Source organism: Heterocephalus glaber, unplaced genomic scaffold (genome assembly GCF_053883595.1).
Source record: "Heterocephalus glaber isolate CG9 unplaced genomic scaffold, H.glaber_assembly_v1.0 deba00001538, whole genome shotgun sequence".
In the NCBI taxonomy this organism is placed as follows: domain Eukaryota; kingdom Metazoa; phylum Chordata; class Mammalia; order Rodentia; family Bathyergidae; genus Heterocephalus; species Heterocephalus glaber.
In genome coordinates this window covers 38,617,038-38,905,395 of record NW_028258333.1, presented here as the reverse complement: position 1 = coordinate 38,905,395, position 288,358 = coordinate 38,617,038, and the positions used below count along the sequence as shown (strand labels likewise).

The 288,358-nt window shown below is 37.8% G+C and overlaps 3 protein-coding genes, 1 long non-coding RNA gene and 1 pseudogene across 11 annotated transcripts; 2 read left to right on the top strand and 3 right to left on the bottom strand.

The window, feature by feature from the left end:
- Positions 1–34,618: 34,618 nt before the first annotated feature.
- On the bottom strand, positions 34,619–43,245 carry LOC147824577 (uncharacterized). Its single transcript, XR_015442290.1, has 3 exons — positions 43,153–43,245; positions 41,338–41,408; positions 34,619–34,815 (listed from the first exon to the last, which is right to left on the bottom strand). It is a non-coding gene; the product is annotated as an uncharacterized LOC147824577 (long non-coding RNA).
- Positions 43,246–79,516: 36,271 nt separating this feature from the next.
- Positions 79,517–147,264, bottom strand: Gpbp1 (GC-rich promoter binding protein 1). 8 transcript variants are annotated; one of them, XM_021261400.1, is made up of 13 exons: positions 147,122–147,264; positions 144,745–145,681; positions 122,770–122,889; positions 106,722–106,845; positions 106,370–106,593; positions 102,853–102,919; positions 101,811–101,870; positions 95,189–95,373; positions 94,609–94,749; positions 92,829–92,996; positions 92,187–92,374; positions 86,772–86,874; positions 79,517–80,497 (listed from the first exon to the last, which is right to left on the bottom strand). In XM_021261400.1, the coding sequence occupies exons 3-13, from the start codon at positions 122,830–122,832 to the stop codon at positions 80,339–80,341; spliced, it is 1,482 nt and encodes a 493-aa protein (XP_021117059.1). In that variant the 5' UTR covers positions 122,833–122,889; positions 144,745–145,681; positions 147,122–147,264; the 3' UTR covers positions 79,517–80,338. The 8 variants fall into 8 exon arrangements, with proteins under 8 accessions (XP_021117059.1, XP_004848558.1, XP_021117060.1 ...); XM_004848501.4 differs by having other exon boundaries at positions 146,828–147,187; XM_021261401.2 differs by lacking the exon at positions 147,122–147,264 and adding an exon at positions 146,828–147,008 and having other exon boundaries at positions 144,730–145,681.
- A 342-nt stretch (positions 147,265–147,606) lies between these two features.
- On the top strand, positions 147,607–269,051 carry LOC147824575 (uncharacterized). The gene is given in 7 exon segments (XM_087189418.1): positions 147,607–147,786; positions 155,275–155,365; positions 244,941–245,154; positions 261,441–263,985; positions 263,987–264,301; positions 264,333–266,879; positions 266,882–269,051. Coding segments are annotated over 4 exon segments (5,136 nt in total). The 5' UTR covers positions 147,607–147,786; positions 155,275–155,365; positions 244,941–245,154; positions 261,441–262,890; the 3' UTR covers positions 268,061–269,051.
- LOC101700647 (protein CUSTOS-like) lies at positions 184,172–244,437 on the bottom strand. The gene is made up of 3 exons (XM_087189423.1): positions 244,432–244,437; positions 184,745–185,134; positions 184,172–184,550 (listed from the first exon to the last, which is right to left on the bottom strand). The coding sequence occupies exons 1-3, from the start codon at positions 244,435–244,437 to the stop codon at positions 184,194–184,196; spliced, it is 753 nt and encodes a 250-aa protein (XP_087045549.1). The 3' UTR covers positions 184,172–184,193.
- LOC147824576 (peptidyl-prolyl cis-trans isomerase D pseudogene) lies at positions 244,534–245,296 on the top strand (annotated as a pseudogene).
- Positions 269,052–288,358: the final 19,307 nt, after the last annotated feature.

The following is a 288,358-nucleotide window of genomic DNA, read 5'->3' as shown; positions in this document are numbered from 1 at the left end:
CTAAAAGAAAACAACCTCCAACCCAGATTGATGTACCCTGCAAAACTATCTTTCAAAATGGATGGAAAAATAAGATACTTTCATGACAAAGAGCACCTTAGGAACTTTGTGAATACCAAACCAGCACTCCAAAGAATTTCACGCAATATCCTAGGAACAGACATTGAGGATCACAATCCCAGGAAGTAAAACAGAATGAACCCATCTGGCATGACAAGAAATTAAATGTAAAGGGGGAGAACCCAACAAAAAGAAAAAGTCATGGCAACAACAAGTCAATACGTTTCAGTTATAACCATCAACATTAATGGTCTCAATTCACCAGTCAAAAGAAATAGACTGGCAGAATGGGTCAAGAAGCAAAATCCAACAATATGCTGCATACAAGAAACACACTTAATTCAAAAGGAAACTCATAGACTGAAAGTTAAAGGGTGGAAAACAATACTCCATGTGACAGGAACCCGAAAAAAAGCAGAAGTATCTATCCTCTTGGCAGATCAAGTAGATTTCAAACCAACACTGATGAAGAGAGATGAAGAAGGACACTACACCCTTGTAAAGGGAAGAATCCAAGACGAACAGATGACAATCATAAATATCTATGCACCAAACACTAGTGCACCCAACTATATAAAACAAATACTAACAGACATGAAAAGTCATATATGCACTAATACAATTGTAGTGGGGGACCTCAACACCCCACTCTCACAAATAGATAGATCAACTAGACTAAAAATAAGTAATGAAATACTAGAACTCAATCGAACTCTTGAACAAATGAACTTAACAGATGTTTACAGAGTCTTCCACCCCACAAAATCAGAATACACATTCTTCTCAGCTGCACATGGGCCATTCTCCAAAATAGACCACATACTCACACATAGAACATGTTTAAGTATATGCAAAGGAATTGAAGTTATCCCCTGTACATTATCAGACCATAGTGCAATGAAATTGGAGATCCATAGCAAAAGAAACTCAAAAAATTTCATAAACATGTGGAAATTGAACAACACACTTCTGAATAACCAATGGGTCACAGAGGAAATTAAAGAAGAACTCAGACAGTTCCTTCAATTAAATGACAATAACAATACAACATATCAGAATCTATGGGACACAATGAGAGCAGTCTTATGAGGGAAATTCACAGCAGTGAATATGCATATTAGGAAAACAGAATGAGCCCAATTAAACAACCTGATGCTGAACCTCAAGTTCTAGAAGAAGAAGAGCAGGACAACCCCAAAGCTCATACAAGGGAGGAAATTATAAAGATTAGAGGAGAAATCAATGCAATGGAGACTAAGAGAATGATACAAAAAATCAATGAAGCCAAGAGTTGGTTCTTTGAAAGAATCATCAAAATTGACAAACCCTTAGCCAACCTTACCAGAAAAAGGAAAGAAAAGGCCCAAATCCATGCAATTAGGAACGGAAACAGTGAAATTACAACAGACTCAGCAGAAATCCAGAGGATCATCAATACCTGCTTCCAGAACCTATATGCCAATAAGATGGACAACACAGAAGAAATGGACAGATTCCTAGATACATATGAATTACCAAAGTTGAACGAAGAAGACCTAAAAATTCTGAACAACCCAATATCAACCAATGAAATTGAAAATGTAATAAAAAACTTATCAACTAAGAAAAGCCCAGGCCCTGATGGCTTCACTGCTGAATTCTACAAGACATTTAGAGAGGAACTGCTGCCACTACTGTTTAAACTCTTCAGTGAAATTGAAAGGGAAGCAATACTCCCAAATTCATTCCTGGAAGCAAGCATCACCTTGATCCCCAAAGCAGAGAAAGACCCAACTGAAAAAGAGAACTATAGCCCAATCTCACTAATGAACATAGATGCAAAAATCCTTAATAAGATAATGGCAAACAGAATGCAGAAGATCATCAAGAAGATCATACACCCTGATCAAGTGGGATTCATCCCAGGGATGCAAGGATGGTTCAATATACGAAAATCAATCAATGTAATACACTGTATCAATAGAGCCAAGGACAAAAACCATATGATTATCTTCATAGAAGCAGAAAAAGCATTTGACAAAATCCAAAATGCATTTATGATAAAAACCATACAAAAAACTGGAATAGATGGTCTCTACCTCAAACTGATAGAAGCCATCTATGAAAAACCAACAGCCAATATCATACTAAATGGTCAAAAACTGAAATCCTTCACACTAAAATCAGGAACAAGACAAGGATATCCACTGTCACCACTCTTGTTCAATATAGTTCTGGAAACATTAGCCATGGCAATTAGACAAGAGAAAGAAATAAAAGGAATAAAGATAGGAAATGAAGAAGTCAAATTGTCATTATTTGCAGATGACATGATGCTCTATATAGAAGACCTCAAGAACTCCACCAAAACTCTTCTAGACTTAATAACCAAATTCACTCAAGTAGCTGGTTACAAGGTCAACACACAAAAATCAATAGCTTTCCTCTACACCAATGACAGACTCACTGAGAGAGAAATAGGGCAAATAATTCCTTTCACAATAGCAGCCAAAAAACTGAAATACCTAGGAATCATCCTAACGAAAGAAATCAAAGACCTCTTCTCTGAAAACTATGGCACTCTGAAAACAGAGATTGAAGATGATATCAGAAAATGGACAGACATCCCCTGCTCCTGGGTAGGAAGGATTAATAGAGTGAAAATGGCCATACTTCCAAAACTGCTATATAGATTTAATGCAATTCCAATGGAGATTCCAGCAGCATATTTCATAGACCTCGAGAAAACAATCCAAAAATTCATTTGGAGCAAGAAGAGACCCAGAATAGCAAAAGCAATTCTAGGTAACAGAGACATGGCAGGGGGTATCACAATCCACAACCTGCAACTCTACTACAAAGCTACTGTGATAAAAACAGCATGGTACTGGCAAACAAACAGACTTGAAGACCAGTGGAACAGATTAGAAGATGCAGAAACAATGCCAGACACACTCAGCCATTTCATCTTTGACAAAGGAGCCAAACACCCTCACTGGAGAAAAGGTAGCCTCTTTAATAAATGGTGATGGAAAAATTGGGCTTCAACTTGCCAAAGATTAAAACTAGACCTACATCTCTCACCATGCACTAAACTAAAATCAAAATGGATTAAAGATCTAAATATTAAAATAGAAATTCTGAACCAGTTGGAACAGAGGTTAGGCAGAACTCTTGAAGACATCAGTGTAGGAAAAGATTTTATGAACAAAACCTCAGTTGCCCATGAACTAGCACAAACAATCAACAAGTGGGATCTCTTCTTATTAAAAAGCTTCTGCACAGCAAGAGAAACCAGCAGCAGTGTGAAGAGACAACCCACAATGTGGGAAAAAATCTTCACCTTCTCTTCCTCAGACGAAGGTCTACTATCTCGAATCTTTAAAGAACTTAAAAAGATCAGACCTCCCAAATTTAAAGACCCAATCCCAAATTGGGCATCTGAAATGAACAGACATTTCTCACACAAAGAAGTAGAAATAGCAAATAAATACATAAAAAAATGTTCAACATCACTGGTCCTTCAAGAGATGCAAATGAAAACAACGCTGAGATTCCACTTCACTCCAGAAAGAATGGCTGCTATCATGAAATCAACCAATAACAAATGCTGGTGGGGCTGTGGGGAAAGAGGAACCCTGCTCCACTGCTGGTGGGAGTGTAGACTGGTGCAACCAGTGTGGAAATCAGTATGAAGATACCTCAAAGAACTAGGACTGGAAGTCCCGTTTGACCCTGCTATTCCACTGCTGGGGATCTTCCCCAAAGAATTAAAAGAATCATAGCACAGTGATATATGTGCAGCCATGTTCATAGCAGCACAGTTTGTAGTAGCTAAAACCTGGAAACAGCCCAAATGCCCATCAACTGGAGACTGGATAAAGAAAATGTGTTTTTTTTATAAAATGGAGTACTACTCAGCCATAAAAAATGAGAAATTAGAGACATTTATAGCTAAGTGGATGCACATTGAGGCAATACTCTTAAGTGAAATAAATAGGACACACGTGTAAATACCGAATAGTTTCTCTGGTGTGAGAAACTGAAAGTGTAAATAAGGACTAAATGTATAATAGGTAATGTGAAATAGGAAGAAAAGGCGCAAAGGGGAAAGAAGTGGGAGGGCTAGGGGAAAGGATAGAAGGGAATGGGATTAATATGAGTAAATGGAAAAAGAGGAACAAAATCTTTGTAAATAGGGAGGACTGGAGGGGTTGAAGGGAGGGCTGGACAAGGGTGAAAAATAAGAACCAAGAGAGACTATGTAAAGGTGCAAATTTCCAATGATGAATGTCATCATATTGTATACCTAAAATGCACCAATGATTAGAATGAATAATCGATAATGTAAAATAGGAAGAAAAGATCCAAAGGGGTAGGGGTAGTGGGAGGGGCAGGGGAAAGGAAAGAAGGGAAAGGAAAAAATGCTGAGAAATGGAAAAAATGGAAATAAAGTCTTTGTAAATAGGGAAGGGTGGAGGGTGTGAAGAAAAAAATAAATAAAAAATAGTATACAATGTATATATTATCAAAATATCACATAGTACCCCATAAATATATAAAATTTTTATGTATCAGTTAAAAATAAATTTAATTGTCTAAAAAAGGAAAGAAAATCAAAAGAAAACAGGGAAGAAAATACACATAAAACCATCACCACCACTCCCTTACCTCACGTCCATACCCCACTTAGCAGGATCTCAGGACAGAATATTTTCAGTCTGGACAATGTTCCCAGGGAAGACGTCTGCCCATGAGTTATTCACTCAAAACATAGTATTCAAGTCCAAAATGTATTCATTATCTTAACCTAAACTTTCCAGAGTAACTTTCAGCCTACTTTTTCCAAAGGCAATATAATAATAATATTTCTAGTAAGCTCCCCTCAGTGATGAAAAGGGAATTTGAATCCCAGGTCTGTTTGAATTCAGAGTCTTTCATAATAATTCATTATAAAAGCATTATTTTTTATAACATACCAGCCACTAATTTTAGTTTGCATACAAATTATCCCAAGACTATTATTCATTCTTCACAGATTTTATTTATCAAGACCTCAATTTGTATGTCTGTTTCTGGCCCCTCCATTGAATTCATAGTCCTTGCTGTACACATCCCATAATCATTAACAAATAAATACCACCTGCCAAACACTATATTTAGAGATTGCAAAGCAAATTATAGAAACTAGATATTGTTATATAAAACTTTCAAATGCAAAACTAAATAATGTGTTGTTTATATAATCACAGATATTTAGAAAATATGAACAAGTGTTTTCCTGGGGAAGCACATGGGGAAAAGAAAATGAGAATAGGGAAGAGATTTACATGAGCATGGTTAATATGTACTGTTTTGTTAATAATCCTTTAGTTTTTACACCGAACAGTGACTACAGTGTGTTATTTTGTTATTATTTATATTATCAAAATTAGCTTAAATGTATAAAAAAATCATAATTTTTAAAACAAGCTAATAACTTGCTCCCTTCAAGAAAAGTATCAATATTCACCTTTTATACTAAAGCTTAATTGTGCCTCTTTTAAAGTCACTTCTGCCCATGTAGCTACGAAATACAATCTTCTCCAAAGGAGCCCTTGTGATTGTGATGAAACCTAACCCAGTGCAGGCTCCTGCCTATCCATTATCACAAAATAGTTGCTCTGACAACACTGAACCCAATACTAACTACTACAGAAAGCCTGGCAGGGAAGTCACCTCATCTCCAAGGCATTAAAAAGGGAAAATGAAATTTTAGAGGCAACCATCAACAGACAGACCCAACGATACCCTTAGTTTCTGTTCTGTTTTATTTTGTTTACCAGACTCACTTAGCCATCTGTGGGAAATTGTTCTGGGAATACAGCCATTATTTTATTTAGTTTTCTGTTCTTTGGTTTTAATAAATTAATGAGGTATTAACCAAATTCACACATGATAGACCACAATGAATCCACAATGCCTGAGGATGTGGTCCAGCCCTGCCAGTCACTGTAACTATCCAGACACATCTCTCCACCCCCTCCTACAAGGTTCTGATGTGCCAAACTACATGACATCTGTCATGCACCCAGATGTTAAAGTTAATGTTCTGCATGTCTTGGAGAACAAGAATGCTTAATTAGGGACACCAATCATTTTGTTACCTGCAGATAATAAGCATGTTCACTTTACCACAAGTTTCTAAGGGAGAATGACAGGAAAGAAGAATTTGATAACTCAAATTCTGAATGAGGATCTTGCCTAAAAGGAAAGCTAGATTTGTTCTAATTATTCCTTCCAGATCCAGAAAGCAGAGAACTTTCCTAATCACCCATGAGGAGAAAAAAAAAAACTTGGCTAAAGCAATGCAGTCTAGTTCTAACAGAGAGGCGCCCTCAGCCAATCAACTTCTAATTGGTCCTAATGACTCTTCCACCCTCTTACAGAAGGCTGCTCGCCCCACTGCACAGTCATGCCGAAGAGCAGACTTTCCTCTTAACACATGGAACTGATTTACTCACCAAACACTCCCTCAGTAACATCCAGAACATTTTTTCTTATTTCTTGTTTGTTGCCTTTGATGTACATCTACTGACATCAAGACATGACATCTTTTGGGTTTGGAGGGGTTGTTCTTTTAAATATTTAAAGAAAAACAGAGCCTTCACCTTCTGTTGTGAATAACTGTTTAAAAATGTACAAATATATAGCACAGCATAAAAGGGTATTGATTTTATTGGAGAGGAATCATGACACAACATCTTTGGACTATAAAATGTGACCTTTACAGACCAATTTGCATAGAAAAACTACATAATCAATATTAACATCAATGACTCATTTTTTTTAACACTGCATGCTTTAAAAATGGTACTGAGAATGAGAAAACCTGTAGTCAATGATTGACAATTCACTTTTCACCTGTAGCATAGTCATGGTCACAAAATAGATGCCAACCTAGTAAATCAGCGAAAAAAGGATGTGCTAGATGATCTTAGGAACCCTGTAAATATGAAGCAGTAAGCATGAGGACAGTATGTGAGTGTCTTTCTCAGTGGTACAGTGAGAGAAAGAGGGAAATTTATTTCCATTTCAACCCAAAGTAGAATGATCTGAGAGCAGACAATTTGGATCTCAAAACAAAGGACTCCAATTTGGATTCCTGGGCCAGCAACTTGCTTGCCTCCTGTGAGTCCATTTCGCCATCTAAACAGTGGAAAATCTTAAACCATAGGTTGTTGAGGATTAAATGGTTTATGTAGGGTCTGGGTAAAAAGTAGTCAAAAGTGGTGATTATCATCCCTGGCTTTCTTTGGTTTACTTACTTAGCCTTTCACCTCTAGGCTCATTTTCAAATTCCTCACAAATCGTGCTCTCTGTAGTAGTCAGGATTCTTTCAGTTGCAAACAACAGATACACAACAAAAAGTAACTTAAGCAAATAGACTTTGAGAGACTGAATATACTCACAAGCCTAATATAGAAAGAGAGCCTTGATTCACAAGCTCTGCAGCAACCATTCCAGGAAGCTAAACCACAGCTTCTGCAGCCTTCAGCCCAAAATGGTTAAGACTTGGTCAAAAATTTCCACCTTCCCTCATTTTTTGACTCTGCTTCCAACTTAGGATCAACCGAAGAAAACCAAACATGTTTCTCTGACCAGTTACAAGAATGGCTCACTTGTTAGCCTGTCTGCAGCTTTCCCAGTCTAACAACAGCCAATAAGGATGCACCCGAAGACTTCCATTTCCACTGTAAAGGTTTCCTCTTCTCTACCTGCCTTTAGGTCTCAGTCAAACACAAGTGACAGTGGCTGGCTCCTTTGTAAACACTGAATAAGTAGCCTTTACTAGTTCTCATATGTATTTCCACAGCTGCAAAAACTTCAGGGAATGAATAAGTGGTAAAGCTGAGTACAGCAGTTTATGTGATGGCCCCATGACTCTCTATTACCTGCCTTAGCCTCCTTCGCAGCGTCAGCACTTTGCTCCTCTTCTGGAGCCAGGTTTCTTCCAAGCAGGTAGGCAAAGTACTAACCTTCCACAGTACAACTGAGACACCAGAGCAAAACAAGAACTCTCCTCTCCCAACTTCTCTCACTGATAATATCCTCAGCCACCACTGTCACCTCCACTTCCGGCCTTAATCCTGCCCTCAGCAAGGTATTAGAAAGACACACAGAGCTTCCACTCCTGGTAAGATGCTTCATTTCTCAACCTCAAAACTATCCCTCTTATGCCTATAGACTGCCTCAGAGAAGGCTCGACTCAAGGTCACCAATGACCTCTACTTCTCCAAAGCCAGTGGTCATATGCACTCCTCACACTGTCCTAACTGTTTGCCTTACCCTAAGAAACCAAAATTGCCATGCCTAACCCCTAACTGATGACCATGTTTCTTATTGAACTAAGAAACTAAAGCAGTTCATAGAAAACTGCTTTGTTTTCTTATCAACAACATTACCAAACTAGCGTCATCTCTACCATATATTCTGGCTTATCTCAAGGAGAAAAAATGAACTGACTCTGATTCCACTCACTTTCAAACCCTCCACTTAACATTGATTATACCCCCCTTTCTTCTGTATCCTACATCTTTAATTTCTCCCTTCCATGTAATTGTTCCCATCACCATCTATGCATGCTGTAATAACTCCTTAAAAACAAACAAAACAAAACTCTACCTTATCCTATCTCTCCTTCAACTTCTACTACTTAATTCTCTTCTCCTCTTGACAACAAATTTCTCCAAGATTAGTACACTTCCATCTCCTCTTCTTCAACCCACTCTCTTCATTCCAATAAAAATAATTTCATCAAAGCCATGACTTCCTCCTGGCCAGTTCCAACCCTCAAAGTGAGCCTCAGTTTGCTTCACTTTCCCTATCATTATAGCTGATCACTCCTGCTTCTCCTTCTTCATATGCCTTCCACCAAACAAATACTTTCCAGGTTTATTCACAGCTCAAAACTGTTGTTCTCCTCTCCTTCATCTTTGAGTGCTGAATGATGCCATTGGATTCTTTGTTTAGCTCTCTCTCCAACTAATGGAGACGTGCTCACTAAGTGATCTCATCCAGGTCTAGGTCATTACATGCCTTTTATTCAGATGATGTCTAACCTCTCCCCTGAGCTCCATATTTACATATCCAATTGCCTCCCATCTGCTCTACAATGGGTATTGACATCAATACTATAATGTGGCTCAAAATGGCATTCTGATTCTGCTCATTTACTCTTACACCAGGCTTCCCCCATTCAAAAATAACCGAGTTTGGTCACATGACAAATTCTATGACCCACAGAGAAAAAGATCCCCAAATGACAGATAATGGGATTACCAGAAGGTTTCTGAGGAAACCTACTGGGCAAACCAAAGCAAGAGCTGCCAAGCCACTCCCAGCCTAGCCCTCAACTGCCCTCACCAACTCAGCAAACTACTTTGCCTCCTGCCTCACTGAGTAGAGGAAGGATATTTTACCCACAACTCTGCCAATTTTAATCTCCTTTCCTTCAACACAAAGCTAGCTCTCTGCCTGTGCTCCTGATCCTGTTGCTTCATGTTTCTTCATGGATATTATTTTGTGTGTAATCCCCTTTTCTTGCACTTCAGTATTTTCCTCCCAACTGAAACTTTCCCATTAGCCCATCAACATGTCAAATCCACATTATCTTGAAATGTTCCAATTCTCAATCTAACAAAGTAAGCAAAAGACCTCTACAGTGAAAACTACAGCACTCTGAAAAAAGAGATAGAAGAGGATATCAGAAAATGGAAGCAGATCACTTGTTCCTAGGTAGGAAGAACCAATATGGTGAAAATGGCCATACTTTCAAAATTACTATATAGATTTAATGCAATGCCAATTGAAATTTGAACAATATATTTCTCAGAACTAGAGAAAAAAATCCAAAAATTCATTTGGAACCAGAAGAGACCTAGAACAGCAAAAGTAATTCTGTGCAACAGAGACATGGCTGGGGGTATCACAATCCCCAACTTGAAACTATACTACAAACCACTGTGATAAAAACAGCATGGTACTGGCAAAGAAACAGACCTGAGGATCAGTGGAATAGATTAGAAGATGCAGAAACAACTCCAGACATATTCAGCCACCTCATCTTTGACAAAGGAGCCAACCACCCTCATTGGAGGAAAGATAGCCTATTTAATAAATGGTGTTGGAAAACTGGATTTCAACCCGCCAAAGATTAAAACTAGACCCATATCTATCACCATGCACTAAGCTAATATCAAAGTGGATTACAGATCTAAATATTAAAACAGAAACACTAAACTTGCTGGAAGATGAGTTAGGTAGAACTTTTGAAGACATTGCCATAGGAAAAGACTTTAATGAACAAAACTTCAGTAGCATGGGAACTAGCACAAAGAATCAACAACTGGGATCTCATCTTATTAAAAAGCTTCTGCACTACAAGAGAAACCACCAACAGAGCTAAGAGACAACCTACAATGTGGGAAAAAAAATTTACCAGCTGTTCCTCAGGCAAAGGTCTACTATCTAGAACATATAAAGAACTAAAAAATATCAGATCCCCCAAATATAAAGACCCAATTCAAAAATGGGCATCTGAAATGAACAGACATTTCCCAGACAAAGAAGTAAAAGCAGTAAATAAACATATGGAAAAATGTTCAACCTCACTGGTCATTTGAGAGATGCAGATGAAAACAACACTGAGATTCCACCTCACCCCAGAAAGAATGGCTGCTATCATGAAATCAACCAATAACAAATGTTGGCAGGGGTGTGGAAAGAAGGGAACCCTTCTCCATTGTTGGTGGGAGTGCAGACTGGTGCAACCACTATGGAAATGAAATCAGTGTGGAGACATCTCAAAGAACTAGGACTAGAGGTCCCATTTGACCCCGCTATTCCCCTACTGGGTATCTTCCCAAAAGAATTAAAAGAATCATACCACGGCGATATATGTCCACCCATGTTTATAGCAGCACAGTTTGTAATAGCTAAAGTTTGGAAACAGCCCAAGTGCCCATCAACTGGAAATTGGATAAAGAAGATGTGTGTTTTTTATAAAATGGAATACTACTCAGCCATAAAGAACAACAAACTAGAGACATTTATAGCTAAATGGATGCATATTGAAGCCATACTCTTAAGTGAAATAAATAGGACACACATGTATAAATACCAAATAATTTCTCTGGTGTGAGAAACTGAAAGTGTAAATAAGGATTAAAATGAATAATTGATCATTTGAAATAGGAAGAAAAGGCCCAAAGGGGTAGGGGAAGTGGGAGGAGAAGGGGAAATAAAGAAGGGAAAGGAAACATTATGAGAAAAGGAAAAAAGGGAAACAAAGTCTTTGTAAATAGGGAAGGGTGGATGGGGTGAAGGGAGGACAGGGAATGGGGAAAAATAAGAATCAAGATACATCATGTAATAGGGAAAGGTGGTGAGGGTGAAGGGCGCATAGGTAATGGGGGAAAAAATAAGAACTAAGATACATCATGTTCAGGTACAAACACCCAATGATAAATGTAAATGTATTGTATACCTAAAACGTACCAATTAATATATAAATTTTAAAAAGTGGCAAAAAAAAAGATACATCATGTACAGGTACAAATACGCAGTGATAAATGTAAAAGTATTGTATACCTAAAATGTACCAATAAAATGATTTAAGGAAAAAAATGTTCCAATTCTTAGCTCCTATCTATATTTCTCCTTTTCTTTTCAGCCATTCTTAGGCATACAGTTCTTGCTCACTGTCTTAGCTCTCACTGTACCCACAATGTCTCAGCACCCTGGCTTCTGCACCCACTGCCCACTCCCTTCCCATGACTTGAACTATGTAAAGTATTCGCTTCCTTGATTTACCCATAGCCTTTTGGCATCACTATTTACTCTCCTCTCTGCAAAGGCCAGATGTTTGGTACTCAGCATGTAAAGTGATCTAAAGCAAATAGAATAATTGGATCTTCAAAACAATACACCTCTCCTACCTGCCAGCTGAGTTCTGGACTACCTGAGAAGTGTTGCTCCAATTTTCTCATGGAGTAGACATGAAAAAGTACATAAAAACTCTTAATTTTTATTAAATTTATACTATTACTGATTCAAATAATCAACTCAAAATAACCAAAGAACAAAAATTGAAAATAGAATATTTTAACATTTTTTTAAATTACTAAGGAATCACATTCTGTTGAAAACTAAAAATTGACCTGGGAAAATTTTAATCAAAAGCTTATTAAATTAACCACCACTAAAACTTCACATGGCATTAATTTAACAGTCAACTCAACCCTCTCGACTAAATTTTGATCTGTAACATTGTAATTGTCCAACTGGGCTTAGTTGACATAATGACCACAAAATAAGACAACACAGCAACTATAAACTGGTAAATTGTCCCCGTGAATTTTCCATGAGAAAGAACTGCTCCAAATTAAAATAATTTTGGTAAAAATCATAATAAAAATGGAAACTAATGGATAATTTTAACTGTCTGAAAATAAAATTGATTAAGACATTGAACTAGCTCTATGACATTCACTGTATAAAATGTGCTGTCATGGAATTTTATTAAAGTTAAGATAATACTATTTAAAATGTTATATGCACAAATACTGAAAAGAAATCTCCTGGGGTCAAATTAGCAGGATGAAAAATAGCTACTTTACAGAAAATAGGATTGAAATATCCTTTTGCTGCAGACAGTTTCCTGATCTCCAAGACTGACCTTATTTACTAACACTTATTTTTCCATAAATGACCACCTTGAGCCGAAATTGCCACCACCAGAACACAAGCCTCCCAAGGGCAAAGTTGTTTCATCCATCTTTGCAACCACAGTGCCTGATGCAGAGCTTAGCACTTAGTACATACCCAAGGATTGTCCAGGAAAAATGAACTCAAGATTAAGACTTCCCAACTTTAACATTCATCAGAATCACTTGGAAAACCTCTTTATGATGCAATTCAAAGATCCCCATTCCCAGGAATTTCTGAATCATTCCCCAGAGCGCTAAGTAACTTTAATGCAAGTGTTCCTAAAATCACATTTTGGAAAACACAGCACTAGGGCAGAAAGAATTACAATAACAAGGAAGTGTTTGCTATCTCTATCAGTACTGCAAACATGTGCCAATAAAAATAAAAAATAAATAAAATAAATAGACTTCGTTACACTAACAAAAAAAAGAATATTTTCAACTGTAAATAACAGAAAGCTTCATCTACTGAGAAGTCTAGTGATGTGATCCAAGAAGTCTAGTGATGTGTAGATGCTGGCAACTGGTTCTATAGCTTAAGAATGCAAGGCTTGTATCTCTGAGATTCTCTTGACTTCCCATTAGCTTGTCACCTCATGGCTGATAAACACCAGTTGTCATTCTAGACATCACACCCATGTTCAAGGCAAGAAAAGGGGCAGGCAGCACCAATCACAATTGTTCCTTTCATAGAAAGAGCAAATCATTCCAGGAAATTGTCTTATACAGTTCATTTACATCCATTGGCTAGAATTGTGACTGGCTATCTCTAGCTCCAAAGGCAAATAAAGAGCAAAAGTTAGGTTTTCCTGCCTCTAGGGTGAAAAGCCTGAGATAAAAGGAATGAGAATAACTATTGATTTAGCCAAATGGCTGCCATTTTGTAATCCTCAGCAATTCATCATATGCCCAGTTAGCTAAAGAATACTCCTTACAACAACCCTATGAGAGAGTGTACTTACTTTACAGATAAAGAAACTGAGACATAGGTAAGTAGCTTGCCCAGAGTCATTCAGCTGGTAAGTGGCAGAGTCAAACCCAGGGAGTTTGGCTTCAGAATCCATGCTCTTAAAACCCCACCATTCTATGGATTTAGAAAAATAAACTCATGGTCAGGGAGTCTCTAGCTACTGCCCAATGCAGATGTCAAATTTATTGTACTATAACATCTCCTTAAAAAACAGACTTTCAAATATTATCTTTATCTTTATGCCTCCCTTTCAAATGCACCCCAAGGATGGGTAACATTTTTAATACATATTAAAATTCAAAACTTGTCCTACTGCCTGCTTTATTTGCGGTCCAGATATCTTTCATCTTACACCTTGGCACATGAACCCTGTCCAAACTGCAAGTGTTCTAGGAAAGTGTTGCAGATGAGGTCTGCGGACAACAGTAGGCATATTTTCATTATAGGACTGTTTTCCAAACTGGATGATATACTCAAATTCTCAGGAACACTGAACCCCTGAATTTCTTCCTTCCAACAACTAAGCCTATTTATTCCACTTAAGATACATTCCAGAAGTTCAAATATCAAAAAAAAAAATTTTCCTCCTGGAGCTATGCATATGGTAATGGAAATAAAATAAGGCAAAATGATAAAAATAAGACCTACCTCTTTAGAAAACCTAAAATGTTTCCTTCTAATCACAGGTAAGTGATGTTATATCCAAATTACTTCTGAGTTATGGAAATTTTAATATTAAAAATCAGGAATACATGCCACTACTTTCCACTGTGGAAGGTGAAGAATTGCTACATTTTTAATTAAAAATAAATTTAGGGTTTTTTTCTTATAACAAGAAGAATATGTTCATTATTTTAAAATTTAACAGAAAAAATAAGAAGAGTATTTTGTAACCTACAGTCTCACCATTCATAGGCAAACATTATTGATACCTTAGTATATGACCCTCAGGCTATATACATATTAACAACTAATATAATTAGACTGTGTCAATGTTAGTTCTCCACTTCCAAACACTGACACTGAACACCAGCTAGAAGGTTTGTGCAGGGAGCTAATAGGAGCAAAGAGGATAAAGGTCCTGAATTCCAGGCAGTAGGCCATAATCAGAGACTGTGTCCAATGAAGGCAGGGCCAATCCCATTGTTCCCAGAGAACCAGTGACACTGTTCAGGGATATGTCCAAAGTGTGGTTTGGAAGTATGTTACAAACATGAACCATTTGGGGATTCCATCTAAAGCAGAAATGGATGACAGACTGGGGTCCAGCACTAGTACATGGCAATACCAAGGTATGGAATGAGCTGTTATCAACCTGCTGAGACAAAGCAGGGGAACCTGCACCAGAAAAACCAGCAATAGAGTGGGACAAGAATAGCTCAGTGAAAAAAATAATATATCAATAGTCCAAAGGAAGGCCATCAGGGTCACTTACTTGACCCAAGGGATTAGTTGTACTTGAAACAATAGTGTGGAGAGCATGGCCCTTTGACCCCAGTCATGGGCACTTCTAAGCCCTGTTCATTTCCCCTCTGGAGGTTCTTAAAAAGGACAAAAAAGGTAGACAGAGATAGTATTGAACCTAAGGAAAAGGCTAGGACTGAGGTAGGGCCACCTGACGTGGGCCAGTGGATCACAACATCTGGTCCAAATTCATGATGAGCCCAGTGGGATGAATACAGAATTATTTAGTAGAATAGTTTGGTCATTCGGAGCAGATTAGACATTAACTTATCATCCACTATACTACTTATGACCCTGATATCAGGTAAACTTGCAAAAACATCATTTCAGTTGCACAATATTAATACTTCTCAGCCAATGTTGGAGTGGAAGCCAAATATATTGTACCAGTGAGAGAAACCCCCTTCCTCCTGTAGTGCTCCTCCTGAGCTCTCCGCTAATGCTCTCAACATCTATTGCTTGCTGCAAAGCAGAATGCTTAAAAGGTCCAAGTTCATTATCTCAGAGCAGGTAATAAAGGGCAGATATGGAACTGACAGGTAATAAATTGATAACTGACCCAAACCCCCTTTGGGTGTTTGCAGAATTTGAGTACCTTTGTAATATATGTGGCTTTGTTATTGTGTTGCTGTTGTTTCAATGAAAACCATTGTATGTCTACAACAATTTTGGGTGCCAAACATTTCTTCCAGAGCCACTTCACAACCACTGAAACAACAGAGCCCTTGAAACATCTGTAGCTCTTGAAATGTCACTGTGGTGGTTGGGTTAGAGTAGATTGTCAATTTGATTGTCTTTGGGATGTACTCCAGAAACTGGTGGAGCACATTTCTAGGTGTGTCATGGTGGGTCACGGAGGCATGGCCTTGAGGTCTATAAACGGCCTGCTGCCCCTTCCTTTTTGGTACTATTCCCCTAATCAGCTTCCCAGCTGCCATGAACTAAGCAGCTTAATTTTACCATACCCTTCCACCATGGTGTTCTGCTTGGAGACATCCGACCATGGACTAAAACCCCTTAAAGCATGAGCCAAATTAAAACTCTTCTCCTTTTGTTGTGTTTATCAGTTATTCTGTCCAGCAATGGGAAAGTTGCCTAATATTGTCACCGTGTTTCATCCTGAAATATGGGAAATCAACCACTTCCTACAAGTCCTACTACCAACTTGATCCAAGCTACCATTACATCTCACCTGAATTATTGTGGTAACCATCCAAGCAGTCTTTCTAATTCTACCCTTGCCCATTGCTTCTACCCTACCCTGAAAACTACTCAGCACAGCAGCCAATGGATTCCTTTTAATATCAAAGTCATTTTATGTAAATCATCTACTCAAAGCCCTTCAGTGCTTCCCAATTCTACTCAAAGCAAAACTCAAAGTCTTACAATGGCCTGATGAGGCCCTACAATGATCTTCCCTTACCCTACTAAAATGTAGCCTATAAGAGAGTAGAGATTTTGTAAGTTGTATTTATTGTTATAGTTTTGACACCTACAACATATTGATGATAATATTTGAATTTGTTTAATGAACTACACCTAAAACTGTCTCACTTTTGAACTTCTTGTTTGCTTGATAATACCTTTTTATTGACATGCTTAACTTGAATAAAGTTATTGTATTATTTGCAGCCCACTGGACTATAACTAATCAAATGTGCATCAAATATGTCATTCTAACTAATCTTATGACATCAACAAGAGTAGAACTTACTAGGTACCATTGTTATGAAGGAAGAGGTGAGAGAGAGGGAGAGGAAACTATTACCTTGACCTAAAAAGCCTTTTTAAAAACCTTCAAGTATTTGGTCAGTGTATACTTTATTTTCCAATAAGAGATGATTTCTGAAGATTGAGACTACTACTGAGGAGCTCAGAGTCTCAAAGCAAGATAAGCAAGGAAGAATTAAGATGTTAAGTATTTAGACAATAAATTTATTTCTTTTCTTTTCTTCCCATTGAAACACTCCTACTTTGCCTAAAAAACTTTTTTCTACTAAAGTTATATGATGCTTCTGTTATAAATAAAAACAATTGTCTTTAGTTGATCCCCACATATGTACATAGTGTTCACTGTTCTGTTCAAATATCCATTCCACTAGCCACCTTACAATATGTATCCATACAACTCCATAATCATCACATTTAAGCAATAATCATAACACTTGATTGTCATAACATTTCTACAACTACTAGTTCAACTCAGTCATCAAAAATCTAAGAATATATCTGCAATGGAAGTTTATGATTACCTTCCAGAGAGGTAACAGGAAAATGTAATTGACATATTTAATGAACACATCTTATGCACTTTAATGAATAAAACAGGCATGTCCTTCCCTCTGGAGTGTACACTCTAGGGAAGAATTAGCAAAATCTTCCTATATAGAGCTAGATAATAAATATTTTAGACTTTAATGTCCATGAGTTCACATACTCTGTGCATGTAATGTGAAAAGATTCATAAACAATACATGCAAAATAAGCAGGGAGACCAATGTGGCCTACAGCCAGAGTTGCCAATCCCTGGTCTATTGGGACAGAGAGATGTTAGTCAATCCCTCAAAGAGGTATACAACTGCATGCTATGATGAGGGTTACAAAAAAAGCTGTCTTGCTGGGGAGGCTGATATAAACATCCTTGCAGAACTAAGATATGATTGAGGACTAGGTGTCAGCCAAGTGAAGGAAGACTCTAGGCAGGATGAACAGCATGTGCAAAGGCCCTAATGCAAGGGTAGTCTGATCTGCTCAAAAGGTAAAGCTGGCTTTTGCTCAGCACTCAAGAGTGAGAGGATTAGAAAGCCTGAAGCCAAAGGGGTCAGAGTGCACAGGACCTTCTGGGTCATTCTACAGATTTGTTTCTTATCCAAAGAATGATGGGAAAGCTTTGAAAGGGAGTGAGGTCATTCACTGAACAAATACACACTGAATGCCTACCATGCACTACTCACTCACCTACAATTAGCAAAGTCCCTACTCTCGTGGAACTTACCTTCCAGTGGGGAAATCAGGCAAACAAAAATGCACTGTAATGATGAAAACTTACCAAGAATGTCAATTGAAATAAATACCAATAAGTATATACTAGGAAAAGCAATGAGGGAAGAATAGATGTTGCTGTAAATCAATTTGTGTATTAATTATTCTGCGAGACACAAAATATATTGGAGAGGGCACTGTGGATAAAAAAACATAGTCAAGGGACTCCTGAGTTGACCCAGTTACTTTAAAAAATATTGCTTGAATCAGCATTGTGGAAATGGATATGAGAGTAGATGAGGGCCTGGGAAAAATTTATAAAGTATAATTGAGCAGCCTTGAAGATGAATTCAATATGGGGGCTGGGGATAAGGTGATGCCAAGGGTAAAGGCTGGCTTTCAGGTTTACTGTTCAGTGTAATTGGAGAGATGACTGTACTTTTACTGTAAAAGTAAAGTGGAGAGAAGCCATCTTGGAAGGAGAAGATGGCAAGTTTACTCCCTGACATTTGAGTTAAAAGATCTTTTGGAGGACGCATACAAAATGCTGAGTAGGCAGTTGGATAATCAGTGGGTTTGTGTGTCCATGAGCAGTGCTCTGACCAAGTCAAGCAATGTCTAAGAGGCAGGAATTGCCATGCTCTGAGACTAGACTGAGGTAACCCTACCTAAATTGTCACTTATGTTCAAGTTAGAACCTTAGAGCCAAAGCTGATGATAATTTCCATGGTAAATATTGTGGTAACATACTTCATTTTAATATTAAACAGCTAAAATTTACTGAGTACCCATTATGTGTCAAGTACATCAATTATTTCATTTATTTCTAACACAATCCTGTAAGATACAAACTTTTATTCTCTCCATTTTAGAAATGAGAAACCTGAGTCAGTTTGGGAATTTAACCACCACAAAGACACAGATGGCAAGCAACAGAAACAGGACCAATCTAAGTCTGTCAGACCTCTGAATCTGAGCTTTTACACACTAACAGCAACCAAGCTGCTGATAAACTCACAAGAAAGCAGTGTGTGGGGAAACTAACAGTAAGCCAAGGCAGGGAGCCATGGGCAACAATAAGCCTTGGAAAAGTTAGGCCTTTTTCATTGACGAGTAGCATCAGATTCCCTCATTTTAGCACATTGGGCTAATGGACTTTGGAAAGACATTTGGAGGTATGCAGGGAGGGAACAAAATCAAGCTAAAATGAGAGTTAACCCTAAACCAGTGTTTATTAAACTTCAGTATTTTTAAGATGGCAGAGGGGGCCAGAGATTTAGCTCAGTGTTGCTCCCCCCCACACACCTTGAAAACACAAGGTCCTGAGTTTGATCCCCAGTACCAGAAAAAAAAGATGCCATAGGAAAATTATTAAATTTTTAGACTCCACGATCCCATCTCTAGAGATTCTGATTCAGTGGATCTGTTATCTGCATTTTTACAAGTTCTACATGATCTTATCTAAGCGGTAACCAATTCTTTTGAAGGCCTTCCCTTCTTGCCCTTTCTACTCAAAGTAGTTCTGTTCTCCCTGTTAATTCTCTTAAAGTTTCCAACTTAGTCTTACCCACTAATGAATAAGAAGGACATTTACAATGGTTTTTAGTAACACAGTTATAGGTAGTTGAGTCTTTTGTACTGCCTATGTCAGTGTTGGCAAAACTTTTAGGGATGGAGTGCCCAAACTGTGACCCAAAACCTACTTATTTCACAGAGTGCCAACCCTTAATTAAACCTAAATACTGAGATTTTAGTTTCAAAAAAATAACTGTTATCCAATTGCTGGCTGCCCATGTGACTTGGCTCATGTGCTCTGCTGCTTGCTGTGGCACAAGTACCATAGGTTCACCGCTACCAGCCTACATAGTCCATGCTTACATGGTTAACAATGCTCAGAAATTATCAGCAATATTTGCAGAAATTCTTTCACTGGCTCAAGAAAAACAAAATTCAAATGAGGATTTCACTTTTTAATGGAATAAGCTAGAGACTAAGTACCTAAGAAGTGGATCGCAGAATGTCAGCTAAGTGACAGATTCTCTCCCAGATGGCTAGCAACAAGATGATTTCAGGTGGAAGACAAGTACACAGCAGGTTGCCCTCTCATAAGTCTCAGGTGGGATGGAGGACTAGGCAGCTCTCTGGTATGTCGACTTTCAGGCTTTTATTTCTATCTGTTTTTTCTCCAGTTGGCCCATATTGATTTTTTTAAACTGTATTGAACATATAGGTAACTATATTTCACATTAGTAACATGATTACCTGTTTTGGTAGGTTCAGATATAAGTCATGTCCACCATTTCTTCCTCCCTCCCCACAAAAAAGTAAAAGGGACCATAAATAGAAGAGCTCTAAAGAAATAAGAAAACAAAAGCACTAGCTTTGTCCTCTTAATTAAGCAGCCAAACTTGGCTAATCAGTCCTCAGCATACAGGGCTGTGTATTGTGAATTTATATGTGTGCTTTAATTATATGTGTATTGTGGATTATATATGATCCATGCACCACTGCCAGTCCCAAAATTACTGATTTGCAAAGAGAGTCGATGCTTAAAATTTTCTATAGCAATTTGATAATGACACAACATCCTAGTGCATAATTGATGGATTCATCTCATTGAACAAAGTGTGGCCATCTGAGTGGGCAACTCACTTGGTAAGTCTCAGGTGGAGTGAATTCTTCAGCATTGGCATACAATGGATTGGGGAACATAGCCTAGTCCTTTACCTCAGAGAGTTTAACAGACTGCAAACATGTGCTATGTCAGAAGCACTGATACAGCTTGACACTTGACACTTACAGAATAGTAAGACTTTAAGGAATTTAAAAAGCCAAAACTTCTGTTTTATTGGGTTACTTTCTCCAACTTCCATTTCTCAATGATTTCATGTTGTAGAAAAGTGTCAAAAACTTAGACGACATTCTTCCAGCTCTAGTTCAGAGATTATGAAGGAAGAAAGTAACTAACCAGAAAACAAATTTCTGATCCTCAACTATAAATTTAGGCAGAAGAAGTAGAAAGACACACACCTGTAATTCCAGCACTGACAAAGACTGAGGTGGAGGATAGTAAGTTCAAGTGCATCTTAGTGAGACCTCTCACATTTTTAAAAATAAATAAATAAAAAGATCTAGAGATGTATCTATGTGGTAGATCACCTCTGGGTTCAATCCCCACTACTAAAATAAAAGCAAAACTAAGACTGTGATGACTTTAACACCAGAAGTAAGTTAGATGGGAAAAGTGCTAGCAAACTACCTAAAAAGTCCTGCTTCCTCGACAGAATCTTCCCAGGAGCTACTGAACCAGCATAAATTATTTTCCTCAGAGTGATATCAAGGTTAAGAATGTGGGCCTTGGGGAAAATTTCCCTTACTTTGAATCCCAGCCTCAACATTTAGTATATGTGTTCTCTAGGGCAAATTACTTAACTCTGAGACTATTTTCTCTCCTGGAAAAATGGATAATAGTACTTTATCATAGTATTATTGTGAGGAATGAAGAAAATATTACCCTAGAAATACATTACACAAGCAATAAGGATAAGTAAATATCTTAATAACTATTATCTATGATCATTTTTAATATTTTGCCACCATGTGAGAAAAGGGCCCACAGTGAAAACATTCTTTTTGAAGCGTTCAGTTATTTTCACGATCTAAAGTCCATTGTCATTTGTATCTGAAAAGCTAAAATATATCAACTTGATGCCCCAAAAGCTAAGCTTCAAAGACAGCTGCATCTCTCATAAAATTCTTAGTGAGATCACTTACCAACTTCTCCAAGTCCCCTTCCCTGGAGCTTTGTTTTTTTAAAGTCCATTAAAGGGAGAGAAGATAGGCATTTATCCTTAGCAGTTCACAGAATATCCCCCAAAGAACATGTGAGGAACAGAATGGTGGTTGTACCCAGGTCAATACATTGCAAAAAGAGTAGGAAAGAGAAAGGAAGATTTAGTTTTTATGGTATATATTTTGTAACTTTTTGACTTTCAAACTATGAACACATATTGCATATACATTAAAAATGTTCACTAAATTTTGAACAAATGACATTAATGCACAAGATGATGAAGTATATTATAAACAAAATATACCAGCCTGGCACCCAAAAGCTCTATCATGTACTATAAAATCATAGCAAGACACTTAATATCTTCTTGGATTTCACAGTTGTAAAACAAAGAAACTAATGCCTCCCAAACCACCTCATTGGGTTTATGTGAGGACCAATTAGATTATAGAGCTGTTTCTATAAGTATAAAACACTAGACTAAGACAAGATACCATTATTGTTACTGGACCAGCCTCCTTGGTTGTTTTGGTTCCTGGAATCACAGAACATTGAAAAATTTGGTGCTAGAATTAAGTCACCTATTTGAGGAGAAATGTCCCTTTTCAAGCTAAACCTTTCTCCACTGTATACTATCCTACACCTTCTACTCGCCAATTCTATCACTATAGAAAATGATGTCTACAAGATGCGACCAGAAGAGCTGATCCCCATCTTAACATCAAGAATGACATTTTGATCTTCAAATATCCAGCATCAGTAGATGAAATGAATTCCAAATGTAGACATATGCTACATACCAATTAGGATAAGAGTGAGAAATTCCCTTTTTTACTTCCGTAATCACAAAAGGAGCCAGTGCAAACTTTCCAAGGCAAAGAAGAATGACCTTTTGCCAATTGGCCCTGTCAATAGATAGGAAAACTCAATATGCCAGAGATAAAAATTAAAAGCAGGAATAGTCTTGGGCTATCCAATTCAGAGCTCTGTCCCTGGAGCTGAATGTCACATGCAGTTAACTCCAACTACACAGGTCTCTTAAGCCTCCCAAACAGCTTTTTTTTTAAAAAAAAAATTATTAGTATGTGTTTATGATACATAATGAACTCATTCATCATGGGGATGGTACATGTACATATAGCATCTCAATCCTTTTTACTTCCCCTTCCCATCCCTTCCATCCCCTCTCCCTCCGTTCCTAAATCTCCTTCCAAACAGCTCTTGTTTGAATGAAAAAAGTCTGCTATAAACTAGTGCCTGAGCGGCTCCTCTATGAATACTTCCTGTAAATTCACATCTAACAACATTGTAAGAAGCTATGTCATTTCTATGGTCTTTGCCTTATGAGAGTAGACCAATATCAACAAAGCATTTATTGTATATCAGATTCTCTCAAATATGTAATCTTGTTCATCTAACTGATGAAAAAGCCACCACTAACTTTGTTGTACAGTTAAGGAGTCTGAGAGTCCAGAAGAAACCTGTTCAAAATTGTCCAGCAAGGTTGAAATCCAGATCCCTAGATGCCAAATCCTGGGCTCTTTGTCTTAATTAATCCTGGTGCTCTCGCAAATTTTCATAGAGTACCCTGAAGCACTGAACATTGTAAGTAAAGCACTTAGCTACACCATATAAAGAGCTAAAGGTAGTAGCAAAATTCAGACTGTAAATCAGACATCTGAAGTGAAAGCATAAGCCTAAAATGCAGATGGGCTAGAGGCAGGATGCAAAATGGATAAATTCCACCTTGTCCTGCCACATCAGCGCTAGAGGTGATTGTGACCCCTCCCAAGTTCACTGCACACAATTGTGCAGGTTACATATCACTTAGTAGTGTATATGATTGACGTTCCCCACAGGCATCAGTGCACATCATCAACAGCTGCACACAGCACGCCGACTCCTCCTTGGTTATTGTTTGTAACTGTTACTATCAGACACCAAAGTCTAATTCTGTTTGGAAAGATAAACTCGTAATACTCCACACCTAGCACAACTTTGTACTGTTGTGCAAGGCCCACTGGGGAGAGAAAAAAATTACTTTTAACACTAATTTCAGCCTGGAAATTATCTATGATTTTGTTGGAAAAGCTAAAGAACAAGAGATACAGAAATGACCATCATTCGGTGATTTTACTCAAAGGGCCATTAACGCCCACACATCACTCTCCAAACAATCACACTCCTTGTCCCAGACCTAGATTTCCAGATTCCAAAAATCAGTGCTCCAGACTCATCCAGACCTCTGGATATCCAGAAAGGGTCATGGAATTAGATTATCATTGTCAAGTCTTTGCATTTAGCTCTGGAAAATCAAAACTGAGGAACTGAGGAAATCCAATTTGTCACTTTGAAGAGTGGTAGAAAATGACATGTAGGTAGGGATGTCTGGCACTTATGATCGTCAGGGTTTCATGGGGGAGCAGGAGGCACACTTGAAATGAGGAGATCCTCTGCTACTGACAACCAAGGGATAATACAGTCACCTGCGGCATAACAGAAGCAGAACTGTTACTAGCCAGGCCTTAAAGACAGGAGAGGAAGGCTGGGTGCAGTGGTGAATGCCTGGGAGCCTGAGCAAGGAGGACCAGAAGTTCAAAATCAGCCTGGGAAACTTAGCGAGACTTTGTCTCAAAACAAAATCATGTTTTCTTAAACAATGAAACTGACTTTATTTTGACTCTGTCAAATGGTACAATAAATTCTTCATTAAAGTGGCAAGTTCTTATATCTTTAAAAGTATCTTTTTTCCATTTTTATTTTTATTAGTACACGTTTACAGTACATAACAATCATATTCTTCATGGGGAGTTGATACATGTGCTTAACATATCACAATTCCTTTTTATCCCCTCCTCCTCTTCTTCCTTCCCCTCCCTCCATTTCGCTGTCCCCTTCTCATTTGCAAAAGATCTATCCCCCTATTTTCTATTATCTATATTTTATGTTGCTCTTTATTTATATTTTTGGTTTCTCGTGTAAGAGAAACCATGCAATATTTAATCTTATGTGTCTGATTTATTTCACTTAACATTATGGTCTCAAGGTGCATCTATTTTCCTACAAATGACTCAAGTTTATCCTTCTTTGTGGCAGAGTAGTACTCCATTGCATCTAAATACCACATTTCCTTTATCCATTCATTTGTTGATGGACATATAGGCCACTTCCAAGATTTAGGTATTGTGAATTGTGCTGCTATAAATATGGGTATGCACTGATCATGGTAATATGATTAAAAGGGACTGGCCTATGGCCCAGTGGGAAAATGCTTGCCTAGTATGTGCAAGACTCTAGATTTAACCCTCAATACCACAAAAAGTAGTATCTTAGTCACTTTCCTCATCCCTTGGATAAAATACCTGACACCTTCAACTTAAAGGAGGAGAGGTTTATTTTCACTGGGATCACAGTTTCAAAAGTTTCGGTCCACGTTGAGCAGGCACAAAAATGGCATAAGTAGAAGAAATCTGCTTGTGTCATGGTGACCAAGAAGCAGAGAGAAAAGAGAGGAGCCTGAGAGGAAGATGTGTCCTCCTGGTGACCCAGCTTTTCTGACCAGAGCCCACATCCTAACAGCAAGTCAGCTACAGTGCCTTCAGGACTCAGTCACCTTCTAAAAGCACATAAAACTTTTGGAGGACATTCTCCATCCAAGCCGCACAAGGAGGCCCTGAGGTAGAGGGAGGGGTGGAAGGGACAGCAGGCTTTCATAACCTGAAGGGAGAGGATAAGTAGAGATCAGACCTTAAGAAGTGCTGTGACCTTCAACAGATGGCTACAGCTAATCGGGAGCCTCACAGGCAGGACCCAGGCAAATTCATCCTCCCCTGATCTCCTCTGGGATTTCATCCCTTGGGCAAACCCAGCTGGAAGCCGAAAGACAAGGAAATACTCTGTGTGGTACCCTCTGGTCAGCATTTCAAAGCAGAGGGTCAGGTGACATAAAAGACAGGGTAAGGGGTTAGGGACCAAGAGACAAAGGGAGAGTCTGGCACAGAACCAAACCATCTATAGAGCAAAACTTTGACTTCAAAACTTTCTCCATCCACTTCAATTCTGTCTCCCACCTTTATGTATATGGCCTGTTAATAGGCCTGTAGATTTTACCTGTTTACTCATTTTTTTTGGAATTTTGAGGACTGAATTCTAAAGCTACCTTCACAAATGCAGCCCACATTCAAGCCATTTCTCCATCACCACATGGCCCTGGGAGGATCATATGTGAAAGGGGGGTTTACCTTTTAATTACATTCACAAAAACATCTTTGTTTTCATTTAGGGAGAAAGGATATGTTAAGTAGCTGTGGCGCTTATTATAGTGCTATGAATCTGTAGACCAATCCCTCTGGAGAGTCCAGGAGGGCCATAAGACACAGATGGTACAGGCCACTGGGAGCTGGAGGAAAACAGTTGGGATGCCATGGAACCCACATTCCTACCGTGATTGATTGTTATTTGATTGTGCCCTGATTCTTTCTGAAAACCTATTTTATAGCCTGTTCTCGGTATCCATAAGACTGGTAGACAAAATGTCTAAGAGTTATGATCAAAAAATATAGTGAATGTTTAGATCTTTTTTTAATGTAAAAGACAAATTACCATTAATCCTCCTCAAAATACTGCCTCTCGCTTCAAACACACTTATCCCATCATTCTTGTGCCTCTCTGAAGCAGCCATGGGAGAGTGTCTTTAGTTGCTCTGTCATGACTGCCTGTCTCAATATCCTGACTTAGTTCAAAATATTCACCTTCCATGGTCATTTTGACTTTGGGAAAGAGCCAGAGGTACTGTACGCAGTACCAGATCTAATGAATAAGATGGATGAGGATACACCAGAATGTTTTCTACAAGTCTACCTTTCCATTGAATGATACTTGGCAGCAGCATTCATCATATTTTTATCACCTGGGAAAGACACTCACAGCAGAAGACTTCTAGAACTGCTTCAGAAAGTGGCAAGAATGATAGGATATGTATGTTCATATTGAGAGAGAGTATTTTGAAGAGGATTAATGGCAATGTGTAATAAATTTTTTAATTTAAACATTCACTGTATATTTTGATCACCTCATGTAATTACCCGATCCAAACAGAACATTCTCTGGCCATCAATCCGCTCTCCAATCTGCTTCAACCCACTCAGGGAGCATCTGACCTGGGACCCTCTGCCACCATTCTCTTACCTCCAGAGTTCTAGTAACTCATCAGCTTCAAAACCAAAACGCTCTAGAATATGTCAATCAGGACTAGGAGGAGAGTTAAGAAACATACTCTACCCAGTCTGGAGACAAAAACTAAGCTGTTATTTGTCTCTCTGTAAGTCTGCCAGAGAGTTAATACTGGAGTCAATAAATAGCTAGAGAGCAGGAAATACCATTCTAGAAAATTTCATATTTCATAGAATCTTAAGATGTTAAGGATACACCATTATTTAATATACTATTACAAAAGGAAAAACACTGTCATTCAGTGACATGAACTCAGCTTCTTTCAAATTTCTTTGACTCACTCCAAGGGATTTGGGGATTCCTATTGCCTATAGTGACATGGTTTATGCTGTTGCATGCAATTCTTTTGGACACATTCAATAACAAATGTCACACAGTTCCAGCTACATGTGGGTAATTTCTTTTCTTAAGCCCCATAAAGCCCTTTAAAAAATAGAATGCCTCTATTCTGTCAAGATGGGTATAGGCTTCACTGACATCAAAATTACATTTCACTGTTCTGTTTCATGCCTCTGTGTTACTCAATTATTTCATTCCAGAGCTTAATCATGACGTAAACTTTCTGAAAATATTTTAAACAGCAGTAACACCAATAGTGAACATAATTCAATTAAAATGAGGACTCCGGGACCAGCAATGATTAAGTTCACCCATGCAGAGGAAAGCATCATCAGATGTATCACAGGTAACAAGTGAAATATTGGCATTTGCAAATCTCATCCTGATTTCAGAGACACTGGACTATGGGGGAGGGAGATTACATCTTACGTTCACCAATATAGAATATACATTGACATATACCTACATTTAACTGGCTGGAACCCTATTCCAAGGGTACATTTTTAAACCATTTGGTATATGGACAGGTCCCAATAGGAAATAGATGGCACACACCAAAAGGGGTGATTACAAAGAATTTAATGAAGACACTATTTATTAATGTGTAGGCAGAGTTAAAAGAAACCAGCAAGCACTTCTGGGCTGGTACCATTAGGAGTTCTGTCAAACCCTGGCCTAAGGATATAAAAGGAAAGAGAGCTCTGATCCCACAGAAACCACAGTGCAGAGTAGGGCCACCCCAACAGGAGCTGGGGCCGGTGGTAGAGGGAGAGAGCCACTAGCCAGAAGATGGGCAGGGAAGGAGCAGGAAGAGTAAACATACAGATCTCCCTGTCTGTCGTCCTCAGTCTTTGAGCTTCCCATTCAGCCTTTGAAGGGGATGTGGTCCACAGTCAGCCTTCCAGGGAAAAGAACAGATAATGAATGAAATGGGATGAAAGAGAATGTCCTTCTTCCAGGGCTGCTTCTTGCTTTTTTGCCTTCCTAACTCCTTCATTACTTTCTTCTACCAGAAAATGTGTTCAGCATGAGCACATGTACATGTCTTTTAAAGAACAACTTTGGCTGTATTCCCAGCAAAGAAGGAAGAAGCTTCTGTGACCAAACTAATTCAATAAGCTTAAATTATTCACAGACCATCTATTAAGTGGGAAAAAGAAATGGTTCCACCATTTGTTATTAGTCTATAATCTGTCATCAGGGAAGTCACCTATGCTCCAAATGCAGGAGAGGTTGGTGGACAAAGTTTGGAAATAGCTTTACAGAGGTTGTGAATGCACATATCTTTTACCACGTAGTACAGATAGAAAATAGAGTTTGTGAGCACCTAGTACAAATGAAAAATAACATTTATGAGACAGGGAAAGATGACAAGCAAAGAAATACAGAGGGCAAATGGTCTCCTGACCTCTCATGATGCCAAGTGCTTCAATAAGATCTATAGCCACTCCCAGGCCATGGTCAGCTGTTTTGCATTCTTTTATGCGATGAACAGTCAGGTACAGCCACAAGAAGAGACAGAGAAGAGACTCAGAGCAACTAAGTGTACTATATTTACAGGCCTCAAGACAGAAGGCACAACATGGAAGGATACCAGGATGGTCAGAAGACAGAAGCAATTGGAAGACTTTGACCAGAAACTTTATGAGGCTTTCCAAGGGAAGAAAAACATAGGGTAGGGTGAATAGTTTAGCATTGGCTAGTTTGAATAATTTCAGCAGGTGTTAGATTATACAGGGATGGTACTAGTTGCCTGGTAACTGGCCCTGGGATAACCAAGACAGAGGAATGCTACAGTCTGGGGAGTGTGGGTCACATAGAGGAGGAATAGCTCTAGAGTGCATAGTTTGCATAATAAAACCATACTCCCAGCTAGGCCCTTTGTATCCCTAAGAATTAGCCTGTCCTGGGAATAGCAGTCTCTCCTCAACCAGTTATTTTTAAATGTCAGAACATTATAATATGCAGAAAAATTTTTAAATATCTATAACACATATGATAATTAATTTCATGTGTCAACTTGACTAGGACACAAGGTGCTCAGATAGCTGGTTAAACATTATTTCTGAATGTGTCTGTGGGAGTGTTGTTTTCAGAAGTAATTAGCATTTGAATTGCTGGGCTGATGGTGAGCATAATCCAATCCACTGAAGGATTAATGTAGCTAATAGAACAAAAAGAAAGGAACTGAGAAGTCAAGAAATCTCGCAAGACTGCTGAGCCAAGATTTATGCCCTTAGCATTCCTAGTTCTTAGCCTTCAAACCCCAAGACTGGAATTGATACCACCCATGATTTGGCTGCCAGACCTTAGAATTATGCCAAGAGCTTTCCTGGGTCTCCACCTCACAGTATTATGGAAGATTGTGGGACTTATTAGCATCTAGAATCACGTGAGCCAAAACCTTATAATAAATTTCTCCCTAGATAAAGTTGCAGATATATGAGATATTGATATGTAAATATATATTCTATTGTTTTATTTCTTTGAAGAACACTGACCAATACAATACATCATGTTCTAGTAGAATAGAACCCACCACCACTAAATTCCAAACATTTTCAGGGGCAAGAAGATAGGAGATACCCTTGTAACTATACCACTGAATGCTCTCTTGTCAAGGAGGTAGCCTTGTTAGAAATGGAGCTTCTGAAGGTGGTGGTTGGATTCAGTCTGTTCTGCAACAGAATTAACACAGACCTACTGAGCCAACTCTCTGCTAATCTACTGAAAAGTGAAAAGAAAGAAAGTAGGACTCCCTACTTTATCTCCCAATGGACAGGACTTGGAGCTAATGGGTCCACTTGAGAAGAAGCCAGATGATGCTGATTCATTCATCAGCTCTTCAATTCCAGGTGAACAACTACCAAATGATTTGAGATGACTGGTATTTGGAGTTTGGTATGAGACCCAAGTGGATGGCAGAAGCCTGGCAAAACATATTCCACATGGAAGAATAATTTAATCCTCAAAAGGGGCTATGATCTCGGATTCCTAAAAAGGATGACACAGAAGTCTACCTGGCACTTGAAGCAGACCTTTATAAGTATGGAGTAGTAGAAGACCAAAGGGGTCATGAAAAGCTGGGACTAGGAAAAAATCAATAGAGGAAAAGAGGGCAGGATATATTCTAGGCAGTGAAACAGTGTGAAAGAGGAAAACAAAAAAGAGAAAGAAGGTCCCTGGTATCCCATGGTCACAAAAAAACATTCCTTCCTTCGAATTTTTTTGTAAATTAGGCATTTGAGGTGTTCAAAAGAATATTGAAACAAATGTGTGAGTAAAATGGGGATAGGCCCCACCACCACATAGAGTGGCAGGAAGGATCCTATGAAGCAATGCCCATGCAATTGTTATGGAGTTCTGGGGTGCAAGGGACTCCTTCTAGAGATGCTTTCTAGGTTCTTGTCATACTGAACAAGGTCAAGACAAACACAAAAGGTAGCAAGATTTTACATTTATTAAAAGCAGGAAAAGAAATATGCTCAGCTGAGTAAGCGCAAGCCAATTAAAAGTAAGAAAAGCAGTGTATTTTGGCAGGTGAGAAAGAGAAAGCACAGTGGCCACAAGAAGGTTAATAGTCACTGTCTTTTTATCCTCCTTTACTCAGGCTGAGGGAAGATCTATATTTCTTATGAGACAAATTGAGGATAGCCCTTTCTGATTGGTCACAGGTGCAGGACTTTGGGAACGGTTTTTTCTTCACATGCTTCCTGGAGCTCCATGATTGACAGGCCATGCCCACTTGCTCAGCCAGTTTACCGCACCCTAATCTCCCACCTCACATTGACCAGCACAGTCCCCACATATAAAGATGCCAAGACCAACCAGCTTTGTCCCTTCTCCTCCTCCTTTCTTCTTTCTCTGATTCTACCTCACCCCTTCCCCCCACACCTGCCTCTGTCCCTACCACCCATAGTTACTCTGCTAGCACCATGTTCAATGATGTGGAACTTCTTTCATCTGTTATGGACTGAATATTTGTGTCCCCCAGGATTCTTATGTTGAAGGTCAAAGCCCCAGTTTGATGGTATTTGGATGTGGAGCCTTTGGGAAGTAATTAGGTTTAACTGAAGTCATGATGGAAGAAGTTTCTTAAAAGAAGAGGAAGAGATCAGAGCTGGTTCACTCTCTGTCCTGTGGGGACATAGCAAGAAAGTGGTGGTAGAAGACAGTCATCTGCAAGCCAGGAAGAGAGCCCTTGCCAGAGGCCAATCATAGAGGCATCCTAGTCTCAGACATTTAGCCTCCAGTACCACAGAAGTAAATCATCTATCATTTTAGCCACCAAATTTCAGTATTTTCTTATGGCAGCCAAGCTAAAACATTCTCAAATCTCCCAGAAAAACAAAACCTTTAGCTCCAGCATGAGGACTTTGGGGGACAGGGGTGCCTTTGATGAAATTTTCCTGAGACAAAAATTAGCAACAGATCTCTTCTTTAATGAATTAAACTAGTGAAAAACCCATAAATTCCAGAACACCCAGAATCTTTGTAGGCCTATAATCCAATCCTCACACCCACAGACTGCTAAAACAGCTGGTACCAACATTTCTCAAAATGTGCTCGTTGACCACTTTCATCAGAAACTATCCAGAATGCCTATTATAAAATCAGATGTCCACTGCTGTAGACATGCTGCACAGAAACTGATTGTTGGAATCCTAAGAACCTGTACATCAACAAGCTTGCCAGGCCATTCTTATGAACAGCAGCATATAAGAATCGCTGATGGATACACTGACCACTGCCACTCCATTTCCTCCTGAACACTCTACCACAAAGTGGGACTCAGACAACCAAAGAGAAGCCTCCCTGAATCCTTGCACTCTGAGCCTGGTCTGCCCACTGCAGAATCTCATCATTCATGAGATTGCTAGTAATGCAGACTCTGAGGCCCCACCAAGACCTACTGCTTTAGAGTGAATTTTCCAATAGATTCAGAAGCAGAGCTCTCTCCTGTGAACCCAGGCTGCCCCCAAAAACCCTCATGAATGCCTTTGGGTTCTGCTAAGGTGCTTCTACTTGCTATCAGGATTTTAAAATCAAATTAAGCTTCTTAGAAAAACTCATAGGTAAATCAAGTGGAGCAAAGAAACTATTCCCAAGTGAGAATCTAACCATGGTTAGTTGTACAAAAGGTGATGCTGTGTCATGCTAGAGTGACAAGTTTTACCATCACACATCCTGGGTGTACATTTTAACCCTGTGGAAAAGGCTGCAAAGTGTCACCCACCAATCAGTCTCCTCTGCTTTCTCATAATGAAATCCCTAATACATAGCTAGTACTTGATTGTCCAAAACAGAGATCACAGTACTCAACTTCCACTGAGACTAGGATGCTTGCATGTCAGTTCTAGTCAATGTTATGCAAGCAAAAATGTCTTTTGCAACTTTTAGGAAGGGTTCTTATAAGAATGGAATATGTACTTCTTTACCCTTTCTTTTCTCTTTACTAGAATCCAGATATGATGTCTAGAGCTCAAGCCACCATATTGGACCATGAGGTAGAAGCCATTTGGCAAGAATGGTGGTTTCTGACAATACCTACCTATGAACTTCTTAAATCTGCATTTTATTTATTTATTTTATTTGAGATTCTCTTTTACTCTCAGCTGAACCAATTCCTAGTTCATATTTATCTTCTTTATTTTATAACACAATTCAGGAAACATGAGCCGAGTGACCAAGTCAAAAAGGCTGAGTATCTTAACTGTAAGACGATTACCCTGACACAGGGAGATTTGGTACCATCGTGGGTGTGCTGAGTCTCTCAAGAGGTAGGAAGTGGAAGGGCATGCAAGAGGAGGATAAGGATTGAATGTTCAAGGTCCAACCCCTTTTTTCTCCATGGGAATATGTTTAACCTTCTGTTGCCACAGATACATCCAGACAGAACTTCATTGAAGCTCTTAACAAGATTTCTTCTGCTTACAGCTTGGAACGCTAACCTATATTTCCCTTACTATAATCAGTCGAGTCCCTCTCCATCATGTTGAAGTGAAAAAAATGCAGGAACTGTCTGCTACAAGTAACTTATCAATATGAAATCCTCTATTCCATTTATATCCATTATACAAATTTATTTCAAAGTGACTATCCGCACATCACTGTGAGAGACTTCAGACAGAATGAAGTCCTCGTGAAAGCTACTTTTGATTAGTGTATTTGTCTCTAAAAGCTGAACAGGCCACTTTTTTCAAAGCAGTGTTTGCACCTTGACTTTGAAATCATTACCCAGGGATTAGACACCTCTGTAAATTAGAAAGATGGGGCCGGGAATTTAGCTCAGTGGTTTCGCCGCCTGCTGCGCAAGTGCAAGGACCCGATACCAAATAAATAAATAAATAAAAATAAATTAGAAAGATGCTTTTGTTAAGTTGTGAGTTCCTGTTTTTTGTTTTGATACACAATCACCTGCCTTCTGCTTCCTCTCAACTCTTAAATGACTTCTCATGACATTCATATAAATTACCCATATTCAGTGATTCAGGACTAGTGCACCAAATGGTTCTAATTCATATTCATTTCCCATTCCCTCCAAGATGAGAATACATGGTGAAGATCCTAGTGCATGTCCTGGCATATTGTAGAACTGCAATAAATTTTACCTGAAACTGATCTCTTAGGTTTTATGCTTTATGTTTTGTATTCCCTCGTGTTGGCAATAAGCCCCAGACTCAATTTGTCAGTGCAGAAATACAGCATTCAGTTACAAAGAAACGTCAACAAGGTAACTTTACTTCTGCAGGAGGGTGCACTACACCCCTAAGGTGAGGTAGCAAGCACACAGAGAGGCAACAGCAGGTTTCCTTTATATCCTAACTCATGAGAAGCAGCTGACCTTTTTCCCCATTGGCAGGGTTGAAGGTTCACCATCTGCCCCAATTGGCTAGTCTAGGTGGTGTGAGGGGAGGCCATGAAGGGTTACTGGGCTGCAATTTTGGTGTGCAGGGAGGAGGAGGGCAACCTAGGGTGAAAAAAAGTTTAATATAGAAGCACTCCTGTTTATATTCTTTGAAAGAAAAGACAAGGTCTGAGTTTCTCACATTCACATGTTCTCCACTATTTAATAAATATTTGTATTAGTAAGTGTCGTAGTTTGTTTTGTACTGCTATAACAAAAAAACCTGAGATTAGTTTATTAATAAAGAGCAGAGATGTATTTCTTACAGTTCTAGAAGCCAAGAAGTCCCATGTCCAGGGTTCACAACTGTCATGAGCCACCTTGAAGCACTGGCATTGTACTGTGGCACAAGAGAGAAAGAGAGACAGAGGGCGGGGAGGAGGAGGAAAGGGGGAGAGGGAGAGGGACAGGGAGACTGCTTAGCTTTAGGGGCTTCAATAATCAGCATCACTCCTTCCATGTGAGCAGACCCCTGGTGGCCTCATCACCTCTCAAATATACCAACTCTTAGTACTGTTGATTTGGAGATTGTTTGCAACATATGCCTTTTGGGAGACATATTCAAAACATAACATTAGAAGTCGTGATTATTTTGCTATTTTTATATTCCAAATACAATGACAAATTGCTAATTACATACACTGGTTGTCAGGAGGTTTGTCCAGAAGGCACCATAATTCAAAATATGAGGAAATCCTTATACAATGTATATTTATCATCGTAATGTCTTTTTGTGGTTACATTTTGATGTGGAAGCACCTCTTCAAAAAATGTTGTAAGAAATCACATCATCTAAATCAGACTCTGAAGCCATGAATATCTACACCAGAAGAAACTAGAAGGCTGGCAACTTCCCCTGGGCTGTGGTTTGGGTTGAAAGGGAGAAATCTGTGGACATACTGTTAATGGGCTGTGAAACTGGGATGCTTGTGCTAACCAGGAGTCAACCTCCTTCCCAGACACAAGCAAGTGCAGTGGCCTTTTTCACAGTTTACCTCACCACTTCCCTGGAAGCCAAGAAGTATTTTCATTTAAAGGGGTATTTCCCCAGTCCATAGAAGTGGTTGCTGCTGAGAATCCACTAGATGACAAGAAATGGCATGAAGTGGGATGCCTTGTATTTAGAAAATGGAGAATCCAAAATCATGCCCCAGGGCCAGATGCACCCCCTCTTTCTTGGAGAGGGCTAACTCTTCTCATACCTTAAATCTGACCCACCTTCCTTGCAGCCTGTGGCAGGTGGGCACACAGCTACTAGCACAACAAGTGCCCTTGAAAGCCATAAAGTAGAATTTCTGTGCATGTCCCTGCATCTAAAAGGGTTATTTCTAAAGACCAGCCCTTGTACAAACAATTTAGACACACTTATTAGTGCATTCATGCACAAGAAATTTTCTTACTCATTTCTTTTTTACAATCCTGAAGTTATATGCATAAAAAGAAACAGGGCTTTTTCCATTCATCTGGTTGATGTACTATTTTTTTTCATTCTCTGTTTCTCTCAACATCCTGTCAGGCCTACACTGCTAAGAAAGACTCTTACATTTCGGGTTTGTTGAGGGGAGGAAGGGTAACAGGACCAGGGAAGGGAGGATGTAGGGAGGCTTGTGATGAATCTGAACAGGAAATGTCTTTGACAAATGAAATCCCTCTTCCCTTGCCTAATTCTAAAATGCCTCTGGCTTGAAAGTGCTCCATATGCTCGTTATTTATGTATACCACGCAAATCCTAAACAAAGAGTTCCATTCTTGGTCCCCCACATACAGACACAGTCTGGAGCAGCAGCAAATTTTCCACTTGAGAAATATAGGGGGAGCCGGAGCAGAATGAGACCAAGGGTCACTATACAGAACACTATTGGTAAAAGCTGATAGGGTTGTATGGACAGCATGGGGCAGATCAGTCTGACACAGGGTGGAGTTTGCTTGTTCCCAGAAAGTTCAAATGTCATCAGTGTCTATATTCATTTGTTAGGCCTGCTGTAGCACAGTGCCACAGACTGGGTGGCTTAAACAGCCGAAATATATTGTCCCATTGTCCTGAAGGCCAGAAGTCCAAACTTAAGAAGTTGGCAGGGTTGATTGCTTCTGAGGACTGTGAGAGAGAGCCTGTTCTCATCTCCCTCCTGCTTCCAGTGGTGTTTTGGCAATCTTTGGATCTCTACCTTCAGTTCACACAGCATCCTCCCTCTGGGCATTGCCTGTGCCTATGTTCCCCCTTTTATAAGCCCACCATAGTCCCTAAGCAACTAGTTTTAACTAATATCATCTGCATAGACCTTATTTCCAAATAAGTTTACATTTGCAGGTACAAGGAATTAGTACTTCCACATATAAATTTGGGGGTGTACAATTTAACCTGTAACAATATCCAATATAAAATATTCTGACAACAAAGCTGAGATGCCTGCCCTGCTGCCAAGCAGTAGACCTGTGTCTTGGGCTTTTTAAAAAGCTTTGGGCAGCCCAGGCTTCAGTGGGCAGCTTCCTGAGCCACAGAAGTCCTCAGGAAAAAGCTAAAACCTGAAAGATCCCCTTTAAGAATGACTACAGGAAGAGGCACACACCTGTCACCCCAGCTACTCTGAAAGCTGAGGCAGGAAGATCACAAGACCTTGTCTCAGAATAAAATAAAAAGGGCTGTAGGGGCCGGGGATTTAGCTCAGTGGTTTCACTGCCTGCTGTGCAAGCGCAAGGACCCGAGTTCGATCTCCGGTACCAAAAAAAAAAAAGGCGGGGGGGGCTGGAGATGTACTTCAGTGGTGGAGTACTTGCCCAGCACATGACAGGCTCTGGGTTCAACCCTCAGTACCACCACAAAAAAACCAAAAACTAAAATAAAAACTGAAGACCATTCAAGACTACCTGGTGGTACTATCTAAGCCGTCTGGCTCTCAGCTTTCAGTTCCTTTATCTCAGCAAGCAGATAGCAAAAGTCTCACTAAACTGGGTGTAAGCAGCACATCCATCTGCCTCACGGTAGGCTTCCCCTACTCAGAACCTTTCCCTTGCTTCCCCATCGACATTAGAGGAAGGAAGAGATAGGGGAAGGAAGAGAAGTAAGAGATAGAGGAATAATCACCAGCCTTTGACAGTCCTTTTTTTTTCGGGGGGGGGGCGGTACTGGGGATTAAAACCAAGGCCCTTGCATCCCCAGCCCTTTTTTTTCTTTTGAGATGGAGTCTTGTTATGTAATTCAGGCTGGCCTTGAACCCACTATGTAGCCCAGGATGGCCTCAAACTCATGGCAATCCTCCTGCCTCAGACTCCGGAGTGCTGGGTGCCTAGCCTCCCAGCCCCATTTTTATCTTTTATTTTGAGGCAGGGTCTTGCTAGGGTCTTCACTAAGTTACCAGTGCTGGGCTCAAATTTGTGATCCTCCTGTCTCAGGTTCCCAAATTTCTAGGATTACAGACACATATCACCATGACAGTCTTGACGGTCAGTCTTAATTCAATGCTGCCTCCCCTTGAAATATTACCTCCCAAATGCTTCTCTTTCTATCTTTCAACCATGAAAACCAAAAGTCCTGTCAAATGGAAATTGTTAGGCAAACAGAAAAGTTAAAAAGTGTAAGTTTTTCAAGTCACAAGACTTTTGCCTCTTAGACTCCAAAGCCCACAGCACTGTCTCCATTGGTCAGTGCTTTCACTTTTAACTCTGGTTTTGACTGAAATTTCTCAGGACTCCAGGGAGTAGGCATCTCATTTGTGCAGAAGTGTTTCCCAGACATTTTGTGCTTGCTTGCTTGTTGTCTGCTTCCTCCCGCTGTTCCACAGCGGAAGAAGAAGGCTCCAGAGAAAGTAGATGAAGGAGACACTGCCAGGGCTAGGACAGACCTGCTGGCCTTCCCCTTTCTGTGGCCACAGGCCTGATCTGGGTGGTCCATAACACTCTCTTCATGTCTAAGGAGAAAGGGTTTAAATGGAGGCTGGAAACTTCAGTACTTCAGTTAATTGGTGAGCTCCATGGAAGGGTAACAAGGAAGAAACTTACTGTTTCCTTGAGAGACCTCCAAATGCCAGTGCTTGTAAACTGCTTCAGCTGATTCCCTAGACAGGATGGCTCCTTCTTCTTGAAGGAAACAAGCCTGAGATGAAGGATTCAGGAACAAAAGACAGGAGAGAGCTGGAGCCCTCACTATCCAGCAGAATGTGGTAAGAAATTTGGTCCCTGAAAGCTTTCTACACAGGCAGCAAATTCCCCTTCCCAAAATTCCTTTTCACTACTGAACGGTCTGTCCTATCTCCTCATAGCTGACCATGTGGACAACCTGTACTACCGCTTTTACCAGCTCCGGATCTGCCCTTCCTGTTCATCCTAACCATACCTTTGAATTGTTTCCTGTTTGAATTGGTACAATCACCTCCAGGTCAGAGGGCTTGCAAGGACCTGACATCCCACCTCCCCATTCCAGCAAAAGTTTTATTTTACCCAATTTACATTTAGTCCAAAATTGAATTCACCCAATGGATGGGAAGACAGATGATCAGTCCAGTGCTGAACTGTTGAAAACTACATGACACTTTTCCAGAATACCTGGTACCCTCCACTTGCACAGGCCTTGACAGGGTGAGATTCTTCACAATCCACATTAAAATCAGCCAGGGAACACTGTGGGCTGTTTTGTAAATGCACATTACAGGGCCTACTCCCTGTAATGATTTAGCTCCACACTGCAAAGTTCGTGTTGTTGTTTTTGTTGTTGTTGTTGTTGTTGTTAATGATGTGCTTGTTTTTGGTTTTTAGAGACAGGGTCTCACTATATAGTATGTAGTTCAGGCTGCTCTTGGACTCACTACATAGCCCAAGCTTGCCTGGAACTCACAAGCTATCCTCCTGCCTCAGCCTCCTGAGGACTGCGATTATAGACATGTGCCACCATGTCTAAGTCTGTTAAGTTTGCACTCTAGTGTGTGAATTTAGACCTTCCAGTGTAAACTGTCAGGTGCTATTTTATTTATTTACCAAATATTATTCATCATTTACCGGACATTGTTCTACTTATGCTCTTTGCACATACTAAGTCTTTGTATCAGCATAACTCCAGGAGGCAGGGGAACGTATTTTCATCTGGATTTTACAGATGAGGAACAGGATACACAAAAAGGTTTAATAACTTGCCTGAGGATATTCAGCTAGAAAGTGGCAGAGCTGAAAGTTGAGCCCTCACAGTTTACAATTTGAACTCTTAACTGCTGCACTGAGGATTGATCATAACCGTGTATCAGAGAACCAAAAGGCAGGAGGAAATAATGTAAAAAAGCAGCTGAAATTGGACTCTCATGGATGACAACACATTTGTATTTCTCTGGGAGGTATTTGCTGTACTTAAGCATGACCAGTCTGTCCAGAAAGGAGACAAAAATTCGATCCAATTGGCACTGAAGTATAGCTACAATTATCACAAAGGAGTGTGTCTACTTTCAATTAGGATAGTGCAGGTTCTCCAATGGATGCTGTGCAGACCTGTATTTTCTCTCACTATTAAGAGCTTTGGCTCTTTCCCTGCTGTTCTGTAGATGGGATTCTAATGTGGCAAACAAAAAACCTTGCACAATTTTTATGGGTATTTTCTCCTCCTACAGGGAGCAAAATAATATGCAAATCTCCCACATTCCACTTGCAGCTCAATCACTATAGTTGATGTATAGCTGTAACAGGGACCCTGAGAGCTCAATTCCACTCCTAGCCTCAGCACAGGGAGAGTGGAGAGATAGTTTCCTTGGCTTTTAATTTGGTTCTTTCCTCTCAGGGTGGGAGTCGGTCATCACAGAATTAATTGTCCCCTGGAGACAAACTCCAAAACCCTTCTCACCACTTGGTAAACCCAGCTTGCAGCAACCTTCAACCCCAGTGACCTTCAACCCTCCCACACACCCTCCCACACCCCCCACACACACACACACAGTTGTTGCTTCTAGCAAATGGAAAAACCACAATGGTGAGTGCTGAGCGCTAATTTAAACTGAACAACCTTGTTTACTCTAGCAGGTTCCTGATAAACAGGCTGCAGCTGAAAAGGCTTATCCCATTTACATTTAGCATGAAGTGTCCTCCTTTGGGCTCCCAGAGCTCAGCAGAGACTGCACTCTCGCAATGCCAGCTGTTTGGAGGGCTTTGTGTTTTGACAAATGGTGTTTAGGTAAGAAAGCCGCTGTTGATGTGATCTTTTGTATCAACTTTGAGCATTTGACGTAGATAGAAGTTGATCTATTTGGGAATATGAAAGGCCTTCTTCAAGAGGAGATTCATCACTGTGTGATGGCTGAAAGTTCCCCATTGGCTAAGCCTCCATATACATGTGACCTTCTTCTTAAATTTTGTCCCTGTGTCAGGGTTTCTTGATGTCAGCACTATTAACATTTGGACTGGATAATCCTTCACCATGGGGCCTGTCCAGTGCATTGTAGGATGTGTAGCAGCATACCCACCCTCTAACCACAGATGCCAGTAGCATACTCTCCAAGTTAAGACAACCAAACACGCCTACAGACATTGCCCAATGTCCCCAGGAAGAGGAGCCAAAATCAGACCCACTCACATGGAGAACCACTACTCAAATTTTAAGAGAACATTGTTCTTATAAGGCCAGCAAGGAAAGAGATCATTTGTATAATATTCAGGACTGTCTTATCTACTCCTTCATCCATATCCCCAGGGAATCCAATTTGTCCTGCCAGATTGAAGCTTGAAGATTTGAATATTTAAAAGACTTTAAGAAGCATTACTAGAAAAATTAAAATCAGCCAGTAAGTATTCATAAAGTGCCCTTTACATGCCCTGTACATGTTTGCTCTCCAGGTCTTTAAGAAATGTCTAGCTGGAGGCTAGTGGTGTGGTTCAATGGAGGAGCACTTACCTGGTATCCAAAAGGCCCTGTGTTTGATTCCCAGCACTTGGAGGGGGAGGATGTCTATCCACTGCATTAGCCTTAAGAAGAAATAAAATTATGGCATGGAACAAGAAGGATGGAATTTATGGACATTATGCTAAGCAAAATTAGCCAATTACAAAACAACAGATATTGCATGATTCCATTTATATGAGGTAACTGAAGTTATTAAATCACGGACAGAGAAAATAGAATGGATTCTCAGAAGGTATAGGCAAGGGAGAATGGGGAATTGTTATATGAGTATAAAGTTTCAGTTTTGCAAGATGAAAACTGGTTGCATGGCAATACGAGTGTAACTAACACACTGCACTATACACACAGAAATGGTTCAAATGATAAATTTATTCAGTTATGGTAGTACACATCTGTAATCCCAGCACTGAGGGAGGAAAAGGCAGGAGGATCAAAAGTTTGAGTCCTCAGGGCCAGGGAGGGCCAGCCAGTGTGCCAAGTGCCTCCCCAGAGACATCAGTAAAGAAGCCAGACCCAAACATCAAAAATAATGCTGCAGGTGAAGGGGTGTTGGCCAGCTTCTTCAATAGTCTTTTGAGAAAACAGAAAAATAGGTTCTCCTGGAAGTCCTGGTGCTGGTGGTGTGCAGAGCACAGCCAAGAAGTCAGGACAAAAGACTGTGTTGTCAAATGTTCAGGAAGAACTGGATAGAATGACTCAAAAACCAGACACCATGGTAACAAACTCTTCAACAAAAAATGAAGCCTGATCCTCCTTAAAATGCATATGTCAAAGGACCAAAAAACAATGTATATTGATCTGCTAAGACCAGGATTTTTCTGATATGGCCCATGCTATCAGTTTTTTGGGGTAGGGGAGATGAATTTTATAAAATACTTCATTGGGCCAGGGATTTAGCTCAGTGGTTTTGACACCTGCTACGCAAGCACAAGGACCCGAGTTCAATCCCTGGTACCAAAAAAAAAAAAAAAAAATACTTCATTGGGCTGGGGATTTAGCTCAGTGTTGCCACACCTTCAAAAGTGCGAAGTCCAGCATTCGATCCCTAGGACTGGGGGGAAAAAAAAACAAAAAAATACTTCATTGGCTTGTCCCAAGTGTGGAAGGTTATGTGTCAGAGCCCTTATTAAGGATAACCCTTGGACTCTTTGGGCATGTAGCTATCGCGTGGGAAGAACACAGCTGGGCTTGTAGAGCAGAGAAATGAGCCCACTTTCCATCTGAGCAAAGCTGATGAGAACAGGAAATCATTGATCAGATGGTGGTTAGTCTGACCAGTTGTGTGTTAGCAAATTCACTTCTTCTTAGGGAGCAGAAAGTCCAGGAAAGAAAGACTAAAAGGAGGAATGAGAGAAATGATGGTGGCGAAGCTGAGTATTGAAGGAGGCGGAGGAAGGAGGAGATAAGCAGTGTTAGTGTCGAGTCAAATAATCATTAAGACTTAAAATTAGAAGCATTTCCAGGCTATACACTAAGCAAAATGGGACTTAGACCTGTCCTGAAGGCATCTTTTTAACTCATGGAAGATGTTTAAGTGTGAGGTGCCTGAGTCAGGTGGGGCTGACACAGGGGTGGGGAGGATGGCAGCTGCCCAGGACCCACATGCTTAGCCCAGGCCAAGTGCCCAGGGAGATACTGGCTCCATGCACATGCATTGTAGGGCAGGCAGTCACTGTGGGTTGTGTTCAAAGTCAGCAGATACAATATTAGTTTACTTTATGTTTTCTAAATAGCTCCGGCTTTGCTTTGTTTTTTAAATTAAATATTTGGTTGTTTTGTAAAAAAAAAAAAAAGTTCAAGTCCTACCTGGGCAACTTAGTGACAACTTGTCTCAAAATTTTAAAAAGAAAAGGCTGGGGATGTAGCTCAATGGTACAGTGCTCCTGGGTTCAATTTCCAGTACTGCCAAAAAAACAAAAAGATAAAATTTTATGTCATATGTTTTTATCACAGTTGTTTTAGTTATTTTTCTCATTGCTGAGGCAAAATACCTGACACTCAAAGTTAAAGGAGGAGTGGTTTATTTTAGTTCACAGTTTGTAGAGGTTTCAGTCCATAAGTAGCTGGCTTCAAGGCAAGGTGGCACAGCGTAGGGGCATCACAGAGAAGAAATAGTTCATGGTGTGACAAGAAGAAGGCAGTGAAGCAATAAACAGCAGCAGCAAGCCTCCCTTTCCCCTTTATCTCATCCAGGGTACAAACTTTTGAGTGGTATCACCCACACCAGGCATGGGGCTTCCCATTACCTACACCTAAAACTATGCTGAACCAATCAGTGAACTAATCCAGTACCACACACCCTTAATCCCAGTATCACACCCTTAATCCACATTCACACACCCTAGATCCAGCCACCTCTGAAAAGCCCCACCTGTAAGCACCTGAGGCTCGAGGGAGACACCTAGATACAAGCCATAACAACAATAAAACGTAGTAATAATTAAGAAAATAGAAATAAACAGGCAATTTGGGCCCTACCCTCGTCTTCTAGTAGGACCAGATCACATGCAATGAGTACTCTAGAGGCACAGGAGTCCATCCTTCCCTTACTCCTAACCCTCAGGCTAAATTAATAATGGTCTGAAATAGCCAGTATCCTACCATATGAGCCAAAAACTCTTTTTATCAACTGTCTCTTGTTTCCCCAATACATGTTTTTAAGATATTTTTAAATATGTACATCTAAAACCATCTCCACTTCCTATTTCAGTCAATTTTCTGAAGGAGATTCTAGTAAAACTTGTAACTACCGATCAGGCTCCAAACAGTCTGGAGTGTGGTGCTCAGTGAAGAAATCCTTACCCTAGGCCTACTCCAACACTGTCACAGAGTAACAGAGCACCTTGGGATAGGTGGGTAGGGGAAAGGGACAGAAAGAGAAAGAATGGTGACTACCTTTTGGGCCAGAAGAGTCTGTCCCTTCATAGAAGTTTCCCTAAAGACCAAGAAAGGGCTTCCAAATCTTAAATTCGTGTGACCAGTGGTCATCTGCAGCTTCTAGTTCTTGGCTAAACAGAAACAAATGTGGAAAATCACTCAAGACTCAGATACTGTTTTGTGGTTTCCAAAATAATTGCCCAGATTTTACACTAACTTCCTCTTGTGGGTACACCCAGTTTAAAGGCCCAGGCCTGCTGTTGGCAAATGCCCCAGCCCACCTTGCCTGCCTTCCTTGCCAATTTGAGTTCCTTTGGCTGGCACCACTTTTATGAGGGTTATTTTGCTGTTCAATGCCATTTTTAAATAACAGTGTTTTTTTCAAACTACATTTCAAATAAAGAATATGTGTATACATGCATATTCATGTAGTACTTATATAACAAGATATACATACATCAAGGGAGCTGAAACCAACAAGAGGAGAAGGGCTGAGGAAGCCACTGAGCAGAACAGTTGCCAGCAGTAGTTGTGAACCTATGGCACATATTCACTATCACTGAAAGCTCTAAAAGGTTCCCCATCACTGGTTGCCACCATGGAAGGCTTAGAACAAGGTAGAGAGAGAGACTGCATGTGTGAAGCATGGGTGTCCCACCTTCCTGACCAATCTTCTTTCTACCACACACATCACACTATCTAGGTCACCTCCAGCCATTTCTGTGAGTGAAGCATCCAGAGGAGGAAACAGGCCCATACGTCATAGCCATTAGTTTCCTAGGACTACTATAACAAAGTTCCACAAATTGCATGGCTTTAGACAACAGAAACTTATTGTGTCACAGTTCTGGAGACTGAAAGTCAGAAGAAGTTGGCAGATCATGCTCCTCCTTAAAGCTGTGATGGAATCCTTCTTTGCCCCATTCTAGCTTCTGCTGGTTTTCTAGAAATCTTTGGCATTCCTCAGCATATAGATACATCCCTCCAGTCCTCTATCCTCATAGGGCATTCTCCCTGTGTGTCTGTCTTCACATGCCATCTTCAGATAAGGACACCATCATAATGAATTAGGGGCCTGGCCACTCCAGGATAATGTCCTCTTAGCTAACTATAATTACCTCTTAACTAATTACATCCCACCTATTTCCCAATAAGATCACATTCTGACATGCTGGGTGTTAGAACTTCAACATAATTTTTTCAGGGTCACACCTCAACCTGTAACAGCCAGACATTGGGGATGCTTTAGTGCAAAATTTTGAAAGGAAGCCCTTAAGCCTTTTCCACTTTGGCTGCACCAAAAAAATATCTCTTACTACAAGGTCAAGGAAAGAAGACTGAGGTATAATCCAACAAGGGAAGCAAATAGAGCTCAATCCTTGCAGGAGCAAACGTTATTGAAAATACATAATTCAAGAAATTTATATTAACTTGAAACTCCAAGTTAAAATTCATGGTCTGTGCCTCTGAAATCCACAGATTTGACTACTCCATAAACATCAGTATTCTGCAATTTGCCTCATTATACAAAACCATACAGTACTTTATGGAAACATAAAATTGACAACTCAATCTTTAAACCATATGTTTTAATAAGTAGCAACTAATCAGGAGAGGCATTTGCATGTCTGCTATTTTGAGACTATTTCAACATTTCCCAATGATGTCCTTATTTGCAGCAAACTGTACCCAAGGTAGTAGGAAATTATAAGCCACAGCTATGCAATTATGCTACTGTGAGAATATGCTCTCAGCAGGTGAGAAAGTAAATGTAGGCGAGGTAATTGGGAAGAAACCTAGAATGAAGGGAAGAGGAAAGGCAAAGACAAGATGATCGACACCAACTCTGTGGAGACACCATTTAGCTCTAACTCAAAGAATTTAGCTGTCTAAATATTGAGAGCTATACAAGGAGATTAGCTGTCTTCCAGCCTAAAATTGACCTTGCTACAACTTTGGCTCAAAGATAAGCTTTACTTACTTTGTACTGGGGTCGGGGGTGGGAGCAGACAGAGAGAGAGACTGAGGTAGAGGAGTGAGCTATTTCTCTGTTTCTATGAGTTCTGAAAAACATCAGCTCACCTTTTATTTTCCTGAAATAAGAAGTGGTGAGCTACTAAGTAACTTCTGCTGTCTCTACAAATGATAAATACTCATTAAGGAAAGTTCCACACTATGCCTTCTAAAGTAGTCTGATTTGAAGCTTTCTCCATGTACACTCTCAAGGGTTATCATACTTTAAATTCCACCAGTAGTCATTCATGGGAAATGCTGCTCATTTTCAGGGGTTCTTTTTAAATTTTTTTCAATTTTTATTAGTACATGTTTCCAGTACATAATGACTACATTCATTGTGGGGAGTTGGTACAGGTACATAATGGATCTTAATCTTTTTACACCCCCTTCCCCTTTCTTTTCAGGGTTCTTGATTGAAAATGCAACAATTCAGGCTTTAAGATTCAACTCAAGCACAACCTCCCTAAATGACCTTTGGGAATTCTGCTCTCAGCCCTCACCCACAACTAACCGGCTAACCCAGGCCCTGCTAAATAGCCCCTTCTCATTGCTCAGGTACTCCTTTATATGATAGGATGGGTGACCCTACATCCTCCACTGTACCACTGTAATTTTTAGCATTCTCTTCCACTCTCTAAAATGTCCCAATTTTTATTTAAAATTTCACCATTGACTGAGTTACTCATTCTTGCCATTTGCCCACCCCTGCCACAGTCAGAATGAAAGAGACTGTGTTGCATTTCTTTCTTTACTTCCAATGGCTGGAAATACTAGGTATGTGGCAGGTATTTCAATCATTTGTTGAACTTAACTAAATTGAAATGCTCTTCACTCATTAACATTCTAGTGTCTAATCACTTACCATATAATAGGACAGGAAAGAACTTTAATATCAGAAGGACCTAGGCCAAAGAAGACCAGCAAGTGCCAAAAAATGGCTTTGCCTATTTCACTGCCCCACCCTATGGGGCAGTCCTTCTCCATCCATCACCTGGGGACAGTAAACTTTAGAGTAGACACACTCAGGTGGAACCCAGAATTCACATACGGCTGCCTGCTGCAGGCTCTACGGATTCTTTCTCCATCTCATTGTTAGACTGTTTATCTTCCCATTCATTTTACTTCTCTTCCTAGCTCTACACTCCTTTCCCTCTGTGATTACACTGAATTTAACCAACCCTGATTTCTAGCAGTTATGATCTGCCACTACTAGCCTTTGTTCAGTAAAGAGAGCATGTTCCTCTTTCAGGACAAAAGGGAAAACCTGTCCTCAAGAGGAAAATGTCTCAGTAGCAGTTAATGGTCTTGAAGCTGTCTCTGCACAACTGGAGAAGGAAACACCATTAAATCAAGGATCCTGTGATTCTCACCATGGGCAGAAGACCATGAAAGACTAGACTTTGGGAAATTCCAACATCAAACACAACAACAAAGCCTGAATTATTAAGTCTGTGAATATTACATAAGTAGGCTCCATGTGTTTCATAGCACAGAGCTGGGTAGTGAGGAAGCCCAAAGGCAATGAATCACTGTCTCTATCTTCAAAAGATTCATAACCTAAAGAATGAAGTAGACTAGGAATTCTCAAAATGTAGTCTTCAAACCAGCACCATCACTTGGAAACTTTTGAGAAATGCAAATTCTTAGGCTCTCGCCAGATGCATTTAATCAGAACTCAGGGTTGAGTCAGCAGTCTGCATTGTAACAAGCTCTGCTATGATTCCCATGCATGATAAAGTGTGAAAACACACACAACAGTTGGAAAAGGATCATACAGTCTGTGCATGATCCCTGTCACAAAGCAGTGTAGAAGTAGGTATTCACTATGTCTGAGCTCCAGGGCAGGTGGAGAAGGAGGTTTTGTTTCCTTCTCTAAACCACCAGGTCTTCTCCTCACATTTCACAGGCCAGGGATTTGGGCACCACAGGGAGAGTGTAATGGTGTACTACTAAGAGACTGCTAATCTCATACAAGTTTTATTTTGCCTGTGTATGTGATACAGGACCATAGGTCCTCGGGCAGCTGATTCCCTCTATTGCAATGAGGGTTTGTGCCACTAGAGAGCTCTCATGGGCTCAGGACTGACTCCTGAGGGGCTTGGAATTGAAAGCAAGCAGCTGAAATTTTTCTCATTAGAAACTGGCACCAGTAACCTTTACAGATCTGCACCCAACCTCCATTAAAGACAGACTAGATCATTCAAACCAGCTCTCCTGCTAAAGACAAATTTTAGAAGTCAGATGATATACTATACAAATATATTTTTATAAAAGAATCAAATAGCTAACAAGAGAGTGAGGAATCACTTGGCAATGATCTAGTAAAATATGGAAATTCAGAGATGAGATCCACATCTGGGGCTACCTTTGCCTGAACAGGCAGTAAAAAGAAAAGCAGTACTTCTGACACCTTATGAGAACAGCAGGGCATCTAAACTCCACTAACAGCGGGCTCCAGTGAGCCACCCAGTCCCTGTGGATGGTTTCCTGAAGACCATATCCTAGAACTCAGTGGAAACTGCAATTAAACCTACTTCCATAAATAGCCTGATTGTAAGTTGTTTGGGCGTCCCACAAAGTCTCCAGTCCTGCAGTTAGGTTAACATGATCCTGGGTAACACCTCTAGGCTCCTAGCAGAAACCAGGGAAAATCCTCTCTGGGGAAAGATACCATTGTAGGCCTCAAATATTTCTACAAATACACTGTATTTTTTACAATGTCCAACACACAATAAAATATAATCAGAAACAAAGAACATAAAACAGAGAAACAGAACATAAAACCAGTACAGATGATAACAGAGTTGGACACACATATAGTCCAACCAATGAAATCCCTAGAGACATACTAAAACTATCATGATTAATCAATGTATTCAAAGAGATCAAAGCAAAACTAAACAATCTTAACAAGAAATTGGAAAAGGTAGAAAGTGACACTGCAGGGCCGGGATGTAGCTCAGTGGTGCCCTGCCTGCCTGGCAAGTGCAAGGTCTTGAGTTCAATCCCTGGTACCAAAAAATAAAAAAAGAAAGTGACATTGCAGATTTGGGAAAGAAACTAACTGAAATTTAGGAACTGAAAAATATAATAACCAAAATATAAACAATGTACTAGATACTGACAGGTAAGAGAAAGCTAAAGAAAGATTTAGTGAACTTGAACATAAATCGAAAGAAACAAAATGAAATACGGAGAGCAAATGGATGGAATAAAGATAGGAGTTGATAAGAGAAATAAAGTACATAGCAAAAATATCAAACATGTTTGACTTGAGATTCGGAAGAAGAGGAGACAGAGTAAGCTAGGAGCACATATCCTCTGGTGACTTCTCTTTTCGTGGGATGTTAAGAGTGATGCTATACTTCATCCCTTAGTGAGAGACACTGTGCCTGAAGGGGTTGAAAAGAGATATTTATCCATTTCAAATGCATATTATTAATCATTACAATTGAAGTGTTTCAAATATTTAAATCATTTTTTCATGCTTACTTGAAAAAAATTCAGTACCAGGAGTTGGTTGCCACATTATGCCAAAAAAAAAAAAAAAAAAAAAAAACCACCCTAATTAAACCTACCATCCACATTTGTATAGTAAGTCTGAAGAAATACAGACAATGAGAACAAAGGTTTGTAGGGTTTGGTTTGAATGAATGTTGTCAGCTATATGAGTACATTTAAGGTATTTGTTTTTCTCATTTCATTTTCACAAAGCAACAAATGTATGTTTACACAAGTATCACACTGTGATGGATTGGGGACAATTTAGAAGCTGGTCTCCCACCACAGAGAATGTGAAGAGCTCTAGTCCTGAAGCATAGAGACTCCTATGTTCAAGGCTAAGGCTGCCCATATTCCACCTGTCTTCAATAGGACTCTGCTAGTGGCAGACAGTGTGTCCTGAGAAGGAAGGACTTGCCTCACCACTGAGAAGATGTAGGGGCTGAACAAGAAGATCGTGCAACATACACAGTTAACCATCTCCTAAGTTCCCCTTTGGGGATTCAGAATTCTGCAATACAGAAGGCATGGAAAATTAGGGAGAAATTGTGTTTTAGCTTCTTGCACAGCCATCGTTAGAATGTTAACATTAAAAATGACACTGCCTAAGGTCATCTAAGGCCTCCTCTTTCCCTTGAGGAAGAGAAATATGAGGGCAGAGCGCCACATTCCCCAGAAGCCATGTCATCCTCTGTGTGCACCTCCAGATTCATTTAATAAATCCGTCTGATCCCAAAATGCCTTCTCAATAAATGATTTTGTGTGTCATCCCTTATAAAAGAGGACACAAATGCACCAACCCCTCCCCTCACTCTAGAAAGGAAGATGGGGGCATGGAAATAATTCAGCATTTGAGGCAGGAAGGCTTAACTTGAGGCCCAAGATATGTCTGTGAAAGTCCAATGCCTTACAGGAAGGACACAGAGGACAATGAAGAATGCACTGAAGTCAGCACTTCTTGGGCTCGCTTCGCTGCGTTGTCTTAGAAAGCCAATCCCAAATAAACCAAGATGGAGCTTTTGTATCTCCAAAGCCTCAGTTCACCACAAAACCTTACATTTACAGAGAAAGTAAACAACTATAATGGCAATGCTTCAGCTGGGGTTCTTTGGATCATAGGATACACTTTTTGTGGATGAGATGGATGCTGTATACAGGCAACTTTGAAGAAAAGTGGCTGAAGCAGTGAACATAAAACATGAGTTGTTATGGATCATGGAAAGTGAAAGAGAGAAAACCCAGAGATCATTCACTGTGTACAAACTAAAAATCAACGTAATCTATTGCAATCTTTAACAGTAGTTCACAAGAGGCAAAATCCCACCACTACTGCTTGGTAATAAAGCAATATTCATATCAAGGTTTATGGCTCTTTAAATACATAAAATATTTTTGCACACATTATCTCATTTAATTCTAATATTCATCTCAGGAAATCAGCCATAAATTTTTATAATCCCCTCTGAAAAGTAACAATTAGTAATGATAAGGAAACAAGGCATTTTGCCAGTCTTCTTCACCAACGTAGTCCTGCCAAGTAAGAGGCACAGCAGCTACTGGTGTTGGGACTTCCATTTCTTTCAAGAGCAAGCAGTCAGCTATGTGATTCAGTTTCACTCACTTCTGGCCTCCTGTATCCTAGAGACTTTCAAATACCATCAAGTCACTAAAATTTAGGAAATAAACAAGAAATAATATAAAATGTAACCTAACCAAGTTCCTATTAATGTACTAATTGGAACCTACTAAACTTATATGTGTGTGTTGTCTTAGTTTACATAATTCTCTAGGAAACTTTTTACTGGATCAGAATTTGAAATTGACTAATAAAGACCTTTCCTTCAGCATATTCTTGATGAATTCCTGATAAATTGGTGGATGGATGGGCGTCAGAAGAAATACTAGCAATGATCTAGCCTGGGTGTTCATGTCCTGGAGAGCAAACCAAAATCATCCACAAACAACAGATTGAGAACCCTTCTCTGCCACCCCCACATTCAAATACATGCCAGGGACCCACCCACTCCCCCCAAAAGTGTGACTCTGTGGGAGAGGATGAAGCCTGGGGATCTACTTGTTCATCAGATTCAGTGATGCACTTCTGATTAAGAGCCACTATCTAACAAAAGATGTTGAGATGCCAGAATAAAAGCTGTCAGCAAATCAGAGTCTCTCCAGGACCTAGAATCAAGACATCTGGAAAACAACAACTTAGTGAAGAGAAGGAAAAGAGCTCTAGGAATTGAGAAAGAGCAGACAGAAAAGCTAATAATCACAGAGAAACTGAAGATAATGTAGAAAAAAGAATGAAATAGCCTAGAGCACTCACCCTGGCTCCTGGGGGGAGGTAGCTGCCTCCTCAAATACATAGTAAGTCTGGAAAGGGTGAGCAGCCCCAGGAATAAACAACAGACAGGTGGTGATAGCCTCAGAAAAATCCCACAGTTATCATAAGCTGCAAACACAGTGTAGGGCCTTACTCCGAAAGTGACTCCTTCCACACGGCAGACAAGAAATGGAGAAGTCCACTGTAGTCCCTGCACTATTTGGAAGTGATATAATCAAGAGCAGTTTTGGAAAGGGTTTATTGCTTAAGCTTAGCTACTCTAGGAATCAGAAGTCACAGAACAACCACACTCCAGGGTCTCTGGAATCACCCTACTGCTGTGACCAGTTGGGAGATGGCCACAAGAAACAATCACAATCTTGGGAAAGAATAGTCACAGACTCCCTGAGGTTAATAAGCAGCAGTAACTTAAATTGTGGAGAGCACAGTGGTTCCACCCTCTGTGGTGAGAAGCCAGGCCAATCACATGGGGTTTTATGAGGGGGCTGGTTCTGAAAGGGCTGGGATTGAGTCCAGTGAACTCCTTGGCCTCCCCTCAATAGCTGCTTCCAGAACAGAACTCAGTGGTCCATTTGCTTTCCCCAAAACTAAAAAAATTCATGGCCACCGAGCCAGCATTGCAGAAATTACTTAAAGGTATCCTATACACATAGGAGGAAGAGTAAACAAGCTATTAAGAATTAAGAAAGAATTAAATATTAGGAAAACTACAAAATGACAGGAATTAGTACATACTTTTTATAGTAATTCTGAATGTAAATGGTCTTAATTCTCCAATTAAAAGACAAAGACGGGGCCAGGGATTTAGCTCAGTGGTTCTGCTACCTGCCTCACAAGCAGAAGGACCTGAGTTCAATCCCTGGTACCAAAAACAAACAAACAAACAAAAAACACAAAGACTGGCATATTGGATTTACAAATAAGACTCAACTCTGCTGCATCCAAAAAACACATTTTACTAGCAAAGATATACACAGACTGAAAGCGAAAGAATGAAAAAATATCCAATGCAAATGGAATCCAGAAGCAAGCAAGAATAGCTACATTTACATATGACAAAGCAGACTTCAAGGTAAAATTAGTCAGAAGAGACAAAGAAGGCCACTATATATTGGTAAAGGGAACAACCCACTAAGAAATTATAACAATTGTAAATATGTATACACCAAACATCACTGTTCCAACATCACAAAACAAACACAACTCAACATAAGACACATAGGGCCCAATATAATACCAGTAGGGGTCTTCAGTACTCCATGTGACCAATAGATAGGTCATCCTGACAAAAAATCAGCAGAGAAACACTGGAGTTAAACTATAACTTAAGAGATGTCTACAGTACTTTCCATCCAACAACTACAGAATACACATCTTTCTCAACAGCTCATGAAACATTCTCCACAATAGATTACATTTTAGACCATAAAGCAAATCTTACAAATGCAAAAAAATTTAAATAATTTATTTCATCATATCATAATGGAATGAAAATAGAAATCAACAGCTCAATAGCAAGAGAAACTACACAAACACAGAGATTAAATAATTTACTTTTTTAATGATCAATGGGTTATTGAAAAAATCAAAGAGGAAATTTTAAAATTACTACAACCAAATGAAAATGTGTATACAATATATCAGCATCTCTGGGATACACCAAAGGCAGATCTAAGAGGGAAGTTTATAGCTCCATCAAAAAATCAGACATCTCAAAAACCTAGTGATGATTCTCAAAGTTCTGGAAAAATAAGAACAAACTGAAACCAAACCCAACCGAAGGAGAGAAATAATAAAGATTAGAACTGAAATTAATAAGATAAAAACTAAAACAATACACAGGATCAATGAAACAAAGAGTTGTTTCTTTGGAAAGATAAACGAGATTGATAAACCTTTAACTAAACTAACCAAAAGAAAGAGACAGCCCAAATAATACAACTAAAGATTAAAAAGGGGATGGCACCACTGAAATCCAAAGAATTTTAAGTGACTACTTTGAAGACTTATATTCTAATAAATTGAAGAATGTATAAGAAATGGATAAATTCCTACACATACATGACCACAAAAACTGAACCAAGAAATATAAAAAAAACTAAATAGATCATTAACAAGCAATGAGATTGAAGAAGTAATAAAAGTCTCCCAACAAAGAAAAGTCCAGTACCAGATGGGTTCACTGCTGAATTTTAACAGACCTTTAAAGAAGAACTAACAACAATGCTCCTCAAAATATTTCATGAAGTAGAAAGGGAAGAAATGCTTCTGAACTCATTCTATGAAGCCAATGTTACCCTGACACCAAAACTGGACAAGAACACAACAAAGAAAGAAAGCTATAGACCAATATTCTTGATAAACATAAATGCAAAAATTCTTAATAAAATACTTGCAAACTAAAACACATTAAAAAGATCATATACCATGATCAAGTTGATTTCATTCCAGAGATGCAAGAATGATTGAACATATGCAAGTCAAGAAACATAATACACCACATAAATATAATCAAGGATAAAAATCACAGGATCATCTTAATTGACACAGAAAACACCTTTGAGGAAATTCAACCTTTCTTCATGATAAATCCCTGAAGAAACTAGGTATTGAAGGGTCTTTCCTCAATATGATAAAGGCCATGTACCACAAGTCCACATCCAGCATAATTCTGAATAGGGAAAAACTAAAAGCATTTTCTCTAAAATCAGGAACAAGACAAGGTTGTCCATTCTCATCACCCATATTCAATGTAGTTATTAAATTTTAGCTAGAAGAACTGGGCAAGAGAAAGCAATGAAAAAATAAAAACAGGAAAGAAAGAAATCAAATTATCCTTGTTTGGAGATGATATGACTCTATACTTAGAACTCCCTAATTATTCCACCCAAGGCTTTTAGAGTTGATAAACAAATTTAGCAAAGTAACAAGATATAAAATCAACATTACAAAACCAACAGCTCTTCTATATACCAATAATGGACTAGTTGAGAAAAAGTCAGGAAAACAAATCCATTCACAATAGCTTCAAAAAAATAAAACACCTAAGGATCAATCTAATTAAAGAAGTGATAGACCTCTACAATGAAAATTTCAGATCATAAAGACCTCCCATGGTCATGGATTGGCAGAATTAATATTATTTAAATGATCATACTACCAAAAGTGATCTACAGATTCAATACAATTCCCATCAAAATAGCAGTGACTTTCTTCACATAACTAGAAAAAAATAATCCTAAAATTCAAATGAAGACACACACAAAAAACCCAAAATAACCAAAGCAATCCTAAGCAACAAGAACAAGGCTGAAGGCCCCACAATATCCAATTTCAAGTTGCACTACAAAGCCATAGTAACAGAAACAGCATGGTAGTACTAGCACAAAAATAAGTATCTAGATTAATGAAGCAGTTTTAGGACACAGAAATAAACCCATGCAACTTTAGCCATTTCTTCCTGTACAATGAAGCCAAAAATATACATTTTAGAAAAGACAGCTTTTTTAACAACTGGATATCCACTTGTAGAAGATTGAAACTAGATCTCTATCTCTCACTGTGTACAAAAGTCAGTCAAAATTGAATATTGAGCATTAGACCTGAAACTTTGAAAATGTTAAAAGAAAACATAGGGGAAAATTTTAAACCCATAGGTACAGGCAAAGACTTCTTGAATAGGACTACAAATAGCAAAGGAATGAATAGCATGAATCAGCAAATGGGGCTACATCAAATTTAAATTTTTCTGCACTGTAAGGGAAACAATCATCAGAGTAAAGAGATAACCTACAAAAAAGGAGAAAATTGTTGTCAGCTACTCTTCTGACAGAGATTTGATAACTAGAATTGATATCTAGAATATATAAAGAACTCAAAAAACTTAGTACAGCCACTATAGAAATCAATATGAAGAGTCCTCAAACAACTAAAACTAGAGCTACAATTTCATCCAGCTATACCATTGCTTGGTATATCTCCAAAGGAATTAAAGTCAGCGTACCACAGAGATATCTGCATACCCATGTTTATTGCAGCACAACATACAATAGCCAAAATATGGAACCAGCCTAGATGCTTATCACCAAAGAATGGATAAAGTGTGATATTGATATATATATCATATATATATATATGATATATATATATCTCAGTTCATGAACTTAATTTGTTATACGTTTTTTGATTTTGGAAAAGATGGCCATGTTTGTGTTTGTGAGGGAAAGATGGCCACAAATGTGTTTGCCACCCAATGCAGAGTTTGCAAACAAAAACAAAATTTTGCCAACTGCTTCTGTTTGTGAAATAAATTGTTTGCAAATAAAAGTGTTCATGAACTGAGGTACCGTTGTGTATATGTATATGTGTGTGTGTATATATATATATATATATATATGTGCAAGTATGTGTGTGTATATATATATATATATATAATTCTGCCATAAAAAAGATTCAATTTTTTTCATTTTCAGAAACAAATGGAAAGATCTGTAGATCATCATGGTGAGCAAAACAAGCCAGACTCAGAAAAACAAATATTGCATGTTCTCCTTAATATGCAGAGTCTTAAAAAATAACAGAAAAGCAGATGGAAGACTATTATTAGACAAGAAGAAGGAAAGAAGGGGGAGGGAGAGGAGGCACAGATACGATAAAAACATATTATATGCACTGAACCCCTCCCAAAAAAATGTGAAAATGCAAAATAGGTTGGAGCAAAGGGGGAGGTTATGGGGAAAATGACTTAAGTATGTCATATACGTGTACAAATCTGCCAAAATAAACCCCATCAATCTGTATAGCCAATATGCACTAATAAAAAATGTAAACAAATAAAAATAAAGAAAATCAACATGCACCCCCCCCAAAAAAAAAGAGCCACTAAGTAGGATGACTTCATTTTATAAATAAAGAAATAGAGGTTTTGTAACTCATTCAAGGTTACACAACTCATGGAAGAACAATACCATAACCCAGTACTCCAATAAGGCACCTCAATTAGAACTCTTAACACAAAGGTCATGTGAGTCCCAGACAAAGAGCTCCACCATGCCAGAAACAACTATATTTGGCCACTTTATACAACCAGGTTACAGCATGTCTTCTTTTTTCCCAACTTGGATGGAATATGAAAAGTCTTAGTTAAGAAGATATCATTGGTGATAATTCCCAGAGTTAGCAGAGGAAACAGATATATGTGCTTTAGAATAAAATATCTAGCCAAACAAAATTTAGGCTTTGACTATATAGAATGTCGCTGCAAGTCAACTCTGTGAACATGCTTACCTGAACAGGGCTCCTTGGGTCCTCTATCACATGGGGGAGAAGGGAGTCTTAGTAGAATCTACATAAACTGGAGGACCCAGTGGGTGGAGACCTCCAGCTCCTCATCCCTCAAGATGCACAAAATGAACTGCTTATGCTGCCTCTCCCCAGAAGAGGTGCATGTCCTTGTAGGACCAAAGTTGGTAGTCATTGGAGGGGAGCTAGGAGAGTTTCTGCAGGGGTTGGGTGTGTTCAAACACCTCCAGTGCAAGATGTCAATGTGCTTTATTAGAAGATAGGGGAATATTAGGGCAGTGTGGAGGAAAACATTGAAAAACAAAGCTCAGGGATTAGAATATCACTCAGGTGGACACAGCTCTGACATCAGGGCAGACCTGATGATATTGCACAATATCTTTTCAGGAAAAGGCTTCCAACAGAAAACAAGTCTTACTGAATTTTTAGGCGCACACACACCTCTAAACAGTGTTTTGCTGCCCCCTTGTGTTTGTTTTTATTTAAAGGAGTTTAGCAAATCCTGAGTGGCATCCCTTCCTTTCCCTCCCAGTCTCTGAAAATAATCATCTCTTGACTGTCACTGTAATCGCCAAATTAAATCACAAAATACATTCAACTGAATACATGTGTATTTTTGTCTATGTGTAATACATTGCACAGTGCAAATTACAATAAGCCACTGTATATTTCAAAAGTGCTAGAAAAAGATTTTGAAATTTTTCATCACAAAGAAATGATAAATGTTTAAGGAAACAGGTATCTACCCTCATTTGAACATTATCCAATGTATGCGTGTATGGAAACATCATGTACCCCACAAATATGCACAGTTTTATGTGCCAACTTTTAAATAATAATTGTTTAAAATGTGATGCATATGTGATAGCTGCTTGGCACAGAAACACTCTCTCTGCCTCTCCTCCAGGCACCACCCACTGAACAACTGTCATCAGCAAGGTCGGAAGGACACTGAAGGACTATGTGACAAAGCCAGAACCACGGAAGTTACCACTTGCGTCCCCCCAAGAGGGTCTCTCGAAGGAGAGGGTAATGATCTATCTGAGAAGGCTCTAACTCCCCAATGGCTTCCAAAGCACGCTAGCTGTCCGCAGAGCATTGTTTATCATACACAATCCCAGGCCTTAGCCCCAGAGCTTCTGGGAACAGTTATATTTTTAAAAACTCCCCAAGTAATTCCTCTACACTTTCAGGCTCAGGAACTATAGAATTATTACATAAACAGGGCCCGATGGGTATCAAACAGGCTTAATAGAGGGGGGTTTTTTAAAGTTAAATTTTGATAGAGTAGAAGAGCAAGAAACCACCCCTTGAGTTCGAGATTCAGTCTGGGGCTAAGAACGGGCCATGGAGGCTAGTACTTGGATTTTGGAGAAGTCCTCTTTGAGAGGATATTGTTACTATCTACACTGCACCATTAGACAAGCAAGGAAATACTCTCTGAGACTGAGGTTCCTAAATCATGGAGAGCCCTTTGGCCCCCTTTGCTGGTAAGTGAGACACTTGTGAGAGAGTATTAAAGCACTGTACTTGGTGCCTCCATTAAGAACCTCACTTAAGCTAACAAATGCATTAGTTTGAGTAGTTTAATTTCTGTAAAGAATCCCATTAAGCTCTTCAGGCATATTCTACATTCATACACATCTCAGAGGAGGCATTTCCATTTCTGTGAATTCCTGAGCCAATATTTTCATACAGCGCAGAGATACTTTTTTATTGTGCCAGGTCTGTAAATAGAGCACCCAGTAATGAATTTATGACCTTTTCTTTGTTGTCAAGTAAGTTCCAGAGGCTGCAGGGACAGAAACCAGCTCTCTGAAGAATCATCAGTCTTTTCTGTCTGAGGCTAATACTGGCACCTCCTGCAGAGCAAGGGTACTTTCTTCAGAGAGCTAGGACCAGTAAAACTCCAGCTGGGGTCTCCTACCTATCTAGAGAACATAGGGAATCATGGTGGATGATTTGGGTGTTTTTATTAACTAAGTAATACACTGTCTTGCTTTAAAAGCTAGACAATGTGTAGTTTTTAATTTCCTTTGGATTGTGAAATGCAAATTGGCATAGCCTCTTTTAAATTTTTTTAAATTATTTTTAATTCCTTTTCTAGTTTCACATCCTATGATCCAGTGATTTCACTACTACTGATTCTCCTAGAGAAAAAGGAATGTTTTCAAAGAGGCATGTACTATAGTGGCCACAGTGGTACTTCTTGCAAGAGCTAAAAATGGAAAGCCAGGCATGACAGCACACTCCTATAATGCCAGCATTCAGGATGTTGAGGCAGGAGGATCCCAAGTTCAAGATCAGCCTGGGCTACATATCAAGACCCTATCTCAGAAGGAAAAAGTGGAACAACTTAACTGCCTATCAGTAGGAACATGCTTAAAAATGGTTGCTTATGCTATGGCATCTAATACAGTAATTTTAATAAGGTAAGTTTACTCCTCCTAACATAAATATACAGATACTCCTCAGCTTATGACAGGATCATGTCCTGATAAACCCATCATAAGTTGACAATATCTCAAAACACATTGACTACAACTAACCTACTGACAATCACAGCTTATCAATATAGTACACAACAAAGTAGAGTTCTTTCCCTTTCTGATCACATGGCTAACTGGGAGCTACCACTCCTTACCATGCATATCATCAAGAGAGTTTCTTAACACATATTTACTAGACCAGGGAAAGATCAAAATTTTAAAGTATAGTTTCTACTGAATAGGAATTGCATCTACGAGCATACCACCTGAACATGCCCAATCTCATCTGAATAGGAAATGTATTACACCATCGTAAAGTCAAAAATTATAAGTTGGGGACCATACATATATAAAAGTATATGATACTGTATATGATTCTTTGGTATCAGAGACCCCCACAGCAGATTCTGATCTCCTGTCAGTGCTATGACACAAGGTTAAAAGAAAAACTCAAAGAAAGAATTGAAGAGACAGAGAAATAGGGAGCCAGGATGACCAATGCTCATGCAAGCAAGGCTGAACAAGCAAAGGCCCTGAACACCCAGAGCTGTTGATATTTATTGGTGACATCATAGTTAGATTGAGGTAAAGGGGCTATGTTGAAGGACTATGTGGAGTTACTATGAACATGTTATTGATGCAGGCAAGACTTAGAAAAGACAAAGCATTTTTGAATTAGCAACAGAACAGACAAAATATAGGTTGTGATTAATAATTAACCTTGTCTTTTTAGTAAAGAAAATTTTAACTCTGGGAACAGAATTTGGGTAAGAGTCACTACAGCTTTGGCCAGATTCACTTCTCAAAATAAGCTAGTTGTAGGGTTAACTCTTTACAGCCTGAGCTGCTTACAGCCTGCTTTGGGCATAATCAATAGGGTGGTCCCACACACTTTGGAGTATTGTAAAAAATATATAAGCTGGGCCTGGTGGCACCTACCTGTAATCCCAGTATTTAGGAACCTGAGGCAAGAAGTTCACCACAAGTTCAAGGCCAGCCTGGGCTGCACAGTGAGCTCAAGCCCAGTCTGAACTACATAGCAAGATCCTGTCTCAAAAAAATTCATGTAACATGGTATCACATATTTTTAAAATATTATAAATTCTCTCTAAGCTCATATATAGCCATACAAATGCATAAAAAATATGAGAAAGGCCTCATATTAAATGAGTAACAATGGAGCAGGTTGGAAAAAAGACCAGGAATGATATTCAAAGGAGCCAGCTTTGACTGAAAGTTTTAATTGTTTGCAGACATAATGGATTTGTTAATTACTTAAGTAATTAAAACTTAATGTAAAGATAATTATCCCTCTACCTCCATCTAATGCCACCTCCGCAGAAGTAATCACTCTTAAGAAGCCTCTGATGACTTTCTCTGTGCTCATATAAAGACATACAAAAATGCACACACAAATACCTAGTTCTTTTCTTTTCTAAAATATTCCATAATAGGATCAGACTTCACATAACATTGTACAATTTTCTTTTCACTTAATATTTCAAAGATATCTCTTTGGGTAATATGTAGATATATTTCATTCCCTTTAATAGTTTTACCATAATCCATAGTATGGATGGTTTATTAGGTAAGAAATAAGAACCTAACATGGCATGGCGGAGCATTACCTCCCACTCTCATCTACATAGTTTGGGTGGGAAATACGGAAATTCAGCCTTGTTCCTATGACCCAGCCTCAGTAATCACATGCAATCACAGTCCTGCGCATCGGCAGGTGTCTAAGATTATCCTGTGAAAGCCACAACCAAAACTTGTATCCAAGTTGTTTGGAGGACACAGTGTGTATTTTTCACTGAGCCTTACTTGAAAGGATATAAGCTTGGGGCAGCCTGGAATAACCTGCCTGAGGGGAAGCCTGCCTGAGAACAAGCTGAGGGACAAGCAGAAACAGCTCCCTCCTCCACACTGCTGTTTTCTAATTTGATCCATGAGGATCTGAAGACAAGTTCAGTCTTTGTTTTGTTTTTTTATAATTTATAACCTAAAATATTTAATTCACCAAATTCCCAGTCATATACTTTTGGCATTATGATTCTTTTTCTCATATTTTTTTCCCCTTTTTTCCTTTCACCTACCCCTCTCACCCCCCACCCCCGCACCTTTAGACCCCTTCCTCCTGCTACACAATATCAACCATACATTTTTAAATTACAATATCAAGATCTAGGAGACATTACCACAGATTTTACAGAATTTAAAAGGATATAGAAAGCATATTTCAAAAATCTGTTTTGAAATAAATTTGACAACTTCTAAGAAGTACCTTGGAAGACGAATTAATGAAACTAACTCTGGAGGAAATATAAAACCCAAATAGCACCTATTAAAGAAAGTATATTCCTAGCTTGAAAACCTACCTATATGACAACAGCAGGCTCATATACATTTTAACTGATAAATTATATCAAACATTTAAAGCAGAAAAAAGAAGGAACACTTCTCCCCTCATTTTAGGAACTCAACATTGGCATTATGATTCTTTCTGAAGGTCATTTTAAGCTACTTTCAAAGGTAACTGACATACTAGAAAACTATGCAAAGCCACAGAGCTACCTGAAAGCACAGAACAAATAACTCAGTAGTTTCTGTTCATCACAGTTTTGCTTTCCAGATGTCCACAGGATCAACTGTGGTCTGAAAAATACTGCATGGAATTCCAAAAATAAACAATTTGTGAGTTTAAATCAAACCCTGGTCTAAGTACCATAATGAAATCTTGCATTTGCCTGCCTCATCCTGCCCAGGACATGCATACTTCTTTGTGCAGAATGTCCCAACGGTAGATGCTGCCTACTTATTAGACACTTAGCAGTCATCTTAGTTTCCAGATTAACTGTTGAGGCATTGCAATGCTTGTGTTCAAGTAACACAAGTAGCCTCACACTATATCAGAGTGTTACACTGTTCGCTCCCCTTCATCTCATGGAGGCACTGTATCAACTCATTTCATCATAAAAAGAGTATGGTACAGCAAGACATTTTGAGACAGAGAGAGACCACATTCACATAACTTACACTCTATTAGTTTTCTTGGTTTTGGGGGCGTTTTTTGAGACAGGGTCTCACTTTGTCATGCAGACTGACTTTGAACTCATTATGTAGCCCAGGCTAGTCTCAAAATTGCAGCAATCCTCCTACCTCCGCCTCCCAAGTGCTACTGTAATTATAGGCATGTACCACCACACCTGGCTCGTTATATTTTTATAATTGTTCTATAGTATTATTCACCTTTTACTGTGTCTAATTTACAAGTTAGACTTTATCATAGGTATGTGTGCATAGAAAAATGATATATTTTTTATTATCTATTATATATATATGCACTTTGACGCTATCTGCAATTTCAAGAATCCCAGGGGTCTTAGAGTGCATTTCCTGAAAATGCAGGGGGGCTGATATATTTACTACAGCAACAACCAAAGTCCCAGGATAGTCATTTCCTTTCACTGAATAAATTAAGAAGAATCAAATTTCAGTTAAAAAAAAGAATGAATTTAAATTTGCCAAGAAAAAAATAACTCACCATAAGTGGTAAGTGGCATAAGTGGTAAGGTGTAAACATATTTTAAAAATACAATGTTCTCTGGAAATCTTTAAGATTATGCACCCCACTTGGGGACAAATACCAGGATTTACAGTATCTTTGGCTCTTTGCTCTGACCCCTAAAAAGAAAGTCCATGTTATGAATCATCCTGTTGGTTGCAATTTTGAGTCTGTTGATCTATAATGTGGGAGGGGGTATTTCTGAAAATAAAGTTTTATTGGAACATATCCATACCCACTTACATCCATATTGTCTATGGCTGCCTTCCTGATACAAAGGTAGAGTTAATCAGCTGTAATTGAGATGAAAGGGCTCACAGATCCAATAAAATTTACTATTTGGCCCTTTATAAAAAGTTTGCCAACCCTCCTAAAAAAATTTCTTTATACTATGTCAGGCTGGAGAATATCAGCTCAGTTAGACCAGTGTTAGACCTATACAGATAGCTTTATGTTCCACAGTTGCTGTATGGAATGGAGTCCCTTAATACACAAACAGAGCATGAGTCTCTACTGTGTGCATGCTCAGTATCAAGTGCAGGGATATAAGGATGAAGAGCATCCAATGCCTGACCTACATCTACTGGGAAAGGTAGACATAAGCAAACAGCATAGCATGATAAGAGATTGGGAAGTGACATGTTTAAATGAGACTATAAAGAATGCTTAGCACAGTGCCTAATACATAATAAGCAATTTAAAAGCTACAGCTTTTAACTTTTAACTATTTTTATTATGATTCCCAAAATGCTTTGCAATCCAAGCTGGAGACATTGACATCAGAGGTATATCACAAAGCTGGGGATTAAAGTAAGCCTAAACAAGTATGCAAACAAGAAGGAGCAGTATGCGTGCAGGTCAAGAGTAGAGGGATAGGTTGTTGCTCTGAAATTTATATGTATATTTTGTTGGAACTTGGGGTTCTCAGGCTTAGCAATCATAGGAGGGGAGAATCTTATAAAGGGTCTGAGATCCAATTGTGAAAGATTCATCATGTTACTGACATACAAAGAACAAAAGGAAGAAGAGAAAGGTGAGTTCAAGGAAGCGTTTGTTTCTTTCAAGATAAAGAAACATTAAACAAAATGGGGAGAAAAAGGAGGGAAATAAAAGGCACAGGAAGGGAGAATAGTATGCATTGGAACTTAAAAGTCCCCCAAAGGCTCATGTGCTAAAGATTTGTTCACCAGCCTGTGGCACTTTTGGGAGGTGCTAAAGCCTGGTGGAAGGAAGGTAGGGTACTGGGGGACTGCCAGTGAAGAGGGTACTGGGACCCTGGGTTTTTACTATCTCTCTTTGCTTCCTGGCTGTCACAATGTGAGCAGTTTTGCTGTGCCATGTATTTCCCATCATAATGTTCTGCCTCACCACCAGCCCAAACCCAGAGGGCCAAGTGACCATGACTAAAACCTTTAAAACCATGATCCAGAAAAACCTTTCCCCACTTTAAGCTGAATTTTGTACAGTGGTAGAAAGCTGATTAACATTTAACAAGAAGCTAGAGATAGATCTGCAAGAGGACAACTTGGGAAGTAGATGTCATCCACAGAGAAAGCAAGAAAGAGGAAACTTTTGGGTAAAACTAGGATGGCAGCTATTCTAGACCACTTATGGTCTCCCTGGTACCCTAAACCAGCTTCTTTTGTTGCAACAGCCTCCCGTTTTCCTTCAAAATATTTTGCCTCCACTCATCCCATAGAATTGTGGAAGAACTAATGATCAGAGTCTTTACCCCTACCTCACAGCTAGCACATGACCCAGGAGACCTGATCAGAGTGCACCATCTTCCCTCTGTTACTATGGGCCCACAAGCCAGGTGACACTAAGGCAGAGAGAAACTTATGGAGTTGCTAGCTTTCTTTGTATTAGAAATTAGTTTAGTAAACAACTAATGAAACTTACATTTCAGGACCCTCACTTGCACAAGCACCTTCCAAGGCCCTGGGAATATCCTGTGTCACCATTTCTTCCCATTGGATGACACTGGAATGGCCACAGGTATTTTTTAGATCTTGTGAAGGGAAAATTGAATCAGGGATCCATATACAGTAAGTCCTCAGTTTACAGAGTTCCATTCCAGGAGAACATTCATAAGTCTGATTTGTTTGTAAGTACAACAAAGTGAGTCTTATACACCTTTGGCACAAATATACATTGTAAAGCATTAAAAAACCAAAACACACACACACACACAAATACTGTAAATAAATTATTTTTATTTTTAAGTTACCTTAAAATGGTAGTACAGTATAGTACAACTGTAATTATTTTTACTTTTACAGTTGTCTTAAAATTGTGGTGAGTACAGTACAACTGGCACATGGGGGTTGCATGCAGTGAACTGGCAAGAACAGTTACTAACTGGAGGCTGGGTAGATGGGAGATGGTTGAGCTGAAGGATCATCAGCAGTAGGGGATGGAGGGCAAGATGGAATTTCACTCATACCTGATGTTGATGACACATGTTTTTTGATGGATTCAATTCTTTCTACTCAAAAAAAACATTGTGATAACTGAGTAGTAGCTCTTTTTCTTCTCATCATAGATGACTTTGTAGCAATGAATAGCATTCTAAATGGCTGCTGCAATCTTTGTGTGTCGTTCTACACTGGGGTCCAGTATCTCAAAAACTAACAGTGCCTCTTCAAATAAAGAAAATCCCCTTGCCTTTTCCTGTGTTTTGAATCTGTTTGGTTCTTCAGTTGCATCTTCCTCTTGGCTCCCTTCATTTTTGCACTGGGTTTTTAATTCCCTCAGTTCCTCATTAGAAAGCTCCTTGTGTTGCACAGCAAGGAGTTCAGTGAAGTTGTCCTCGTGCAGCTCTAGCTCCAGCTTCTTGCTAAGGGTCACTAAGTTGTTGAAGACATCTTTGGACTCCTTACCCATCTCCTCAAGTCCATGAACCTCATGAACATACTGCGAGCAAAGGTTCTCCCAAACCCAATTCAAGGTGACAGCCAAAACCCCACACCAAGCAAAGTTAATGTTTTTTATAGCCTTGTAGATGTTATAGTCCTTCCACAGTTGTTGTAAACTCGTTTCTTTTTCATCAATTGCCTTCACTGCCTGACAAAAAATATGATGTAAAGAATGTTTCTGGAAGGTCACAGTAACTCCTTGGTGCACAGTTTGGATGAGTGCCATGGCATTCCATAGCAGATACCGTCCTTTGACATTGGGGTGAAAGTCATCCATGAATTAGGGGTGACCTGCAGCAATGTCAAACAGCAAAAGAATGTTGAATGGGATATCTTTCTGCAAACAATATTTCTCTCTCTATGGGATAAAGTGGTGAAAACAACCAGTCCTGGAAAATGTCCTCTGTAACCTAGGCTTTGAAGTTACTCTTCCACACAACAAGTAGACAGCATTCGGGTATGTTTTTGAGGGCTCTTGAGTTCTCTTAATCGTAAACTAAGAGAGGGTTTAGTTTCATATTGCCAGAAACATTGGCACCAAACAGCACAGTGAGTCTGTCCTTTGCTGCATTGAAACGTGGCATCACTTTTCCTCTTTCCTGATGTAACTTTGTTCTGGCATCCTTTTCCAATCCAGTCCTGTCTCATCAACATTCAAAGCCTGTTGGGGTAAATAAACATCTTCTTCAATAATTTCTCTAAGTATTGCTGGAAATTCTTGGGCAGCTATAGTATGTGCACTCTCAGCCTCACCACTGATCATTACGTTGGGAAAGTTGGCTCTAGCCTTGACTGTTAAACCATCCATGGCTGGCAGGAAAAGATGCACCCTTTTTTTCTCTTTTACCACATTTTTTCTTCAAGTCTTCAAACAGGCTTTTAGCTTTTACATGAATAAGCATTATGCTGAGTGGGACTGAGAAATACAAATTAAAACAACACTGATATTCTATCTTACTCCAGAAAGAATGACTATCATAAAAAATAATAATAACAAATGCTGGCAAGGCTTCAAGGAAAAAGCAACCCTTCTACATTGTTGGGAATGTAAACTAGTACAACTACTATGCAAATAAGAATATAGATTCCTCAAAAAATCCAAACTAAAAATTCCACTTTACCCAGTGATTCCCCTTGTAGGTATCTTTCCCAAAGGGTTAAAGTCATCATATTACAGTGACACATGCATGCCCATATTTATAACAGCACAATTCATAATAGCTAAATCTTAGAAGCAGCCTATATGTCCACCAACAGATAAATGGGTAAATAAAATGTAGTATTTATACACAATGGAATACTACTCTGCCATAACGAAGGATAAACTTGAATCATTTGTAGGAAAATGAATGCACCTTAAGACTGTAATGCTAATGAAATAGATCCACAAGCTTAAATTATCCAGGCTTCTCTTATATAAGAAAATCAATGTATAAATAATTTAAAAAGCAAAATAAAGATACAGGAAATGGAGATAAACTTTTGACAAGTGGGAAAGGGATCTAGAGATAGAGGGAGAAAAGAGGGAGGGGAGGGAAGGAAAAATAAAAAGAATCAAGATATGTTCTGTACATATACCAACTCCCCATGATGAATGTAATCACTATGCACAGCAAAGAAGTACTAATAAGAAAAAGAAAAAAACTGCTTTTATTTAGTTCTTTTTCATTATAGCAATATTGCAAAATTCTTAATTGTTTCCATTTCTCAGTCTGCCTCCTTTTGGTCTTTTCTTTACACTGTTTCCAGACGATGTTCCATGTACGTGTTCACGTCACTGTCCTGGCTGGCATCCTTTTGTACTTCTTCACTGCCTCCAGCTAAATACCCCAGACTTTTAGGTTGTCAAGATCTCTGCTTGCCATTCTTGCCTTTTACTATTCTTCCACACACACTCCTTCAATGTGATTCACACAACAGCCTCTTTCTTTAAACCTTTTTCCACCCAACTAACACCTAATTATTTCCCAAAACATGAGTCAGATTTCTATTTCTGCAGAGAATGTCCTGACTGGCCTCTATGCATGTAGTAACACTCATACTGCTGCTTGTTTACTCCCCTATCTTCTCAGCGGATGAAAAGGTTCATGAAAGATGGGCCTGCCTTTTCATTACTTGGGTTCAAGGTTCCACAATGGCTACTGTGTAGTAGATTCTCCATAAATTTTTGTTTCACAAATGAATGAAAAAATGCTTAAATAAGAGAAGTTGCTATATTATAAATGCACTTGGTGGAAACTTCCACTGCAGACTTTCCTAATCAAAGCATTTTACCTTTTATTTTAATCACTTTAGTGAACCTCCAAAAGCATTTCTCCAGGTTCTTCCAATGCACTGAATTGGACATCTCTAAAATAAGTATCTTATTCCTGGTTTTTTGTATCCCTTGATATCTGCAAAGAATCTGTTCTAGGGCCTCTAAGGTACCAAAATCCAAGAATGCTCAGAATCCTTATACATTGCTGTGGTATTTCATGTAACTTATGCACATCTTCTGTATATTTTAAATCATCTCTAGATTGCTTGTAGTACCTAGTAAAATCTAAATGCCATATAAGTAGCTGTTTTATTAAAGAATAATAAAAAAGAAAAAAGTTTGTACATGTCCTATACAAATAATTTTTTCCAAATATTTTTAATTCACATTTGGTTGAATACATGGATATGGCACTTGCAGACTGTACAGCCATTAGGGTGATCCAGTGATCTGAAAATCTTTGAACAGTTTGGGAAACAAAGGGAAACTAATATATCTATAGCATGTCATCAAATTTGCATATTCATAATAATAGTAAGAACAACACCCACATTCTCCATCTATCTAAGTGTTCCCTGTGAATATAGTCACCCTCACTCTTCAGTTAGAAATAAATGAACATACATATTCACCATGTAAAAAAAATAATCTATTTTAGAAGAGGCATAATAAGAAAAAAAGCTTAAAAATATATAAAAATATGATTTACATTCTAAAATGAAATAAATGTCTATTCTCAAAAGAAGTGCAGATCCATGACAGGTAAAATGATATAAAGTCTAGAATCAAAGGCCAGAGGTATTTTAAGAACCTGACACATGTACAAGTCATTTCTTTTATTAGAAAACTAACAGCAACAATGAGAACCAATAAGTTTTTTCTTGGCAATAGGAAAGTAAGAAATGAGAGTGTGGTAGATCGGTCAACTTCAGAAATCTATTAAGAATCTACCTTAGAATGAATACTATCATTTCAATGTTTATCAAAATGAAATAGGAAATGAGATGGGATTCATTCAAATAATTTCTTTGACATGATCAAGATAATTTGGAGTGGAAGAAAAGTCTTACTTATACAGAGAAGTGGTAACAAATTCAAATACAGCTAAAGATTAAAAATAATTAATGCAATTTCTACTTCTTTGAGAAATGTCTGTCCATTTCAGATGCCCATTTTTGGATTGGGTCTTTAAATTTAGGATGTCTGATTTTTTAAAATTCTTTATATATTCTAGATAGCAGACTTTTGTCTGAGGAACAGCTGGCAAAAATTTTTTCCCACATTGTGGGTTGTCTCTTCATGCTGTTGGTGGTTTCTCTTGCTGTGCAGAAACTTTTTAATAAGAAGAGATCCCACTTGTTGATTCTTTTTGCTAGTTTACATGGGACTGAGGTTTTGTTCATGAAATCTTTTCCTATGCCAATGTCTTCAAGAGTTCTACCTAACTTCTCTTCCAGACTGTTTAATGTTTCTGTTTTAATATTTAGAACTTTGATCCATTTTGATTTTAGTTTAGTGCGTGGTGAGAGATACAGGTCTAGTTTTAATCTTTGGCAAGTTGAAACCCAATTTCTCCAGCACCATTTATTAAAGAGGCTGTCTTTCCTCCAGTGAGGGTGTTTGGCTCCTTTGTCGAAGATGAGGTGGCTGAGTGTGTCTGGAGTCGTTTCTACATCATCTAATCACTTCCATTGATTCTTGGGTCTGTTTCTTTGCTAGTACCATGCTGTTTTTATCACCGTAACTTTATAGTATAGTTTCAAGTTGGGGATCATGATACCCCCTACCTTGTCTTAAAAAATCTTCAACATTGCTGGTCATTCGAGAGATGTAAATGAAAACAACACTGAGATTCCACTTCACCCTAGAAAGAATGGCTCCTATCAAGAAATCAACCAATAACAAATGCCGGTGGGGATATGGAGAGAAAGGAACCCTTCTCCACTGTTGGTGGAAGTGTAGACTGGTGCAACCACTGTGAAAATCAGTATGGAGATACCTCAAAGAACTAGGACTGGAAGTCCCATTTGACCCTGCTATTCCACGCTGGGATCTTCCCCAAAGATTTGAAAGAATCATACCACAGTGATATATTTGCACCAATGTTCATAGTGGCACAGTTTGTAATAGCTAAATCTTGGAAACAGTGCAATTGCCCATCAATTAGAGACTGGATAAAGAAAATGAGGTTTTTCATAAAATGGATTACTACTCAGCCATAAAGAATGAGAAACTAGAGACACTTATAGCTAAATGAATGCACATTGGGGCTGTACTCTTAAGTGAAATAAATAGGACATAGATGTGTAAATACTGAATAGTTTTTCTGGTGTGAGAAACTGAAAGTGTAAATAAGGATCAAAATGTATAACAGATAATGTGAAGTAGGAAGAAAAGGCTCAAAGAGGAAGGGAAAGTGGGAGGGGTAGGGGAAAGGAAAGAAGGGAAAGGAATAAATATGAGAAAAGGAAAAAATGGAAACAGTCTGTAAATAGGGAGGGGGTGTGAACAGAAGGCAGGGAAATGGGGAAAAAATAAGAACCAATATATATTATGTAAAAGTACAAATTCCCAATAATGAATGTCAGCATATTGTATACCTAAAATGTACCAATAACATTAATGAAAAAAAAATTAAAGCAGTATTCTCTAAATTGCTTTGCAACATTATGCCACCAGAGGGCACCAAAGACTTAAACATCTTTTCATATTTTCTGGGGAAATAAAATTTCTTCAAATACTTTCAATGAACATTTCTTGATCATTGTTATTATACGATTTATGGCCAACCAGCTATAATAAGGATACAAAGATAAATGAAACAGGATTACTAGTCTTGGTCAGTGAACTCGAGTTTGAGGTGGGGTGTGGTCTTAGAGGAGAATGTTATGGAGGTTTTCTTGGTTGTGTTTTTTTACTTATTTGCTGAGGTACCGGCGATCAGACTCTACCACTGAGCTGCATCCCAGCCCAAATGTCATGTTTCAAACAAGCTACTTGCCTTAGGCCTAAGCACGTCAAATCTATCCTTGCAAGTGGTTCTGTAAGTAAGCCCAGACTTGTGGGAGTTCCACAATGGGCTCCATGCAGGTGAAAAATCAGGGAAACTGAGCATAGCGCACTGTAAGTTCAAAGGCCTGAGCACCAAGGAAGCTGATGGTATAACTCTTGGGCCAAGGCAGAGAAACTGGGATACCACTGGGAGAACTTGGAGTTCTGATATCCAAGGATGGGGCAGAAGTGTCCTAGCTCTGGACCAGAAAGGATTCACATTTCCTTTCACTTTTTTGTTATTTCCAGGCCCTCAGATGATTGGATCTCACCCATCCACGATGGGTGAGGCGGCGGGGGGGGGGGGGGGGGGGTCTCCTTCAGTCCGCTGATTCAAATGCCAGTCTTCTGGAAACACCTCACAGACATACCCAGAAATAATGCTTTACCTCTCTTAGGTATCTTATAAACCAGTCAACTTGACACCTAAAACTAACCATCATAATACCTCTCCTCATACTCTCATTTACTTAGAGCTTTGCCCAGGTTATTTGGAGTACAATTCCTCTCTTCCACGAGTTAGAAAATATTTTGGTATCAGTTTTATGTCTTTCAACATCTTTAGATGTGGATGTTTAGATGTGGGGAATTAAGAAAAATGGGTACTTAATGTCAAGGGGGAAAATGCCAGTTTTACTGAAAAGTTTTCTATTTAAAACAGTAAAAATATTAATTTATTATATTTCAAAACTTGAGCATGCCTCCTTTAATATTGTTTGATAAAATAAGACATTCATCTAAGCCTAAATATTCCATATTGCTCAGATTTTGCTTTTTAGCAAGCATAAGGCAAAAAAAATTATACCAGTATATCTAGAGAAGCAACTTATACCACCTATGACTTTTTAATGAGTCACAATGAAAAATGATAATTTTTAAAGAAAGTTAGTAAATTTCATCTACTTAGAATTTTTTCACTGAAGATACAACATAACAAAACAAAGAAATGTATCTTCTGACCACACTGAAACCAAATCAACAAAACGACTACTGCTACCTTCAGAGTAGTCACAGTGCTGGGTTCTGCACTTATCAGTAACAGCATAGCATCAGTCTATGAAGGATTCTGGTGATGGGGCCATTGCTTAGAATCTTTTTGGTACTATTCTTTTAGATATGTCTCCTGAAGTCAAGACATATTTTGAGTATCTTTGATAGTGGCATTCCTTGCCCTTAGAAGACCCTGCTTAGGGCTGGGGATTTAGCTCAGTGGTTCCACCACCTTGCAGGTGCAAGGTCCCAAGTTCGATCCCTGGTACCAAAGGAAAAAAAAAAGACCCTGCTTAACAAGTTATGAGATTCTTTCTTCCTCTCATTGTGCAATAAACCACAGAAGAGTGCACAAAACATATGCACTTTTGTTTGGTCTTGCTTTAAATATATTAAACTGTGTCTGATTTAATTATATTTTGAGAAACGTCAAAATTTCTGTTCAAAGAGAAGTATTTTGGAGATTTTTGGAAGCAAGTTTTCAGGTATTGAGAACATGTCCAGCTAGACAGAAAGTCCATGACTTATTTTGCAGATAAAAGAGGATGTTTCTTGAGGCAGGGCCACATTTTCATATCCTGGGTATCCTCATCCATTAGCTCTAAACTTTGTTTACAGGAATTGATCAATTATTATCTTTTATTTTTAGATATGAGTTACTTTGAACAGGGAAAATAGGCTTACATATTAAAAGAGAGAAAAATTGCTGGTCTGGCCCTGAAGCACTGGGTCAGAACTGAGGTGACGGACCAAGGAGGAAGAGGAGTCATTGTCCCCACTGCACATAGGCAGGTTTGAAACTAGGTGATGCCACTCTGGGTGACCTGTGACAGGCTAGAGAAGGGACTGCAGCAGTCAGATTCTCCAAGTGGCATGTCACTCCTGTCCCTGCTCTACTCAAGAGTTCAATAGCAGTGTGATGCTGAGGGACTTTACTTTACTCAGGACAGTGTGGAAGGGGGAGGCTGTGTGGAATGGGATTTTCTTGATGAAGCTCAGACATTTTCACCCCAATGTGGTCCTAGAGAATTTACACTTAGGTGTTGAGTTGATGGCCTGGAATGGATCCTGAGGAGGCACATTTTGAGAAGACTGTGGAATGTCACAAATCAGGACTCCAAAGCCAGACCCATTCACCCAGAAGGTTTATCTTTGTGAAATATGTGTTCCTATCATGGAAGATACTTCACATCTGGCTGAATGCTAAGGAAAACATAGTGGGCAGAAATTGTGCATGAGTGGGAAACAAGTCTGTTTCAGTGCAAACCTCACTTAACACCAGGAGCACAGTGAGAAAAACCCCACAGTAGATATGTGGGAAGTGCCTTTGTGAAAAGCTGCGGAATTTGTGCATTAGGGAAGCCCTGTACTTGCAGGGAGCTTGGGATGGACTTCTCATCCTCTGTAGAAGTCTTTTTCAGCACCAGAACACTCTAAAGGGATAGAGCCACACAGCAGCACTAAGTGTAAGGAGGCCTTGTGGTATGGAAAAAGTCAAATGTGGTGAGCACAGGAAAGTCTACCACAAACGTACTTGCTCAGCATTAAAGAATCCACACTGGCAAAGGACTGTGTTAAGTTTAGTGGGTGTGTAGACACATTCAGCATCAAGCACATGTTTGTTTAGCAAGAGACAGTCCACACTAGAGTGCAGTGAATGTGGTTAGGACCAGGTTCGAATATAAACTTGTTCAGCACTGGCCTATTCACACTGGAGAAGAAGGCTTCATGAGTATACCGCATGTGGGAAGGCTTTTGGGTTACAATTCCAAACTTGTTGAAGGCTGGGGTGTAGCCCAGTTGTATGCTTGCTTAGCTAACATACATGAGGGCCTGGATTCAATCCCCAGCACCAAAACAAAACACCAGAAAAAAACAAACTTTGTTCAGCACCACAAAATTTACACTGGAACAAGAACTTTTGAATGTGGCAAATGTGAGAAATTCTTTAAACCAAGCTCCAGTCTTTTTCAACACCAGAGTTTACACAGGAGCAAGGCCCTGTGAGCACAATGAATGTGGGAAATGCTTTTGCTCCAACTGCAGGGACTCCAGAAACTTCACACCAGATATAGGCCTCATGCCTGTAGCCAATTCAGTTATGAGTCTACTCTGAGGGCTGTAGATGTAGCTCACTGGTAGGGCACTTGCCAAGCATACATGACGCCCTGAGTTTGATTCACTGAACTGCTTCAAAGGAGAGTCTACTTTGATTCAGTATTTACAACCTCACAACCCAAAGTTTCATTAATTCAGTGAATCTGTGACAGCAGTGTGAAAGCCTTCACCCAAGGATCCGGCCTCATTCAATATCACAAATTCCACACAAGATAATGGCCTGAGGCCTTCAGGGAATGTTGTTCCAATTCAGTGTAACAACAGTGCAGTCTTTGTGTGACAGAGGCCCCACCCTGAAAATGACTCCATACACCTGAATATTAACAGCAAGGAGATTCTGCTGGAGTTCCACGTAAGTGGGAAGTTTGCAGAAGCTGCAGCTTGCATTGTAACCTGACCAGGATCCTTGCCTGAATTATGCCTTATTCAACCTTTCCTCCATTCCAGCATGTTCCTCCACTGTGACAATAACATATACCCTCTCTAAATGACTTCACCTAAAATCACATTTGAAAGATGAATTCACAAGTTTTCCATCCTGCCTTACCTTTCACCTTTAAGCTATCATATATGGTCTTGTTTTAAATGTTTAAACATAAACAGAAGATGTGTGTCATTCCAGTTCCCCACTGCATGAAGGATAACATCAGTTCCATCAAGGTGGTGAAGATGTTTTATGACCTGGTTCCTGCCGCCTCACTAGCCTTTCCCTTTTCTCTTATACCTATACCAACTGCCTAAGTTTTCCTGAACACAGCAGGCTGTTCCTTTGCCTAAATAAAGGTACCTCTGTGGTAGCTGAACTGTTTGAGGAAGGTATTCTCCATCTCTTTCCTAGGTCCCAGATCTAGTACACTTATTTCACTTTTTTCTCTCCTCATAGATCTTTTACTCATCTCATGCTGCCTGTCTCACTGTGCCTGCTTCCCTTAGCCTGTACTTTGTGGTATTAATTAGGTTCGTGACCTACAGCTTTCTACACCTTCCCAAGCTCATATACAGGAACCAAAATCCTATAAACCAAATGCTTTGTAAAAGCAACTTCAGTGCCAAATATTGGGTCATCATTTGTTTCAAAACTCTTGCCCTATTTCCTGTTGCTGGTAAGGAGATGCTCCTGGTTATCATGGTCGGAACAAAAGTATAGACTGCTATTGTTACATAAGCCAAGAAAAAATTATTACACTTTTAGGGACAGATAATGTCTGTCACTGTCTCCATGTTTCACTAGTTTTCCCATTTTATCAGTAAAAATATCTATATTGCATTGATATATCTGCATTTCTTTCGTTGTGATTTGAGAGTACAATATTTTTTCTGTGCTATATTAATTTTTACATATAGGAAAATATTTTCCTATATTTCATACAACTGAAGAATGATACATATAAGGGTGTAAAGATCAAATACCACACCTGAGCACTGATCTTGGTTTCCAAAGGCCTAGGTTTTAAGATTTAAAAACAGGGGCCAACAAACTACTACCCCGTTTCCCTGAAATGTACAAACACTTATTTACTCATCTGTAGCTGCTTTGGTGAAATGGCACGGTTGTGTAGTTCCAATAGAGATCACATAGTCTGAAGCATTTACTGACTGGCCCTTTACACAGAAATTTTATCAACACCTAATTTAAAAAATAAGCTCCAAAACGAAATTGCAGACATCTTAACAGCTGACATGAGGCCTCTTTCAGGGAACAGAGTTCACTTCCCAGTACCCAGGGTTCAGAAAATCTGTTCAAACAACTAACTTTACTACTATATTCACCAAAATAATTTTTAGAAGACTAAACACTGTCAGAACAAAGTCCAGATTTAAAAGGAAACATATTAACTCCAATAAAATGCCTTTTAACCTCACCCAGTCAACTTTTTATAAAGCACCTACTTACTATATATAGCATTCCAACTAAAGGGAAATTTCATTGGGTTAATCAAATTTCTACCCCCCACCCTTCATAGTAACTGAACCTGTATTAAAATATTTACAGCTATGATTAAAAAGTATATTCCCAACTGAGAAAAAGATGCCCACACTTGCATCTTAAACAAAAAAAAGATTTTAGGATACCTAGTGCCTATTAAAAATGGGTAACTGAAAAGAATTATCTCCCGTCATAATTCCTTAGTACATTCTTTGTTCATCTTTAGTGTTAGGAAGAACCTTAACAAAGTGAATGTAAAAGAAAAAAAACCCTACCTTACCTACCTTATTATAGTGCTTATTTTCACAAAAAAAGCATGAAGTGATATGCCTGAGTCTATTCTTAATGATATTAAAGTATGGACCATGCTTGTAATTAATTCACAAAAATATGACAGCATTAAAGTTCAAGAGTCACATTTCACAAAACTGGTAAATTTCAGGGCCAGGGATTTAGCTCAGTAGTTCCACCACTTGCCTCGCAAGCGCAAGGTCCCAAGATCGATCCCCAGTACCATAAAATAAAAAAATAAAATAAAAAATAAATTTAAAAACTGGTAAATTTCATATTTAAAAGACAAATAAAATCAGACCATCAAGCTTTGCTCATAACTGACCATAAAGCCAAACAAATGAAATAGAAATTAAACAGGTCAATTTTAATTCACTGTGAGAACTCAAGATTGTTCCATACCATTTAGAAAGTACCTGCCTGTTTATAATGTAATTCTTAAAATAGATACAGTACAAGATACTGGTGCTCCTCCTAAATAACACGGTGTTGATAGTAGTGAAACGAGCTGAAATTTATAAAACACGTACCAAAGGCTACAATATATACCAGGGGTTTTTCCCTTTTCATCCCCAAAATAACTCTACGGAATAATTTCTAGAGAAACCAAGTATCAGGATTAAGGTTGCAGCTAAGGGGCAAAACCAAGTTTCAAACTAGGTATACCTATGCCCAACATTCTGTATGTCAATACATTAGAATAACCAGGGGCATTTTAAAATATCCTATAGCCCACACTTGAGTCTAATACAACCACAATCTCTAGGAATGGCGACAAAGCTATTACTAGCTTTTAAGCTCCCTAGTAATAATATATAGGTAAGTATGGGAAGCACAACTACATATGTTCCTATATATCACAATGTTCAGTGCAGCAGTGTCCTAACAGATCTAAAGATCTGCCACAATTGTAACTTCAATCATTGTGCCAGATTGTTTCTACAAAATAAATACTCTTATAAAGGGAAGATGGACTAAATTTAAATGACAAATTAAATAACAAGTGATTAACTTGCACGTTATATCTCATAAATAAAAATTAACCTACTAGAAAACATTTTCAATTAGGTAATTACTGAATTACACATTCCCAAGTCCCAAACTATAAAGTTTATATTAAAAGAATCACAGCTCATGGAAGTAAAAAGAATTGAGATGTGTTATGTATATGAACCAACTCCCCACAATATAATCATTATATACTGCAATCATGTACTAATAAAAGTATTTGACTAAAAAAATATCTCTCGGAGCTCTCCTTGGAGTCCCATCATTATTGTGAAATCCTGGTATTTGGCCTTGCCTAAAAAATGGAATTAACAGTAAGCAGCACTGTACCATTGTAGGCTTTAGGAATTTTGCAGTTTTTTGAAATGTCAGCTGCCTGTCATCTCAAAGGCTAACCATTGTAAACCTCAACTTAAACTGTCCTAAAGTTATCACAATATCCATCTGATTATAAAATGGCAGAAGACACATTTTTTTTAAATCTGAAATTTAGAAACTCAGGATTTTTAAATGTAAATGTTTCTCCAGTCTCTTCTAGTTGTTTTAGCAAAAAAAGGTCTGCATCTAACAGATTTCATCATCCTATTAACCAAACAGTACAATTTAAGGCCACCAACACATTCAATGTGTGATACCAACAATTTTGTCAAAGGATGCTTTAGGTCAGTAGTGGTGAACTTACGGCATGCATGCCGCAGCAGGCTATTTGTACCATTGAAAAGTTTACATCACTGCTGTAGGTTCTCTTGTGGCTAATACTACATTTAACTCTAGCTGATAAGAGTGAATTGTAGCAAATTACATTTATAATAAAAGCCTATTTAAAAAGTTTTAGATGTACTTAACACTTTTTATTACTACTAACTCATCCTTAGAAGTTTAAAGGAGTTCAAGTATGTTGTCTCTGTAATTTCCTCATCATCACCAGCCTCAGTGAGAATAGCAACAGCATAAACAAAAACACACCTTGTGGTGAAAGCTGGGGAGTCTGGGCATGGTATTGATGTGGAAACAGAAAAACCACTGCAGTCTGCTAAGAAACATCCAACCAGCTCTTAGTGTAGGATTAGATCAATCTGATATAAAACTCCAAATAATTTTGCTCTAAGCTTGTGGTCTTTAACAATCAGAATATATTTATACATGGGGATAGGGAAGAGGGAAAGCTAAAAGCAAATGAAAGTAAACAAAGCCAGAAAAATCAAAATACAAATACAGAGCTAAAATATTGTTCTAGTCAGCAGTAAAAGATATAAATCCTGCTGGGGATTTAGCTCAGTGGCTCCACACCTGTATGGCAAGCACAAGGTCCTGAGTTCCATCCCCAGTACCGGGTAAAAAAGATATAAATCCTAAAATAAATGTGCAAATGAAAACGGTCAAAATTTATTCCTTTGTGCAGGATAAAGATTTTTTTTCCTACCTCAGAAAGTAACCATCTTTAATGAAGTATAAAAAGTAACACATGCTGTGTTTAGAAATCAATACCTTGAACACTACAGAGAACAACAATATTCTGAAAATCCAGTTTATTTTCCATGTTGTGGACAGATCCAGTCAGTGTGATCAGTTTTTCTGCATGTGTAATAATTTATCAAAATAAGTTTTCCCACAAGACTCTTTTCCATCAACTCTGAAAATCCTGATCTGACAACATACCTGAATATTTAAAGCTCTTGAAAATCATCTTTTAAAATTTGGAACAAAGTGTGAAAAGTCTCTCCTGTAATACTTAGTGCACTACAAATAGCGAAAGAGGAATTTATGTTTTAAAAGGTGACTAGTACAACAGCTGAGTTCAGGAAATTAATGTTTTAGTGCACTCTGCTCCAGTTTTAGCTAACATGCTACATCTTCCTTTCTGCCTTTTGAGGAATGGGGTTGGGTGGCGCACAAAGTGATCTTGAAGATTTCCACTGTATGAAAAAGATAAGACTCTGCAAGCAAAACAGTGTAAGCTGCCTTTTTTTCCTTAAGACCTGGACATTTTAAGACAGAAGCTTTGCAAAACATTACACAATTTTTTATTATTAAATGAGAAACTCTCATTTGTTACATCGTCACATTGCTAGTCAGAGAAATGTTGCAGTGATGAAGAAAGTCAATGTTGGATCAACCAAAGTCCTCATTTCTACAACATTCATTTACAAAGAAATAATGTTCAACACAGCCCAACCCAATATTCTTGGCTTTCTTCATATTGAAGTCCCCCAAAAAATCATCTTCTAATGGGGTATATTTCACTACATAAATTATAGTTCTTCATTTTTACAATTCACCCCAAACTGCATGAGAGATGTATCACACTAAAATTTCTAAAGCTGTTAGGAAATCCTTCACACATCGTCGTCATCTGATGTGTCACTGCTACTTGTCTCTGTGTCATCATTCTCAATTGTGGGTTTAAAAGTGCTGTTTTTCCAGGGTCCAAACTTGAAGTCACAGATCAGGCCATTTTTCAAAATACCATTTTTTCTCAGACCATTCTTCTGTAACTAAAATGTTAAAAACAAACAAATAAATAAAATTTCCCCCAAGTGTTACCCATTAAGAATATTATAATAAAGTACAAACATGAATATAATAAAAAACTTAAGAAACTGTATCCTAAATCCTAAAATATCCATAGTGAATATCATGATATCTGGCAAATAAGCTATTTAGACAGATAGATGTAACTGATTTAATTGAGCTAACAAATTATTCCCTAATAGAATTCTTTGGGTGAATAAACAGTACATACATCCACCAAACCACTACAAAACAATTAAAGTGAACAGCATAATAGAGAACAGATTTTGGATCTAGACAAGGTAGATGCGAATACTGTCACACTTCCCAAGATGTTAAACTTTTCCAAATTTTCATCTCCTTACATGAGCACTGTAATAAAGACACCTTCAGATTCTGCCTAGCACAGTGGTGGCGAACCTCTGGCACCCATACCATAGCCAGCTGCCTGTTATCACAGAATGCTCTAAAAGGTTTGCCATCCACTGGCCTAGTATATCTCAGCAACCATTAAGCTATAGCTATTATTTTTATTATGATGACCTAAGTCAACACAGCCAACAGTGTGCTTTATTCACACTTTGTAGAAAAAGTAGAATGAGGCATACAAAGTAACAAAAGTCTTTTGCTTAACCATGGAAATTAAGATACTGAAAAAGAAAGTTTGCTATTTCTGAATATGAGAGATCATAACTAAAGGAGCAAGGATAGTATGGTAATAAATAAGAATTGAATCAAATGATCATCTGTCAAGAGGGAGAAACCGATGGTTATCTCAATTAGAAATAAAGATATAAGAAAATAAAACTAATGATAATATATAACCGATTAATTCTGGCCTTCTGAATTTCTTTCACGAAAAATCTAAGACTAAATAAGTTAAGATTTGGAACTGCTTATAGGTGTCCTATTATAAAGGGAATTCTTTAATCATAAGGATTACAAAATAATTTGGAGAAAATTCAAACCCAAGGACCCATTGCTACCATGGCCAATACATACTGTTACATATACAATAACAAATCTAGGGTCTTAACTTTGTTTCCCTTCCCTTTAAATTCTCTGTTTTTCACAGATTTTCTTTTCCACCTCATTTTTATTCTAAAACTCATTGATACCATCTCACTCTTCACTTTGAACAAATGACCTCACCATCTTTACTGGGAAAAACCATAATGCATCCACCTCCAATGGTCTCAGCCACCATGAAGTACAAAAATACACCTGGTCCCTCTTTTAAAAGTATATCTTATTTCCATTCACCAAAGGTCTATCCTTGCCTCACATTATTCATCAGCCAATGCTACCTTACCTTGCCACCGCTTGAAATCAGCTGTGGAAAATTTTGATAAAAAATAAATCCAAGTTTCTATGTCTCAATCCTCAATTTCTAAATGCGTGGATCACCCCAGAGAACCCTTAACAAAAAAACTTTAAAGTCTCCTAAACCAGTTTCTCCTTCTATATTCCTATTTACAATACTATCATCAGTTCAGAGGTTGGAATTTCAAAATTCTACTGGTTTTATTACAGATTTATTTTTATCAAGACCATTTTTATTGTCATTTCCCTAGTTTAGGCCCTCTCCTCCTTTAATTATGCAATATATTTCCAACTGACCATTCCGATTCTACTCTGACAAATTATACTTTCAGTGTGCATTTTATACTGCACTTCATGTTAAAAAAAAAAAAAAAAGGATGGATTGTTTCTCATCGCCAACAAAACCTCCAAAGAACTTATATTTACACCCTTCACATTCCTAGCTTGGCATTCAAACTCCTTCATAATATGACTCCAGTGTACAGGACCCTCAAGTTATGACCAGCCACACATACAAACATCTTGGGTTATGACCAGAATTTTAGTTGTAACTTATGACCAAAGTCTTGAGTTATGACCTGAATGCTGGCCACATGGCCAATTGTAAACTCTAGAGAGCAGAAAAGTATATGTGTCAGTCTGAGCCCAGGTGCACATGGTTTCTCGACATGATTTCCATCAGCACTTTATATAATCGCTATGGTTACTGCAATCAAAATGGCCCCCAAAGAGCTAGAGAAGCAACTAAGGAAAGAAGGGAAGGTAAAGAAAGAAATCACAATGGAAAAGAAGGAAATTGTGGAGAAATATGAGAGTGGCATTTGTGTGACCAATCTTGCTAAAATGTACAGCATGTCAAAATCCACCATCTCTACAATCCTAGAGAAAAGATTTGTATAAGGTGTTAATCAAATTGGTAACTTACAATCAATAGTGTTAGGCAATATACAAAGGCTATTAGTATGGATAATCAAAAGGCAGAGGGCAGGTTATAGCCTATCTGAAAAGGTTAGGGCTATAAATGCAGAACTCATGAAGGTAATCCATCAACGAGTGATAATGGTGAAACATTTCGTGCCAGTTAGGGTTACATACCACTTCAAAATGATGACAGAGAGAAACTGCTTTTGCTCTCATCAAGTTTTCAACTGTGATGAAACTGGCCTTTTCTGAAAGAAAATGCCCAGGAGAACATGTATTTCCTAAGAAGAGAAGAAAATGCCAGGCCACAAGCCTATGAATGATAGACTAACCTTATTGCTTATGTGTCAATATGAGTGGTGACCTCAAGATAAAGCCTCTCTTGGTTTATCACTCTGAGATCCCTAGAGTGTTCGGAAAACATAAAGTCATGAAGAATAGGCTAGGGTTCATGTGAAAATGTAACACAAAAGCCTGGGTAACAAGAGCACTTCTTCTTGAGTGGATCATGGAGGCTTTTTGTCGTGTTAAGAAATCTAGAGGACAAAGGTTTACCACTCTTGCTCTCCTCATCATGGAAAATGCTTCTGCTCACCCATGAGATTTGGAAGAAGTGGCTGCAGATTTCCCATGGCTCTCAGTCAAGTTCCTCCCACCTAAAAAGAACTCCTACTGAAGCCTATGGACCAGCAAGTTATAGCTAACTTTAAAAAACTGTACACCAGGGCTGGGGATTTAGCTCAGTGGTTTCATTGCCTGCTGTGCAAGTGGCAAGGACCTGAGTTTGATCCCTGGTATTAAAAACAAACAAAAAAAAAACTACACCAAGGAACTGTTCCTGAAGTGCTTCCAGATGGTCTGAAATACAGATTTTAACCCTTAAAGAGTTCTGGAAGGAACATTACAACATCCTTTCCTGTGTGGAGTTAACTGAGAAATCCTGGGCCAATGTCTCTCTGAGAATACCAACATCTGCCTGGAAGAAAATGTGGCCTAAAATTATATAGGAGACAGACTTTGAAGGCTGTGTGAAAGAGACTGAACCTTCAATTGACCCTGTGGTTGATGAGACACTGTCACTACAGCAGTCCATAGGCTTGCAGGTAGACAGTGAAGTTGAAATTGGTGGAGGAACACTCAAGAGGAACTGGCTGAGCAAGAGAATGGCAGCTGGGGAGCTTTCCGAAGAGGAAGGAGAGTATCAATAATCAGTGCAGCAAAGTTCTTCTTTGAAACAAAGAAAATCCTGAAAAAGTGGACAGAGCTACAAACATTTGTGGAGAAGATTTATCCAGACAGAGAAAAAGCCAATCATTCCATTCACTTGCTTAATGACAATGTCAAGTCATACTATAGAACAACGTTGAAGAAAAGACAGAAACAGACAACCTTAGACCAGTTTTTAGTTCTGAAAAGGTTGAGACCTAGTAAGCCAGAAGCAGGTCCTAGTGGGCTACAGACTCTCCCAAGGAAAGGACATCAGAGAGCCAGAGTCCTATGTTCTTATGGAAGGGGACGCTCCTTCCAAACAATGAGCACCTTCCATTTCACCCGCCCTTCCTGCAAGCCAAAGATGTCAACTTGAATGGTGAGTACAGTATAAATTATTGTTTCTGGTAAACTAGGCACATTTTGTAACTTTTTGGTGAATACATTAAGAAAACTATTGGTGTTTCTGGTAAATTATGCACATTATACAACTCTTTTATTATGAAAAGGGGTGCTTTGGAAGGTTCGGAATGCATTATGGGTATTTCCTTTATTTCTTATGGGAAAAATAGTATTGACTTTACAACCCGCTCTCGCAAATGAATTGAGGGTCTTTATCTTTCTTTAGTGTAACCTTTATCATGATTAAAGGCACAGGCTATCTTTCTTTAGTGTAAACTTTATCATGGTTAAAGGCACAGGCTATGAAATTAGCCAAACATGGGCTCAAATTCCAGCTGTACTTAGAAACTAGATGAGCTTTAGTTTCTTCATCTGTAGAGGATTAATAATAGTACCTACTTCATATTATGGCTTCGAAAATGCACTTAGCACAATAACCAGCACACATTAAGAACTCCAGCAATGTTAATGAGAGGCGGTGTCATTTATCACTCAAACTACAGTACCTCAAAAGTGAAAATAACCACTGTTTTTAATAACTACACGAGGATATCAGGAAAAAACAGATTCTCCTAAGCAAATCAGGATATACATTATTATCATGGCCTTTACTTAAAAGCTGTCTACCCCAATACTTTTTCTGCCATCAGCATACCCTTTACTCTTTTGCCTCTATTTTATTCCTTGCACCAGCAATGTCACTGCCTCATCTTATCCTTCAAAGGCCAATTCAAATCTAACTCCTTAATTATGTTTTCTCAGATCTCCACAACTGGAATTACTCTCTAGATTAATCACTAGGATGTAAATTCTGCTCTGCAAACAAGTGTGCAAGCCCTTGGTTTCAATTACTTTGGGTATACAACTGTTGGATTTTTATAGTGGTTGAAATAGTTTTGGAGGAACTGCCACACTATGTTTCAGTGGCTCTGCCATTTTACATTCCTAACAACTGCACAAGAGTCAGGTTTTTCCATTTCTTTGCCAACAATTGTTATTTTGTTTTTAAAAAAATAACCTTTCTAATTGGCAATTCAGTTTGGGATGTGCTTTTGATTTCTATTTCCTTAATGATTAGGTCTGTGTCAGGCTTAGACTGTTTTGCTTACTATAGCTTTGTGATAAATTTTGGAATCAGGAACCTTGGGCATGTTCCTACATGCCTCTAATCCCAACTACTCTGAAGACTACAGCAGGAAGTTTGCAAATTCCAATTTAGCAAGGTTCTATCTAAATAAAACTTTTTTAAAAAAATAAAGTGCTAATGGTGTAGCTCAGTACTCCTTGAATTCAATTCCTAGGACTGCCAAAAAAAAGTTTTGGAGTCCCTTCAGATTCCATAAGGATTTCTATTTCTGCAACACATGCTGTTGTGATTTTGAAAGGTATTGTTACTGAATCTTTTGATCGTTTGGGTAGTTTTGACATCTTAATAATAAGAAGTGTTCCAAGCTTGAGCATGGGATGTCTTTCCATTGCTTGGTATCTTTTATTTTTTTTCAGCATTGTTGTTGTGGGTTTTGGATGTACATTTTTTGCCTCCTTGGTGAACTTTATTGCTTGTGTGCTACTTCTAAATTTTTTTCTTTTATGGTATTACAAGTGGAATATTTTCTTAATAATACTTTTTGAACTGTCCGTTGTTAATGCTGTGTGTTAAAAGTGCAACTGATTTTTGTGTGTTGGATTTTACTTCCTGCAACTTTGCTGCTTATTTCAGTGTAGGGGGCGTATTGGGGTTTTCTACATTATGTATTCCATTTTCTTATTTTTTCCTTTTCAAATTTTTGTTTTTGAAACTGAGTCTGGGTAGTTCAGGCTGGTCTTGAACTATGTAGCCCAGGCTGGCCTCGAACTAACTCCCAGTAATCCTCCTGCTGGTTCCTCTCTGGCACTATGAACTTCCAGGCTGCCATAAACCGAGCAGCTTTGCTCTATCCCTACTCCCTTCCACCATGACCTTCCTGGTGATTATGAACCCAAAACATTAGTTAAATTAAACCTTTCCTCCTATGGGTGTCAGGTATTTTGTCTTACTAATGGAAAAACTAATACAAGTGTTTCTGAAGATCACAATATAAATATACCATCTTCATATGGAGGAGGCTCTGCATAACGAGAACAGTTTATAGACACAAAATGTTAAAGAATATGAAATATTTTTGTGCAAGAGAAATGGAAGGTGAAGTTACTTTATAACGTAGGTTTTAATAAATTCCTTAATAAAAGTGTAAACCATTCCCCCATGCTTTTTTTTTTGTACCAGGGATTGAACTCAGGACCTTGTGCTTGCGAAGCAGGCAGTGGAACCACTGAGCTAAATTCCCAGCACTCCCATGCTTCTTTATTCTAATTAAGGAAGATGCATTTAGAAGTGAATACGAATAACTCCGGTTTTCTTACCTGTTCACTAATAACTTGGAATTCTCTCATCTCATCCTCAGTTAAGGGAGCACATGTTTCATCATTTTCACTGTCCTCCTGCCAGCCCATTTCCTTCAACAACCTGAAAAGAAGGGAAATCATAAAGTTTGACTTAGAAAATGAACACACAAAAAATTCCATTTATGCTTTGAGTATTTTCTGAAAATAAATCAGATTAAGTTAAACTATTTTTAATAGTAAAATAAGAATAAACTGCTTAATTGATTAATCTTTGGTGTCAAGGCTAGGCTAGAAACTTGCAACAGAGGAGATGGGAAGGAAAATTTGCCAAATTCTTATACCAAAAGTAACAGTAATACTCTTCCCCTTTTTGTTCAATACCACAATTCCAACATATTCTTTACTACTCATTAAGTTTTCTATTGTAAAAAGAAAGAGTAGGAGGCCAGGCATGGCACACACCTGTAATGCCAGTACTTGGAAGGCTGAGCGAGGCAGGAGAATCCCTGGGAGTTTGAGGCCAGCCTGAACTATAGAGTGACACCCTGTCTTCAAAACAAAGCAAAACAAAACAAAACAAAACAAAACAAAACACAAAAACAGAACAAATAGGACAGCTTAGCCTATCTTGCATTTTACAGTTTATTCTTTTATAGATAGCACTTTAGGTATATGCCAATCATGACACATAAATGACAGGCATTATATCCTACAATAACAAAAATGTTTAAAAGCTCTCAATTATCTAAATAAGTAAAAATGAGTATGTATTCTTCTCTTTCCAATTTTTAAAGAATACTTTCACATCATGCAGAACTAACAAAGGACTGACCAGTAACTCTTTCTCTCTAGCTGGGCAAACACAAACACTGCACCAACAGCCACTGTATCTGACTCAATGATTTCAAGTTTCTGCTACCCAGGAGGCCATTTCTCTTATATTGGTCTGACAGGGTGGTTGTTTCTACTGCATTCCTTAAGTATTTTTTTCAGTTCTACTTATCCTTACCCAACTTTCAACCTGTGCCTGCCATTCATGAGCAGCCTGTAGACATTCATACCTTTTTGCAAGTCTCAAAGAGTATCATTACTCAGTAATCTCGAGAAAAATTCAACATGTGGACTATATTTTACAAATTTCCTACTTGATACAGCAAAGAAGGAATGGCATTTTGGTTTTCTGCCCTCAAAGTTAGTTAGATGCTGTACTAAACTCTGTTGCCCAAACCAAAATGTCACAGTCAATATTATTTCCTTCATTACTATTGAGCATTTAATTTTTATTTTCCAATGCACTGTCTTCACTTGTTAGCCACATGGCCTCTCTTTGGAACAGCATTTCCATTCCCTTTTATTGTTCAGTGCCACCTAAAACAAAATCTATAGATTTAGATTAGTAAAACAAACTAACTGCTTTTGCTAGGCTCATATATTTACTTTAAAAAAAGAACACTGCATCTTCATGGAACAATTAATGCAGACAGAATATACTATCATAACTATAACAAAAGGGGATATAACAAAAGACAAATATTGGACCAGGAGTGTAGTTCAGAGGCAAACTGCATGGCTAGCACATGCAAAGCCCTGGGTTAAATTCCCGGGAATAAAATTCTAATACTCCAGAATGATACTGTATATTATCTAACAGTTACATAACACTTGGACAAAAGAATTATTCTTAAGAACTGTATCACATCTGATTGTTAAATTCAACAAATATGAGAAGGGGGTAAGTATATACTTAAGAGTCACAATTAAATAAAGTTGACTGAAACTATGAAGCCTGGGAAAGAACTTTCACTCCATTTTTACCTAGATATAAAACCTGTAATCTGTAAGAAGCTATCACTTTGTTAGCTTAGGAAAAAAATGTATTGACATACAGCTTTGGAACACTTACAAACATGTTAAATTTAAGAAAACTCAAGCTAAGAATTTAAAGTGATTCCACGTCATTAGTATCTTTACTTTCACATTTTCACCAAATCTGAAAACAAGAATCTTGTAATTTCATTCTATGTATGGCTAGTAAAAAACTGTTTTTAGTGTCTTCTTCACCCTCATGTCCACATTAGGTAATAGAATTCCTAGAGTTAATTCAACAAACCTAATTTTGTAACAGTTGTCCAAAAGAAAAAAAAAAGTTTTGTTAAAACTTTTCAAGAAAATCTAAGTACATCCAACACTCAGGAGGCTGAGACAGTAGGAGCACCATTAATTTGAGGCCAGCTTGGACTACAAAGTGAATTCAAGGCCAACCTGAACTACACAGTAAGACCCTGTCTCAAAAAACAGAACAAAACAAAATACAAAAGAAAAATATGTACTGTTTTAAACAAAAAATAACTCACAAGATATCCAAAAGTAGACATGTATCTAAGAAACAATCGTTCAGGTAATTAATAAATAATCAGCCAGGTAGTCATCACTGATACATTTTTACTCATGATGGGTCTGAATTATTTTCTCCCCAGGACTTACTCCAAAATTTAGGGTATTTTCAGCTTGCTTTCTTTGGCTTATTTCCTGAGATCTATTGTCTTCATTTACCTCACTAGCAGTCACACAGAACCAAATTCTGTCAAGGTATGGAACTAAAGTCTTAATGGGTGAAACAAGAAACCACCAACATGTTTTCTGCACTAAACATTTGCTCTAAAGATAAAAAACAATACAGTTAAAGAATTCAATATAGCTATGAGGGGTTTTAAGAACCATTTCTAAGAAGTGTGGACCAACTTCGTTTGCGTACTAGGCATCAATTTTACTAGAGCCATAATTAATAGATTCTAATACATAAAGAATGTATCTTTCGGGGTCAGGGATTTAGCTCAGTGGTTCTGGCGCCTGCCTTGCAAGCGTAAGGTCCTGAGTTCGATCCCCAGTACAAAAAAAAAAAAAAAGAATGCATCTTTCATCATTGTTTTTTTATTGCCTATGCTAAATCTTCCCTAAAAGAGAATTCATATTTTACCATCATTAGAATATCAGATGTATTTGTATACTTTCTCTTCTACACACAGACCTTCTTCCTACCACCTGTCTGACTTGAAATATTTAAATAGTGACAAGTGTAAATCAGAATATTTTGGGATAACATGACAGCAACTGATCATTTAAAATAATGTCACTTAACCAATCAACTTCACTCCTAGTAATCTAATACCCACAAATACTGAAGGATATAAATCCAAGGATATTTATACCAGCAAGATTTGTAAAAGCAGAGAATGTAAATCTTCATCAATTAAGTTTCATAAAATACAACCGTACTATCAAATAATGGATTCAAAGAGGAAATCAAAGATGATGCATTAGAATGATGGAGAAATGCATCAGAATGGAGCAAAACTTTTAAATTTCATTAGTCTTTTAAAAGAGAAATTAATGTTTATTATTTTCTATATGGCTTGACACTGCATCCATGATTCAAGTCCACAGATCAGTTACAAGTCATAAACCGTATTATGTGAGTAGAGATCTACAACTTAGGAGGGAATAAAAGTTATTCATTCACATTAAATATATACTAACAAAATAGTTTGTCTGAACAAATGAGTTTATGTTTAATGATTAATTTAGCTCTAATTTAATCTACCTAAATGAACTCATGAAATGAGCATTCACATTTATCACCAGCCTAATCATTTAGTCACAAGTTGTTAAGTCCGCAGTAGGAAAACTGTAAAATTAAAAGAAATGTTTATACTGCCATATACACAGCTATATCTAAAGGATACAATGGGGCCACATTTAGCTCAGTGGTTCTGTAGCCTGCTTTGCAAGTGCAAGGTCCTGAATTCGATCCCCAGTACCAAAAAAATAAAAAGAAAGAAACAAAGAACATGTTTTATAGAAGGAGAAAAATGATAGATCATGGAGATGAAATAACAATACACAATTCAAGTATAAAGATTACACAGGTCTTTAAAGGAAAACCTTTATTAAATAAGTTTTACAGTGTAAGTGTAGACAGATTAGAACTTTATAGTGATGCCGCCACCTGCCTCTTAACTGCAAGGTCCTGAGTTTGATCCCTGGTGCCAAAAACAAACAAACAACAACAATAAAAATAAAGGGATGGGTGCTAGAAGTGTACTATAAATCATAGGGGGAAAAGGGGAGAAATCAAAATCCACACTAGACTGGAATATTCTTCAATTCTGAGACTAAACCATGTAAGAGTTACTACTATTTTAAAAATGTTTTTAAGACTACAATGATGAAAACAGGAAAGGCTCTTGACAGTCTGCAGCAAATAAATCACATACAGAGAAAACTGGATAACCACTACAGGAAAGGATGATTTTGAACTCCTACCTCACACCATACAAAAAGCTTATATAAATGATCAGAAGCTGGACTTCAGTCATAATTAAAAGGTTTCACCCTTCAAAAAGGCACCATTGATAAACTAAAAACACAACTCAAGGGAATGGGAGGAGGTGTCTACAAATCATATAGGAAACTTATACACAAAATATATAATGACTCTTACAACTTTAAATGAGAATGTAACTGAAAAATGGACGAAGTATTTGAATAAGTATTTTTCCCAAAGATGACATAGGAAAAGATGCCCAATACTTTAATCATTAAAGAAATGCATATTTAAAACCACAAAAAAATACCACTTCATATCCATTAGAATAGCTATATTGAAGATAGATGGTACCATATGTTGGTGAAAATAGGAAGAAAACAAACCTTCTACATTGCTTAAGATGATTAAAAATGGTAGTCATTTTGCAAAATACTCTTCAGTTTCTCAAAATGTTCAACAGTTACCTATGTCTCTCTAAACAATTCAACTCCTAGATCTCTACCGGAGAAATAAAAAATACACAAAATCTTGTACATATATATTCATAACATGATCTGTAACAGTGAAAAGGTGGCAATAACTAATATCTACTAACCAATGAACAAAAAGTGGTACAGCCAATGTACTGTTCAGCAATGAAAAAAGGAAAAAAGTACTGACGTGACTAAACAAACCTTGAAAATATGAAGACGCTAGACACAAAGACCACATATGATAAGAATCCACTTATAATAAAGTCATAAAAGGCAAGTCTACAGGCAAATGTTAACGAGTTGTTAAGGAGAGCAGAATGTGAAAATGAGGAGTAAATGCAAATGAGCACGGCTTTCTTCAAAGACAGGTTCTAAAATTACACTGCAATGGCAACTGCATGACTCCACATACTAAAAATAATTGGTCTGTACACTTAGAATAGGTAAAATTTATGATTATGTACATCTCAATAAGCTTGTTAAAAATAAATTAGGGTTGGTGGTACAGCTCAGTAGTATAGCACATGCCTAGCATATGCAACCTAGGTTGTACAGCATTGCAAAACTCCATGAATCACACAAGAGGCCTATAATACAGGAAATGCCAGAGAAAAAGTAAAAATCAATACTGACCTGTGTTCTGCCTCAAGTGAACTGGAAAGAATATCAGTTTGTGGGAAGGTTGAAGATCGAATTATCTGTTGGGAAATTACTGAGGCATTGCCATTCTCTTGTGGAATCTCATTTTCATCAAAGTTTCTATTTATATCCCTTTCTTGATGAGTACTATTGCTGTTATGCAAATTGAATGAGTCTTCATCCTGGTTTTTAGGGAATATAAAAGAGAAAATGAGCTCTAACAAACACAGTTACTATAAAACTTTAATAAATTTTGGCTAGATTCCCATGGAGAATATAAGTGTGATATTTACAATCATTAAATTTTGAATAGTCTTGTAATGGCAAACTGTGTAAAGACACTTAGAACTTTTTGACCCTAAGTAGTCACATCTACTCAACAAAGGCAAAACAGAAAGGATAAGAATGCATAGAGAGAAAAAGAAAATAAATATGAACAGAAATTTTTAAATCAATCACAGCAGAGAAAATGAAAAGAATCAGAAAATATACTTTAGAAAGGAAGCCATTAATTATGCAAATGGTTAGCTAGCCTTTTTTCAGGAAGATCAAACTTTGTTCCAAAATCTTAAATATCTGCCCAAGTATTCTAATGACATGTTAATGTAAATTCAACTATTGCTACAAACTAATTACCTTCTCTGAGCAGGCATGGCTTTCATCTTCATGTTCCTCTTCTACCCTGTCCCTTTTTAATGCTTTCAAAAATTCACTCTTCTTATCAGTGCGCATTCGTGTCAGTTTGGTTAGACGAGGCTGTTGATTAAGTTTGTCAACAGGCGAAGAGGAATTTGAACGATTACACTAAGAGGAAATTCAGAAATGCTGATAAATATGTATCCATGAACTGATATCAATATAAAGTTCGAAGCTGTTGCAACTTCCTTTTTTGCCTTTATTCACATGTAACACTGATCTTAAGGTCTATTTCAAACTCTTATTTTTCTCTATCCCTATATATTTTTTCCTTTTGTTTTGAATGAGTCAACAAAAGAATGTTCGCTCAGAGCCAAGATCTGATAATATTAACAGTAGTTTTTCAAATTATGTTTCAAAAGTTCTAGGATTCAAACAACAGTGAGATCTATTTTACAATTACTTATATACATATACACCTAGGGTTTTTCAGGATAGATTTCGCCACAAAAAATTTTGGAGAGAAGGGATGGTAAGGGGAAAATGGGACATTAACTGCTTTTGTTTTTGGTTCTTTGGTGTTCTGGCAGTAGAACATAGAAAACAAAATGGTGTAATTGTGTCACAGGGATATTCTTGGCCATGGAAATAAATTATAATAATGTTTAAGTGCTAGTATTAATGTCTGAATACTATATTTAATCTAAGCACAATAAACCAATTGAAATACTGGCCCTTCCCTTTTAGCTAAAAAAATTCTATGACTGAGAACATAAATGAGAAAGAGTACATGAGGGGTCATGATGTTCCAATATAATATTCCAAAGTAATTTCAGGTGTAAAAATATAGTCAAATTTTCTCTGATCCTGGATGGGTGAGGGGAACTCCCTGATGTGAGAGTTTCAAAACCTTGATCAAATGAAACAAAGCTACTAGATACTCATTCTCTGTACAATAACAATACACTACTTTCCCTCTTCCTCCTCTCTCCCTGTCTTAAGTGTTGATACTAAGGAAAGATACATCAGTCCCCCAAAAGAGATACATGTAATTCTAAGATAATGCAAACCTCATTATTAGTCAAGGTACAACCCTATACCACAACTATTAGAAACATCAAATACAAATTATCCAAATAAAAAAAGTCCAGGAACATAGCTCAGCAATCTGTTTGATCCCCAGTACCACAAACACACACAAGAATAATAACAACAACATTGAAAATATACTTTCTAGCTGAAGTATAGAGGGGGCTTCACTTTATTACTTTTACTGTTTAGTATGTTTGTAAATCTTAGACATTTAAAAATTATTCCTACTTTCTCAAAATACAAAAATAGAAAACAAAAGTGTGCATCACACCAAAGAAACTAAAATAGATTATTTTAATGTTTATTCATTTAATAAATTATGTTATCATATTCAGTTTTATGACTAGCAGTGGGGCATCGTGATGCATGCTTGTATTTCCAGCTACTTGGAAACCTGGGTCAAGAGGATCGCTTTAGTCCAGGAGTTCAAGACCACCCTGAACAAGACAGCAAGACCTTGCCTCAAAAAATCACTATTAAAGCCAGGCATGGTGGTGCATCCCTGTCATCCCAGAACTTGGGAGGCTGAGTCAGAAGGATCACTTCTAGTTAGAGGCTAGCCTAGTTAAACAGTGAGTTCAAGGCCAGTCTGAACTACAAAATGAGACCCTGTCTCAATGAAACAAACAAACAAAAAAATCACTATTAAAACTGTTATCTTCCTTAAAAATAATTTTTAATGCCATACCTCTTTCACTGAATTTGTTGATGGACTAAAATTCTTGGCAGTTGATTTAAAAGCATTGAAGTTGCCAACACTATATGCAGACTCATGAGGGAAAGAAGTTCCAACTTTATTTTCTTTAGTTTGGCTTTTCCACTGTACAGGCTAAAGAAAATCACAAATATTAATGGTTATCAAAAACAGACTATAGAAAATATAGAAAAACCAAGTGAACACAATCAAACAAAGATGACTACATTTGGTTCATAAAGAATTATTTTTGTGTTACTTCATTTCTACATGGTTCTTTTCCTACAAATAAAATCAAAGTTTAATATTCAGATAAAAACTAAATCATTTTTTCAAAGCTTTATAAAGCTTAAGGCTTTTTTCACCTGATAAAATTCATGTTAGTTTCAAAAACCTAAAACTGAGTACCAAGTAAACAGCATTTTTTATATATACACACACATTATTAGCAAATATATCACGTGTATCTAGCAAAACAAAAACTGTAAATTTTATTCACTATTAAACACATGGGGGACACAACCCACATACATACATAAAAGATAGCTTTCATTTGTAACAATTCAGAACTTACTTTTGTAGGTGGAGCAGCAGGCTTAGGGACTAAGCCTTTATAAACACTTGGACCAGTTCCATTCTTAACTGACTGTGACTGAAGATTTCCTACTACTGGGAATCCAGATAGCTGTAAATCTTTTGTGTTACCTTTCTTAATGACCAGCATTCTTGGAGCTCTAGACTTAGGATTCGGAGGATATTCTGCATAAATAAAGCACAAACAAGAGTTACACAGTGTTTCAAATTTTACCATAAAATAAATCCAATTAAAGAACACTATATTCCAAACCTTGATTTTAAATAACAGCAGCTGTTTCCTGAGTTAATTAAGCTAAATAAGTATAAACTACACTCCAGCTTAAGAAAACTAAAACATAATCTGATGGAATACAATAAGAATTGAGCAATGCCATGTAATACACATGAATTCAGCAAATTTCAAAAACAACCAAGTTTAATTAAATTCTAATATTTTTCATCAACTTATGAAAAACCATAAATTCCACCCTAATAACTTAAAACTTAAATTGTTTCACTCCACTTGCAAAATTACAATCAATAAGCAAGAACCTACCTCTATTCCTAAATGTGTAAATTAAAATAGTAAAAAGAAAATTCTTATGTTCATAGTGCCAATTCATTCAAATATTTACTGATCACCTAACTATTGCACAGTCAAGATATCAGGTGAGAGGGGACAATCAACTCAATTGTTTTTTAAAGACAGCATTAGAAATAAGTGCTAAATGCAGGCTATTCTCAAGACTACTGTACTTACTAAAAATATTAGACATTATTCCTAGAGTTTAATGTTCATATGTAATCAAGTAGGTACTACAGATATACATAGGTATTCACAATTACTGTAGTAAAGTATGTCTCTCTTCCTTTACAAAAATTCTGAAAGCATGTTCCATAGATTCATTTAGAAGATTTAATTCAAAAAGAGAAATCCCAGAAAAATCTAAATCAATAGTTCTGCATATAAACTATCCTATAAACTAGTGAGCTGAGTGGAGTTTTGCCCTGCCACAAAACTACACCAAACTTCCTACTGGTTCGTCTCAACAAAATTATACAAAGATCCCTAGAGGAACCTGAGAGGATTCTTGGGTTCATCTGAGGCTTCAAACTCTCTGAAAGAGAACGCTGGTCTGGTGCTTCATCTATTGTCATGCTGATAGATGAAAGACTAAGGGCATAGAACAAAGAGGTTCATCTTTCCAAAAGTGTGAACACAATGAAAAGTATATCACCAATCAAAAGTATAACTTTTCTGAAGATACTACACAACAAAATAAACAAAACAAAAAATAGGAATAAAGATCTCAGAACAATAAAGAGCATTAGAAATTATACTTAATAATGTAAGTTTGAAAATGATTACTTTTGGTAAACATGATGAAAAACATGCAATAAAATATTTTTAAAAGCACTTGATATTAAAATTTAAAAGGAAATCTTGGCCTGAAACTTAAAATTAAAATAAAACACAGGATTCTGAAAAACTGACCAATGCTCAGGAAACTCAAAAGGTACTAAGTTTGCAAGGCCTGGTCTCAGAAAAATCCAGGTGTTGGAGCAAGGGACATTCTATTCATATGTCACAAGTAGGTTTATACAAGACTGATGAAGGTAAGTCTAACTAAGCATACAAATTTATCTTCCTTCCTTATAGATTCTTATGTTAAAGTAAGTACAATGGGGAAGTAAACTAAATAAAATAGTACAGGAGTAGGGTCATTAGTGAAGAAATGATCTCAATGTCAGGAAGGAGATGCTGAAGAATAAACCTTCAGCTCAGAACATGCACAAAGGAACTTAACAGCTAAAAGTGATTTAATCTGCCACACAGAATATCAGAGACTGGGACTTGGAAATGTCAAATATCGTAAAGAGCAGAAAAGAAAACTATATAGACAAAATCAAGTAATTTACCAAGGAAAAATTCTATTCTAAATAATGCGTTTCTGGCAAGAAGAATAGATTCCCATATGAAAGGCTGAAAATGCAAAGAAAAATTTTTTTTAAAATTTACACAAATACAGTGCAATCACTGATTAAAACTAGGAGGCCAAAGATATGAACAGTAAACAAGTATAAATGAGTATTATCTTTAAGCCTCAAGTAGTTTGACTACAAATTTCACTTGTCCTAAAACTAGATTCCTTTAGAGCAAGAAATATTCTGGCTGTTTCTTAAATGAGGTCCTCAGTGCAAAGAATGATGGAATGTCCTATAAAGAAGAAGGTAAAGCCTAAGAAATCATTCACAGAAGAGGATGTAGGCAAAGTAAGAGATGATGAAGATTCCTGAAGGAAGGTCAGAGGGATTGAGAGGAAAGAGAAGCAGATACAATATTCTACTTGTGAGCATCCACATTTAAATATCATAGCACCGAGGTTAAGAACATGTGCTATTATAGCCAGGTAGGGAGATGCACGCCCATAATCCCAGCACTCAAAGAGGCTACAGCAGGAGGACTGCCAGGAGTTTGAGGTCAGCCTGATTTACACAGCAAGACCTTGTCTCAAAAAAAAAAAAACAAACCAAAAACCCCACAAAAACTAAACTAAAACAAACTTTTTTTTTTGAGACAGGGTCTTGCGTTAATGTGAAATGATTCATATGTAAATAATTACAAAACTACAGAAAAGTTACTATGGTCAAGATACAATTCAAATTAAAGATATGATTTTTCAGGAATTTTACGATGACACATGGGGTGGAGAAAATGAGAAAAACTACAAGACAAACATGATAAAGGCCAATTTTTGTCCTCTATTTACTCTAAACTTACCCATATAAGAAGGGTTCTTAAACCTAACACTGTAGCTACCTAAACAGAAGGGATAATAGACAAAACATTTGTATCATTTATATTTTTATACTCCTCTTCTGCTTTATATCTGTTTAGATTATCTCCAGAAATAATCTATCATAGATTATCTCCAGAAACTTTCCTAGAACAAACTTTCCAAGTAACTTTTTGGATTCAAACACTATCCATTTTGTTAACTGGTATACTTAATGAAGATGATCCAAAGTGTTTAATTTTTTAAAGAGAAAATTTATACATTAATGAAAGATCTTAATCCGTATATAAAAGAATTAGAAAATACATAACTTCAAATTACTTCTTTCCATAAACTGTATGTGCTTTATTTCCTCAAGCTCATGTAAACAGGTATTCTAATATTCAAATTTAAATTTTACAAAAGTGAGAGTAAATGTTTTGAATTTTCATTCTATTATTTCCCTCTACCCTACAAATAACTGTGATCTGACAGTAAATGACTTCAATATCTCTTTGTTTTGATATTGTCTCTGTATCTATGAATATAAGAAATAGTTTCATTCCTTAAATACAAAATCAGTGGTGGAGGGAAAGTGGCCCAATTCCTCAGAAGACAAATTAAAATACTGCAACATCCAACTAATACTAGTCACATAGATAACCTTGAGCTGAAATCTCAATTCTTCAACCTCTTTCCTATCTTTCACAATACTTTCCATGTTACATACAAAAAGTTTCTGATTGAATCACTTCATTAAGAACTTCTTTTTTTGGTCTAGCATCCCGAAAATTCATTTATGTCTTCTAATAAATCTACAACTACACTTTCCTTAGCTTACTGGCTTTGAAGAAAATAATTAGCTGACATTTCCTAGAAACTGGGACATGAGCAAGATTTTTAAAGACAATTTAATGGTTTTCTCATTACTTTTACACTATTCTCACCTAACAGATGAGGAAATTCATTCAAAAATTGAGATTCCATTATCTGCCCAAAATCGAAAGAATACTTAAGTAAAAGATCTAACATTAGGACCTAAATCTATCTGATTCCAAACCTAGTTTTTTTTAAGCACTATACAGTATTACAGTGGAAATGGAAATTAAGGTATTATTATGCCAGATATTTCAAAATGCTTACCATCGCCAACTAAAAATACTATACTGAATGGTCAGGATGACAGGCTTTTAAGAATACTACCACTAGTGGCCGGGGATTTAGCTCAGTGGTTTCGCCAGCCACTGCACAAGCGCAAGGACTCAAGTTCGATCCCCCGCACCAAAAAAAAACCAACAACAAAAAAAAGAATACTACCACTAGAGTCAAGATTACTAACACTTTGATACCAGTTACTACTTTCGATATCTTGCTATCTTAACATAAGGTGCAAATTTAATGCATAAAGAAAAGCATACAATCAAGAGAAAAGTAAATACTATTAGAATTGGGTTTGCAATGTTAATTTGAAGATGAAACTTGGTCATAAGGCAACAGTGACTCACATCAGATTCAAAGACTCTTAAGCAATTGAAGCAAATTCCTATTGCACACAACTGTAACGTAGAAAAATAATCTAAGACCAGTTTTTAAAAGACTGATTCTATGTGTGTTTTGATGGTTTTGAGTGTTTTTATATAATTAACAAATATGTTTTGGTTTATAGTACTATGAGAGTATTAGTTAAAACAAGTTTCAATAACTTAATATTTATCTTGATAGCAACATATAATGATACAGGGGACCCTCAAGTTACGACCAGCCTGACATAAGAACAACTTAATTAGGTTAATGGAAGATTCATCTGTCTCTTGTTATCTATAGCGTGTACCCAGGTAAAGATCCATATCTCATCTGAATTGACCTACAACCAACCTGAGTTACAATCAGCCCTCAGGAGGCGATCAAATTCATAAGTCCACTGTATTTCTCTTTTAATGAGGTTCCAACACTACTCATATAAAGAACAGGATTAAAGAAATAAATGCTGCAAGTAACAACTAAATAACTTCAATCACTAATGTTTCTAACTCTGATCAAATAAAATTTACTTGAATCAAGTTGTTTACATATCCCTTGTCAGTTTTTCCTTCTCAAACTTAAACATATGTTACATTACTGTCTTAATGTTTTAATTTTTTCTATGTAAGACACAGAAGGAAAGTGGTGTTATTTAAGTGATCAACCGAATCCTATCAAGATGACTCCTTTATTTTTATCAAAATTTATTTTAAAAACCTCAATGGTTTTCATCATGATATACCTAATTTAATGTAATTATGTCATTCAGTCTGTGTGCTTCTGACTAGTATTAAAATTCTCTAGAAAACCATCCACCTTTATGAACTGGTCATTAATTTGCTTTGATACTGACGGCTAAACCCAATTTTTTAATAATGTTTATATGTTTATATAATGTTTATATAATGTTTAATAATGTTTATATAATAATGTTTAATAATGTTTATAATAATGTTTATATATTTAATAATGTTTATATATTTATATGAATGTTTATATTCCAAAATTCAGGGGAAGTTAATTAAATTATCAAGGTATACACAAAAACACTGAATTAAAACATAACTAAGCTAATGTCTAGTGAAAATTTTTCATTACTTATTGTCTTAAGCACTAAATGTTTAATCTTTGCTGATGAAATATTGCTGATATACTGAATCACTGACATAAAAACAGCCAGAAGGACTTCTGAAAATCACAAGTCAGTAAATAGCCACCAACTCTATCTCAAATTGAAAACACATATTTAAATACACATCACTCCTCACCCCCACCCCCCGCTGAATAACTGAGTAACACAATCATTTTAAAATTCTCAGACACACTAGTATGTTGAACTCCTGTTTTGGTCAAATTATTAATAACATATAGACAGAATATCTAATAACTATTAATCTCATGCACCAAAAAGTTGTGATACTGGTAAAGACAGAAAAAAAATAAAGTTACAAGTTTAAGCTCCACAAAGGTGTTTCAAATAAAGCCAGCTAAGTTCTTAGTAGAATTAAATTTAAGCAACTTTATTTTAAAACAGTTTAACTACCTACCTTCCCTCAAGGTATTTTTTAATTGTAATATTATGTTCAGAATCTGCCAATTTTTCATCTACAAAATCATAGTTTTGGGAACAGTTTTTTTCTTTGTATACATATTAACATTTTCATTAGTAAATTTTTACTTACCTGGAAGGAAGTAGCACTAGAAAAGCTCTATTGAAGTCTTTCCTAAAATTCTCTCGGCTTCCTCAGGAACAAAGCTATTCTAAATGTTGCAATGAGGAAAACAATACTTGGGAAACCCGAGGGGAAAGTGAGACAGGAATAGTGAAGTGATACAATGAGAGTTTCATTGTATTCCTATAGGAAGTACTGGGAATTTAACAACCATGCCACAATTAACCATTTTCTTTTTCTTTCTTTATTTTTAATGCAGACAACATTTCTTAGTTTACCTAAACAGAGTATACCTTCCATTTAAACATCTTTTCAACTAGTATTCAAAATCCTTAGATCAGCCCTGAAACAGCAGAACCAAAATCTTTATATTAATACATTTTAGTCTCATTATTTACAAAGATGTCTTTGCCTTTAAACCATTTCTAAGACTATTAAGTCAACCAAGGATCATTAGCAATAGAATCTATAGGTAGTTTTATATGACAAACGCTCAGTGACATTCTATTTTTCAAAAATTTACTTTCATTCTAATAAATTCCAAATTATTCCTAATTTCTTAGAGATTCTATTTAACACCTTCCAGGTGGTTTCTATATTCTTATGCAATCAGCTGTTCCCAGAAAAACTGAAGAATAAGGAAACATACCTAAGAGAGGAGCTTGGGAGATTTTTTTGGTTGGGTATGTGTGTGTCTGGGCGTGTAGGCCTGGGGAGAGTGGTAGAAATACTAATTTGCAATACAGAAAAAACAAGCCATTCACATGGTTCTAACAAAAGTGCCTGACCACCACCACCCCGCCCACCCACCCTCAAAAAGCCCTTAAATAAAAGAGGGAGATCAAAGAAAACAAAATAATTCCCCAGTTTCACCCAATAAATACAATTAGAACAGTACAGGAAGTGGCAAAGTTTAAAATAATGCCTTTACTAGGAGTAGTATACTATAAGCCACAATCCTTTTTAATAAGTTATTAATTTTCAATACAAAAATACAAGATTAGTACAAGTTTCAAAGTGGACACAGCACTTTGAACTTGATATCAAATAATTACATTTATTTTCCAGATGTTAAACCTTGTAAGATTTTCCATTATTTTAAACTTCACTTAACTCTTTTAAAAGCTGTCTACTTTGTACTGTATGAGTGCAGTTTAATCTTCTGAAGAGGCAATCAAATTAAACAACAGTTTTAAAGGGATGTTACCAAAGCCTTGAAAATCAAAAAGGCAAATAATTGCAAATACAGACTAGTTCCATAGGAAAATATAAAATTATTTCCAACAGTCTATGAACAATCATTTCATAGGCAAAAAAATCTTGATTTTATGTCACACTATGATCAGAGTACTTATTTTTCCATTCAACTAAGTTTTGAACTATAAAACTAAAAATTTAAGTTTTTTGGATTTTAGTTTATCGGGCTGCTCTAAAACTTACATTAACAATCATTTCCAAAAAACTCAATCAAATTGAGAATACTTCATGATACTAACTCTGCAGATGTACTATCTCAAGTAAAACTCTACTACCTCAAATCTCTTATGTGTTACGTTTCTGTAGGTTAGCACATCAAAAACAGACACTTAGAGAAAGTTTTAATCTGGCCTACTTTTTATTTAAAAAAATAAATGAAAACCCATAAATATCAACATTTTGAACCCCTCAAAATTAGACAGAAAATCACTTACCCCACACACCTGCAGCTAAAGATTTATTGTGATTTGGTTCTCTTTCATATTCAGGATTTAAAGATGGCTGGAACAAAGTTAAAATTAAAATTCTTAAAAGTATTTAATTATCTCACATTTAAGCAATAAATCCTTCAAAAGCAATCTCATAAATATAAATCCTGTAACTGAAGAACCTGATATGATCAACTCTTAACTATTAATGACTAATAAACTTTACTTATTTTCAGTTTACTCTGCTAATCATTAAAATGCTTTTACTATTTATGTGCACTGCTAGTTGAAGGTGGAAAAAAAGTTTTTCTAATCATCCACGAGTATCTGATGAAAGCATGAATTTTAAGGAAAAGAAAAGGGCTGGGGTGTTGCTCAGCAGTACAGCGCTTGCCTAATAAATGAGGCCTTGAGTTTGTTCCCCAGCACCATGCACCACACACACACACACACACACACACACGCACGCACGCACGCACGCACGCACGCACGCACAGTAAAACAAAACAAACAACAACAACCAAAGAAAAAAAACAGCACGGTTATGCATGTGTGTAGTCCCAGCTACCTGGGAGGCTGAGGCAGGAGACTGGCTTGAGTCCAGGAGAGTTCCAGGCCAGTCTGAGCAAGATAGCAGCAAACAAGAGAGAATGTGGTCTTTGTATCAGGCTGAGATTAATTCCTCCTTAACATAAAGTCAAGATCAGAGAAGAGGAAGAAGGTTATTATCACTGGGTTGCTTTAGGTAACACACTTGTTCTCAAAGCAAAGTGAAAATTTTTATTTCAACTAGTAATGATCAGGATTATTAAATAGAAAAGAAAGATGAGTGTTGAATGGGTACTCTAAACCTGATCTTGGTAGATATGTTCAGAATCTTAAACTTTTAGTATTGTGTTAGATGTTTTTCACACTACCGGGCAACAGAGCCAGCCTCATTTAAAGAAGATAATACATGCTAAATAAAATGAATGTAAATATATTTTAATCACCTATATAAGTAAATTATTACTAAGCACTGAACTGATATTACTATAATGCCTCAAAAGAATATACATGCATACCGTAATGATTCATTCCTTGATACATACAAATTGAATAAGGTTAAGATTTTGTTACTGACTATATAGGCCCTCCTCCCCTCTCCCCCCGCCCCCCTTACAGTACTGGGGATTGAACAAGCACTCTACCACTGAGCTATATCCCCACTCCCAGCCCTTTTTATTTTGACAGTGTCTCACTAAGTTGCCTACGCTGGCCTAGAATTTGGTATTCTCCTACCTCAGTCTCTAGAGTAGCTGGGATTACAGGCCTGTGCCACCATGTCCAGCTGCATTTCTTAATTATACCATGCTATTAAACACATTATTAGAAATTACATTGTTTATATTCCAAGTCTAGAATTATAATAAATGCTAACCAGCATCTTCGGGGCAGAGATGGGGGATAATGACAACAGCATCAACAAATTTGTATTAAATGTTATACTGTTATACTGTTTTAACTGATTCATTTACAGTACTTATTTAACCTTCACAACACTAAAGACAGCACTACTATTCTGTTTGGTTAAAAAAATTTAATTTTATGGTAACTATCAAGTGAAAAAAATTGACCACACAAATGGGAAGGCATAGAGATTCCAATGTTACTTGAAATAGAACTTGAAAGTAATCTTTTATTCTTTGCATTCCCTCATCACTTCCCTACCCTAAATCCAATCTATCAAATTCTTTCCCTTACTCAAACCTCCACTTAAACTATTTACAAATGTAGTTTGGAAGCATGTCTTCACGTATCTCGGCTACCTAGCTCAAGCCATTATTTTCTCCTAAACTACTGCCTCTGCTTTTCTAACAAGTCCTTCTTCTACCTTGATAATCAACTCAAGATCTACCAACTGTAACAGTTTTAAAACTAAAATCTGTTGCAGCTGGGGATTTAGCTCAGTGGTTCCGGTGCCTGCCTCTCAAGCTCAAGGTTCCAAGTTTGAACCCTGGTACCAAAAAACTAAAATCTTACACTGACTCTTCCCTTTTTTCTCCCAATACTGGATGGCAGGAGGTTTGCTGGGGACTGAACACAGGGCTTCACCATGCTAAGCATGCACTCTACCACTGAGCTGCACACTCAGTCCGTCTAAACAAAGCTTGTTCCCTTCCTTTTCATGTCAGCCCCAGATTAAATGCCACTTTTCTACAAAAGCTTCTCTTGACTTTCCAAACCCAACAGACATCTAATAGTCTTTTGTCTACATTCTCTGCAAAATATGAATTGCTTTTTGTTCTCACTGCTTCTGTAAGAATAAAATCTCAATGAAAATGGGTACTCAAATATGTAAATAAGAATATATAAAGATAAAATGTAAATTCTCTATAGTACATTAAGACATATCATGAATCACAATTACTAGGTAAATAGGGCTGTACACTGAACTAATTTTTCTCTAATTTGAGATGGACAGTATTTAGGTAAGCATTGTTTAGTGTTTAGATGAAAGAATTCAGGAACTGGAAAAAATTACAAAAACTTTGCTCTTTATTAGCTCAAACTTATTTTTAGTAGTGGAATTAACATTAATTTTATCTGACCTAGGATAAAAATTTAGTTTGCTCTCCCTGATCACAAAGAAACTTAAATAGAGAAATAGCTGCAATCACTTCTCAGCCTTTTGGCTAAGATTAAGTGGAGAAATAGCTACAAAACACAGAGTGCTTTTCTAAGAGTAGCTTAAGGGTCATATGGGAATAATCATGTGTTGACAACATAGGGCTTGGAATTTAGCTCTATGGTAGATAGCATGCTAGCATGCTCAAAGCCCTGGTCTCAATCCCTAGCAGCGCACGCGCGCATGCACACACACGAAATTAAGTAAATGTATTTGCTGAAAATAAATAACAGTGACGACTGAAATAAAATGTACTGGAGCTAGCGCGGTGGCACATGTCTATAGTCTCAATTACTCCAGAGCGTGAGGTGAGAGAAACACATGGGCCCGAGTTCACGACCAGACCAGCCAACATAGCAAGACCCTATCTCAATAAATCAATCAATTGATAAAATGTATTGGTAAAATGCTCTTTCCAAAAGCATAATAGTTTTTAAAATATATTATGATGCAGTTGCAAATAAATTAAGCTTAACTACTCTTCTCAGCAAAATTATTCATTTTTCTGCAAGGAATAAAATAACACAAGTAACACCAGAAGTTTTTAAAGCTATATACATGGTGAGATGCTGGAATAAACTGAAGTCGGAAGAGAAAGGGGGTGTGAGGGAGAAAAGGAAAGGAGAGAGAGAGAGGTTAAGAGAAGAAAGGAGGGAGGGAGGGAGGAAGGGAGGGAAGGAGCGGAGTGGTTGGTGGAAGGTGATGAACAAAAATCCCAAACAAAATTTTAGGCTTATAAAATAACTGCACAGGTATTTACCTGTCAAGTGTGATCTTTATAGAAAATAACCTGTATTGAGATAAAACCTCCTAAGTTTGCCTTGATACTAAAATGGCACTTTTTAAGAAACTTACAAAGTCCTCAGCCTCAAACTGTTTTCGCTCCCTTTTGTCTTCTTTCCTCCCAGTTTCATTGTCAGGTATGTTGCTTTCATGTAGTCCTTGGCTTTTTCCAGAATGGAAAATACTGCTTCGAGAACGAGAATTTCCACCATGGTATCCCCCTCGGTGATTTATGTTTTCAGTAGCATTTCTACCATGTGTACGCCATCCATTCTTTTCTTTCCTTCCAAAGGTACCTTTATTTAATAACAAAGATAAAATAAATTCAGATAGTTATGCTTAAAGATTAAGAGCAATCAAAACATCCTTAAAAGGCTGTGAAGAACATTATCCTTAAACTCCATCACTCCTTAGCAAATGTTACCTCCATTAGGACGCCCAATACCAGAATCAAAGCCATCTGAAGAATTATGTCGTCGACGATTCACATCATATCGACTTTCTGTCCATGAAAAATTTTCAGAATGTTTCTCAAAATTCAGTGATGACTGAAATGAAGCATTAAACATATAGATAAATATACTTACAAACCTAAATAACTTTTAAAACTATTGACAATCCACCTTATTTTCAAGAATTTTAAATGGCCAAGGAGAATACTATGTAATTATTTTACAGGTATTTAATAACTGGTAACTCATGTAGAATGAGGTGGAATCCATTTCTGGTCCTTTTTTTTTTACTTTATGGAAACAGGCACACTTCTCTGAAAGTGTTCAAGAGTTACCATCGCCTCTTGCAAAAAATATTAAAGGTAAAATGACATTATAAGGGATACAAGTTACAATATGATACATTTCTCATAACAAAGTATAATATCCTGTATCAGATACTACTTCACATAAACATTTTCATTTTATCTCAAAGCTTTCTTCTAAGTCCAAAATAAGGTCTGTCAATTGAAACTTCAGTTTTTAAGTTCTCTAGATTCATTTCTAGACTCTTTTCCCAAATCAACTATAGCAATCTGAAAATCATAACCAAAATTCTTAAAATTTTTAAAAAATGAGCAAAGGATACAAAAAATACTTCTTGGAACTATGAAGAGCTAAAAATAATGAAAGCATATGCAGTTTCTCTAGTAATCAAAAAATACAAATTAGAACAGGTTGGTATTTCATGCCCAACATGAGTAGTCAACTCAAACTTAATGCCTACTTTCAGAATCAGTCCCTTCAAGATTATCTTTACCATCCTACACCTACCTAGTTAACAAGTCGCAAGCCAGGATCAATCCCTAACTTCTTTTCTTGATTCTGTCAGACCTTTTTAACAACAATATCCTCACTACTCACTGCCCCCTCAATGGGGGGAAATCAAGACCTTCTCTTACTGTATCTTTGTTAAATCATCTTTAGCACAACAGTTAAATCTCTTGAAGCTGTGGCTAACACGTCCCTCTTTTTTACCCTCTCACTACAAACTGAAGATTAAAAAACAAAGCCCCAGCAATTACCTTTCAACAGCTTATTAACTCACATACATCCTTCAACTCCAATTCACCTGACTGAAATGTGCCTTAAAGTATGAAATTTTAACTTATCAGAGCCCTCTTTTCAGGAAAAAATTTTGGAACTAAGGACTGAACATTACAGTTCTCCCCATACAAATTATGATCTATCTTATTAATCTATTTTATCTTTTCAGTTTATGAACATTATGGAGAGAAGCCAAAGAATACTACACTGTGTTACCAATAACAAACATTTATATCTAGAGAAAATTTAAGATGGGGTACACAATATAAGATAGTTAACTGTTGCATTCTCTACCACAACAAACTCAAGCCAGCAGGTAACTGATGTAATAATTCAACTTTGCTACTGTAAATCATTGTTATTTCTGCTTTCAAATATCACTCATTTCTTATGTTCTATGGTTTAAGGATCTAAATACTCAACCCAAACTTAAAACTACACAGTAAAAATAATCATTACTTAAGAGGAGAAAATTGGGTTTACACCAAGAGGCAAAGTGACTTGATTATGCAAAAGACTTTAAGCTATAAACTGTAGCTCTCCAAAGAGAAGACTTTAGCAGATATTTTATCCTAAAGCAGGTAGATGCAAAGGTATACCTTGCTTCTGACCAGGGTTTATGATTAAACATGTAACCTAGATTTCATTTCTCTTTCATCACCTCAAAAGTCTCACTCAATTATCTCTTCTCACCTGTCTTCAAACTCTTTCTCATCAGCAATTATTAAACTTATCTTCTAGAGGACAAGAGTAAAAGACACTACATACTTATTTCCACACTTTTCTCTTAGCCTATTTCTACCATTACATTTCCATAATTCTCTCATTTATACTCTTTAATACACTGCCATTACAATTTATTATCTCTGCCTGCCTGCATCCATAATCATTCCATTTGCCTTTGTCAAACTGATCGTGTTTTATGCCGAACTGTGGTCCTCTTTTAAGCCTTGACGTATCTATCCTGTCTGTGACATACTGACAAAGGGCCTTTACTTTTAAAAATGCTGTTCTTTCTTGTACTGCTGGACAACTGTTTTTTTTTTTCCCTGTATCTATTAAGAAAGACAAAGCATTACTCTTCAATGTTTGTGACTTGTTCTTCTAATTTTCTCATTGTGTACTCTCCCTGGATCCATTCATCTAATCTCAAAACTTAATTACATGCTGAACCATCAATCTCAAGTCTTGACTCCAGTACAGATCTCACTCCTGGGCACTAAGAAGTCTGCTGATTTCAGATCGATGTTCCCTGGTCATCTCAAATTTAAATATGCCCAGCTGGGGTGTGGTGGCACATGCCTGTAATCCTAGCACTTGGGAGGCAGAGACACAGGAGGATTGCCGCAAATTCAAGGCTAGCATGGGCTACATAGTGAGTTCAGGGCCAGCCTGAACTACAAAGCGAAACCCTGTCTCAACCCCAAAATCAGGGCCAGGGATTTAGCTCAGTGGTTCTGCCGCCTGCCTCGAAAGCGCAAGGGCCCAAGTTTGATCCCCAGTACCAAAAACAACCAACCAAACAAACAAAAAAACCCAAAATCAGAAAAATAAATATGCCCAAAACTGCAGAGCTTGATGTCACACACCTAACATCCCAGTACACTGAGACAGAAGATCTCAAGTTCCAAGGCCAACCTGGACTACATAATAAGACTCTGTCTCAAAGAACCAAAATACTATAATGAGGAGAAGAATGTCCAGAACTTGTATGTTATATCACCTTCGTGTTTTCATGTCTTATCACCTGGGTCACCTAAGCCTATTAGAAAAATAATTTCATGAAAAGGCAAAATAGACATTTCCATATCCACAAAACTAAGAGTTAGTAACTAGCACATCTGCCCTAGAGGTCATAAAAAAAGAAGACCTTAGGGCTCAAAGGAAATGGTAACAAAAGAAAACTCAAACACACAGGAAGTGAAATCTACCAGAAATGTTAAATGTGTGAATACGCCTCTGTGTGTGTGTGTGTGTGTGTGTGTGTGTGTGTGTACAGTACATGTTATGGTCTTTTAAAAAATTCATTCTCAATCTGTAAAAAATAATACCCACTGCTGATAAAAATGTGAAAAAAACAGAAGCCTCATACATTACTAGTAGGAAGGTAAAATGATACAGCCATATTGGGTATCAGTTTGGCAGCTCTTAGAAAGTTAAACATACATTAACTATCCTAAGCATTCAACTTCCAAGTATCTGTACAGACTCATACAGTAATGTTCTCAGCAGCATTATTTATAACAGCAAAAAACTATTTAAATTTAAATGGCCATGAACTGGTGAATGGATAAAGAAGTTGTGGTATACCCATATAAAAAAAAAAAGAAATATTGACACAGGATATAATTAGGTGAATCACAAACAACATGTTAAGTGAAAAAAGCCAAATCCCAAAGATTATCTTATAGGGATAAATGTGAAATTTCTAGAAAAGATAAATCAATAGAAACAGCAAGATTAATAGTTGCCTGGATCTAGTGAAACAAGCAGGAATTGACTGCAAACAATCATTGTGATTTCCAAAAACTTAAACTTTCTACCTCTACTTGCTCTTTAGTTGACTTTAAAAATCACTATTTTTGAAGAGTACATGGTTGAACATTATATTACTAGTCTTCCACTAGCTTTGCTGTATATAACATCGCTGAGAATTGGGTTATGATGCTAAAAAGTGTCCAGCTCACTTTTAAAGGGACTTGAAGGCTATTTTTGCTGAAAACACGAACTCTTTATTTGGGCCTCCACATGTCCATGGGTAATTTAGCATCTCTGCTTTCATGTTTTATGTCTCCTTTGTTACTTTAACCTTTAGGTCACATCTCTACTCAATTCTGCACACAGATATCACTAAATCATTAAAGAAACGTTTGTCTAGAAATGCCAGTGCAAACTGATGCACCAAAACCTCCCTAACTGCCTTTCTTCTTTTCAGATGGATGACAAGACAGTAATAATCAAAATATTTTCAAGGTTCAGAGAGGTATCCTGTAATCACATGTGAACCAGCATCAGCTTTCACAATGCCCCATTCTAGCCCACTCCAGACCATCACAAGATCCCTCAAAATCTCTAGTCATCAATCCTTTCTCTACCTAAACTTCCATCAGTTTTAATTTCTTCCCTGCCTAAGGATAAAAGGAGGGCCTAGGATGAAGCTCAGTGGTAGAATGTTTGTTGGGTTTGATCCTAGGAAGTACCAAAAAAAGCAACAGACAAAAGGAGCTTGAAATTTATGCAAAGTTAAGGTCATCTTTATTTTTATTGGTACCAGGGATTGAACTTGGGTCCTTGTGCCTGCAAGGCAGGAGGCAGAACCACTAAGCTAAATCCCTGGCCCCAAGATGATCTTTATTAAAGAGAAATCAGTTTGCTGGCTTCCCAAATCTTTTTCCTTTCCCCTACAATTTGTCCTCAAGTCCTTGGGTGTTTTTGAAAGGGGAATGAGGGGCTGGGGATTTAGCTCAGTGGTTCCGCCGCCTGCCTTGCAAGCGCAAGGACCCGAGTTCGATCTCCGGTACGAAAAAAAAAAAAGAAAAGGGAATAAATGGACTTAGGTTTGGTAACACCATAAAAGAATTTTTTGTGGTGATATATATAAGGCCAGATTACAATAATGGTAGCGCTATGGCATGTATTTACTAAAAAACATCAAACTCTACACTGGTAAATGATAGCTTAACAGAAATTTAAAAAAAAATAAGGCCAAGTCGAACTTTCAACACTACTCCAAAAAACCAAACACTGTAATAGAAAATAAGTTGTCTTTCATAAGGGCAAGAACAACAAAACACAGGAGAGATCAAAAGATACGCAGAACTAAGATTAAATAAAAACTTTAGAATTCTAGTAAAGAGTATGTCTTGAAACCATCAATCTTCCTACTAACCAGAAGGCCTGATATAAAGATTCAAACTCCCCGCTAAATTTGACTACATATTCAATGTGATCTTTCCTAGTCAACATACAGTAAGTTATAGTCTTTTGACTAACAAAATGACATAAATTTACCTAGAAAAACAAAAAAGGGGAAAGCCATGAGGTAAAATGTGAAAATTAGGAGCAGAGAAGGTAAGCCATGCTAAAATATTAAAATATTAAGACAAATCATACAAATGAGTTTGGTTCAAACACAGGAAATCATTAAACAACAGTAGTTCTAACAATGAATCTAAATAAAGCTAAGGTAGAGCATCAGTCAATTCTTCACCTAAAACCCTTGGGACCAGGTATGTTTGAATTTTAGAGTTTTGCAAATATATGATAAAATATACTAATCAAAATTGCACAGTACTTCTTCACAGTAAAACACAAATTTCACACTAAATAGGATTTATTAAAAGAAAAAAGCCCCACAAGAAATAATGTATATAGCCTCATATACCTTCACATCATATATATATATACATATACGTATATATATATATATATATATGTATATATATATGTATATACATTTTTTTTTTTTTGGTACCAGGGATCGAACTTGGATCCTTATGCTTGTGAGACAGGCAGTGGAACCACTGAGCTAAATCCCCAGCCCCCTTCACATCATTATTTTAATGTAAAAATAAATTATGAAAAGTTTCCCTGCTTTCTGGTTTTGGAGCTATAGATAAAGGGGTGGCACTAATGCTCAGTGGTAGAGTGCTTATGTACCATACACAAGGCCCAGGGTTCAAGCCCCAAAAAGGGGCGGGACACAAATAAAATATTAAATGCAAGAAAAAGGAAAGCAAGTACAACAACTTAACATGCAATGACCAAGTCATGCTTATCTAAGGAACAGAATTACAGGAGAAAAAGAAATTCTTTATTTATTCACCACATTAATGAGTTAAGTTCCACTCACATACATAAAATTCATAAGAATATAAATTTTTCATCTAACATCCAATACCATAAACTGAAGTCCCTTTCACTCATTATTTCCTGAATTTAAAAAATATCAACCTAGGACATACAGAAAAAGTACTTGATAAAATTCAACAGATCCACTCATGACTTAAAAAAGAAAAAAACACCTCAGAAACTAGGACAAATCTGATAGGATACATCTATCAAAATCCTCTAAGATATAATGGCAAAGTATTAAGGACATTCACTTTAATTAATAATCTCTCAGTTCCTCATACTGGGCTGCAGACATCCATAACATACTTTTCTAATGAAAATATATACTTAAGCATAACATAACTGGCTGGGTATGTCTCAGTAACTGCGCTAGGGAATACAGGAAGCAATCTGTGTTCACTTACTTGATACAACAAATGGCAACCACGGCAAGCTGTATGCACCTGTGTCAAAGTTAACATTTTGTACCATGTTACATTTTGATATATTTATAATTTTTAATTAAATGTTTTCTTTTGATTTTTCTTGTAGAATTAGCCCAATTCAGTACAATGTCACATGAAAATCTGCTTTTATGACTTTGAGAGGTTTGAAGTTAACTTGGCTAACTATGATGAGGTGGATCATGTAAGCCAAAGTTAGCAATGTAAGACAGAGATATGACAAAGTACAGAATGAAGACCTTGATTCAGATGAGGAACAAAACAGTAATATAAATAAGTATTTGACTCAAAATGCTACAAAATAGTCATGCATACCTGAATGATCCAATGTTAAAACTAGGTCAGAAAATGTTATTAGGTTCTTGCCAGGGGTAAAACCTATTGGACAGAATGCCAATACTGCCATAAAATGTTGGAAATTGTAATGGATGATATGCTACAAGACGTTTTGAAATACATTAATAATGAAATACAAGAAAACAGTCTATATGCATTAATAGTAATACTCAAAAATATATTCATCATGACACCTCACTATCTGAACTAAAAGTCTTCATAGCAGGACTTTATCTTCTAATAGTCAGAATCTAAAGGATTTACGGAGAAGTGACAGATATGGCATTGAGATTTTAGGAACAATGACACTCGCAAGATTTGGTTTCCTTCAAATTGCCTAGGTCTTGACTACAAAAAGACCCGCCAAGTGTGGGAAACCAGGTATAAAGACCAAGGCCTGGGTTGAGCTCTCCTTGAGACATGGGGGGGGGGGGGGTGATAGCAAGCTATCCCCCACCTCTGGCTGTGTGTTAGCATGCCAGCACCAGCCAATTTCAAGGAGAGAATCAAATATAGCTGAAGTTTGATTAAAGAAAACACATATTCAGGTACAGTCTGTAAATTGAGAACCTGATAAACTTTCCCTGAACCCTGAATCACATGCTTGCTTGCTTCTTCTCTGTGCAAGTCTAACAAAAGTGAGGAGCACTGTCAGATCAGGGCTCTTTGTCCACTAGAGGCGAAACTCCCCTGATCTTCCTTTTCCAAATTATCTGTGAGTCTTTTGTCTTTAATCATCATCTCTCCCCCCGAACCCTGCAAATAAAGTCACAGACTGGGTCCTACAGCCAAGAAAGAAAAAAATCTGACAATTTGGCTGCCATTCCCCCTCATTTGTTGAAAGCTTTGTTCTGAACTGTTAAGCAATTTATACACCATCCAAATACATGACAATTGATGGAACAACTTGCATCATTTCATGGTAATTGAAGCTTTCAGCAATATATGCCAAGTAAAACTTCCAAATATGGTATAAAAATATATGCTTGGTAGATGCGAAAACATTTTACACCTTGAATACAGAAATTTATCTTGGAACTCAGCCACCAGGTCTTTCTTCATGCAGTAATAAACTGTATGACTTTGTGAACAGACTTGTTGCACCTGTTTCAAAAAGTAACTCAAATGTCACATTTGATAACTGGTTCACTAGTTACCCATGGATGTCACATATGCTAAAAGAATACCAGTTGACCAGCACAGGAACCATGTGCAAGAACAAAGCTGAGATTCCTCAAAAAATGCTGTAAGTTCACAACAGAGAAATGTATACTACAACCTTTGGATTTCAGAAAGACCTAACATTGACATCCTACATGAGAAAGAAAAACAAAATACTGATACTGTCAATGTTACACCATGATGATAAAATTGATAGTGAGGCCAGGAGTGGTGGTGCACCCCTATAACTGTAGCACTCCAAAGGTGGAGGCAGGAGGATCCTGTGAGTTCAAGGTCAGCTTGTGCTACATAGCGAGTTGAAGGTTAGCCTGGACTACTTAGTGAGAGAGATCCTGTCTCAAAACAAAAAGATTGATAGTGAATCCTCAACACAAATGAAGCCAGAAATGGTCACATTTTACAACAAGACGAAAGGTGGAGTCATTGTTGTTGATGAGTTATACAACAACTATGATGTCACTTGAAACACAAAGTATTGGCCAATGGTTTGTTTCACGATTCTAAACATGTGAGGCATAAATACTTTCATAGTTTACAAAGAAAATAACAAGCACAAAGTATCAAAGAAATTTTTGGAGGACTGGAAATGGAATTGATAAGCGATCAATTACAACAAAGGAAAAACAGTACATATCTGCCCAATGAATGCCTCAAAGGAATTCTGGAGCAGACCAGTGAAAACATTTTAAGAACCTCATAAGAAAACAGGAAGACCACCAAGATGTCAAGTATGTCCTACCAAAGAAGACAAGAAAACAAAACACGTATGTTATCAGTACGATACTTATGTATGGAACATGCTGTTGTCATATGTGAATACTGCCTTAGGTGTGATAATTGAAGTAAAGATTATTTTTGTGATAGTTTTATTTGTATTTTCATTGTAGTTCACACAGGAATTTATTTCTGCTATTATTTTTCAGATTTAGTCACAGTAACATCAACAAACTGCTGACGCAGAAAATATTGATGTTTCCTCTAAACACTCAGTGTATATTTGGTATTTCATTTTCCTGCTAAGTGGACATTGTATAATAGGAAGTTCCTGACGAGAGGAAGACAAGAGAGGTGACAAGTATGAGCTGCCAAACAGGAAAGGAAAGCTAAGCACACATAATGTCAGTGTAAGCAAGACTTGTGTATGTACGGAACTTGCTTTTGTCATGTGTGAAGACTGCCTTGGTGTGATAACTGAAGCAAGGATTATTTCAGTGGCAGTTTTGTTTGTATTTTCATTGTAGTTCACATAGGAATTTACTTCTGCTGTTTTAGATCTTGTAAGCAGGTAAACAGTTGATATTGAAAAAATGTTTATTCTATACACTCATTACATATTAAAAATTTAATATTTTATTGTACTGATTTTATTTTCCTGTTAAGTACACATTATCTAATAAAACTCGTAAAATTAAAATTAATAATTTATCAAGAGAAATACTCCTAAAAAATAAAAGTGGGTGTTACACACCTCTATAACATGCCTTTTATAAAAAAATCTGCCATGATGCCCCCAGGGCTACAAGAGATGATACTAACCATCACCACTTAATATTAGTCTATACATTTTTGCCAAGCACACCAAGAACACAAGGCCTTAAGCATTTTATTTCCATGACATTTCTTTGGATAGCGTTTATTCTGCAATTTCCTCTAGCATAAACAACAGGATAAGGATAGTCAGGTCATTTAAGAAAGGGGTGCAACTCAAATTTTCATAGCTCAGTTGGTCACAAGCACCCAACTCACTGTCCTACCATCTCCCACAGGAGGAGACAATGATAGGCACAGGGGTGACAGAAGTTATTGAGGAATTTAGGCAAAGTGTTGGGGACAGAAAGGCCTAAGCCTAAGTGTTTGGAGTCAGAGAGAAGGGGCATTAAAAGAATCAAAAGCCCCCTAGCCATCCATGGGATCCTGAAAGGCCTAATCTCACCCTCCACCCTGCACTTACCCACATTCCCAGCTAAAGGAATCAGACAACCACAACCCTGGGATCTTCTTTCTTCAAATAATTACTATTATGAAAAGATTCAGCAGCTTGTTTAGAGCAATTATTTTATCATCTCCCCCAAGAAAGATGATGAGAATAAGCAGCATTTAAAGCAAAAGAAATCTTGTAGTTATCTAAATTTTTCACTCTCCATAACTCCTTCAGTAGTCCTTCAATAATAAAAATGTTACTCTTCAAACTGCAGGCGAAGACCTACTAAAGGAACATGAAATGGAAACTTCTGGTTATATTAAGTATCATCAAAAAACATAGTGAGTGGTTAAATTTTTTACATATGTTAAAATTAGTAAAAGACACTGTCATTAAATCCACTCAAAATACTCCCCTCCCCCCATTCAAACATATCCCCAACATTCTTACCAATTTCTGAATTCTGGAAGTCCTCTTTTGTGAATGTCTTTAGTTGCTTTGTCATGGTTGCTCTGATATTCTGAATCTTTTCAAAATATTTATCTTTCACAGTCGTTTTGATTTGAGGCAAGAGCTACAAGTTGCATGGTGACAGATCAAGTGAACCAGGTGGATGAGGACACATTGTAATGTTTTTTATAAGATCGCTTTTCTGTTGGATGGCATGTGGTAGCAGCATTCACTATATTTTCTGTCATACCTCATAAAGAAATGAAAGAGAACTGCCATACTGCCCTCAGAATGTAGCAAGATGGATGAGATAAATGAGTTCAAAGTGAGGGGAATATTTTGAGGGGGATAAATGGCAGTGTCTTTTACTATAGTAATTTTTAAATTTTAAGTATTCTTCATTTTCAATCACACTGCATATCTGCAGGCATTCAAAAATACTATGTAAAATTTACTTGGCATTATGGATCACAATCAATAGTTCAAAACCCAGATACAATCAGCCATATGCAGTTTAGAATTTCACCACATGAGGGGGCTAAAATTCTACATATCTCAGAACTACCAGAAGTGCAGCTCTATAAACAATTTTACCCTAATTCTTTACTTCACCTTTCTAAACAAAAACAGAAAACAAAAGAAGAGACTACATTACACTGAAACAGAGACCACAATAATAATTAATGTCTGTTCCATTTATTTGGGACAAGATTAAAAGGGGAGAAATGACAGAAAACAGTCTCCAGTGGAGAAAAAATGATTAATTATAAATGGGAATTCACAACCAGTCATTTTGAAAAATGAAAGGATAAGGGAGAGAAAAGGTATAACTTAAAGTATCACTAAAAAGCCTGTGCTTGTGTTTGCCAAAACCACTTTAAGGAAAAAAAAAAATCTAAAATATTGCTATAGTTATGAATTAAGATTCATAACCACTTTCTGGAGATAATGTTCAATTAGAAGAATTTAGAATAGGCAGTTCCAAATTCTCAAAATCAAGTCATTGAAACCATGATCATCATGAGGGGCTGTACAGATTAATAAGCAGCAAGGATTTCATGAGTCCGTACAGATTAATAACCAGTAAGGATTTCACTACACATTAACAACAATTATCTCTACTAACTCCAAGTTAACATTTAAAGGAATACAAGAATTAAGTTTTCATGAGTTTGTAACTTAACTTCCCAGATGCTAGTTTTTAGTATTCTTTATGTTAGCCATGAGACTCCTTAAAAATTAAAATAAGCCTAATACTTCAGAGAAACTGAAAAAAAAAAAAGAAGGAAGGAAATGTACACCTCTGTCCTGAGAAAAAATAACCTCTTGTAAAAGGATAAAAGCAGCTGGAGGAAAAAAAGCAAACAAGCAAATTGTGGAGAGCTACAGGAGAGGGGAACAGAAGATGAGTAACAAGAGATCTTGGTAGCTTAACCAGTAAGCCTCCATTTCTCAAGTCCCTTTTTACTTAAATCTTATGAAGAGGAATTTTCAGTCATTTTACAGAAATCCAAAATGAGTCCTATGAAAAGAACACAGAGTAGCAGAAGTATTCTAGATTCTAGTCCAGGCTAACTAATTAGCCATGGGGAAACAGACAGGAAAGTGAAATTAACTTTCCAAGGAATCCTGTATAAAATAGAAAGGCAAATTCTCCTAAACAGTTCTAAAGGCTTGAGAATTTTGCCACCTCAATGAATCATTTTCAATATACTGAGCCACATTTATTTTAGCCTGACAAATTCTTCTTGAAAAACAAATTTCCAAAGTATAAAATTGTTCTGTCTAAGAACTGGTTTTAATAAATTTTTCTAAGAAGTGTTTGTACAACTAAAGGTATTATATAAATGCAGTGGACCCTTGACTTACAAACTCAATTCGTTCTCGAAGGCTTGTCACTCAAGCTGGTCAATGAAGGCTTAGGCTCTTCTGCATAGCCTTCAAAGTCTCTCTCCTGACAACAGCCAGATCTCAGTGTCCTTAGAGAGAGACACTGGCCCAGTATTTCTCAAGCCTGCACAAGAAAGGATGTTGTAATGTTCCTTCCAGAACTCTTTAAGGGTTAAATCTGTATCTGAGATCATCTGGAAGGACAAGCGGCCAGCATTTGGGTTATAATTAGAGACTTAAGCTAAAACAAAAATTCCAGTCATAACCGAAGTTGTTCATTTGTCAGGCTGGCCATAACATGAGGGTCCACTGTGTCTCTGTAAAAGAGCTTAATCAGTAGCCAAGCAGATGATCAAGACCCTCTCCTGATTCCTTTGCACTACAGAAGAAACAAAGTAGCTGTTAAGTGAGGTACATTGCTGGTACATGTTGCTCTGTGGTTCCATCTACAGCACCACAAAAAAAAAAAAGTAGGTTATTTCTAACCAAATCCCAAGTCTCTCTGGTTTCAAATCACCACTAAAATTGAGATTGCTTCATAAGACGTGTACACACTATTTGAACAATTTTTTCTTCCTTCATGCACCATACAGAAACATCTTTACAATAAATCACTTGTTAGATAAAACAAGGGACCTTTAGAATAATTTTAAGTATAGAGCATTGTAGAAAAAAATTATTAAGGTGATCTTTATTCTGACAGTGTGTGGTATAATGTGAGAAAAATTTGGTCTCTGTCCCTGATTCCAGGGGCTTCTTAAAATCTCTAGGAATTCTTGATTTATATTATCTTTTGCTATTGATAACGTGTCCCTTAAACACACCTGGGCTTATGCTAATGAGGTTAATTAGGGTGGCAGCCCCTCCCCATATAGCCTCAGGAAGCTTTGAATCTCCCTGTCCAACACTTTACCCTATCCTTTAAAATAAACTGGCAAAGTATTTCTGAGCTCTCTGAGTCATCCTACCAAATTAATCAAATGGGGGCAGGGTTCCAGAAGAACCATGGTTCATCCTCAGCTGATCAAAAGTACAGGTGTTGGGGCCAGGGATTTAGCTCAGTGGTTCCACCACCTGCCTTGTAAGCCCAGGGTCCCATGTTTGATCCCCAAAAAAAAGAAAAGAAAAGAAGTATAGGTGTCATGGCACTTGCCATGGACATCAAAGAGTGGGGGAAGTCTTGTTGGACTGAAACTTCAATCTGGATAAACGGGGAGACAATGTCAGAATTGAAATGAATTGCAGTATACCCAGTTGGTATACGCTGATATATAGGGGAAACACATCTGGTCAAAGAAATGTTTCATATTTGATAGCACAGAAGAAAAGTTTTTTTTTTCCTTTTTTTGAATAGGCAAAAGAGAGTGAGAGGAAATCTACTAAAACTAGTGTTTTCTACAACACATTCTCTATAGTCTAGAAAAGCCAACATAAATTTTATATGTAAAATGAACACAGCTTAAATGAACCCAAATATAAATGATGAAAAACCTCAAGTGGTAAGAAATTATTAACTGTTATTCATGAAAAAGATAATCAACAATTTACTTTTGTAAAAATAAGGGGTCAAATTCTTAATTACTATCAGATCCTTTTCTAATTTCCTCATTATTTTGAAGCAACTATTTAGACCATTCCATCTGTCTGTGGTTGACTTACATGTCTGAAAACTAGACAATGTTAAGAGGCCGGCCCATTGAAAGTTCCCTTGAAACAACTTTCTCCACTAACAAGGTAAACTAAACAAAATGATTTATCAAAAGAGAAAGACTGGTATTTTCCAGTTTTCAATCAGACTATTATTGGTTCAAAGGGATCACTAGAAGTTCATAATCTGTGTGGAAAAAAAGCCCATCACTTACACACTGGAGAATTTTCTTACCTTGAAAACAGATGCCAACTCCATACAACAGTCTTGGATGTTTGTAAACATATTTATAAAAATTATGGTTTTGTTTTTAAGTAAAAGGAACATTTCTTAGTGAGTCTGGCAAAGTTCACATCACTCCTGAAATTTTAGCCACATGCCATTCAAAGCCTTATTTACATGAAATAGAAGTCTTCCAGATACAGAGAAAACACATTATATACAGGGAAAAAGTAAAACAGGTTATCAGAATAGTACAGAAATTCTTACTATGTATTACACATATTAATTTTGAGTCAATGTCTCATTTACTTGTGTGCCCTTGGGGCAATTTTTATTATTTTTTAATTTTTATTAGTAAAAATTTGTAGCACATTAATTATATACATCATGCGAAGTTTAAATGTTTTGTTTTTAAGTTTGCTAGTTGTGCTTATTTAGAACTACTAAAACTCAAGAACTTTTTTTTTTGGTACCAGGGATCGAACTCATGTCCTTGTGCTTGCAAGGCAGGCGACGGAACCACTGAGCTAAGTCCCCGGCCCTAAAACTCAAGAACTCTTAAGAATATGTAGTACTTGAGCCACAACCTACTATCCCTGCCAGCTGCTCCATGCACTAAGACAAGTCTCCAAAAAGACATGGCTTTCTGTCCTCGTGTCTCCTAAACAAGGAGTTCTAGCTCACTAGCAAAGTCAGAATGCCAATACTGTGAGACCTCATCTCCCCCAAGAAGAAGTGAAGAGGCCAAATCCAGGTGAGCAATCAAAAAATCAGGGGTTCCTTTCCTCGTCTTCCTATTCCCCTCATACAAGATGGAGGCTCTATCCCAAAGTCATCAAACCAATCAATAAAGGCCTCATCTGTTCTTGGTCCAGCTACCTAAGAAGATTCTGCCTATGGTAAAAAGCAGTCCTCAAAGGAACTGACTTTATTTGAAACACAGCATGAGAAAGTTCAAGCCTAAGAAGGATCTTGGAAATGATGGTGATTTTTAGTGACACAAAAAACAAGAAAAGGTTGTTACATATTCTCAGTGAAAAGGAACAGGCTAAACCATTAGGCTAGCTGGTACAGAGAGCCTGGGAAAAGAGGTGGCTAAGATGAGCACTACCAGGGTCATCTGGCCTCAAAACTAATTAAATTAAATCAGAGCTAAGAGAAATTCATGCCCAGAGCACTGCTGAAAGTAATACAGCAATCAACCAACAATTAATGGAACCTAAATAGGTGTGATAAAAGGTTAGACATCTTCACACAGATCAGAGAAAGACAAAGAGAACTCCATCAAACCACCTTTATCACAGGTGCTCATGCCCTGACACTATAACTCAATCACTTTACTTTTCCTCTGTGGAAAAACATGTCAATATTTAAAATGAATTCAATAAGAACTAGGAATAATTCTAATCACTACATCCATGGAATTATGCTCAAATTTAATGTCTGGTAAAGTACCTAGCAAGCTTTAGAGCACAACATATATGTATTATCACTACTTCAGAGAAGTATCAGGTAATGAAAAATCTGAAAAAGGCAAAATACATTAAGTAACATTCACAATATTTGACTGGTATGAATTAAAATATGTAGAACCTCAAATACTGCAGAAGGCAATCTTGAAGGAAATGGTTTAATATGCTGATGGTACACTGAAATACTTTTTTAAACTAATAAACCAATAATTACATATAACAAGAAGTAATATAAATGTACAGTATTTCTGTTCAAGGCAATTAGACCTCTTTTTTTTGGTACCGGGGATCGAACTCAGGACCTTGCACTTGCGAGGCAGTTGCTGGAACCACTGAGCTAAATTCCCGGCCCCTAGACCCTTTTTTTTTGGCTATGCTGCAGGGGATCTAACCCAGAGCCTCACACATCTAAGCAAGTGCTCTAACACTGAACCACACCTCAAACCCAAGCCTTCACATTTCTATTACTCTTGTGTACAACATGAGCAAAAGAGGCATAGATGCAGTAAAGAGTACCTTTGTTGATGATGGTGGAGTAGGAAAATTAAGCCAGGCTGGAGCAAAGTCATGCTGCGCCATTTAGGTCCAGTCTCTCCGACACAGTGAAACAAGGCTTCAACACCTCATGGCAAGTCCCTGTCATATAAAAATGGAAGAAATTAGACCTGCAGACCCTGGCCAAAATTAAATCCTTATACTAAACTCCTTTCAATTGCAATTACTATACTATATATAAGGCTCCATTTTAAATTGTTAAATAATGATTCAAAGAGGGCTTTGTTTTAGACTCAGCTCCCGCAGTAGGCCCCAACAGACCAGACCAAAAGTCAAAATGGCATCACCCTTACTAAAGGTCCACATCATCAAACTTAGAAACTAAGTTGTTATCTGGACTTCCAAGAAAAAGGGGGCCAGCAATAATAGCCAAATTTTCCAAATCAGCATCATAATGTTCTCTCTACATTACTTCTTCCCCCAAAAAATGTGAAGCAACCTGATATTAACCATTTTCTCTCCTTCTTTTTCCTGTTCCCGCCTTACTAGATTAACTTTGAAGTCACCGATCTTTTTCTTGTTTCTTCAGCACTTTCCTGTCTGTAAAAAATCAACCTATGCTCAGTCCTTCAAAATGGTTTTTCTATTTTATAAAGATTCTAACCTATCAAATAAAGCCAGTTAAAATCTTTAAATTTATAAATGTCTTCTCAGACGACAAAAACCTAGAAAAGCAAAACTATAATGATGAATATTAAGTCAAATGCAAAGGTTGGAGGGGATGACTACAAGAGGCAAGAAGGCATTTCTTGGGCAATTTCTTTGGTACACATCAAAAGTCATCAAACTATACATGTAAATCTGGTGACTTCTGTGTAAATTCTACCTCAGAAAAGTTATAGTCAACTAGAATCAGCTGCTTTTTTGATATGATGAATATGAAGTACACACAGTATATCAATGATATACTGTATTCTTGCCCATAATCTAAGTGGACTCTAAAATATTATCTAACTACTCATTAGCAGGAAATTCAAGAACAATAACTTAAAGGATATCTGGGCAAAGTAACCCACCAAATCCAGAATGTTCTAGGCTATGAAACAAAGGGAAAAACCTGAAAACCGCTCTGTCTTCACTTACTGTTAAGTTACTTGTACCACCAGGTGTTAGAGGTCACCTAGCTAAGCAATATTCTATTAGCTTTGCTATAGACAATACTGCTGACATATAGTTCAGATCAAGACAGTTACATTCACTTAAGCTGCTTCTCAATAACCTAAAGTTAGCTCAAAACTGGTTTAAACTACTAGACCTTCTCTTAGATCTACAATACTTTCTGATGGGTAGGTGACCTTTTGACATCACAGGGCCAAATCAACAACCTCAGAGAACACTTTTACCACCACCATCATTTTCTGAACATGAACCCTATGAAGAAGCCATGAAGTTTGATTATACACACACACACCCCCACTATTTACTTTTCCAGCCTTCAATCATGTTTCTGTATGCCTCAGACCACCACGTTTCTTTATTCTATAAATACCCCCAACCCTATCTTCAGGGATACAGATTTAAGACTCGAGTCTCTCTAAACTTTGTCCACCTTGTAAATAAATACTTTTTATCTTTTGCAAAATTCATTGTTTAGTTAACTGTCATACAGCACCACAGATAACACTGGCTTAGTCTGATGACAAATGGGCTGGTTTCAACAAATGGTTTTTAATATACCAATGAAAACCCCTTGCCGGGGTTCCCTTGTACATTGCTGGTGTGAAGATAAAATGGTGCAACCACTGTGGGTAATACTTTGGCAAGTCTCTGCAAACTTAAAGCACAGAATTACTCCAGAACCCCACAATACCATTATTGGGTATATACTCCAAAGAAATAAAAACAGGTACTTAATACTTACACACCAATGATCACATAGCAGCACTATTCAAAAATAGTCAAAAGTACAATCATTCCTTATGTCTATAAACAGACAAAATAAACAAAATGTAGCATACACATACAATGGCATGTTAGCCATAAAAAGGACTACTGGTATGTACTATTGAGTACAAACCCTGAAAACATACTAAGTGAAAGACAAACACAAAAGATCACATAATGTATGATTCCAGTTATATGAACTGTCTATAATACATAAATTCGTAAGATACAAAAAGCAGTCAAGTTGTTACCAGGGACTGTTAGGAGGGTAGAATGAGAAGCAACTGATCGATACAAGCCTTTCTTTTAAGATGATGAAAACATTCTGGCATTTCATAGTAGTAGTTTCAAATCACTGAGAATGTTCTAAATGCTAAAATTGTACTCTCTAAATGGTTAACTATGTGACTTTCATCTCTAAGAAAAAACGGAAGTATATAGTACTAGAATTTCTCAAAGTAAATTTTGAATCCAGATAGATATAAGTATATGTATTTGAAAAGACTCCCCAAGTTTTATTAATTACAACTCGGCAATAAAATAGCCTGAAAAACACAACTTTAAAAGATCAAAGGAAATAAAGTATCACCAGTGAAAGACCAATTTGACATTGTGTGCCACAATAAAACAAAACAAGAACTATCTCTTTTCTGTAATATTCTATACTAAAGATGTATAACATCAATATAAATATGAGGAAAGCCAACCTGATACACACTACAATAACTGACCCAAAATCTTCCACAGTATCAAGTTATAAAAATAATTTTTAAAAATCGGTCAAGCGGGCCAGGGATTAAGCTCAGTGGTGCTGCAGCCTGCCCCTCAAGTGCAAGGACCTGAGTTCGATCCCCAGTACCAAAAAAAAAAAAAAGAAAAAAAAAGAAACAAAAAACCAGTCAAGCTATGAAACACATTCATTCTATATTTTTATCAGTAAGTTTTTAACTCTGAGAAGTATTTTCTGACCTTTTATTCCACTGAACTGTTTGCTTCACTGTTTCAATACAATAAAATTCTATTAGCATTTAGTAGGCATCTAATGAGTGTTAAGTGATTTCCAGACTCCCCTTGATCTTCCCAGTAGATTCAGATTCAATGGGACTCAGGCAGAGCCTAGAACACTGTTTTTAAACAAACACTAAAAGTTACAAACACAAGAAGATAAATAATATTAAAAGGAAAAAATAAAACTCCTTGCCTAATAAGCATGGCCTCTAAAGGTAGCAAAAACATTTGACTGCTTGCCTATGTTTTAGTTTTGGTCAGGAAAGTATCCAATGTTTTGCCCTGTTAACAAACTGTGCTTAGATGAAGATCAGTCTATTTGAAACATAAGACAGTATTACTACATTTCATAAAAAATATAGGGGTTTAGAAATATTCAACTTTTAAAAAAGATTCCATTCTAATGCTCCATTTACTTCGAATGTTGTTACATACCAATCCTCCTCAGTTTACCTGTAAGTCTTTATCCCTCAGAACCTTTCTATGCTTTACTGGGGTGGTGGGGGTGGTGGGGTCCTCATTAAAATAGAACAGGGAGCCAGGCATGGCAGTGCATGGCCTGTAATCCCAGCAGTTTGACAGGCTAAGGCAGGAGGACTGCAAGTCTGGCCCAGCTTGGCCAACTCTGACACTCAACCCTGCTCTCAAAATATTTTTTTAAAACAGGGATGGGGGCGCCGGGGGTTTAGCTCAGTGGTTCCGGCGCCTGCCTCGAAAGCGCAAGGTCCCGAGTTCGATCCCCAGTACCAAAAAAAAAAAACCTAAGTTAAAACAGGGATGGGGATGTGGATCAATGTGAAGGCCCTAAATTTAATTCCCAGTACCACCAATGAAAACTATAAGTCATCAAAACTGTACTGTTACACTGTTACATATGAAAATGTAACATACATATGTATATACACATGTACGCATGTGTATGTTTATCTCTCAAAAAAATATTTTATTCAAAGAAAGCACTACATTTTGGAAACAGGATGTTTTTAATCCTCAATTTTGAAACTTACAAGGAAGCAATAAACAAAATGTAAGTGAACAACTTTAAAACATACAAAGAAAATAAGGAAAAAAAATCATACAAGGCCAGATGTGTATCTCAGTTGTAGAGTGCCTAACATGTGCAAGTCCCTGGGTTCAATTCCTAGCACACAAAAACCAACAAAATCGAACTGACTTAATTCACTACCCACAAAACATGAACATTACTCCTGAAAATAAACAAATTTATACTTACTGGATTTCTCATTCCTCACAAAACTGAAGCATGCTAAATCTCTCCTATATCAACCTATGGGATCCTTTTTTATTTTAAGGTTTCATAAAAGTAAATTTTAATTTACAATTATATTGCAAATAATGTAGACTTGATTAGGATAAAATTTAATTCAAATAAACTTTTACTGAATGGCCAATATACTGGCAGATGCCAGGCTCAAGGGGACAATTCTGTGACTAATAGCTTCAAGTCAACAAATACAAAACATTTTAAACAATGTTGCTGCCTCAAATCTTTTCAGGTAAATGGTAGGTATAACCAATTATTATTTTCTTAGAAATATTTACCAAAATGTGCCAAAGTTACATAGTTCAAATACACTAGATCTGATTTTTTAAATTTAAAAAAAAAAAAAAAAGGCTAAAAACACCTTAAATGAAGAAGGAACAGAATTATAAGGGTTTTTTTGTTTGTTATGGTTTTTGAGACAAGGTCTCACTATAAAGTTCAGGCTGGTCTGGAACTATGATGTAGCCCAGGCTGGCCTCAAACTAGAGACAATCCTCCTGCCTCAGCCTTGGAGTGCTGGGATCACAGATGAGTGCTGAGATCATAGGCATGTGCTACCTACCATGCCCCATGAAAGAAGTCTTTATTTGTAAAAAGCCAAAGGGGATTCAGGGGTGACAGGACAGGCAGGCCATCTTTGCATAGGTCCCGGGATTTGGACAGGTGTGCTTGAATAGGGGGATGCCCTCCAAGTCCTGTCACCTTGGGCTGCCTTGGGAACACAAGGACCTAGCTCAAAGACAGGGTAAGCTCTGAGGGCCTTAGCTTCCATCAATTCTGGAACAGGTTCCTCCTCAGCACTGGGGGTTTCATCAGTGCTGCCTGCAGGTTCTCTTAGACCAGCCATGAGGCTGAACTTTCTTTGATGACCCTTGGTAACACAGGGTATCTAGGCTGGAGAGTACCCCCAGTGCTGGGCTCAGTGCCCTTTTGCAGTGAGCCTTCACAATAGAAACTTTGCTTGCTATTCTAATAACTGAGCTCCAACAGGGTGAGAGGATCACTACCCTTATAAGGACTAGTACAGGACCTGCTTATTGGCACCCTTCCTCCTGGGTGTCTACCACTGACATCCACTGGGAAGATACTTCTCAATGGCTGCCATCACATTCTTGATGTCACTGTTGGCCTGGCTCAGGTCTCAGCCCATTATGGTCTGGCCAGCCATGCTGGCAGCAGTGGGGACTGAGTCAAGCACACAGCAGACCACCTCCTGCCCAGCATTACATAAGATTTAAGTAATATACCCCAAAGCTACAAAGCCAATAAATGATACAAACTGGATAATGTGAACCCAAGTTGTTCTACCTCAAAAGCTGCTTTTTCACTACTCCTATCTCAAACTTTCTCACAGAAATTACTGACAGTTAACAAATTCAGTCTCTTGCTCACTCCAAAACTTTATTCAGAAATAACACCCTATCTTCAAGTCCTGTTTTATAAATTTCTCAAATGTCTGCATTTAACAATATAACCATATGTCTAATATTAGGAAAAAAAACAGTATTTAACAAGTAAATATTTAACCATGTAAAAATAACATTCAATCCAAAGGTGTTTGGTTTACCCTTCAGGTTACCTTATACCCTAAGAAAGCACTGCAGCTATGATATGATCAAAGAGACACCCCACATAAACTGAAAATTACTTAACAATATAGAATTTAACTTTTTTGTTTTTTGCAGTGCTGGAGATTGAACCCAGGGCCTAGTGCATGCTAGCCAAGTGCTTCTACCACTTAACCACACTCTAACAAATTTAACTTTTTTAAAAACAGGATTTCAGGCCAGGGATTTAGCTCAGTGGTTCCGCCGGTTGCCTTGCAAGCACAAGGTCCCAAGTTTGATCCCCGGTACCCAAAAATAAAAATAAAATAAAAATAAAAACAGGATTTCTACACTAGAATCAGTAAGTACAAAGGAAGTGATAAAAAGGTGGTGTACCCACTGTTAAATTTTCAAACTTGTTTAGTCCAAGACTCAAAACTATAATGCTTTATATTGTTTTAATTTAGCAGAAAACTGCCATCTATAGAAAGATAGATGGGTAAATTTATCACTCTCAAGAAGAGAAGGCAGGCCAAGCAGGCAAGCAAAGGAACAATCACTTTGTGTTAAAGAATTTAAAGTTAGAGATGTTTTTTGAACAGACCTCTTATAACAAATGGTTCAGCTATACTCTAGGTTGAATTTAACTGGAATTTGAGTACAGAAAGTTGTTTGGGGACATCTCCTAGAGGGCTCTGAACAGCACATGTAAGGATGAGAAATCACAATTTTCAGGGAAGGGAAGTATTTGAAAGTTTTAAAGCTGCAATCATCTGTAAACATGCTTTCAGAAAACAAATCTGGTGGCAATATGTAAAATGAATAAGGAGGAAAAGAGAAGTATTTCAACTCTTATCTCATGAAATCCACTAAACAGCATTTGATCCCTATGACCACCTTTCTTCCTAGGGCTAACCCAATACACCAAACTGGTTTCTTATATCCCTGTAGCCAGTTCTCCTGGGTCTCTCTGTCAGACTGCTCACTCAGCCATGTTCGCTTATCTCAATGCCTAACCCTTAAGCTCTAACTCCAGTGATTAAAAACAAAACTCAAGTCATAAAAAGTCAGAAATCAAATATGACACAGCTGACTTTCATAGTTAGCTACCAAAAAAGAGTATCATTAATAGTTTTACTTCACAGGGAATACTGCTATAAATAGGTATTTTGTATGTTTTATAAAACAAAAAATCCTGAAATTGATATAGCATTAAGGCCAAAAAAATTTTACTATGTGTTCCCTGCTCTTGCAATCAGTATACTCTTCTCCTTTTGCCTAAAAAACACTTACTGGAGTCCAAATCATAATTTGTATCAAATTCTACTTTATCGTCAGGACATAAAATTAAGATTTTTGCTTAACGTGTACTATTTAAGAAAACAAATACCTTAATCATGAACGTGTTTCAACTGCAAAGCCACACTGTGTACGAGTTCTTAACTGAATGGATAACCAAAATTTGAAGCACCTGACCTTTTGAGTAACAAGAATCAAATAATTACTAATAAATATTTATAAGTAGCTACAGAAAACTAAGAAAACAATGATTACTGCCACAGTAAAAATATATAAATACTCAATGAACTTATTTATTCCCTTTATTATTAACCATCACAAATACAAGATTTCAAGAATCATGACATCCTTAACATCAAAGATCCAATTAAAAAGGGCAGGGGTAGGCCAAGGATTTAGCTCAGTGGCACCGTGGCTGGCTTGCAGCACAAGGTCCTGAGTTTGATCCCTGGTACCAAAGGGGGGAAAAAAAAAGTTTCACAGAATACAATGCATTTAAAGAAAAAAAAAAAGGGGCTGAGGTGTAGCTCAATGTTACAGCAGCAAATACTCAAGGCCCTGGGTTCAACCTCTAATTTAAAAACATGAAAATAAAAAGGAAAAGAAAGAATAAAGGTCGTTAAAGAATAAAAGAAAAAATTGTGGCAATAAAAAGGAGGCCACAAACCACTTCATAAAATATCTAGATTAACATTAAACAGAGACACAATTAGCTGATGAAACAAGACAATGGAACTCAAGGCCTAAAATGTAAGAGGGGAAGGTAGAATACATGTGGAATGTGGTCTGTAGAATGCTGAGATGCTGTAATTAGGACTAAGAAATGCAGGTACCACAGGTAGAAAACAGGACAGTAAGACATGGGACTGAAAAAGAAGAAAGTAAATGAAAAACTTAAATGCATGTATAACAGCCTACATAAACAAGAACAAATATACAAGCACAACAACCATATCAGAAAGAAAGAGACAGAGAGATTCTCTCAAAAGTATAAGTAACTATCACCACAGAAATGTGGCTTTCAGGGTAATTTAATAGTCATTCAATAAACACTGCTCCACACACAAAACTCCCAGGCATTTATCACCTCACTCTTCAATATGAATCATCAAATATATTTAAAGAGAGCAACATGTAAGAAATCATTAAGAACTATGAATACAAAGGCAACAATTTAACCAAAAACACATTTAAAATTCCAAGAATAACTTCTAGAGAGGGGGGAAAAAAGTGCCCACCTGAAATTAAAGGATGAAATGAGACTCAAGCAAAGCAATTTTTAAATCAAAGTAAAAAATATAAATAAGGTTGGCCAAGGTGGCAAACACCCATAATCCCAACTGCTTGCAAGGCTGGGGCAATACTGCAAAGCCCAGGTCAGCCTGGAAAACTTAATGAAACCCTATTTCAAAATAAATTTTCTTTTTTGAGACAGGATCTCATTACGTAGTTCAAACTGGCCTTGAACTCACTAGCCCAGGCTAGCCTCAATCCTGCAGTGATTCTCCTGCCTCAGCCTCCCAAATGATAGGATTACAGATGTATACCACCATGCCCAGCTCAAAATAATTCTTTTTTTGGTATCAGGGATTCAACTTAGGACCTTGCGCTTATGAGGCAGGTGCAGTACGGCACCACTGAGCTAAATCCCCAGCCCCTCAAAATAATTTCTAAAAAGGGGCAGGGGCGCTCAGTGACAGAGTTCTTGCCTGTGATGCGCAGGGTCTGGTGAAGTTTAACCCCAAATACAGCAAAAAAAAAAAAAATTAATAAACTCAAGCAAGAATTTTAAATTATTTTTCTTTTACAGTTTTTCCCTTCATTGGGAGGCCTAGTCATCTTCAAGGAACAGAACGCTCACCAGTCTGCTTTACTAACTAAAGTTCCTAGCCTAAATTTGCAAATTAAGACTCCATATTAATCCTTCTCAAATGGAGAAGATAGATAATGCATAACCAAGTTTTTAAGCTGTAAATTACTATGTAATTTTTTTTTAAACCTCCAATTCAGTTAAAAACATGCCTATAACTAGCAGAGTTGCTCTACCGGACTAATGTGAGGATGGGATGACCTCATTTATAATTTTAATCTCAAGTGATCCTCAATTCATTTTATAAATTAAAAAAAAGTTGGGTGTGGTACCACATGCCTATAACCCCAGCATTCTGGAAGGCTGAGGAAGGAGGATCTCAAATTCAAACTCAGTCTGAGCAACTTAGGAAGACCCTGTCTCAAAACTTAAAAAGGGTTGGTAATGCAGCAGTGTGAAGGCCTTGGATTCAATGTCCAATATTACAATTAAAAAAACAAAACAAAACAAACACATTTTACCTTGGTCTGAAAGTTAGGCCTACAGCTTTAAATACAAATACATCCTCCTTTATATTACCGTACTGAACTTTTACGTGTGTTTTTAGTGTTACATGATTGAACCTAAGACCTGCTAAACGTGCACAGATCATTGAGCTATACTCTCAGCATCCCCAGACTTTAATCTTTTAAAATGTAACTTTCCTGGGCTGTGGATGTTGCTCAGTGGCACTGCACCTGCCTGGCAAGCACAAGGTCCTGAGTTCAATTCCTGTACCAGGAAAAAAACAAAATAAAATAACTTTCCTAACTTTACAATAAAATAGCAGGCTTTATCACCGCACCTGCCTGGCAAGTGCAAGATCCTGAGTTCAATGGGGAGGGGGGGGTTATAATTTGCATGTCAAAGGTCAATCACCATTTTAGAATTACAAAATCTTTTGTTAAATAAATTATTAATACAGATTCTTGGGGCTTTTAAAAACCCTTTTACTTAACACCAGTTTTTAAAAACACAATGATTAAAATACAACAGCATTAATACATGTCTGAGAAGAGAAAGTCCACACACTGAAATACACTAAAAAAATTCAGTATTTGAGAAATACTGGGTCAAACGTCACCTAAAATGTTACCCAAAACATGGTACAGCTCAACTGAAGGGCACATGCTTACCATGTTTAAGGACCAGGGTTCAATTACCAACACCAAAAAATAAATTTACCAAAAAATAATCAAATGGGTCCAAATTATTAAAGTTGAAAAAGAAAAGTCAACAGGAAAAAAAAGTAGAAAAAAAATAGTATATCACAAAGGGGAAGCCGCCTTTCTACGTATAACACAAAACCCCAGGGTAGTAAAACCACATTTATATATTGAAGTGTAAGTGCATATAGCATTCAATATGACAAAATTCACCGGAACCAAGGTAAAGAGCTCAACTTCACTATGGGAAAAAAATACTCATCACCTGTAGCACAGATAAAGGTCTGATTTACTTTCTTTTCTTTTTTTTTTTTTTGGTACCGGGGATCGAACTCAGGTCCTTGTGCTTGCAAGGCAAGCAGCAGAACCACTGAGCTAAATAAATCCCCAGCCCCAACTGATTTACTTTCTCAACAAAAGATCTTACACATGGAAAATTTACATTCTTGTTCAAAAGAAAGGCAAAATGGCCAAGGAACAAAGGCTTGGTTCGATATCCCATTAGTGCTAGAAATTTAAGTATCTAATGAGCAATTGTTTTGTGTATCATTCAAAATTACACTCATATTCATTTACTGAATTCACTCCATATTTATAAAAATACTATTGTTCATAAAAGAAAAAAATAACCTAACATACATCAACAGTGCATTAAACAGACTTCTATGCATGCAGTACAAACAAAGGTATAAAAACAATTTGAAAGATATTTCACTAAATAAAAAATGATGTTGGGCAGGTAAGCATGCTGTTACTTGTAACAGAAAAAACATTTGTGTATGTATAAACAAAGACTCTCTGGAAAAACAAGAAACTGGCTTTCACACAGGAGAATAACAGCTGGGTTATGAGAGGAATAACATTTCTCTAAAAAACCTTGTACCTTCCATAATGTACACTGTGTATATGAATTCAAAATAATTTTAAATCCTTTTAGCAACTTTACCATTTCCTGTATCCTTATACTCTTAACATAATCCTTATTTTTTTGAAGCTGACAGGCTGAACAGCAATCATCCAAAAATTGACAAGCACGTTTCAAGAAATACAATGTTTTTAAACAAGCTGAACCCTATGCACAAGTCCGTCCAAAGTGCTGACAGTGATACTATCTTTGATGTCAAATGAAAGATTTGGAATTTATTCAAGTCCCTTACTTGAAGGACATGGTCATGAAGCTAACTAAAACTATAAACTGAATTTATGTTTATTTATCTTTTGAGACAGTGATCCTCCTGGCCCAGCAAATACATTTATTATTTGTTAGGTATTTGCTTAAAATCTTATCTCATTTAGTCCTTATCATATGCCCAACTCTTTGATATTATCTTAAAAAACAACCGGGTGTGGTGGCTCAGGCCTGTAATCCCAGCACTTGGGAGGCTGAGGAAAGAGGTTAGCCACAAGTTTGAGGCCAGCCTGAACTATGTAGTGAAACCTTGTCTCAAAAAAAAACCAAAACAAAATAAAAGCCAGGCATGGTAATCATGCCTGAAGCAGGAGGATCTCTTCGAGGTCAAGCCCAGCCTGGATTACATAATGAGTTCAAGGACAGCCTCAACTACACAGCAAGATTCTGTCTCAAAAAAAAAAAAAGATTCTGTCTCAAAAAAGAAAGAAAAGGGGCCAGGGATTTAGCTTAGTGGCACTGCACTTGCCTCTTAAGTGCAAGGTCCTGAGTTTGATCCCCAGTACCAAAAAAAAAAAGAAAGAAAAACTATAGGTTTCCATATAGCTTCCAATGAAGCACATTTTCTGAAGGTCTCAGTTGGAGTGTGATGGCACACCACACCTGTAATCCCAGCACTTGGGAGGCTGAGGCAGAAGAATCTCTGTTAGTTCAAGGCCAGCCTCAACTACACAGTGAGACCGTCTCAAAAAACATCCAAAAATTAGTCAGTGGTAGGTGAAACACTTAAAACACAAAAAATATATATACTGAATGTATTTATTATTTAGTTAGGCATTTGCTTAGATCTCATTACCTCATTTAGTCCTCAAAATATCCCCAAGAGGTTCATATTGCCTTATCTTTAAAACAAGAAAAACAGGTTTCTACACAGATGTGAAGCACATTTTAAGATAGTCAATAGTCACCAGTATATATACTATAAATAATCCAGACTAAATTAAGTATAGATCTTACCAAACATAAAACAATGGGCTTAACATATATATAAAAGTAGCTCACTAAATTTTGAGTTTCAAGTTTCAATCTTACCTGTCAGGCACTGTCTTGAGCTACACTATATCAAATCATACAAAATACAGGTCTAAATAGCCTACACCTGTAAAAGTGATGTTTTCACTAACATAGTCACCTCCATATCCTCCCCCAATGGGCTATTGTCCTTCTAGCAATTAAATACTTGGAAGGGCCTAATTTAGTAGGACTAAGGTGGAAACATTTTCACTCACCTTTCACCATTCTCATATCATCCCTGTAATAGGAACTCGTTTTAATGATAGAGAATGATAAATAATTTATGTAAAAAATATGAAACTACCAATCAAATTAAAAGGAAAAAGTAAAGCACAAAGAAAATCCTTAAGACATCTTAATTATCAAGGTGAATCTATCTTTCAAGTAGTTTTCCAAGTAGCCTGGGTTCCACCAATTATAATTTCATATTCACTGACCCCAATTGTTTAGCATCTTTCTAGTGATTTAGTAAGTGAGCCTCTTGCAAGCCATGTGTAACATCTTACACAGAACCAAAACAAGATCAGAGAAACTTTTGTTGTTTTGTTTTTTGAAACAGGATCTCACTATATAATTCAGGCTGGCCTTGAACTCACTATGTAGCACAGAATGGCCTGGAACTCATGGTGATCCTACTGCCTCAGCCTCCCGGAGTACTGGGATTACAGGTGTGCGCCACCATACCTGGCCAGAGAAACTTTAGAATATCAAAAAAAATTAAACCTCTGTGGCCATAAATTGCATTAACTTCCTTTTCTCTCAAATAAAGATATTTAGTAAAAAATGAACTGTCATGGCCTTCCTGATTTCTGAAAATGAGTTGAAAATTATGCTCACCATATATTTTCAAAACTACTGCTTAAAATCTAAAAAGTGTTTTGTTTTGTTTTTTTTGGTACGGAGATCGAACTCAGGACCTTTTGCTTGCTAGGCAGGTGGGGAACCACTGAGCTAAATCCCCGGCCCTAAAAAGTGTTTTTGTTTTACTGTTTGTTTTGTTTTTAAATCAGAGAGGACAATTTGCCTAGTGCCAATCCCTATAATTCAACAGTTAAAACTGAGAAAAAATTTTTTTCAAGATACTGTATCACTATGTAGTTCAGGCTGTTTGAGATGGTAACTGGATTGAGAATACAACAGTAAACAAACAAGAAAAAGTTCCTGCCTTCTAAGAGTTTGTGGAGATGGGCAACAGAGAACAAATAAGGTAACCATACAGACCATGCTTTAAATGAGATATTACAGAGTAAGAGCAATCAAAGCAAGGAGGCAAATTATAATGATAACCCTGCAAGGTACTATTTTATAGAGCAAGAAGTAAGGTTATAAAGACTGGCTTGACCAACCTCAAGTAACTATTAACCAATGGAATGAAATCATGATTAAAATTTAGACTCTTTTTATTCTGTATTCACTGAAGTTCAGAGAAGAAAAACTGAACCGAGGAATCTTAACATTTTCCTATGTTAGCTACTAAATAACAGCCAAACATGTGCTGAGGCAAGGGACATTTTCTAGCACTCCAGATGAAAGAATTCCAGTTCCACTACTAAAATAACAATGGCAGTAAATCCATTGTGATCCCATCACTCTGGAAGCTGATGCAGGAGGATGGCTGGGAATCTGAGGCCAACCTGGACTCACAGTGAGGTCAAGGTGAGCCTGAACTACAGAGTGAGACCATCTGAAAAAAAAAAACAAAAAACAAAAAAAAAGGTACTAAGTACTTAAGAACACTGGTTTCTTTCAAGACAGGCAAATGACCTTATAAAGGGCATTTTGGAAGTTTATAGGAGTGTTTTGTCTTCTAGACTGTCCAGTGGCACTACATACTCAATTACTATAAATGTCTTTTCCTTTTATTTACCTTTTTTGATCACATATATCTATTATTTTTAGCTTATTGTTATAAGGAAATACTTCAGGATAGTTAAGGGGACATTAAAAAGTACTTGTAGAACAATGATAGAGATGTGCAAGGCCCTGGGTTTGATCCCCAGTAATGCCCTCCTCCAAAAAGATTCACTCACAATAAAGGTTAATATCCAAAATACATTAAAAATGTCTCCAACTCAACAAAAACCCAATGAAATGGGCAAAGGACTTAAAACATTCCTCAAAAATACACAAAGAGCTAATCAGTAAATGAAATGATGCTGAAGATTACCAATTAGAAAAATTCAAATCAAAACCATAAGCTATCACTTTACATCAATAAGAATAGCTACTAAAACCCAGAAAGTAATAAATATTAAAAAGGATATGGAGAAACTGGAACTTCTGTGCCCTGCTAGAAGGAATGTGAAATAGTGCAGCTGCTATGGAAAACACTATGGTGGCTCCTCAAAAAATACAAAACAATCCAGTAATTCTGCTGCTTGTTATATACCCAAAAGAATTAAAATCAAAAACCTCAACAGCTGTTTGTATACTCATTTTTATAGTAGCATTACGCACAATAGCCAAAAAGTAAAGCAACTAAAGTGTTCATCAACACATGAACAGACAAAATGTAGTAAATACAATCAAATATCCAGCCTTAAAAAGAAAACAAACTGACACTCTAAAACATGGAGAAGCTTGATGACATTATGCTTAAATTAAATAACCAATCACAAAAAAACAAATACTGTGATTCTATGTATTTAAGAAGGACCCAAAGTACTCAAAATTCACAAACAGAAAAAGGAGCTGGGGACAGAGGTAAATGGGCAGTCATGTTTAATGAGTATGTAGTTTCAGTTTAGGAAGATGAAAAAAGTGATGATGCATGGTGGTGATGATTACAGAATGTGATCGTACTTTATAACACTGAAATGTACACTTAAAAGTGGTATTTTTAGCCGGGCATGGTAGTGCACACCTGTAATCCCAGCACTTGAGAGGCTGAGGCAGGAGGATCACCACGAGTTCGAGGCTAGCCAGGGCTACATAGTGAGTTCAACAAAAGAACTACATAGCAAGACCCTGTCTCAAAAACATAAATAAAAATTGGTATTTTTTAGCCAGCCCTGGTGGTGCACACACATAATCCTAGCATTCTGGGAGGGAGAGGCAGAATGCCTGAAGGTTAAGACCCTGTCTCAAAAAATGGGAAAGAGCTGGTAAAGCAGCTCAGTGCCAAGGCCCTAAGCTTAATCCTCAGTACTGTGAAAGGGGGGTAGGGGGTGGCAGCATATTTTGCTATTATTTTACCATAGTTTTTCTAATTCATTTACTACACTAATTGGGAAATTAATGGACAGTAAAAGGCAGGGGTGGGGGGCCTGGCAAAGCACTTGACTACAGTGTGTGAGGCCTGGCATTTAATTGCAGTAGGTTCAAAAAAACCAAACAAAACATAAACCTTTACCACATCCAGTTAGAAAGCAGTTCAAAAGGTAAAAAGCTTTAAGTCCTCTGAATCCATGTAAACACAGAATGTACTTTCTTTACAAACTGTTTAACAGTCCAATCTCCTATATGTGGGATGAAGATTATGGCTATTTATGAGGACAACTACCAAATGTAAAGAAATACCTCCTATTGTGCTTTTTAAGAGTATCCACAAATCCTTTAGCAAAAGGTACAGCCTATTCCCCTTGTCTTGATTTCAGACTAAACTTAGTGACTTGCTTCTAGCAGACAGACTGTAACAGAAGTAACTAGGTCATAAACGGTACTCCCCCTTTCTTCTCAGATCACCTGCTCTAGGAAATTCAAAAAGCACACTGTAAAGACACTGAAGTAGCTCAAAGAGATTCACACGGTAAGGAATTAAGTACTCCAGCTAATATCCAACGTTAACCTTACAAACCCTCTCAGTGTACCATTTAGGAAGAAAACCCTCCATGCCCCAGTCAAACATTCCAATGACTGCAGCCCTAGTCAACCATGTTCACTGAGATTTTATAAAAAATTTGAAGGGCATGGTGGCACACAATGTAATTTCAGCAAAAGTTGAAATCCCAGAAGAAACAAGCTTACCTCCAGCATCAGAGGCCTTCTCAACAGAACTGATGTATATGGCAACTTTTTCTAGGACAGGCACGTTTAGTGTCATTCATTAACCTCAACAACAAACAGGAGCTTCTATGTTTTTGGACAAATTTAGTTTGTGTTATTATTAAATAGTATTATAATAAAACTTGAAGGGAAATGAAGCATCAGCCACTCCTGACTGCTAATCCACAGAAACCCCGTAATTTTTTAAAATTTACTCATTAAAATATATAAATTTATGTTAATTGGAAAAATTTCTTCTACTAGTATTTGTACATAAAGACATTACTGACAATTTTTCAGTTTAAGAGCTTTCTTCTTTCCTTAATCTTTTAAAACTTTTGGGCTGGGGATTTAGCTCAGTGGTTCCACCGCCTGCCTCGCAAGCGCAAGGACCCGAGTTCGATCCCTGGTAACAAAAAAAAAAAAAACTTTTGGGCTAGGGATTTAGCTCAGTGGTTCCACCACCTGCTTCGTGCGCAAGGGCATGCGCAAGGTCCCAAGTTCAATCTCCGGTACCAAATATAAACAAACTTTTATTAGTACATAATAGTAACATTCATCCTGGAGAGCTGGTACATGTACATATCTTGTATGTCTCAATTTTTACTTCCCCTTCCCCTCCCCTCAACCCCCTCCTTCTCATTTGCAAAGATCTCTCCTAAACAATTTTTAAAATGTATCTGAAAATCCTGAGCTTTAAAGAAAATTTAACTTAAATTTTTAACTTCTAGTTTTTTGCTAAAAGAGAAAAAAGAGAAAAAAATTAAAAGTTTAAAAAAATTAATCTGAAAATTGAAGGACAGAAAAATCAAAGACCAAAAACCTTTAAAGAAAATTAGCTTAAGAAAAATACTACCAGGCATGGTGGTGCACACCTGTAATTTCAGCTCCTGGAAGCCTGAGGCAGATCACTCAGAGGCCATCCTGGACTAAACTGAGTTCACAGCCAGCCTGAATACATAGGGAGACCCTGTCTCAAAGAACCAAAACTAAATGGGTGTGGTGGCTAACAATTACTTGAAGGGACAGAACAATAGACCAAACACCTTTATCTTTTCTGAGGGGTAGGGCAGCTGACAAAAAGGGAAAAAACAAGCAAGTAAAATTTTAAAGAGACCCAAAAGTAAAAGAGTTATTAGTAATTTTAAACAGTTTTTAATGAGAGTCCTATTGAAAGTATGGGACTTGTGCTTCCAGAAACATATAAGGGCCACAAAATTACCAATTTCAAAGAATTCTCAGAAATCACTGTCTCTCATTTCCATCCACATAACCAAGTAAGAACCTCTGATGCATAAAACAAAACAAAAGACAGGAAATACATCTCTGAGGGAGGGAGGCAGAATAGGGGCTTGAACCCCCAGACAAGCAAGAGCTCTATCGCTTTTTATATTTGAGACAGGGTCTCACTAAATTGCCCATGCTGGCCTCGAACTTGTCATCCTCTGCCTAAGCCCCTAGAGTAGCCAGGACTACAGGTGTGAGCCACTGAGACCGACCCAAACTGCTCTAAGTATGCCAAATACACAATGCTATGGGCTGCTAAAATAGTAAAATCAAGACCTATATTTCAGGTAGGTTTCTCTGGCCACAGGAGAGATTTGGTAAGGCAGAGAATAGAACAAAAGACAAAGAAATGAGTTACCTTCTTGCTTAGTCAAGAACCAAGCTAGGATAGTAAATAAAAACTAGAATTGGGGAGGCAAAGCTATGTGTCATAAACAAAGAAAAAGTCAAACATGTAATTTGAGGTTAGCGTGAATGGGATGCAGGTAATACCATTAAAAGAAACAATAGAATAGTTTTGACCATGAAAATACTGGTTTGATATGTAAAATATATCAAGAATCTTAAAAATATTATGGTTACAATAAAACTTTACATATGTATTACACTTCACAATTAACAAAAAGCCTCCACACCATTATTTCCATCAGTTTAATGTGGAAACATAACAAATGAGGTCAGGTAACGAGGTAACACATCTTTTTCTTGATATTCCCTATCCTCAACAAAGTCTGTTTCCTATTACCATTTTTCTTACCCCAGCTTAAATTACCCTTACTTGAATCTAAATTCTTACCTAAACATTTGTATCAAAAATAAAACAGACCACATGTACCAACTCCCCATGATGAACTTAAATCATTTCATACTGCAAACATGTACTAATAAAAATTTTAAAAAACAGACAAAATGGTTGGGTCAAAGACAGATAACCTGGCCTAGGTTTAGAATTTATTCCTCACTTGCTTGTTGTACTTTCAGATAAGAAGCTTCCATCCTTATTCTTTTCTTCTCCAACTCTCCCAATTTTTCTTTCTTTTGCTCACTCCTGTTCTGTTCCTATTATTCCTCCCTTCCTCAATTTTAATGTACCAGCAGGGGGCTGTTTTGTTTTGTAGTTTTTTTAGACAAGGTCTCACTACGGAGCCCTGGGCCTGGAACTAGCAATCCTACAGTTTCAGCCCCCAGATTGCTAATCAGCTAGCTGCTTTAAGCACAAAACTCCACGCAGTAATTTCGGTTCAAAAACAGAAAAATTCAAACAAAACTAACATGCATTTAGCTCCATACCTGTGAAAAGAGGCTATGGGTCAATCAGGTTCAAATATAATCCAAAACCATGTTTTAATTTTTAGATCATCATCCTAATAGCTATTAAATAGTAAAACTAGTCATCTCTGTTGTAGCTCATCAACCTCACCAAGCTCAGTTAGTGGTGCATCATCAATATTAACCAGAGAAGCAAAATAGTATCCTTAAGAAGGCAATGTATGTAGTGAGGGATTAAGAGTATGAGCTGGGCTGGGGATACTGCTTGACGATAGACTGCCTACTGTGTCAGGCCAACTCCCAGTACTGCCAAGGAAAGCCCGCCCCTCCACTCCCCCGGGCAGCACTGGCAATACTATGGGCAACTCTGGAGTCAGACTCTGGAATGTTCATCAAGATTCCAATTCTAACCAAATAACTTTCAACCAGTCTCAGTCTTCCTAAATCTTAATTTTCTCACACCACTGTGACTGTAACACTACTTTCTTCATGGTACTACTTTTAGAAATTAAAATATACTATGTAGGGGCCAGGGACTTAGCTCAGTGGTGCCACCACCTGCCTCGAAAGTGCAAGGTCCCAAGTTTGATCCCCAGTACAAAAAAAAAAAAAAAAAAAGATATACTATGTACACAGCAAAAACCCAACAGCGTTTTTATCTATAAATGTTAAGGACTGTAATTAACTCTAAACCTATAATTTAGACTATAAGAGAAAAACTGGATGAGTACACATGGGGCAAAGAGGGGAAGCAGTCCAGCAATTGCCCCATTTAAAACTGATACTATATACTTCAATCCCTCAAAATTATTATAAAATATTGGCCAGGTATGGTGGCACATGCCTGTAATTCCAGCACTCAGGAGGCTGAGGCAGGAGAATGTGAGCTCCAGGCCACCCTGGGCTACATAGTGAGTTCAAGGCCAGCCTAAGCTACACAGCAAGATCTGTCTCAAAAAATAAATAAAGTAAAATATTAAAGACATGAAAACATTCAAGTAAGAAAATCTGTCTTCGAACAACTGGTGTAAGCAAAGTTCACAAATGTTAGACTATTCAAGGGTTAAGTTAAAAACCCTAGTCCCTGAAGTAATTTATCTTGACACTACTGCTTGCAGTAACACTATAAATAAGGAAAACTTGAAAAACAATCACTAATAAATGTTATGTCATTCTTTTTTTTAAAAATAAAGGTCATTTGATTATAGTCCACCTTCTTAATCACATTAAAGACCCATATTAGACAAGCAACCTAAAAAGCCATTAAATTGGAATACATGAAATACAAGCTCTTCCAAAGTCAGCAGAATGCTCCCATCCATTTTTATATAAATTAAGACGGAAACTCAATTAGAAACTAAACAGATCTAACAGAGAAATCACATATGTAACCTAGGCTATTACCACAAGGAATTGTCAAACTCTAACCTCAATTTCAGAGAAGATACTAAATACTACATATGAGTATTTGAATACTTAGTCGACTCCTGCCTCTTGGTCTAAGGGAGCTAAGGATTCAACAGGTTAGCAAAAAAGTTGTTCAGAAATAAATGAGCAGGCCAGGATTGTAGCTCAGTGGTGCCCCACCAGCCTGGCAAGCTCAAGGTCCTGAATTTGATCCCTGGTACCAAAAAATAAATCATAAATAATAAATTGATCTTAGTCATCCAGTAGAAACTGTTCAAAAATTACAATCTTTCACCTCAGAAAGATAATTAGATGAAATAAACACTAATTGTACCAACATTCATCTTCCACTGACACTGTTTCAAAATAAATTTTAGTAAATTTTTTTTTTAAATCCTGAATACCCACAATTAAGTGAAAAATCAAATGAAGTAACTACTAATTGTAACTGAAAATATTCAGTCCTAAGCCAGGTATGGAGACTGAGACAGGAGATAGGTCTGAGAACAGCCTGGGCAACTTAAGGAGGCCCTGCCTCAAAATAATAAAAAAAAGAACTATGTTCAAAGCCCTGGGTTCAATCACTGTAAAAACTCTTATTAAAAGACAATTCTGCCATTTGTCAAAGACTTCTAAAACTGCAACTATTAATAACTTTCTAGAAAACCGCTTTGTTTATAGAACTAAGCCACCATAACACTGCTGGGAGAAAAATATATAAATACTCATGTTGTTTTAAAGGTTTTTCATGTTGTTTTCAGACAGGATCTCACTATAATTCAGGCTGGCCTTGAACTCACTATGGAGCCCATGCTGACCTGGAACTCAGAGATCCTCCTGCCTCAGGCTCCAGAACACTGGGATTACAGGCTTGTGCCTCCACACCTGGCAATTAAAAGGTTCTGAATTCAGCTTGCTGAGTTTCTGTTTCCTTCCTGGTAGTAAGTTTTCTTCTTAAAACTAAAACTTAATTTGAAATATAAAACCACTTCAAAAATTGTTTCAAATACAATTTCTATAATGAATTAAAATATCAAGCACAGTTATGCCCTAAAACAACCTAAGTCATGAAATATCAAGTTAAAAACCAAACTCTGTAGTACAGTTTAACACTATTTAACTCAAAATGGACCCTAAAAACTGCAATACAGTCTAAACTCACACTCAGAAATAAACTGGCTATCAGACACACAAACTTAAAATCTAAAACAGCTAACCACACACGTGAAATTTCTGTTGTAAACTTTTTACCTTCCTATGAACTCGTAAAGCCTAAAATTAATACTAACATATACTGTAAAAGCACAAAAAAAAATTTTTTTTTTTGGTACTGGGGATCAAACTCCGGTCCTTGCGCTTGCAAGGCAGGCGGCGGAACCACTGGGCTAAATCTCCAGCCCAAAAAATTTTAACACTTATAAATTTGAAATATTCTTATGTCTGAAATTTCTGTTGTAAACTTTCTACCTATCCATGAATTTGTAAAGCCCAAAGTTAATACTAACATATAATTTAAAAGTACAAAAACTTTTAACACTTATAAACTTGAAATAGTCTTATGCCCCCACCCCCGCATTTGTTTACTCAGACAATGGTTAGCGGTTGTTTTCAGATTATTCAGGAAACTGAAGCCAAGCAATTATTATCACAAGAAATTAAAATGTTTCCAACAATAAATAAGGGATGAATTTGACTCACTGTAGTTTACACAAATGAACACTGGATTTGCTCACCATAACAGTACTTACAAATTCCAACAGGACTGCACAAGGTGTTGATTTTTTCTCTGTAATCTTTATGTTTTCCAGTTTGTTTTTTTATTTTGTATCCTCTGAAATATCCAAGTTCTTTGAAGATACTTAACCTATGACTATTTGACATAGAGTTATTTCAAGTCAGCTACCCATACTTATGCTTTAAAGTTTTCATATGGCTATCTCCAAAATTAGCCAAGTTCCTTGGATTTAAGATCAAAGTCTTCTTTATTATTCCATGTACTTGTCACTGTTGTACTTATCCCACTCCAGAAGAAACATCCAAGTTATGAGCCAAAAAGTAGAAACAAAAAGAAAATTTCACATCTGAAGAGTAGTCCTAAACTTCAGCACATAGATACAAATAGCTATCTCAATACTACCACACCGGTGGGAAACTGCAACATCTTAAATTTCCACGTAAGTAAAAGATGAAAAGAAAAAAACTCTGTATTCTTTCAATGTCTTCATCTAGAAAAGCTGTTCCATTGAGACATGAAAAGGATCAAGATCAGAAAATCCCTAAAACTTGTAATAAAGGTAAAAATAAATTGCCATTAAACTTCAGCAATATTTAAACTGTAATTCGAAACTGCTGAAACTACTCAGTACACAAATCAATCATATCTCACAGTTCTGGCTGAAGAACACCAACAGGAGAGGTTGGGGGGGGTGCCACCACCTGAAACACGTTAGCCAGTTATATAATCCATCTGAAGCAAAATACTGATGAAATGTCTGGGTCTCTTACTGAGTAGTTTATTGAATTGATAGCACTATCAATTCACTTCAGAGATGATTCTTGCCAATTTTAATAAACTTCTGGGGCAAAATTATCCAAAAACACTGTAATTCCAAAATGGCCACTTGAAATATCCGGGGCCTTTTACACAAAACCTAGATGATCTTCACATCTGAGTAATTCAGTCACCTGCAAAAGTTATAAAAACAAGTTAAGTTACACACAGTTTTGATATTGAGCTAAAAACCAACCCCCACTTTGAAACTCAACCTCTGGTGAGAAATTCGCGTCTATGTAATCCTAGGGGAGCCTGGAAAAGGGAACACTAGGTCTACTGAATGAAAAGGGGCGGGGGAGGGGGGGCGGTATCACGTAGCCAATTGCCGGTTTGAACTGGGAACACTGTGAAGATAGAATACTGAAAGACTATAAAAACAAAAATATAGTTTTGATAACTATTAAAACTATGAAACTGGCACACAATCTTACAAAAGACTTAATCCTATTCAATGTACCCAAGGAAAACAGATGCGCATTAGCACTAGTTCCGTAAATGTTAACGAGAGGGATACAGAAAGTGACTCCCTCCAAATCAAAGTATCTAAAAGACGAGGCATAATTTTCTCCACGAGGCTAAAAGGGTGGTTGTGGACCACAACGAGTACGTTTCTGAATTTCGCCTGAGGGGCAGACTTCCCTGCTACGAAAGGCTGCAGAGGGATGAAGGTGTGGGTTCCTATTTCCTTGAATTAAGAAAACAGGTTTCTTCCCAAACTGGGGGAGGGTAGGAGAAACCGAGCCCTTTTCGTAAACCCCAAAAGAACAATCTCTCCCAGAAAAGAACAGTGCCCTCAGTTCCCACAGAACTCAGTGGGACGAGACTGCCCCAGCCTTCGTCCAAGGCAAGCTTCTCAGACTTACGAGAAGCGGGGAGGGCCGAGGCGCCGCCGGAGTCGCAGCCGAAGGCCACAGCTCGGCCTCAACTCCCTCCGCGCCGCCAGGCAGGGTACACGGGGAGGAGGCCGCGTGCGGAGGCCCCGGGGAGGACTGAGTGCAGACGGCGCCTGACCTGTCCCAGCCTCCGCCACCCCCCTCCCCGGCCGCCCAGGCTGGGCCACCCGCTCCCTCCCCACAACCGCCACCTCCGCTCCGCCGGTCTGTGTTTGAGTCTACACTGGGGGAGGCCTCCCCGCGCCTGCCGCCCCCCCGTCCGCGGGCAGCCTCGCACCTCGAGCCGCCGACGCAGCTCCGACCCCTCAAACCCCGACGCCGACACAGGCACCCTCTTCCCTTCCTCCTCCGGACGCCGGTGCGGAGGACAGAGGACGGTGTTACCTTCTGCCCCACCAGAGGTACCCCTGGCCTGGGGGTGCCGCTACGCTTGATCCCGGGAGGAGGTTTTCGGTACTTTGAATAATCCCCTTTTGCCGCTTTTCCCTCCCCCAACAGCCAGTCTCAGTCCCAAAATGGCGCCGACCCGATCCGCAATGTTCTGGGCCAAGTCTCGCGAGATCGTAGATGGTGGCGAGGCGGGGAAGGAACTACAGGGGTTGGAGAGAAGACGAGGGGAAGGCGGGGCGAGGAGAAGAAGGAGGGAGAAAGGGTGTGGAAGAAACGAGGCGAACGAACCTACTGGGCGGAGCAGCAGGAGGAGAACCTCTACCAGAGAACCTTCTGGCCCGAGCAACGGCTCAAACCCTGGTCAAAGAAGCTCCGCCCACTACGTCGGGAGGCTGGGAGGGCGTGGCTACGTCTGGGGGCGGGGCTTCGAGGAGGCCGGGAGCAGGGACGCGCAGCGGCAGTGGGAGGCGGTGGCTCCGCGCGGTGACGTCAGGAGCAGCTGGAGTCGGGGATTACCCCCTGCTGCTGACGTGAAGACTCGAACAATCGGGAATGTTCGGTGGAAGGGGAATTCCCCGGCGCTCCCCAAGGAGGCCCCTCCCTCCTCGGGGCCGCGCGGAGCCCGGACGGTGGGGCCGCCGAGAGGGAGCGCAGGGAGCCCCACAGCCGCGCTGGTTGAGGGCGGCGCGCGCCTAGCGTCTTCCCCGGCCTCCGCGCCCGAGCTGGGCTGAATCGGGAGCGCACGTCGCGCGTCTGTGCCGGGCGCTGCGCGGCCGGAGCGCTGGCCGTGCAGGCGCAGGAGCGATTGGGCGCCCAGAGCTGTAAATCTACATCGCATGCAAATTAAGGAGCGTTTTGGACGTTAGTGCTGCCCTCGGAGCCAGCCGGCGGCTGACAAACGACACCGGCCGGGAACGCAGCCGAGATTGTCAAAGGCTAAAAAGGGCCACGAGGTATTATCGTGCTAGTTATCATTCTGCTTTCATAAATGAACCCTTTCAACAGAGGTCTCAGGGCCCCGCGCAACCCCTACGATATTTTCGGTAAAAATGAATGTTAAGGTGTTCACTTTCTCTACTTGGGTTTACCTGAAGGCTCTCTTTGAAACCTGTGACGTCGACATTCCTAGATGAAGGAAAATAACCACAAGGGTTTGGAAGCCTGGCGGAGGGTTTTTGTTGTTGTTTTGTTTTGTTTTTCCCGGTGAAGGGTATTTTAACAAGGGAGAATCCGGAAAATGAAAACTACTTGGTTCTTCGCCCTCCCCCAAGCCTCATGAGCTGCATACACAGAAACTTTATGGTCCTTTTTTACACATTACGGCCTTTGTAGTTTAATGGAGTGCTTCTAAAAGCTTTCTGGAAAAACTGCTGGAATGTAAACTCGCCCAGATTCACACCTCAGTTTTTATTTTAGTCTGCATTGGGTAGTTGGCCGCGTTTGGCAGTAAGAAATGACCCGCTGGGTGCAAAGGAAAAGAAATTGAGGCAGGATGCTAAGCATTTTGTCACTTCTATCAGCTTCTTTTGCAGATGAAGAAACTGATTAACGTTTAACAATGCAGGTAAAGAAGTTGGGCGCCATAACTTGGATGTGCCAGGCGTGAACTCACGTCTGTGTGCGTTGTAATTCATATTCTGTACACCACACTCGTTTCCGTCTGTGGAAGTGATTATGTGTTGTGAATGGACCTGTTTATGCTCCTCTTCTTTTTTTTTTTTTTTTTTTTTTGGTACTGTCTTGTGCTTGTGAGGCAGGCCGCGGATCCCCTGAGCATCCCCGGCCCTTTGCTCCTATTTCTAAGCATAATGTCAAACAAATAAACAAGGAAAAAATTAAAGTTGTGCCTTTCGTGTGACCGAAAAGACACTATAAAGACAACTATAAAGTTGAAAAGCAAATAGTAAAATGGAGGAATAATTGTAACACGTTCAACAGTTCAATTATATATCCTTGCTTAGTGTCCTTAGTATCTAATTTTGACTTATATAATAAATACATATGTCGGGAGCTCTTACAAGTAAGCAAAAGATAACCACACCAATTCTTTTTTTATTTCTTTTTTTATTTTTTTGGTACCAGGGATCGAACTGAGGTCCTTGGGCTTGTGAGGCAAGCAGCGGAACCACTGAGCTAAATCCCGGCCCACACACCAATTCTTTAAAAAAAGGCAAAGAACAATAACGAACTAATCTAGGAAGGAGAGTCAGTAATTATGTGGAAAGATGTTCTACCTCACTAGAAACCAGAAAAAAAAAAAAAGAAAACTCACAGTGATATACAATGTTTCGCCTAGCAAATTGCCAAAGGTTTAAAAAGACTAAACTCGTAGAGGCACATATTTGCATTAATCATATCAAGAATGAAAAGGTATATAGGCTTTCTAGGAGATTATTTGGTTTTCATAAAAATGAAAAGCTGAGTAGCCGGGCATGGTGATGAATGCCTGTAATCCCAGCACCGGGAGGCTGAGGCAGCAGGATTGGAGTTCAAGGCCAGCTTGAACAAAAAACAAAAAGAAAAAGAAGAGCTGGGAGATGGTCATGGTAGTGTATGCCTACAGTCCCAGCTACTCGGAAAACAGACAGAAGAATTGCCAGTTTGAGGCCAGCTTGGGCAACTTAGTAAGACCCAATGTTATAAGAAGATGGACATAAGAAAAGATATTAACAGCATACCATTAAGAAAAATAAGAGGTGGGTAACAAAACTGTGTAAAATTTAAACTATACCACAGTGAACATAATCATTATGTACTGCAAACATACTAATAAAAATATTCAAAACTATATATATATTTTTTAATTTTGTCTTTTGAGACCACAAAAAATTTTTTAAAGGTTAACTAACTCGGTCCAAAATAATACTAGCCCAAATATCCAATGACATATAAACAAAGGCATTTATTTCCAATGTATTTATACTATTGAAAACCAGAAAATCTAAGCATCTATCACCTGAGGACTAGTTATAAAAAACTAAGTACGCTCATAAAATAGAATTACAGCAGTTTAAAAAATAAGGTAGGGACTGGGTGTGGTGGCACACACCTGTAATTCCAGCACTTGAGAGACAGGCAGGAGGATTACTTTGAGTTCAAGGGCAGCCTGAACTACTTAGCAAGACTCTGTCTCAAAAAAAAAAAAAGTAGGGAATGAGGGTGTGGTTCAGTGATGGAGCATTTACTTAGCATGCTTGAGACCCTCAGATCAATCCCCAGCACAATAACAGGAATAATAATAATGTAAACCAGTATGTACTGACATGGAAAGATGTTCATTATGTCTTAAGAGAAAAAAGTAAGTAGCAAAACAGTATATATCTTGAGCTGGTGTCTTACCACATGCTTGTAATTTTAGCACTTGGGAAGCTGAGGCAGGAGTTTGAAGCCAGCCTGAACTACAAAGTGACACCCTGTCTCGATTCTCCCCCCGCCAAAAAAAATTGATCATGGGCCAGGGATTTAGCTCAGTGGTTGTGCTGCCTGCCTCGCAAGCTCAAGGACCCAAGTTCGATCCCTGGTACCAAAAAAAAAAAAAAGATTGATCACTGTGTTTTTTAAGTGTGTATGTTTGTACAGGAATGGGAAGTGTCTGAAAGATGAGTAATCATAAAATCAAGACTTTTTATATGCCTCTATACTATTTGAATACCCTATTTTATAATAATTTCATGTGTAAAACTTCAGGAGGCTAAGGCAGGAGGACTGCATATTTCAGGCCAGTCGGGACTGTATAGCAATTTTGAGGCCAACTGAACTACATAGACCTTGACTAAAATAAAAGCAGTAACAGCCTTATTCCTGTTTATACATAGCAACCATAACAGTTTTAGCCACGATGTAAATTCTCCCATAATGATTGCTAAATGCATGACAAGTTCTCACTAAATTCCCCAGACTGGCCTGAAACTTGTGATCCTCCTGCCTCAGCTTCTTGAGTAGCTGGGATTACAGGTATGTGCCACACTGCACACAAGGTGCAAATTCTTATCTCTGAAGTCCCTGTTGAACATTCTTAAGGGGTAAAACTCAGCACCTCTACACTCTTAAGTGGATTTACACCCATTTTTATTCTGGCTTTTCTCCTTTGTAACTGCCTTTTGGATGATGAGTCACTCACTGGTCAGGGACACTGCTCTGTTCTGCCCTAAACCAGTGCGCATTGTGGTATAAAGAAGAGTAAATGAGTCATTTGTAGAAAAATAGATGTACCTTGAGACTATATTGTTATGTGAAATAAATCAAATACACAAACTTAAATATCACGTAGTTTTTCTTATATGAGAAACCCAAAGTATAAATAAAGGGCAAAAATAAAACAGAAATTAGGAAACAGAGAAACAGATCTTTTGCAAATGGGATGAGGACTAAGAGATGGGAGTTGGGGAACAGACATAAAAAGAGTTAAGATGTGTTATGTACATATGTGAACTCTCCATAATTAATCATATACTACAAACATACTAATAATTAAAAGTTTTTAAATGATGATAGTATAATACTAGTATCGGGCATGTTCAAATAACAGGCCACAAAGACTTAAACAAAATTAAAAATCAAATTTAACCCTCACAAAAATAAAAAAATCAACCAATGCTAAACCTATAATAGGGCTCAATAAACTGAGTTTTATTGAATATTTAATGAAGCTTACAGTACCCTCAATAATATTTCTTATATTGCAATACTATATATAGTATTTCTTATACTGTAATGTCTTACTTACTTTTCGGGATGCTGAGACAAAATACCCGAAACCCAGAGTAAAAGTAGGAAAGGTTTATTTAGCTCACAGTAAATAGAATTTTCAGTTCATAATCAGCTGGCTCCAAGGCAAGGTGGCATGGCAGAGGGGCATCACAGAGGAGAAATAGTTCATGGCAGGCAGAGGTCCTTTTTCTGTCCTTTATATTTTATCCAGGTTACCCACTCTTAGGGTGGGTAGTATTCTCACCCAGGGTGAGGCACCTTTAATCCTACCCAGAACTATGACAAACCAATCAGTGGACTAATTTAGTAGTACACACAATCCCACCATTACATATTCTGGATTCAGCCACCTCTGGAAAAGCCCCACCTATGACCACATGAGGCTTTGGGGGGATACTTAGATACAAGCCACAACATACATTAAATATTGTTGTATTATTGACTGAATGATAGAATCCACTTAGGTCCTATTCTCATGTTCTAACACACCTGACCAATCTGTGGGTCACTGCTGATGTTCAGAGATTAAGATGTAAGGAAACCAATGTCCCCTTACTGTTCACTGGCAGGGTTGTAGCTCTCCACAGACAATCCAAATTGAAACTTAATATCTTAGTTGGAAAAAAAATGAGAAACAAACTTTCTGCTTGATGTAAAAAATAAATATATTTCCACACTCTTCCTAGCAGTATGCACTGTGTTTATCTGTTTAATGGATCACTCTTCTCAACAAGCTTCATGAGGGGAGAGCCCAGGCCTGTTTTGTTCACTGTTGTAGCCCCCAAACCTGCCACAAGGCTGACATACAGTAGCACCCCATAAAGACTACCTGGAGGAATGGATGAATGGTTAATAACAATGAAAAATATTCTGAAAAATGTTTTAGAGTGAAGCAAATCATGAAGAAGATTATACAACATGACCAAGTAGGATTCATCCCAAGGATGCAGAGATGGTTCAACATACACAAATAATAAATTTAATAAACCATATTAAAAGAACCATGGACAAAAACTTCATGATCATCTCAATAGACACAGAAAAAGCATTTGACAAAAGTCTAACACTTAAAACCCTAAAGAAAATTGGAATATCTCAATCTGATAAAAGCCATCTATGACAAACCAATAACCAACTTCATACGAAATGGTGAAAAATTGAAAGTTTTCACTCTAAAAATCAGGAACAAGACAAAGATGTCCACTATCACTACTCCTCTTCAATACAGTTCTAGACACATTAGCCAGAGCAATTACACAAGAGAAATAAAAGGAATAGGGATAGGAAAGGAAGAAGTTAAATTGTTAAATTATCATTATTGGGGAATAACATGATACTCTACATAGAAGACCCCAAAAACTGCATCAAAAGAATCCTAGATTTTATAACCACATTCAGTAGCATAGCTGGATACAAAGTCAACATTCAAAAATTAATAGCATTCCTATACACAAATAACATTCAATGAGAGAAACTAAGGAAATCACACCTTTCACAATAACATTGAAAAAAAATACTTAGGAATCAATCTAATGAAGTGAAAGATCTTTATACTGAAATCTACAGTGCTCCAGAAAAGAAGACTGAAGAGAATATCAGGAAATGGAAAGATATCCCTTGTAATTGGGTGAGAAGAACCAATACAGTGAAAATGGCCATACTTCCAAAATTGTTATACAGATTTAATACACTCTTGATCAAAATACCAATAGCATACCTCACAGAATTAGAGAAAACAACCCTAAAATTCATTTGGAACCAGAAGAGATCTAAAATAGCAAAAGCAATTCTGGGTAACAAGGGCAAGACAGGAGGCATCACAGTTCCTGACTTGAAATTATGCTATGAAGCTTCAGTGATTAAAAAAAAAAAGCATGGTTCTGGCAGAAAAACAGCCCTGAGGATCAGTGGGACAGATTAGAAGATTCAGAAACAACTGCAACTACACTCAGGCCTCTTTGACAAAAGGATCAAACACCTTCACTAGAAGAAAGATAGCCTCTTTAATAAATGGTGCTAGAAAAACTGGCTTTCCTCTTGCCAAAGATTAAAACTAGACTAATATGAGGCCAGGGATTTAGCTCAGCAGTACATTGCCTGCCTGGCAAGCATAAGGCCCTGAGTTCAATTCCCGGTACCAAAAAAAGAAAAACAAAACATCAACAAAAACCTAGACCAATATCTCTCACCATGCACTAAACTAAAATTGAAATGTATCAAAGATCTAAATATTAAAACAGAAACACTAAATCTGCTGGAAGAGAGAATAGGTAGAACTCTTGAAGACGTAGGTGTAGGCAAAGACTTTATTAACAAAATCCTGATCATGCAGGAAAAATTACAAAGAATAAACAACCAAGATCACATCATATTTAAAAGCCTTTTCACAGCGAAGAACCCACCAACGGAGTGAAGAAACAAACCACAGTGGGAAAAAAATTTTGCCAGGTGTTCCTCAGCAAAGGACTAATAGCTAGAATATATAAAGAACTAAAAAAAAAAGACGCCCTCAAATTTAAAGACCCAATCCAAAAATGAGCATTTGAAATGAATACATACTTCTCAGATGAAGAAGTAGAAACAGCAAATAAATATATGAAAAAATGTTCAACATCACTGGTCATTCACGAGATACAAATGAAAACAATGCTAGGATTCTATCTCCAGAAAGAATGGCTGCTATGAAGAAATCAACCAATAACAAATGCTGGCGGGGCTGTCGGTTAAAAGGAACCCTTCTCTACTGCTGGTGGGAGTGTATAGTCTGGTGCAACCACTGTGGAAATCAGTGTGGAGATTCCTCAAAAAACTAAAACTAGAGGTTACATTTAACCTAGCTATTCCCTTTCTTGGTATCTTCTCAAAAGAATGAAAAGCGTCATACCATAGCAATATATGCACACCTATGTTTATAGCAGCACAATTTGTAATAGCTAAATCTTGGAAACAGCCCAAATGCCCATCAACTGATGCATGGATAAAGAAGATGTAGGGGTTTTTTTTTTTTAATAAAATGTAGTACTACTCAGCCATAAAGAAGGACAAACTTGAGATATTTCTAGGAAAATGTATGCACTTTGAGACCATACTCTTAAGTGAAATAAATTGGACACACATGTACATACTGCATTGTTTCTCTGGTGTGAGAAACTGAAAGTGTAATGAGGCCCAAAATGTATAACAGATATTATGAAATAGGAAGAAAATATTCAAAGAAGAAGGGTAACTAAGGAAAGGGACTGGGGAAAAGGAAAGAAGGAAAAGAAAAAAATGAGAAAAGGAAAAAATGAAAACAAAGCTTTTGTAAATAAGGAGAGGTGGAGGGGTTAAAGGGAGGGAAGGGAATGGGAAAAATAGGAACAATATATGTCACATACAGTTATAAATTCCCTGTGATAAATGTGATCATTATATATGTTTAAAATGTACCAATAATTAATTAAAAATAATAAAATAATAAAGATTCCAGCAAAAGGAAATATTCTTGTAAATCAGAACATTAGAGGGTTATTTTTGTTTCATTTTATTTCCCTGTTTGTTTTTGAGACTAGGTCTTCCTATGCAGTCCAGGATGGCATGGCCCCAGATTCACAATCCTCCTGCCTCAGCCTCCCAAATGCTGAAATTACAGGTTTGCACCACCATGCGCAGCTAGTACAATAGCAATTTGATTAGAAATAAAGCTGTGATTTATTGATTTATTTCTATTTCTTTCTTTGTTTTTTTTTCAGTGCTAGGAAGATCAAACCCAGGACCTTGTAAATCTAAGTGTTCTACCACTGAGCTGTACTCCAGCCACTAGAGATGATTTCTGATAGAAAGGTATTTATAACTATGGGGATAGATAACAGAATTCAGTGAGGAATTGCTATCTTTTATATCCTCAAACACGGAAAGAGTTTAAAGTGGAGACTTCTTTTTTTTAACTTTTGGGGGCTGACCAGTATTCATTTACATCTTCTAATAACATAACACTGATTCTTGATGGAACCCATTTTGTGTAATGCAAGTGAGGCTGACCTCTCTTGACTACCTGTTTCCCCCATCCCACTCTAGTTCCAGGGGTAAAACATCGACTCTAGACCTGCCTAAGAGAGACATGTGACTCAAGCTAGTCTAATCACAGTTTGTCATGTATCCTATCAGGAAGTCATTCTCTGTCTGCTGGGGTTATTAAAATGGAGAGGATATAAATCTGTAGTTTCCAATGGAAAAAATCCTGAATTTCTATTCTGCCTATCACCTGGCTCTTACACCCAAACATAATCAGGACTCAAACATCTTTTTACCCTTTGGATCTAGTCCTTCCCGAAGCAGTGAATATCACTGGACTTCATAGTGATGCAAGCAAATAAGTTCCCTTCATTGCCATACTGTTGGTATTGGGCTTCTGTCACTTTCATTCTAAAGAGTAGCTATGAGTGTAGGACCTTTAACCTGTAAAGCAACTATGCAATGTTTTCTTTCACCCTTTACTATGTATCCAAAGTGAATTGAGGAAGATCTTCAGTTTCTGGTGTAGAAACTGGCCATGTGAAACAACTCATAAGGCAAGTGTAACAGTTCTGATGTTTTTCTTTGTGTGTCAACAGCATGCCCATTTGAAAGAAGAATCAAATTCACTCAAATCTATCTATAAAGAAGTTTGCTTTTAAAGCAGGATCCCTTTTGTGGAAAGTAAATTGAAAAGTAATTTATCCTATCCAGTTTTCCTCTGTCATCCAGAGCAGAAGCTCTTTTACTTTCAGAATGAAAAGGAACCTGAGAAAGACTCCAAAGTCTCCTTGTAGTTTGCATTCTTTTCAATTGCAAAGGATGAAACCCCCTACACTGCAAAACTTCAGAAAGTATACAATGAATCAGAGAAAGAAGGCAGTTGCTTTGAAGAAAATAGTTGGTGAATTAAATGTTTAGACAAAAATAGATCTGGATTTAAGAAAGTAAAACTAGGGGATTAGGGAGAAAGAAAACTAAAACCATAAAATAATCTGATATAGGATTTCCTGTGATATTTGCTTTAACTTACATGCAGAAAATTTATTTACCAATGGCATAGTAACTCATCCATTAAACAATCACTATAGCCTAGGAATGAGGTAAATGCTGAGAATTGCAACAGGGAGCAAGATACCTATGGCTCATCTGTATTTACAAAAGTCAAGGTCCAGGTCCGGGGATTTAGCTCAGTGGGTTCACCACCTGCTGCGCATGCGCAAGGATCTGAGTTCCATTCCGGGTACCAAAAAAAAAAGTCAAAATTTGATTCTAGGAAGGAATGAGAGGTGAATTTTAAACATCCACTAACTATACACCCTTGGCAGTTGGCAAGGAGTGAAGGGTGTCCAGTCTCTTTCTCAAAACAGATCCTAACCCTCTCCTTAAGCCAATAAAAAGGGTTAAAAAAACAACAACAAAAAAACCTCAACCAAGGTATAGCGTCACAGTCCTATAATTCCAGCTGCTTGGGAAGCTGAGGCAGAAAGATCACAAGTTCCATGCCAGCATGGACAACTTAGCAAGACCTTGTCTCAAAATTAAAAAGGTCTGGGGATATAGCTCTGTGACAGATTGCCCCAGGTTCAGTCTCCAATAGGGGTGTGTGTGTTAGGGGGAGACACAACAACAACTCAATTCAGCTTCACATTTGGCCCTGGAGCTTGGAGAATACAAGACACCTGTTTTACACCTGAAATTCTCAAGGGTATGGTTGACCTGCTTTTCTGACAAATGAGCTAAGCAGGAATGTTTTGGGAATTACCTGCACCTACAGGTAGAGGATACATGGCTATAATGAGCCAGATGTGAACTCTGAGGGGAGTTGGACTTGACCCAAGAAGACCATTTGGAATGGTGTGCTGGGTGACTTCAGTGTGGTGATGGGACACTGGAAACCCATGGAAACTAGGGACTAAGAAAAGACCTTAGATGGCCATCTACAGGAGCTGTCAGCCAGAAAAAAAAAAGGTTTGTAAGGAATTCTTCAAGTGGGGAAATATCTAGAAAAGCACTTCATGGGAAAGAATCAGCATTTGGAATCTGTCCCATTTGGAGGGCACCAATACCAGGTTACAGTGGTGTGAGCTTTTCTGTCCCCTTTCTCTGCTTCCTCTCTTCACCCCCACCCCCATCCCCAATTAAACATGAGGACCCAATGCAACCTTGAAATTGGGAAGGGACTGGAGTAGAATACAGGGACAAACTGACTGTACCCTTTCCCCTATCAAAGCCTTATAAACTGAAACAGACTTCAGCTGGAGGGAGGAGAGAATTTAAATTGTTAAGAGTTTGGAATAGAAATTATCTGACTGAACTGGCCTAATTATCTGTAATGGCAGTAAAAATAGTAGGGAACAATGCCCAAGATTTTGTCCTGGAATAGACAAGAACCATTTCATTGATTTATTGTTTTTATGTTTCTGTTTTTTTTGTTTGTTTGTTTGTTTTTTGAGGCAGGGTCTTGCTATGTAGGTTAGGCTGGCCTTGAACTCCCTGAGTAGCCCAGGCTGGCCTCAAACTCCAAGGGAGCCTCCTGCCTTAGCCTCCAAAGTGATGGGTTTACAGTCATATGCCACCATGCCCAGCAACAAAAACCATTTTAAAGAGAGGGTTTAAATATACAGGATTGGGAAGGAATAGAGGTTTTTTTCTGTGTGTACCCTACCCGGTCAAGCTTATTAAACTACTCCCATGCCCTCCTCCATGACCTCGTCTTCGAAATATCCCACTTAAGAGTGAGCCCATTTTCATATACTAAACTACAGGCTGCTTATGTAAATGTTTATGCTTCTGTGTGCATAGATGTGTTCATGATCTACATCCTGTCCTGAAATGGGTCTGTTGATCCCAAAGTGAAAACGTCTTACTGTGAGCCATTGGGTCTCAGCTCTACAGATCTAGAGCTGTCCTCACCTTATGTAATATTTTATATTGTCCACTTTACTTAAATAAACTGCACATGGCTTATAATAAAACCCACATTTCAGTGTGTAAATGCTTAGTCATAGTTTCACTAGAATGCATAATGACATAATGATACATCTACACCCATACTTGGAATCATTGACTGAAAAGCTTACAAATGCAGAAAAACAAATGTATTATATAGAGATAAATAACATTAGCTGACAGGTTATCAGTGGTATTATTTTCTGAAGTTCTGATTGTTTCTTGGTAAAATTTCCCCTAAAAGGAAGTACAATTCTCCTTCATTGTATTTTTAGTTACAGTCTTAAAAAATTCAATGTATAGGGCCGGGGATTTAGCTCAGTGGTTCTGCCACCTGCCTCGCAAGCACAAGGACCTGAGTTCAATCCCTGGTACCAAAAAAAAAAAAAAAGAAAGAAAAAATTCAAAGTATGTTAAAGCTGTGCAAGAAATAGTTAATGTTAAATTTAGGTTCACTAAATGCTATCTTTGTAACAGAAAAAAAAAACACCTTCACAGACTCCCAGATCACCCTCAGGGGAAGATATACATAGGCTCTGGGTGGGACTGAGGGGTCAGGCATTCTACTTCTCTCTCAGTCCTTCTCAGTCCTGCCTACCCTCCCTCTTACTTTTCCTCACCTGGGGAATTCCTAGGCTGAAGAAGACTGTACATTTGTTTTTTAGAAATGCTAATGAATTGAGGATATTGCTGGACCTCATTATCTCAAGAAAAGAAACCTTGATTGAATTTCTAATGTTCTAAAACTCTGCAGTCATTCACATACATACTTATTATAAATGACTATTCTCAACCATTCCTAGATAATTTTGCCTTCAGGGAACTCTCTCTCTCTGCATTTGGGGACTTTTCAATAGAAAAATTCCAGAACCATGCTGACTGGCCCTGTTACAAATTTGCAGTCTCCAATTTCAGTTCTTGTGATCTGTCTACGTTACTTGAGTCAACTTCTCCTATTTCTATCACTTACATCCTGCCCAGCTCTCGCCCCTTCCCTCAGGCCTTCTAACCAATCCATTATTTTGGCTGAAAAACTCAGTTCCTACTTCACTGAGATAATTCTTCCATTCCCTCATCTCACCAAAACAACTTTATCAGTGTGCATCCTTGCACTCTAGTAAGGAAGAAAAAAATAAAAGACTGGAATGCCAAATGAAATAGATTGAATACAAAGCAGGGGAATCCTAATCTAGTTGAGTCTGGTCTTTAGGGGAATGAGGTTTGGGGAGAAGGAAAATAACATACTGTTTTAAAGCCCAAAACCTACAGATTTTCTCTGTCCTGTATTAGGACATTTATCACTCATACAATTAGTAAAGAAATACATTTACAAAAAAATTTTACCACTTACAGACTCAAAGGAAAAATAAAACTATTGTATGACAGTGTATACTTTGTGAAGTGAATGGCTCTGCTTACTAGAATGGCAAAATTCTAAAACATATGGAATTAAAAATATCATTACCATTGTGTTGTACTATTCTGATTGTCTTCAAATTTTAACTCTCTGCCTCTATGCCAACTATCGCTTTATGGCACCTGACTTATTTTAAAGGACCCCGTAGCACTTTTTTTTCACATGCAATGTGTTAAATAAAATAAGGGAGCCATTGGTTGGGACTGAGCTCTTGCACTAGGCCTAGATCAAACCAAAATGGAGTTACTTGTGCTAAAGTTTCATGCTACCAAGCTGAAACTAAGTTGTTTATCTGATCTTCCAAGAAATTAAAGATGGAAGAGAGCAAATAGCCACATCCCCTAACAAGGCCAGTTTTGGTGTGATGGGGAAATCCCCTCTGCTTTAACCTTTATAAGGAAAGTAACTTTGAAATGACGGATCGGCTGTTTATTCTGTATTTTTACTTCCTTCAGCAATTTTTGGGCTATAAAGCCAACCTTTCTGCTCAGCTGATTGGAACACTCAGTCTCTTTTATAGAATGAGATAGTGCCTGATACTAGAATTCCAAATAAGACCATTGTACTTTTGTCTTTTGACAAATGCTTTCTTTTGCTTTTTTTTTTTTTCTTTGAAGTGCTATAAATTGAACCAAAGGTCTTGGCTGCTAGGTGAGTGCTCTACCACTGAGCTATATTTCTAGTACCTTTTAATCTCACTAAATGTATAAAAAGTAAAATAGTTTAAACCCTCAATATCTCAAAAAAATTTAAAATAGTATTTTTCTTAAGCTCAGCTACTCCAGAAAGAGTAAATCACAGATAAGTGATAATTTAAGATAATAGAGATACCTTTACTCTGAAAATAATGATGTGGAGCTTACTATGTCAAATATTGCTGTAAATACTTTATATGTGTTGATTTATTTAATCTTAACAACAATGTGGAAGAGATATCATCATCATTTTCCAATGTAATAGATGAGGAAACTCAGATATAAAGAATATTAGTGACTTGCCAATAGTCTATACAATGGCTCTGGGCTTATTAACTAAAACAGCCCAACACTGGGGTCTATGTGTTTAACTACTATACTGTACTGAACTCCCCTGGGTAGAAATTCTAGAACCCCAACAGACTCAAGTTTGCCTTCCCCTGAGTAGAATTCAAAGAATGCTCCAGTTATCTATTTCCTCATAAAAACCATGCCACAACGCAGTGGTTTTAAGCAACAATACATGGGTCTGAGTGCTCATTATGTGTTCTTCAGAGCCATAAAAGCACCCTTGAAAAAGAAATTTATGAGAGGCTTCTTTCTTTGGTTTCTTTCCTGTTAGAAGCTGCTACCCTTAAGAAGAAATTGATGGTAGTCCTAATTTTTCAGAAGTTTCTGCCTTTAGTTAAATAAGGCAAGCTCCAAGAAGGCTTCTTTCTGTATCTGCTTAGTCTCAGATATCTTTGGTTTAAAATAAGTTTTACACTAACTGTGAGGCTCTGGGCTTTCACTCATACTATAGAAGGTTTCCATCACCTCCAAAACTTCTCCAAAAATTGTGCCCTTTCCCATCAGTAGCCACCAATCCCTCATCAGAGGTTGTCACTATCCTGACTTCTATAACCTTAGAATAGTTTTCCTTTTCTGGAACTTTGTGTTAGATAAACAATGTATATTTTTCTGTGTCTGCTCTGCATAATGTTTTTCAGATCCACTCATGTTGCAGGTATTCTTTTTTATAGTTGTTTGAATTCCTCTATACAAGTATATGAGAATTTATCCATGCAGTTGTTAATGGACATTTGAGTTGAGTTTGGGGTTAATATAAATTGAGCTGCTATGAACATTCTTTTACAAGTATTTATATGTGAACATATATTTTCATTTCTTTTGAGTAAGTAGTTAGGAGTGGAAATGCTGGGTTATAGAGTATCATACCTGTTACTTTAGTTGAAATTGCCACAGAATTTTCCAAAGTAGTTATGTAATGTTACACTCCCACCAACAATGTTTGAGAATATTCTTTCCTTCTCCCGTTTTTCTTTTTGTTTTGTTCCTTGCTTCACCAACCTCATAATACTATCTATATAATTGAGAAGAAAGCACTTAATTTTAGGAATAAACTATGTTCTTAGATTTAGAATAGAAGGCATTGAAAATCCTAAACAATTTTTAATTCTCAGTTTCACCTCCAAGAAAAGAGGTGTGTGTGTGTGCATGTGCATGCTCATGCGCACATGTGTACTTTTTAAGTTAGTGGTACCAATTTAGAAACAGTACTTTAAGAAGCCTATTTATTTACTCTTTTTATTTCAGAGTAATCTTTAAAAATTAGTCATCCCAGAAAAATATGAGAAGTTTTTTTAAACTTTGAGGTATTTGTCAGTGGTTATGGCATGCAACCTACATGTGACATTTTTAGATGAAATAATTTAACACACAGGGTCAGATAATGCTGTTTTTATTGAATCCATTGAGTGTCTTATTATCTGAGAGACTTAGGCATTTCTCTCTTTTCCTCTCACAAAATACTCCTTTTTAAAAAAATAGGGACATGTAGGTAAAATAGTGTTGTTCATATCTTATGACAGCAGAAGAAAGTCAAGATGTACAACTGTGACCATCTCACCTATCCCATGTCACAGGGAACCTGGAATTTAAAGAGTTACTGGTCAACCAGAATGGCTGGCTTGGGGACTTGATCCCAGAAGAGGGCAGCCAAGAGCTGCCTTAACTATTAAGGAAAGACTCAGATGAGCCCTTCAAGAATGATTCTAAGGGGCTGGGGATTTAGCTCAGTGGTGCCACCGCCTGCCTTGCAAGTGCAAGGTCCTAAGTTCGATCCCCAGTTCCACACACACACAAAAAAGAATGACTTTAAAAGGGTTTTTTATCCACTGGGGAAAGTCCTGGAGAGATATAAGACCAGGTCAAGGCCTGCTAAATTCAAGTTTGCTAGTCTTGGAATAAAATTTAGTGCAGGGCACTAGGCAACAACCCAGCTACCCTCGTGTGAGATTAAGGAAAAGGAGAATGTTGCTGGCAAGTGTCTTTAAGTCAGGAATAAGAGAGAGATGATACAAAATCAAGGCCCACAAAAGGAAAAAAGTAACTGACTTTTTCTGTTAAAAAAGTTTTTTTGGTAAAATATTCACAATCATTATGAGTGGAATTTACACATGAAATTTACAACAAAGGTAAGTTTTCATGGTGAGTTTCAGGGCACATTAGGACTAGAAGCTAGAAAGAAGTTATTTATTTGTTTGTTTCTTGAGACAGGATCTTGCTATGTAATTCAGGCTGGGCTTGTACTCACTATATAGCCCAGGCTGCCCTCAAACTCGTGGGGATTCCTCTCAAATTCTGGGATTATAGGCATGTACCACCACATTCAGTAATTAGAAAGAAGTTATGATATATTGTACCATAGTTTAAGCTGCCCTTGGAGTATGCCTAGAAGTTAGGTCTAGTGATTAAAAGCTATCCAGATGTTAGCTATTATGAGATCTAGAAAAGATTGAGTTGAATGCTAATTATTTACTGTGGGATATTCAAAACCCTAAGATTTCTGTGAATCTCTAAAGGATGGAACAAGTGCTAGGGTAGGTACGACATTCTTATGGTCGTCGTGGCACATGTAAAACAAAGCTTTTAGAACAAATCTTGGCATGCTTTGTGCTGTTTTCTCCTCTTTATTGTTCATTTTACTCTTTTGTTTCCTCCTTCTTTTTGTTATTATTCTAACCTCTGACGCTGAGTTCCTGCTACCACAGAATATGGTCAGTTGATGGATTTTTCTCACTATTTTTTACACAGGCTGTCCTATTTTACATGGGGTTCCATTGGCCGATTCTAGTGCCTTTCTCAGTTGATACCTATTCATAACACTACTGTTCCCCTCGACAGTAATGTATATCTGTAAAAGTGAGGTGTTTTGCTTTTTTCTTTTTTAAATCAGACTTTAGTTAAAATCCATGAAGATGAATGGGGTATGGTTATTTATAGCTCAACAGTATGAACTCCTACTTAAATAATAGGCATTTCTTTTTATTCTTAGTCTTACTATTTTTCGGTACTGTGGATTAAACCCACGGCTTCATGTGTGTTAGGCAAATGCCCTAGCACTGAGTTACATACCCATCCCCCTCTTTTTTAAATTTTGAGACAGGGTCTCACTAAGTTGCTCAGGCTGGCTTTGGACTTGCAATTCTCCTAACTTGGTCTCTAGAGTTGAGGGGATTACAGGTGTGTCCTTTATTTCAGGAACTGTTCTATTGGCTTTCCAGCTATCTGTTTCTCTTCCTCTGTCCTGGATTCCATTTCACCTCAGCACTCTCTTCTCCCTGGATATCAGCCCCAAAATGTAAATCCTTGTACTTTATATAGAACACATTAGTTCTCCCTGGTCTAATCTTGGAAGTCTGCTTCAAGATAAGGTCAGACTCATAGTTCCATATGCAAACCTATCCAAATGTTTAACAAGACAAAAAGGCTTTTACTTACCAGGCTACATATGCCTTGTGACTGAAAATTGTTTTTACCTTTTCTTTGCACGAGATAGGTAGAGCAATGGGAATTTAGAGCGAAGTTATCAGAGAAAAGACAAACTAGGAGATAACTGGGGTGTCCTAGAGAAGTGGTTAACATTTGAAAACTGTCTATAGTAACATGTCACTTTCAGGCTGGAGACCTAAAAATTAGAAAACTCTATTTTGTAGGGATAGAGACTACTGAGAGTCATCTAAACAAATCAAGGGAAAAAAAAATATGTCAGCCTTCCATCATTGTGACAAAATACCTGAGATAAACAACTTTTATGGAAGAAAAGCTTCTTTTGGATCATAGTTTTAGAAATTTCAGCCCATAGTTGCTTGGCCCCATCTGTTTGGCCCTGGCATGGCACAGTACATCCTGGCAGAAATGCATGGTGGAGAAAGCCTGTTCACCTCATGGTGACCAGAAAGCAAAGGGAGACCTGGCGGGGGGAGGGGGGGGGAGCTGGGGTCCCAATATCCTCTTCAAGGAAATTTCCCAGTAACTTAATTTCCTTCCACTAGGCCTCACTTTCTAAAGATTCTGCCACTTCCCATGGTGCATCAGTTGCTGACTAAGCCTTTCATGAGCCTTTGGGGAGTATTTAAGATTTGAACTATAATAAGGAGTAAAGGCAAATCTCTCCAAAGTGAAGCCAATAGGTAAGATAATCAACTCAATACAATAACTTGATTACCTGACAAATTTCCCCTGGGCTCCTGGCACCTGTGTAGTGGAGGCTGAAGACCAGGAAAGGAAGAAACACCCAACCTAAAAAAATCCATGTGAAAAGGATTTAATTAAGCATCCTAACTGCTTGATATAGACCTGAAGACCTTCTGACACTCAAGATGTAGTTAATGACTTTTAGATTCTTGGAAATATGTATGATTAAATAAAATGTACAGTTGTCTACCATTCTTAAAGAAGTCTCACTAATAATTATGTGGCCCTTTCCCCATAAGATAGATTGTACCTTTTGCAAAAATGGTAAAGAAGGGGCTGGGGATTTAGCTTGGTGGTTTCGCTGCCTGCTGCACATGAGCAAGGACCTGAGTTCGATCCCCGGTACCAAAAAAAAGAAAAAAGGTAAAGAAAATGTAATGTTCATAGAATTTCAGTGAAACATCTGTAAAAATAATTGTCCAAGGACAACACAAATGTAAGATTAGTCATATTTATCCACAGTCACAGTATAATGAAATTATAGGGCTCGTGTAGTAAGATACACCAGAGGAACAGAATAGCGAGCTCAGAAAAATGTATAGAAACTTGACATTTGATAAAGCTACCTTCTGTTTTACCACAAAACAATGTGGGATGGATGGATTGTTTCTTAGGTAGCATGAGAAAATTGGCTTACAATTTTACAGAGAAAAAGCAAAATTTTCCAAAGAAAAAGCAAACAATTTTACAGAGAAGAAGATCCTACATTTTTATCATGTGTGGAGTCTCAGTATATTCTCTACTACCTACTAAGGTAGAAGATGGCAGGGAAGTATCTTTCTGCACCAGGAGAAAAACTTCTTAAGACCATATGATACAAATATGGGATGAAAATAATGAACTTGATTGCACAAACTTAGGAGATAAATCACTGACTTGGAAAAGATACTAGTGATGACTAAAACCTAGAGGACATTAGAGTTAGAATATACAAAAATCTGTACTTCAATAGGAATAAAGTTGGGGACTCAGTAGAAAATTAGGCAAAAGGGCTGGGGATTTACCTCAGTGGCACTGAGCCTCCCTTGCAAGTGCAAGATCCTGAGTTCAATCCCTGGTACAAAAAAAGAAAATTAGGCAAAAGATATAAAATAGCAATTTGGAGCAAGAGAAGTCCAAAATACTAATAAATGAAGAGATACTCAGCCTCACTAGTAAGCAATTAAAAATTAAAGCAAAATGTTATATTGTTTGACCAGATTATCAGACTAGGAACACTTTAGAAGGGTTTGGCAAAGATATGGGGAAATAATGTAACTGGTACAGGTATTCTAGAAAGCATTCTGGTAGAATTTAGTGAAAATAAATTACTGTATGCTTCTGATTCATTTACCTTTGGGTAGACATATACCAGAGAAATTCTTGAATAGGACCCGAGGACAGTTATAGAAGGATTTTTATTGCAGTGTTCATGGTAGTGGTGAGCTGAAGGCAAGCTAGTTGCCCATTACTGGAGAGATAGGTATTTAAAATGTGGTACATGTCTACCATGGAATGCTATGAAGGTAGAAGCAATAAACTACACACATACACAGAGTAATATGGGTACTCATAAAAACAACTCTGAAAAGGAAAGAAATAGAATACATAGCATCTATCATTATGTTACTTAAAACACATGTACAGTATAAAACTGTATTTCACAAGGATATATGCATGTTTTATGGCCTATATTTTTTTTCCTAGCCCTCCCTTCAACTCCTCCACCCTTCCTTATTTACAAAGACTTTATTTCCATTTTTTCCATTTCTCATCATTTTTCCGTTCCCTTCTTTCCTTTCCCCTGCTCTTCCCACTACACCTACCCCTTTGGACCTTTTCTTCCTATTTTGCATTATCAATTATTCTAATCATTGGTACATTTTAGGTATACAATATAATGACATTCATCATTGGAAATTTGCACCTTTACATAGTCTCTCTTGGTTCTTATTTTTCACCCTTGCCCAGCCCCACCTTCAACCCCTCCATTCCTCCCTATTTACAGAGATTTTGTTCCTAGTTTTCCATTTTCTCATATTAATCCCACTCCCTTCTATCCTTTCCCCTAGCCCTCCCACTTCCTTCCCCTTTGCCCCTTTTCTTCCTATTTCACATTACCTATTATACATTTAGTCCTTATTTACACTTTCAGTTTCTCACACCAGAGAAACTATTTGGTATTTATACATGTCTGTCCTATTTATTTCACTTAAGAGTATTGCCTCAATGTGCATCCACTTAGCTATAAATGTCTCTAATTTCTCACTTTTTATGGCTGAGTAGTACTCCATTTTATAAAAAAAAAAACACATTTTCTTTATCCAGTCTCCAGTTGATGGGCATTTGGGCTGTTTCCAAGTTTTAGCTATTACAAACTGCGCTGCTATGAACATGGGTGCACATATATCACTGTGCTATGATTCTTTGAATTCTTTGGGGAAGATCCCCAGCAGTGGAATAGCAGGGTCAAATGGGACTTCCAGTTCTAGTTCTTTGAGGTATCTCCATACTGATTTCCACACTGGTTGCACCAGTCTACACTCCCACCAGCAGTGGAGCAGGGTTCCTCTTTCCCCACAGCCCCACCAGCATTTGTTATTGGTTGATTTCATGATAGCAGCCATTCTTTCTGGAGTGAAGTGGAATCTCAGTGTTGTTTTCATTTGCATCTCTTGAAGGACCAGTGATGTTGAACATTTTTTCATGTATTTATTTGCTATTTCTACTTCTTTGTCTGAGAAATGTCTGTTCATTTCAGATGCCCATTTTTGGATTGGGTCTTTAAATTTGGGAGGTCTGATCTTTTTAAGTTCTTTATAGATTCGAGATAGTAGACCTTTGTCTGAGGAAAAGCAGATGAAGATTTTTTTCCCACATTGTGGGTTGTCTCTTCACACTGCTGGTGGTTTCTCTTGCTGTGCAGAAGCCGTTTAATAAGAAGAGATCCCACTTGTTGATTGTTTGTGGTAGTTCACGGGCAACTGAGGTTTTGTTCATAAAATCTTTTCCTACACCGATGTCTTCAAGGGTTCTACCTAACCTCTGTTCCAACTGGTTCAGAGTTTCTATTTTAATATTTAGATCTTTAATCCACTTTGATTTTAATTTAGTGCATGGTGAGATATATAGGTCTAGTTTTAATCTTTGGCAAGTTGAAACCCAATTTTTCCAACACCATTTATTAAAGAGGCTATCTTTCCTCCAGTGAGGTTGTTTGGCTCCTTTGTCGAAGATGAGATGGCTGAGTGTGTCTGGCATTGTTTCTGCATCTTCTAATCTGTTCCATTGGTCCTGAAGCCTGTTTCTTTGCCAGTACCATGCTGTTTTTATCACAGTAGCTTTGTAGTATAGTTGCAGGTTGGGGATTGTGATACCCCCTGAAAAATTATTTTGGTACTGGGAATTGAACTCAGGGCCTTGTGCTTGCCAGGCAGGTGCTGTTCTCCTAAGCTACATCCCCAGACCTTTTATGGCCTATATTAAAGACAGAGTAAGAAGAAGAAAGGATTAGGGGTGGGGTATTCTTTATACAAAACACCAGTTCTCATTGGTATCTACTTTTTAAAAACTGAAATAAAATTTAAAAAATAAGCCAATAATGGGTATGATGTAATTGACTCAATATTAAGCAATAAAATGAGAGATGATTAAGTTTTATATGACTAAGGTCTGGTATGAAAGGAAAAAAAGACTAAAAATGATGAAATAGATGCTTCTCCAACAGCATTTAGCCACCTTGCAAATATGATTAAATAATATATAATTGTATTGCAAATGGTGAAGAACAAACAAAACAACCTTAAGAATATACTTGTTTTTGTTTTTGGTACCAGGGATCAAACTCAGGTCCTTCCGCTTTCGAGGCAGGTGGTGGAACCACTGAGCTAAATCCCCAGCCCTTAAGAATGTACTTGAAAGGTTTTAATATCAGAAATATAAAGATATGCGCTAAAGGGTTCTAGAAGAGGAAAAAAAGAAAAACAAATATATTTCCAAATCAATTTATAACATTACTACAATCAAAACTAAGATTTTTCTTAAAACTAACACAAAATTCACTAAACTGGTTGAGGTATAAAAAATTGGTCTTAAAAAGCAGTGAAGAGGAGGTAGATTTCTAGAGAATAAAACACATTATTACACAAAAGTAACTCAAATAATAGGTAGAACTGAATAGGAATCTCAGATATAGCACCTTATTACACATGATCATATAAATCAAGGCAAAAGAAAGGATAAGTTTGAATGTTAAGACAATTAGGTGACAATCTGGAGGAAATTAACTTAAAAACTACGTATCAAAATAGTTGTGAAGATAACACAACTCTTCTAAGCTTAAATTATTTCATTTAATCTTAACTACAATTCTGTGAGGTAGATATACTTACCACTACTATTTTATAAGTTAAAAAATTAAGGCAAAGAAAAATTTAAAAACTTGTCCACAGTTGAACATTTGTATGTTGCAGAGTCAGGGTTTGAAGCCTAGCAACATAGTACCAGAAATGTGCTTTTACTCAATGCACTATGAAAAGCTTACTGTCAACAGGCACTTGTGCCTAGCACTGTGTATGATTACCTCAAGTGTTCCTTGTGGTCTGCTGTCTACAAGGGAGCAAGCATCTAGAATTCCTCCTCTCCTCCTATGCATATGATATTCTCCTATCAAGAGGTGTAGTCTATTTCCCTTCTTAACTTGGGCTGTCTTTATAATCTGTCTTTTAAAAAAAAACTTTATAAAGGAAAGAAGTTTATTTAGCTCATAGTTTTGGAGTTTGAAAGTCCAAACATGATGGCCCAGGCTTAGGCAAAGATCCCCACACCCCCTCACCTTAGCTGTGTCACTTCATGACAGATTGCGATGCTGAATTGCAATGGCTGTTGCAATGGTGTGAGCAGTCATTTCGTCAAATAGGAAGCCAGAGAGGTCTATGACCTGTTCTGACCAAGAGAATATAGCAAAAGTAATTTTCAGACTCAAAAGGCCTAGCAGCTTCTGCTTTCTTTCATTTGGAACCCTGAGCTGCCCTGTAAACAATCTAGCTACCTTAGTGGCAAAGTCAGTTGGAGAGGGCTCAGCTAGCCCCCCCCCCAGGTGTCCTGATCATCCCAACAGTGATCATCCAGCCCCAGCTGAGTCTGCACATGACTTCAGCTCCATGAATGACTCAAAGATGAGAAAAAACTGCCCTGTTGAGACCAGCCCAGGATGCAAAATTGTGAATAAATTGTTTCGAGTCACTAGGTATTGGGGTAACTTGTCACAGAGCCATAGATAATTAAAATTCTACTCATGATTCTATGAGGTAGGGTTCATTTTTGTTTCAAGTTTATAGAAGAGGAACCAAGTTTCACGCTGGTTAATCAACATGTTCCAAGGTTATATTGGCTGTCAGTAACTGAGCCAGGATTTGAAACCAGTTGTGTGTGACTCTGGTCCTCAACCTCCCATGCCATTTGTCTCAGAAAAGAAAGCTCACATCTCTTGAGTCATCTTGTATTCCACCCAGAACTTACTAGTCTAGAAACTAAGAACCCCATACTGCTTTTAGGAGATTCAAGTTTCCAAGTAAAGCTTCAGGGATGTATAGAAACCTATGGATTCCATAATGGTTAACAGAATCTAAAAGAGGTCCTTGCTCTCAGATTCTGAGAGCGGAGGTGTTCTGTGGCTTCCACAGAAAAGATAACACAAATCTTTTTCAGAAGAGAAAATGATATCAAAACACCTCACAGCTCTATTAACTCCTGGCTTCTGTGTCCAGAACACCTGAAGGAGTACTTTAATCTCAAATGTAAATCATACTAGTTCTGCTTTTTCACCATAGACAGGTCCTGATGCACAAAAGAAAACTTCAACATCTCCAGTATAGAAATAATGCCCCCCGCCCCAGAATGCCGGGTGAGGCACTGGTTCTTTTCTTTTCTTTCTTTCTCCTTTTTTTCTTTCTATTTTAACTGTTGTTTTAAAGACTTATTAAGTATAAATAAAATCAAATAAGTAAAATCTAAAGTGTATATAACATGTTTTGAGATACACGTTATAAAAGAAATATGACAAGTTAACATATCCATCACTTAACATACTTAGTAACTCTTAATTTTCTCCACTTTGAAACATTTTATAATAGGACATGTTAGAATATTCTTAAACAAAAAGAAAAAATGTTCAGCATCTGTAGGAACTCAAAGGCTCAAGCCTTTGAGCTCAAGCTTGACTAAGGGTTGATAAGGATGAAGAATAGACAGAGAAACAGGTTAAAATCTGGGGGCGCCAGGAAGCTCATGTCTCCCTTCAACATAGAGCCCCAAGTGACTGGTGCACCTTGGCTTTATTCACTCAGACACGGGCACAAGCAATGAGTTCCACAGGATTCATCTATCTCCCACCCTCCATGGCACTTCTCTGGGTAAACAACTTAACCTCAGGTGTTTTTACTTTTCCCTACAGCATGTTAGCATGTTTGCATGCTTTCTTCTCAGTGCTCACCAAGGAGGCCAATTGGGCCTCATTCTTTCCATTTGGTCTTGCATAAGCATCTCACTCCAAAAGACAGTTTAAAACTGTTAACCAAACACCATTCTAGATGATTTCTTGGTATCTCTGTATACAAATCCATTTTTTAAAATTTGGCAGTGTCATATACGTTGTTTTTAATTTGCTGCTTCATTTAATGGAAAGCAATGAACATCTTTTCACCTCAGTAAGTTCATGTCAATATCTTGGTCTTTTAAAGATGTTATGTTTGGATCTAAAATATTCCCCCATATTCTTATGTGCATGGAAGGTGTTTGGATCATGGGGGTGCTATAGCTTAGAGAGCGACCTGGTTGGAGGAGGACCACTGGTGGAATGACTTGGAAGGTTATATTCCTGTCCCCAGCTACTCCTGTCTCCTTCTTCTTCCTTGCTGCCATGACATGAGAACTTTTCCTTTGCCAGACATGGCCACCATGCTGTTTCTGTCTTGGAGCCAGCTGACCAGGGACTGTAACTCTTAGCTAGAATAAACCCCCCCTTCCCGAAGTTGTGAGTGTCAGCTGTTTTTGTCCCAGTTAAGAGAAAGTAACTAAGACGATATAATTAATACCTCCTTTTTGCCATCCCCATATTATTTTCTTTACATGCTCCTACTCCCTCCCGTGTATTCCCTTCCTCTTGTCTTACAATAGTCTCTCTTCTTCTTTCATGTCATCTTTTTTAGATTCCACATGTTAGGGAAAACATGTGACACTTATCTTTCTGTGTCTGGCTTATTTTAGTCTGATGATTTCTAGTTCCATCCATTTTCCTGCAAATAACATAATTTTATTCTTCTTTATCACTGAATTTTATATATATATTTTTTCTTTGCCCATTCATCCATTGATGGGCACCTAAGCTGGTTCCATATTTTGGCTATTAAGAATTGTGCTACAATAAACAAGGTGTCCAGGTATCCCTATGATATGCTAACTTTAATTTCTTCAGATATATATCAGGAAGGAGTGTAGTTGGGTCATGGGGTAGTTTTATTTTTAGTTGGTTTTTTTTTGAGGAATCTCCATACTGATTTCCATAGTGGCCTTACCAATTTACCTTCTCACGAGCAATGTAGTAGCATTCCTTTTCCCCTGCATCCTCACCAGCACTTACCGTTGGTTGTTGTTTTTTGATTTGTTTGGTTTTTGTTTTGTATTTTTGTTTTGTTTTTGAGACAGGGTCTTGCTATGTAGTTCAGGCTGGCCTTGAATTATGTAGCCCAGGCTGACTTTGAACTGGATTCAGTCCTCCTGTCTTAGCCTCCCATGTACTGGGATTACAGATGGGTGCCACTATGCCCAGCTGGATTTTGTGTTCTTGATGTCTGCCATTCTGTGGAAGCTCAATGTAGTTTTGATTTATATTTTCCTAATGGCTAAAGATGTTGAACTTTTTTTTTTTCATATATTTATTGGCTATTCATTTTTCTTTTGAGAAGTCTGTTCAATTCATTTGCCCATTTATTGATTGGGCTATTTGAAGTTTTGGTGTTTTTTAATTTTTTTAGTTCTTTACATATTCTGGATACTCAGCCTGTGTCAGAAGAGTAGCTGACAAGGATATTCTCTGATTCTGTAGGCTAGTCTTCACTCTGTTAGTTCTTTGCCTTAATGCGCAGAAGTCTTTTAAGTTGATATAGTCCCTTTTGTTGATTCTCATGGTTATTTCCTAGGCTGTTGGAGTCCCTATTTAGGAGGTCTTTGACTTTACCTATGGCTTCACATGTTTCTCCTATGTTTTGTTTTAGCAGTTTCAAAGTTTCAGGTCCTGTATCTTTGGTCTTTGATGGATTTTGAATTGGTTTTTGTTTAGGGTGAAAAACAGGGATCTTGTTTCAATCTTCTGCATATGGATATTGAGTGTCCTAAGAGCCATTTGTTAAAGAGGCTGTTTTTGGTTCCTTTATCAAGACTCAGATGGCTGTCGTTCTGTGGGTTTACTTTAGTATCTTCTACTCCATTAGTCTATGTGTCTATTTTTGTACCAATACAATGCTCTTTTTGCTATTATAGCTTTGTTGTATAATTTGACATTGGGTGCTGTGATACTTCAGCATTGCACTTTTTACTTGAGCTTGCTCGGGTTATTCTGGGTCTTTTGTGCTTCCATATAATATTATGATTATTTTTTCTAGGTCTTTGAAGAATGTTATTGAAGTTTGGATGGTGATTGCATGGAATTTGTAGATTGGTTTTGTTAATATGTCCATTTTAACAATACTTATTTTTTTAATCCATGAACACGGGAGATCTTTTCATTTTCTAATGTCTTCTCTACTTTTTTTTTTCAGTGTTTTGAAATTTTTGTTTAGAGGACTTTTACTTCCTGGTTAGTTGATTCCTAGAAATCTCATTTTTTAAAAGTTATTGTGAATGGAATTGTTTTTCCTGGTTTCTTCTCAGCTAATTTATTATTGGTGACTGAAAGCTAGTGATTTTTTCATATTGATTTTTGATCCTTCCATGTACATATTTCTTCAAGATATAGAATACTTTAGACAATATTAGTGACTCCTCCATTTGGCAATTATATTATAAATGTATATTTTGGGATCAGTGATCTGTGGTTCTCTGAAGTCTATATTGAAGATCTTGCAGACTGTTTCACCTTAGTGGAGTAGAACACAGTGACTCTGGAAAGATGGAATGTTGTAGGTTGAGAGTTAAAATAATCTTGGACTATCTTAGGCCCTTTAATTCCCACTTACCTTAACTTTTATATCTAACCGAACATTCTGGTGACTGTTAGGTAAACTTTTTGGAGTGTATTGCTAAGCTTTGCAGACCTCTAGACTCCACTAACATTAAAACTATGAATGCTGGAAGATAGCACCTGAAACTTACAAGAAAGATTTCTCCACTTTGCTGTAGCACACCTGATGCCCTCAACAAAGTATTTAGTAAATGTATTGACTTCTGATTTTCTTTTCTTGTGTAGTGCTGGAGATCAAAAGCCAGGGCCTGTACCACTGGGATACACCAGTAGCCTGTATTGACTTTCACTTTTCTATGACAATAAAAGCTCATGTAACCTCTTCCACAGTGGAACATGTCATTCAGAGTAACTTGTCTGGTGACAAATATGGTCATTCATATTTGGCTCAGAATAAACTATTTTCTTATTTCCTTATACAGCAGAGTTGTTAGTTTACATTGATGCTACTTTCAACCTTTTGCATATTTCATGAACAATGAGAAACGGTATACCAACAAAAGGTGGAATTTTTGGACCTTAGGACTCAGCTCTAGACTGTGGTCAGTCTGGCAAAGTTCTGTTATTCTGGGTGTCCTCACCTGTGTACCACTCTGCTCACTGTGCATTTCTCATAAACATAGCAAGGATTTTTCACTCATCGTAAATACAAGTTCAACTGAGTTGTGACTTTTATACACAGATAACACTGAAAGTAAAGAAGAAGACCCCCTTCTATCATAATATCAAAGTGCAAAGGCTTTGAAGTTCCCGTGTTAAAAGGCAATAGGGGCCTCCAAAAGAAAGCCTAACCTCCAGTGGTGTAACACACTGGGCCTGGACCTCCAAACACAACCCAAGACCCCTAAACGTATTTGCAGGAGGAATAAGCTAAACTAAAACGCCATCATCAGGTTCCCCTCAACCACAAAGGATATGGAAAATTGTAGCAACACATTGGTTTTTATTGTCAACCCTGTGAAGACTTAATTATCTCATAATTATATGTTCACTTTTGGTACCCTCACATTCCTTTCATGGCTTTACCGACTCTCTTTTGAAATGGCCTTCCTCACTCTCATTTCTCCTCTGAAATTTTAGTGGAGTGAATTGACAACAAATATTAATAAGAGAAAAGATACCAAAATTTGTTAATTTGTATTGGAGAGAATCACAGAAAAGTAATTACCCATTTGCCCAATGAAGTTCAGGTGCTTATATACTCTTAATCATAGTTTGTATGCATATATGTGGAGAAGCTGATGAAATGTGGGCAATTTGAAGGGATAGTACATAATTAATAGGAGGAGCTAGTGATGGCCTGGGGTTAGAGAATACTGACATCCCCTGACATTTCAGGGCTAGCTTACAGCCAGTGGCTGACAACCATGGTGGTATAAAGGCCTGGCTCTCTAGCCTCCACTCTTGACAACTCTAAAGGGCCACCTCCTGAAGGACAACCCAGATGGGCCAGCTGAGGCCTTTGCTGAGCTTATGCTACACCTAGACTCCTCTTTCCTCCTCCTGCTTTCTACCCATCTTCCTTAGCTGTTAATCCTAAAAGCACTCCCTAGTAAAGATCTTGCCCACTGACTTCTGTCAGAGTCTATTTCTAGGAAACTCAACCTGGAAATTATCAGTTAATTGCTGTTTTCTTGTAAATTTATGACTTCATTTAGACAATAGATGTTTGTTTATTTATTTGTTTATTTATTTATTTTTGGTACCAGGGATCGAACTTGGGTCCTTGCACTTGCGCAGCAGGCAGCGAAACCACTGAGCTAAATCCCCGGCCTAGATGTTTATTTTGAAATATAAATTCAGTGAATAATTAAAGGGAGGGAATGGTGGCATACGGTAAGAGAATTGGTAATAATTACTGAATTGTGAACAGAAATTAGTATCATGAATCTAAAATTGAGTTTGTTACTGTCTTGGTGACATTAAACAACTTGGTGTGCTAATGACCATTTCAATAAATTAACATTGTGGCTAGAAAAGATTTGCAGACTGGTCTAGCTTTTGTGCCTTTTGCTTTACATCTCCCATCCATTTGTGTGTGTGTGCGTGTGTGTGTGTGTGTGTGTGTGTGTGTGTGTGGTGCAGTGCATGTTGGCGATTGAACCCAAGGCTCCCCATATGCTAAGAATACACTGTACCACTGAGTTACAAATCAGTTGTGTTTCACTTCAATTTTCTCCAAAAGCTCTTTTCTATGATGGTTTAGGGTTTGGTTTGTTACCAGGAACAGCTAGGTCAAACATCTGCTGTGATGGGGGAACAAAAAAACTTAGGTAAAGTCTCTTTCAGCAACTTCATTTCTAAATGTGCTTGAGAGAGATAAAGAAGTGAAACTCATCTGTATCCAGCAGATGGACAACCCAGATACTGACAGGGTACTTTCACTTTGTTTTGCTTTTGACTGTGAATAGTAAGTAACATTAGAAATAAAGTGAAGGTGGCTGCTAGGCTGATGGTGAACAGGGAAGTGTGGAGGTCAGGAGGGAAGGCGCAGAGGTTCAGGCAAGATGAGGACAAAAGGTAAGGGTGGTTAACTGGAAAATTGTAAGCTTTTCCTTATCAGCATTCAAGAGTACATGTTCTGGATGAGACTGGATTTAAAATCCTGGTTGTTTTCTAGCTGTGTGACTTTGAGCAAGTTCACTTAACTGTTCTAAACTTGTTTCCCCAAGCACTTAACACCCAATAAATGAGTGTCTTATGGAGACATAAAGATGATCCTGAGGCCCTATTCTCCAATAGCTTATTATTAGGTAAGGACTGTATGGTCTTCCGGCTCCTGGTGAATGGAGATGCATTCTTTGGGATTCACAATGAAGTGAGTGTCAGGATGACACTCCCCTGGCAAGTGGCCACTAAATGCAGAAATCTTTCACTGAACTGTATGAGGCCTCTAGTACAGGGAGGGGGCACAGGTTTTAAAGTGAGACATGCCTCTGAGGCCTGGTCTGCTTTGGGCAGCCTCTTGAGTCATGCAAAGCCTAAACTAGCCTCATCTCTAAAACAGGAGTTGTCTTGGTCACTTTCCTCATTGAGACACAATACATGACATTCACAACTTAAAGGAGGAAAAGTTTATTTTGGCTAAGGTTTGTAGAAGTTTTAGGTCAAAGTCGGATGACTCCAAGGCAGAACAGTCTGGCACAGGAACCTGGCAAAGGAGAAGCAGAGAGTCAAGGGAGGAGCTGGGAAGACAGATTAAACCCTTTCAGGCTACACCCCCCAGTAAACCATCTCTTTCCACCAGATTCCACCTCCTAGCAGCAACTCAGCCATAACCCCCATAATCTAATCACTTTCCAAAAGACCCACCTGTGAATGTATGAGGCTCCTGGGGGATGGATAGGTACAAACTGTAATGGGGTAATACCTTGTATTGTTGCACTAATAACTGAAATAAAACATATTAGAACATCTAGCACAGATATTCAGTATTTGCTCCCTCTTTGTCTCCCTCCTCGCCCCCTCCCCCTCCCCCTTCTGTTTTTTGATGTAAGGTCTCACTGCATTGCGCAGACTGTTCTTGAACTCCTAGGCTCAAGTGTTCCTCTCACCTCAGCCTTCTGAGTGGCCAGCAGGAGAACCTGGTTCATTCGGTGTTAATTTACTGAAAAAATATTGATTACGTACTATGTTTTAGATACTGTGCCAGGTGATATCAACAACACAAAACAGAAAAAAGTTATAGTTTCTGGTATATCTGGGAAGAAAAAAGGTTCATAAACAGGGAACTGTGCCCACAAAGGCTTGATGATAATATATATTATTATTTTTAAATTTTTATATATTTATTCTTTATGGCACTGGTTTTCAAACCCAGGACCTTGCACATACTAGGCAAGTGCTCCAGTGGCCTAAACCTCCAGCAAATAATAATATTTTTGAACGCTTACTGTGCTGAGCACTGTCAAGTACAATGTGATTTAGACACTAGCATCCCCATCACCCTTGTTTTTAAAGGAAGTGGCTAGAGAAGAGGAGAAACGGAGACAGTGTTCAAATCAGTTAACCTCATATTATAAGTTATGCAAAAAATTTGAAACCTATGCTAGATGGCTTGTTTGCCCCTCCCAATTCACTCTCCATCCTGCACTGCCCTGCTCAAGACACCTGGAGGCAGATGGGGAAGAACTTTCTCAAATGCAGCTAAGTCTTGTCTTCCACTGATTGTCTCTGCAAAAGTCAGTAGGAAGAGTAGGAGGGGAGGTTCCCCTGGTTGCCTCCCTGTTGGTTTCCTTGAGCCTGCTGTGTCCCTCAACTGAAATTCACTTCTCTAAAAGAGGCCAATGTGCTGTGACTCTCCTTTCTCTGTACTAATGTTTTCTCTCTTCAAATGCCTACACTTGAGGATGCTGCACCTAGCTGCTGCCAGTCATGCATTACTGTACTATCACCTGTGGGCTGCCCTACATCTATAATTTGATGAATAGTAACTTTTGAATAAATTCATGCATTATTATTTTTTTTTTTTTGGTACCAGGGATCGAACTCGGGTCTTTGTGCTTGCTCAGCAGGCGGCGAAACCACTGAGCTAAATCCCTGGCCCAATCATGCATTTTTAATCCACCTACACTGTCATTTCTCCAGCTCAAGCTTCCCTGGACTAGATGACTGGACAGCATTCTAATTTGTTCTACACTATCCATTCTTTTTGGGGGGAGAAGGGGTGAAAGTTAGGACATAAAAATGAAATGGTTTTACTCTTCTCCAATTACTATTTTGTTGGTGGTGTTGGTGTTAAATCCTGCTTTTCTGTCCTCAGTGATATCTTGGTTAGATTTCACAGCTTTATGGTTAATTTTACTGGTTAAAATTCGATCAGCTTTAATCCCTAATTCTATTTATCTAATTTTTTTTGTTTGAAGAATTTATCTTTAGAGGCTGGGGACTTAGCTCAGTGGTAGGAGGCTTGCCTAGCATGCACAAAGCCCTGGGTTCAATCCCAAAAGCTACACACACACACACACACACACACACACACACACACACACACCTTAAAAGCTTTTATAATGGAAAATTCAAGTGCCACTTACAAAAGTAAAAAGACAACAATATAATCACCCTCAATTACAGTAGCTTCAATAATTGTTAACATTTTATCAGTATTTAACCTTTCTTTTTTCTCTGGATTATTTTTTAACTGAGATATCAAATATTTCACTTGTAAATTTATCAGTGTATATATCTAACGGATCAAGTCAGCTATTATTTTAAAAATCAAATTCTAATGTCATTATCACACTTAACAAAACAATTATGTGTTAATATTTATCAACCAATACATAACTCATATTTGCCTAATTGCCTCACATGTCCTTTGCAGTTAAGTTATTTCAATAATGATCGAAAAATGTCCAGGTCTCCTTTTTCTTTTTAATATTATTTTTAAAGAACCAGGTCATTCATACCACATTCTGGACGTGGCCAATTGTATCTTTTGTGGCTTTAACATGTTCTCATATTTCTATAAATTGGTTGTTGGGTCTATCAGCTTAATTATATTCAAGATACATTTCTTGGCACAGATAAAGCTGGGTGCTTCCTTTCTTGAATTTGCTCTTGATAACCATCATTCCATTTTCTCTCTCAACAGCCAACTGATTTTTTTTCATTGCTGAGGATTGAATTTAGGGCCTCATGCATACTAAGCAAGCACTGTACCACTGAGCTACACTCCCAGCCCAACCATCTGATTTTTAAAAATACAAAAAAACAATAATATCACAATTTGCTTAATAACCCTCATTTGTGTCTTTGGCTCTAAATTCAAATATCAAAATCCTTATAATTTATAGAACACTGCTTTTCTGTTTTCATCTGGTACTACATTCATTGTATTCCACTGGCCTTCTCTTCATCTTTTTCAGTCTAACTGGAACATTCTTTCCTCTTCTCTCGTGAATTAACTCCTATTTGTCCTTCAGATCTCATTCCTCTTTATTCCTTAGGGAAGCCTTCGCTGACCACCCAGATGGTTTGCTCAGTCAGGACTCTTTTTTTTTTTCAGTTCCAAATGACAAATAAAACCAAAAACAAACACCCCCCCCACCCCGCCCCGTGTGCACGTGCACGCACACACACACACAAAACCCTGAAATGTTCATGGTTCACTGATAGGAGTCTGGGGCCTTGTTCTTAATCAGAAATGTATTTCTTGCAACTGTTTTTTTCTGTTAGCTTTATTTTCAGGCCTCTCTTTGTATTATGGCCACAAGATGCTCCTAGTACATTCAATTAGCTTGGCTGTACAACTGAAGAATATGTCAATCAAAATGGTTCCAGGAAGTCTGTATTTCTCTTATTGGTTTGGCTTGAATCACATTGAACGTTCTTGAAACAGTCACTGTGGTTTTGTACTTTCATCAATGAGGACTGGGTCATGTGATCATCAGGAAGTCAGTGATGGGGTGAGTCCCACATTAAAAAATGAAGTCAGACCTGGTTGTGCATAACCTGAGGAGGCTGAGACAGGAGGACCACTGTGAGTTTGAGGCAAGCCTGGTGTACATAGTGAATTCAAGTCCAGTCTTAACTACATAGCAAAATCCTGTAGGGGGAGGGGCTGGTTCCCCCAGGGGAACTTGAAGGAAAGTTTCTAGAAGAGGAAATGTTGGACAGGTGAAAACAGATGTCCACACTGTTAGTTGAGATTTGTTTTGTACATTCTTATATCATCATGTACCTTTCCTGTGTGATTATTTGATTGATGCTTATTTCTTCTTCTATGCCATTGACTCCATAAAGACAGACATGCTTTTGTTTTACTTATTAATAGATGGCCACCTCCAGTGGGTACACAATAAATACTCATTAACTATATCAATGATCTGTGTTTTAGATATCTTAGAGGTGTTGTGATGATTTTTGCATTAGACAAATCTGGATTTCAATATTGACTCAATGTTGGCCAAATCACTAATTTGCTATTAGACTAGTGAATAAGCTGGCCTGAGATTTACTTTCCACATTTGTGAAGCAGAAATGCATGGTTCCTTATACTCTTGAGGATTTAATGAGATAATGAATACAAAAGGGCTGGCATATTTAAAAAATTCAATAAACTGAGACTGTTTTGTAACTCTATTGCTAGGAAAACTGCCTATCTCCCCATGGAAGAATAGCTCCCACCCAAACACTTTACTTCCCACCCAAACACTCTTTCAACTGTAATTATGACATATATTCATATTTTTCATTCCACGGGGCTCTACCCTCTAACCTATTCCTGGAGAAAACTCTGGATGCACAGTAAGACTCATAGACCAGACAGAAACCGCTGCTTGGAGAAGTTAGAGAAAAGTGTTCAGTGAAAATTTTAAATATCAGAAGACATTTAGGATAAACTTTAAATGAAGTGATGTTTCTTGTATGCTTGGTGTGTAAGGGTGATCCAAGTAAAAGCAGCTTATAAGCAAAGACAGAGTGGTATAAAAGAACATCATGGGTTAAATTAGAAGCAGGTGTTTTAGATACAGCTGAAAATTAAGTTATTATGGAGGAATAGTAGACATATAGGTAGGACAAGGGACAGAATTACAGGGCCAGCTTGTACACGGTCTTGATGTGGCCACAAAATTGGCCTTTCAGGAAATACAGTCCTGGGTTTGAAACTAAGATGCTGTTTCAGGACAACATATTGTCATTTCTGTCCCAATTCTTGAGAAGTAACACCCGATGGAGGAAGCTGTTAAGGGCCTCAAATTCCCAAACATGTGCCTGTTTTCCTCAGCTAACCTCATATACTTGGCTATTAGGGGGTCTCCAGTCATTGGTTCCAAGACAGGGCCAACCAGGTCAGGTCTGACATGGTGTCTTTAAAACATAAAGCCAGTTGATCCAACACTATAGACGCACCCTTTCAAAATTTCACTTCCTGAGGCCTAAGATACAAAAAAAATTATTCATAAAGTGGAGGGCTGGGCAGGAACCAATGTTGTCTGTATTAGGCTTTTTGTATTAGGCTTCCTCCATGTATTACTTTGTTTAGCAAATCCCTTTGTTCTTCCATAGAAGAAGGCTCATGGGGACCTTTAATTTCCACATTTAGTCCAGAGAGGGCTTTCTGCATTGCTCTTGATTTTATGGTCTATATTGAATTACACTACACCTCAGATCTGCATTGCATTTGCCTTGAAAGGGACCTTTGAACACATGGTCTAACACGGATATTTAGGTACTAAGTACTCAGTGATTAGTGATTTACAAACATTGCCAAGTGCTTGCATACACTTAAAATGTTTGTTTTTTTAATTTTATTCCCTTTTTTTTTTTTTTTTTTTTTGCAATTCTGGAAATTAAACCCAGGGCCTTGAGCATGCTAGCCAAGTACTCTACCACTGAGCTACAGCCTCAGCTGTTTTATCCTTTTCTTATTCTAATTTTTCATTAAAAATTATTTTTTTTTGTTGAAAATATGACAGTAAATGGTTTATTTGTATTTATTTATTTTTTTAATTTAACTTTTAGTAAAGTCAGTGAGAAACGTACAGAAACTTCCTTTCTGTCCATGAGTCACCCAGCTGGGGGTAGGACAGGCAGGCAGAGGGACACTGAGGTGGGCCAGGGGTCTGAGCAGGGATGGCTTCAGAGCACACTCCCACACCATGTTTTTTTTTCTTTTTGTAGTACTAGGGATTGTAGTGGCAGAGCCTCTGCCCTGAGCTACATCTCCAGTCCTTTTTAAAAATTTATTTTGAGATGAGGTCTCGCCAAGTCACTAAGGTGCCCAGGCTGGACTTGAACTTGTGATCCTCCTACCTCAGCCTCCCAGAGTGCTGGGGTCACAGGCCTTCACTACCACGCCTGGCTCCACCTGTTTTTCTGCCCGAGACTGAGGCAAGGTGAGGAGGCCTGAATTCCACCTTAACCTTAGGCATCTGCTGCAGAAGAGCCCTCTGCACAGAACTTAGTCAACAAGTGCTGCCCCACTTCTTGAACCTTGGGCAGGGGTGACAGAATGTATCTTGGACTGCTGGTGGGAGGGTCCTACACACGATGTTTACTCAAAAGGTCCCTGCAAGGTTCAGCATTGACAGGAGGCAGCACCAAGTTCTGGGCCCCTTGACAACTCATTTCTGATGGGCCAGCTGGCTCAGAGACATTGGGCCTGTAAAATCACAATGTGCAGAAAAGGAATTCTGGAAAACAGAAGGGAAAAAAACTTTCTCCTTCTTTTCCTGAAAATATCCTGTTAATTCTATGAAAGTTGGAGGGAGAAGTATAAATGTTTGTCTGGACCTTGGCATCTTGGGGACCCTTTCCCTCATTTTCGTTTTTTTCAGTAGCAGGGCTCAAACTCGGAACCTTGTGTTTGCCAGGCAGGTGCGGCACCACTAAGCTACACCCTAGCCATCTTTCCCTCATTTTCTACAGATCTGCCTCTCACATTAAGCTGGGAAGGGAGAAAGGTCTTCCACCTTCCCATATGTCTTGCTATATATATAGTTCAGGCTGGCCTTGAATTCACTGTGTAGCTCCAGGCTGGCCTTGAACTCGTGGAGATTTTCCTGCCTCAGCCTACTGAGTGCTGGGATTAGAGGCATGTGCTACCACATTCAGTGAAAGTCTCCCTTTACTTGCCCACCACAGACTGTCTTGGAGAGGTAGGGGCATCACTACTTGGCCATTAGTCTTAAATAGCTGGAAGAGTCCACCTTCCTAAGGCCACAGAATGTTCTGGAACTACACGTCTGTTGCACCCTCAATAGGAACACAGAAGGGCTGAGTCTTGACTTGCCAGCCAAGGGCTTGAACTTAGAGAGGTGAGTGTGGAAATGGCTTGTCCCCCTTGGGAGTCTCATTCTTGGAGCCAGGGGGTGCAGCGCCCACACACCAGGGTCAGTTTGCAAGCACAGTGGCTGCACATTTTGCTAATGGGCACGAGGAAGCCTTGTTGGCCTCCGCCTTTTTCTTCCTTTTCTTTTTTTTGGTCCCAGGTGACACCTGGTCCCCCCTGATCACACTCAACTCCTTCTCTTGTTTCTGGGCCACTGCCCCACTGGCTGGGGTGGTGGCTTCAGCCGGGTCTATGCTGACCGCCTTCCAGGCTTTCTTTTTCTTCTTCTTGACCTCCTTCTCCCCGTGGTCAAGGCTGTGGATAGCTGATTCCTTGAGAATGGCGTTGGCTGACACAGCCGCCTCCCGGCATTGCTGCCACTCCTCAGCGCTGTCCTCACTGCTGCAAGGGGAGGATGACTGGGGCCCTAGAATATGCCTCTAGCTGCCCTCCCTCGGTCCAAGCCATGGAGGGAGCCCAGGCTTGGGAGTGAGGCAGACCTGGATTCCAACACAAGTTCCTCTGCTGCCAGCTATGTGAGCTCATTAAGTGACTTCCCCACTCTGACCCTCTATATCTTCATCTATAAAATAAGGAGCTTTACAGGCCTCACAGGGATGTCCCTGGAGCTGGAGGGCTGTCGCTTTCTGCAGAGCCGGGGAGCAGCTTCCTCCTCAGGGCCTCTAGGGATGGATGTGAAGAAGAGGTGCAAGCTGTTGTCCCTCGAGGCCACTTCCTGTATCTTAGCTTTTCTCGGCTCCTTCACTACTTCTGAGATGACGATGGCGCTGTTCAGCAGCGCACCCAGCTTCTTGGCTATGTGGGCTCGGAACTCAGACGTGGTTTGTAGCTCATTGCCATCTTGTTCATGCTCATCCACCTGATGCCTGAGGCTCGGCTGGGAGGCTGACAACCGGTTATCTGCAGCACCGGCTCTTGGTTTTTCAGCTCCCCACGGGGGCTGCTCCAAGCCGCCTCTTTGCACGGCGTCAGCTCCTCCGCACTGTAAATGTTAAGATCATGGCCCATCACCTCCATATCATATACATCTTAAGAATAAGGACATTGAGCACCCGGAAGGAAGCTCCCCCGCTGCCATCCCAGGCTCCTAGGGCCAAGAAGGTAAGCGGGTCCCAGCACCTGGAAGGAAGCGCCCTGCCTCCATCCCAGGCTCCTAGGGCAGTGAAGCTCAGCCGGTCCCAGCACCCAGAAGGAAGCTCCCCTGCTGCCATCCCAAGCTCCTAGGGCACAGAAGGTGAGCCACGTGGGCACCAGAAGCACCCCCCCCCCGGGTGGAAATGAGAAGACACATAAACAAGCCTCAAAAACAGACTTCCATATCACCTACAGCAACCCCAAAGGGAAAGGAGATGGAACACTCTGATACTAAAGCACCTGAACTCTCTGAACTGGCAACAAAAGAGGATCTGGGAAAAATGAAATCAGAAATAATTACTCAGATAACAGCAAAGAGTTTGCTCATGGTGCAAGACATGATTAATAAATCTAGAGAGGACACAGATAAAAAAATAGAGGAGCTGAGGAACATGATAGAATCCCAACATAGGAAACAAATGGAATCCATAAAACAGATACAAACAGATTTCCAAGAGATTAAAAACTCCATCGAAAGTCTGCTCAGCAGAATGAACCAATGTGAGGATAAAATTTCACATATAGAAGGTAAGATTGAAATTAGTGAGGAGGAAAAGAAAAATTGCTTTAAAATTGTAAGGGAACATGAGAAATCAATCCAGCAGCTGCTAGATGATGCAAAGAAGAATAACATAAGACTGATTGGAGTCAATGAAGAAAGAGGAGAGAGTGCAGATGACATAAAAAAACTCTTCACAGAAGTGATGAGTTCTTTTCCCAAGGAGGGGGAAAGAGCTTGACATACAGATAAGTGAGGCATATAGGACTCCAGCTAACTTTAATCAAAAAAAATCTACACATAGGCATATAATAGTTAGGATTCCAGAAATCCAACAGAAGAACAAAATTCTACAAGCAGTGAGAGAAAAGAAACAAATCACATACAAAGGAAAGCCCATCAGAATCACAGCAGACATCTCAATGCAAACCCTCAAGGCAAGAAGAGCTTGGAGTGATGTATTTCAAGCCCTAAAGGAAAACAACCTCCAACCCAGATTGATGTACCCTGCAAGATTGTCTTTCAAAATTGTTGGAGAAATAAGATGCTTTCATGATAAAGATCACCTCAGGAACTTCATGAATACCAAACCGGCACTCCAAATTTTTAGACAATACCCTAGGAAAAGACAATGAGGATCACAACCCCAGGAAACCCAGCAGAATGAATCCATTGGGAGTGACAAATTAAATGCAAAGGGGGAGGATCCAACAAAAAGAAAAAGTCATGACAAGGCTTTTAAAACTTTTAACTTCATCTCCCTAATAAGTGTATAATTCAATCTTATTATTGTACTGATTAGTATTTTTCTGATTCTAGAATTGCACACCATTCCTTGTGCTATACTGGCTATTTATCATCTTCTTATGTCTACATTTTAATTGGGCTGTCCTATTAATGATCTCTAAGAACTCTTTATATATTCTGCTCATAGGTTATATGCATTGTAAATATGGTCTGTTTAAGGACTACTTTTCATTTTAATGATGTCATTTAAAGTTCTAAATTTTGATGGAATCTGATTGATTTTTTTTCTTTTATACATCATGTTTTTTGTATCCTAGGTAGTTCTTGCCTACCCTGAATTCATAAATATTTTCCCTTATAATTTCTTCTTAAAGTTTTATACTTTTAGGCTTTCAGATTTAGGTTCATAGATCCCTTCAAGTTATTTTCATGTATGGAAAAAAAAGGTTGAGGTTAATTTTTTATATACGGATACCAGGTGTTCTAGTGCCATTTGCTGAAGACACTATCTCTTCCTCAGCTCTTGAGTTGAGTTTATAGTCTATAAAATGCTAATGTTAAATAATCTTTCAAAACTCAGTGGACCATATATGTGTGGTTCTATTCCTAGATTCTCTGTTTTATTCAAATGATCTATATGTCTTTCCCTACACCAACACTGCCTTGATTACTGTAGCTTTAGAAGAAGTCTTAAAATTGGGTGCTAAACGTCTTCCAACACTGTTTTTGTTTTTGGCTTTTCTGGGTCCTTTGTACTCCTGCATAACTTTAAAATTTCAATATCCAATTCTTCATTTATAGCAAGTATACACAGACCTGAATTTTTATATAGACCTTGTGTTTTCTAATCCTGCTAAATTCAAGTACAAGTTCTAGAGACTCCTAGAGATTTCTTTGTATTTTCTCTGTAGATGATCATTTCTTCTACATATCAAGATTTTGCTTCTACCATGCCAATCCTATCCTAGTTGTGTCATTTTATTGCCACACTATTTTGGTTTAGACCTATGTTTCAAAGTCTAATGGACAGATGAAGAGTAGGCATATATGCCCTTGTTCCCCACCTTAGGGAGAAAACATTGTATCGTCTCCATTCATAGAAGGAGCTTTTGTTGGAAGTATGGAATACATGTCTTTAATCTGTTGAGAAGGTTCTGTTCTACTTCTGGTCTCCTGATAGCTTTTACCATGAACAGCTATAGAATTTAGTCCAATACTCTTTCTCCAACTAGTGACAGGATCATATGGCTTTCTCCTTTCCTCTGTTAAAATGATTACTTTTGGGGGTGGATCTTCCAATGCTGAACCAACACTGCCATCCCTATAACAAAACCACTTTCTACATACTGCCAGATCTGACTTCTAAGAGTTTGTTTTGTTAAACAAATTTCTATGTATGTTCATACATTTTTCTTCTATTATCTTTATCCAGTTTTAGGATTAGCACAATGTTGATTTCCTAAAATGAGGGGAGAAGTGTTCCTTCTTTTTTCTGCTTTAATTGTTTGATATAATTTATCAGTTAAAATGTTTATGAGCCTGCTGTTGTCATATAGGTAGGTCTTCAAGCTAGGAATATACTTTCTTTAATAGCTGCTATTCAAATTTTATATTTCCTCCAGAGTTAGTTTCATTAATTTGTCTTCCAAGGTACTTCTTAGAAGTTGTCAAATTTATTTCAAAAAAGATTTTTGTAATATGCTTTCTATATCCTTTTAAATTCTATAAAATCTGTAAAAAATAAAAAACAAAACAAAACAAAACAAAAAGAATAAGGACATTAAGACTTCTGGGAAGATGGCAGAGCAGTAAATAGCAATAAATCAGCCTCTCTATGATTTGGAATCCACACTGAAAAATAGCAACTTGGGGAAGAAAAAAAGAAAGGAGGTGGATCCCCAAGACCCAGGAAGGATCTGAAGGGAAAATTAAAGCCTACAGAGAAATTGAAGACTCAAACCACAAAAAAAGAAAGAGGAGATCTGTACTTTCTCTGCAACTCCTAGCTTGTGGCAAGAGAAAGGAAGATTGAATCTACAGAGACACAGTGAAAGTGGGTAACTCCAGAGGGCTTTAGGGAGAAATGCATCAGTGGAACAGAGCAGTGGATACCCTTTACTACAACAGCTAGTGAGTGACTTTAGTCCAAGCATGTGTCATATCCCCTGAAGAGAGTACGTGATTGGATGCCATTTTAGGGAGGGGCCAACTGAACCTAGGATTTAAAGCAGCCATAGTTTGGCTTCATCTCAGGGATCCCAGTGTTAAACTCCCACAGTGAGGGACAACCCTTGGAGTATGTCCATGATCAGGGAGCTATGGTTAGGCTGGCAAGAGACACCCGAAGTGTTACAAGCTAAACAACTCCACCCCTGTGACCAGAGGCCAGGTTCAACCTGAATTTCTGTGGATTTGAAAGTTCTCAAACCAGTATCCTACCCTAATCCTACTGCAAGCTTGCTAGGATTATCTAGCACAGATCTGGACTCTGACTGCCACCTTTGTCTAACAGCAAGAGCAGAGTCATGCCCTGAATTGAACATTACCACAGAACTGTAGGCCCCAGAAGATAACCACAAGCTTGAAATCACAAAGAAATTTCTTTGATTTTTTTTCTTTGCTTTTGTTTTGTTTTATTTTATTTTTTGATTGCTTTTTTTGTGAATGTGAACATTTTTATTTTTTTTCTTTCATTTCACTTGGTTTTCTCCTTCTTTCCTTTCCTTCACCAGTTTCCTGAGGCTTGAATAATCTTCCTTTTTCCTTCAGCCTTGCTTCTAATCTCTTTTTCTTCTTTCATTTCTTTGTGTTTTTTCTCTTCTTCCTTTTATATCTTCTCCCCTTAGGGTAAAACTGCCCTACTCAGTGGATATTTACTGTATATAATTTTCTAATTTGTCTCAGATTTTGTTATATAACTATAAATCTTATACCTAGGGTTAAAGGTAGCAGACTATTAGTTATGACTAATATGAAGCTAATATTAGTTATGACTTTATGAAATGATAGTAGTGGAAGTAACAAAACAAATGGGTAAGTCTCTTGACAAAGCCAAAGCAGAAATAATACATGGATAATTAGAGATAATTACCATAATGAAGGAAATAGTGATGTAATAGTAAATACAGATAAAGAAATAGAGGAGCTTAAGAACTTGTTGCTGAGACAAAATACCTGACACCTGAAGTTAAAGGAGGAAAGGTTTGTTTTAGCTCACAGTTTGTAGAAATTTCAGTTCATAATTGGCTGGCTCCAAGTCAAGGTAACATGGTAGAGGAGAAACTGTTCATGGCTGGCAGAAGACAGCAAGGCAGCAAGCAGTGAAGAAGTGAAGCAGCAAGCCAGTAAGCAGTAAGCCAGTGATGACAGCAGCACTCTTTCTGTCCCTGTGTATTCTATCCAGGATACACACCCTTAGGACAGGTAGCACTCACACCCAGGGTGGGCCTTCCCATTATTCCTATACCCAGAACTCATACCCAGGGTGGGCCTTCTCATAGTTCCCATACAGAGATACACCAAAGCAATCAGTGGACTAATTTAGTAATCACACAGCCTTAATTCTAACATCACAAACTTTATCTCAGCATCACACACTCTAGATCTAGCCACTGAAAAGCCCCATCTATGAATGCATGAAGCTTTGTGTGTGTGCATGGGGGAAGGATCTAGACACAAGCCATAAAAATAGGATAACCATGAATTCCTAATGTAGGAAAAAACTGGATTCCATAAAACAGATTCAAACATATCCAGGAGATTAAAAATTTTATTGAAAGTATGCACAGCAGGATCAACCAATGTGAAGGTAGAATATCAGATCTAGAAGACAGGATTGAGGCTAGTGATCATCAAATGAAAGACATTAATAACAGCAAGAGATCACAAAAAATTAATCCAATGGCTGCTAGACTATTCAAAGAAGAATAATATAAAATTAATTTCAATTAATGAAAAATCAGAAGATACCACAGAAGGCATAAAAAAACTTGTCCACAGAAGAAAGAGCCAAAAACTTTCCAAGCATGGAAAAAGAATTCATCATACAGATAAGTGAGGCATATACAACTCCAAATAGCAGTGATCAGAAACAAACTTCACTGTATCCATCAGTGCTTACTAGGGAAATAGATTTAATGCAAAATATACAAATAAATAAGAATTCAAAAGATTGGCTTGCAGTGGTTATCCACAGAATCATGTGTGGAAGAGTTCAAAAGGCCTGCCTGCATACTGGAGATCCAAAGGTCCAGTTGAAGGGCTGTAGCTAATTATCATGCCCCATGCAAGTCCATATCAGGAGGCCAAAGGGTCTACAGCAGAAAGCTGAGGGATCTGCACTGGAAGCCAGGACGCAAGGTCCAAGATAAGGGTGAAAACTGGAGCTCCTCTGAAGAAACAGAAGCAAGCCTTCCTTCTTCATTTCCGTTTTATATCAATTAGGTAGCAAGCCCATTGGTTGCTTTCACCCACACTGAGTAAATCCCAGAAAATCTTCAGTAAATCCCCTTGGCTACCCCCAGAACTATACTCATCCAATTTAATTGGGCCTTTCTTACTCAGGTTGACACAATCAATTAACTATTACAAACACCAGGGCATATAATAGTCAAAATTTCAGAAATTCAACACAAGAACAGAATATGAAAAGCTGTTAGAGAAAAGAAAATCACCTATAAAGTAATACCCATCAGAATCACAGGAGACTTCTCAACACAAACTCTTAAGTCAAGGAAAGCTCACAGCAAAGTATTCAAGCCCTAAAGGAAAACAATCTCCAACCCAGATTGATATACACTGCAAAATTATCTTTTAAACTTGATGGAGAAATAAGATACTTCTATGATAAAGAACACCTAAAGAAATTTACCAAACAAGCACTCCAAAAAGTTCTGAAGGATAGTCTAGAAAAAGACAATTCCAAGAATCCCAATAGAGTGAATCCACAAGGCAAAGCAAGCAATTAAATAGAAGAGAAGGAAAGGAAACCAACAACAGGAAAATAATATGACAGGGATAAGTCAATACCTATCAGTTGTAACCATAAATGTGAATGGTTTTGATTCACCAATCAAAAGAAACAGATTAGAAGAATGAAGAAACAAGATTTGATGATATTCTAATGCAAGAAATGTATTTAGCTCAAAAAGAAATTCATAAACTGAAAATCAAAGGATGGAAAACAATACTCCATGATACAGGAACCTGGAAAAAAGCAGGGGTACCAAACCTTTGCAGACAAAGTGGATTTCAAGCCAAGACTGATCAGAGGAGACAAAGAATGGCTGTACATACTCATTAAGAGAACAATCCAAGAGGAAGAGATAACAGTCATAAAAGTATACACACCAAATGCTGGCACACCCAAGTGTATAAAACAAACACTAATGAACATAAAAATCAAATGAGCACTAATACAATTATAACGGGGGAACCTCAACATCCCATTGTCACAAACAGGTCAACTAGACAAAAAACAAAGAAATATCAGAGCTGAACCAAACCCTTGAACAAATGGACTTGGTAGATATTCTACAGAGTCTTCCACCCAACACCGTAAGAATACATTCTATTTAGCAGCACATGGGACTTTCTCCAAAACAGACTGCATACTAGCTCATAGAGTATGCTTAAGTAAAATGCTCATGCATATTGTCAGATCATAGGACAATGAAAATTGGAAATCAATGCCAAAAGAAACCAAAAAAACTACATAAAAACATGGAAATTAAATAACACTCTCCAGTGGATCATAGATGGAAAGAAGAAGAAATTAGACTTTTTATAAGTGAATGATAATGCCAATATGACATACCAGAACTTATAGGATGCAATAAAAGCAGCCCTACAAAGGAATTTTATATTGGTGAATTTCCACATCAGAAAAACAAATCAAGTAAGTAAGTAATCTAATGGTGAATCTCTTCTGAAAAATGAAAAACAAGCTAAACCCAAAGCCCATACAAGGAAGGAAATTAAAAGATCAGAGCAGATATTAATGCGATAGAAACTAAGAAAACAATACAATGAATCAAAGAGTTGGTTCTTTGTAAGGTTAAATAAAATAGACAAACCCTTAGCCAACCTCATCAAAATAGGAAAGAAAAGACACAAATCCATGCAATTAGGAATGAAAAGAACAAGATCACAACAGATCCTCCAGAAATCCAGATCATCAGTACCGACTTTGAGAGCCTGTACTCTAATAAGAGGGAAAAGTCAGATGAAATGGATAGATTTCTAGATACATATGAATTACCAAAGCTGAATCAAGAAATATAAAATTTATAACCATTCAGTATCAGTCAACAACACTGAAGGAGTAATTTAAAAACTGCCAACAAAGAAAAAGCTAGGTCCTAACAGATTCACTGCTGAATTCTACAAGAACTTTAGAGATCTAATGCCACTACTTCTCAAACTCTTTAATGAAATTCAAAATGAAGCAATACTCTCAAAGTCATTTCTGGAAGCAAGTATTACCCTGATACCAAAACCAGAGAAAGACCCAACCAAAAGTGTAGACTATAGGTTAATCTCTTTTATGAATATAGATGCAAAAATCCTCCATAAGATACTGACAATGCAGAAAATCATCAAAAAGATTATACATCATGACCAAGTAGGATTCATCCCAGGGATGGAGGGATGGTTCAGCATATGCAAATCAATAAATGTAATGCACCATATTAACAGAACCAAGGGCAAAAACCACATGATCATCTCAATAGATGCAGAAAAAGCATTTGACAAAGTGCAACACACCTTCATGATAAAAACCCCAAAGAAAACTGAAATAGAAGGTCCTTATCTCAATTTGATAAAAGCCATCTATGATAACCCCACAGCCAACATCATACTAAATGGTCAAAAACTGAAACTTTTTACTCTAAAAGTGGGAACAAGACAAGGATGTCCACTATCACCACTCCTGTTCAATATAGTTCTGGAAACATTAACCAGAGCAATTAGAAAATAGAAATAAAATGAATAAGGATAGGAAAGAAAGAAGTTAAATGATCATTATTTGCTGATGACATGATACTGTACATAGAAAACCCCAAAAACTCCACCAAAAAACTTCTAGTTTTTATAATCAAACTCAGCAACATAGCAAGATAGAAAGTTAACACTCAAAAATTAATAGCATTCCTGTACACAAATAACAAACCCACAGAAAGAGAAATTAAGGAAATAACACCTTTCACAATAGCATAAAAAATGAAATACTTAGGAATCAGTCTAACAAAGGAAGTGAGAGAACTTTACATTAAAATCTACATTACTCTGGAAAAGGAGACTGAAGAGGATATCAGAAAATAGGCATCCTGTGTTTGTGGATAAGCAGAACCAATATGGTGAAAATGGCCATACCTTTTTTTTTGTACCATGGATTGAACTCAGTACCTGGCATTTGCCAGGCAGGTGCAGAGCTATTAAGCTACAGCCTCACTCCCAAATAGCTACACTTTCAGCATTGTTATACAGATTTTATGCAACCCCAATCAAAATACGAGTAGCATACTTCACAGAACTAGTGAAAACAATCCTAAAATTTGTATGAAAGCAGAAGAGACCTAGAATACTAAAAGCAATTCTGGGCAACAAGGGCAAGACATGAGGTGTCACAATTCCTGAAGTTATATTGCAAAGCTGCAGTGCTAAAACCAGCATGACAGTACCAAAAAACCTGACTCAAGGATCAATGGAAGAGAGAAGAAGATACAGAAACAACTCCAAGTACATTCGGCTACTTTATATTTGAAAGGGGTAAAACACTTTCACTGGAAGAAATACAGCCTCTTTAATAAGTGGTGCTGAAAAAACTGGGTTTCCACAAGCCGAAGATTAAACCTAGATCCATATCTCTCACTCTGCACTAAAATGCAATTGAAATGGATCAAACGTCTAAATTATTTTGTTTTGTTTTTTAAATTAATTTTATTGGTACATTTTAGGTATACAATATAATGACATTCATCATTGGAAATTTCCACTTTTACATAATCACTCTTGGCTTTTATTTTTTCCCCATTCCCCTGCCCTTCCTTCAATCCCTCCATCCCTCCCTATTACAAAGACTTTGTTTCAATTTTTTCCTTTTCTAATATTGATTCCGTTCCCTTCTTTGCTTCCCCCAGCCCTTCCCACTTCCCCTTCCCCTTGCCCCTTTTCTTCCTATTTCACATTATCTATTATACCTTTTAGTCCTTATTTGCACTTTCAATTTCTCACACTAAAGAAACTATTTGGTATTTACACATGTGTGTCCTATTTATTTCACATAAGAGTATCGCCTCAATGTGCATGCATTTAGCTGTAAATGGCTCCAATTTCTTATTTTTATGGCTGAGTAGTACTCCATTTTATTAAAAAACAACTTTTTCTTTATCCAGTCTCCAGTTGATGGGCAATTGGGCTACTTCCAAGTTTTGGCTATTACAAATTGTGCTGCTATGAACATGGGTGCACATATATCACTGTGGTAGATTCTTTTAATTCTTTGGGGAAGATACCCAGCAGGGGAATAGCTGGGTCAAATGGGACTTCCAGTCCTAGTTCTTTAAGGTATCTCCATACTGATTTCCACAGTGCTTGCACCAGTCTACACTCCCACCAGCAGTGGAGCAGGGTTCCTCTTTCCCCACAGCCCCGCCAGCATTTCTTATTGGTTGATTTCATGATAGCAGCCATTCTTTCTGGGGTGAGGTGGAATCTCAGTATTGTTTTCGTTTGCATCTCTCAAATGACCAGTGATATTGAACATTTTTTCATATGTTTATTTGCTATTTCTACTTCTTCGTCTGAGAAATATCTATTCATTTCAGATGCCCATTTTCAGATTGGATCTTTCAATTTGGGAGGTCTGATTTAAGCTCTTTATAGACTGTAGATAGTAGACCTTTGTCTGAGGAACACCAGGTGAAAAATTTTCCCCACATTGTGGGTTGTCTCTTCACACTGTTGGTGGTTTCTCTTGCTGTACAGAAGCTTTTTAGTAAGAAGAGATCCCACTTGTTGACTGTTTGTGCTAGTTCACGGGCAACTGAGGTTTAGTTCATAAAATCATTTCCTACACCAATGTCTTCAAGAGTTCTACATAACCTCTGTTCCAGCCGGTTCAGTGTTTCTGTTTTAATATTTATATCTTTAATTCATTTCGATTTTTGTTTGTTTTTTGTTTTTTGGGGGGTTTTTTGGTACCGGGGATTGAACTCAGGTCCTTGTGCTTGTGCAGCAGGTGGTGAAACCACTGAGCTAAATCCCCGGCCCATTTTGATTTTAGTTTAGTGCATGGTGAGAGATATAGGTCTCATTTTAACCTGTGCCAAGTTGAAACCCAATTTTTCCAGAACAATTTATTAAAGAGGCTATCTTGACTCCAATGAGGGTGTTTGGCTCTTTTATTGAAGATGAGGTGGCTGAGTGTGTCTGGAGTTATTTCAGCATCTTCTAATCTGTTCCACTGGTCCTCAGGTCTGTTTCTTTGCCAGTACCATACTGTTTTTATCACAGTAGATTTGCAGTATAGTATCAAATTGGGGATTTTGCCATGCCCCTGCCATGTCTCTGTTGCCGAGAATTGCTTTTGCTATTCTAGGTCTCTTCTTCTGGAAAATGAATTTTTGAGTTGTTTTTCTCAAGGTCCATGAAGTATGCTGCTGGAATCTCAATTGGAATTGCATTAAATCTATATAGCAGTTTTGGAAGTATGGCCATTTCCACTATGTTGATTCTTCCTACCCAGGAGCAAGGGATGTCTTTCCATTTTCTGATATCGTCTTCAATCTCTCTTTTGAGAGTGCTACAGTTTTCATAGAAGAGGTCTTTGGTTTCTTTTGTTAGGTTGATTCCTAAGAATTTCAGTTTTTTGGATGCTATGTGAAAGGAATTGTTTGCCCTATTTCTCTCTCAATGAGTCTGTTGTTCATGTACAGGAAAGCTATTGATTTTTGCGTGTTGACCTTGTATCCAGCTACTTTACTGAATTTGGTTATTAAGTCTAGAAGACTTTTGGAATCTTGGGGTCTTCTATATGGAGCATCATGTCATCTGCAAATAATGACAATTTGACTTCTTCATTTCCTATCTTTATTCCTTTTATTTCTTTCTCTTGTCTAATTGCTGTGGCTAATGTTTCCAAGATGATACTGAAGAGAAGTGATGATAGTGGACATCCTTGTCTTGTTCTTGATTTTATTTTGTTAAATTCTTTTATTGGTACTTTGTAGGTATACAACACAATTACATTTCTCACTGGGAATTGTACCTTTACATAATGCATCTTGGTTCTTATTTTTTCCCCATTCCTAGCCCTCCCTTCACCCCCTCCACCCTTCCCTATTTACAAAGACTTTATTTCCATTTTTTCCATTTCTCATCATTTTTCCTTTCCCTTCTTTCCTTTCCCCTGCCCCTCCCACTACCCCTACCCTTTTGGACCATTTCTTCCTATTTTGCATTATCAATTATTCATTCTAATCATTGGTACATTTTAGGTACACAATATAATGACATTCATCACTGGAAATTTGCACCTTTACATAATCTCTCTTGGTTCTTATTTTTCACCCTTGCCCAGCCCTCCCTTCAACCCCTCCATTCCTCCCTATTTACAGAGATTTTGTTCCTATTTTTCCATTTTCTCATATTAATCCCATTCCCTTCTATCCTCTCCCCTAGCCCTCCCACTTCCTTCCCCTTTGCCCCTTTTCTTCCTATTTCACATTACCTATTATACATTTTAGTCCTTATTTACACTTTGTTTCTCACACCAGAGAAACTATTCTGTATTTATACATGTGTGTCCTATTTATTTCACTTAAGAGTATCACCTCTAGGGCCAAGGATTTAGCTCAGTGGTTTCGCCGCCTGCCTTGCAAATGCAAGGACCCAAGTTTGAGCCCCGGTACAAAAAAAAAAAAGAAGAGTATCGCCTCAATGTGCATCCACTTAGCTATAAATGTCTCTAATTTCTCATTTTTTATGGCTGAGTAGTATTCCATTTCATAAAAAAAACACATTTTCTTTATCCAGTCTTCAGTTGATGGACATTTGGGCTGTTTCCAAGTTTTAGCTATCACAAACTGTGCTGCTATGAACATGGGTGCGCATATATCACTGTGCTATGATTCTTTTAATTCTTTGGGGAAGATCCCCAGAGGGGGAATAGCAGGGTCAAATGGGACTTTCAGTCCTAGTTCTTTGAGGTATTTCCATACTGATTTCTACAGTGGTTGCACCAGTCTACACTCCCACCAGCAGTGGAGCAGGGTTCCTCTTTCCCCACAGCCCTGCCAGCATGTGTCATTGCTTGATTTCATGATAGCAGCCATTCTTTCTGGAGTGAGGTGGAATCTCAGTGTTCTTTTCATTTGCATCTCTCGAATGACCAGTGATATTGAACATTTTTTCATATGTTTATTTGCTATTTCTACTTCTTTGTCTGAAAAATGTCTGTTCATTTCAGATGCTCATTTTCAGATTGGGTCTTTAAATTTGGGGGGTCTGATCTTTTTAAGTTCTTTATAGATTTGAGATAGTAAACCTTTGTCTGAGGAAGAGCAGGTGAAGATTTCTTCCCACATTGTGGGTTGTCTCTTCACACTGCTGGTGGTTTCTCTTGCTGTGCAGAAGCTTTTTTATAAGAAGAGATCCCACTTGTTGACTGTGCTAGTTCACGGGCAACTGAGGTTTTGTTCATAAAATCTTTTCCTACACCAATGTCTTCAAGAGTTCTACCTAACCTCTGTCTCAACTGGTTCAGAGTTTCTACTTTAATATTTAGATCTTTAATCCATTTTGATTTTAGTTTAGTGTATGGTGAGAGATATAGGTCTAGTTTTAATCTTTGGCAAGTTGAAACCCAGTTTTTCCATCACAATTTATTAAAGAGACTATCTTTCCTCCAGTGAGGGTGTTTAGCTCCTTTATCGAAGATGAGATGGCTGAGTGTGTCTGGCATTGTTTCTGCATCTTCTAATCTGTTCCACTGATCCTCAGGTCTGTTTCTTTGCCAGTATCATGCTGTTTTTATCACAGTAGCTTTGTATTAGAGTTGCAGGTTGGGGATCGTGTTACCCCCTGCCATGTCTCTGTTCTCTAGAATTACTTTTGCTATTCTGGGTCTCTTCTTGTTCCAAATCAATTTTTGGATTGTTTTCTCAAGGTCCATGAGGTATGCTGCTGGGATCTCAATTGGGATTCCATTAAATCTATACAGTAGTTTTGGAAGTATGACCATTTTCACTATGTTAATCCTTCCTACCCAGGAGCAGGGGATGTCTGTCCATTTTCTGATATCATCTTCAATCTCTCTTTTCAGAGTGCCATAGTTTTCAGAGAAGAGGTCTTTGATTTCTTTTGTTAGGTTGATTCCTAGGTATTTCCATTTTTTGGGTGCTATTGTGAAAGGAATTATTTGCCCTATTTCTCTCTCAGTGAGTCTGTCATTCGTGTAGAGGAAAGCTATTGATTTTTGTGTGTTGACCTTGTAACCAGCTACTTGACTGAATTTGGTTATTAAGTCTAGAAGACTTTTGGTGGAGTTCTTGGGGTCTTCTATATAGAGTATCATGTCATCTGCAAATAATGACAATTTGACTTCTTCATTTCCTATCTTTATTCCTTTTATTTCTTTCTCTTGTCTGATTGCCATGGCTAATGTTTCCAGAACTATATTGAACAAGAGTGGTGATAGTGGACATCCTTGTCTTGTTCCTGATTTTAGTGTGAAGCATTTCAGTTTTTGACCATTTAGTATGATATTGGCTGTTGGTTTTTCATAGATGGCTTCTATCAGTTTGAGGTAGAGACCATCTATTCCAATTTTTTGTAGGGTTTTTATCATAATTTCATGTTGGATTTTGTCAAATGCTTTCTCTGCGTCTATTGAGATGATCATATGGGTTTTTTGTCCTTGGCTTTATTGATATAGTGTATTACACTGATTGATTTGCTTATGTTGAACCATCCCTGCATCCCTGGGATGAATCCCACTTGATCAGGATGTATGATCTTCTTGATGATCTTCTGCATTCTATTTGCCAGTATATTATTAAGGATTTTTGCATCTATGTTCATTAGTGAGATTGGCCTATAATTCTCTTTTTTGGTTGGGTCTCTCTCTGCTTTGGATTCAAGGTGATGCTTGCTTCCAGGAATGAATTTAGGAGTATCGCTCTTCTTTCAGTTTCATTGAAGAGTTTAAAGAGTAGTGGCAATAGTTCCTCTCTAAATGTCTTGTAGAATTCAGCAGTGAAGCCATCAAGACCCAGGCTTTTCTTAGTTGGTAAGTTTTTAATTACATTTTCAATTTTATTGATTGATATTAAGTTGTTTAGAATTTTTAGGTCTTCCTTGTTCAACTTTCATAATTCATATGTTTTTAGGAATCTGTCCATTTCTTCTGTATTTTCCATCTTACTGGTGTATAGGTTCACAAAGTAAGTATTGATGATCCTCTGGATTTCTGCTGGGTCCATGGTAATTTCATCCTTTTCATTCCTAATTGCATGGATTTGGACCTTTTCTCTCCTTTTTCTGATAAGGTTGGCTAAGGGTTTGTCAATTTTGTTGATTCTTTTGAAGAACCAACTCTTGGCTTCATTGATTTTTTTGTATCGTTCTCTTAGTCTCCATTGGATTAATTTCTGCTGTGATCTTTATAGTTTCCTCCCTTGTATGAGCTTTGGGTTTGTCCTGCTCTTCTTTTTCTAGATCTTGAGGTTCAGCATCAGGTTGTTTCATTGGGCTCGCTCTGTTTTCCTAATATGAGTATTCACTGCTATGAACTTCCCTCTTAAGACTGCTTCATTGTGTCCCATAGATTCCTATATGTTGTATTGGCATTGTCATTTAATTGAAGGAACTGTCTGATTTCTTCTTTAATTTCCTCTGTGACCCATTGGTTATTCAGAAGTGTGTTGTTCAATTTCCATGCATTTATGAAATTCTTGTTATTTCTTTTGCTATTGATCTCCAATTTCATCGCACTATGGTCTGATAATATAGAGGGGATATCTTCAATTCTTTTGCACTTACTTAAACATGTTCTATGAGTGAGAATGTGGTCTATTTTGTAGAATGTCCCATATGCAGCTGAGAAGAATGTGTATTCTGATTTTGTGGGGTAGAACACTCTGTAAACATCTGTTAAGTTCCTTTGTTCAAGAGTTTGATTGAGCTCTAGTGTTTCATTGCTTATTTTTTGTCTTATAGTTGATCTATCTGTTTGTGACATGGGGTATTGAGGTCCCCCACAGATATTGCCCTTCAATTTTTTGGTTCAGTGATAGTTCAGGTCCCCCTTCATGATTTTGCCCCTCAATTTTGCACACTATATTCTTGTATATTATTTCAAATAAAATGAAAAAAAGTTTATCTCTGAAAAAAATATAATGAGACTGAATCTCTAACTCTGTGCTTCTCTAGTACCACTGCCTGCCTTGCAAGCGCAAGGTCCTGAGTTCAATCCCCAGTACCAAAAAAAAAAAAAAAAGAAAAGGAAAGGAAAAAAAACCCAAAACACAAACTACCCCTTCCCTCAATAGATTTCTCATATGGGAGAATCATAGACTCTGTCATCATCATATCAAAAAGAAGATAGTATTCTGTATAGGCATCCTTTTGTTTATGTAAAACTTACATTTTTATTCATCTTAATTGATAGGTTAACATGTATGATCTCCCAATCTTTGGCTTGCAGTTACAGGCTATTTTGGAAATAATAAAAAATAATAAATTCTGCCTTGGGCAGTGTCATTAAGCTTATAAAGTCCAAGTAAAGTTTTTGGTGTTCAAATGTGTGTTTATTTTATGATTATCACAAATTAGGTGTCTGTGGTAGAATTATGTCTTTTCTATGAATTTGTGTATGTTAAAATCTGTCAAATAATGTTTAAATGACTGAACACTTTTAATGAGACTGAATCTGTAACTCTGCTTCTCTAGCAGTAAAAAAATTAACTCACATCTTTGATTAGCATGTGTGGCTAGCACACATTATTTTTCCTAGTTGCATATAGCTTTTACTTTGTTTAATGGAGAGGGGAATAAGTAAGAAAATTCATAGGTAAAATAAGATTAAATATCAGACCATCTCTTTTTTTTCTGGAAATTTCCCAGTAGAGATAAGTGGTTTCAAAAAATGTTTCTCCTTCATTTTCTTTGTACCTTTACCATTTAAAAATTTAAAAGTAATAAAAATTGTCATTTATAATTTGAAAAAGAAACCGTCACTGAACTATTGTATTAGTCCTTATTTGATTTTTCCTGTCCGTTAGTACTTGTTTTTTATAGTTGCGTGCACTAGTGTTTGGTGCATAGATATTTTTGATTGTCATCTCTTCCTCTTGGATTTTTCCCTTTTCAAGGATGTAGTGTCCTTCTTTGTCTCTCTGAATCAGTGTTGGTTTAAAATCCACTTGCTCTGCAAAGAGGATAGCTACTCCTGCTTTTTTTCGAGTTCCTGTCACATGGAGTACTGTTTTCCACCCTTTTACTTTCAGTCTATGAGTTTCTTTTAGAATTAAGTGTGTTTCTTATATGCAGCATATTGTTGGATCTTCCTTCTTGACCCATTCCTCCAGTCTATTTCTTTTGCTTGGTGAATTGAGACCATTAACATTGATGGTTATAACTGATAGGTATTGACTTATCATTGTCATGACTTTTTCTTTTTGTTGGATTTTCCCCCTTTGCATTTAATTTCTTGTCACACCCAACGGATTCATTCTGCTGGGCTTCCTGGGATTGTGATCCTTGTCTTTTCCTCGGATATTGTCTAAATTTTTTTGGAGTGCAGGTTTGGTATTCATGAAGTTCCTAAGGTGCTCTTTGTCATGAAAGTATCTTATTTCTCCATCAGTTTTGAAAGATAGTTTTGCAGAGTACATTAGTCTGGGTTGGAGGCTGTTTTCCTTTAGGACTTGAAATATGTGACTCCAAGCTCTTATTCCCTTGAGGGTTTGCCTTGTGAAGTCTGTTGTGATTCTGATGGCCTTTCCTTTGTATGTGATTTGTTTCTGTTCTCTAACTGCTTGTAGAATTTTGTTCTTCTACTGGGTTTCTGGAATCTTAACTATTATATGCCTATGTGTAGTTTTTTTTTGATCAAGGCTTGTTGGGGTCCAGTATGCCTCACTCATCTGTTTGTCAAGTTCTTTTCCTCTGCTTGGGAAGTTCTCTGCCATCACTTCTGTGAACATATTTTTTATGTCATCTGCACTCTCTCCTGCTTCTGCATTAACTCCTGACAGTCTTATGTTATTCTTCTTTGCATCATCTAACAGTGGCTGGATTGATTTCTTATGATCCCTTACAATTTTAAAGCAATTTTTCTTTTCCTGGTCACTATTTGCAATCTTATCTTCTGTATTTGAAATTCTGTCCTCACATTGGCTCATTCTGCTGCCTAAACTTTCCATGGAGTTTTTAATCTCCTGGAAATCTGTTTGCATCTCTTTTATGGATTCCATTTGTTTCCTATGTTGGGATTCCATCATGTTCCTCAGCTCCTCTATTTTTTTAATCTGTGTCCTCTCTAGATTTATTAATCATGTCTTGCACTATGGGCACAATCTCTAATGTTATCTGAGAAATTATTTCTGCTTTCATTTTTCTCCAGAACCTTTTTTGTTGCCAGTTTAGGGAGTCCAGGTGGTTGAGTATCAGATTATTCCATCTTGATTCCCTTTGGGGCTGCTTTAGGTAATCTGGAAGTCTGGTTTTGAGACTTGTTTACATGTCTTGTCTTCTCATTTCAGGGGGTGCAGTGTGCTGCTGGCACCTGTGCAGCTCACCTCCTCCATGCTTGGAGTGGCTCTGCTCCTCTGCATTGGCGGGGTGGTGGTATTGTGGCCCAAAAGCCTCACCTCCTCGGCCCTGGGGGGTGCTCTGCTCCTGTGTGCTGAGGGTTGTGGTAAGGTGGCCTGGAAGCCTCCTCCTAGGTGCTGGGGATGGCTCTGCTCCTCAACACTGGGGCAGTGGTATGGTGGCCCTGAAGGCTCACCTCCTTTGCCCTGGGGTTGGCTCTGCTCCTCAGCACTGCAGGCAGTGGTACAGTGGCTGGGAAGGCTCTTCCTCAGTGCTGGCGGTGGCTCTGCTCCTTGGCTCTTGGTGCGGTGGTATGGCAGCTCAGAAGCCAAAGATCTAAATATTAAAGCAAAAATACTTAATCTCCTGGAAGAGAAAATAGGTAAACTCTCAAAGACATACAGCCAGTGTAGGCAGAGACTTTATGAACAAAATCCAGATGTAATATTTCACAGAAAATATTACAAAGAATTCCCAACTGGGATCACATCACATTGAAAAGCTTTGCACGGCAAAAGAAAGTACCAACAGAGTGAAGAGACAACTCACTGAGTGGAAAAAAGAAATTACCAGCTATTCCTCTGGCAAAGGACTAACATCTAGAATATATAAAGAACTCAAAAAAATCAGACGCCCTCCCAGTTTAAAGACTCAATCCAAAAATGGGTGTCTTAAATGAATTACACTTCTCAAATGAAGAAGTACAAACAGCAAATAAATATATGAAAAAATATTCAACATCACTGATCATTTGAGGGCTGAAAGTTAAAACAACGCTGAGATTTAGTTTCACTCCAGAAAGAATGGCTGTCACCAAGAAATCAACCAATAGCAAATGCTAGCAAGGCCGTGGGGCAAAAGGAACCCTTCACTGATGGTGGAAGTTTGAATTGGTAAAACCACTGTGGAAATCAATATGGATATTCCTCAAAAACCTAAAATGAGAGGTTCCATTTGACCCAACTATTCCTCTTCTTGGTATCTTCCTGAAAGAATAAAAAGCATCATACTGCAGTGATAACTGCATACCATGTTTTATAGCAGCACAATTTATAATAGCTAAATATTGGAAACAGCCCATGTGCCCATCAACAGATGAGTGGGTAAAGTATGTAGTTTTTATATGTAGTTTCTATATGAAATGGTGTACTACTCTGCCATAAAGAAGGATAAACTTGAGACATTTTTAGGTAAATAGATGCACCTCAAAACCATAATTTTAAGTCAAGTAAATCAGACACATAGTTTCAATATTGTATTACTTCTCTTGTGTGAGAAACCCAAAGTGTAAATAAGGAGCAAAAGGGAGGTTAGATATTGAGAAGTAGGAGAAGTATGTTCAAATGGAAAGAGAAACAAGGGAGGGGCAGGTGGAAAGGGAAGGAGGAGAAAGGGGATTTGAAAAAAGAGAATGGAAAAAAATGGAAATATAGTTTTTGTAAATCGAGAGGGGATGATGGGTTGAAAGGAGGAGAGGAGAATGAGAAAAAGAGAAGATATATTATGTGCAAATTCCCATGATGAATATGACCATTATGTATGGCAAACATTTACTAATAAAAACAAAAGAAAAAACCAAAAAAATTAAAAATTTTTTGAAAATAATAAGGACATTCAAAGCTGGTCATAGTGGCACATGACTATCATCGCAGTGCTTGAGAGACTGAGGCAAGTGGTTCACCATGAGTTCAAGGCTAGCCTGAACTATATAGTGAAAACCTGTCTCAAGAAAAAAAAATTAAGTCATCCAAGTTTGTAACTACTGAGTGGAGATCTAACTCAAGAAGAATAATATTGATAGAGTACTATTATTAGTATACAGAACATATTCAGTTTTTACTAATTTTCTCAATATCATCTTTTTAAAGCAGCTTTTCTCTCTAATTCAGGACTCTTATGTTTTTTTAGTTTCATTAGCTGTGAAGAAATTCCTCAGACTTTCACTGAAACTGAGCTTATATTAATGTTTTTATTAATAAAAACACAAATACAAGTAATCAGACATATGTTAGAGATGAGTAATTTAAATATCATTTCATTCCATAATAGAAGGACTTTGCAATAGTCCATGCAAGAGATCATGAGGAACTTAAACCAACTAAAGAGATATAGTTTCTAAAAGAGGTATACAGAAGATTTAATTCACTTGCTGTGGGTACATGTGAAAGAGAAGAATCTGTGGTAACTCCAGGCATTGCAACCTGTTCACCTAGTGGGTGGCAGTTTCAGATATTGCCAGAGAGATTAAGGAAAGAATCACATTAAAGGAAAAAATGGAGGATTGATTAATTTTGAACATATTAAGTACAGGTCCCTCAGGAGTGTCCAGGTAAGAGTGTTTAACAGTAAGGTGACAAAATTGTCCCAGTTTGTTTGAGCCTTGCCCAGTGGTAGCACAGAAAGTTCATAACCTGAAAAACTTTCCATTTCTGGTCAACATGAGTCAACTGGTTCCTATAATGAGTAGACCATTTGTGATGTGAGTCTGAAGCACAAAGGTAAAGTGTTAAGGTGATTATTAAAAGCTTGGAGAGAATTGTGACACATCAGGGAGAAAGTGCCAGGTGAGAAGGCCTCAAAGACTAGACTGACAGCTGAGACCCAAAGGATCCCTATTTCTAAGAAAACAATTTATGTAATCCAGCAGTCATAAAAGAAATATTGATTTACTTACCATGCATTTCTAATTATTCTTCATACCACAATGACCTAGCTGTTCATACACTTGCTGTTTTAGGAATAGAAATTAAATCAAATTCCTTATACATTTAGGTAGTTATAAGCATCCCTTCAGTCTGTGATTTCTTTACTAAATTCATTAATTTGAGAGATTTAATTTCTTTTTTAGTGTCATTCAGTTTTTATTCAATTCTTTGCAACCACTTTCTCTAGGTGCTTGTTGTCATTATTTTTCACTTTTGAATTATTTCTCAGTATAGCTTTTTCTACAATATGCCCAATTTTTTGTATCATGAAGTTCAGCAGAGTGGATCTTTGGTTAAATGAAATTAGAATAAATTTAAGTTTCTTCAGCTCTGGACCTTATAAAATCATACAAGTAATGCCTTTTCTCTATTATTTTTCAAAAAGAATTAGTAAACTATATTAAGACCTCAGTTGACCTACAGATTTACTGTATTAATATTATATACATCATTTTCTTATTTGTGAGTTTGTCCTTGTTTTGTCAGAGTGTTTTAGTTTAGTAAGTAAAGCATAAGTATAACTAGCTTAACTCAAGATCTTAATTACAGATTGTACAGCAGGCCATGTATACTGCATTCCCATCCAGGGCTGTTCCTGCCTTTGCTCCTATACTTAGCTTTCCTAAAGACAGCTGATGCTAAACTGGACACATTCATTTGATGTTGCAATGCCTTATATTCCTACCACAGGTTCTCATACTGATTTGACTCTTACAGCTGTAGAGTGAATACTGTAATCACTTTTCATTTCAAAAATGAGGCATCTGGGATATTGAAAAACCTAGAACCCACAAGATAGAAATCTACTTAGCAAATATAAGCTATACGAGGACCTGAGAGGACAATTTTCTATTGCTCTTTCTCCCCATGCTAACCAACTGCATATTTTCAAGTCCTTGGAGTATCTCGGTGCTCTTTCTTTTTGGTACTGGGGATTGAACTCAGGACCTTGCGCTTGTGAGGCAGGCACAGTGCCACTGAGCTAAATCCCCAGCCTCTCAGTGGGATTTATCCAGCTATGGTTGATTATATTTTCAAAGATGTCCACAACAATATCTCAACCTATATGTTTTTACATTGTGCCTTTTACAGTTCTCCCATGGACATCTATGGTTCCTCTCCTTGATTCTGGGTGACTGAGTAACAGCATGTAATTTCTAAGGTTAAATCTGAGGTTATCTGCTGAGTTCTCTTGGAATGCTTGTTTTTAGAACTAAACCAGCATGCCACCCAGCATGCCAGTCACATGAACAGTCCATGTAGCATTCTAGTAGTAACTCCAACTAGGTTTCCTTACTCCCAGAATCCCCTTCCACACCCTCTTCCAATCAGTATTCTCTCTCTTATCACCAAATGTAACTTCTTGATTTTTAATACCATGATTTAGATATGTCTGGTTAAACTTTATGTAAATGGAATCATGCATTATATAGTCAACATTTGGCTGCTTTTGTTTATCATTATGTTGGTAAAATTCACCCATATTGTGTCATGTAGCTTTCTCTATTTTAATAGAATTCCACTCTATGTATGCAATACAATTTACTTATATATTCCTTTAGCATTCTGTTATTTCTAGTTTTTGGATATTATTAATATATGCTGTGAATATTCTTGTATACGTCTATTTGCTAATTTCTATTGTTATATAACTAGGAGTGGAATTGCTGGGTCATGGGATATAGGGGTGATTAGATTTCATAGAGAATACCAAATAATTTCCAAATTTATAACAATTTATACTCATACCAGCAGATAATAAAATTTTTCTTTGTTCTAAAAATTGAGGGCTTGCAAAATCTAGTTTCATATATAAGGAGTTTGGAAGCTGCCACAAGTAAAACACTAGACTGAAAAATCAAGAACTCTTGGATCTATAAGAGAGGTAAGGACACTGGGCAAACTGCTGACTCAAATTGTGTAGAGATAGACAGGCCAATGAGGGAATCAGGGTTTACTTGGGCAGAGACTCAGCAGGAGAAATCAGTGCCAGGTACCAGTGCCCAGGTAGGAAAAGCTGAATTGAAATTGATAAATTTCTGGAGTTCTAGTGCAGACAAGTATATAGTTTAACACTCTCTCCACCCTCACCAACTTTTGTGAATTTTAACTCTATAATCTCAATGAAGTTCTCATTGTAAATATATTAATCAGCTTTTTGTTGCTGGGACAAAATACCTGACATACACAACTTAAAGGAGGAAAAGTTTACTTTGCCTGTTTCAGAGGTTTCAGTCCATGATCAGCTGGCTCCAAAATAGAAAGATCATAGCACAATAGCATAGTAAAGGAAAGCTGCTCAATTCATTATGGCTGAGAAGAAGAGAGGATTGGAAAATGCCTGAGGAAAAAGTCAGGGACCAGATACAGTCTCCAAGGTTACAGCCCTACAACCCACTTCCTTCATCTAGACCTCACCTCTTATAAGCCAATTCAGGTACAAATTCATCAATGGGGAAGCCTACTCATGAGGATAGTGCCCTCACAGTTCAATCATATTTTCAGGAATCTCTTAATTCAGTTGACAATCAAAATTAACTAGTGTATTTGTTAGGGGTCTCTAGAGGAACAGAATTAATATGCTATATTAACATACTATATATTACTGTACTATATAATATACTACATATTAATATGCTATATATTATGTATGATTATTCAAGCGAATTTATTTAGATAAGCTTTTAGAATCAGAGGTGGGAGAATTCAAAATGGCTGTCTGCATGCTGGAGAGCTGGAGGATCGGTAACTGCTTATACCAAGAAGCAGGAAGCTGCAGAACAAAAGGGATTGAGGATACAGCTCCTGCCTGAGACTGAAGGCCTGTAAGCTCCCTGTAGAGTTGCTGGTATGAATGTGTATTGGAAGGCTAAATAAACTAGAGTGCAATGTCCAAAGGTGATAGCAACAACAAAAGATGCACCTGCTCAAGCAGAGTAGGAGCTTCTGAGAAAACCCAGCAGATTTCCTCTTTCTTCTCCTTTCATTCCACTTGGCCCAAGATCACTTGATGGTGCCACCTGCAAGTCAAGACAGATCTCCCAAAGCCATTTTGCTAGCTACTTGTCAGTCATTTCTGGAAATACCCATAGATACACCTGGAAGTGTGCTTTGCTGATCTCCTAGGTATTTATTAATCTAGTCAAGTTGACATACCACAACTGAAGTTCACAACTAGCACAGTATGTGTTAGAAAAATCCTCTCATGCTTTTGGTAGGAGAGGAAGATGAACCATTTTGAAATATGCCAAAGCACTCTGTTCTTAACAAGGCCTGCCCTTTTTATAAACCAGTCAATAAGAACCTAACCTGCTGAGTTTTTTTCAAAGCCATACTGACCAGCTTACTCCAACCTTTTTTGTGAAAGAAGGGAAACACTCATATCTTAAAGGAGGTGAGGTCTACTTTAGATTAGGATAAGCTGTGAAAATTCAGACAATGAAATATTATTCATACTAAAAGAAACAAGCTCTTAAACCATTAAAAGACATAGAGGAAACTTAAATGCCTGTTACTAAGTGAAAGAAGCCAGTCTAAAAAAACCTGCATATAGTTTTTGAATATAGTTTCACATATGAAATTCAGGAAAAAGAAAAACAAAGGAGATGGTAAAAAGATCAGTGATTTCCAGGGGTTGGGGGTGGATGGAGGGATGAATCAGTGGAACAGAAATGATCTTTTAGGGCTGTGAAAATATTCTGTATGATGCTATGGTGACAGATTCATGATTGTTATACACATGCTCAAACCCATAAAATGTAAAACATCAAGAGTGAACCTTAATGTGAACTGGATTCTGGATGGTAACATGTCAGTGTAATTTCATCAATTCTAACAGATGTACCACTCTGGTGGAAGATGTTAATAATGAGGGAAGCCTGCATGATGAAGTGGGTAAGGGGTTGGAAAATTCCATGTATCTTCCTATCGTTTTTTTGTGAACCTAAAACTGTTCTTAAAAAATCTTTTAAAAATTTGGATTTAACATATCCCAGATATGACCCCCTTGTCCATGGCAAGTGTAGCAATAGCTTCTCCCATCCAGTAGCCATATTTTTGTGTCTTAATGTTACCTTTTGATAAAAGTTTACTCCAGTTTATCAATCTTTTCCTTAATGAGTAATACTTTTTGTTTGTTTGTTTTTGTTTTGAGACAGGTCTTACTATGTAATTCAGGCTGGCCTTGAGCTTACTATGTGCCCAGGATGGCCTCATGGAGATCCTCTTGCCTCAGCTTCCGAGTACTAGGATCACAGGCATGTGCCACCATGCCTGGATGAGTAGTACTTGTGAATGTTTTGTTTAATGAGTTTACCCCATCCCAAGTTAGAAACATAATCTACTAAATTACTGTCTAGAAAATTCATTGTTTTGCCTTTTACACTTAGAATCAAAATCTATCTGGAATTAATTTTTGTGTATTGTGTGACATAGGAGTCAAATTTTATTTTTCTCCTATAAAGATACTCAACATTTAAAAGACTATCTTTTCTTCACATCCTTTTTTTTTTTTTTTCTTTCAGTACTTGGGATTGAACCCAGGGCCTTCAGATTGAACCACATCCCAGTTTTTTTTTTGATACTGGGGATCGAACTCAGGTCCTTGCGCTTGCAAAGCAGGCGGCGAAACCACTGAGCTAAACCCCCGGCCCAATATCCCAGCTCTTTTTAAGGCTTTTATTTTGAGACAGGGTCTCACTAAGTCACTGAATTGCTCACCCTGGCTTCCAACTTGAGCTCCTCCTGCCTCAGCTTCTTAGAGTGCTGGCATTACAGGTATGTGCCACCACATGCAGTTCACTATTGTTTATTCTTATACTGTTACTATACCATCTTAGTTACCTTAATAAGTCTTGATATCAGAACAAGTTCTCTCACCTATTCTCCAATTTTTGAATATTCTTGCATTTTTGTGTATGTTTAAGCATTATCTTCTCAAGTCACAGAATTCCTTTTGAAATTTTGATTGAGATAATATTGAGTTTATAAGTCATTTGGGGAAGGATTCATAGTTTTTTAACACTGAATCTTCCAATCAAAGAACAACATGTTATAGTTCTCTATGTCAGTTTTCTTAATATTGTCAGAACATAAAGTATTATTTTCTCAAAGGATATCATGCTTAAAGCACCTAACACAAGAAGATATTTATCTTTATTCTAAGAGACTCTAGTGCTTCTGCTTTAGCCTTTTATCTTAAATGTATGTTGTTTTGGGTGAGTTATTCATTGCATTAAAATATCTGGGGACTGAAAAACTGATTTATTTTACCTTGTAATGTGTTACAGTATAGATGACATTGAACCTGGTCTTTCATAATTTTTTTTTCTGATAGAATTTCTAAAGGATTACTTGTCTTTCTCATCTCAGTTATTGTGTTTCCTTCCCAGAGATGTACTCATTTGTTTATATAGAATTTGAAGCTATATAACTAGATGTCAAAATGAATGGCATTTTTCTATTTATTTATGTTTATAACCAAAGTGCCTCACAAGATAAAGCAGGTAGCTCTCCCCTCTCGGGTACAGGTAGACATTGATGTGGTACCTTGGTTGTAGAACTCAATTTGTCTCAAATTCATGCTCAGACACTGAAAAGTTCGAGAACTAAATGTATTTTTGCCATAAGAAATAATGGAAAACCAAATAATTGGTTTTGAGGCCCCAAAAGTCACTTATAAATTCATTTTTCCAGGACTTTAATACATTTCTCAGTGATTTCTTTCTTTTGAAGCAGGAAATAGTGAGGACCCTGGACAAATAACACTTTAACATAAAGATAAGAACAAAAAGTAACTTTAATGATGCCAGCGGCTCAGCAAGTGACTTCTGTCAGTCATGAGAACCCTAAATAGAAGTATGTGCTTTTTTTGTATACCTCTTTTTACATCTACAAAGCTCAATTCCATTGCAGTTTCCCTGGGAATATAGCAAGCAGGATTTACACAAAGCAGAGCAGTGGAGGGGGGAGAGCAAAGAGTTCTGCCAGGACTTTCTGAGTCCATTACGCTCCTTTGGTGACAGATTGCAGAGGTTGTCATGGCTACTCAGGTACATTCTACACAAAGCATAGTTACCTAGTTAACCCATAGTTGCCTAATAACACAGTTAGCCCATAGTTAATAGTTAATAGTTGCACAATTCCATATGTAGGGGTGGTCTCCTTTCTCATTTTAACTCTATTGTGGTTCTCACAGTTTTCCTCTTAGCTTTACTTCTGGTATCACTAACTTTCTTTGGAGCCATAGTTATGATATTTACACATATAAAGCACAAAAAAGAAAAAATAAAAGCACAGTGACAAATGTTGTAGCACTAGCACAAGCACTATATGTTGCCTGGGCAAGAGCAGTGCTCCAACTGAAGCATCATCCCTTTGTGTCCACAGCAAGGTGGGCAGCAAGACTCACTCTCTGCCAGTACATCTTTTTTCTTTTCCTTTCTTTTCTTTTTTCTTTGCTTTGCTTTCCTTTCCTTTCCTTTTCTTTCTTTTCTTTCCTTTCCTTTCCTTTTCCTTTCCTTTCTTTTCTTTTCTTCCTTCTTTCTTTGAGGCAGGGTCTCACTATGTAGTTCAGGTTGGCCTTGAACTCATGGCGATCCTCCTGCCTCTGCCTCCTGAGTTCTGGGATTACAGGCATTCGCCACCATGCCTGGCTCAGGGTTTTTTTTCAAGTTGGATTTACAGGTCAACCATTGAGCAAAGTTATGAACATCAAGCAGATTTTTTTCAAACTTTGCTGTTTGAGTAATGGAAAGTTCAAGCTTGGAGCCATTCAACAACTCTCACAGGACAACTAATGGAAGCCACTCAAGGAAAATTCTTATGACCCCCATCTAGGGAGTCAGCTTAACTTGCCTGTCTTTGTACCCTCTGCTTTGTACCCTCTGCTCTTGGCATAGACCTGGATATTTCTGGCCCTACGGATCCTTCTTTTCCTGCCCTGCTTTCTTCCCTTTACTCTGACAAAGATTCTCTTAGTTTCTCCTACTCTTTTCATCCAAGTACAGGTCAAGGCCAACAGAAATGAAATTTGGAGAAAATATATTCCTTGGTAGGGATAAGCAGTTATGGAGTATATACAGAAGCACTGCCTTGGAAGCAGATAATTCTAATCCAGCTTTTGAAATTCGATTCATAAACCAGATGTGGTGGTGAACACCTGTAATCCCAGCCAGGAGGTTGAGGCAGGAGGATCACTATGAGTTTGAGGCCAGCCTAGGCTACAGAGAGTTCAACCCAACCTGAACTATATACTAAGACCCTGTCTCAAAAAATAAAACAAAACCAAAAAATTAGACTCATATCATTGACATTCGGACCATCCTCCTAGCTTTAGGACTGTATTTTTATTATTTAGGTTCCTAAATGGTTGCAAATGTAAGTCTTCTTTTAATGTTTTCTAGGAAAGAACATTGTTGCTTTCATCAACTGTCCCTGTCAGAGTTTAATGGTTCTTCCATTTTCATCAGGGATAACCATTTTTGTGAAGCATTTGGATCTGCATTCCTTTTTGTTTGTTTGTTTGTTTGTTTTTTGAGACAGAGTCTGTAGTTCAGAGTGGCCTTAAACCCAGTATGTAAGCCGGACTAGCCTCAAACTTGCAGCAATCTTCCTGCCTTAGCCTTCCAGGAAGTGCTGGGATTACAGGCATGCACTACTATACCCAGGTTATATTTGATGTTTAACCTGTTGCAATAATTATCCTTACTGATGCCCAAATGGATTTTCTTCTTCAATGAGAGCTTATTCTTTTTAAAATTATTTTTATTGGTATACATTTGCCATACATAATGATCACATTTATCATAGGGAATTTGTACCTGTACATAATATATCTTAATTCTTTTTGCCCCATTTCCTTCCGCTCCCTTCAACATATCATCCCCTTCCCATTTACAAAAGGTTTGTTTCCACCTTTTCCATTCCATTTTATTTTTTGAAAATCTCTTTTCTCTTCCTTCCCTTCCTCCTCTCCCCTTCTTTGTACCTCTTCCCATTTGAACATGTTCTTCCTACTTCCCAGTATCTATCCTCCATTTTGCTTCTTATTTACCCTTTAAGTTTCTCACCCAAGAGAAGCAATGCGATATTTAAACTTGTATGTCTGATTTATTTCACTTAAAATTATGGTCTTAATGTGCATCTATTTATCTAAAAATAACTCATTTATCTTTCTTTATGGCAGAATATATATATGTGTATATATGTGTATATATGCATATATATGTGTATATATATGTATATCTCTATATATGTATATATATATGTATATATATATATCACATTGTCTTTATCCATTCATCTGGGATTTTTTGTTTTTTTGTTTTTCCCGTTAAGTTTATTGGTACATTTTAGGTATAAAATACAGTTACATTCATCATTGGGATCTTGTACCTTTCCATGAGTATCTTGATTCTCATTTTTTTCCCCTTCCCTTGCCCACCCTTCACCTCCTCCACCCTTCCCTATTTGCAAAGACTTTGTTTCCATTTTTTTCCTTTTCTCATATTTTTTCTTTTCCCTTTTTTCCTTTCCCCTACCCTTCCCACTTCCCCTGCTCCTTTAGACCTTTACTTCCTGTTACACAATATCAATTATACATTTTTTAAATTACAATATCAAGATCTGGGAGACATTACCACAGATTTTACAGAATTTAAAAGGATATAGAAAGCATATTTCAAAAATCTGTTTTGAAACAAATTTGACAACTTCTAACAAGTACCTTGGAGGACAAATTAATGAAACTAACTCTGGAGGAAATATAAAATTTGAATAACACCTATTAAAGAAAGTATATTCCTAGCTTGAAAACCTACCTATATGACAACAGCAGACTCATATACATTTTAACTGATAAATTGCATCAAACAATTAAAGCAGAAAAAAGAAGGAACATTTCTCCCCTCATTTTAGGAAATCAACATTGTGCTATTCCTAAAACTGGATAAAGATAATAGAAGAAAAAAGTATGAACATAGATAGAAATTTGTTTAACAAAACAAACTCTTAGAAGTCATATCTGGCAGTATGTAGAAAGTGGTTTTGTTATAGGGATGGCAGTGTTGGTTCAGCATTGGAAGATTCATCCCCAAAAGTCATCATTTTAACAGAGGAAAGGAGAAAGCCGTATGATCCTGTCACCAGTTGGAGAAAAAGCATTGGACTAAATTCTACAGCTGTTCATGGTAAAAGCTATCAGGAGACTAGAAGTAGAACAGAACCTTCTCAACAGATTAAAGACATGTACTCCATACTTCCAGTGAGAACGCCTTATATGAATGCAGAAAATACAATGCTTTCTCCTTAAGGTGGGGAACAAGGGCAGATATGCTTACTCTTTATCTGTCCATTAAACTTTGAAACCTAGGCCCCACCAAAATACTCTGGCAATAAAATGACACAATTAGGATAGGATTGGCAAGGTAGAAGCAAAATCTTTATATGTAGATGAAATGACCATCTACAGAGAAAATACTAAGAAATCTCTAGGAGCCCCAAGAACTTGTATTTGAATTTAGCAGGATTAGAAAACACAAGGTATATATAAAAATTCAGGTCTGTGTATACTTGCTATAACTGAAGAATTGGATATTGAAATTTAAAAGTTATGTAGGAGTACAAAGGACCTAGAAAAGTTAAAAAACAAAACAAAAACAAAAACAGTGTTGGAAGATGTTTAGTACCTAATTTTAAGACTTCTTCTAAAGCTACAGTAATCAAGGCAGTGTTGGTGTAAGGCAAGACATATAGATCATTGGAATAAAACAGAGAATCTAGAAATAGAACCACATATATATGGTCCACTGAGTTTTGAAAGATTATTTAACATTAGCATTTTATAGACTATAAACTCAACTCAAGAGCCGAGGAAGGGATAGTGTTTTCAGCAAATGGCAGTAGAACACCTGGTATCTGTACATAAAAAATTAACCTCAACCCTTTTTTTCCATACATGAAAATAACTTGAAGGGAATCTATGAACCTAAATATGGAAGCCTAAAAGTATAAAACTTTAAAAAGAAATTATAAGGGGAAATGTTTATGAATTCATGGTAGGCAAGAACTACCTAAGATACAAAAGACATGATGTATAAAAGTAAAAAATTGATAAATGAGATTCCATCAAAATTTAGAACTTTAAATGACATCATTAAAATGAAAAGTAAACCTTAAACAGACCATATTTACAATGCATATAACCTATGACCAGAATATATAAAGAATTCTTAGAACTCATTAATAGACAACCCAATTAAAACGTAGACATAAGATGATAAATAGCCAGTACAGCACAAGGAAAGGTGTGCAACTCTAGAATCAGAAAAATACTAATCAGTACAATAACAAGATTGAATTATACACTCATTAGGGAGATGAAGTTAAAAGTTTTAAAAGCCTTGTCATGACTTTTTCTTTTTGTTGGATTCTCCCCCTTTGCATTTAATTTGTCACTCCCAATGGATTCATTCTGCTGGGTTTCCTGGGGTTGTGATCCTCATTGTCTTTTCCTAGAGTATGGTCTAAAATTTTTTGGAGTGCCGGTTTGATATTCATGAAGTTCCTGAGGTGCTCCCTGTCATGAAAGTATCTTATTTCTCCATCAATTTTGAAAGACAGTCTTGCAGGGTACATCAATCTGGGTTGGAGGTTTTTTCCTTTAGGGCTTGAAATACATCACTCCAAGCTCTTCTTGCCTTGAGGGTTTGCATTGAGATGTCTGCTGTGATTCTGATGGGCTTTCCTTTGTATGTGATTTGTTTCTTTTCTCTCACTGCTTGTAGAATTTTGTTCTTCTGTTAGATTTCTGGAATCCTAACTATTATATGCCTATGTGTAGATTTTTTTTGATTAAAGTTAGCTGGAGTCCTATATGCCTCACTTATTGGTATGTCAAGTTCATTTCCCCTGCTTGGGAAGTTTTCTGCCATCACCTCTTTGAACAGTTTTATTATGTCATCTGCACTCTCTCCTCTTTTTTCATTGACTCCAGTCAGTCTTATGTTATTCTTCTTTGCATCATCTAGCAGCTGCTGGATTGATTTCTTGTGTTCCTTTACAATTTTAAAGCATTTTTTCTTTTCATGGTCACTAATTGCAATCTTTTCTTCTATATCTGAAGTTCTATCCTCACATTGGTTCATTCTGCTGTGCAGACTTTCGATGGAGTTTTTAATCTCCTGGAAATCTGTTTGCATCTGTTTTATGGTTTCCATTTGTTTCCTATGTTGAGATTCCATCATGTTCCTCAGATCCTCTATTTTTTTATCTGTGTCCTCTCTAGATTTATTAATCATGTCTTGCACCATGAGCACAATCTTTGTTGTTATATGAGTAATCATTTCTGATCTCATTTTTCCCAGTTCCTCTTTTGTTGCCAGTTCAGAGAGTCCAGGTACTTGAGCATCAGATTGTTCTATCTCATTTCCCTTTGAGGTTGCTGTAGGTGATATGGAAGTCTGTTTTTGAGGCTTGTTTACATGTCTTCTCATTTCCACAGCGTGTGTGTGTGGGGGGTGCTTCTGGCACCCACGAAGCTCACCTCTGCCCTAGGAGCTTGGAATGGCAGCGGGGGAGCTTCCTTCCAGTTGCTGGGACCGGCTCACCTTCTCTGCCCTAGGAGCTTGATCCATTCATCTGTTGATGGGCATATGGCCTATTTACAATATTTAGCTATTATAAATTGTGCTGCTATAAACATGGGTATGCATATGTCACTGCGGTGTGATGCTTTTAACTCTTTTACAAAGATACCAAGAAGAGGAATAGTTGGGTCAAATTGAACCTCCAGTTTTAATTTTTTGACTAAATGAGAGCTTGTCATATAGACTCTCTTTCTTTTTTTCTTCTTCATTTTTGCAGTGCTGAGGACCACACACACTAGGCCAGTACTCTACCACTGAGCTATATCCCCAGCCTGAAGTAGACATCTGAATTCTACTCACATGAACTTGATAGTCCCTGGAGTCAATGATTTCTCCAAGGAGCTCTAATTCATTTTAGTGAGGAAAAAAAATGTAGTAATTGCACCCTGGCCACTAGTGTTCTCATTGGTCCATACTGCTTTAGACTGAACTGGGCAAGAGACACACCTCCTTTACAGACTGAGACCTATAAAAAAAATCATGGTAGTCTGTAGATAAAAAACAGCTGGTCAGGGCTGGGGATGTAGCTCAGTGGCTTAGTGCCTGCCTGGCAAGTGCAAGGTCCTGAATTCGATCCCCAGTACAAAAACCAAAACAAACAAACAAACAAAAATCCCCCAAAAGCAAAACAAAATGAAAAAACCATCTGCTCAATGTGAAAGGAATTATATACCAAGGAAATAAGGAGTAGGGAAAAATGACAATGAACCTGGGCAGACTTCAGCCTCAGAATGCTGAGGTAGGATGATTGCCGGGAGTTTGAGGCTTTTTAGTCAACTTGGTCACCTTACTTTCTTAGGTTTGACCATTCTCCAAAGCTATGACCTTTCCTGTTTGTCTGCAGAGATTCTGATCCTCTCAGACCCCCTCCCTCTAAGAAGCCAGCTCAAGAAATAGATGACTGGCACTCAGTCTTTGAAGCATTAGAGAGGGAATTCTGGGGTTGTATGGGTTCAGATTCCAGCTTCATTACTTGTCAGCTGTGTGACCCCAGGCAAGTATCTAATTTTGTGTGTATGTTAGTGTCCTCACCTCTGAAATGGAGATTGTATTAATTCCCTGTCTTGTAAAATTGCTGTCACAATTGAGCCATACAACATATGAAAAAATTTTAGCACAATATTTGAAGTTCTGCATGCAGTAAGTGATCAGTAAATACAGTCTTTCTCAGGGCAAATAAGTCTTTTGAAGCATGAACAGTCCAACCATAGACCAAGAAAAGTCCAGGCTCAGTTGTTAACAAGAAGCTGGGTGTGGTGGTGCACACCTGTGATTCCAGCACTGGACTCGCTATGACTTCAAGGCCAGCCTGGGCTACATAGTGAGTACAAGGCCAACTTGTACTATATAGTGAGATCCTGCCTCAAAAAAATGAAAACAAAAATAAAACAAAACAAAACAAACAAGCATTGTGTCACTTTCAGTATTGTGTTCCTGTAAAATAATGAATCTCTTTGTCTCTAGAAAAGAAGCTGTGATTGCTGGTTTTAATTTTCAGAAATCCTCAAGGAGAGATAGGAGAATCACTTGAGCCTAGGAGTTGGACAACAGCCTGGACAACATAGAGAGATCCTATCTCAAAGAAACAAAACAACCCCCCTCCCCTCAGCCAAAAAACCTAAAGGGCCCAAACGATTCTGCTGATTCTTGAAGGGAACTCTTATCAATCAATCAGATACCAGGTTTGGGAGAATTTCCCTTGCTCCTCTTTGGTAAGATTTTCCTTACGTAGAGTCAATTTAATAAGACTTACTCATTAAAAAAAAAATAAAAGATCTGTTCAGCCGGACTTTCTTAGATGGTGCATATTTGTAATCTAAGTACTCTGGAAGGCTGAGGCAGGAGGATCAAAAGTTTCAGCCTAGCCTGGGCAATTTAGGGAGACCTTGCCTCAAAATAAAGAATAAAAAAGGGGTAGGGATGTAGCTGATTGCAAAGGCCCTGGATTCAATCCCTAGTACTGCAAAAATAAATATAAATTAATAATTAATAAATATAAATAAATAAAACATGTTCCCCACAACCCAAATTTGCTCTTTCTCCACAGTTCCTAACATAGGGAAGTGGCAGTCTCATCCCAGTAAGTCACCTGGTGACTTCTCTCACATTGGGACCTGGAATCCTACCTCTTCTCCGATCTCTCAGCAATAACCCCTTGTCCCAAAGCCATTTCTCTCACAGGGTTTGGAGCAATGACCTCTCAGATTATCCATCTGCTTTCTGCCTTGCTTGCTTCAAATCAGCTGGCTCTGGCCAGCAGAGGGTTGTTTCAGTGGATGGTGAGGACCTGAGACATATTGGAAGTTGAGAAGAAAATGGAAGGTAGGGACAACGAATGTAGATAGCACTTGAGAAGACTAGCTGAGAGGAGGAGAACAGGAACAAAATAGGTTTTCCAGAGTGAGTGGTACTAAAATTCCTTAAACATGATTATGGTATAGGGGAGAGGTAAAGGATGAAGGAAAGCAGGTTGTGTCTCAAGATCTGGTACAGTAAGAAAGAAAAGAATAAGGGAACTCAGTACTGTAATTGTGAATTTTTAGGCATTGTGACAAAATTTTAAGATCACTATATATTATGGTCTGCATTCATAAATCAACAATATTTAGATAACTTTTTATATACTGCAAAAAATATCAGTAAACACACTTAAAAATTCCTTTAGAGGGACAAAATAAAGATTTTAAAAGTGAGTTTGGCTGGGGCACATGACTGTTGTATCAGGTAGGTACTCAGGAAGCTAAGGAAGAAGGGTTGCTTGAATACAAGAGTTATGGTGAGACTATCTCAAATTGAATAAAAAATAATAAAAACTGGAGCAATTTTTTATGTCCCAAATGAAGAGTTTTATTTGCCAATACCAGGGCAGTTTTCTTTCAGTAATTGAGCTATGGTGGCAGCAAACTCCACATGTGCCATCTCTCATCCACAGAGGAAAAGAAAATGTCACTTAGAACTTTATGTTGCTCTTCTCTTTTCTTTCTCTCTTTCTCTTTCTTTCTTTCTCTTTCCTTCCTTCCTTCCTTTCTTTCTTTCCTTCCTTCCTTCCTTCCTTCCTTCCTTCCTTCCTTCCTTCCTTTCTTTCTTTCTTTCTTTCTTTCTTTCTTTCTTTCTTTCTTTCTTTCTTTCTTTCTTTCTTTTCTTTTCTTTCTTTTTGTAGTGCCAGGGATTGAACGCAGGCCCTTCATACTGAGTTACATTTCCTGCCCTTCTTTATTTTGAGCCAGAGTCTCACTAAGTTGCTAAGCCTAGATTAGAACTTTTGATCCTCCTTCTCAGCCTCCTCGAGTGCTGGGATTACAGGTGTGCATCCCCATGCTTGGCTCTGCTCCTAAATTGAATATAGCTCTTACCTAGCCCTTATTTCCTAGCTAGCTTGCTAGGATCCTATTTGGTTTGAAGAAAAGGACCACAGTTTGTACTTTTTTGATGTTTCTCACTAGGTAACATCATCACACTGTCAATCTTTGTAACCTGTATCAGGCCTTCTTTGCTAACTTCATCTTCATTTTATCTAATTTTTCTGTTTTATCACAACTTCAGTCAGTGAATTGGAAGCATTCCATCTGCATGATGATCCCCCCAAGGGTTTAATACTTCAAATTTCACAAAACTCTTTCAGCAGCACTGTGCCTTAGATTTTTGTCCTTCAAAGTTTCATGTGCTGGTAGCTTAGTCCCCAGTGTGGCAAAGGTGAGAGGAAGTGAAACCTTTAAGAGCCTAGTGTAAGATAATTAGGTCATGGGAGAACCTCCCTGAAGGGGATCAAAGCTGTTCATGTGGACTTAGTTAGCTATCTGAGAATGGGTTATTATGAAAAAGCAATGCTGGCTCTTGAATTCCTCTGGCTTTCCATCTCACCGTGTGATCTCCCATCTCTCATGTGTTCCTACCAAGCTGCCATCTGCCATGTTGTGAACCAAGGGTTTCTCACCAACAGCCAAACAGATGGGACCATCCAACCTTGGACTTTCAGCCTCCAAACTATGAGCTAACTAAATCTTTCTCTGACTCTCTCTGTCTCTCTCTGTCTCCACATTTCTTCCTTCCTTCCTTCCATTCTTCCTTCCTTCCTTCCTTCCTTTTTTGCATATCTGTGATCAAACCCAGGGCCTCATGTGTGCCACACTCCTAGCCTTAAACCTCTTTTCTGCGTAAAATAACCAGCCTTGGGTATTTTGTTATTGTGACAGGAAATGGACTAAGACATATGAATTGTTCCTTAGTACTATCAGGTATCCTATCAAGTTTTTTGTTTGTTTCACATCTTCTTTTACTAGGGTTATATAGATTAATGGGTGTCATTTTGGCAGATTATTACATGCACATAACATACTTTGATCATTTTCAGTCTCCATCATGCCTCTGGCTCTGCCTTTCCTACAGTTTCACATTTGAGGGGGGTTTCATTGTATATATTTTGATCATATCCATCTTTCCATTACCCACTCTTACACTTCTTTTCCTCATTTCCCCCTTTCTCTTGTTTAATAATAGTCTCCTTTCTAGTTTCATGCCATCTTTTCTAGATTTTACACATTAGGAAAAATATGCAGTGTTTATATACCTGAATCTGGCTTATTTTGATCAACATGATGATTTCCAGGTCCATCCATTTCCCACAAATGACAAAATTTCACTGTTCTTTATGGTTGAATTACTTCATTGTGTGTGTGTGTGTATATATATATATATATATATACACCACATTTTCTTTATCCATTCACTTGTTGATAGGTATCTAGGCTGGTTTCATATCTTGGCTATTGTGAGTTGTGCTACAATAAACATGAGTATACAGGTATCCCTATATTGTGCTGATTTTAATTCCTTTGGGTTTATGACAAAGAGTGGTATAGCTGAATCAAGTGCTAGCTCTGTTTTTAGCTTTTGGAGGAACTTTCATGTTGATTTCCATAGTAGTTGTACTAATTTACCTTCCCACTAGCAGTATAGAAGGGTTCCCCCCCCATCCTTATCAGCATTGTTTTCTGTATTCTTGATGAGAGCCATTCTGACTGGGGTGAGATGGAATCTTGATATACTTTTGATTTTCATTTTCTCCTATCAAGTTTTTCGTAGTTCATTTTATTCAAGAACAAAATAGTGACAGAGAAGCTAAGAGTTTAGACTAAACTTACAAATCTTAAAATGATAGCCAGTAATATTTACGGGTAGGTATCAAGTATCTTCTATAACTTTAAATTTCATTTATATTTAATAATTTGATAGATGTGAGGATAAGTATGAGAAGATGCTATCACTTAGAACAGATGTTATTTCTAGAGTTCACATGAGATAAATATGAGCACTTAACTCATTTTAGTTTATGTTTGATGTATTTTATTTCATATGTTCTTATAGGTGAATGCACATAAAAATTTACACATTGGAATAAAGGCATGCATATAATTTCAGATCATTTGAACTGAATAAGAAAATTAAAATTATGAAACATTTTTCTTTCTAGTTTATAGAAAAGCAAAAACTACACCAATATTAATTACAATACAGGAAATCAAATTTTATCTATAACATTAAATTTGAAAACAATCTGATTTGTAGTGACATTGAGATTCTTTTATTTCAGTTTTGTTGAGGTTGTTACAGCTATCATATGTACAATAAATGAATAAAATCAAGTCATTAAAATTTTAATGTATATAAGTTAAGTGATTATTTTCAATTAACTCCATGTTTTAAAGGATTGAAACTTGTATAATGTCTGAGCATTTTTGTAATTACCTCTGGGACTCTTATTTTCAAAGAATTGGTTATTATCATAGATAGGATTAAAGCAGGTAAAGAATCTGATTTGTTATTGATAACTGACCAATAGAAAGATATAGTTATTATCTAAAGTGAATAATGAGATATTTTAATTTAGTTACCACAAGAGTGGTAAATTCTCAATTAGAGGAAAATAAATCACAAATAACTAGAGTCTCCTTTGGTATATCTCTTTAAAGAGAAAGAGGAAAATTTATTAACTCAGGTATATAATGTGTTTGTATTACCAAACTGTCAGCATGTGTTTGGCTTTGCTAGAGTTAGGTCCATTACTTTGTCTATATAAACAAAAATTTTCCTGATGATTGAAATTAAAGGTCAATATGGAACCTGTAAAACTTTTAAAGAAAACATAGGAGAAAACTTCCCTGACATTGACCTTGGCAATTATTTTTTATTTTTTGGTACTGGGGATCAAACTCAGGATCTTGCACTCGTGAGGCAGACTTGGGCGCCACTGAGCCAAATCCCAGGCCTGATTATTTTTTGATATAACACTGAACACTGAGGTAACAAAAGCAGAAATAAGAAAGTGGGGCTATATCCCTCTTCTGGGTATATACTCAAAGGAAACAAAATTTGTATCTCACAGTGATACCTGTGCCTATACATTATTCACAACAGCCAAGATACAGAAAACGAAACCTAGGTATATTTTGATGGATGACTGAAAAAAGAAATTATGAATATATATATAACCGAGGGCTGATCAGACCCTGAGCTACTTTTTGGGGAGAATGACAAAGAATAAAAGAGACAGAGACAATTTTTATTATATAAAGGGTGGAGGGGACTGGGAGGAGACCTGCCTCTAGTAGACAGACAAATAAAATTCTGTGCTTGGCCCACTTTTATTAGCCAGTGAGAGGTGCTGGGAGATTGTGTTACATGCATTTCGTGGAACTGCGACTATAGAGAATGGGTGCATAAGGACTAAGTTAATGAGGAACCAGATTTTCTCTACACCCAAATGCCAGTATATTGACAGTATCTGTCCTCAGCAGATGCTGTCTTGCCTCAAGAGTCCAGGGTTGGAATCTCAGCATTGTTTTCATTTGCATCTCTCGAATGACCAGTGATGTTGATCTAAAATGTATAATAGGTAATGTGAAATAGGAAGAAAAGGGGCAAAGGGGAAGGAAGTGGGAGGGCTAGGGGAAAGGACAGAAGGGAATGGGATTAATATGAGAAAATGGAAAACTAGGAACAAAATCTTTGTAAATAGGGAGGAATGGAGGGGTTGAAGGGAGGGCTGGGCAAGGGTGAAAAATAAGAACCAAGAGAGATTATGTAAAGGTGCAAATTTCCAGTGATGAATGTCATTATATTGTGTACCTAAAATGTACCAATGATTAGAATGAATAATCGATAATGTAAAATAGGAAGAAAAGGTCCAAAGGGGTAGGGATAGTGGGAGGGGCGGGGAAAGGAAAGAAGGGAAAGGAAAAATGATGAGAAATGGAAAAAATGGAAATAAAGTCTTTGTAAAGAGGGAAGGGTGGAGGGCGTGAAGGGAGGGCTAGGAATGGGGAAAAAATAAGAACTAAGATGCATTATGTAAAGGTACAATTCCCAATGAGAAATGTAATTATGTTGTATACCTAAAATGTACCAATAAAAGAATTTAATAACAACAACAAAAAAGAGTGCCGGATTATCCAGGTTCTGCCCATAGCCAGGGGCATGGGGCCTTCCACATACTTCCCTGTTCTGAGGTGAGATAACACTGACCTGGAGACTGTGTAGCCTCATCCCCAACAATATATTTCAGCCTTAAAGGAGATCCTGCCATTTTCATGACATGGATGAAAAGGAAATATATTATACTAAATGAAATAAACTAAACACAGAAAAATCCTGTATGATCTCACTTATATGTGGAATCTAAAAAGTTGAATACATAGAAACAGAGTACAGCAGTAGTTACCAAGGGCAGGGAGGCCAGCAAAATAGGGAGATAGTGGTCAAAGGGGACAATTACAATTATGAATGAGGATGAATAAGTCTTGAGTTCTAAGGTGCAGCATGATAAGCATACTACTTAATAAACACAATATTGGAAATTTGCTAAAAGAATAGATTTCAAGCACTCTTGCTATGCATCTGTGCATGCACATACACACACACACAAAGGTAACTGAAGAGATGGATATGTTAATTTGCTTGATTGTAGTAATCATTCACTATGTATATATATCAAAATACTATGTTATTCATCTTAAAAGTATGCAATTTTTAACCAGGCATGATGCTGTGTACCTGTAGTCCCTATAGCTAAGAGGCTGAGATAGAGGCCCAAGGGAGGCCAGGAATTTAAGACCAGCCTGGAAAACAAGTAAGACTCCATATCAAGGAAAAATTTTTTTAAAAAATATATGTATAGATGTGTTTTATGAAAAATTAAAAATAAATATCAATACTGAGCTAAACAAACAAAAATCAATTAAAAACACCTCATGTCTCCAATGGAAAAATAATTTTTTTCCTCCATATAAATTAATAAGATGCTTAGTAAGATAACCTGAATTACAGAACCACAACAACATCCTGTCCTTGACAGAAGTGCAGTTAAGAATTTTAGATGGAACCTATGGGCTCCACTTGATGTTTGTTCTTTCATGTTGTCTTGCCTGGACCAGTTTAACTCAGTCCACATTTATAGAACTCTTATCTAGGCCTAGATATTGTGCCAGAAGCTAAAGACTCCAAGATTGTCAAAACTGTCCTTGTCCTCTCTTGCTACCACACCCTTGCATAGATCAATGGTATTTTATTTGTTTTTCTATTTAAACAACTGTGAGATATTACAAAAAGGATCCAAAAAGCAAATGTATGTTTATAATTATAAAAGCAAATAAAGGTATGATAATCCCACAGGAAAAGAAAGAATGCAAATAGTGCAACGAGCCTCCAAAGCAAGAAACAAAACAAAAAAAATAATAAAATTCCCTAATACCCACCCCTCTCATGACATTTCCCCATAACATTCCTTTCTTTTCATGTCCTCTAGAGGCATCTTCTTCCTTGAATAAAAAGTAATCACTTCTTTATTTTTCTGTCTACTTTAACCTTCTATTTAGGTTTCCTCTAGGTGATATAGTTTAATTTTGTTTGCTTTTGAATTTTATGTAAAATGCAACCTTAATGTCCATGTTCTTTTGTGCCTTGTTTATATTATTCGAGATTTTGGGGGTTTTGTTGTTTTGGGGTTTTTTTGATTGGTTTATTTTTGGCAGTACTGGGTATTAAACCCAGGACTTTTGCACTGAGTTACATCCCTACCCCCTTTTTAACTTTTTATTTTGAGACAGGGTGTCCCTAAATCACTAAGTTGTTAGGCTGAACTCTCACTCCTCCTGTCTCAACCTCCCAGAGTGCTGGGATTACAGGTGTTCAGCACCATGCCCCGCTCAACATTCTAAAATTCATTCACATTGTTGTAGATGAAGGCTATCCATTTTGATTGCTATATACCACAATTTATTTATCCATTCTGCTAACTGGTCCTCAGAGTTCCGTTAGGGCCAAAACCCTCAAGGAACTGTCCTCATCACTGATGTCCTATTTGTTGATGTCCTTTAACCACAATTAGCTCACAGGTTCTTTTCTCCCAGCCCACCCAACCATCCTGCTACATGCTGCTATTATCTTTGATGCAACTAAAGGATAGAACATTCAGGAATTCTGGACTTCTTTATTCAAAAAACAAGTAATTAAAAGAACTGTGGTCTTTCTAGTAACATTTTTCTGTCCTCATTTTATTCAAGGTTTCTGCATACTTTAAATTCTGTTGGTAATGTATGTGTCATAAGTTATCTGAAGATAATCAGTCCTATCTACTGTAACTTTTCTCTTTAAGGCCCTGTGTCCACTTTTACTTGTTAGGTATACACATTTTCTTATATCAATAGAGGCTTTTCTGTCTCTGGAAAAAATCCGCATCATTTTCTTTAAAGTTAGTATTAATATGAAATTCAAGCCCATTCATATGGTAATTTTATCATTCAAATTTATAGCTGTAATTGAGAATCTTACATTATCTGATCTAAGGAAAATTAAAATGAATAGACTATGGTCAGATCAAAGGGGTTTTCAACACATGCAACACCAAAACTAAATGGAATAATTTAATACTGTCTAATATAATATTCAATATTCATGGAGTACTTTCCTCAATTTCTTCAGACATAGTTATTATTCTCTATAAAGGACAAACTTGAATAAGGAAACCACCTCAGGTGCTATTGCATATCACTTTTAACAACTGGAAATTCTTACCACATGTGAATTTTCAAGGACATTTATTCATTTGCTTATTCTGTAATCAATTGTAAAGTGCCTATTAGGCACCATGTTAGGCACTAAAATGCAAAAGCAAATCAAAACAGAACAAAAATGAGTAACGAAGAATGAGGGAAAGAGACCTAGAAAAGTAATGGGAGACCAATTAAAATTACTAAATAGTGAGATACATGCTATGATTGAGGTAAACTCAGTACAGTGGAGAAGTGGAAAGAGGGGAGCATGGAGCATGTGGGAATGACAGGTGAAATCTGGGATAACTTCATAGAGCAGCTGAATCTGAAAATAGTAAGAGCCAGGCAAAAGAAGACATCAAAGCTGAGTATGGCGGTGCAAGAGGCTGAGGCAGAACAATTAAAAGTTTATGACCAACTCAGGCAACTTAGCAAAAGACCTTTTCTCGAAATAAAAAACTAAAAAAGGCTGAGTAGAGTACTGTGGGTACTCAGTGGTAGAGTACTCTGGGTTCAACATTCAGTATCACTTGTGTGTGTATGTTGCAGGCGGGGAGGGTATTTAGTAAGGACACTTCAAAAAGAGCAGGCAGGAAATACAAAGGTCCAGAAGTGAGAAATGGCCTTGTTTTGTTTTTTTTTCTTGAGAGCAATCTTCCTTTATTTTTTTCAATTTTGTTATTTATTAATCAATTTATTCGTTATTTTATTTTATTAGTACAGATTTGCTATATATGATTACATTCATCTTGGGGGATTAGTACATGTACATAACCCATTTTAATTTTTAAAATTTTTCCTTCCCCTCCCCTCCATCCCCCCTCCCTCCAGCACTAGATTCTCTTGCAAAACATCTATCTCCCTGTTTCCTCTGTCTCTCGTTTTGCTCTTTAAATTATTTAAGTTTTGAGTTTCTCATATAAGAGAAGCCATTTCACTTAACATTGTGGTTTCAAGGTGCATCCATTTTCTATGATGACTCAAGATTATCCTTCTTCATAGTGGAGTAGTACTCCATTGTGTATAAATACTACATTTTATTTATCCATTTATCTGTTGAGATAGGCTGATTATAGAATTTAGCTATTACGATTTGTGCTCTAGAACATGGGTATGCATGTATCCCTGTAATATGTCTTTAACTCTTCCAGGAAGATACCTAGAAAGGGAATAGTTAGGTCAAATGGAATTTCTAGTTTTAGATTTTTGAGGAATCTCCACAATGATTTCCATAGTGGTTGTACTGGTTTGTTATATCTTGTGGTCCCAGAATTACAATCGGCTTAGCATGACTAGCTTGGATGAAAGGTGGATAGTGGTAAGAGTTGAGGTTGGAGAAGTGAGGTGACAAAGGACTATCATGGTGAGATGGATAAATGTCTCTCCAAAATCCATGCCCTCCTCAGAATCTCAAAATGTGACTTATTTGAAAATGTAATTAGTTAAGAATCTCAAGATGAGTCATCCCAAGAGAGGCCCTAAATTTAATGACTACTAACTTTATAAGAAGAGAGAGGCTAGGGATGTAGCTCAGTGCTAAAGCACTCTCTAGCATGCACAAGGCCCTGAGTTTGATCCCCAGCACTGCAAAAATATTTTGAAAATTTAAGTTTTTAAAAAAGAGAATGAGAGAACTCAAACACACACACATCGAAAACTGAGGCAGGGGTTGGAAAGACGCAGCTTTAAGGTAAGAAACACCAAAGATTTCCAGGAACCACAAAAATCTAGAAAGAGGTAAGGAAGAAAATATGGCTCTGTCAGTACCTTTACTCTGTCCTTAAAACTGTGAAAAAATTAACTTCTGTTGTTTTAAGCCACTAAATTTGTTACAACAACCCTAGGAAATGAATAGTCATATTAAGGAGTTTGAAGAGATGGCAAGAGAGAAGGGGACATAAAAAGAATTAGGATGTGTTATGTACATTACCAACTCCCCATGATAAATAAAATAATCATTATGTACTGCAAACATGTACTAATAAAATAAATATTAACAAAAGGAGTTTGAACTGGAACATGTATATGTACCTGTCCTATGACATGTCCTATGAAAAGATTTTAAACAAAGAAGTGACAGTATCAAATTGGTATGTTAAAATGGTCACTGTGGCTGCGGTATTGAGGATGTATGGGAAGAGAGAAAGACCCATTGGAGACATAGTGGCAGGGCCTGGAGAGGGCAGCCTTACCTAGGGAAGTGAAAGTGGGGAAAGACTAAAAGTAGATTTGTGAGATGTTAGGGAGGTACAATAGATAAATTCCTTCACTATTTTTAGATGTGAGGGTTTGTAGAGACTAGCAGGTCAAGGACTGACATTGACACCCAGGCTAACTTACTCACAGTCCTTTCAAAGAGAACCTGGTCCCAACCAAGCATCCAGCAAACACTGAGGGGTATGGGCAGGCATGTTTCATTGAGTGAGCCAGCTAAGCTGGAAAATCTGATTCTCTTTCAAAAACATTAAATTTATTTTAACTGATACATAAAAATTAAACAATTATACATAACATCGTGTGGTTTTAATACATGTACATTTTGTGTAATGCTTAAACCAGGTTAAGCATATCTATCTTCTCAAACATTTATCATTTATTTATGGTGAAAATATTCAAAAATCTTGCTTCTGTGTTTTTGAAATATACAGTACATAACTGATATCTATAGTCACTTTGAAATGTGATATATGATAGCTGATTCTCTCCTGATATAAACTAGGATATTCTAAAACTTCAAAGAACACTGTGTGGAATTGGCCTGAAAGATCACACAGAGTTACAGTAGCCTTATGAGCCATATATGAGCAGAAGAATCTAGATCAAAGAGGGAAGAAATAGATTAAAGTCAAGAAAAAGCATTTCAAGTGAACATGAGAGAGAGAGTTTGAAGAGAGAATTTTTTTTGAGACCTGGTAATACTTTTCATAATGATCTTTCATGAGATCAACCTTAAGTATATGATACATCTTCATGACTATTGAGTGGCTTTTTTGTTTTGTAATTACATTATTTTACATTATCACATCAGGCATCTGGCTTGTACGAATGGATAGATAGTAGTGCCACTTCAAAGGGGAAATGTAGGAGGAAGAAAAATTTTGAGTTCAGATGAGGATATTTTGCCATTGTGTTGCCTATTAAGCTATCTAAGCAAATCAGTGTGGATACAGAGGACCTAATGAGAATGTTTTGATTAGAAGTTCATCTCTGGAAGGCAAGACCATACAAAGATTAATTGGTCCCAACTCCCCTACCCCACCATGGTAAGTAGAAAAGGGAGCTAAGGATGATGGAAAGACTGACATTTGAAGGTCATAATTATTACAGAAAAAAATGAGAAAGAATACATAAATAATAGAAGAACCTAGAGATGGAAGAGTTCAAAAGTCTAGAAAGGGAGGCATTTCAAGGAGGTTGATGGCATTCGGTGCCAGGGAGAGATCATTAGTTTTTAGCAAATTCAACTGCTACTACATTTGGCAAGAGAAGATTTGGAGAAGTAATGGGGATAGAGGAAAACCCATGGGTGGAAACTATGTATTTTCAGTGAACTTGCTGTGATGGACAAAAAAAGATGGATGGAGGTAACTAGAAGACAACATAGGATTAGGAGAGGTGTTTGTTTAAGATATGAGACTTAAGCCTACATACAGACTGAGAAGAAAACCAGTTGAGAGAATATAAGACACTAGAGAAGGAATAATTGATGGAAGATGGTCTTTAGAGATGTGGGAGAGATATACACAGTGCCTAATTGAATAATTACTGTATTTCATAATGGTGAGAGAAAGCAGAATTTAAAAAAAAAAAGAATGCAAGTAAATTGGTAGGTTGACAAGATAAGTAAAAAGCTCAGAGGTTTTTTCCTGATGACTTCTAATTTGTCTCTGCATAGTAGAGTGAGGTACTAGAGATTAAATTTGTATTAACTGGAAAAATGTACTAGAAGGGCAATTTCGAATTATAAATTACTTAAGTGATTCCTCATCCATTCTCCAAACTATCTGCAATGTGAAACAGGCAAGAGTATCTGGGAAAATCATCCCTGAGGTCACCAAAGGATATGTTAGTTCTTTGTAAAAGTAAGCAAATAGAAACATTTTAGATCACATGCACACACATAACACACAAACACATACACACACACACACACACACGCGCGTGCACACACCCCATTATAGGTTTGAAAAAGGAGATGTGAAAGAAATCAAAAGGATTTTACAAAGAAAATTTGTGTGTTCCAGAAAAATATCCTGGGAGTCTAGAGAGAATGAATTTTATCTTGCAAAACATAATGACTACATTTAAAAAAATACAAATATCCTATGAAATGTTAAAGAGGTTAACTCTACTATTTTGAAGGAAGTGCCATTTAGCTGGGTGTGGTAGCATGGCCCTGTGTTGTAGGACGCTGACGCAGAAGGATCCCAAGTTCAAGGTTAGGCTGGGAAATATAGTGAAGCCCTGTCCCCAAATAAATAAGTAAAATAAATTTTAAAATAAAAATAATAGATGTCAGCCTACATTTCTTGTACAAATTATACTTTAGGGTAACTATAGAGTTGATAAGAAAAAATATTTCTTTATTGAAGAATTTCAGTTACTAAAAGCTGAAGGAATGGTAGAATAAGATTACCATGTTGCAAACTATAGTGAAACAGTAGCTCTAAGGGATGATAATCAGTGGCTTCTAAAGCCATTAAATAAAAGGCCAGTAGCAGACTTTATAATGAATTGATTAAGCTTGACAAAACTTCAGTTTATCCATCAATCTCAATACCATTCTAAGTGGGACAACCAGACATTTAGGCCACCATGATGTTGTGCAATATGAAGTACAGTACATTTAGAGCTCCTATGAAACATATTCCACCAAAATAAAATTCAACTTAAATATAATTAGCCCTCTGTCTAACTCTTAGTCTACAAAACATAAGAGAAGAGGAACAAGTTAACACTATGAGAAAATAATCAGCCAAATTCAGAATCAGGAATATTAGGTAGGACAAATAACCTGATTTTTAAACAAGTAAATGGCATGGAGACATTAAAAAGAAAGCAGGAGAGAACTATTATAAATTAAGACAGAAAGAAGAAATATAACAAAATAATGTGGTGTGGACCTTATTTGGATTCTAATTAAAACCAACTATAAAAACATTTTTCTAAAAATGGAAAATTTTACGTTGGATATAAAATTTGAAAGAATAGTCTTGCTAGATGTAGTGTTGCATACCTGTAATTCCAGGTACTCAGGGAGCTGAGGCAGGAGGATGGTAAGATCAAGGCCAGCCTGGGCAAATAAGTGATATACCTTGTCTCTTTAAAATATTGAAAAAAGAAAAAAAAAGGAATCCAGGGGAGCTGGGGATGTAGCTCAGTGATAGAGCATTTGTCTAGCATGTGTAAGGCTCTAGGATCAGTTCCCAGTACCACACACATGCACACTCACAAAGCATAGAAAGATTAAAAGAACATCCTTATCTGTTAGAGACACATAGCAAACTACTTACAGATAAAATTATATGAAATCTGAGATTTGCTTTTAAATATTCCAACAAAATAGACGTGTAAGAATAGATGAAACAAAAATAGGAAATAGTTGTTGTCAAAGATAGGTGGTAGATACAAGTGATTTATTATACTATTTTCTCTACTTTTGTAATACAGTTTTTTAACTAATGAAGAAAACAACAGCTTTGAACAATATTACAGTTCAATTTTTTCTAACATTCAAAGGACAAGTAATTCACGTTTTCTTTTTGAAAAACTAAGGATATAGGAAAATATGAAAAAATTCCCAATATTATAAATGCCACATAATATTAAATTTTGAGAAATAAGGCAAAGAAGAACTATTGTATTGCATTATTTCATTTATATAGATTTAAAAATTCTAAAAAAAATCCTAGCAAGTAAAATTTAGCAAATTTAGGACATCATGAAACAAAAATATTTCCTCAGTAGATATAGCAGTATAGCATGTCAGTTCTCCTAAAATTAATCTGTAATTATAATGCAATATGCATGAGTTCTTTTAATTATGTCCCAGTTTTTGTTTGTTTGCTTTTGTTTTTTGGTACTGGGGATCGAACTCGGGTCCTTCCGCTTGCGGGGCAGGTGTTAGAACCACTGAGCTAAATCCCCTGTTTTTGTTTTTAACACACAGTCTCACTATACAGTTCAGGCTAGCCTTGAACTTACAATGATCCTCCTGCCTTGGCCTCCTAAGTACTAGAATTGCAAACATGCCCAGCTTTATTCTACAGTTTATATGGAAGAATAATTATATGGGAATAGCATTAACAAACAGAGAAAACAACAATGTGGGAGAACTTGCTTATCCAGATAGTAGAATGCATTATAAAGCTAATAGAAAAGTAAATATATATGGTACCAATGAAGAAAGAAAATAGAAAAATTTAAAAATAAATACAGCAAAAATTAAAATTTAATACATGGCAAAGGTGATATATCTTTTTTAAAAATTTTATTAGTACATTTAGATATGTATAACGATCACATTCAACATAGGGAATTTGTACCTGTATATAATATCTTGGTTCTTCCTTTTTCCCAAGTCCCCTCCCCTCCCTTCAACCCCTCTTCACTCTCATTTACAAAAGCTTTGTTTCCATTTTTTTCCTTCTATTCTTTTTTTCCTTTTCTCTTCCTTCTTTTCCCCCCTCCCACTCCCCTTGTTCCTCTTCCCATTTGAACATTTTCTTCCTATTTCCCAACATCTATTATACATTTTGGTCCTTATTTACCCTTTCAGTTTCTGTTTCCAGGGAAACAATGTGATATTTATTTATTTATTAGTTTTTTAGTTTTTTTGGTACCGGGAATTGAACTTGGGACCTTGCACTTGCAAGGCAGGTGGTGGAACCACTGAGCTAAATCTCCAGCCCAACAATGTGGTATTTAAACATTTGTGTCAGATATATTTCACTTAAGAGTATGGTCTCAAGGTGCATCCATTTACCTAAAAATGTTTCAAGTTCATCCTTCTGTAGGGCAGAGTAGTACTCCATTGTATAAAAAAACCCACATCTTTTTTATCCATTCATCTGTTGATGGGCATCTAGGCTGTTTCCAGCCTAGAAACTATTAGAAACTGTGTCGCTATAAACATGTGTATGCATATATTGCTCTGGTATGATGCTTTTAACTGTTTTGGAAAGATGCCAGGAAGGGGAATAGCTGGGTCAAATGGAACCTCTAGTTTTAGTTTTTTGAGGAATCTCCATACTGATTTCCACATTGGTTGCACCAGTTTACACTCTCACCAACAGTGGAGCAGGGACCCCCCCCCCGCCCCAAAAGCCTCACTCACTAGCATTGTTATTGGTTGATTTCTTTCTTTCTTTCTTTCTGGTACTGGGGATTGAACTCAGGACCTTGCACTTGTGAGGCAGGTGCCAGAACCACTAAGCTAAATCCCTGGCCCGTGGTTGATTTCTTGATAGCAGCCATTCTTTCTAGAGTGAGGTGAAATCTCAGTGTTGTTTTAATTTGCTTTTCTTGAATGACCAGTGATGTTGAACATTTTTTCACAATATTTCAATTTGATGCGAACTGGTTGAATTATTTAATAAAAAGCATTGGTGCAATTGGGGGAAATTAAAATTAATACTATAACTTATGATGTTAAAAATAAATGCTATTTGGATCAAAGGTATAATTATAAATGATAAATAAGAAAAATGCAAGAAAATGTAGAAGCTTACACAAACCATCTATGAATGCAGGAGACCTTAGCCAAGACTGGAAACCAAAAAGAAACAGCAGGGAAGAATAAAAAGAGCTAAACTTATTTGGCTATATAAAAATAAAAAACCTTTAATAGCAAAAGATAGCATAGATTAATAAGATGAGGAAGTTAATAGGAAAGTAACAGATTTGGAAATGTGTTTGTAAAACAGTATAAATCCAAATAACCAAAATATAATATTCTGACACTGAGATACTGCTTTTCACTCATCTAATTAGCAAAATATTAAAAAGATTAATAATGTCTATTGTTGGTGGGGATAGTGGAAAGTGTTTCAAAAATTGTTGGGGCAACATTTTTGGAAAACAATTTATTAACATCTAATACCTATCATCTACCTTTGCCCTTAGGCCCATGTTTGGGCATCCTATCTAAATCATACTAACCAAGTGTAAAACATCTGATCTAAAAGTTTTGTGTGGCTTTGTTTGACATGGTACAAAAAAATTTGGAAAGAAAAGGGTAAGCAAATGACTGGTAAGACTGCTGAATCTATTATGCCACATCTACCATAGAATATTAAGTGGCCTTAAAACAACTATTTAACTCATTTTTTGGAATTACCTTAAGGTAATACTGAGTAAAAAGTCAACATACAGAGAGCCAAGCATGGTGGTGCACATCTGTAATCCTAGTTACCCAGGAGGCTGAGGCAGGAGGATTGAAAGTTCAAGGCCTGCTGGGCAACTTAGCAAGACCCTGTCTCGAAATAAAAAATAAGAAGGACTTAGGGTACAGGTCAGTGGTAGAGCTCTTGCCTAGCTTGAGCAGTACTGCAAGAAAGAAAGAGGGGCGGTATGGAGGGGGTAGAGAAAGAAAGGAAAGAAAGAAAAGAGAGAAAGAAAGAAAAGAAAGAAAAAAGAAAGCAAGAAAGAAAAGAAAGGAATTCCTTTTCAGAAACAATGCAAAACCCTACATATGTACATGCTTCATTATATATGATAGTATTATACATTATTATATGAACATGAAGAAAAAACATGAAAAAAAGTATATAAATACTTGTATGTTTAAAAAATTACTAAAGGTGGGGATATATCTCAGTGGAAGAGGACATGATTAGCATGCAGAGGCCCAGGTTTTAATCCCCAGAAACACACACACACACATACACACACACACACACACACACACACACACACACAACCAGGGGTGAATGGTAGGTGAAGAAGAGGAAAAGAAGGAAAAAACCCTAAGCAAAATAGGAAAATACCACTACAGAAAAGTGTGTACAACATGATCATATTTATATATTTATTTACATTTATATGTGTCTCTATGTGTCTACAAAATAAGATAAAATAAAAATATTATAAAGCTTAAAAACCTTAATCAAATATGACATGTTCCAGACACTGAAATTGGTTACATTTTAGAAAATCTATTAATATAATTTTTGTAATTAAAAAAATAAGAAAATTTTAAAAGATGCAACTAAAGCAAGATGATAAAGGAGCATTTTATAGAATTCAGCAGTTCCTCCCCCCCCAAAATTCTAAATAAAATAGAAATGAGAATAACTCATCTTTAGAGATGAGTAGAAAAATTGAAACCATTTATAAATTTTAAAAAATCATAAACAGAATAGGGATACTTGCCAGCATTATTATTATTCAGCATTGTTTTGGAAGTTTTAGCAAGGAAGTGGGACAATAGAGTAAAATAAGTAACATTAAAAAAGAAGAGATGGAATTTGAAGATAATATGATTATATATCCAGAAAATACTGTATAATGCAATTTAAAAGCTATTAAAACTAAGAAGAGACTATAGGAAGGAGCTGAATGTGAAAGAAGTGTATAAAAATATCTTATTACTTTTATTCTTTGAATAATCAATTGCAATGTAAAAGGAAGAAAAATACTCACAATAGAAACAAAAATTATAAAATTCAGGGGAACAAATGAAATAAAGGCAATTAAAAAAACTAAAACTTTAAAGACATGCCATAAATATGGAATGAGTGTTAGATAAAACTTAGTACTGATTAGAAAAGCCAGTATTATAAAAATACCAATCTTTAGTTAATGTTTAAACTTAATTTAATGGCCTTCTTGGAATTATTTTCAAGCTAAGAAAAAATATATTAATTAGATTATTTTAAATTATATATGGAATAATATATGCCAGAATAATTAGGAGATTTTTGAATAAAAGACTATGAGGGAAAACTAGTCCTGCTAGATAATAAAATTTATTTTACAGCATGTATAATCAAAAGAAAAAAGAATTGATCTAGCAACAGAGAAATAGCTATAATGTGTAGAGAAACTATCTAGCAACATAGGATACTATTAGATTGCATTTAAGTGGGAAAATAATCTTGTATATTATAATTGGTACTGGCATAATCTACTGTCATTCTATAGAAAAGATTAACCACATGGAAAAAATATAAACTTTAGTATACCAATAACCAACAATAAGATTGAAATTTCAAAAATGTTTTCCATTTCATCCCCTTCCAAAAAAAGCACAAAGCCCAGCCAATTCTTGTGATTTCAGTAGGACTGTTAATTATATCAAAAAACAAGGGCTAGGAATTTAACTCAGTGGTTCTGCTGCCTGCCTCACAAGTGCAAGGACCCGAGTTTGATCCCTGGTACCAAAAAAAACCAAACCAATCACCATTTCATTAAGTTAGTTTAGAAAGTAATTTTTATTTTTTTAGAGATAAGGTCTTACTATGTTTCCCAGGCTGTCCCCAAATTTCTAGGCTCAAGCAGTTCTCTCATCTTGGCTTCCTGAGTACAGAGGTGCACCCCTATGAGCAACATTAAAAACATTTAAGTAGAGGGATGAGGCAAGTGGGCCAGCTACTTATTTTCTGAGATAAACTCTATATAAGATTAATGCCTAAGCTAAATGAGAACAGTATTCATTCTCTTTCTTTGCTGTAACCAATTATAATATTATAAACCTAGAGGCATCAAGCTGTACAGTTCTAGTTTAATCTGACAGTTCTGGTGCAAAGAAGTCTGAAATGGGCATTGGTGGGCTAAAATCAAGGCATCAGGAGGGTTGTATTCCTTTGTTGGTGTTGTTTTGGCTTTTTGAGACAGGGTCTCACTACATAGTCCAGTCTGATCTTAAGCTCACTATGTAGCGCAGGGTAGCCTTGAACTCATGGTGATCCTCCAGCCTCAGCTACCCAGGTGCTGGTAGTGTTATATTCCTTTCTGAAGGTTCTACAGGAAAATCTGCTTTCTTGCCTTTTCCAGCAACTAGACGCCAATTGCATTTTATGGCTCAGCATCCCCCTACATCTTCATAGCCAGCAATAGTTGGTGGAGTGTTCCTCATGCCATATCAAGGTGATACTGACTCTTCTGTCTTCCTCTTCCATATTTAAGATCCTGTGATCACACGGAACCCACTCAGATAATCTGGAAAAATCTCCCTAAAGGTCAGCTGATGAACAAACGTGATTTTACCTACAACCTTAATTTCCCCTGGCCATGTAACATAATAGATTCATAGGTTCCAGAGACTACATCTTTAGGGAGCCATTATTCTGCCTACCACAAATAGTATAAGGAAAAAGTAATTATAGGTAGGGTGATTATCTCTTCTTGACCAACGGGTTTTCTGCTGTGTGGGACTTTCACTTTTACAGCTGAGATGGCTGGTTCTTGGAAAACTAGGCCAGTTGATCCCTGAAAAGATTAGCATAATTTTTGAACACAGATGTAAAAATCTTAAATAAAATTTAAGCCCAGAGATGCAAGGTAGTTTCATATCAAATCATTTTTCCATTTATATTCTGAAGGAGAAAAATCCTACCAATTTCTTGGTAGATCATAAAAGCTTTTTTTTTTTTTTTTTTAATTTAACACCTACTTATGATTAAAAACTGATGATCAAATGCACTTTAAAAGTATGAATATGGACTAGGGGTATAATTCAGTGGTGGAGCACTTGCCTAGCATGCATGAGGCCCTGAGTTCAGTCCTCCTTGACACTACAAAAAAAATGGAAAGAACTTTCTTAAGTTAATAAAGAGTATTTATCACACAATTATAGCAAACATAATAATTAATGCAACATTTCAAGACAGATTCCTCTTAAGGTTGATAACTAAATAGGAATACCTTCTGCACCTTTATTTTTAAACATACTACCTTATCAATAAGATTTAAGAAATGAAATAAGTTTAAGGATTGAAAGTGATAAAATTTTCATGACCAGTGGATGATGTTATTATTTATAGAGAAAAAACTCCAAAGGATTAATGAGAACATTAGATACAAGATTCACAGAAAATAATGTCTAGTAGAAAATGTTATACTCTTTATAATAGCAATAACAATATAAAGTGCCTGAGAGTTTGCTGTGGTTTGCATGTAGTCTGACTGTGTCCCCCATGGGTTCATATGTTGAAATTTAATCCTCATTATGAAGTACTAAGACAGTGGAAACTTAATCTATGGTTTTTAGAGGCAGGGCCTTTGAGAGATGAGTAGGATTAGATAAAGTCATCAGTATGGAGCCTACAGGTTGAATTCTGGTGGGAGAAAGAGAAATACTAGGATATACATAAGTGTACTCCCTGTCTCTTGCCATGTGTCATCTCAAAACAGTGAGATAACCATTGCCAGATATGGTCTTTTGACCTTATGCCTCCAGAAATATAAAAGTAAACTATTTCTAGTACTTCATTATAGTAACAAAAAGTGAGCTAATACAGTACTAAACTATTACATGAGGGAAAATAAAAAGAAATTACTATTTAGGATATACAAGAGACTTTGAAAATCAGTGGGGAACAAATAACAATCAGAAAACCCAGTAGGCGAAGCCTAAATTGTTAATGAGTATATGAAGAAATACATAATTTTTCACTATGCATCCTATCACATGGGCAAGTAAGAGTATAACTTGCCATGTGTAAGAGAGGATTTGAGGAAATGATAAATCCCAAATATTGCTGTGTAAGCTGGGAAAGCCCTCCCTCCTTTGTTAGTTAAATATGTTTACACTTAAGGTATAGACAGCAGTTGCACTTCTGGGAACATAACTACAAAATTTTTACACTAATCTTGAAGGAAACAGATAAAAAATATTCCTATGCACAAATGATTAAAAAAAATTCACACTAGGATATAAGAAATAAGAAAGCGTGTTAGAAATGGCAATAAGATGGAAACTATAAAACAAAAAGAAGGGCCTTGCATGAACTAATAATGATATTGTATCATAAACTGAGAAGCATAACAATTCAGTACTTGTGATACATAAAAATATAAATATTCTCTGACAGAGAAAATACCCCTTTCAGTAATATTTTTAGAGAAGCAATGTTATTGGAATGAAAAGATACATGAACAAAGATACTGATGTAGCAGTTTTTTTTGTAATAGCACAAATTGGGTATTGAGTTGTATGTCCATCAATGGGAAAATGATTGGATAAATTATAGTATGTCCATAGAATGGAATATTATGCAACTATTGAGAAGAATTAGGTACAATTATATGTATTAGTCTGGAAAGATGTCCATGAAACACAAAGTGAAAAAACGAAGTAGCAAAACAATGGGCATGGTATTATTCTATTTATTGTAAGTAAATAAATACATATATAAATAATTAAAAGAAGAAATTCCAACATATCTATACATTTATGTTGGTCATTGTCAGAATAGAGATGTCATGTGGTTATTTGAATAGAGAAAGTATGGTGGCTTCTGATAAGAAGGTTTTGCTTAGCAAGTGTTAGAGGGAGGAGCCTCCTGGCCTGGGACCCTGACCTCTGAGAAGGGGCCCAGGAGAATGGTGCTGTTGTCTCTGAGATGGTCTTAGAAATCTGGGCAGGAACTACAAGACACACTCAGCTACTGTGAGGGACAATGGCTGCAGTTGCAGGAGTGGAGAAGTGTTGCCTCAGTGATACTCATGGGATCTGTTAGCAAACAGGAAACCAACAAGGATCCTAACAGGAAGCCAGAGAGCAAAGGAGAAATGTGGCTTATAGAGTCACAAACTCTGCATCACAAAACAAGGCTAAGGTTTGAGAAGAGAGACAAGGGCTTAATAACCAACAAAATATTGTATATATTTATACATAATTGTATAAATATGAAGAAAAGCATTCCATGATATAAAGTAATCTTTTAATGTCAAGGAAAGCTATTACCTCAGAGATAAAAAGAGCCTGAGAACTTTAAAAAAGTAAAAAACAACAACTCAGTGTTTCATCAAACTAGTGTTTGATAAAGTACAGTGGATATGTACTATTTATGTAAAAATTTTTAAAATCCAAATACATAACCAATGAAGCAGAGAAGTAAAGCAAAATTAAAATAGCAATAGAAATATTCACCATGAGTTGTGTGCCTTGAGGAGAGAATGGCTGTCTCTGTGGGGGTGGTAGATGCCTGAGCCACAGGACCTTCCGGCCTCAGGATATCTGCTCAGGGGACTAATAGTGCATGGTAAAATATAGTGCTAAACTTCTGCACTGTATTTTTAAAACATTTCTACAATAAATGTGGCAACTTCTTGGTAATTGTTAGAACTGCACCGGTGGTGGATACATGGGGTTCATTGCACTGTTCATCTACTTTTGTACTATTCCCAGCCCAGAAACACAGAAAACATACTTTTACCAATTCCAACAGAACCCTACAATTCCTTAATACTTATTAAACTAATTACAATAAGATCAGTTGGGATGTTGAGGAAGAAATTCAAATTGAACCTCCTGTAACAACAGGGAAATAAAATTTCTCAAAACAAGTAAAAGACACACCATTGTCCCAAAATTAAGAGTTATAAACAATAAACAATTGTAGTTAAAAATCAAAATGTAGTTGAGGAACTTCTTAAATGCACACTAGCCAGAATCAATTTCATGTTGATAAGAAACATAAATCTGGGCCGGGGATTTAGCTCAGTGGTTCCGCCGCCTGCCTCAAAAGCGAAAGGTCCTGAGTTTGTTCCCCAGTAACAAAAAAAAAAAGAAAGAAAGAAAGAAAGAAACATAAACCTGTCAAGAAGGGACCTTCAACTCAATCTGGAAAATTTTCATAGTTTTAGTGTGGGGAAAATATCTGCTTGGTTAATAGTGTTCATCTTTGATCCTTATCTCTAGACCAAGCTATAATGGCTGGCTCATTGTTTGGAAAACTTAAAATGCCTGTGTCAATATCTCATGCCCCTAGGTTCCTGTTGTTGAAATGTATGGCACTTTTGTACAGCCACAGTTTCAATCAAGCCTACATCAAAAATATTTGGGACTTGGTTGTTTTGTGTTTTAAAGTCTATTGCTCTAAGTCTACAACTTTGAGAGCCCAAGAGTGGGTAGGCTTGTGAGAGATGGATGCTGTGTGAGAAGGAATTTTCTCCTTGAAGACTGAGACAGCCCCTGCAGGATCACCAAAGGTCCTGGCAACAGTGGATGGTGATTCAACATGTTTCATTATGTAAATATCAACAATATGTGTGCCAGTCATAAGTCATGGTGGTACACCCTCTTCAGATTCCAGGACCATCTCTATTTGGTTGTGGAAAACAGACTAACCTGGCTGTGAAAATTATTAAGGTTTGGGGACCATTCAGAGCAAATATAGAGACTTCAAAAAGGAAGTACTGAAATTTCTGCACCAAAAGCTTGTGTACTGAGGGCTTTGTAGTTCTGTGATATATCACATGTGGAGTATTCCCTTTTGGGTTTTGGTTTTAGTTTTGCTTTGTTTGTTTGTTTTTGCAGTGCTGAGGATCATACCTAGCCCCTTATGGTCACTAGGCAAGCACTCTACCAGTGAGCTACACCCACAATCCAAGAGCTCTCTTCTGACCACACCTGTGAATTGGAGTCAGTGTACTCTTGTGAAGCTAGGAAGTGACTGCAGAGTAGGGAATTTGAGGGTGGAAGTTAGGGATAGCTGTCAGGGGGAATAAGAGAAAAAAGTCTAACCAAATATTCACTGGAGCATATTGGGACTGTAAGGAAGAAACAGGTGAGATTGGAGAACCTTATTATATTACTGACTTCTCAGTAGTCCTCAAGCTGTCAGCAGGGGCTAAAAGGGCAGATGGGTAAAGCCTGGGGCAAGGTGGGAGGCAGAGGAACAAAGTTAGTGAGGTCACTGGAAGGACCATGATTGAACTGCTATATTTAGGAGTCTAGGCTGAGTAAAGAAAGTAGAGAAGACAGAAAGGGCATGAAAGAGGAAAACAGGGGGTAGCCCCTAGATGGCCAGAGGAGCCTTGGGTAGATCAAAGGCCAAATGGAAGAATAAGATGTGGAAGAGCTAGAAGGTTGTAGTTAGCAATTTTCTGGAATTCAGTATATCAGAGGTGGAGCACATAGATGTACAAAGTTCTTCAGGTGTGCCAAGGGGAGGAGATAGTTGATACGGAAAAAAGGTCACTGTGTATTAAGCCACCATGAAGCAAGTGTTGGATGACTTATCCATGTGGATGTTAAAGCACTCAGGTTGATGACAAATACCGAAGAGGAAGACTGTCTGGCATGAATTTAGAACACCAAAAGATTAACAGAGGACAGGCTGCTTTTATTTGGAAATATCAGTCGCAGCCACTGATCTCTATCCATTCTATTATGACTAGAGAGAAATTTAAGGACCTGGGTCCTCCATTTTGTGAATATTTTCCAACACACCCATATGCATGCACATACACATACCTCAGAGGCCTCTGTCATTCCAAGTTAGGGAAGAGTAATCAAAAGATCTTAAACATAGATCTCTGGGGCCGGGGATTTAGGTCAGTGGTTCTGGCGCCTGCCACGCAAATGCAAGGTCCTGAGTTTGATCCCCAGTACCAAAAAAACAAAACAAAAACATAGATCTCTCATTAATTCAAAAGATAAAATTGAAACATGCCCTCGGATTTGAGCACCCAGTCGGGCACGCGGTGCCCAGGTGGTGCTTCCATGCACATGTGCAAACCGACATGCTGCACCTGTCCCCACAAGCTAAGCCCTCCAACCCGAGCAACCCCTGGTTGACATGGACATCGGTGGGGAGTGACTTGGTCGAATTGTTTTAGAAATGTTTGCAGATATTGTACCCAAAACTGCCAAAAATTTTCGTGCATTATGTACAGGAGAAAAAGGCATTGGATCCACAACTGCAAAACCTCCTCATTTCAAAGGATATCCTTTCCATCGAATTATTAAGAAATTTATGACTCAGGGTGGAGACTTCTCAAATCAGAATGGAACAGGTGGAGAAAGTATTTATGGTGAAAAATTTGAAGATGAAAACTTTCATTATAAGCACAATCGCGAGGGTTTATTGAGCATGGCAAATGCAGGCCACAACACAAACGGTTCTCAGTTCTTTGTCACAACAGTGGTGTTTGGTCAAGTAATTAAAGGAATAGGTGTGGCGAGGATCCTGGAAAATGTAGAAGTAAATGGTGAAGTAAAAACCTGCCAAATTGTTCATTATTGCAGAATGCGGGGAACTGAAAGAAGGTGACGACTGGGGAATATTCCCAAAAGAAGGCTCTGGCGACAGTCATCTGGATTTCCCTGAAGACGCAGATGTGGATTTCAAAGATGTAGATAAAATTTTATTAATAACAGAAGACTTAAAAAACATTGGAAATACTTTTTTCAAGTCTCAGATCTGGGAGATGGCCATTAAAAAATACACAAAAGTTTTAAGGTATGTGGCTAGTGCAAAGGCTGTTATTGAAGAAGCAGACAGCTCCAGGCTGCAGCCTGCGGCCTTGAGCTGTGTACTCAATATTGGTGTGTGTAAACTGAAGATGGCAGCTTGGCAGCAAGCAGCTGACAGTTGTTTGTAGGATCTTGAAATAGATCCATCAAATACCAGAGCACTGTATTGCAGAGCTTAAGGATGGCAAGGATTAAAAGAATATGAGCAAGCATTGACTGATCTTAAGAAGAGATAGTACAAGAAGATAAAACTATCCAGGCAGAACTACTGAAAGTCAAAAGATAAAGGCACAGAAAGATAAAGAGAAGGCCGTATATGCAAAAATGTTCACCTAATAAGTATTCACTTTTGCCTGAAAAAGATAAAATTATGAAAAATTACATTAATTTATAAGATGATTTATTGCAAGTTAAGAAACCAGCACATTTATTGCAGGTTTACTTTGTGCTTAGCATAGAGGTTTAAATGGGTTTTGGAGTTCAACGGTCCAAAGACCAAATCTACCACTTTAATATCTTCATGCAAGAGCGGGGCAAGTTACTTTACCTTTCTAAACTTCAGACTGTGGCCTAAAAATGTTGATAATATTACCTACTTCATAGAGTTGACATGATTAAATGAGATGTTGTTTATAAAATGCTTAGAATTGAATGTACCCAATCCCTGCTAGCTATTATTTTCATTGTCTTTCCTTGTTCCTGAGGCATTTTTTAATGGGCTCCTCTTTACTCATTCTAGAATGAGAAGAAGTTAATCCACATTTACTATTTTCCAAGGACTGTGGAAGATTCAGCTTATACTAAATCAGAGTTTGTGCATCAATCTCATACCACCTTCTGGTTCAATGATAGTAATAACTGAGCTCCATCATGGCAATAGTATTTACACCATGGAAATTGCCAAATATTACAGAATAGAGCTTTTTTATGGCCAAAGTCAGTTTACCAGCACACTACAGCACTTCGGGTTTCTGTTTGGGAGTTTCCCCTCTCAGATCTGTAGCTAGATAGCAGGCAGACATGCAGCTCTTTGCCCAATTCCTAGCCTCTTTTGGGTTTTCATCTACTAAAATCTTTGAGCCCAAGAAATTGACTTCTGCTCCTACTGCCTCTGTCACCTTCTGATTGGTGAGATCTGTTAAACATTGAAATTGCCATGTCCCACTACTGTCAATGCTTTTCCTGCCCTTTGTCTCTATAGGGTTTACTTCATGAACTAAAATGGCTCCAACTTAACACCAGTTCCTGGGGAGGTGTAGGAGAAAACAATACTTCAGTTTCCTCCAAACACAATTCCCCTATCGGGGAAGGTTGGTTGTATATGGTTTGTCGTGGCTGCAATCTTATTTTTTCAATCAGGCCAAGATGAAGGCTTTTCCTAGTAGTAGTCTTCTGGCCTCTAAGTTTGCCCTTTCCCCTAGTGGCACAAGAAGGAGCAACGGTTGATTAAAATATTCTAAACAGTTTTGTCTGACTGATACTTAATAATATATTCTCCTTTGCTTCTTTCTGTTAAATTGTCCATCTTTATTTTGATTTTGGTCTTCATCCTTTTTGTCCTTCTTAAGTATTTCTATTGGAAGTTGAAAAATGTTATGTCAAGGTCAGGTAGCTGAATTCCATTTTATACTTGAAATCATCTTATGGTAAATTTAATTTTACTTACGATCTTTATTTTTCTTCTAGTTCCTTTTATGCAAAGAAGCTACTATTAAATAGAATTATTTTGCATCATATTTTATTGCAGAAATCACAGATAGCAAAGACAGAATCCAATATAACCTAGAGTCTCTAGGAATTTATTGGAATTTACAATAGTGTCCTGAATAAAAATATTCTTCTAATTTGCAGAAATGAATTAACAAACTTATGAACTTTGCCTAGAAATAGAGCTGAGAGCCAAGAAATAAAAACTCAAATCTATTGAAATACGTTTTCAGAAGTTGTCTTCTAACCTGAATAGATAAAACTTATGTATAAATTGAAAAACTTTTCTTAAAAAAAAAAAAGACTAATGAATTTTGGCCAAGCAGAAGGCAAAGCCCAAATTCAAGTATATATTGAATACCATCCTCCAAAATAGTTTCTGGTAGTGGAATATGTCATCAAAGGACATGCTAGAGAAACTTGTATTTGGGGAACATCCTTATATAAGTGATAGTAGACATTTTCTGAATAAGATATGGTTTGAAAGTGAAAGAAACAGCTGAGAGTATCAGCAGGTTACATGAAAGCTAGTCTTGTGCTACAGAACTCTGTGGATTGTGTATGTGCATGTGTGTAGGGAATCAATAAGGGTGAGGCTCTATCTCTCTTCTGGAATTTGTCATCAATGGGCAATCTAGGAGGATGAGTAATGTCAGTTTGATTTACTTTCCGTGCATGCTGTTAGGGACAGCCTCTTTATTGCCAATCACTTCTGGAAGTTAGTCACCAAGTTGTTTTACTTCTGCAAGAGTAACACCTTCCTTTAACATAGGGAGAGCCAGGAAGTATTAAAAGTCTTGGGAGTTAGACATTGCTCAACAAATTAAAATTCTTTTATTTGGTGGTAGGCACCAGCCTGGGTTCATCAAGAACAAGGCATGTCCAGCTAACCTCATTTTATTGTAGAAGAGAAAAGTAATATAGATAGATATTTTTTGGATTAGTGAGACATCTGACAAAAACAATCGTGATATCCTTGTGGATATGTCCAGGAAATGAGATATGGAAAATAATGTAATTATTTGGATTAGATTCCTAATATAACTAATAATAGCTAATTTTAGTTATTTTAATAACAACAGCTAATTTAATAACAGTGGCCAAATGTGTCTCATTAATCAACCCATATTGGCTTGGAGAGATTTCAGTAGTTTTATAATAGATTTATGAATTGTTCATATTTTATTAGCGACCTTGATGAAAACCTAGAAGAGATGTTTATTGGGCATATGACTGAAAGCTGGAGGGACAGATTATAGGTTGGGTGATTTTGTTAGGCAGATTTCTGTCACTGTAATGAAATGCTAGAGATAATCAGTGTAGAAAAGGTTTATTTTGGCTCACAGTTTTAGAGGTTCTAGCCTGCAATAGGTTGACCCCACTATTTGGCAAGGCAGCACATCATGGCAGGAGTGTGTAGTGGGGTAAATCTATTTACATCACAATCCAGAGAGCAAAGAGAAAGAGGAAGGGGCTTGAATCCCACCATCTCCTTCAAGGCATGCTTGGAATGGCTCATGGATCTCCCACTAGGCCCTACATCTCACAGGCTCCATCATCTCCCAGTAGTGCCATTCTAGGGACCAGGCTTTTTTACATGTACCTTTGGGGGACACTCCTTCAAATCATCCCATGAGCAGATGAAGAACTCCACAGACCACATGACAGACTCTCAAAAGATAAAATGTGACATGGATTTATAAGTCCATAGATAAATTGTAAAGACTAGTCTCATAAATAAAAGTTGAGGGAGATCTAGAACAGTAAAAAAAAAGTTGTTGAAAAACAGAACAGGATTTGTTGATTTTAAGCTTTTGTTAGCTAATAGTTCACCTTTAAGAGAAAAATCATATGGTTGTATTGGTAAAAACAGTGAGAGATGGAGCCTATCCTCTTCTGAAAGGATTAAAGCACAGTCCTTCACAATTAACTTATTACCATGGTTTAGGCCATCATTCTACAAGTTATGGGAGTCCAAAGTGATCAGCCTGAGTTACTTCAAAAAGCTTCTAGTTTATTCAGAGAATAAATAAGACTGCATTTTAGTAACTACAGTAGAAAGTAGGAACCAAGGTACAAGTACAGAGAAGCTAAAGATTACGTCTAGGAATATTGAGCAGGAAATGATCATTCAACAGAATAACTGGAGACAAGCACATCATCAATCTTGTGTTGTATGAGTTTTATAGGGGTTGGTGTTTGTACCCAGCAGGTATTTCATATATAATTGCAATGGATCAACTTCAAGTGTTAAAGAGAAAATGGACATAACTGGAAGTCTTCTATGCAGAAATAGTGCAGAAAGTAGTTTAACCTAGTTTGTCAAAAACAATAGTGTGGAATAAGCTTGGAAAGATAAATTGGAGCCAAATTGGAACTATATTAATGTCAGTGAGCAGGGACCTCAGGTCTTCAAAGAAGTCAAGGGTTTTATTTCCCAGCTTTGGATTTCTTCTCTGACTTCATCCTTAATTGTGTATTATTATTTTCCAACTCGTGCCACTAGAGATTTGATGTATCTTACTTAAAAAGACATTATACATGACCTTGATTTCCCTTATGTCATAGAAAATCATACTATACATCATACCTATGTTCTCTCTAAAATTCAATCCCAAACCATTGGTGCTTACACTGTACTTGTAGCAGCTATACCTTGGTCTTACATGCCAAGCAAAGGTGTTTGCATATTGTGGAATGTTCTTTATTTTATTTTATTTTATTTTGGTACTGGGGATCAAACTTGGGTCCTTGGCTTGCGAGGCAGGCGGTGGAATCACTGAGCTAAATCCTGGCCCTGTTCTTTATTAATAGAAGTAGTATAATCACAGAAATAATCTGAACAACTAATCAGTCATGAAGAGTAGATAGAGTGGGAAGGAGAAGGCTGAAGCAGAGTATTAAGTAGCTTTAAAATGATTCCAAACATTTGTAAGCTGCATGATGTTTTTGTTCTGTGCTGATGTTTTAAGTGTGGACATCTTATTGGATCCCTGGTGTGAGAACCTGGAGTGTGCTCTCCCTTTCCCTTGAGAATGTTCTGTCACACCTTTTCCAATCCCACATATGTAAGTTACTAACCTCAACTATTGAACTTTAAAATACATACAGACTCAAGAATTTAACTTGTTACTTTGAGTGCTTATGCTGTGGCAGGGCTATATTCTATTGGTTGTTTCCCCCAAAACTAAAAGTACGTATTGTGACAGGTTGTGCTGTCAGCAACTTCTGTACACACAGAGAGCTCAGGCTGCCACAGGCCATGGATCTCTAAAGCCTGGCCCTTCCTCTAGCACTGAGGGACCACATGTGTTGTAGATCTTCACTGCAATGAGCAGGCTGGCTTATCCTGTGAAGGTACACCTCAAACTTTAATTAGGCCTAACTCTCCACAGAGGCCTGCTTCCCCCTAATTGAGCAGCTGGTCTGTAATGATTTTAGAGCTCACTCACTAGGTGGTTAATGTACCTCATCTACCAAGTGTATTCCCTGTGAGAGTTGTTTGTGGTATTTTCTCTCTTATAAAGGATGTGAATGAAAGAAAAAGTCTCTTTGTATGTCAGTAAACCATGTGACTCATGAAATCATACTTTGGTAATCTTATTTCTACAATATTCAACACAGAGGGAGAGGTAATAGAGGTCAAATTTATAGTTGCACTGATAGGAGTATCATAGAGGAAGCACTTTTTAAAAATAACTGCTTCAAAAGCAGGACCTTACTTACAGGGAAAATACTATACACTTAAATTAGGAATAAGGCAATAAAGATGGCTACTTCTACAACAAATTAACTGCCTCATAGATTTAGCCTAACTAATCCTCAGTGGAAGAAAATTAGGTTAAAAATAGGAAGAGGAAAACTATCATTATTTCCAGGTAATATGATAGTTTATCTGAAAAGGAAAAAAAAATCTCTAAAATTAAAAACAGAATGAACAAAATCAATCTAACTGTGTGCTATATTGGTAATGCAGTCATGAAAAGAACTATTTCAACTGTCTTTAGAACATAAAACTCTGACTGTGCATTCTTATATAAGGGTAAAAAATTACCAAGAAATTGGTATTACCATTGATATTATAATTTCAAGTAATTTAATGTGTATCATAGTCTAAAACAAAAAATATTTATGTTAACATTATTAGAAACCAGTATTTTCAAATAAATATAGAAGCAAATAATAGATTCTAAATATAGAATCACAGAAGTTTCTGGGCATGTGGCACACACCTATAATCCCAGACTGAGGCAGAAGGATCTCAAGTTCAAAGCCAGCTTGGGCAATTTAGCAAAATCCTGTACCAACCAAAAAAAAGAAAAAATGAGGATGTAGTTCAGAGGTACAGCACACCTGGGTTCAATCTCCAGTGTTAAAAAAAAAAAAGTTTAAGAAAAGCTTATGCCATTCTCAGCAAACTAGGAATGGAACTTTGCCAATTTGGTAAGATGCTAAAAGATAATAGTTTCTCTCACCCATTGCTAGGTTCACGGCTGAGGCATCTGTAACCAAAACAAAATGACAAGAAAAAAAAGCATACAAATTTATTTCATGTATTTTTATATGGCATGAGAACTATCAGAAATTAAGATCTAAAGAAACAGGAAAACATATTTTTATGTATAGGTTTAATAAAGAATGGAAAAACTTGTGCAGAAGTATGATTAGACAAAGGGCATATGATCTAGTGGGAATAAACTGAGGGAAAATTAATCAGGCCTGTTTGTTTCGATTCTTTTCTGTTACTGGGTATCTTCAGAAATAAAGACATTCCTTTCCTCTGGGTATAAATTGGGCATCTCTGGAATCAAGGTCTTCTGAACTATGTTAATGGAGGGTCAGTGAAATTTTATGGCCTGTTTCAGATGAGAAGAAGAGAGAAGGAGAAAGTGAAACAGTATGGTGATCTACTGTTTTTGCAAATATAAAAAACAACAGATGATGTGATTTAATGGTGAACTAGTTAGTGTTTCCTCCCTAACGTGAAAAAAGGACATGTATATCTGTTTACCACTTCTTTTCAACATAGTGGAGTTCCTAATCCATACAACAAAATAAATAAACAAAAAGAAATGAAAGGAATACAGTTATTCATAGATGATATGATTACATGCTTCTAAAATCTTATTAAGTCTATAGATAAATTTCTAGAATGAACAAGTTGAACTTAGCAAAGATGGCTGGATACAAGATAAGTAGGAAAATTAATTTTTTATATATTAGCAATAATCAATTAGGAAATAAAATGTTAAAATTACTATTTATAATAGCACAGGATAATTTCAAATATCCTGGAAAAAAGTATTCAAAGACATGCAAAACTTCTGTAATTAAAAATTACATGCCTCACAAGCACAAGGTCCTGAGTTCAATTCCTGGTACCAAAAAAAATTACAAAATATTGATAAGAGAAATTAAAGAAGACCTAAGTAAATAGAGATATACAACAGCAACATTTCAGAGATTGGAAGACTCACTATTGTTAAATGTCAGTCTCCTCAAATTGATTCATGGATTTGATGCAATTCTATAAAAATTACAGCAGCCTTTTTTAAAGTAGAAATTGACAGGCTGATTTAAAAGTTTATAAGATAAAGCAAAAGATTTATAACAGTCAAACAATCTGGAAGAAGAACTGACTTGGAGGACTAAGTAATCAATGGCAAAAATTAATCTAAAACCTAGTCTGAAAGAATAATTAACAGTGTGGTATTGACATAAGGTAAAACAAATAGGTCAATTAAATAGAATAGAATCCAGAAATAGAGCATACATATATGTTTACTTGCTTACAACAAAGATATCAAGGGAATTCAGTCAAGGATTAAATATTAATTAATTCATTCATTCATTCATGTTTGCAATACTGGAGAGTGAATCCAGGACCTTGCACATGCTAGACAAGCACTCTACCATTGAGTTAAATCTCTATCCCTTTTTATTTTATTTTGAGGAGCATCTTGGTAAGTTGTTAAGTTGCTCTGGGTGGCCTTAAACATGTGGTCATCCTGCCTTAGCAGGGTTTACAGACCTGCTTCATCATTCCTGGCTTAAATATACCTTTTAATTGTTGTTGGCTATTGAGATAGAGATTGAATTATGAACTGGCAAGGACACACATCACATTAAATATATAGAATATATATTTCTATATTGTTTTATATGACATAAGGATACTTAGAATTTTATTATATATTTTAATAAATCAAAAATTTTACTCTATCATGTGGTGTGAAAGCAAAAGAAGCATATGTACATCCTGTTACTGTAGTTGTATCTCTGATTGGTCCAATGCAAGCGCATATTCAACAAAGTTTTAGCAGTGTGTAGACTTGTCTGACTTTTTAATAGTTACTCTTTAAGTGTAAATACCAATAAAGATAGTTATTTTTAAAACATTGAAAAATGGAGAAATGACTGTAGTGTAGCAGTAATTTGGATGCACTTCTTTGTTACTTAAGCTGAATTTTTTTATTACTGAAATTATTTTTAAATTTTATTTTTCAGTGCTGGAGGTCAAACCCATGCCCCTCTCCCTGCCAGGCAAGCACTCTATTATTGATCTACACTCTTAACCCCTAGAAAAAAGTTTTTATTCAAAAATGCAGACAGTTTTTCCATATTCATAAGTGCACAGTGATTAGACATACCAAAGATATATATATTTTTGCTATGTTTTGGGTCTGAAATATTCTCCCAAAACACTTACCTATCAAAGGCTTGGTCCCCAGTGAGCAGTATTTACAGTGGGGCCTTTGAGAGGTGATTAGTTCATGTTTCTGACCTCATCAGTGGGTTAATCCATTGATGGATTATAGCTTAACAGGCTACTGGGAGGTAGTGGAAAACTTTAGGAGGTAGTCAGAGAAAGTGAGTCATTCGAGGCCTGGCTTGGAGGGTATATTTTGTTCCCAACCTTTACCTTTCTTGCTTCCTCTTTCTCCTTGCTTTCCAACCACCATGCAGGGAGCCACTTTTCTTCACCACATGGTCTTTACCATCAAGTTCACCCCTGCCACATGCCCAGAAACAAAGGAGCCACATAACTAAGGACTGAAATCTATGACATTAGGAACCAAAATAAGTCATTCCTCTTTTACATTGATCTTCTTAGATATTTTGTTAGAGTGACAGAAAGCTGACTTACATAGGCTTTTCAATACAAAATATTCAATTAAGATAAAAAAATTTTGTTACATCATTGATACTGAGCTACATCCTAGCCCATGTATGTATGTATGATATTTTGAGACAGGGTTTCACTAAGTCACAGTTTGTGCAGGCTGGGTTTCAACTAGCAAACCCTTGTGAATGCAATACACTGAACAGCTCTGACCCAGAATGCTAGCTGTATCCACAGACCCACCTGAGAGACCCTTCTGAAACTCACCCACAGAGCAGAGTAGCCTGAGGAAGTGGTTTTAAGTTATGCTATTAACCCTATATTCTTGTCCCAGCTGGTGGCAGTGGGTTTCCCTTGAGGGACTTCAGTGCTGTTTTGGGGCAGTTAGATTCTTACTCTTGTGGAGTTTAGAAAGTTTCAAGATATAGCTGAGTAGTTGGTAAGTTGGAGTAGAAGCTAAACTCACACAGAGGGAAAGTAAAATGCAGAAGCCATAGGTAAGCCAAAGTCATCATTAGCAGAAGCCATGAGCATAAGAGAGAATAGTAAAGCAGCTTATTGACAGAAGCGGGGAAATAAAGATGTAAGCCATGTTGGTAATGCTTGCACTGTGCTTACTGCTTGTCAGGGAATGTCGTGAGTGTTCTGCATACATTCTCATTTGAACCTTAATGTAAGGTAGGTACTTCTATTATTTCCATCTTTACAAATGAGAAAACTGAGATGAAAAAGCATTAAGCACTTAGATAATCTTGTGACAAGGCCCCTGGTTTAAGCCACTTTGCTGGCCCACTGCACTGCCTATCAGGAGAGGGGACTCCATTGTGGAGGTGGTTCACATGCTGAGTCACAGCCAGTTCAGGCCCAGCTGCACAGTTGTTCTTGTTTTCCCATGAGTCCTAGTTGTGTGACTTGTCCCGGGATTGTTGTAAAGTCTGACTCTACACCTGAGGAAATGCATGAGAACAAAGAAGATGGATGGCCAGCAGGAGGGAGAGTCATGATAAGAGTTGAAACTTAAAAAGTAAGCCATGAGATAGTGTTTAAACTTTGTTCCCAAAATAAAGAGTGTCACAAAGGTATTGTAAGCAAGGGCAGGAGGGAAATCAGGAGAGGATGAAGAATCATGACGAGACTTACACTTAGGAAGAACATCCTGGCTGCCTTTAAGGGGAGTAGTGGGAGGCTGAAGCAGTCCTGTAGATGGGGGATGACGACAGCCTGCATTAGGGAGGTTGGTATGGAGATAAAGACATGTGGACAAGTTTAAGAGATATTTAAGTGGGAAAATTCTAGAGTTGTTGACGTACAAGTTGTAAGGAGTGAGGGAAAGGAAGTCAAGAATGATAACCAGGGAAACTGGGTAGATGATGATGCCATTCTTGAGACAGAAAATATGATCAGACCCTATCAGGTAGGGCTGGCTCTGTGGGCTTTTGAAACCTATACTCTTAAGGGACCCATGCTTGGCCTAATGCTGCATGCTGCTACCTTGAAATTCATCATGACTTTTCAACAAAGAGCACCACATTTTGGTATTGTAGTAGACTGTACAAATTATGCAGCCCTTCCTGCCATCAGGCATTTGGGAATACAGCATCAAACCTCAGAGAAATAAGGATTTGAGTAGTATTCTCCAAAGTGTCTTTTCAAGGGAGTGTTCATGTATGTATGGGAATATACACAAAATGGGGCTCTATGTTCAAGTAAATGAAGAAATGCTAGGTTAAGTGAAGTTAAATAGTTTTTTTTAAAAACACAGAGTATCTCATAATTTTTAATATGATACTGAACTGTACATTAATAAAGAATACCTTGCTTTTTTTTTGAGGCGGCGTCTCTCCCTTTGTAGTTCAGGCTGGCCCTGAACTCACTATGTAGCCTAGGCTGGCCTCAAACTCAGTGATCCTCCTGCCTCAGCCTCCCGAGTGCTGGGATTACAGGCATGTGGCACCCCCCTCAACCCCCACAAGAATACCTTGTTTTGATCTCCATTCTTCCCCCAGAGCTTCAAAACCGTTGGAATTCCTAAGTGATAGGAGTATCTTTGCTATGCTAATGTGATGAGTCATATAGAGGAGAGTCTGGATAGCCTCAGAATGGAAAGTGGTCACAAGAAAGAACAGATGTGAGTAGAGGACTAGAAATTTCAGCTACCCTACCTCCAAGGACGCAAGGAGACTTGGGGGCTAGACACTGAGTTCAGTCACATGGCCAGTGATTTAATCCATCATGCTTTTGTGATGAAATCCCAGTAAAAGCTCTGGGCTCTAGTGCTCCCTGGAACTTTTTGTTTGAACACATTGATATGCTGATTCCACTTCACTTATAGGTAGTGTTTCTAAAAGTACCTCCTAGTAAGCAACCTGGACACAAATCTCCACCTCAGCACCCTAGGGAACCAGACATAGGGGAAGAGCACTCTGAGCCTCTAAGAAGGAAATAAAAATGCATAGTAGTTCCTGAATTTATTTGACAATGTTATCTCTTTCTATAACATCATGTGGAGTATGTTCCTGATTGTCTAGCAGAAGTATGCTTTTCAAAGCAAGTTGTCCTTGTTAAATGGGTTAAAATGTAACAATGTGCCTACTTATTTCTGGGGCTGCAGGACAATCACTTTATTTTTTCTCTAGGAGTGTGAGAACTTTTAAAAATATTACCAGGGAGGTATTCTTTTTACCCTATTAAACAGAATAAAAAATTTGAACAGAAAATTAAGTAACTTGCCCAAGACCAAAAGTGACAGAGACTGGATTCTTAATTCTAGATATTAAAACTTACTACAAAGCTACAAGTAATCAAGACAGTATATATTTAAAAAAAGACAGTATGGCACTGGCTTAAGGGCAGACATGTAGATCAATGGTGTAGAATAACTAACTGAGTGTACAAAAATAACAACCTTTATATTTGTGGTCAATTGACTTACAACAGGAACCAATGCAATTACTGGGGAAAGAACAGTATTTTTCAACAAATGGTGGAACAACTAGATAGCCACAATACCAAAAAAAAAAAAAAAAAGCTGCTATCACTATAAGCAAAATTAATTTGTAATAGGTTATAGATCCAAATATAAGAGCTGAGACTATAAAAAACTTAGAAGAAAACACAGGGGTTAAATCTTCATAACATTAAATTAGGCAAAGCCTTCCTAAATATAACACAAAAAGCACATACAGCAAAAGAAAAAAATAGACTTCATCAGACTAAATTGGATTTTATCACAGTTTCAAAACTTTTGTGCTACAAATGATATCAAGAAAGTAAAAAGACAACTCACAGAATGGGAAAAGATATACAACCAATAAGAGACTTGAACCCAGGATATATAAAAATTCTTAAAACTCATAAGCCAATTTAAAAAATGGCTGAAGTATTTGAATAGTTATTTCTCCAAAGAAGACATACAGTTGTCCAGTAAGCACTCAGTACATTGTTCATCATCATTAGCCTTCAAGGAAAGATCTAACGAAAGAAGAAGCAGAAGCAGAATAGAGAGGCCATAATGAAGGGGGCAAAATTTTGTGAGAAAGAAACAAATCAAAGTAAGGAAACAAGTAGATGACTTATTTTTGGAAAATGGCAGGATATTTCCTTAAGACAATAGGAAAAGACACTAATACAAAGACATGCAGAGGTGACAAAAGGAAATGTAATGGAGCTCTCTTCAGATGGTCTTAACCTTCACAGTAAGCATGAAGCACAGTTATCCAAAGAAAATGAAAAGTCAAACATTTTTATGAGCTCAAAAGTTTTAGTGAAACGTGAAATTTTAAAAAACTTTTCTTGCTGATAAAAAGTTATATGATGAGGGCCAGGGATTTAGCTAATTGGCACCTCTTCTACCTTGCAAGTGCAAGGTCCCGAGTTCAATCCCTGGTACTGGAAAAAAAAAGTTATATGATGCTTTTATAGAAAAATTTTTATAAGGCAATTGAAGAAAATGATGCTTGTAATCCTGTAACTCTAATATAATTACTGTCAAAGGACAAAATTATAACAAGTTAAAGATATTAATTGGCTTTATTTTCTATTCTGGAACCAGGCAACTCTTAATACCATAAAATAGAATAAGTGTTCCCAATACAAGAATTAAAAATAAAACCAATTAAAATCTTTAAGTTGTTTCATCCTTTGATGATACCATTAACATTCTGATAAATTTCCTTCTACTCTTTATGAAGTGTTTTTAAAAAATTTAATATACTCAAAGAACATTCATTAGTGTCTTGACTGTTTCTTTTTCTTTTTCCCTACGGATGAATCTTTCCCTCTTGTTTCTCCTCTGCCTCACCTTGGTGGTATGCAACTTTAACACAGCAGTCATTTTAAGATACTGCATAAAATTTACACATAAATTTATCACAAAGAATAAATCTCAAGGATGGAATTTTCCAATATTATTAATATCTCTAGTAAAATATTTTCATATGTATTCTGGATTTTTTTTAGAATAAACTCACAGAATTGCTCAGTCAGGGATTACATGTAATTTTTGCCTTTTTATAGATTTTCTTAATTCAAGTTCATATTTGGGAAATGTTTTATCTCACCAATAGCTAAAACAAGAACAAGATATGATTTTTGGCCTACCATCAATATGGCCTACCAAATTAGCCAAAAATAAATATACAATATAATCTAGTAGTAGAATACAAAATTGATGTCAGTAAATTATCATGTTTTTTGTTTTTGTTTTTGTTTTTGTTTGTACCTAGAGATTGAAGAGATATAGATATAGATCTCCAGCCCTCTTTATTCATTTTAAAAATTTTGAGACAGGATCTTGCTAAGTCACTAAGTTTCTCAGGCTGGGCTTGAACTTGCAATCCTCCTGCCTCAGCCTCCCAGAGTGCTGGGATTACAGGTGTGTATCACCATGCCCAGCTGTAGTTACCATGAATTTTTATGAAACAATTTGACAGACTATATCAAGGGCCATAAACACTTTTATGGGGCTGAGGATGTAACTCAGTGGCACCTCGCCTGCCTGGCAAGCACAAGGTCCTGAGTTCAATCCCCAGTACTGCAGAAAAATAAATAATAAAATAAAATAAACACGTTTATGCCTGGGTTGCAACATACTTAAGAGATATTGCCAAATTAGAGAATGTTCAGTAAAGAGGTGGTCTGCTTAAATGTTCAGTGTGGTATGACCATCATAATATTAGCAAACAAGAAATTGCATTACAAAATCTATGTTTAATAAAGAAATATGAGATCTATGTTTTCATAAAAAACAGTGAAAACTAACAAGAAAATTTCGAAAAATACAAAATTTGGACATATAGATGAAATTTCTGACTTCAAATTCTGGACCAAATGGAGATTTTTATTATTTATTGAAAATGAAAATGTGAAACTGGATGCAATGGTACAAGCTTGTAGTCTCAACTTACTTGAGAGGCTGAGGCAGGAGGATCACAACTTTGATGATAGCCTGGGCCATTTAGCAATGCCCTGTCACAAAACAGAAATTTTAAAAGGAGTTGGAGACTAATTTAGTGGTAGAGCACTTGCCTAGCTTGCCTGAGGCCCTGGGTTTCATCTCCAATACCAGAAGGAGGAGGAGGAAGGAAGGAAGAAAATGTCGGTAGGTTCTAATTGCACCATTGCCCAGGGTCTCAGGGGTGGGTCTCTGGAGGCAGAGGAGGTGTTGAGGAATAAGAAGTTAATGAGCGAGCCAACATTTTAGTGGGGAGTGGGTTTGGCTTTTGTTTTAGTGGTACTGGGGATCAAACCAGGGAAAGCAGAGCTACATCTCTAGCCTTTTATTTTTGTGTTTTGAGGCAGGGGTTCTCTAAATTACCCAGGCTGGCCCTCTGAACTCTACTTTTGTATTTTCCATTTATAAATCAAATATAACAGTATTTAAGGTATACAAACTTTGAATACATATGCAAAAATTAAAAAATAAAACATTATTTTATATATATGTGCTGTTTAATTTTACATGGCAATTTGGCTAGGCTATACCATCCAATTACCCAATCAAGCATCAGTCATGTTGCTGTGATGGCATTTTGCAGATGTGGTTAACATCTATAGCCAATTCACTTTAAAGCAAAGAGACTACCCGTCATAATGTGAACAGGCCTTATCCAATCACTGAAAGGCCTTAAAAGCAAACAATGAGATTTCTCAGACAGAAAGGAATTATACTCAAGACTGCAGCCTTGGCTCTTGCTTTCACCCATGTTGGCATGGCTTGCCCTACAGATTTCAGACTTGCCTATCCCTACAATCTCTTTAGTCAGTTTCTTGAAATCTGTCTCTCTCCCTCCAGCCCTGCGTCCCTCTCAAATCTTAATACAATGAGTTTTTAAAATAAGCTATTTTAGGGGTGGGATTTAGCTCAGTGATTCTGCCACTTGCCTTGCAAGTGCAAGGTCTGGAGTTCGACCCCTGGTACCAAAAAATATAAAATAAGCTATCTTATTTATTGAAACCAAAAGGCCCAATGCAAGTCATAACTCATTCATATAAAAAACTTAATCCTAAAGTATTTAAGTACAAGTGAACATTTAATTTTTTACAATATTCATTGTCTATTAAATAAGTCAATAAAAATAAAACAATTCTGGCACTCAATAACCATCTAGTTATACTATAAAGAATTGTTACTGTGGTAGCTGGAGTTGCAGCTCAGTGATAGAGTGCTTGCCTACCATACGCAAATCCTTGGCTTACATTTTAAGGTTGCTTAAGGAATTGGTTACATAGGTGTCAGATGACTAAAAAGTGAAAAAAGGACACAAAGGTAAATGAAGATAATGCAGCACATCCTACTGTGAATACCTGGCAGGAAGCATATGTGTACACAATGTAGATACCCTGGACAAAGGGATGATTCATTTTCTGGGTAAGAGGGAGCAGGTGATTTAAGATTTCATCATGCTACTCAGAATACTGTGCAATTTAAAACTTTTGAATTGTTTATTTCTGGAATTTTCCACTAATATTTTTGAACCTCGGTTGACCCAAAATAACTCAACTGAAACTGTGGAAAGTGAAGCTTCAGCTGAGAGGGAACTACTGTATTTGCAGAAGCTACCATGCCTAGGATGGGAGAACAAAGCAGAAGCTAGAAGCTTGGAGGAGGGGCCTTTCAGGACTGGGACACAGATTTGTGAATAGGAGGAGTCGCCTGGCTAATGTTGGTGTTTTTAAGGTGATGTAATGTTGCTGGCTGTAGAACCGCTACAAAATAGTTGGGTCAGATGTGGCTGCCACATTGGAGTACTATTGTGGAGGTAATGCTGATCAGAACACTCCACAAACAAGAGGAATACTATTCCCTTCTTTTTCTGTCCTAGAATCCTCTCTGTAGCATCCCCTGTTGGTTGAGGGTAAAATGACTTACTCAGTGCTATATGACGTTCCTTCTCTACCATTTATAATTGTGAATACAACACTATATTTTTTAATTTCTACAGATCTATGAATTGGAACACAAAGGAAAAAAAATGCTTGTGCCTATTGAGAAACACTTTACTATGGAAGAATCTATTGCTTTTTGTGCTCTCTGAGAAGGATTTGACAACTTGACAAATCTTCTTAAGTACTTCTGCTGCTCAAATCTAACCAGAACTCCAAAAAGATATTGTCTTCCAATCTTGAGAGTGGAACACAAATCTTTCTAGCATTTTGCATAGTTGCTGTGAGGATGTAGAGCAAGAGACATGAAGAAGTGACGCCGTGGGGCCTCATCAATGTTAATAATAGGAGCAGACATTTAAGGTTAGAGGTTGTACTATGCCCATCCTGATGGCAGGATCCCAAGTGCCAAACATACACTTTAATGTGTGTGTGTGTGTGTGTGTGTGTGTGTATTCAGGTGTGCAGGATTTGCTGTGCCGAACAAATGTAAAACACAGAGCCCTGGCAGGGATATTTTTTTGTCTAATCCTGCTTGCCTGTAACCCAACACTGTGGGACACTAATGCCCTACAGGGAGAAATTGTGGGACCAAAATGACTCCATTTTGGAGCCGTCTCCTTTGTTCTCTCAAATTTGTGCTTAAACTAGGAATTCACCACTTGAAATTCCTGAGTTTATTACCCAACCACCTGTGTACCCGGGGAGAGAGCGTTCCAGGCACACTATCTGTAGGATAAGCAGTTAATGAGCTGACTGTCCACACAAGATAGATGCGGCCATTAGTGGGTCTGCTAACGATCAGTATGTAACAACCGGCCGTTAATCTTTGCCCCTTTTCTCCCTCACAAAAACCAATACGTAATCCCCTTCGACCCCCAAAGCCTAGCCAACCAAAACCCTACACTTCATATGTATTGAGTATTAACCAATCACCTGGCTGCTAATAACCAAAGCTTGTTGTATTCTCAATAAAAACCCTGCTAGTTAGGGACTCAGGGCTCTCAATCTCGATCCGCTGTGTCGGTGACAGTTGAGAGTCCCTGCTTAAGCTTGAATAAACGACCCTTGTGTGCTTACATCGGAAACGGCCTCCTGGTGGTCTCTGGGACTTCACAATCTGGGCACAACATTTGGGGGCTCGTCCGGGATCCCAAGACCTTCAGGACTCCCGTACCGGAGGGTCAATGCCGGCTGGTGAGTGTTTTTTGTGTTTGTAAAGTCTGGGCCTATTTTCTGGGAAGGTCGGCAGACGGTCTAGGCGGACGCGCTGCAAGGGCCGCCGACCCGGGATCCTGGAAGACGTTCCGGATTCCGCTGGTGGGGACGGAGTGCCCCAAGAGTACGAGTCAGTGAGACTCCTGGAGGGATGGTGCGGGTCGCTCCCGCGGCACGGCAGGAGGCCGTCGTCCCATTTGCATTGCCTCCGATCAGGCGGAGGGCGGTTTTGTCTCGCGTGTTTTTTTCTGTTGTGTTTGTCTGTGTGTTGTACTGACTTGGACTGAGACGATGGGACAGACTGTGACTACCCCTCTTTCCCTCATGAAAGATCATTTCAAGGAAGTTAGGGAGAGCGCTCGTAACCTAAGTTTAAAAATTAAAAAGGCTAGGTTCATCACCCTCTGTAGCTCGGAGTGGCCCACCCTTGGGGTAGGATGGCCCCCCGAGGGAACTTTTGATTTGCAAATTATACGCAGAGTTCGTAAAGCCATCCTTCATCCCGACCAGGTACCCTACATTGCCATTTGGAAATTTCTGATCTCTAACCCACCCCCATGGGTTAAGCCTTTTTTGCCTTCACAGCAACAGCAGCCAGAGTTAATCCTGACAGCCAGTAAGAAGACTCCTAGAGGACGCGATGACGAGGAGCAGACTGAAACCAAGCCGACCGCGCCACTCTACCCTGTCCTCCAGGGAGGGACCGAAGAAGATCTTATTTTCCCTCCCCCTTACTCTCTCCCCTCTCTTCCGCAACAGCAGGCTGAAAGAAATGACCCAGTCCCAGCCGGGGCTAGGGAGAAAGAGCCCGCCCCGGGTGCTGGCAACCGTAATGGTCCCGCCCAAAATACTCGTCACCGGCGCGCCGCCTCGCCGGCAGGACCAGCAGACTCTACTGTTTGTCCGCTGCGAGCGATAGGGCCCCCTGATGAGCATGGGAACCAGCCTCACCATTACTGGCCCTTTGCTACAAGTGATCTTTATAATTGGCGCCGACAACATGCCAATTTCTCTGATAACCCTAGAGATTTGATTAACCTGTTAGAAACTGTTTTGTTTACCCATCAGCCCACTTGGGATGACTGTCAACAGCTTCTGCAGGTCCTGTTCACCACTGAGGAACGAGAGAGGATCCAGAATGAGGCCAGGAAATTGGTTCCTGGTGACAATGGTCAACCCACCACCAATGCTGACACTATCAACACTTCTTTTCCTCTGTCCCGACCCAACTGGGACTTCAACACGGTGGAAGGTAAGGAGAGGCTTCGGGTCTATCGCCAGGCTCTATTAAAAGGTCTGAAAGCAGCAGCGAGGAAGCCTACAAATTTGGCTAAGGTAGGGGATGTACAACAAAAGTTAGATGAAAGCCCTGCTGCTTTCCTAGAAAAAAATTCAGGAAGCTTTTCGTAGGTACACTCCTATGGACCCAGAAGCAATTGAGACAAAGGCAGCTATAATAATACATTTTGTCAACCAGGCGGCGCCAGACATTAAGAGAAAGTTACAGAAAGTAGATAGGTTAAGAGAAAAGAGTATTCAGGACTTAGTGACAGTGGCAGAGAAAGTGTATAACAATAGAGAAACCGCAGAGGAGAAACGAGAAAAAGCTGATGACCGCCAGACCCGGAACTTAGCTCGGATCCTTCTGGCTGCCACTGAGGGAGAACAGAAGGAACGTGAACGTAGACTAAGAAAGATTGCGGTGGAAGGAGAAAACAAAGAGAGACGCAGAGAGCGCCCCCAGTTGGGGAAAAAATCAATGTGCTCATTGCAAAGAGTATGGACACTGGGCCAGAGACTGTCCCAAAAAGAAACAACAGGAAGGACGCCCCAAGGCCCCTATCCTGGCTATGGATAAATTAAATGATTAGGGGGGACGGGGTTCGGCACCCCTCCCCGAGCCCAGGGTAACCCTAAAAGTGGAGGGGAGACCTATCGAGTTCCTAGTGGATACAGGGGCTCAACATTCAGTCCTACTTAAACCATGTGGCCATGTTTCTGATAAGACCTCCTGGGTTCAAGGAGCTACAGGCATGAAAAAGTATTCATGGACAACCCAAAGAACAGTAGACTTGGGAGTGGGCCAAGTAACCCACTCATTTATGATTATACCAGACTGCCCCTACCCCTTATTGGGAAGAGACTTACTTACTAAATTAGGGGCTCAAATTCATTTCCAACCCGGGGGCACAAAAGTCCTTAATCAAGAGGGAAGGCCCATTCAGGTACTAACCATAAACCTAGAAGATAAATATCTGCTACATCAGAAGAGGGCCCCTCCTGATCCTGACATGGAACAATGGCTCATCATGTTCCCACAAGCATGGGCAGAGACTGGAGGCATGGGGTTAGCTGCACACAGAGCACCAGTGTTTGTAGAAATAAAACCTGGGGCAGATCCTGTACAAGTTCGCCAATATCCTATGCCCCTAGAGGCCCAGAAGGGAATAACTCCACACATCAGGAGGTTGCTTGCTCAGGGGATTCTTAGGCCTTGTCAATCAGCCTGGAACACCCCCTTGTTGCCAGTGCGAAAACCTCATTCTAATGACTATCGGCCAGTGCAGGATCTCCGAGAAGTGAACAAGAGGGTTATGGACATCCACCCCACAGTGCCTAATCCATACACCCTTTTGAGTTCACTTTCCCCGAGCCATCGATGGTACACAGTCTTGGATCTCAAAGATGCTTTTTTTAGCCTTCCGCTAGCACCCAAAAGCCAACACATCTTTACATTTGAATGGAGTGACCCAGAACAAGGCCTCAACGGACAGCTGACATGGACCCGATTACCCCAAGGATTCAAAAACTCTCCCACCATCTTCGACGAGGCCCTACATGAAGACCTGGGTGAGTTTCGCCTCCAGAACCCCCAACTAACTCTGTTACAATATGTAGATGACCTCCTCATAGCAGCTGAAACGCGGAAAGACTGCCTAAGTGGAACCAAGAGACTCTTGATAGTCATAGGAGAACTGGGGTACCGGGCGTCCGCCAAAAAGGCCCAGATCTGCAAACCCGAGGTAAGCTACTTGGGGTACATGCTTAGGGAAGGGCAGAGATGGCTGTCGGATGCTAAAAAAGAGACAGTTCTTAAGATACCCACACCAGATTCTCCTCGGAAAGTCAGAGAGTTCTTGGGATCGGCGGGCTTCTGCCGCCTATGGATACCGGGGTTCACAGAGCTCGCAAGGCCCCTTTACGAGGCAACCAAAGACAATCAGGCTTTTCAATGGACAGAAAAGCTACAAAAATCTTTCGATCAAATTAAAACAGCCTTGCTGACGGCACCAGCCTTGGGCTTGCCCGATATTACTAAGCCATTCCACCTTTACATTGATGAAAACAAAGGAGTCGCTAAGGGCATCCTGGTCCAGCATCTAGGGCCATGGCGCCGCCCAGTGGCGTACCTATCAAAAAGACTTGATCCAGTTGCATCAGGATGGCCCCCGTGTCTAAGAATGATTGCAGCAGTGGCTCTAATGGTCAAAGATGCTGACAAGTTGACATTAGGCCAAGAACTGTGCGTGACCACCCCTCACGCTATTGAGGGAGTCCTAAAACAGCCTCCGGATCGATGGCTCAGTAATGCTCGCCTGACCCACTACCAGAGCTTACTCCTAAATCCAACCCAAGTTGTCTTTCAGGCCCCGGCTGCTTTGAACCCAGCCACACTGTTGCCAGACCCGAACTTGGAGGCTCCGCTTCACGACTGCACAGACATCCTAGCCCAGGTACATGGAATTCGAGCAGATCTGAGTGACCAACCATGGCCAGATACAGATGATACCTGGTACACTGATGGGAACAGCTTTGTTCGTAATGGCCGCAGGTATGCAGGAACAGCAGTGGTGACAGAGACTGAGGTCATTTGGACAGAACCATTGCCCACCGGGACCTCAGCACAACGGGCGGAGCTCATAGCTCTGACCAAGACATTGACTCTAGGACGGGGCCAAAAGTTAAATATATACACAGATAGCCGGTATGCCTTTGCCACTGCACACGTCCATGGGGCCATCTACAAAGAAAGGAGACTCCTGACAGCTGAAGAAAAGACTATTAAAAACAAAGAAGAGATCCTTGCCCTCTTAACAGCCCTCTGGCTACCTAAAAAATTAGCCATTATCCATTGCCCAGGACACCAAAAAGGCGACACTCCAATTGCCAGAGGAAATAATTTGGCTGACCAGACAGCCCGAGAAATAGCCTTAAAGATTAATCTGACACTGGCCACTCAGCTGCCCGATCCGGGAAGTGCAGCCCTACCAAAAAAAAACCCCAGTACACTGAAGAAGATTTAAATTGGATAAAACAATTACCTATGCCTCAGTGCCTCAACGGGTGGTAGAAATCTTCTGATTATAAAGTCATCTTGCCTAAAGCGCTGGGAGAACAAGTTCTCTCCAAGATGCACCGGACCACCCACATGGGCACTCGAAAAATGCAAGATCTCCTGAGACATGCTGAAATTAAGATCCGTGATGCTAATTCTAAAATTGAACATATTGTTGCTACCTGCAAAGCCTGTCAATTGACAAATGCCACCCACAATAGGGCCAACCCAGGAAATAGGCTGAGGAAAAGCCGACCTGGAGCCTATTGGGAATTGGACTTCACCGAGGTAAAACCTGAAAGGTATGGTTATAAATACTTGTTAGTTTTTGTAGACACTTTTTCAGGATGGACAGAAGCGTTTCCTACCAAACATGAAACAGCGCGAAGTGTGACTAAGAAACTGCTAGAAGACATCCTGCCAAGGTATGGTTTTCCAGTAATGCTAGGATCAGATAATGGACCCGCCTTTATTTCCAAGGTGAGTCAAACCCTAGCACAGATATTGGGGACGGATTGAAAATTACATTGTGCATACAGACCCCAAAGTTCAGGACAGGTAGAGAGGATAAATAGAACATTAAAAGAGACCTTAACTAAATTAACCTTAGAGACTGGCGGTGACTGGGTGACTCTCCTTCCCTTCGCCCTCTATAGGGTACACAATTCACCCTATAAGATGGGATTAACTCCCTTTGAAATCATGTTTGGAATTCCCCCTCCCATTATTCCCAACCTTCAATCAAATGTGCTTGTTAAATTTGATGACCAAAAGTTGTTACTTTCTTTAAAAAGCCTCCAAAGTGTGCATGAGGATATCTGGCCTAAATTAGAAGCCTTATATCAAACTGGACCGCCTCCCGAGCCCCATCGCTATCGACCAGGAGACTGAGTCTTCGTCCGGAGACACCGACAAAAGGACCTTGAGCCCCGTTGAAAAGGACCCTACGTCACAGTCCTGACCACGCCCACCGCTCTCAAGGTCGACGGGATTGCCTCGTGGGTGCACTACACCCACGTTCGCCTTGCAGATCCTCACGCTGTCCTAGAGGACTTCGTTCCATCATGGCAGGTGTCCAAAGACCAAGACAATCCCCTCAAACTCAAGCTGCGTCGACGGTCATGATTGTGGTAACTGTACTTTTGACACCGATTTTAGGAGGACAGAACCCACATGCTCCCCTAAATTTAACCTGGATGATCATCAATACCGCCACAGGTGACATTATTAACAGCTCGTCCAAAGTGAGCCCACCATTAACCTGGTGGCCTGCTCTAGAGTTTGATCTCTGTCGGCTAGCCACTGGCAGCTGGGATATCGGACACTGGAGCCTAGAGTCACGGGGAAGGCCTGAATGTGGGGAAACAAAAAAGGGGTGTACCCTCCCCCCGGTCAATTCACAAACACCGGGTTACAACCATGTAATTCGCAGGGCAATATTACGAGACACCCCCTTCTACAGGGAGGACTCTGCGTTGCCTTAGGTAAAAAATGTTGCTTCTATGTAGATCATTCAGGAGTGGTCAAAGAGTCCATGGCTAAAGTTAGGGAGGGCATCGCCAAACGTAAGCGAGAAAGAGAACTATCTCAAAACTGGTTCGAATCTTGGTTTAATTCTTCCCCTTGGCTAACTACCCTAATCTCTACCCTGCTAGGCCCCTTGCTTATCGTGTTACTACTGTTGACCTTTAGACCTTGTATACTCAATAGACTAGTTTCGTTCATCAAAAAACGAATTAACGCTGTTCAGTTAATGGTGCTCAGGTCCCAATACCAGCCAATTCCTACCGACTTGATAAAATTAACCCCCAGAGGCCCATGATTGGCCCTCTATAGCATCATGAGAAGGGGGGAATGTGGGACCAAAATGACTCCATTTTGGAGCCGTCTCCTTTGTTCTCTCAAATTTGTGCTTAAACTAGGAATTCACCACTTGAAATTCCTGAGTTTATTACCCAACCACCTGTGTACCCGGGGAGAGAGCGTTCCAGGCACACTATCTGTAGGATAAGCAGTTAATGAGCTGACTGTCCACACAAGATAGATGCGGCCATTAGTGGGTCTGCTAACGATCAGTATGTAACAACCGGCCGTTAATCTTTGCCCCTTTTCTCCCTCACAAAAACCAATACGTAATCCCCTTCGACCCCCAAAGCCTAGCCAACCAAAACCCTACACTTCATATGTATTGAGTATTAACCAATCACCTGGCTGCTAATAACCAAAGCTTGTTGTATTCTCAATAAAAACCCTGCTAGTTAGGGACTCAGGGCTCTCAATCTCGATCCGCTGTGTCGGTGACAGTTGAGAGTCCCTGCTTAAGCTTGAATAAACGACCCTTGTGTGCTTACATCGGAAACGGCCTCCTGGTGGTCTCTGGGACTTCACAATCTGGGCACAACAAAATTTTGATCAATAAAAGATGGAAGCCAATGGATAAATTCTTCCTTCTTTCTCCTTGCCCTCAAGGCTGAGGTGCCAGTTACGTGGTTTGCCAGGGGCACAATCTCATGGTTTGGGCAATCAGTTGTACTTATTGCTGGCCAGTTTCATAGGTCATCTCACTGTGGTTTGTTCTCCTTCCTGACCTCACTGTCCTTGGGGCTCACTCCTGCTCCTTGGGGTCACATGTTCTGTAAAGGTCTCCACAGATCAGCCCTTACCTTCAAGCTCTCTTTTGCTAGGATCCTTGGCTAAGATGCTGGAAGAGTATTTCTATTTTAGTTAAGAAAAGTACAATTAGTTCTCTAAGACAAGATTGAGACCACAGTAAAGAAAGAGAGGTACCTTTGTTTCAAAATTTAAGGAGGCATTTATTCCCAGGGTGGTGCAAGGAAAGGAATGGCCATCAAAAGGTGTGCCTCCTTAAATTTTGCAGCCCAGGTGCTCTATTTATTACCTCACTGTCCTTTGGCCTCTCTCTGAAATCATTCTGTTCTGGTTAAAGGGTGTCAATCAATCACTCTTGTACTTGGAGTATCAATCAATTGAAAATAAATATAATAAATCAATATAACAGAAACTTTAATATTAGCTTGGCAGTGCCAAATAACTCCAAAACAGACTCCCTACTAAATTGTCTTGGAGGATGTAGAACTTGCTCTGTAATTTTCCTCAAATCCACCTTGGTGACATTTCTGAGTGAGTTTCTATAAATAGACATACAAATTTATCAGTGTTTTTTAGCTAATGTATTTTCCTCTCATTAGGCTTGTAGTACAGATAAAGGAGTTAATCATTCACAGGTTGTGGTACTTTGTTATTGTTGACTCTAAAATGTCTTTTAGGCATTAGTGCACAGTCTTCTTGTTAATGTCACTGGATTTTTTTCCCCCAGTTTTTATGCTTTCTTTTCTAATTAGTAATTTCTCCTAATTGTATAAAATATTGGAAGTTTAGTAAAATATAAAAATACTTATAGTCTACACACAAATGGTACTATTGTTAACATTTTTATAACTCCTTTCTAGGACTTTTTCTGTGTATTTTTTTATTCCATTAAGTTTATTGGTACATTTTAGGTATATATTATGATCACATTCATCATTGGAAATCTACCTGTACATGATATATCTTGGTTCTTGTTTTCTCCCCATTCCCCTTCCTTCCCTTCCACCCCTACCCCCATTTACAAAAACTTTGTTTCCTTTTTTCCTTCTTTTCTCATATTTTTTCCTTCCCTTCTTAAGGACTTTTCCTGTGTATTTTATGTTTTAGGGTATATTACGTATATTATATATTATGTATAGGCCATGATTTTTTTGTTGAAGATTCTATCATGATCATTTTGTAATGCCACTAAAATTATTAGTAAAATTTTAAGATGGAAACAACTTGATTTTGGCAATAAAAATAATATATATGATTATTGTAAAAAATTTGCTAATATAGAAAAATGTTAAGAATAAAATAAAAATCAGGTATAATTCCATATCCTAAATACGTACTGCTAGTATTTTATAAAATATCCTTGTGGCAGATTATATGCACAAAGTTCTACAATTATTTATTCCCTTTGCCATTTCCACACGTCTTCATAATGTGATTTGGTAGTTCCTTCCATCAAGTAATGGTGTCTGTTTCTTCTCCTTTGAGTCTAAGCCAGCCTTGTGACTAACTTTGGCAAATAGAATGTGGTAGAAACAACATGGCAGTTACCGGCTCAGGATTCACCCTTGTGCTCAGAACCCTGGCAGATGCCCCATCAACCAGCCTAGCCTAGTTTCTTGGGGCCTGAGAGACCAAGTGGAGAGAGATGAGCTGTTTCAGCTGAAGCCAGTCTGTTTCTAGCCTACCACCTGCTGACCACAAATACAGGAGTGACCCTAAGGCCAGAAGAACTGTCCAACTGAACCCAATCCAAATTACTTCCCTGCAAGATGATAAGCAAAAGATATGATTTGGTTGTTTTAAGCCACTCTGTTTTATGATGGTCTATTATGCAGCAAAAACTAATAATGAAATCTTCCCAGGCTATTTTTTTAATGCTTCGTGTATGCATATACCTTTTGAAGAACCAAACTATCTTACTCTACATAGTATTTTGCAACCTGCTTTACTTTTCTCTATTTAATAATATAGCATGTGTTAAATAAATAATTTCTATGATAATAAATATAATTGTGCTTAACAATTATATTAACATTGTATTCATATTAATATTATGTTTTTTTGAATACCATAATTTATTAACTGATTTACTATTGATGGTCACTTACATTGTTTTCTGTTTTATATTTCTACTGTAAAAAGCTTTGATTTTCCAGGCATGGTGGTGCACACCTGTAATCCCAGCACTCCAGGATGCTGAGACAGGAGAATTAAAAGTTTGAAGCCTAGCCTGGATAACTTAATGACTTAGTCAAAATAAAATAAAAATTTGAAAAGGGCTGGGGATGTAGCTCACTGCAAATGCCCTGGGTTCAATCTTCAGTATTGCCAGGAAAAAAACAAAAAACTCTGATTAACATCTTGTATAAATATCATTGTAAATTTGTAAAATTATTCTTTGTGTTAAATTTTAGAAATAAATAATTGGACAAAAGGTCATGTACATATTTAAGGATGGTAACACATATTCTAAACTATCCTCAAGAAAGATGACACCTCCTTGTCATTCTGTTTCTTATTGTCTCCATACTACATATTAATTCTGCTGCTAGAGTTCTTCTTGCTGCCCTCCTTTTTCCTTTCATTCCATAGTCCCCCCATCTCACATGTCCTATTGTTTACTGGTTCTATTTCAAAAAGATAGGGTACCTGTATTCTTCTGAAGGTATGAAACTTAACAATTTTAGTATTGTTATTATTGCAGGAAATTTTTTCAGGAACCTCTGTCTGATTCTAACAATGATGCCTTTTCTCTTGTTCTTGGAAGTTTCCCACAGACTTCATTTAATTCTTTGTTGTTAATTCTACTTATCCTTTAGAGAAGCCAGATCTATCTAGAATCTGGAGATTCTAGTCAAGTGTGTTCTTTGCCCTCAGTACTGCAGTCTTCCCTCAGGAGCAGGCAATATTCATGAGTCAGAGCTCAGGAATGGCCACTCCTCATCCAATTCCGATAGACTTTCACCCAGTGACTCTGATAGAATGTGATGGGATCTTCTATACCTATTTGCTGGCCTTCTTCCACTCTCTACACAGTAACTCATAAAAAATTACAGTCTCTAGCATGTATCTCTCAAGGGATCTTGGTTTCTGTACCCTCACGTCAAGCCTCTACTTGAGGGATTTTTTTTTTGTACTGGGGATCGAACTTGACCTTGCACTTTCGAGGCAGGCAGCAGAACCACTGAGCTAAATCCCTGGCCCAAGCCTCTACTTGAGGGGCAGCCACACACTTAGTTGAGTGCTTTGAACCTAATGGCTCTCTAGCTACTGATTAGGTCATCATGTAATATGTTTGCATCAATAAATGACATACCTCTGCCTGTCTGTGGAAGGACTTTGGCATTCCCTTTGTATTTTTTCTATAGCATCTTTCAAAGTTCTAATCATTTGGCCAACACTGTCTATGGTCCTCAAAGCAACCTCATAAAGCCAGTAGGAGATAAGGGTTCTTGTTGGTGAACTTCACGGGGAAACAGAGGCACAGAGTGACAAGGTGACTCCTGTGCCCAGTCAGGGGACATTGTCAGTTCTTTTTTCTTCCTCTCCCATGCTTTATACTTCTCCTGTGACACTATGCTGCCAGTCTTCCAGGTTCCCAAGGTTGGCTGGGCTGAAATTGAAGGTCACTTTGGATGAAACACAAAAAACTTTGAATTGCCTTGACACAGGTTGCCCTGCTGAACATTTGAGGTGTGGTGCTGAAAAAAACTGCATGCCATGCAGCCTGCCCTAAAAGCCCTGTGTCATGTGTTTACTGCTCAAACTCCATAAGTCTTAATCCACTTCATCCTCAATAACAGCTTAGTCAGTATAAAGTGCTTCTAATAATAGCAGCAGCCGATGAGCACACACCACACCTGTCACCCTGAAGGTCCTTTAGGAAATTCTGTGCAGGTGTTTCTGTGTCTGGTGATATCTTTAACCACACAACTAGAATAAGATGCTCATTGTGAGGGAGAAGGAAGTAATCTGATAACTAGGAAATCATGGGGCCGTACCAAAGGGGTTTGATAGATAATATAACTAGGTCCAGCTGACCATGTTAGACATGCCACCTCCATATGGAAACCAACATTTACTAACATTTTTTTTGCTTTTGTTTGTTTGTTTTGTGATATTGGGGACTGAACTCAGTACCTTCACCTTCACATCCCAATTCCCTTTTAAAAAATTTTATATTTTGTAACAATGTCTCACTAAGTTGCTAAGTTTCCCAGGCTGAGCTCACATTTGTTATCTTCCTGCCTCGGCCTCCCAGATTGCTAGGATTACAGGTGTACTCTACCAACCCAATTTAAGCATGTTTTCAGTCTTTTGGTTTCCATGGAATGTAGAATTATGATGGTACAGCAGGTGCAGAAAGAAACCAGCTGTGGAACTGCTAATAGGTTAGGTAGACTTAAGGCTAATACTGGGGACTCAGAACATGGACATTTATTGGTCTTATAGAAATGAAAACTGGTAGGAAAGGGCAGAAGGGAGGGAGGAGAGAGAGGAGAGAAATTAATATAAATATCACTGATTCTGTTTCAGAGAAAGAGGACTTAAGTTATTGACTGGAGGGACTGTGAGGCTGGTGGCTGATGAAGTTCCTAGGGAGCAAGAAGTGTAAAGAAGGCAATTTCCCAGTAACTTAGAATGAGGCTGCACCAATACCAGTTCAGCAAGGCTTGTGAAGACTTTAGCCCTTGTCCTCATTCTGCAGACTGGATCTGGTCCTTTGCCCAGAGCCACATTGCAAGTATGACAGGCTGAGATAGGAGTAATGGGGACTGGTGAAGAAAGATGACAACAGGGAGAGAAAAAAGGACAATCTGAGATGAAACTTCAAGTTTCATCTTCATCTTACTTCAAGTTCCCCAAATGAAAACATATATAGCATACAAAAGCAAATATAAACATGTATAACATTAATACCTGGAACTTCCAGGAGAAAAATCTAAATGCCATTCCATGAATAAATTCACTTTGTCATTTATTTTAATAAATAAATTTACTTACAGACTCCAGGCTATTTGAAAAACATTTTCCTGCTCTATAATCTCCTGGACTTGTAGACCAAAGAAAACTTGCTCTCTACAGAAGCTTCTCATTTTGATATCCAGACTATGACAATGCAGTGTCTAGTTAATGACAGAAAAAGGAATAATCTTATGAGCATGGACCTAAGGGTAGAAAACTATGTTGATGTTTAATAAACAAGTCATACCTCTGGAAGGGAGTATGCTCAATAGCAAAGAATTATAGTAGGTAGGGCAGTTTTGGGTTTCACTTCCTTCTTCTTTAGCTATAATTTTTGAGGAGTGCCACGCTCTGTCATAAACCTAGAATCACATGTTAAATCATCTTCACAGGCTAGAGTATGATTTCAAAGGATTCCAGGGTGACTGAAAATACTTTCACAGACCTCAAGGAGCTAACGTGTGTACTTTTTTTCTCTCCAATTTTTCTTATGAAAATTTTCAAACATTCAAGAAAATTGACAGAATAGTTCATTGACTCCTATATATCTTCTTAGATCTACCAATGATCATTATTTTGTCACATTTGTTTTCCCTTTTCTGGAAATTATGTTATTTGTTTATTCCCTTTGAAAGTCGGTTGTAAACATGAATAAAATACTTCACCAAGCTTGAAATTGCCTTACCATCAGAATGTGGGAATTCTTGAACAGAAGTAAAGTGAAGTGTTGCTTAGAAAAATGGTGGTAAGATGAATTGTGGTGTGACTTTTGGGAATAGAGGGTTCCAGCACTTAGCTAGTCTCTCATTGATTCTCAGATAAGTGATGCCATTTTGCAAAACATGCATAATACATTTCATCTTGGTAGCTCTTGTTTTAATAATTTCCTGGGAGACAAAGCATATCCATTTTAATCCTGCACACTTTGGTGTCCGTTTTCTTCATTGCTTAATTCAAAAAACACACCTTCATTACAATGTCTTATTGCACACCCTAGAAGATAGAACTTGCTTTTTCCTCCCAGCATATTAAGTACTAGAGTTATTTTGTAATGCATATTTGAAACTATTAAGGAAGGAGTTAAGATAGTTCACTATTTTGCCTGTGACTTGAATCATGATAAAATATTCACTTTTCAAGGTGAAAGGTATTAAATATCACATTAACACTTGCTAATGATTGCAAGGTATTGCTGAGTGATACATTACAATAATGGTTACCTGCCCCAGGAAAAATAATTTAATATACTTATAATCTCTGTGCAATTTTTTATTCCTGTTTTGTTCTTTTCTCATCTTGTATACAAATACAGAGCTTAGTGCCAGTTAATCAGTGGCTAGATTATAGAAAGGGGAAATTATTCATTAAGAAGCTACAGATGTCCTATCTTTGTTTCAGAATACACCAGAGAATTTAATTCCAAGTTAAAAAATGTTGACAGACAGATGGGATATGAGCTTAATGAGCTAGCTTCAAAGCATCACTCTTTAATATAGCAAGCCCTTCTCCGGTACTTCCTTTTCCTTCCACTACTCCCCCCATTATAGGTTGGCACATGGCATCCATGACAAATCCTCAACAATAATGGTCTAAAATTGGACAAAAGCCATTGTAACTGAACTAATGATACGTAAAACAGTAAGAGCCAGCTGTTTTGTTGTTGTTGTTGTTGTTGTTTGAGACAAGGTCTCGCTTTATAGTTCAGGCTGGCCCTGAACCCATGGCGATCCTCTTGCCTCAGCCTCCCAAGTGCTGGGATTACAGGTGTTCACCACCACTACTAGCCAGCTGTTTTATGTAAAGAGTGGTTTGGCTATTACCAAGCGCCTAGTAACCTGGCTCTACATCATGTGTCTTGCTGCAGTCCAGGTATACAGTCCAGTGATTTCAGCTCAAAGATCAGGGTGCCTAAACTGAGTGCCTGTCAAAATTCTGATTCCTTGATAGCAACCTTAGGGGTCTGATTTTACAGTTCTGGAGTGGGACCCAAGAAGGTTCATTCTATTCAGTTCCCTAGGTGACTCTAACTGAGATCAAGATGGAACATAATTTGACCTACACTTTTCTAGTACCTGAGATATTAATGGAAGGGGGGGGAATCACAGTTAAGTCTGGTCCATCATATGTGAACGAATTGAATGCTTGTCTTTGTTGGTTGGGCAATGCTTATAGTCTCCATCCATCTTGAGTAAGTGACTGATCAGGAGAAATAAGAGAGCCACATCCTGCAACTAAGACCATTGGGAGGAGACCTGCCTGGTAGTGAGTGATTGAACAAGGTGTGTGTGTTATGTTTATATAGCTACTGGACCCAAGATTAGTTTCCTTTTTTTATTTTATACCAGGGACCGAACTCGAGACCTTGTGCTTTTGAGGCAGGTGGCGGAACCACTGAGCTAAATCCCCGGCTCCCAAGATTAGTTTTCAATGATCTATGCTCCCAATATACCTCTGCTCTAATATCATACATGCCTTCAGAAAAATCACCATACTCTGTACAAATTGCAATAAGAACTCCAAGACTTATGGAGGAAAATGGGCTTAGGGAAGCAAAACTGAAATATTTCTTCAGTGACAGATTTAGAAAAAGGTAGAGGAGCCTGATAAAAATGGAGAAGAAACTTAAACATATTGAATGGTTAAGAAATTCATAGATAACACAAGAAATATTGCACTTTGCCTTACAAAGTCCTGAAATTTGTTTGTGAAAATGGGCACTGAAAGGCTTATAGCTTATGACTTATGAAGCGATGAGAAGAAAGTTAGGGGCCGGGGATTTAGCTCAGTGGTTTCGCCGCCAGATGAGAAGAAAGTTATCTGAACTTAGAAGAATAGTTAAGACACCAGATGTGAATGAGTGACTTATGGTAGATGTTTTCAGGTAAATCAGTTAAACTGAGTGCAGCTTTCTGCCTTCAGCTAAGTACGTATTGCTCATAAGATCACAAAGGAAAATTTGCATCATGTTCATAGGAAAAGCAAAATTTGCATTATGCTCATATTGTTTTCTAATATACAAATCATGTTTTTATGGGACCAATGTTACAGCAAAAATGACCATAGATAGAAGGTGTTCACATCATATATAAAGTTTCAAGTTTCTTAAACCTTCAGGATGGCCATAAAGGTAGTGTTGCTAATTGAAGGCATACTATCTTTTCTAAGAGGGTTTAGAGACTGAAATCTCAAAGTAAAGATAATTGTGTTTTCTTCTTGTATTCTGTATTTCCATGGACCAACCTAGATTAGCAATTACCCAAGGGTTTATTATAATTATTAGATATAGAATAAAACAGCATTCAGGTAGAGGCTGGAGATGTAGCTCAGTGGTTCTGCCGCCTGCCTCACAAGCACAAGGACCTAAGTTTGATCTCCGGTACCAAAAAACAAAAGAAAAAAAATAGCATTCAGGTAAACCTCAGAAGGTCCACATTTCTTTTAGCTCTATAAGTTGTTTGACCAAAGACAAGACCCTGTATCTCTATTGGAATCATTTCCTTACCTATAAAATAAACTGGATTATATTTCATTTCTCTTAGATCCCTTCTGGCTCCAATATCTTGTGACTCTGAGGTCTTCCATGTTTATTAAATGCTGACTAAATAAACCATTTTTAATCTTTTCAAAACTCTCCATACTAGAAGCTCAGCAACATTTATTTTCATCCTATCTTATCTCATGTTCTTCCTTGTTTCCCAAAATGAAAATTCCAAATCATTATGATCTTTAATCTCTTTCTACACCAACAGATGGAATCCACTGAGGCAGATCAAGTCTATACTTCCTTCTTTATTTTAAGAGCTTTATTAAAGTTGACATAAAGAAGTTGCACAATTTAATTCTTTGGGGAAGATCCCCAGCAGAGGAATAGTGGGGTCAAATGGGACTTCCAGTCCTAATTCTTTGAGGTATTTCCATACTGATTTCCACAGTGGTTGCACCAGTTTATACTCCCCCCACCAGTGGAGCAGGGTTCCTCTTTCCCCACAGCCCCACCAGTATTTGTTATTGGTTGATTTCATGATAGCAGCCATTCTTTCTGGGGTGAGGTGCAATCTCAGTGTTGTTTTCATTTGCATCTCTCAAATGACCATTGATGTTAAACATTTTTTTCATATGTTTATTTGCCATTTCTACTTCTTTGTCTGAGAAATGTGTGTTCATTTCAAATGCCCATTTTCGGATTGGGTCTTTAAAATTCAGAGGTCTGATCTTTTTAAGTTCTTCATAGATTCAAGAAAGTAGGCCTTTGTCTGAGGAAGAGCAAGTGAAGATTTTTCCCACATTGTGGGTTGTCTCTTCACACTGCTGGTGGTTTCTCTTGCTGTGCAGAAGCTTTTTAATAAGAAGAAATCCCACTTGTTGATTGTTTGTGCTAGTTCAGGGGCAATTGAGGTTTTGTTCATGAAATCTTTTCCTATGCTAATGTCTTCAAGAGCTCTACCTAACCTCTGTTCCAGCAGATTCAGTGTTTCTATTTTAATATTTAGATCTTTAATCCATTTTGATTTTAGTTTAGTGTATGGTGAGAGATATAGGTCTAGTTTTAATCTTTGACAAGTTGAAACCCAATTTTTCCATCACCATTTATTAAAGAGGCTATCTTTCCTCCAGTGAGGGTGTTTGGCTCCTTTGTCAAAGATGAGATGGCTGAGTGTGTCTGGAGTTGTTTTTGCATCTTTTAATCTGTTCCACTGGTCCTCAAGTCTGTTTCTTTGCCAGAACCATGCTGTTTTTATCACAGTAGCTTTGTAGTAGAGTTGCAGGTTGGGGATTGTGATACCCCCTGCCATGTCTCTGTTACCTAGAATTGCTTTTGCTATTCTGGGTCTCTTCTTGCTCCAAATGAATTTTTGGATTGTTTTCTTGAGGTCTATGAAGTATGCTGCTGGGATCTCAATTGGAATTGCATTAAATCTATATAGCAGTTTTGGAAGTATGGCCATTTTCACTATATTACTCCTTCCTACTCAGGAGCAGGGGATGTCTGTCCATTTTCTTTTTTTAAAAATTTTTTTATTTTTTAATTTTTTCTCCATTCCTAGCCCTCCCTTCATGCCCTCCACCCTTCCCTATTTACAAAGACTTTATTTCCATTTTTTCCATTTCTCATCATTTTTTCCTTTCCCTTCTTTCCTTTCCCCTGCGCCTCCCACTACCCCTACCCCTTTGGACCTTTTATTCCTATTTTACATTATCGATTATTCATTCTAATAATTGGTACATTTTAGGTATACAATATAATGCCATTCATCATTGGAAATTTGCACCTTTACATAGTCTCTCTTGGTTCTTGTTTTTCACCTTTGCCCATCCCTCCCTTCAACCCCTCCAGCCCTCCCTATTTACAAAGATTTTGTTCCTATTCTTCCATTTTCTCATATTAATCCCATTCCCTTCTATCCTTTCCCTTAGCCCTCCCACTTCCTTCCCCTTTGCCCCTTTTCTTCCTATTTCACATTACCTATTATACATTTAGTCCTTATTTACACTTTCAGTTTCTCACACCAGAGAAACTATTCAGTATTTACACATGTGTGTCCTATTTATTTCACTTAAGAGTATTGCCTCAATGTGCATCCACCTAGCTATAAATGTCTCTAATTTCTCATTTTTTATGGCTGAGTAGTACTCCGTTTTAATAAAAAAACCACATTTTCTTTATCCAGTCTCCAATTGATGGGCATTTGGGCTGTTTCCAAGTTTTAGCTATTACAAACTGTGCTGCTATGAACATGGCTGCACATATATCATTGTGGTATGATTCTTTTAATTCTTTGGGGAAGATCCCCAGCAGTGGAATAGCAGGGTCAAATGGGAGTTCCAGTCCTAGTTCTTTGAGGTATCTCCATACTGATTTCCACAGTGCTTGCACCAGTCTACACTCCCACCAGCAGTGGAGCAGGGTTCCTCTTTCCCCACAGCCCCACCAGCATTTGTTATTGGTTGATTTCATGATAGCAGCCATTCTTTCTGGAGTGAATTGGAATCTCAGTGTTGTTTTCATTTGCATCTCTCCAATGACCAGTGATGTTGAACATTTTTTCATGTATTTATTTGCCATTTCTACTTCTTTGTCTGAAAAATGTCTGTTCATTTCAGATGCCCATTTTTGGATTGGGTCTTTAAATTTGGGAGGTCTGATCTTTTTAAGTTCTTTATAGATTCTAGATAGTAGACCTTTGTCTGAGGAAGAGCAGGTGAAGATTTTTTCCCACATTGTGGGTTGTCTCTTCACACTGCTGGTGGTTTCTCTTGCTGTGCAGAAGCTTTTTTATAAGAAGAGATCCCACTTGTTAATTGTTTGTGCTAGTTCATGGGCAACTGAGGTTTTGTTCATAAAATCTTTTCCTACACCGATGTCTTCAAGGGTTCTACCTAACCTCTGTTCCAACTGGTTCAGAGTTTCTATTTTAATATTTAGATCTTTAGTCCATTTTGATTTTAGTTTAGTGTATGGTGAGAGATATAGGTCTAGTTTTAATCTTTGGCAAGTTGAAACCCAATTTTTCCATCACCATTTATTAAAGAGGCTATCTTTCCTCCAGTGAGGGTGTTTGGCTCCTTTGTCAAAGATGAGATGGCTGAGTGTGTCTGGAGTTGTTTTTGCATCTTTTAATCTGTTCCACTGGTCCTCAAGTCTGTTTCTTTGCCAGAACCATGCTGTTTTTATCACAGTAGCTTTGTAGTAGAGTTGCAGGTTGGGGATTGTGATACCCCCTGCCGTGTCTCTGTTACCTAGAATTGCTTTTGCTATTCTGGGTCTCTTCTTGCTCCAAATGAATTTTTGGATTGTTTTCTCGAGGTCTATGAAGTATGCTGCTGGGATCTCAATTGGAATTGCATTAAATCTATATAGCAGTTTTGGAAGTATGGCCATTTTCACTCTATTAATCCTTCCTATCCAGGAGCAGGGGATGTCTGTCCATTTTCTGGTATCATCTTCAATCTCTCTTTTCAGAGTGCCATAGTTTTCAGAGAAGAGGTCTTTGATTTCTTTTGTTAGGATGATTCCTAGGTATTTCAGTTTTTTGGATGCTATGGTGAAAGGAATTATTTGCCCTATTTCTCTCTCAGTTAGTCTGTCATTGGTGTAGAGGAAAGCTATTGATTTTTGTGTGTTGACCTTGTAACCAGCTACTTGAGTGAATTTGGTTATTAAGTCTAGAAGACTTTTGGTGGAGTTCTTGAGGTCTTCTACATAGAGTATCATGTCATCTGCAAATAATGACAATTTGACTTCTTCATTTCCTATCTTTATTCCTTTTATTTCTTTCTTTTGTTTGATTGCCATGGCTAATGTTTCCAGAACTATATTGAACAAGAGTGGTGATAGTGGACATGCTTGTCTTGTTCCTGATTTGAGTGTGAAGGATTTCAGTTTTTGACCATTTAGTCTGATATTGGCTGTTGGTTTTTCATAGATGGCTTCTATCAGTTTGAGGTAGGGACCGTCTATTCCAATTTTTTGTAGGGTTTTTATCATAAATGCATGTTGGATTTTGTCAAATGCTTTTTCTATGTCTATGGAGAGAATCATATGGTTTTTGTCCTTGGCTCTATTGATATAGTGTATTACATTGATTGATTTTCGTATATTGAACCATCTCTGCATCCCTGGGATGAATCCCACTTGATCAGGGTGTATGATCTTCTTGATGATCTTCTGCATTCTGTTTGCCAGTATCTTATTAAGGATTTTTGCATCTATGTTCATTAGTGAGATTGGCCTATAGTTCTCTTTTTCAGTTGGGTCTTTCTCTGCTTTGGGGATCAAGGTGATGCTTGCTTCCAGGAATGAATTTGGGAGTACTGCTTCCCTTTCAATTTCATTGAAGAGTTTAAAGAGTAGTGGCAGCAGTTCCTCTCTAAATGTCTTATAGAATTCAGCAGTGAAGCTATCGGGGCCCAGGCTTTTCTTAGTTGATAAGTTTTTAATTACATTTTCAGTTTCATTGGTTGATATTAGGTTGTTCAGAATTTTTAGGTCTTCTTCATTCAACTTTGGTAATTCATATGTATCTAGGAATCTGTCCATTTCTTCTGTGTTGTCCATCTTATTGGCGTATAGGTTCTGGAAGTAGGTGTTGATGATCATCTGGATTTCTGCTGGGTCTCTTGTAGTTTCACCCTTTTCATTCCTAATTGCATGGATTTGGGCCTTTTCTTTCCTTTTTCTGACAAGGTTGGCTAAAGGTTTATCAATTTTGTTGATTCTTTCAAGAACCAACTCTTGGCTTCATTGATTTTTTTGTATTGTTCTCTTAGTCTCCATTGCATTGGTTTCTCCTCTGATCTTTATAATTTCCTCCCTTCTATGAGCTTTGGGATTGCCCTGCTCTTCTTTTTCTAGAAGCTTGAGGTTCAGCATCAGGTTGTTTAATTGGGCTCATTCTGTTTTCCTAATATGTGTATTCACTGCTATGAATTTACCTTGTAAGACAGCTTTCATTGTGTCCCATAGATTCCGATATGTTGTATTGTCATTGTCATTTAATTGAAGGAACTGTCTGATTTCTTCTTTAATTTCCTCTGTGACCCATTGGTTATTCAGAAGTGTGTTGTTCAATTTCCACATGTTTATGAAATTTTTTGAGTTTCTTTTTGCTATGGATCTCCAATTTCATCGCACTATGCTCTGATAATATACAGGGGATAACTTCAATTCCTTTGCACTTACTTAAACATGTTCTATGAGTGAGTATGTGGTCTATTTTGGAAAATGACCCATGTGCAGCTGAGAAGAATGTGTATTCTTATTTTGTGGGGTGGAAGACTCTATAAACATCTGTTAAGTTCATTTGTTCAAGAGTTGGATTGAGTTCTAGTATTTCATTACCTATTTTTAGTCTAGTTGATCTATCTATTTGTGACAGTGGGGTGTTGAGGTCCCCCACTACAATTGTATTAGTGCCTATATGACTTTTCATGTCCGTTAGTATTTGTTTTATATAGTTAGGCACACTAGTGTTTGGTGCATAGATATTTATGATTGTCATCTCTTCCTCTTGGATTGTTCCCTTTACAAGGATGTAGTGTCCTTCTTCATCTCTCTTAATCAGTGTTGGTTTGAAATCTACTTGAACTGCCAAGAGGATAGCTACTCCTGCTTTTTTTTGGGTTCCTGTTGTGTGGAGTATTGTTTTCCACCCTTTAACTTTCAGTCTATGAGTTTCCTTTTGAATTAAGTGTGTTTCTTGTATGCAGCATATTGTTGGATTTTGCTTCTTGGCCCATTCTGCCAGTCTATTTCTTTTGATTGGTGAATTGAGACCATTAACATTGATGGTTATAACTGAAACATATTGACTTGCCATTGCCATGACTTTTTCTTTTTGTTGGGTTCTCCCCCTTTCCATTTAATTTCTTGTCATGCCACATGGGTTCATTCTGCTTTGCTTCCTGGGGTTGTGATCCTCAATGTGTGTTCCTAGGATATTGTGTAAAATTCTTTGGAGTGCTGCTTTGGTATTCACGAAGTTCCTAAGGTGCTCTTTGTCATGAAAGTATCTTATTTTTCCATCCATTTTGAAAGATAGTTTTGCAGGGTACATCAATCTGGGTTGGAGGTTGTTTTCTTTTAGGGCTTGGAATATGTCACTCCAAGCTCTTCTTGCCTTGATAGTTTGTGTTGAGAAGTCTGATGTGATTCTGATGGGCTTTCTTTGTATGTGATTTGTTTCTTTTCTCTGACTGCTTGGACAACTTTGTTCTTCTGTTGTGTTTCTGGAATCTTAACAATTCTATGCCTATGTGTAGATTTTTTTTGATCAAGGCTATTTGGAGTCCTATATGCCTCACTTATCTGTATGTCAAGCTCTTTTCCCATGCTTGGGAAGTTTTCTGCCATTATTTCTGTGAAGAGATTTTTTATGTCATCTCCATTCTCTCCTGTTTCTTCATTGAGCCCAATCAGTCTTATGTTATTCTTCTTTGCATCATCTAGCAGCTGCTGGATTGATTTCTCATGTTCCCTTATAATTTTGAAGCAATTTTTCATTTTCTGGTCACTAATTGCAATCTTATCTTCTCTATCTGAAATTCTGTCCTCACACTGGCTCATTCTGCTGTGTAGACTTTCAATGGAGTTTTTCATGTCCTGGAAATCTATTTGCATCTGTTTTATGGATTCCATTTGTTTCTTATGTTGGGATTCCATCATGTTCCTGAGCTCCTCTCTAGATTTATTAATCATGTCTTGCACTAGGGGCACAATTTCTCCTGTTATCTGAGACATTATTTGTGATTTCATTTTTTCCAGATCCCCTTTTGTTGCCAGTTCAGTGGGTCCAGGTGGTTGAGTATCAGAGTGTTCCATCTCATTTCTCTTTGGGGTTGCTGTAGGTGATCTGGAAGTCTGGTTTTGAGACTTATTTCCATGTTTTCTCATTTCGACTGGGGCGGGAGGCTGTTAGCACCTGCACGGATTACCTCCTCTGAGCTGGGTGAGTTGGGACAGGGGCCGGGAGCAGCGGTAGGGATGGTGACCCAAAAGCCCTTTCCTGTGGGCTGGGAGCAGCCGGAGGGATGGTGGCTGGGAAACCCCTTCCTCTGGACCAGGAGCAGTTGGATGGTGGCTCAGAAGCCCCTCCCTCTGGGCTGGGAGTGGTGGGAAGAATGGTGGCCCAGAAGCCCCTTCCTCTGCGCCAGTGGCAGCATGACAGAAGGTGGCCCAAAAGCCCTTTCCTCTGGGCTGGGAGCAGCGGGAGGGATGGTGACCAGGAAGCCCCTTCCTCTGGACCAGGAGCAGTGGGACTCAGTACCTTGGTCTGGTGGTCTGGTGTCCTCTGCGTCTTTGTAGTGTGGAACCAGGTGGCTGCCTGTCTGCAGCGGGGTGATTCGGTGTCTTCTGCACGACTCAGGACCTCGGTAGGGTGTGCACAGACCTGCCTGTCTGCAGCGGGGTGATTCGGTGTGTTCTGTTGGACTCAGGACCTCGGTAGGGCATGGGCCGACCTGCCTGTCTGCAGCAGGCTGATTCGGCGTGTGTTCCATGTGACTGGGGACCTCAGTAGGGTGTGGGCAGACCTCCAAGAAAAATTTTATTGGTGTTGATATGTGTGTTTACTTTTTATGATTATTACAAATTAGGCATCTGTGGTAGAATTATGTCTTTTCTATGAATTTCTATATGTAAAATCTGTCAAATAATGTTTAAATGACTGAACACTTTTAATGAGACTGAATCTGTAACTCTGCTTCTCTAGCAGCAAAAAAATTAACTCACATCTTTGATTAGCATGTGTGGCTAGCACACATTACTTTTACTAGTTGCATATAGCTTTTACTTTGTTTAATTGAGAGGGGAATAAGTAAGAAAATTCATAGTTAAAATAAGATTAAATATAATCATCAGACCATCTCTTTTTTTTCTGGAAATTTCCCAGTAGAGATAAGTGGTTTCAAAAAATGTTTCTCCCTCATTTTCTTTGTACCTTTCCTATTTAAAAAATTAAAAGTAATAAAAATTGTCATTTATAATTTTAAAAAAAAAACCACTGAACTAATACTATTGTATTAGTCCTTATTTGATTTTTCATATCCATTAGTACTTGTTTTATATAGTTGGGTGCACTAGTGTTTGGTGCATATATATTTATGATTGTCATCTCTTCCTCTTGGATTTTTCCCTTTTCAAGGATGTAGTATCCTTCTTTGTCTCTCTTAATCAGTGTTGGTTTAAAATCCACTTGCTCTGCAAAGAGGATAGCTACTCCTGCTTTTTTTCGAGTTCCTGTCGCATGGAGTATTGTTTTCCACCCTTTTACTTTCAGTCTATGAGTTTCTTTTAGAATTAAGTGTGTTTCTTATATGCAGCATATTGTTGGATCTTCCTTCTTGACCCATTCCTCCAGTCTATTTCTTTTGCTTGGTGAATTGAGACCATTAACATTGATGGTTATAACTGATAGGTATTGACTTATCATTGTCATGACTTTTTCTTTTTGTTGGATTTTCCCCCTTTGCATTTAATTTCTTTGTCACACCCAACAGATTCATTCTGCTGGGCTTCCTTGTTGTCTTTTCCTAGAATATTGTCTAAATTTTTTTGGAGTGCAGGTTTGGTATTCATGAAGCTCCTAAGGTGCTCTTTGTCATAAAAGTATCTTATTTCTCCATCAATTTTGAAAGACAGTTTTGCAGGGTACATCAGTCTGGGTTGGAGGCTGTTTTCCTTTAGGGCTTGAAATATGTGGCTCCAGGCTCTTATTCCCTTGAGAGTTTGCCTTAAGAAGTCTGCTGTGATTCTGATGGGCTTTCCTTTGTGTGTGATTTGTTTCTGTTCTCTAACTGCTTGTAGAATTTTGTTCTTCTATTGGGTTTCTGGAATCTTAACTATTATATGCCTATGTGTAGATTTTTTTTTAAATCAAGGTTAGTTGGGGTCTAATATGCTTCACTTATCTGTATGTCAAGTTCTTTTCCCCTGCTTGGGAAGTTCTCTGCCATCACTTCTGTGAACAATTTTTTTATGTCATTTACATTCTCTCCTGTTTCTTCATTGACTCTGACCAGTCTTATGCTATTCTTCTTTGCATTATCTAGCAGCTGCTGGATTGATTTCTCATGGTCCCTTACTATTTTAAAGAAGTTTTTTTTTCCTGGTCACTATTTGTAATCTTATCTTTTATATCTGAAATTCTGTCCTCACATTGGTTCATTCTGCTGTGTAAAATTTCAATGGAGTTTTTAATCTCCTGGAAATCTGTCTGCATCTCTTTTATGGATTCCATTTGTTTCCTATGTTGGGATTCCATCATGTTCCTCAGCTCCTCTATTTTTTTATCTGTGTCCTCTCTAGATTTATTAATCATGTCCTGCACTATGGGAACAATCTCTGCTGTTATCTGAAAAATTATTTCTGAAAAATTATTTCTGAAAAATTATTTCTGATTTCATTTTTTCCAGAACCTCTTTTGTTGCCAGTTCAGGGAGTCCAGGTGGTTGAGTATCAGATTGTTCCATCTTGATTCCCTTTGGGGTTGCTTTAGGTGATCTGGAAGTCTGGTTTTGAGACTTGTTTGTGTTTCTTCTCATTTCAAGGGACAGAGTGTACTGCTGATGCCCACATGACTCACCTTCTTGGCGCTGGGGCCTCTCCTCCTGAGTTTGTAGAGTTTTCAGCCCAAATTTGGCTGGCTCCAAGGCAGAGATGACAAATAGGCATTGCAGAGGTGAAAAGAATAGTTAGTATTTTTAATTTTTGCCTTTCTAATAGATATGCTTGTTCCTTCTTTATTGTTTTAATTTCCATTTGCCTAAAAACTAATGATGTTGGATATCTTTTCATGTACTTATTTTTCATCTGTTCATTTTCTTTGGGGTGGTAATTGTTTAAACATTCAGCCCAATTTATAAAATTGAGTTGTTTTTTTACTACTTTTTTAAAAGAAATTGTGGTAAAATATACATAATTTAGAATTTCCAAAATTATTCATTTTACATGTACAGCTCAATGACATTAAGTACTTTTATATTTTCTAACATCACCCTAATCCATATAGAAACCTCTATTGATTGTGATACTAAAATTTGATACCTATTAAATAATAACTTCCATTCCTTCTTCCATTAAGTCACCATTCTAACTTCTGTCTGTGAATTTGAGTAATTTAAATTCCTCACTTAAGTGGAATTATACAATATTTTTCTTTTCATGACTGGCTTATTTCACTTAGCATAATATCCTCAAGTTTTATTTCTTTTGTAACATGTGAGAATTCTTTCATTTTTAATGCTGATACACAGATTTTCTACATCAATAATTATGTCTTTGTCTAATATCTAGAATATATAAAGAACTCAAAAGAATCAGATCCCCCAAATTTAAGGACTCAATTCAAAATG

What these genes read in the sequence shown, in the direction of transcription:
- Gpbp1 (XM_021261400.1), bottom strand. Translation starts at nt 122,832, where the DNA reads ATGGCGCAGCATGACTTTGCTCCAGCCTGGCTTAATTTTCCTACTCCA. An exon ending in CTCCACCATCATCAACAAAG is followed by an intron (nt 106,846 to 122,769) that starts GTACTCTTTACT and finishes GCTTCATTTCAG; the next exon opens with TCATCACTGAATTTTGAGAA. An exon ending in TTTAGCTGCAGGTGTGTGGG is followed by an intron (nt 101,871 to 102,852) that starts GTAAGTGATTTT and finishes CACTCTCCCCAG; the next exon opens with GCCTACACGCCCAGACACAC.
- LOC101700647 (XM_087189423.1), bottom strand. An exon ending in CCAGCTCCAGGGACATCCCT is followed by an intron (nt 184,551 to 184,744) that starts GTGAGGCCTGTA and finishes CTAGGGCCCCAG; the next exon opens with TCATCCTCCCCTTGCAGCAG.